This window comes from Rhinoraja longicauda, chromosome 10, assembly GCF_053455715.1.
Source record: "Rhinoraja longicauda isolate Sanriku21f chromosome 10, sRhiLon1.1, whole genome shotgun sequence".
In the NCBI taxonomy this organism is placed as follows: domain Eukaryota; kingdom Metazoa; phylum Chordata; class Chondrichthyes; order Rajiformes; family Arhynchobatidae; genus Rhinoraja; species Rhinoraja longicauda.
Window position 1 is genome coordinate 52,025,332 of NC_135962.1, and position 283,338 is coordinate 52,308,669.

Sequence of the window (283,338 nt, forward strand, 5' to 3'; positions counted from 1 at the left end):
CATAAAACTGTTCATGTTATAAAACTGTGTGTGAATCTGTCTAACTTTAATGATGGTACAAGTGCTTAAGATATGTGGCCATGGATTATAAAGTTTGTAAACCTCTCCCAGCCACTTGTCAATGTTTATCTTCATTACTCAGTCAGAAAAGCAACTTCCTTTAATCCCCTGCCTCATCCAGAATCCTTTTTGAAGCAGAAATCCCTGCTAGTAAAATTAAGTTAAAGTATCTTGCAGTGTAGGAAAATAACTGCAGATGCCGGTACAAATCGAAGGTATCACTAAATGCTGGAGTCTGAAGAAGGGTCTCGACCCGAAACGTCACCCATTCCCTCTCTCCTAGATGCTGCCTGACCTGCTGAGTTACTCCAGCATTTTGTCATACCTTCTAAAGTACCTTGCTATTGATTTAGACTTTTAGACTTTAGAGACACATCGCGGAAGCAGGCCCTTTGGCCCACCGAGTCTGTGCCGACCAGCGATCACGCTATCCATTTAGCACTATCCTACGCACTGGGGACAATTTACAATTTTACCCAAACCATTCAACTTACAAACCTGTACGTCTTTGGAGTTGTGGGAGGAAACCGGAGCACCCGGAGAAAACCCACGAGGTGACGGGAAGAACGTATGAACTCCGTACACACAGCACAGCACCCGGAGTCAGGATCGAACCCGGATCTCTGGCGCTGTGAGGCAGCAACTCTACCTCTTTGCCCCCTAATTCTCTGATAGTATCTCACTACCTTTGCATGTACCTTCGCAACGCAATAACAATCTGCCTATCAGCACACAGAACTCAATGATAAATTTAAATGAAAAAAACAATCAAACTGTGTTGAAAGGTTATGTTTTACATCTGAGAGGTGGAGTACATGTCCAAGCATTGAATCAGGTGAAACTCTCAACCCTCTGCCACAGATGAGTTTAATCCAGGAAAGATATCAGGTTAACAAAAGACAATTGGCTAATTCACAGCCTGAAAAGATTATAGGTAGGTAGGATATTTGGCTGATTTTATTCTGTTGAGGGACTACTGTTGACGAGGACATCAGGAAGAACTTCTCTGATCTTTGAAGTGCACCACATGGTTTTGAAAGGGTAGTTTGGCAGCTCATCTGAAGGCAGAGTACTCCTCCCCTTGGATGTATGAAACCAAATGACTTGGAAGGGTTGGAAATTCCTTCACGAGAATGGTGTGCTGTTAAGTTCGGCTCATTCCAGGGTACAGCAATGTTATCCACATTAAGAAACAAAATTAGTGAAGGCCCTTAGTTAGAACTAGACCAAGTGGACCCGTTGGGCCCAAACCTCTCCTGCATTGGTACAGCACCCTCCCCTCTCCCTCCTCCCCCCTCCCCAGGAACAAACAAATAAACAAACAAACAAGAGTTTTAGCATATAGATGAAACACTGATTCTGTTTCTCTTCCCACAGATGCAGCCTGACCTGCTGAATATCTCCAGCATTTTCTGTTTTTACCTTAACCCAACCATGATTAATGTTGAGGGTCTCTGGTACTTTATCTCCTTACATTGTGCCTTGCTTACTTTTTTTCTTTGGCCTACCACGTTATTAATTTTCCTTATGTATTAAAATGTTTATAATAATTTTCAGTAGAACTTTTGCGAAGGCCTTCAAATATACCAAAGTACTACTACCATGGTATGCTGATTTGTTATTCCTGCACGAAATGAGAAACCGTCTAATTTTTTGTTTGGTAGCAATTACTCTGTACAACATGTGGAAGGCGACGTGCAAGGAAATTTACAGGAACTTACCTGAATAAACTGCATGAAAAATCACTCTGACACAAACCATTAGAGGAAGTGACACAAGGCAAATTACTGGAAACCAAAGATACTAGAGGAACAAGATAGACCACTCGACACTAAAAACCGTAGTATGTCAGGAACGGGGTTTTGATTGTGAATGATCAGCCATGATCACATTGAATGGCGGTGCTGGCTCGAAGGGCCGATTGGCCTACTCCTGCACCTATTGTCTATTGTCTATTGTCCTGGCGCCATTTTAGTAGGCAGAAACTTGTAGAAACATTTATAAAGACAAATAACAAAAATCTGTGAATTGATAGATGAGATATATTCTGCATTTTAATGGCATCTTCACAAATACTGTTCCCCCAAAACACTGATTACACTGCGAGAGGCATAGCGAACGGTGGGTTTTGCCTACTAAAATGACTCCTTTGCGTTCTACACTTCAGTATAAGCGATTTCAACGGAGTGGTCCATCTTGTTCCTCTAGTATCTTTGCTGGAAATTACTGAGAAGGAAACTTGTCAAATGTCCCAGAGAGAAGAATGAGATTCTTACTTGCAGCAGCACAACAGAATATGCAAACATGGTAAACTTAAACATTATAATACATGAGAAAAAAGCCACATGAAGGCTGTTTATATATGTAGTACATGTTCTCTGAATGGTCTTTCCTTGCCTTATGCTCTTTGGTGTTCACTTCCATGGCAAAAGACCAATTAAAGGGCCTGTCCCACTTAGGCGATTTTAAGGCGACTGACAGCGACTAGGCTGTCGCCGACAGTTCGCCGGGGTGTCGCGGGCATGATCGTGAGGAGTCTTCAAAGAATCGGAGTGGATCTCGGCGCGTCGCTGAGAAATCAACCGGAGTGAAATTTCTCGGCGACAGCTGGCTTGTCGCCAGGTATCGTTGCTTATTGCGGGCGTTGTCGCATGCTGTCCCCAGGTTTGATAGGTTGTCTTAGATACATTTAGAAGCATGTAATATTAAATTAAGTAAAATCATTTGAAGATACCATAAAATACTTGTGTTTAACCAATTTATTTACCGTCAGGACATTTGACAGGTAGATTGGAAGCGACAGTTTCACGGTCAGGTAAGCGTGGGAATTTTCGCGATGTTTATGGCCATCAGCGATTACATTTAAAGTAGGCTCCCAACCCAGATATGCAACCCAGAAACCAGATATGCATCTCCCGTACATTTTCAAAGAATGCCCACACTCATCACAAAAATCCATTTAACCACTTTTAAAATTAAATTTCTTAATACTTCTATTAGTAAACTGAAAGTCAATCCAGTTTATGCCTTGTTACCGTGAAGCTTGGTTTTCAAGTAACCCGGGCAAGATGTAATATTTCAAAACTCTCAAGTACTTACCGACTTGTCAGTGATTTCAGCGAAAATTAGGATGCCGGAGAAGCATTGACAGCGTGGGAATTTCGTGATGTTTCCAAAGACGCTGTAATCTCGACCTGACTCGGCATTGTCGTGGTCATTGTCGTCGGGTAAAAGAACATTTCGGAGATCTGCTACGACTTTGACAGTCGCCTAAAAAATCGCCTAAATGGGACAGGCCCTTAAGGATTCTTTAATTGGTCTGAATGCCAAAGCATTCATCAACTTGCAAACCACGACCGCCTGAAGAAGGGTCTCGACCTGAAACGTCACCCATTCCTGTCCCGCAGAGTTACTCCAGCGTTTCGTGTCTATCTTCGGTTTAAACCAGCATCTGCAGACCCTTCCTCCACGACCCAAATAGACAGGCTAACATGTGGCTCTTACTTTCATTTGAATGTTTAGGCCTTTTCATTTCACGGAAGAGGAAAATGAAGATCTATTTGTGTGCAAACATTGCAAGGCCTCATCGCTAATTGATACTTCATGATGTTCCCCATTGGGGAAAGAGGTGAAGAGTATTGCCTCAACTTTCCCTCAACAATGCAGGTCTGATCTATCACAGGATTCTGACAGATCAGAGTTGCTTTACTTGACGTGACTTAGGAAGCATAGGTAGAATTTATTTTGTTGGTCCTCCCTGCAGTCTTTTAGTCTGTGCAGAGTGTTGAGAGGCGATGGGAAACTCTGCCTTCACTAGGAGACACACGCAAATTGGAGGAACAGCACCTCATATTTCGCTTGGGCAGCTTACAACCCAGCGGTATGAATATTGATAAGCAAGGGAAAAGGCCTTTCTGCCCACCTAGTCTGTGACCATCAGCAAGTACCTATTTACATTAATCTTACACTAAAGGGGCGGCAAGTTGGCACAGCGGGGGAGGTGCTGCTCTACAACACCAGAGACCTGGGTGCAATCCTGTCTGTACGGGGTTTGCACGTTCTCCCTGTGACCACATGGGTTTTCTCCAGGTGCTCTGGTTTCCTCCCACATTCCAAAGATGTGCAGGTTGGTAGGCTTCAGTAAAATTGCCTCTAGTACGTTGGATGCAAAACTGGGACAACATAGAAGTAGTATACAGGTTATCGTTGGTCAGTGCGGACTCGGTGGGCCAAAGAATCTGTTTCCACACTGTATCTTGAAACTAAAATACACTAAACTAAACTAAGCTAAACTAAACTAATCCTACACTATTCCCATTTTTTTCCGTCCACGGTCCCCTTAACTCTCTCCAGATCCTGTCAGCTGGCACATCTTTGGAATGAAGCAGGAAATTAGAGCACACAGGGAGATCCCACACGGTCACCAGAATGACGTGCAAACTCCATGCAGTCAGGTTCGGCTTGAGCCTGGGCCTCCAGTGCTGTGAACTAGCTGCACCACACCGCTGCCTGTAAATGTCCACGACTGTACGATTTTATGGAATAAGACCTGTGACCTCTTGTCTCATGCTGACTTGTTGCTCCTCTCTGGATGTAGGCCTGTTTCCCAATCATCTGCCATTTCTCTGCCGCACTCTTACATAGAACATAGAAAAGGGCGGCACGGTGGTGCAGTGCTAGAGTTGCTCCCTTACAGCGCCAGAGACCCGAGTTTGATCCTGACTACGGGTGCTGTCCGTACAGAGTTTGGACATTCTCCCTGTGATCCCGTGGGTTTTCCCCGGGTGCTCCAGTTTCCTCCCACACTCCAAAGACACACAGGTTTGTAAGCTAATTGTAAATTATCCCTAGTGTGTAGGATAGTGCTAATATATGGGGTGTTCGTTGGTCGGCACGGATTCGGTGGGCCGATGGGCCTGTTTTCATGCTGTATCTTTAAACTAAACTAAACTACAATACTGGAACAGGCCCTTCCCACAATGCCAAGTTAAACTAGTCTCATCTGCCTGCACATGATCCATATCCTTTATATATTCCATCTAATTCTCTTGCCTGATCTCAATCAATATCCCAAGCAAAGTGCCATCATACGGAATGTTCTCACAAGTTCTCCCCACTGCCTGGCGTATCCCAGGCAACAACTAAGTTCAAGGCTTCAAGGTCGGTTTATTGCCTCATGTACCAATTAAGGTGCAGTGAAATTTGAATTACCATACTAAGCCATACTAAGTGAAGAGCAACAAGAGACACAACCACAACCATAGTTACCCAAAAACATCCCACCACAGTGGATTCCACATTCTTCACTGTGATGGAAGGTAATAAAGTTCAATCGGCTTCCTCTTTGGGGTTCCCCCTTTTTGGAAAAGTTGGAACCCCCTTTAAGCCGGACGTAATTATGTGAGGGACACTTCCTCTAAACAAGATTGAAACTCAAAATACCGCAGATGCTGGAAATCTGAAATAAAAACAAAATTCTGGAAGCACTCAGCAGGTCGGACAGCACCTGTGGCGAGACAAACAGAGGCATAGAGTCAGAGAGATATCCAGCACGGAAATGGGTGCATCGGACCTAACTTGTCAATAGACAATAGGTGCAGGAGTAGGCCATTCGGCCCTTCGAGCCAGCACCGTCATTCAGCGTGATCATGGCTGATCATCCACAATCAGTACCCCGTTCCTGCCTTCTCCCCATACCCCCTGACTCCGCTATCATTAAGAGCTCTATCTAACTCTCTCTTGAAAGCATCCAGTTGCTGTTTCAGGTCAAAGTTTCTTCATCAGCACTTTTCTCGTATGTGTTTCCAGCATCTTTTATTCTTTTTTTTCAACAAGGAAATCCACGCACAGGTAATCCCCTTTCTCTGCGTTTCCTTGTTGTGGAAGTAGGAACTGGTTCTTGGCTTTACAGACAGGTTTGCGATGGTGTACTGGTTATCCCATTGACCAGTCTGGCTTCTTTTAATGTAACAGGCAGCCAAAATCGGTGCCATTTCATGGACTGGGCATATTGCATAACACAGAGCAGTTCTTGAATTAGAATGTAACTTTCCATCTTTAGTTTGCTTTACCGGTCCATTGTGTATTCTGGGAAGGATTGTGGTTTGATTTATTGGAAGAATTTGGCAGCCAACCAAAAGCAATTTCATTGCTCAACAGTCTGAACCTGCCAATACTCAACTAACTGTGCAACATCACGGCTGTCAGGGCCCTACAGAGGTTAACATCGTGGCCCTCAGAATTGCTACAGCCCAGGTTCAATTCTGGCCTTGGGTGCTGTCTGTGTGGAGTTTGCATGATTTCATTGTAACCCCCATGGTTTTTCTCTGAGTGCCTTTGTTTCCAACCACAACCCCAGAGATGTTCTCAGATGATAACAGTTAAATGATTAGTGCAGGGTAATGGCAGGAAGAATTAAAAGGGAAGATAGACACAAAAAGCTGCAGTAACTCAGCGGGACAGGCAGCATCTGTGGAGAGAAGGAATGGGTGACATTTTGGGTCGAGGCCCTTCTTCTGACTCGACCCGAAACGTCACCCATTCCTTCTCTCCAGAGATGCTGCCTGTCCCGTTGAGTTACTCCAGCTTTTTGTGTCTATCTTTGGTTTAAACCGGCATCTACAGTTCCTTCTTACACAAAATTAAAAGGGAGTTGGTGGACATGCGTGAGGGAAAATTGGCTCGTGTAGCTGGGACATGTTGGCCGGTGTGGGCAAGTTGGGCCAAACAGCCTGTTTCCACACGGTATCACTCTATGACTCTGTTAGATGGAATCATAGAGAAACAGCACTCAACTAGGCCCTTCTCTCCTGAGATGCTGCCTGTCCCGCTGGGTTACTCCAGCATTTTGTGCCTATCGTCGGTTTAAACCAGCATCTGCAGTTCCTTCCTACACACTCCAGTGTCATCCCAATGTTGTAGTGGAGGTGCCATTTACTGGAGAAGGCTGCACAGTATTGTGCTGGGTAAAAAGCTATTACTGTATCAGTTAAATGATAAAGCTTTGGTGCAAGCAAACTTTGGTGTCCCCTCCCCCTCCCCCACCCCATTCCCCCTCCCCCTCCCTCCCCCTCCCCATCCCCTTCCCCCTCCCCCTCTATTCCCACCCCCTCTCACTCTCTCTCCCCCACCCCTCCCCCTCCCTTCCCCTCCCCATCCCCTTCCCCCCTCCCCCTCTATTCCCACCCCCTCTCCCTCTCTCTCCCCCACCCCTCCCCCTCCCCTCCCCCTCCCCTCCTCCCATCCCTCCCCCCTGCACCCCTCCCCCTCCCCCTCCCCTCCTCCTCTCCCACTCCCTCTCCCCCTCTCCCACCCCTGCTTCCCGCTCCGCCCCCTCCCCTCCCTTCCCCCTTCCCCTCTCCCACTCCCTCTCCCTCTCATCCTCCCCTCCCCATCCTCCCTCCCTCTCCCCTCCCTCTCCCTCTTTCTCTCCCTCTCTTTTATTCCACCTCTCACTAGCACCAAACAAAATGTAAAAATAGTACGGTTATGATATGATACATTTGCACACACATATTCCACAAATATTATGCGCCCGTACGCTTCCAAATTGCAAGATCTATAGATATTCAGAATATTAAAATATGACTAAGGGAACCCAGTTGAACCACATATCATTAGTGCAACATGACAGCACCTTCCAGAAATCCACAGAAACCTGCATAGCAACATCAGTTTCTGAATTGAATGCCGTTGCACAGCATTCTTATAAATGAATCCACAGGAGTTCACAACGCCTTTCCTTAAATAGAACCTAGAACAGCCCAGTACAGGAACAGGCCCTGCAGCCCACAATGTGCAATGGATGAGGCCAAGTTTAGTTTTGCATGTGAGGAGCCTCCCATTTGATAAACAACCCTCCACTCATCGTCGTTGTGGCTATCCCTCGAGGTCGAGGATGATGGTCTACGTTCCTTCACAGAGCGAAGACGCCCATGCGTGTGTTTGTTTAACGTGTACTTGATGTTGCGCTCCAAGAAGCACGCGGTCCTTCACAAATTAATCAACTAATTCCAATGGCAAGGGAACCAAGACGATCGGAGCTGATAGATCTGTTGCAGCCTTCATCTGCCTTCACAGCCGTTGAGCTCAAGATAACTTTGTCCGCCTGGTCCGCCCTTGAGGTCTTGTGGGTTGGATCGTTCTTACAGGCCCCTCATCCTCAACCTTACCGCCATGGGTGGCCCTACCAGAAGCTGGCGCTTCCGACGGCATCGCTCTCTGAATCATGGAAGCACGCAAGCCTTTTCACCACAACAAGGTGAACGAACCGAAGAGGAACCCTCCACTATGGCCCCCTTGATATTGCTCCTACCATGAAGCTTGTTGCTGTTGACAAGTTACCCCAAACCTCAGCAGCAGCTGGGAAACACCCTGTTCACTTTCCTTCTCAGAGGTGCAATCATGATATGGACTGACACAAATTATTTTTAGCTGCGGAATGTGAAAACCACCCCCAGGTTTAAAATGTGCCAACCTAAGAACCATCATGTGCCAACCTAAGAACCACCCAGTAGATTTGCTTCGATTGTCTGACCTTAGTGCTGAATGTTGGCCAAGGTGTTCATGAATCATATTTTGTTATCTTTTACCCCCAAGCATGCATGCCTTTTTAAAAAAATACTTTCTTTGAAAGATGGCACATCAAATAAATGCAGCGATCCTTCATCTTTGCTTTGAAGTTTCAACTTATGTGTTTGATTCCCAAAGAAGGACAGGAAGATTCAAGGCCTAGCAGAGCCTGAGTTCCCACTGTGAGCTCACCCATTACCCTATGTCAAAAAGACGGTCACAAAATAAAGTGACAAATCTGATATTGGAGCACACGACACAGTTTTTCCACCATCCAGACTTCAAAAGCCCCAATAGAACAGCTGAATTACAACAGATACACAAAAAAATCTGGAATCTTGAGCAAAACGCAAAGAATGTGGCGCAGGGGTGGAGTTGCTGCCTTACAGTTGGGCGGCACGGACTTAGTGGGCCGAAAAGGCCTGTTTCCGGCTGTATATATATGATATGATATGATACAGCGCCAGAGACCCGGGTTCGAACCTGACCACGGGTGCTGTCTGTATGGTGTTTGTACGTTCTCCCCGTGACCTGCGTGGGTTTTCTCCAAGTGCTCTGGCTTCCTCCCACACTCCAAAGACGCACAGGTTTGTAGGGTATGAGTGGGAAGGAACTGCAGATGCTGGTTTAAACTGGAGGTAGACACAAAAAGCTGGAGTAACAGAGGGTCAAACAGCATCTCTGGAGAGAAGGAAACGGTGTTGTTTCGGGTCGAGACCCTTCTTCGGACTCTTGAGCCACCTATTCCTTTTCTCCAGTGATGCTGTCTGACTCGCTGAGTTACTCCAGCTTAGTGTGTGTAGGATAGTGTTATTGTGTGGGCATCGCTGGTCAGCACGGACTCGATCAATTAAAGTAAACTAAACTGGAGTAACACAGCAGGCAGGTACAGCAGGTAAACAATTAGTTTACTTTAATTGATCGAGTCCGTGCTGACCAGCGATGCCCACACAATAACACTATTCCCACCACATTCCTTCCACAGGTGCTGCCTGGCCGCCTGAGTTACTTCAGCACTCTGGGTTCTACTGAATTCTACTGAGAATAAGAAATGATGGGTCCCTTAAATGTGTATATTTTAATGCTAGGAGCATTGTAAGAAAGGTGGATGAGCTTAGAGCCTGGATTGACATCTGGAAGTATGATGTTGTGGCGATCAGTGAAACATGGTTGCAGGAGGGTTGCGATTGGCAATTAAATATTCCAGGATTTCATTGTTTCAGATGTGATAGAATCGGAGGGGCAAGAGGTGGGGGTGTTGCATTGCTTGTCAGGGAGGATATCACAGCAGTGCTTTGGCAGGACAGACTAGAAGGCTCGATTAAGGAGGCTGTTTGGGTGGAACTCAGAAATGAGAAAGGTTTAGCAACACTTATAGGGGTGTATTATAGACCGCCAAATAGGGAACGAGAATTGGAAGAGCAAATATGTAAGGAGATAGCAGATATTAGTAGTAAGCACAGAGTGGTGATTGTGGGTGATTTCAATTTTCCGTATATAGACTGGGAATCACATTCTGTTAAAGGGCTGGATGGTTTGGAGTTTGTAAAATGTGTGCAGGATAGTTTTTTGCAGCAATACGTAGAGGTGCCTACCAGAGAAGGGGCAGTGTTGGACCTCCTGTTAGGAAATGAGATGGGTCAGGTGACGGAGGTATGTGTTGAGGAGCACTTTGGGTCTAGTGATCATAATGCCATTAGTTTCAATATCATTATGGAGAAGGTCAAATCTGGACCAAGGGTTGAGATTTTGGATTGGAGAAAGGCTAATTTTGAGGAGATGAGAAAGGATTTAAAAGGAGTGAAATGGAAATTGTTGTTTTATGAAAAGGATATAATAGAGAAATGGAGGATATTTAAAGGTGAAATTTTGAGAGTACAGAGTCTTTATGTCCCTGTTCGGTGGAAAGGAAAGAATAATAATTTGAAAGAGCCGTGGTTTTCCAGGGAAATTGGACACTTGGTTCGGAAAAAGAGGGAGATATACAATAAATATAAGCGGCAGGGAGTAAATGAGGTTCTTGAGGAATATAAAGAATGTAAAAGGAATCTTAAAAAGGAAATTAGAAAAGCGAAAAAAAGATATGAGGCTGCTTTGGCAAGTAATGTAAAAGTAAACCCCAAGGGGTTCTACAGATATGTCAATAGCAAAAGGATAGTGAGGGGTAAAATTGGTCCATTAGAGAGTCAGAGTGGACAGCTATGTGCTGAGCCGGAAGAAATGGGGGAGATATTAAACAATTTCTTTTCTTCGGTATTTACCGAGGAGAAGGATATTGAATTATGTGAGGTAAGCGAAACAAGTAGAGTAGTGATGGAAATTAGGACGATTAAAGAAGAGGAGGTACGGACACTTTTGAAGAATATAAAAGTGGATAAGTCTCCAGGTCCTGATAGGATATTCCCTAGGACATTGAGGGAAGTTAGTGCAGAAATAGCAGGGGCTATGACGGAAATATTTCAAACGTCATTAGAAACAGGGATGGTGCCGGAAGATTGGCGCATTGCGCATGTTGTGCCTTTGTTTAAAAAAGGTTCTAAAAGTAAACCTAGCAATTATAGACCTATTAGTTTGACGTCTGTGGTGGGAAAATTAATGGAAAAGATACTTAGGGACAATATATATAATTATTTGGATAATCAAGGCCTGATTAGAAGCAGTCAACATGGATTTGTGCCTGGAAGGTCATGTTTGACTAATCTTCTTGAATTTTTTGAAGAGGTTACCAGGGAAATTGATAAGGGCAAGGCTGTGGATGTTGTCTATATGGACTTCAGTAAGGCATTTGACAAGGTTCCACATGGAAGGTTGATTAAGAAGGTTAAATCGTTGGGTATTAATAGTGAGGTTGCAAGATGGATTCAACAATGGCTGAATGGGAGATACCAGAGGGTAACGGTTGACAATTGTATGTCAGGTTGGAGGCCAGTGTCTAGTGGCGTGCCCCAAGGATCTGTGTTGGGTCCACTGTTGTTTGTCATTTACATTAATGATCTGGATGATGGTGTGGCAAATTGGATTAGTAAATATGCAGATGATACTAAGATAGGTGGAGTAGTTGATAGTGAGGTAGATTTTCAAAGTCTACAGAGAGACTTGGGCCTTTTGGAAGGGTGGGCTGAAAGATGGCAGATGGAGTTTAATGCTGATAAGTGTGAGGTGCTGCATTTTGGTAGGACAAATCAAAATAGGACGTACAGGGTAAATGGTAGGGAATTGAGGAATGCAGTGGAACAGAGGGATCTGGGAATAACTGTGCATTGTTCCCTGAAGGTGGAATCTCATGTGGATAGGGTGGTGAAGAAGGCGTTTGGTATGCTTGCCTTTATAAATCAGAGCATTGAGTATAGAAGTTGGGATGTAATGTTGAAATTGTACAGGGCATTGGTGAGGCCGAATCTGGAGTATGGTGTGCAGTTCTGGTCGCCAAATTATAGGAAGGATGTCGACAAAATTGAGAGGGTACAGAGGAGATTTACTAGAATGTTGCCTGGGTTTCAGCACTTAGGCTACAGAGAGAGGTTGAACAGGTTGGGTCTTTATTCTTTGGAGCGTAGAAGGTTGAGGGGGGACTTGATAGAGGTTTTTAAAATTTTGAGAGGGACGGACAGAGTTGACGTGGGTAGGCTTTTCCCTTTGAGAGTGGGGAAGATTCCAACAAGGGGACATAGCTTCAGAATTGAGGGACAAAGGTTTAGGGGTAACATGAGGGGGAACTTCTTTACTCAGAGGGTTGTGGCTGTATGGAATGGGCTTCCGGTGGAAGTGGTGGAGGCTGGCTCGATTTTATTATTTAAGAGTAAATTGGATAGGTATATGGATAGGAGGGGATTGGAGGGTTATGGTCTGAGTGCAGGTAGATGAGACTAGGTCAGGGAGAATGGTCGGCGTGGACTGGTAGGGCCGGACAGGCCTGTTTCCATGCTGTAGTTGTTATATGTTATATATGTTATATGTTATATGTTGTGTACAGTCTTTTCGACTGTGAGATCAGAAATGAGGAACAGATCGAGTTCCTGAAGAATGCTTTCAATTATGCATGAATTTAACTTGTCCGGCTGGTAAATTGTCAATTACAAATATTTGATGAGATAATATCATGAAAATGCCACTTGGATTTGTAAATGACAAGTTACCAGACACCTCGCATTTATTCACAGCTCACTTGTTGAGTACTTGACAGCTGGAAGTTCAAGATTACTCTTCTTGCAAAAAAATTGTTCCTGAAAACCTTTCTGTACATAAATACCCTGATGCTCATTTACAGTAAGAATGCAAAATCCAATTTCACAATATATGTTACACATCTGTTTTGATATAAAGCCTGTCTGGCTTTTGTTTAAACGCCATTGGCAAACTGACAGGTGTGAAATAAATATTGCTTTTCAAATGACAGCAAGTCAATAGACAATAGACAATAGGTGCAGGAGGAGGCTATTCGGCCCTTCGAGCCAGCACCGCCATTCAATGTGATCATGGCTGATCATTCTCAATCAGTACCCCGTTCCTGCCTTCTCCCCATACCCCCTGACTCCACTATCCTTAAGAGCTCTATCTAGCTCTCTCTTGAATGCTTTCAGAGAATTGGCCTCCACTGCCTTCTGAGGCAGAGAATTCCACAGATTCACAACTCTCTGACTGAAAAAGTTTTTCCTCATCTCAGTTGTAAATGGCCTACCCCTTATTCTTAAACTGTGGCCCCTTGTTCTGGACTCCCCCAACATTGGGAACATGTTTCCTGGCTCTAATGTGTCCAACCCCTTAATAATCTTATATGTTTTGATAAGATCTCCTCTCATCCTTCTAAATTCCAGTGTATACAAGCCTAGTCGCTCCAGTCTTTCAACATATGATAGTCCCGCCATTCCGGGAATTAACCTACGCTGCACGCCCTCAATAGCAAGAATATCCTTCCTCAAATTTGGAGACCAAAGCTGCACACAGTACTCCAGGTGCGGTCTCACTAGGGCCCTGTACAACTGCAGAAGGACCTCTTTGCTCCTATACTCAACTCCTCTCGTTATGAAGGCCAACATTCCATTGGCTTTCTTCACTGCCTGCTGTACCTGCATGCTTCCTTTCAGTGACTGATGCACTAGGACACCCAGATCTCCTGATTCTATGTCACCCCTTGCAAGGGAGTGAATATCATTCCTCACCAACAGAGCGACCCCACCCCCTCTGCCCACCTGTCTGTCTTTTGTATATGTTGTGTACCCCTGAATATTCAGTTCCCAGCCCTGGTCCTCTTGTAGCCATGTCTCAGTGATTCCCACAACATCATACTTGCCAATTTCTAACTGGGCCTCAAGCTCATCCACTTTATTTCTTATACTTCGCGCATTTAAATACAACACTTTAATTTCCGTATTCACCTCCCCTCTCACACCGGTCACAATTGGCCCTGACCTTACTCTCTTATCCCTTCTAGAACTTCCCTCCCCATTCATTCGAGAGTCCTTTGCCATTTCTCCTGTATTTGCTTCCCCTTTAACACCATCTCCATATTCCCAGTTTGTCAACCCCTCCCCCCCCCACTACTTAGTTTAAAGCCACACTTGTAGCACTAGCGTTTAAAGCCACACTTGTAGCACTAGTCATCAGTCTGAAAAAGGGTCTCGACCCAAAACGTCACCCATTCCTTCTCTCCTAGATGCTGCCTGACCTGCCGAGTTACTCCAGCATTTTGTGATACCTTCGGCAAGTCATTGAGAGATACTTTAACTAGATTGAGGGAAAGATGGACTGGCCTGCCCTGCCTCAACAACCTCCCCTGGCGGCTCATTCCATACACGCACAACCCTTTGTGTGGAAAAAGTTACCCCTCGGATTCCTATTAAATCTTTTCCCCTTCACCTTGGACCTATGTCTTCTGATCCTCGAGGCTGTGTGCATCTACGCAATCTATTCCTCTCATGATTTTATGCAACTCTATAAGTTCGTCCGTCACCCTCATTATCATCAGCTTCCCCCAGATTCTCCCATTAATCTGCACACTGAGGACAATTCAGAGCGGCTGATTAACCCACCAACCTGCACGTTTTTGGTATGTCGGAGAAAACTTGATCACCCAGAGGAAACTCATGTTGGGACAGAGAGAATGTGCAAACTACAGACAGACAGCAAGATCAGATTGAACCTGAGCCCCTGGCACGATGCAGCTAGCCGCTTCACTATATATCACCCCAGTCCTTCAAGGTAGTAGTTCCACCGATCTGGGAATCACACAGGTAAATAATTACAGTGCATGCTGTAATTGATCAATACTGCAGTATACAGCAGAATAGACAGTAGATCAACTACAGAAATAGACAGAGAAATGGCAGATGGAGTTTAATCCAAGCAAGTGTGAGGTATTGCTCTTTGGGAGGTTGAATGTGAGAGGATAGTGTAAGAAGTTGTAATGACGACGAGTCGTTTAACTTCTTATAAAGTTCTTTATTAGCCATAAGCATTGGAGAATGCAGAGACAGAATCCCACCCGCTCGACCATCTCGATTGTTCTAATATCATCAATAAAGCTACCACCGCGCATGTGCAAGAAACATTCCATAGGATGTCAGTCTGAAGGCCCGGTCTGGATCAGGAATATAGTGACTGATCTACAGATAGTACATCATTATTGGCCAGACCCTTTAACAGCATTGATGTACAGAGGGACCATGAGGTCCAAATCAATCATCTCCTGAAGGTGGCATGACAACCTTACAACGTTGACAAAGTGCAAGGCTTAAGAAATATTTAGACAGGTACATGGTTAGAGGGCTTTGGGCCAAATGCAGGCAGGTGGGACTAGTGTAGATGGGACATGTTGGTCGGTGTGGGCAAGTTGGGCCCAAGGCCTGTTTCTACGCCGTTTATAACAAGCAGAGAAGGGACATGATATTCTACAGACTGTAACCTGGAATGGTGGGGTTGGCATATGAGAAGAGATAAGCTAATTAGGCCTGTATTCCCTCAAGGTTAGAATAATGAGAGGGGATCTCACCGAAAGTTACAAAATTCTTATAGGCCTCACAGATGAGATATATGAAGGCCTTAGCTGGGCAATCTAGAACGAGGATAGCAGTCTCAGAATTAGGCGGAGACCACTTGGGAATGAGGTGAGGAGTAATTTCTTCAGTCAGCGGGTGATGTATCTTTGGAAACTTATCCAGAGGGCAGTGGCGACTTAGCAATTGAGTTCATTTGAAACAGAGGTTGATGAATATCTGAAAATTAAAGGAATCAGGGGATATGAGGGATATGTTGTGAAAGGATATTTAAGCGTATGATCAACCATGATCTTACCAACAGGTGGGACAGGATTAAAAGACCATATGGCCAACATCTGTATTCCTTATGTCTTTTTGTTTTAAAATGCACGATGTAAAACCAAATTGCTGCATTTGTTATCAGAATGTAAATGATATTACATTTAATTCCACAGAATCACACATGAAGGAACTGAATCTATGTCAACCAGAATAAAAACCTTATATTCCTCCCATCACATTATTCAACTGCAGGCAGAACTTTTACCTCTGTTCACTTGATGAAAAGACCATGTTATATTCAGAGCCATAGAGTGATACTGTGTGGAAACAGGTCCTTCAGGTCCACACCGGCCAACATGTCCCAGCTACACTAGTCCCACCTGCCCGCGTTTGGACCATATCCCTCCCAAATCTCTCCCATCCATGTACCTGTCCAACTGTTTCTTAAATGTTGGGATAGTCTCAGCCTCAACTACCTCCTCTGGCAGCTCGTTCCATACACCCACCACCCTTTGTGTGGAAAAAGTTACCCCTCAGATTCCTATTAAATCTTTTCCCCTTCACCTTAAACCTATGTCCTCTGGTCCTAGATTCCCCTAGTCTGGGCAAGAGACTCTGTGCATCTACACGGTCTATTCCTCTCATGATTTCATACACCACGAGAAGATCACCTCATAACCTCATACTAAACACATTTCTTGGTATTTGAATGAATTTGGCTGTAAACTATTTTTGGCGGCAGGATATTGCTCTAGGATTTTAATCTTCTTTATATTGTTCCTTCCAAACAAACATCTTCCGATTTCAAGTCTTGCTGTCTCTTGACTCTTAAATGCTACGTTCAGCCCAGCCCATCTTCTCTGTATCTCAGAATTTCTCTCTAGATATATTTTTAAATATAAAAAAGCTTTCATCATCATATCATTAACTCTAAAGATAAATGTCCTTTGAAGAAAATGTTCTGAACTTTAGACGACAATATAGACCATTGATTATTGCACAAAATGTTCCAGTTCCAGTTCCAGTTAAATCTTTCTGCAAAAAGATAACTTTTTTAATGACTTGGAAACATAGAAACATAGAAAATAGGTGCAGGAGTAGGCCATTCGGCCCTTCAGGCCATTCAATACGTTTGTAGGTTAATTGGCTTGGTATAAATGTAAAATTGTCCCTAGTGTGTGTAGGATGGTGTTAGTGTGCGGGGATCACTGGCCAGTGCCGACTCGATGGGTAGTAGGGCATGTTTCCGCGCTGCATCTCTAAAACTAAAACTAAAACAAACAAAAAAATTAAACGCAGTCATGTTTGAGTCCCTGCACTTAGCTGACCCTAAACTTGTTTATAGATAGTGCTCTGGGACCTCTTACACTGACAGGCAGGGCCTGATTTTAACATCCATTTCAAAACATACAGCTTCCAAGAGCTCAACAATTCAGTCTAACATATACAGTGTTAGATTCTGCCTGCATAAGTTGGCCTTTAGACAAGTCATTCTATGACAAGGTAGACACAAAATGCTGGAGTAACTCAGCGGGACAGACAGCATCTCTGGAGAGAAGGAATGGGTGACGTTTCGGGTCGAGACCCTTCCTCAGGTAACTCAGCGGGACAGACAGCATCTCTGGAGAGAAGGAATGGGTGACGTTTCGGGTTGAGACCCTTCCTCAGGTAACTCAGCGGGACAGACAGCATCTCTGGAGAGAAGGAATGGGTGACGATTCGGGTCGAGGCCCTTCTTCAGACATTATTATATGACAAAGTTGACACCAAATTAAACAGCAAAATAATCGTGACAGATCAGACCCTCTCCTACGATAACAATAAATTCGTTAGTTCTTGGAGCAGAATAGGCCATTCGGCCGATCTAGATTACACCGCCATTCAATCATGGACGATCTATCTTTCCCTCTCAACCTCATTCTCCTGCCTTCTCCCCAAAACCCCTGACACCCATACCAATCAAGAATTTATCAATCTCCACCTTAAAAATATCCACTGACTTGGCCTCGACATCCGTCTGTGGCAATGAATTCCATAGATTCACCACCCTCTGACTAAAGAAATTCCTCCTCCTCTCCTTTCTAAAGGTACGTCCTTTTATTCTGGTGCTCTGGCCTGTGGTCCTAGACTCTCCCACTAGTGGAAACATCCTCTCCACACCCACTCTATCCAGGCCTTTCACTATTCAATTCATTATTCAATGAATAATTTCAGATAAGATGACCATAAAGGTCTTGCTTGTTTTAGTTTAGTTTACCATTGTTAGTTTCGTTTATTATTGCCACGTGTTCTGAGGTACAGGTACTCTTCAGCTTCTGATGGGGTTCCGTTCCGAGAAACCCATCGGAAACCGAAAGCATTGTAAGTCAAAATGCATTGAAAACATGCGACCACGCGTCCTTAGGCTGGCGGTGGTTGCTGTTTGCACCTTCGCAAAGGCGAACTATCGCAAGTCGAACCATCGTACCCTGGGGAGTACCGGTACAGTGAAACGCTTTTTTTCACTTTGTAGTAATTTGTAGTAATTTTGTAGCTTCATAGTCCTTTCAGTGAGGGCGGATAAAATGTAAAGTTGCTAAGGTTGCATGGAGTTCTGTTAGTAGTGTGACGATAGAGTTCTAATAAGTAAATGAAAGAGTTATCTTGTTGTACAAGTGTCCATGTTTTAGAAAACTGCCTTCCAAGTGGGATAGACTTAGTGTGACAATAGACAATAGGTGCAGGAGGAGGCCATTCGGCCCTTCAAGCCAGCACCACCATTCAATGTGATCATGGCTGATCATTCTCAATCAGTACCCCGTTCCTGCCTTCTCCCCATACCCCCTGACTCCGCTATCCTTAAGAGCTCTATCTAGCTCTCTCTTGAATGTATTCAGAGAATTGGCCTCCACTGCCTTCTGAGGCAGAAAATTCCACAGATTCACAACTCTCTGACTGAAAAAGTTTTTCCTCATCTCAGTTCTAAATAGCCTACCCCTTATTCTTAAATATGGCTGTGTGATGGCTATAACTGGTTGTGTCTCAGAGGTAAGCCTGAATGCCTCAGCTGGGAACTCATTGAAATGTCTCTGCCTTTGCTCACAATGCATGATTCAAAGGAATAGGCAGGAAAGTGGGGTTAAGGCCAAGTAGCTATCTGTCATAATAGAGTACGACAGAGTATGGTCAATGACAGAATATACTCAAAGGGCCACATGTTCTACTCCTTTTTCTTTCTGTTCTCATCATAGTCCAGTCCAAAACAGCTTCCATCATCGTACCGACCCTGTTGACAATGATCAGAGAAAGTGTTACCTTTGGAAACAGGACACTTTCCATCACAACAAGCAGGGGGGGACCTCATAGAAACTTAGCGAATAGTGAAAGTGGATAGAGTGGATGTGGAGAGGATGTTTCCACTAGTAGTCCAGGACCAGAGGCCATTGTGAGGTTACCAGAATAAAAGGACGTACATTGAATCTGTGGAATTGATTGGCACAGAAGACTGTGGAGACCAGGTCATGGGTATTTTTAAGGCGGAGATTGATAGATTCTTGATTAGTGCGGGTGTCAGGGGTTATGGGAAGAAGGCAGGAGAGTGGGGTTGAGAGGGAAAGAAAGATCGGCCATGATTGAAGGACAGAGTAGACTTGATAGGCCGAATGTTGCCTAATGGCCTTGTGAACTTATGAACTTATCACACAAAATGTTTAAACTCAGCCATTCACAGTTCAGTTTAGTCTATTGTCACCTGTACCGAGGTACAGTGAAAAGCTTTTGTTGCTTGCTAACCAGTCAGCAGAAAGACAAAACATGATTACATTCGAACCATTTGCAGTGTATAGAGGAAGGTAGAAGTACATTTTTCATGAAATAAAAGCAGAGAATGCTGGAAATACACAGAGGTCAGTCAGCAGCCAGGAAGAGAAAAAAATAAAGTTAATGTTTCAGATAGGGCGGCCACGGTGACGCAGCGGTAGAGTTGCTGCCTTACAGCGCTTATAGCGCCGGAGACCCGGGTTCCATCGAGACCACGGATGCTGTCTGTACGGAGTTTGTACGTTCTCCCCATGACCTGCGTGGGTTTTCTCCGGGAACTCTGGTTTTCCTCCCACACTCCAAAGACATGCAGGTTTGTAGGCTAATTGGAATTCTCTGCCTCAGAAGGCAGTGGAGGCCAATTCTCTGAATGCATTCAAGAGAGAGCTAGATAGAGCTCTTAAGGATAGCGGAGTCAGGGGATATGGAGAGAGGGCAGGAACGGGGTACTGATTGAGAATGATCAGCCATGATCACATTGAATGACGGTGCTGGCTCGCAGGGCCGAATGGCCTCCTCCTGCACCTATTGTCTATTGTCTATTGTCTATTGTCTAATTGGCTTGGTAAAATTATAAAATTGTTCCCCGTGCGTGTAGGATAGTGCTGGTGTATGGAAATCGCTGATCGGCACGGACTCGGTGGACCGAAGGGCCTGTTTCCGCACTGTATCTCTAAACTAAACTAAACTATTTAGTCCGAAACGTGAGTCAGAAGTCAAGGGAGCAAGCTGGGCGTGTGTTCGGGTAAGGGTTGCGGAGAGTGGTCAGAGTTGTGGGTCTAGTCTGTGGGCAGGGTGCACAGCCAGAACCAGGAATGGGATCTAAAACACCACGAACACAGGTAGATTTGCAACTGGAGACAAATCTTTTTTTTTAAACTGTTGATGCTAGAAATCTCAACCATAAATAAAAAAATCCAAATGGAACCAAATTAAAAACAGAAATATTTGACGGTTGCAAACTAAGTTGCTTTTCATAGAATGTGGAGCAGACTTGATGGGCCGAATAGCCTAATTCTGCTCCTGCACCGTACGAACATATGAAGCCGTCGCAGCTGCGGCTTGCCTGCAGTCCGTCTGTCTTTTGTGTTTTTTGTTGTTTTTGTATGAATTGTAGTTTTAATATGGTGTAGTGTTTGTATGTTATGTGGGGGGGAGGGGGTGGGAGGGAACGGGAACTGTAAAAAATTCTCTCTCCCGAACGGAGACACGAACTTTGTTTCTGTGTCGTGTCTCCGTTCCCGCTGCGGCCTACCATCGGCCATGCACCTGGGACCACCTGGGGCGGGACTGTCATATGTTGAAAGACTGGAGCGACTAGGTTTGTATACACTGGAATTTAGAAGGATGAGAGGGGATCTTATCGAAACGTATAAGATTATTAAGGGGTTGGACATGTTAGAGGCAGGAAACATGTTCCCAATGTTGGGGGAGTCCAGAACCAGGGGACACATTTTAAGAATAAGGGGTAGGCCATTTAGAACAGAGATGAGGAAAAACTTTTTTAGTCAGAGAGTTGTGTATCTGTGGAATTCTCTGCCTCAGAGGGCAGTGGAGGCCAATTCGCTGAATACATTCAAGAGAGAGCTAGATAGAGCTCTTAAGGATAGCGGAGTCAGGGGGTATGGGGAGAAAGCAGGAACGGGGTACTGATTGAGAATGATCAGCCATGATCACATTGAATGGCGGTGCTGGCTCGAAGGGCTGAATGGCCTACTCCTGCACCTATTGTCTATTGTCAATTGTCCCTTGTGTGTGTAGGATACTGTTGGGGTATGGAGATTACTGGTCAGCGCGGACTCTCGGTGGGCCGAGGAGGGCTTTTTCCATGCCGTGTCTCCAAACTAAACGAAACAAATTAGTCCAAAGCACGGGTCAGAAGTCAAGAGAGCAAGCCAGGTGTGCATTGGAGTGAGGGGTCTGGAGAGTGGTCAGAGTTGGGGGTCTAGTCTGTGGGCTGTGAGGGCAGCCAGAACCAGGAATGGGATCTAAAACACCAGGGGCCAGGAACATTATAGAAACATATAAAATTCTTAAGGGGTTGGAGAGGCTAGATGCGGGAAGATTGTTCCCGATGTCGGGGAAGTCCAGAACCAGAGGTCACAGCTTAAGGATAAGGGGGAAGTCTTTTAGGACCGAGATGAGAAAACATTTCTTCACACAGAGAGTGGTGAATCTGTGGAATTCTCTGCCACAGAAGGTAGTTGAGGCCAGTTCTTTGGCTATATTTAAGAGGGAGTTAGATGTGGCCCTTGTGGCTAAAGGGATCAGGGGGTATGGAGAGAAGGCAGGTACAGGTTACTGAGCTGGATGATCAGCCATGATCATATTGAATGGCGGTGCAGGCTCGAAGGGCCGAATGGCCTACTCCTGCACCTATTTTCTATGTTTCTATGTTTCTATGTTAACATTGGTAGATTTGCAACTGGAAACAACTTTTAAAAAAACTGCTGTAATTAATCTCAACTATAAATAGAAAATCCAAACAGAACCAAACTCAAAGCAGAATTACATCATGGTTACAAAACAAAAAGAAGTTGCTTTTCATTGAATGCAATCCTGGAACAGTTCATTTTGTCATTCTCCTCGATCACTTACCTCAAAACATGGTGTTGCCTCTTTGTTCATGAGATTAGAAAATTGTATCAGCCCTAGAGAAAAAGTTCCACTTTTCAAAGCAGTGTAACTAAACAATGTGGGCTTGGCGCGTTAGTCAACTTGTCACCTTAACTCCTGAGCAAATGCATGCGGGCATTGTTACCGAGCACACTAACTCCTTCCAGGAACGCATTCATTCCTATCAAGTATCCTGCTTTTGCAACTCAAGTTCAGCAGCGGATCACATATCTTGCGGTAACACAGAATCATTGTGGTGAGTGAGCATGGTTCATGAATCAGAATCGGATGTTTGCAACTGTTGATTTGCAGCACAGGATTTCAGGCCTTTGATAGTTTAGTTTATGACTGAATGAATTAATACTTTATTGTCAAGTCACAAGTCACATTGACAAGTCACATTGAAATTCTTTGCTTGCATAACCAAGGTGTGCAAATAGTTGCCACATAAAGGGCACTGACAAAGTTACAAAGTGCCCCCCGCACCAGGTCCTACTTTGTTCTCCCCAACCCCCCCCCCCCACCCCCACCTCCCTCATGGCGGTCTCCCCCCCTCTAAACAAACTTTAGTTTAGTTTAAGATAGACACAAAATGCTGGAGTAACTCAGCGGGTCAGGCAGAATCTCTGGAGAGAAGGAATGGGTGACATTTCGGGTAGAGACCCTTCTTCAGTAGTTTAGTTTAGTTTAAAGATACACCATGGAAACAGGCCCTTCGGCCCACCGAGTCCATGCCGACCATCGATCAGCCGTTCACACTCGTTACCCCACTTTCTCATGAACTCCCCACAAACTTAAGGGCAAATTACAGCGGCTAATTAATCTACAAACCCGCACGTCTTTTTGAAGTAGGAGGTAACTGGAGCACCCAGAGGAAACCCATGAGGTGACAGGGAAAACGTGCAAACTCCACACCGACAGCGCCCAAGGTCAGAATCGAAGCTGGGTGTCTGGCACTGTGAGGTTGCAGCTCCACCAGCTGTGCCACTGGGGCTGCTTCACCTACTTATATTGTGAACGCATTCATTCCTATCAAGTATCCTGCTTTTGCAACTCAAGTTCAGCAGCGGATCACATATCTTGCGGTAACACAGAATCATTGTGGTGAGCATGGTTCATGAATCAGAATCGGATGTTTGCAACTGTTGATTTGCAGCACAAGATTTCAGGCCTTTGATAGTTTAGTTTATGACTGAATGAATTAATACTTTATTGTCACAGGTGACAAGGCACAGTGAAATTCTTTGCTTGCATAACCAAGGTGTGCAAATAGTTGCCACATAAAGGGCACTGACAAAGTTACAAAGTGCCCCCCGCACCAGGTCCTACTTTGTTCTCCCCAACCCCCCCCCCCCCACCCCCCAGTGGCAATGACTTCCAGATAAGCAGCAAGTGTGAATGAAAAGTGCCGCTATCAGTACACCAACGTGGGATATCCAACAAATACACTTTTGGTTTGGGATTATTAGGATATAGTAAACAAACCCTGAGGAACTTGAAGCCAGACAGAGGATACAATTAACATCTTAATGAGAAGGAACAGCAATAATTCCCCATCCCTGGGACATGTTGGCCGGTGTGGGCAAGTTGGGCCGAAGGGCCTGTTTCCACACTGTATCCCTCTATGACTCTATGACTCTATCAATCTCTATAAATTGCACTACAGATTAGCAAGTGTAGGAAAATAACTGCAGATGCTGGTACAAATCGAATGTATTTATTCACAAAATGCTGGAGTAACTCAGCAGGTCAGGCAGCATCTCAGGAGAGAAGGAATGGGCGACGTTTCAGGTCGAGACCCTTCTTCAGACTGATGTCAGGGAGGCGGGACAAAGGAAGGATATAGGTGGAGACAGGAAGATAGAGGGAGATCTGGGAAGGAGGAGGGGAAGAGAGGAACAGAGGAACTACCTAAAGTTGGAGAAGTCAATGTTCATACCGCTGGGCTGCAAGCTGCCCAAGCGAAATATGAGGTGCTGTTCCTCCAATTTCTGGTGGGCCTCACTATGGCACTGGAGGAGGCCCATGACAGAAAGGTCAGACTGGGAATGGGAGGGGGAGTTGAAGTGCTCAGCCACCGGGAGATCAGGTTGGTTAAGGCGGACTGAATGAAGGTGTTGAGCGAAACGATCGCCGAGCCTGCGTTTGGTTTCACCGGTGTAAAGAAGTTGACATCTAGAGCAGCGGATACAATAGATGAGGTTTGAGGAGGTGCAGGTGAACCTCTGTCTCACCTGGAAAGACTGTTTGGGTCCTTGGATGGAGTTGAGGGGGGAGGTAAAGGGACAGGTGTTGCATCTCCTGCAGTTGCAGGGGAAAGTGCCCGAGGATGGGGTGGTTTGGGTAGGAAGGGACGAGTGGTTAGCAAGGTGGTTAAGAAAGCAAATCAAGCAGAAGGGTTTATTTCGATAGTGATGACATTGAAAAATAGGGGAGACATGCTAAATGAGATTTGAACCTTGGTTAAGTGTAGATAGGAATTGCAGATGCTGGTTTACACCGACAAAATGCTGGAGGAACTCAGGCGGGACAGGCAGCATCTCTGGAGAGAAGGAATGGGCGACGTTTCGGGTCGAGACCCTTCTTCATACAGAGTCAGGGGGAGAAGGAGAGTAGAGATATGGAAGGGCAAGGTGTGAACGTGGCAGATCAAAGCAGACGGTGATCTAGGAATGATGATATGATCAGCCATGATCATATTGAATGTCGGTGCAGGCTCGAAGGGCCGAATGGCCTACTCCTGCACCTATTTTCTATGTTTCTATGTTTCTATGAAACGTAGAATGGTCCATTGTTGGAAGATGACAACGAGGTGTACAAACGGTAAAATTAATCAGGAGGACAGTGAAACTAGTCGGAGAACTAAGTCACAAGTTGGAACACTGTCTGCGGTAACAGAGATGCTGGAGAAGAGACAAGACTCACAAGAATAAGAGCAGGAATGTGAGGTATGCATGTCAGGAAAGGATTAGCAGAAGAGGACTTGTCATTTCTTGAGAAGGGAAGGACACTGGTGACTTAATGGAGTTATGTAAAATTCTGAAGGATTTTGACAGACTCGATGCAGAGTGAGTTTCCACGTGGGACAGGTATAACCTTACGCAGTCAGTATAAGGTGGTGCTGCCAGGAAACCAGAAGTACCCAAGGAGTATTGACAATGTAGAACTCACCACCACAATGATTGCTTGAAGTGAACGGAAAAGCCATAGGATCAAACAGGTATATCTAGAAGCCAACATGTCCACCATTTCAAGAAGAAAGCGTTTGACGGCACTGGGCCTGTACTCGCTGGAGTTTAGAAGAATGAGGGGGCACCTCATTGAAACGTACAGAATAGTGAAAGACTTGAATAGTGCGGACGTAGAAAGGATGTTTCCACTAATGGGAGAGTCTAGGACCAGAGGTCGTAGCCTCAGAATTAAAGGACATTCTTTTAGGAAGGAGAGGAGGAGATATGTCTTTAGTCAGAGGGTGGTGAATCTGTGGAGTTCTTTGCCACAGAAAGCTGTGGAGGCCAAGTCAGTGGATATTTTTAAGGCAGAGATAGATAGATTCTTGATTAGTACGGGTGTCAGAAGTTATGGGGAGAAGGCAGGAGAATGGGGTTAGGAGGGAGAGATAGATCAGCCATGATTGAATGGTGTAGTAACCTTGGGCCAAATATCACTTATGATCTTATGATCTTATGAAGAAGGCAACAGATTGTCGCCCTGATATACTTAGATAAGAAAGATAGAAATAACCTTGGGGTGGAGCATAAACCTTAGCATGTACTGCATGGGTCAAGCAGCCTGTTTCAGTGAAATATATCCTATGTATCCTATGAGGTTATCCACTTTGGTGGTAAGAATAGGAAGGCAGAGTATTATCTGAATGGTGTCAAGTTAGGAACAGGGGACGTACAACGAGATCTGGGTATCCTAGTGCATCAGTCACTGAAAGGAAGCATGCAGGTACAGCAGGCAGTGAAGAAAGCCAATGGAATGTTGGCCTTCATAACAAGAGGAGTTGAGTATAGGAGCAAAGAGGTCCTTCTGCAGTTGTACAGGGCCCTAGTGAGACCGCACCTGGAATACTGTGTGCAGTTTTGGTCTCCAAATTTGAGGAAGGACATTCTTGCTATTGAGGGCGTGCAGCGTAGGTTTACTAGGTTAATTCCCGGAATGGCGGGACTTCCATATGTTGAAAGACTGGAGCGACTAGGCTTGTATACACTGGAATTTAGAGGGATGAGAGGAGATCTTATCGAAACGTATAAAATTATTAAGGGGTTGGACATGTTAGAGGCAGGAAACATGTTCCCAATGTCGGGGGATTCCAGAACAAGGGGCCACAGTTTAAGAATAAGGGGTAGGCCATTTAGAACTGAGACGAGGAAAAACTTTTACAGTCAGACAGTTGTGAATCTGTGGAATTCGCTGCCTCAGAAGGCAGTGGAGGCCAATTCTCTGAATGCATTCAAGAGGGAGCTGGATAGAGCTCTTAAGGATAGCGGAGTCAGGGGGTATGGGGAGAAGGCAGGAACGGGGTACTGATTGAGAATGATCAGCCATGATCACATTGAATGGCGGTGCTGGCTCGAAGGGCCAAATGGCCTACTCCTGCACCTATTGTCTATTGTCTATTGAAATGAAGGTGTGAATGAAAACCCCCAAAGTGCCTACTAGTTATGCTACTGTATCTTCCATCACATGCTGAAAGTTAAGTGATAGATGCTACAGGACTGTAGATAAAAATAGTGAGCAATCCATGCAGCAAGACCTAGTGTTTCCTCATGCTTTATTACCTTACATAGAAGAATGTAAATCAAAGTCAGAATTGAATTGAAATGGGCAACACGGTGATGCAGCGGTAGAGTTGCTGCCTTACAGCGAATGCAGCGGCGGAGATTCGGGTTCGATCCCGACTACAGGTGCTGTCTGTACGGAGTTTGTACGTTCCCCCCGTGACCAACATGGGTTTTCTCCGAGATCTCCGGTTTCCTCCCACACTCCATAGACGTACAGATTTGCAGATTAATTGGCTTGGTAAATGTAAAAATTGTCCCTAGTGGGTGTAGGATGGTGTTAATGTGCGGGGATCGCTGGTGTGCGCTGGCTCAGTGGGCCAAAGGGCCTGTTTCCACTCTGTATCTCTTAACTAAACTAAATTAAACCCAATTCTCTGGAGCAGTGAGCTGGAGCAGAAGTACTAGTGGTGCTGCCTATTTTGCCTTTCAGTGTGGCATGGTGGCAGAGTGGTAGAGTCGTGGGAGACCTCTGCTGCAGCTCACAGCTCCAGAGAGTTGGGGTAAAATATGACTTTGATGCCATCTGTGTGAGGTTTGCATGTTCTTGCTGTGGCTGTGAAGATTTCCTCTGGGCCATCTTAAACGCAAAGGGTGTGCATCTGTGAATTTTCCCCACAGTAAGAGCTGATGAAAGCTGGTGATCCAAAGCTGACTCCAGAAGGAGTCCATGAAGCGAACCACATTCGACACAACAACAGCAAAGTGCTTAACTGCATCTTCGAAACTTCCGCCTCTGCATGTTGTGAAAACTCACAGTTGTTGGAAGCTGTACCGGATAATTGGGACAGTTTTGGTAACATTTCAATAGACAATCGACAATAGGTGCAGGAGGAGGCCATTCGGCCCTTCGAGCCAGCACCACCATTCAATGTGATCATGGCTGATCATTCTCAATCAGTACCCCGTTCCTGCCTTCTCCCCATACCCCCTGACTCCGCTATTCTTAAGAGCTCTATCTAACTCTCTCTTGAATGCATTCAGAGAATTGGCCTCCACTGCCTTCTGAGGCAGAGAATTCCACAGATTCACAACTCTCTGACTGAAAAAGTTTTTCCTCATCTCTGTTCTAAATGGCCTACCCCTTATTCTTAAACTGTGGCCCCTGGTTCTGGACTCCCCCAACATTGGGAACATGTTTCCTGCCTCTAACGTGTCCAACCCTTAAATAATCTTATATGTTTCGATAAGATCCCCTCTCATCCTTCTAAATTCAAGTGTATACAAGCCTAGCCACTTCAGTCTTTCAACATATGACAGTCCCGCCATTCCGGGAATTAACCTAGTAAACCTACGCTGCACACCCTCAATAGCAAGAATATCCTTCCTCAAATTTGGAATTTGAGAAGACTGCACACAGTACTCCAGGTGTGGTCTCACTAGGGCCCTGTACAACTGCAGAAGGACCTCTTTGCTCCTATACTCAACTCCTCTTGTTATGAAGGCCAACATTCCATTGGCTTTCTTCACTGCCTGCTGTACCTGCATGCTTCCTTTCAGTGACTGATGCACTAGGACACCCAGATCTTGTTGTACATCCCCTTTTCCTAACTTGACACCTTTCAGATAATAATCTGCCTTCTTATTCTTACCACCAAAGTGGATAACCTCACACTTATCTGCATTAAACTGCATCTGCCATGCATCCGCCCACTGACACAACCTGTCCAAGTCACCCTGCAACCTCATAGCATCTTCCTCACAGCTCACACTACCACCCAGCTTTGTGTCATCTGCAAATTTGCTAATGGTACTTTTAATCCCTTCATCCAAGTCATGAATGTATTATCTGGCCTGTACTCGCCAATGGAACCTATTGGGAATTCAGGAGAAACTTGTTTCTCTCTTAGAGAGCAGTGGGAATGTGGAACCCATAGCTTGAGACAACTTGCACAGATGCATCTAAGGAAAAGTTGGGTAAATGCATGCAGGGAAAGGAAAAGAAGCTTTGAGGAAGAGGTGGGAGGATAAGGTGGGAATAAGCTATGAAGTGTAAATGCTTGCTTGGAGCACCAAGGTGACATTGACTACTGTGTTGCAATTTCAACTTACTCATTATATTGCAACAAATATCAAACTTTACTTCACTATTTGGTTATCAAATTCTGACTTAAAATTTGCTTAAAAACATTACACGACCCCACGTTGGTTTGCGTTCCTAGAAAATGCATAGCGTAACAATTTCACAATTTTCGGGAACACATAGTTGTGTCATCTGCAATAAAGATCGGTATTGGTTTATGATTGTTACATACACTGAGGTACGGTGATAAACATTGTTTTGCGTGCTAAACCATCCCATGCATGACTACAACTATACCAGTCCCAGGCACATTAGCTAACACAAAGGGGGAAAGGAAATAGAGTGCATAATATAGTTGTTCAGCTTCAGAGAAAGTCGAGATTAAAAAAAGTGCAGAGGCCGCAATGAGGTAGATTGGGAGATCGGGAATGTAAGCTTAGTTTACGAGAGGTCTGTTCAAGTGTGTGGGGAAGAAGCTGTTCTTGAATCTGGGTGGTACATGTCATCATCTCTGGAGAAAAGGAATGGGTGACATTTCGGGTCGAGACCCTCCTTCAGACTGAGAGTCAGGGGAAAGGGAAACGAGAGATATAGATGGTGATATGGAGAGATATAGAACAAACTAGACCATGGACCCATTGGGCCCAAACCTCCTGCATTGGTGCAGCACCCTCTCCTCTCTCCCCCCCCCCTCCCCCTCCCCTCCCTCAGGAACAAACAAATAAACAAACAAACAGCACCCTCTCCTCTCCGCCCCCCCGCTGTCCTCCCTCCCCTCCCCTCCCCTTCCCCTGTGCCCACTCCATCCCCCTCAAACCCCGTTATCCTCCCTCCCCCCCCCCCCATCCTCCCTCCCTCACCCCCTCCCTCCCTAGGAGATAGATTTAAACTTTAAAATGTGAATAACTTGAAAAATATAACACCGAATTCAATGAAACGTCTTCCATTAGCACCAAAGGGACGACGGTGAGTAAGGTGGGCCTAAATTTGTCGAGCTATCGTGTACGGTTTTGGCTGTAGTTCAGGGACAAACAAACAAACAAACGAGAGTTTTAATATACAGATGAATGAAAGATAAAACACACGTGGCTGTGGCAGCGAGTCTGGGATAAAACGTGGTGGGAGAGCAGGAGGAATTGTGAAGGGGGAGCAGTGAGAGAGGATGTTGCAGGACTCTCGCCAGGGAGAGGAGGAGAACTTCTTCAAATGTAGGCACACCTTGAGGAGGTTTCGCAGTGGAGCGGACAAAATGGAAGTGTGGATGCTACTTTGCACCAGAGATAGACACAAAAAGCTGGTATCACAAAATGCTGGAGTAACTCAGCGGGTCAGGCAGCATCTCAGGAGAGAAGGAATGGGTGACCTTTCAGGTTGAGACCCTTCTTCAGACACACACACAAAGTAACTCAGCAGGTCAGGCAGCATCTCAGGAGAGAAGGAATGGGTGACCTTTCAGGTTGAGACCCTTCTTCAGACACACACACAAAGTAACTCAGCAGGTCAGGCAGTATCCCTGGAGAAAAGGAATAGGTGGCGTTTTCGGGTCGAGACCCCACTTCATATAGAGTCAGGGGGGGGGGAGAGGGAAACGAGAGAGATGTATACAGTGACATGGAGAGATATTGCAGAGGAGTCTGGCGTTGGAAGGGTTAATAAATCCGCGCCCCACACACACACACACACACACACACACACACACAGGGAGGAGCTCTGGGACTTAGCAGCCACCTTTATCCTGCCGTGGATAAAGCGAGGATGAAAGAGATGTGGGGCAAGGAGTGTGGTGTTGGCTGAGCTGCGGGCAGGTGGTGGTGGTGGTGGTGAGATGGGGCTGGGTGAAGGCACGGCTCCCTGTGACAGCCGCTCCCACACAAGGACTGCCTGCTGGAGAGGGCGATAGCGACTCTGACCCGTCTCTGCACCAGGGAAGCAGATGGGGAGAAGTCTAAACCCGAACTTTAATCAGCAGTGCAAAAGAAAGACTGTTTCACAAGCCAACTTTTCTGTGAATTCAAGGAGGGGGAGAGGAGGGGAGGGGAGGGGGGAGTTGAAGTTCACCTGTTGACGGAGCCTGGGTTGAATGAGGGTTATGTGTGTTGGATTGATCTCTGTCCGTGGACCACGTTCTCTGGAGCCTCCCGGGCCACTTCTGAAGACCAGCAACAACTAAGGTACATCTATCTCCTCATTCAGTTCACCAGCTCTCTGCTAAACCTTTTCAGTAGCTGCTGGGTCGACCTGTAACTTCTGCTGGGTCGACCTGTAACTTCTGCTGGTTCGACCTGTAACTTCTGCTGGGTCGACCTGCAACTTCTGTTGGGTCGACCTGTAACTTCTGTTGGGTCGACCTGTAGCTTCTGCTGGTTCGACCTGTAACTTCTGCTGGGTCGACCTGTAACTTCTGCTGGTTCGACCTGTAACTTCTGCTGGTTCGACCTGTAACTTCTGCTGGGTCGACCTGTAACTTCTGCTGGGTCGACCTGTAACTTCTGCTGGGTCGACCTGTAACTTCTGCTGGGTCGACCTGTAGCTTCTGCTGGTTCGACCTGTAACTTCTGCTGGGTCGACCTGTAACTTCTGCTGGGTCGACCTGTAAACTTCTGCTGGGGAACCCATTGCCGGTGGTGACCCCTCTCTCAATGTGGTGTGGGAAGGAACTGCAGATGCTGCTGGTTTTAAACCCAAGAGAGAGGCACGAAAAAAGCTGGGAGTCACTCCGCGTCTGGGACAGGCAGCATCTCTTGGAGAGAAGGAATGGGTGAGGTTTGGAGTGGAGAGACCCTTCTTCAGACTGACAATAGACAATGACAATAGACAATGACAATAGACAATAGGTGCAGGAGGAGGCCATTCTGCCCTTCGAGCCAGCACCCCCATTCAATGTGACCATGGCTGATCATTCTCAATCAGTACCCCGTTCCTGCCTTCTCCCCATACCCCCCTGACTCCGCTATCCTTAAGAGCTCTATCCAGCTCTCCCTTGAATGCATTCAGAGAATTGGCCTCCACTGCCCTCTGAGGCAGAGAATTCCACAGATTCACAACCCTCTGACTGAAAAGGTTTTTCCTCATCTCAGTTCTAAATGGGAACTGAGAGTTCAGGGGGAGAGGGGGGGGATGAGTGGCGGTGAGAGATATTTTATATCGAGTTGAAAGAAGCGTCCCCGTTTGTTTGGGTTGAATCTCGATGCGTTGCAGGCGAAATCTGAAGTGCAAGCGGAATGGACAGAAGGGAGTTGCTCGGTGTGTCAGGCAGTATCTGTGGAGGCAGACAGTGTGGGCAGGAGGCAGGTAGTGTGGGCAGGAACCGCAGTAGCTGGTTTACACCGAAGACATGCACGAAATGCTGGAGTAACTCAGCGGGACAGGCAGCTTGGAAACATAGAAACATGGAAAATAGGTGCAGGAGTAGGCCATTCGGCCCTTCCAGCCAGCACCTCTCCCGCTCCATCTGGTCATGGCTGGTCATCTAAAATCAGTCCCCCGTTCCTGCTTTCTCCCCGTATCCCTTGATTCATCATCTCTGGAGTTAAGGAACAGGTGACCCTTTGAAGGGACATCTGTGGAAACATAGAAAATGGGTGCAGGAGGAGGCCATTTGGCCCTTCGAGCTAGCACCGCGTGGAGATGGGGTTCACTGATGGAAGGGCACTAGGTTGTCTGTATATGCATTTATATATACGTGTGTGTGTGCGTGTATTATCGAGTGCATCTTAAACAGCCAACCTGTGCCCTTGTTCAGACCCAAAGGTTTCCCATGCGTTTTGGTGGTGGTGTCTTTCTGCACGTACTGCTTGTATGTCGTGGGCTTTGTAACACTGCTGAACACGTCCGTCCAGCTCCTCATTGACAGCTCTGGGCAATAAATAGTGCCTAGAAGCCATAAGCTTTTTTGTTTTAATGGTGTATTGGTCAAAGCAAAGATCTTTTTTTTTTGCCAAAGTAGATAATGGTGGGGTTAATAATGTAGGAATGTTATTCAGGCACGTCCTCTCCCGAGGCAGTGTGTGTGAACGCACCGGGGTGTTACTAATGTATTTTGTTATGCCTTGTAGATGTATTACATTTTTACTGTCTCTTATTCTATCCCAGTCCTGCTGGTTTATACACTGTGCATATTTCATTCTAAATGCACATAGACAATAGACAATAGGTGCAGGAGGAGGCCATTCAGCCCTTCGAGCCAGCACCGCCATTCAATGTGATCATGGCTGATCATTCTCAATCAGTACCCCGTTCCTGTCTTCTCCCCATACCCCCTGACTCCGCTATCCTTAAGAGCTCTATCCAGCTCTCTCTTGAATGCATTCAGAGAATTGGCCTCCACTGCCTTCTGAGGCAGAGAATTCCACAGATTCACAACTCTCTGACTGAAAAAGTTTTTCCTCATCTCCGTTCTAAATGGCCTACCCCTTATTCTTAAACCGTGGCCCCTTGTTCTGGACTCCCCCAACATTGGGAACATGTTTCCTGCCTCTAACGTGTCCAACCCCTTAATAATCTTATACGTTTCGATAAGATCTCCTCTCGTCCTTCTAAATTCCATCCTTCTGTTTGTTGGTTACACATCCAACTATTAAGAGTGGCGCAGCGGTAGAGTTGCTGCCTTGCAGCGCCAGAGACCCGGGTTCGATCCTGACTACGGGTGCTGTCTGTTAGGAGTTTATACGTTCGCCCTCAGACGGCGTGGGGGTTTCTCAGGTTTCCTCCCACACTCCAAAGACGTACAGGTTTGTAGGTTGATTGGCTTCTGTAAATTGTCCCTGGTGTGTAGGATAGTGCTAGTGTACAGGATTCGCTGGTTGGTGCAGACTCAGTGGGCCGAAGGGCCTGTTTCCGCGCTACATCACTGAACTGAACTATAGACTGAAAGTTCTCTTGGTCCGAGTTGCCCTGGTGATTGCTACCCCAAACGCCACTGTTGGGAGACAAGTCTACGTTAGAAGGAGCTGAGTTTGGAAAGACCAAGAGGGACCTCATTGAAACTTACTGAATAGTGAAAGGCCTGGATAGAGTGGATGTAATGTCGCAGAATAAAAGGACGTGCCTTTAAAACGGTGATGAGGAGGGTGTTGAATCTGTGGAATTCATTGCCGCAGAAGGCTTTGGACGCCAAGCTAATGGATATTTCTAAGGCAGAGATTGACAGATTCTTGATCAGAATGGGTGTTAGGGTTTGCGGGGAGAGTGGGGTTGAGAGGGAAAGGTAGATCAGCCATGATTGAGTGACAAAGTAGACTTGATGGGCCGAATGGCCTAATTCTGCTCCTATCACTTATGAAAGCCAGCCAGTGTTGTTCACTTTGTGGTAGTACATTAACAACAGCTTGTTGTGAAAAATATTTCCTCAAATATGATTATGGTTTCCTGGAGTCACCACTTTAGAGATGTCAGTGCAACCCAAGTGTTTCAGCAGTATTTTGTATTAAATGGGTGGGGGGAAATAGTTCCTCTTATTCCAATGATACCATACAGTTCCCTCACCCTGATGTGGTCATAATGACATTCAAAGCAGGTGCGATATTAACCCAGCAAATCTGATCTATAAATGTTTAATATGTCTGTCTCTGTCTGTTTTTGTTATTGCCATTGCAGCATTAACCACTTTGCAAAGATGAGTAATATCTCTGCTGGTAAAAATAAGCAAGGTATAGTCGTACAGCACCAAACAAGTCCGTCGGCCCAATTTTCCCATGCTTTCCAAGATCTCCCATCTGCCTGCATTTGGCCCATATCTCTCTAAACCTTTCCTATCCATGTACCTGTCCAAATATCTTTCAAATGTTGTTTTTGCCTCTGTCTCAACTACCTCCTCCGGTAGCACATTCCATATGCCCACCACCCTTTGTGTGAAAAAGGTTGTCCCTTGGGTTCCCATTAAATCTTTCCCCTCTAACCTTAAACCAATGTTCATAAGACATAAGAGCAGAATTGGGCCATTCAGCCCATCGTGTCTTCTCTGCCGAATAACCCACTGGTTCTTGATTTCCCTACTCTGGGTAAAAGCCGATATGCATACACCCTCTCCATTCCCCTTATGATCTTACACACCTCTATAATGTGGAGTATATTGATGGGTGGTACGGCGATGCAGCGGTAGACTTGCAGCCTTGCAGCGCCAGAGACCCAGGTTCAATCCTGACCACGTCCGTACCAAGTTGGTACGTTCTCTCTGTGACAGTGTGGGTTTTCTCTGGGATCTCTGGTTTCCTTCCACACTCCAAAAAGCACAGATTTGTCGGCTAATCGGCTAAGATATCCCTATTTGGTGACATCTACGGATAGGGAAAGAAAGTAGGCGCGGAAGAAAACATAAAAACAAGGGAAGCGAAGATTGGAAGCAGGGAGAAAAGAAAAGAAAAACGAGGAAAGCAAAATAAAAATGCAGAAAAGCAGTGGGTGGGTTTATTTAAACACGCAGGAGTAGAATCTTCTGTTTCAATTGTTTCCTTTCAGGGCCTCTAGACTTTGCACTACGTAAATCTTGTTATTTAAAAAGGAACTCTTAATGCAATTAAATATCAACATTTTGTTTTATGCCAAAATACATCAATATCTTGTTCTGAGGGAGGTCAAGAACAGGCTCCAGGCAGGCACTGCAAGGCCTGGAGTGCCACAATTGTTCCAAAGATTTGTAACTCATGGCCAAAATTCCTTCACATTACATTTTGCTTGTATTTCTTTTTAAGAAAGTCTTGTAACAATTCTTTGCTACTTCTCCAACAAATCCCGGGCTGGTTTGATTTTAGCATTTAGCTTTGTTTCGAGATAGAGTGTGGAAACAGGCCCTTCGGCCCACCAAGTCCACACCGACCAGCCATCCCCGCACACCGACACTATCACACACACACACACACACACACACACACACACACACACACACACACACACACACACATGCACACACACACTCGGGACAATTTACATTTACACCAAGCCAATTAACCTACCGACCTGTAGGTGTGGGAGGAAACCGAAGATCTCGGAGAAAACCCACACGGTCACGGAGAGACCGTACAAACTCCGTACAGACAGCACCCGTAGTCGGGATCGAACCCACGTCTCTGGCACTGTAAGCATTGTAAGACAGCAACTCTACCACTGCTCCATCTATTGATATCTATTTGATATCTATTTGATATCTGTTTGATATCTATTGATATTGTTGTTCATCATGGCTCTGCAGAAATGATTTTCACTTTGATTATCAATTTGTGTTCTCAGGTTTTATTGTGGCAAATATTTGTCAAGCTAAAGGGTGAGGTGGTGCGGGGGGGGGGGGGGGGGGGGATCTAATTTATGGAAGGCACCAGAGCAATTGGGAATCATATGATGTAGCTTGTAATCATCCAGTGAGCGATCAGTAAATCAGTCTGAAGAAGGATCCTGACCTGAAACGTCACCTGCCCATTTTCCTCAGAGATGCTGCCTGACCCACTGAATTACTCCAGCATTTCCTGCCTATCTAAAGCAAATCTAACCCATGGATTCTGATTTAAAAAAGGCAAACAAACTCCTACTGCTGCTGGAAATCTGCCGTGAAAAATGGAAAACGCCGCAGATAATGGTGCCAGAGCTATGGGGGCGAAGGCAGGAGAATGGGGTTGAGAGGGAGAGATGGATCAGCCACGATTAAATGCCAGAGTAGACGTGATGGGCCGAATGGCCTAATTCTGCTCCAATAACCTATGAACATCTGAGATAATCAGGAGGGCAGGCAGCATTTGTAGAGATGGTAAAATATTTTGTGTTTCTGGTCAGTAACCACTTACTGGAACTGTGTAAAAGCTTTACATTTGCTCACGTATTGAACATCCATTTAAATTGCTTCCGTCCTGTTGGCAAGAAAGCAATTGGTGCCTTCACCTAGAAAGTTGGCGTGCAGGTACAGCAGGCAGTGAAGAAAGCTAATGGTATGTTGGCCTTCATAATGAGAGGATTTGAGTATAGGAGCAAAGAGGTCCTTCTGTAGTTGTATATGGCCCTGGTGAGACCACATCTGGAGTATTGTGTGCAGTTTTGGTTTCCTGATTTGAGGAGGGACGTCCTTGCTATTGAGGCAGTGCAGCGTAGGTTCACGAGGTTAATCCCTGGGATGGAGGGACTGTCATATGAGGAAACTGGGCTTGTATTCACTGGAGTTTAGAAGGATGAGAGGGGATCTTATGGAGACGTATAAAATTATAAAAGGACTGGACAAGCTAGATGCAGGAAAAAATGTTCCCAATGTTGGGGGAGTCCTGAACCAGCAGACACAGTCTAAGAATAAAGGGGAGGCCATTTAAAACTGAGGTGAAAAGAATTTTTTTCACCCAGAGAGTTGTGAATTTGTAGAATTCTCTGCCACAGAGGGCAGTGGAGGCCAATTCACTGGATGAATTTAAAAGAGAGTTAGATAGAGCTCTCGGGGCTGGTGGAATCAAGGGATATGGGGAGAAGACAGGCACCGGTTACTGATTGTGGATGATCAGCCATGATCACAATGAATGGCGGTGCTGGCTCAAAGGGCCAAATGGCCTCCTCCTGCACCTATTTTCTATGTTTCTATGACTGAATATAACTTGAGCAATGCAGTTAAATATAATGGAGAAGAAATGCTGTCAGTTAACAGCAGACACCTACAAGAGAACAGTTCTATCTGCTTGGTAGACACAAAATGCTGGAGTAACTCAGCGGGTCAAGCAGCATCTCGGGAGAGAAGGAATGGGTGACATTTCGGGTCGTGGCCCTTCTTCAGCATTTGCAGGGGTTTTTTTCCTCCAGTTTTATCTGCTTTCTGCAGCAATAGTGACAGCAATCTGTGTTTTTTTGGCCTTTAACAAATCATTTTGCTGCTGTCAAGACTGGCAAACGCATTAAGGATTTTTATTGTCGGCCACCTTTTCTCTTGGGTAACCACAGTGGCGTGTCGCTTGGCTAATAATTAAGAGTCCGAGACTGACGATCAATTTGCAGAAGTTCAGGTCCTACTGTTGCAACATAGGAATTCATTTCATTTTTTGCTACAAAGGATCTTATCTTATCACCAGTGTTGACCATGACATGATCTGATTGTCATTTCAAGAACTCGTCTGGTTAATTAAGGTCCCTTCAGGGAAGGAAGTAGTCGGTCCTTAACCAGTGAGCTGAATTTGACTGCAGTCCCAAAGCAATGCATTTGACTCTAAAGTACCATGTGAAATGATCCAGTAAACTGTTCAATTCAAGGGCAATTAGATAAGGAGAATAAATGGAAGCTTGGCCAAAGGTGACTACATCCTCTGAGTGAATAAAAGTAATTTCCCTTTGATTGAGTGCCTCGTGATAATGAATGCTATAAAAGCCTTCCATTGTTGCTGATGAAAGCAGTGAAGTGGTTTGGCCCTTTTGACAAACTGTTGCCGTCCCCAAATTGCTCTTAAACTGAGCGGTCCGCTGAACATTTCACAAGGCATTTAAGAGTTAGACATGTTGCTGGTGCCATTTTGGGAGATGAATACGGCACTGGTTGTCTTATTGGTTTGTTGGCATCACCAACCTTCACAGGATGGCTCCCGGTCCTTGCGTGACCATCTCCTCCTGTTGCCGCCCGGGTTCCAACAAAGGTCCTGCGAGCAGATTAGGCCATGACTATGAAAGTTGGGAATATTATATTAAATGTATAGAGTTGGGTTGTTATGTTACATGACCATAGAAGTTGGGATGTTCTGCCACACGAGTATAGAGTTGGGATGTTCTGTCACACGAGTATGGATTCGGGATGTTGTGTTACATGAGTATAAAGGTTGAGTGGTTATGTTACATGACCACAGACGTGGGGATGTTTTGTTACAGCTGTACAAAGCGCTGGTGAGGTCACGGTTGTAGTATTGTGTTCGGTTTTGGTCACCCTGCAATAGGGAAGATGTTAGGCTGGAAAGGGTAGAGAAGATTTGAGGATAGTGTCAGGTGTTACGGGGAGAAGGCAGGAGAATGGCGTTAGCAGGGAAATATAGATCAGCCATGATTAAATGGTGGAGTAGAGTTGATGGGCTGAATGGCCTAATTCTGCTTCTATCACTTATGACCTTGAGGTCCTGAGCTATAAGGAGAGATTGGGCAGGCTAGGACTGTACTCCTTTCACCGTAGGATGAGAGGTGATCTTGTAGTGTATAAAATCACGAGGGGAATAGATAGTGTAGCTGCACAGAGTCTTTTGCCCAAAGTAGGGGAATCAAGCACCAGAGGACATAGGTTTTAGGTAAGAGGGGAAAGATTTAATAAGAATCTGAAGGGCAGCATTTGCAGAGGGTAGTGGGTATATGGGATGAGCTGATGGAGGAGGTAGTTGAGGCAAAAACTATAACATCTAATAAATAATGGGCAGGTACATGAATCGGAAAGGTTTAGAGGGAGAGATATGGGCCAAACATGGGTAGGTGGGACTAATGTAGATGGGGCATCTTGGCTGGCATAGGCAAGCTGGGCCAAAGGGCCTGTTTCCATGTTGTACGTCTCTATGGCTGTGTGACTATTTGACACTAGTGGCTACTAGGACTCGTGCTGTCACACCCCGTGGCACTGGCCAACTAACAAAAAAGAATGATCAAAATTAAAAATGATTTATCTCAAATTGCTCCCGGCTGCTGCAATTTAATACGTGTACACCCAGAGTGATTATAAATAAACAAATAAACTTGGGTAAGCTTGCATTATTAATTGGCAAGCCGTCTACTTCAAGTGAATAGTGCCACTTGATTCACCACCTATGTTGGCTTGATCAAAGCATTGGGCAGCTTAAAATCCATGCACCCAGAGTTAAGTTTAAGTGAAACACAGCACGGAAACAGGCCCCTTTGGCCCACCGGGTTCACACCAACTAGTGATCCCTACACGCTTGCATTATCCTACACATACTAGGGACAATTTACATTTATGCCAAGCCAATTAACCGACAACCCTATAGGAAACAAAGAGTAGGGATTAACAGGTCCCTTTCAGAATGGCAGGCAGTGACTAGTGGGGTGCCGCAAGGCTCGGTGTTGGGACCGCAGCTATTTACAATATACATTAATGATTTAGGTGAAGGGATTAAAAGTAACATTAGCAAATTTGCAGATGACATGAAGCTGGATGGCAGTGTGAAGTGTGAGGAGGATGCTATGAGGATGCAGGGTGACTTGGACAGGTTGGGTGAATGGGCAGATGCAGTTTAATGTGGATAAATGTGAGATTATCCACTTTGGTGGCAAGAACAGGAAGGCAGATTATTATCTGAATGGTGTCAAATTAGGAAAAGGGGAAGTACAACGAGATCTGGGCATCCTTGTACATCAGTCACTGAAAGTAAGCAAGCAGGTACAGCAGGCAGTGAAGAAAGCTAATAGCATGTTGGCCATAACAAGAGGCGTTGAGTATAGGAGCAAAGAGGTCCTTCTGCAATTGTACAGGGCCCTGATGAGTCTACACCTGGAGTATTGTGTGCAGTTTTGGTCTCCAAATTTGAGGAAGGACATTCTTACTATTGAGAGAGCGCAGTGTAGGTTCACAAGGTTAATTCCCGGGTTGGTGGGGCTGTCGTATGTTAAAAGAATGGAGTGACCGGGCTTGTATACACAGGAATTTAGAAGGATGAGAGGGGATCTTATTGAAACATAGGATTATTAAGGGATTGGACACGCTAGAGGCAGGAAATGTGTTCCCGATGTTTGGGAGTCCAGAACCAGGGGCCACAGTTTAAAAATAAGGGGTAGGCCATTTAGAACGAAGATTAGGAAAAACGTTTTCACCCAGAGAGTTGTGAATCTGTGGAATTCTCTGCCTCAGAAGGCAGTGGAGGCCGATTCTCTGGATGCTTTCAAGAGAGAATTAGATAGAGCTCTTAAGGATAGTGGAGTCAAGGGGTATGGGGAGAAGGCAGGTACAGGGTACTGATTGTGGATGATCAGCCGTGATCGTAGTGAATGGCGGTGCTGGCTCGAAGGGCCGAATGGCCTACTCCTGCACCTATTGTCTATTGAGTGTGGGAGGAAACTGAAGATCTCGGAGAAAACCCTCACGGGTCAACCCATGCAGAACGTACAAACTCCGTGCAGACAAGCACCCGTAGTCGGGATCGAACCCGGGTCTCTGGCGCTGTAAGGCAGTAGCTCTACCGCTGTGCCATCGTGCCGCCAGAGATGGAGGAGAAGGTCAGGTGTGCCTCCATTTGACCTCCAGACTGCTCTGCTCCATGACGTGTTTGGCCTGGGAGTAAACGATTCGGTCATCACTCCTGTTGCGTACTCATAGATGTGATGTATACCTGCAATAAGATAGCGGTGGGATCAGATTGCTGGGCTGTTCCCATCGTACAAACTATGGAGGCACAAGATGGGAAGGTGGCACAACCCAGACACAAAGCATCCCACAAATGCCCAGATTTCTGGAAGTTGGTTTCATGTTATAGTGGCATGATTTTAACTTGAAACCTCAGGCATGTTAATCCAATACCATAACCACACCCGCAAATTCATTGCCACCCTGTGTTTTGAACAAAGTGACAAACAAACGCTTTTATTGACGCCGTCAGGTGATTATGAGCGCAATGTATCTGTTGTCCAAGCCCATGATTGTTCCCCAGGCACCTTCGCTGATTGAGTATCCTGCTAGCTGTGTGCAGTTTGGCTGTGTTTCCACAGTTGACCTTGCTTCTGAAGCCATCCACGGGCTGGTGAAACATTTGGTTCTTTCTGAAGTGGTGAGAAATGCCGTTTAAATGCAAGATCCTCCATGGCCTTCGCCACAAACCTGAGGGGCATTATTTCGTACCCAAGAGCTAGGAAAAAGGAATAACATAACGGTGAAGATATCACCATTCCGTGCCTTGAGTTTCTACAACTTGGTCTTGCATCCTCAATATACTGGGCTATTCCGAAGGAGCCAGCGCTGCCGTCGCAGCTGCGGCTTGCCTGCAGTCCGTCTGTCTTTTGTGTTTTTTGTTGTTTTTGTATGAATTGTAGTTTTAATATGGTGTAGTGTTTGTATGTTATGTTTGGGGGAGGGGGGTGGGAGGGAACGGGAACTGTAAAAAATTCTCTCTCCCGAACGGAGACGCGACCTTTGTTTCTGTGTCGTGTCTCCGTTCCCGCTGCGGCCTTCCACCGGCCATGCACCTGGGACCACCTGGGGCTCTGGTTCGCAGAGCCCACGGCCCGGACTCACCACCTGCGGCGCTGGCTGCCTGCGGATGCTGCGGGAGCGGCTGCGACTCGTCTCCGGAGGCTCCGGCGCGTGCCGCGTGGACGTCGGAAGCCCACAGGCCCCTGGGTGGGGGCCGACATCGGGAGCTCCGGCAGCGGCAGAGGCAGCGTGTTCGCCCGTCCCGAATCGCGGGGCTTGGGTCGGCCCGCCGCGGACCTTTCACCGTCCGGCGCGGCGCTCCAATGTCGGGAGCCCCGACCGCCCCGATGTGGCAAGTTCAACAGCCTGACCTCGGGAGAAGACGGCAGGGGAAGAGAAAAGACATTCTGGCCTTCCATCACAGTGAGAAGGGACCGGAGGAGACTCACTGTGACGGATGTTTCTTTTGTTTGGTGTTAGTGTATGATTGTATGTGTTACTACATTTTTATTGATTATTCTTATTGGTCTTAGTGTTTCAACTGCAGGTAATGTTTCATTTCACTACACATTTATGTGTATGTGACAAATAAACGACTATTGACTATTGACTATTGACTATTGAATTGAGGGGGGGGGGGGGGAGTGGGGGAGGAAAGAGTGCTGCACCAATGCAGGCGAGGTTTAGGCCCAACGGGTCCACTTGGTCTAGTATCTTTTAAATGTTGTTCTAGTACCTATTCAACAACATCCTCTGCCAGCACATTCCATACACCCACCGCCCATTAAGATGGACAGCAAGAGGAAATCATGTGCTCTTCTTGGATGGTTGCCATGGGGCCTTTTACCCACCCATGGGAGTAGATTGGGGTTTAACTTTATGCAATGACCAAAACCAATTGACGTGCTCAGTCCGCCTTGGCCTACGTGATCTCCTGGTTGCTAAACACTTTAACTCCCCCTCCCATTCCCACTCTGACCTTTCTGTCCTGGGTCTCCTCCACTGTCAGCGTGAGGCCCAACACAAATTGGAGGAACAGCACCTCATATTTCGCTTGGGCAGCTTACAACCCAGCGGTATGAATATTGATTTCTTAGAAACATAGAAACATAGAAAATAGGTGCAGGAGTAGGCCATTCGGCCCTTCGAGCCTGCACCGCCATTCAATATGATCATGGCTGATCATCCAACTCTGTATCCCGTACCTGCCATCTCTCCATACCCCCTGATCCCTTTAGCCACAAGGGCCACATCTAACTCCCTCTTAAATATAGCCAATGAACTGGCCTCAACTACCTTCTGTGGCAGAGAATTCCACAGATTCACCACTCTCTGTGTGAAAAAAAAACGTTCTCATCTCAGTCCTAAAAGACTTCCCCCTTATCCTTAAACTGTGACCCCTTGTTCTGGACTTCCCCAACATTGGGAACAATCTTCCTGCATCTAGCCTGTCCAACCCCTTAAGAATTTTGTAAGTTTCTATAAGATCCCCCCTCAATCTTCTAAATTCCAGCGAGTACAAGCCGAGTCTATCCAGTCTTTCTTCATATGAAAGTCCTGCCATCCCAGGGATCAATCTGGTTGTTCTTGAACTTCAAATAACCATCGCTTTCCCCCCCTCTCACTGTTCCTCCCCCACCCTAATTCTCTGACTAGTTTTACTCTCCTGCTGATTAATTTTATTGATTGTATGCCTCGTTGTCACCTTCTCAGCTAACAATGAGCCATTCTACATTTCCTTATCATCGTCTGCTTGAATCTGTCGTTTTCACACCACACCCTACCATATTTCTAGTCTCCCTCCCCCCTCACTCGCATTCTGAAGCAGGAGGGTCTTGACCCGAAACGCCACCCATTCCTTCTCTCCAGCGATGCTGTTGAGCTACTCCAACATTTTGTGCCCATCAGCTGACTCTGACATTGTAGAGTTATCACGAGGGATTTTTATCATGGAACGCAAAGTTTCAACCTCATGCCTGAGAGACGAGATGGCCATCTATTGAGCCGTAACCCGAGGTGTTATCACATGAAACATTTGATAATCCTTTCGGGCAGAAATCGAGGAGGAGAAATATAAACTGTAATCTGTCCTCATGATTCAGACGACTGTTCCTAATTGCTTTGCTTGTGTGCCTTGACGCCAGTTGAATGCTCTGATAACATTACTGCTTAGTATGTGCGGGATATCAGTGGTCGTGTTGAGTGAGCGGAAAGTACTTGGGCAAACTGTTATTGAAAACTTTCTCAGTGGTTCTGATGTGGAGATAATTGGTGACGCAATATTGACCATGTGGCAACTGTTTAAAATTTATTTTTTAAAATGTTGACGGAATGCATTTTCTTTTAACTATGTTTGTCTTTCCCATACTTTGCCCCTTTTGCATAAACACCCACTGTGGTGCACTTTTCCCTTCTAGCATTGTCACATAAGTATGCTGGCACCTCTGGGTATCTCCCAAGTGCAGCGCGCTAATTTCTATCTGTTACAGTCTCTATGGTACATGCACTTGACCTATCAAAATCTTAGAGACAAAAAGTCTTGCAGCGTGGAAACAGGCCGTTCGGCCCAACTTGCCCACACTAGCCAACATGTCCCATCCACACGAGTTCCACCTACCTTTAGAAGGATGAGAGGAGATCTTATCGAAACATATAAGATTATTAAGGGGTTGGACACGTTAGAGGCAGGAAACATGTTCCCAATGTTGGGGGAGTCCAGAACAAGGGGCCACAGTTTAAGAATAAGGGGTAGGCCATTTAGAACTGAGATGAGGAAAAAAAAATTCTAGTCAGAGAGTTGTGAATCTGTGGAATTCTCTGCCTCAGAAGGCAGTGGAGGCCAATTCTCTGAATGCATTCAAGAGAGAGCTAGATAGCGGAGTCAGGGGGTATGGGGAGAAGGCAAGAACGGGGTACTGATTGAGAATGATCAGCCATGATCACATTGAATGGCGGTGCTGGCTCGAAGGGCCGAATGGCCTCCTCCTGCACCTATTGTCTATTGTCTGTGTTTGGACCATACCCCCATCTAAACATGTCCTATCAACAAAACCCCGTCCTATCTTTAGTTATCTTTGATCACCCGTTAATATTCCGGTATCTTTGATCACCCGTAATATTCCTGGGTGATCACCCACAGTGCTGGCTCGAAGGGCCAAATGGCCTCCTCCTGCACCTATTTTCTATGTTTCTAATATTCCACCATGCACTCGGAGTCTGCCATCTTGGTGTATTACAAGGCATGGCTAGAATGTAAAATGGTCCATACCCTACAACCCTGTTCTGAGTCCAGGTGTTGCATTTCGTTGGAAGTTCGACCCTGTTCCCAGGAGCATTAATCTTCCCCCGCAGAAGATGAGTATATCGCATGTGGCTCTTTTCTCCAAACCCCAGGAGTATGCTGGAATAGCTGTGGAACACCCATACTAATCAAGAATCTGTCAAGGGGGTCAGGCAGCAAGCATCTATGGAGAAAATAAATTGGTGGCGTTTCGGGTCTAAACCCTTCTTGACCCAAGTTTGACCCAAACGTCTCCTATCCTCCAGATGCTGCCTGACACGCTGAGTTACTCCAACATTTTGTGTCCATCTTTGGTGTAAACCAGCATCTGCAGTTCCTTTCAACGCAAGAATCTGTCAATCTCTGCCTTAAAAATATCCATTGCTTTGAGTTCCACGGCCGACTGTGTCAATGAGTTCCATAGATTCACCACCTAACTAAAGAACTTTCTCCTCTCCTTTCTAAAGGTTTGTCCTTTTATTCCGAGGCCTCTGGTCCTAGACTCTCCCACTAATGGAAACATCCTCTCCATATCCACTATTTGTGGACTTTAGCTCTGCATTCAACACCATTGTGCCAGAGCTACTACACTACAAACTCTCCCAGCTGACTGTGCCTGAACCCCTCTGTCAAAGGATCATCAACTTCCTGACGGACAGGAAGCAGCATGTGAGGCTTGGAAAGCACATCTCGGACCCGCAGACCCTCAGCATAGGAGCACCGCAAGGCTGCGTACTCTCCCCTCTCCTTTACTCTCTCTACACCAACGACTGCACCTCCACACACTCCTCTGTCAAGCTCCTCAAGTTTGCGGATGACACTACCCTGATTGGACTGATCCAGGATGGGGAGGAATCTGCCTACAGATGGGAAGTGACACAGCTGGCGTCCTGGTGCCATCGCAACAACCTGCAGCTCAATGCTCAAGGCAGAGGAATTGATTGTAGACTTTAGGAGAGCTCCCCCTCCCCTCCCCCCACTCACCATCAACAACACCACAGTCACATCTGTGGAGTCATTTAAGTTCCTTGGAACCATCATCTCCAGGGACCTTAAATGGGGGGCCACCATCGACTCCACAGTCAAAAAGGCCCAACAGAGGATGTACTTCCTGCGGAAACACAATCTGCCACAGGCAATGATGATCCAGTTTTATACAGCAATCATAGAGTCTGTCCTCACCTTCTCCATCATGGTCTGGTTTGGCTCAGCCACCAAGCACGACATCTGGAGGCTGCAACGCATCGTTCGGTCAGCTGAGAAGGTTGTTCGCTGCAATCTTCTCCCCCCATTGACGAACTGCACTGCACAGGCCAGGAAGCGAGCGGGCAAGATCATCTCTGACCCCTCTCACCCTGGCCACAATCTCTTTGAAGCACTTCCCTCTGGAAGGCGACTCCGGACTGTCAAAACCGCCACAGCCAGGCATAAAAACAGCTTTTTTTCCATGAGCAGTAGCTCTACTCGATAACCAAAAGTCTGCAGCCTCCTTTTTCTCTGCTATTTTATTTAATTCTTCACATGTTTAAATTATAATGGTTTGTTTTTAATCGTCTGCTGCATATCGTGTTGTTACTTACGAGCAAAGCACCAAGGCAAATTCCTTGTATATATACATTCTTGGCTAATAAAATTTATTCCAATTCAATTCAATCCTGTTGAAACTGACCAGATTGTGTCATGGTTACCAACAGTGAGTAACTAGCAGGTGATTAGTTGCAGGCTGTCCAATGTACCAGAAGACCCAAAAGTACTTCATTCGCACAAACTGTTCTCACGTTTTGCTCCAACGAGCAGTCTCTAACAACAATAGCTCCCCCCCCCCCCCCCCCCCCCACTGTCTTCGGCATTCTCAACTGGTGAGAAATGTAGGAAAGAAACAACATTTTCATTGTGTCGATCAAGTTGGTCAGTGGAACACCACCACCCACTGAAACATTGTCAAGGTGTGTATTTTGCATTCATTTGTTCAAGGGATATGGAATTTGATTTAGATTTTAAACTTTAGAGAGAGAGAACGTGGAAACGGGCCCTTCGGCCCACCAAGTCTGTGCCAACCAGCGGTCACCCCGGACATTAGCGCTCTCTTGCACACGAGGGACAATTTACAAATTGCAGACGCTGCCTTACTCCAGCATTTTGTGAATCTATCTTCAATTTAAGACAGCATCTGCAGTTCTTTCCTACATGAACATCTGGAGGAGCTGGAACAAAACTCTTGAAGCAGCTACCAGTGCCCAGATGAGGATTTGAAAACAATTTTGTTTTGTAGCACACAAAAACATCGCTGCAAGAGATTAGAAATATCTATGCTATTGACTCTTTGGGGGGAGGGGGGGAGGGGGGGAGGGGGGGGAAGAGGGAAGCTGAGAAAATTTGAGGGTTTGTTATGGATAGCTGGAGAGGATGTGTAGCAAGGAACTGCAGATGCTGGTTTAAATCGAAGTTAGACACAAAAAGCTGGAGTAACTCAGCGGGACAGGCAGCATCTCTGGAGAGAAGAAATGGGTGACACTTCAGGTCGAGGCCCTTCTTCAGACTGGGTCTGAAATGTAGTAAAAGTGACTTGGTTTGGTGCCGATCTCGAAAGACCTTGTCTGAAATCTCTATCCTGTGTTATGCATTTCACCTCTCCCGGCCATTGGATTACACTGATCTCGGCTCCAAATGTTCTTTGGCATAGGTCGGCAAACCAGGGCCGCTTTGTAGGCTCTGTCTTTGACTTCATGACTTTGCTGCATCAACCCTGTTGCAGACAGCCAACAAGGAAGCAAGAAGCTTGGGTTCCAATGAACATTTTGGGGCTTGACTGACTGCAAGATGGAGATTGCAACACACTCGAGTGATGAAGTAAAAGCTGACAAATCATAACCAAATTTAAATTATTTTTCTATTAGAGCCATGCTCATACAGCACGGTTGTAAGCTAGCCAAGTGGAATATGAGGTGCTGTTCTTCCAATTTGCGTCTGGCAATGGAGGAGAGATACGACACAATACGATGGAACTTTATTTATCCCAGGAGGGAAATTGATCTGCCAACAGTCATAAAAACACAAAATCCATGAAATTAAAGTGATGAGCGGAAAGGCTTGGGGGATGTGCAATGATTGGGGATGGGGGGAAGGGGGGGGGGAGTGGAGGATGAGAGAGGGGAGTCAGTCGCAGTTTACCCCATGACAGAAGGGAGAGGAGTTGTAGTTTGATACAAGGATGTCCTGTGGCGTTCTGTCCTGCATCTTTGATAGGTCAGATTTGGAATGGAAAGGTTTTTTTTTAAATGATTAGCAACCGAGAGATAGACAATAGACAATAGACGCAGGAGGAGGCCATTCGGCCCTTTGAGTCAGCACCACCATTCAATGTGATCATGGCTGATCATTCTCAATCAGTACCCCGTTCCTGCCTTCTCCCCATACCCCCTAACTCCGCTACCCTTAAGAGCTCTATCTAGCTCTCTCTTGGATGCATTCAGAGAACTGGCCTCCACTGCCATCTGAGGCAGAGAATTCCACAGATTTACAACTAACTCTCTGACTGAAAAAGTTTTTCCTCATCTCCGTTCTAAATGGCCTACCCCTTATTCTTAAACTGCGGCCCCTGGTTCTGGACTCCCCCAACATTGGGAACATATTTCCTGCCTCTAACGTGTCCAACTCCTTAATAATCTTATGTTTCGATAAGATCCCCTCTCATCCTTCTAAATTCCAGTGTATACAAGCCTAGTCGCTCCAGTCTTTCATCATATGACAGTCTCGCCATTCCGGGAATTAACCTAGTAAACCTACGCTGCACGCCCTCAATAGCAAGAAAATCCTTCCTCAAATTTGGAGACCAAAACTGCACACGGTACTCCAGGTGCGGTCTCTCTAGGGCCCTGTACAACTGCAGAAGGACCTCTTTGCTCCAGCAGGTATTGGCACGATTACTGGCTAGGCATGTTGAGACAAGCACTAAACTCTTGCACACTCTGCTTCAGAGTTAGCAAGCTGCTGAGAGCAGGTGTCTTAAACTGTGGCAGAATTTTACTTCAGACTGAGTCTGAAGAAGGGTCCTGTTCTGAAAGGTCACCCATCCTTTTTCTCCCGAGATGCTGCCCGACCCGTTTGGGTTACTCCAGCATTTTGCTTTTATCTTCAAAATAAGATGAGGTTTTTGGCAAAAAGCACTGGCCTAGACAATGCTTGGTCTCGCCGATATAAAGGAGACCACATTCTGGAGCACTGAATGCAGTAGATGAGGTTAGAGGAGGTGCACAAAAACCTCTGTCTCACCTGGGAAGGGCTGCTGGGGTCTTTGGTTGAATACAGAGTTTCATTGCCAAGATGGAATTGGGGTCAGTTCAAGAACTTGATATTTGCAGGAAAGTACAGTGGCTGTTCTTGTTCTTGATGGTGTACAATTTCAGGCTTCTGTACCTCCTGCTTGATTATATCTTGCGGAAGAAAGCCAAGTAGTTTCTGAGGTTATTTTTGCAGCCAGAATAGTTTACACTCTTAACTGTTCACTGGTTTCATCCAGTTTCCCTGTAGCAGGCTAGAAGGTAACACTAGTGGAGAGATCACTGACAGCGATAGACCACAAATTGCTGGAGTAGCTCAGCGGGGGACAGGCAGCATCTCTGAAGAGAAGGAATGGGCGACGTTTCGGGTCGAGACCCTTCTTCAGACTGATCTCAGGGGGGAGGGAGATAGATAAGGAAGCGTGAAGGTTTGACAATGGGGCAAAGGGAATGGAGATCAAGGAAAATGTAGAATAGATCATTGTCAGCTGGGAGAAGGTGATAACAAAGCAAACAGAGATAAAATGTAGTTGGAGACAGCAAGACTGGTCGGAGAACTGGGAAGGGGGAGGGGTGGAGAGAGAGGGAAAGCAAGGGCTACTTGAAGTTAGAGAAGTCAATGTTCAGATGACTGACAGTGGCTTGTTTTCAATGGTGTATATGTCCTCCAGAATTTGCTGCCAGATTTACTCATTTATAATGGTTTAACACCGACATTGCTGTTTCTTCATGTGATAGGAGCAGAATTAGGCCACTCAGCCCATCAAGTCTACTCTTCCACGGTTAATTATGGCTGATCTATCTCTCCCTCTTAACCCCATTCTCCTGCCTTCTTCCCATAACCCCTGACACCCGTACTAATCAAAAACCTATCTATCTCTGCATTAAAAATATCCATTGATTCGACTTCCACAGCCTTCTGTGGCAATGAATTCCACAGATTCACCACCCTCTGACTAAAGAAATTCCTCCTCATCTCCTTCCTAAAGGAATGTCCTTTAATTCTGAGGCTATGACCTCTGCTAGAGAAACATCTTCTCCACATCCACTCTATCCAGTCCTTTCACTATTCTGTATGTTTCTGTATATTCTTTGTACCATACAATGAAGACACACTGTGCCTGTTCTGGGCACTCTATTTCTCATGGAATTTATAACCCAATATTAGGAGTTCAAAATTTGGCACCATAAACTAATCGGCAATAAATCTACTCTGGAACACATGAAGATAGGAACAGGAGGAGACCATTTGGCCCCGTCAAGCTTGCCTATCACTCAATCAGATCACAGTTGATCTACCCTAGGCCTCAACTGCTCTTCAGTGTCAGAATCCCATGGTCCTCCATACGTCCTCCCCCCACACCCCCCACCCCCCTGCCTCCCAACTTTTAAAACATTTATTTACCCATCTTTTTAAATATCTCCAATGAGATTCACTGCCCTCTGCGAGCTAAGCAGTTTGGCTTTAAATGAACACCCCCCTCCCCCCTCCCCCCTCCCTCCCCATCTTATAACCATGTCCCACTCTTTGAGAGTGTTGTAGTAAAATGGAAAGGCTACATGGAGTTAGTGTTCAAAGTCACGGACGATTTATTAAAAGTTTCGTGCACCAGGATACCCATCAATGCTGAGCTACCAAGTGTGACTTTAGTACGGTTTTTATATTCTCGGATGACAAAGTTCCACAGAAATGGGTTGTTTGTAATCATGTTTTGTCTTTCTGCTGACTGGTTAGCACGCAACAAAAAAGCTTTTCATTGTACCTCGGGTACAATAGCTTTTCACTGTACCTCGGGTACAATAGCTTTTCACTGTACCTCGGTACACGTGACAATAAACTAAACTAAGCTGGTTGTGGACGGATGATTCAATTGCCTGATGACAGCTGGGAAGAAACTGTCCCTGAATCTGGTGGTGTGCATTTTCACAGGAGAATAGGGTTAGGAGGGAGATAGATCAGCCATGATCGAATGGCAGAGTAGAATTGATGGGACGAATGGCCTAATCAGAATCAGAATTAGAATCAGAATTACCGTTATTGTCATCCAAAAAAACCCAAGTCTTTTGGAGGAGATTCCGTCACCCATAGTCCATCAATAAGAGCAATAAAATAAGCAATTACACACACAACCACAAACCAACACAACACCAAAAAAAAAGAAACATCCATCACAGTGAGTCTCCTCCAGTCCCATCCTCACTGTGATGGAAGGCCAGAATGTCTTTTCTCTTCCCCTGCCGTCTTCTCCCGCGGTCGGGCTGTTGAAGTTGCCACGTTCCAGGCCGCGCCGGACGGTGAAAGGTCCGAAGCGGGCCGACCCAAGCCCCGCAATTCGGGGTGGGCGGAGACGCTGCCGCTGCACGTCGGGGCGGTCGTGGCTCCCGACAGAGAAAATCCCGCGTGTTTGGCCGATGGTAGGCCGCAGCAGGAACGGAGACACGACCCAGAAAAAAAGGTCGGGTCTCCGTTCGGGAGAGACAATTTTACAGTCCCCCCCACCCCCACACCCATAGTACACAACCACAACAAACACTACATCACATCTAAACGCTACAATTAAGACAAAAAACAACACAAAACACAAAAGACAAACGGACCGCAGGTAAGCCGCACCTGCTAGGGCTGCACCGCCATTTATGTCACTACTCCTATCCCTTACGACCTCACAGTTATCGTTTGAGTTCAGTTTAGTTTCTTGTCGCATGTACCGAGGTACAGTGAAAAGCTATTGTTGTGCGCTCACCCGTCAGTGGGAAGACAATACATGATTACAGTCGGGCCGCCCACAGTGTGCAGAGACACGATAAAGGAAATAACGTGAATGACGTTTAGTGCAAGAGACAATCCTGTGTAGTCCGATCAAAGATGGTCAAAGGATCTTCATTCAGTGAGGTAGATAGTAGCCCAGGACCGCTGCCTGGTTGTTGTTAGGATGATTCAGTTGCCTGATAACAGCTGGGAAGAAACTGTCCCTGAATGCGGAGTTGGCTTTCCGGTTCTCTTGCTGGAACCATGTCGGACTGATTGTGTTGCAGATGATGCTGACAGTTATCCGGGCCACAGTCTGGCGCTGCCAATGTCTCTATTCCCGGATCTCTCCCATTTCCAGCCCAGGAAACCAGATAGGAAGCAGGTTTCCATTTCGGGAATGCAAGCTATTTATCAAACTCTTGGAGGAACTGCCCAAGGAAAGGATGGGGTTAGTACATTGGATGTTTATTGAGGAGATTGGACACACAAATCCTTAACCTACACAGGCCAGTTACTAGATGTTGCTGTAACTGCCCCTCTACTCAACAACCCGATGTGTTTCAGATTCTGAAGTGGTTTTTATTTTAACTTCCACACACTTAACATTCTAGGCTTCGAAAAAGGAAACATAATTCAAGAAGATTAAAGAATGAAGCCTGGTGTCCCAAAAAGTGTGATTTTATTTTTAAAGCATCATTGTTGCTCCTTTCATCTCTGGGAAGGGAAATGTGAAAGAGTTAAAAAAAAAAAAGATAGCTGCAGTGTTTTTAATTCATAAGTGATCATATCATATCATATATATACAGCGCGGAAACAGGCCTTTTCGGCCCACCAAGTCCGCGCCGCCCAGCGATCCCCGCACATTAACACTATCCTACACACACTAGGGACAATTTTTTACATTTACCCAGTCAAATTAACCTACATACCCGTACGTCTTTGGAGTGTGGGAGGAAACCGAAGATCTCGGAGAAAACCCACGCAGGTCACGGGGAGAACGTACAAACTCCTTACAGTACAGCACCCGTAGTCAGGATCGAACCCGAGTCTCCGGCGCTGCATAGGAGCAGAATTAGACCATTCGGCACATCAAGTCTACTCCCCCATTCAATCATGGCTGATCTATCTTTCCCTCTTAACCCCATTCTCCTGCCTTCTCCCCATAACCTATGACACCCGCACTTATCACGAATCTAACTGTTTCGGCCTTAAAAAATATCCATTGACTTGGTCTCCACAGACTTCTGTGGCAATGAATTCCACAGATTCACCACCCTCTGACGAAAGAAATTCCTCTAAATCTCCTTCCTAAAGAAACGTCCTTTAATTCTGAGGCCATGACCTCTGGAAACACCCTCTCCACATCCAAGCATAATGTTTATTTATGTAACGTAAAAATTGCTGGCAGGACTAGCATTTATTTTCTATCTTTTTTGTCGCTGAACTTGAGTGAACCTGTTTGAGCCAATCGGACTGTGCTTGGTGATGGCAGATTTCCTCCCAAGAAAGTTGCTGAATCTGATGGGACTTTACATCAATCCATGTTACCATACTGTCAGACCTAAGTAGGTCATCACACCCACCATCACCGTATTTCGGGTATTTCTGTGGCCCGATACAGCGCGGAAACAGGCCCTTCGGCCCACGAGTCCATGCCGGCCAGTGATCTCTGCACACTAACACGGTCCCACACAGAGCAGGGACAATTTTACACTTATATCAAGCCAATTAACCTACAAACCTGTATGTCTTTGGAGTGTGGGAGGAGACCGGAGATCCTGGAGAAAGCCCACGCAGGTCACGGGGAGAACATACAAACTCCATAAAGACAGCATCCGTAGTCAGGATTGAACCCGGGTCTCTGGCGCTGTAAGGCAGCAACTCTACCGCTGCGCCACTCTGCCTCAGAAGGCAGTGGAGGCCAATTCTCTGGATGCTTTCAAGAGAGAGCTAGATAGAGCTCTTAATGATAGCGGAGTCAAGGGATACGGGGAGAAGGCAGGAACGGGGTACTGATTGTGAATGATCAGCCATGATCACATTGAATGGCGGTGCTGGCTCGAAGAGCCGAATGGCTTACTCCTGCACCTATTGTCTATTGACTTGGCCTCCACAGTCTTCTGTGGCAAAGAATTCCACAGATTCACTGTCCTCTGACTAAAGTCAAACACTCATCGTATGTTAACCTACTCATTCATGGGATCATTCTTGTAAACCTCCTCTGGACCCTGTCCAGGGCCAGCACATCCTTCCTCGGGTATGGTGTCCAAACTTGCTCACAATACTCCAAAGTGTGGCCTGACCAGCGCCCTAGAGAGACTCGGCATTACATCCCTGTTTTTGTATTCTAGCCCTCTTGAAATAAATGCTAGCATTGCGTTTGCCTTTGCTTGCTACCGATTTGACTTGCAAAATAACCTTTTGGGGATCCTGCCACTCCCAAGTCCCGTTTGCACCACCGATTTCTGGGTTCTCTCCCCATTTGGAAAGTTAGCTCGCATGGGATCCTTTATGAGCCTCGAGAGGGAAGTGGGACATCTGCTTAATGTCTCATCCAATAAACGGCACCTCGTCATGTAGGACTCTCTGTCCTGTGCTAGGACTATAGTGTAGATTTTATATTTGTGGAATTTGGACCCATGGTTTTTCAAAGGTGGCACTCCTCTTGCAGAGCCACGGCTGAAATTAATTATTTCTACTGAATGTTGAGCTCCGACTTGACTTGACTTGCCAGGAATTGGCAAGTGTGAAATAAACTTGTTCTAAACCACTTCTAAACATTTGTGATCTAAATAGATTTCAAATAAAATTCAATCCAGAAAATACCATAACGGAAAGTTTTTTTTGTTTAAAAAAAAATGTAAAACTGCAATAAACTTCATGCATCATGAAATCTGAAACCTAATAAATGGACAGGCTAGCTCACAATTAACAATTCAAATTGGGGTTTTTTCTCTCAAGCATTATTGCAATTTGGGTACCAAAGTCCATTTGAGTTCCTTGTATTGTTAACGGATATTGTGCTCCAGTATTTACCAGCTTAAGACAGCTCTGTGACCACCTTAACCAAGTGGACCACCAAAGGTAAAGCTTCATTTAGTAAAGATGTACAGCAAGTGGGGAACAGCATCTCGTATTTCGCTTGGGCCGCTTACAAGCCAATGGTATCAAGCTTGATTTCTCTGCCAACCTGCCACATGCAATGATAGTCCAGTTTTACACTACCATCATAGCATCTGTCCTCACCATTGGACAGTGGGCAAGTCCTAAATGGGACTTGTACGAGAGTTGGGCGACCCCACCCCCACGATGTCTCCACTGTCTTGTGTGCACCCCACATGTACAGTCGGCAAGTCGTTGGTTCCAGCGGCTTTAGGGCTTGTCTACCTGGCACGTGAAGCCTGGGTTCGACGGATTGCGCGGAGGAAACCACCAGAGGGTTCAACAGGCAGAAAGACGATCCCAGCAAAGCGTCGTGGAGCGCAAACAGGGCAGAGTGAGACACGTAGGGCACTTCTGACCATCCACTGCAAGACTATGTCTTGCTGCTGGAACCCGATAGGCCGGGACGAGAGAGTGAGGCCGACGATCTGCGCAACTCCCCCTCACTTAAATCCAAGTCAAGCATAAGTCATGACTTCAACTCAACTCAACAACTCCTCACCATCTCCACCATTTTGGTTTGGCTCAGCCACCAAGCTTGACATCCGGAGGCTGCAGCATATCATGCGATTAGCCGAGAAGGTTGTTGGCTGCTACCTTCCCCCCCATTGACAAACTGTCTAATGCAAGGGCCAGGAAGCGAGCGGGTAAGATCACCTCTGACCCCTCTCGCCCTGGCCACAATCTCTTTGAAGAACTTCCCTCTGGGAGGCGACTCCGGACTGTCAAAGCCACCATAGCCAGACATCAAAACAGCTTTTTTCCACGAGCAGTAGCTCTACTCAACAGCCAAAAGTCTGTAGCCTCTTTTTACTCTGGTATTTCATTTTCACATGTTTAAAGTAAAACGCCTTTTTTTAAATTGTCTACTGAATATCGTGTTTTTATCCTTGCGAGTAAAGCACCAAGGCAAATTCCTTGTATGTATACATACTTGGCTAATAAAAAAAAGCCGCACCAGCTTCTCGTTCTCGCCTAGCAAACAGCTAACAATGACCTGTTTCCTTTATCATTTTTTTGCATGTTTTTCGTTCATTCGTTCTATATCTCTCTACATCACTGTCTATACCTCTCATTTCCCTTCCTCTGACTCTAATCTGAAGAAGGGTCTCGACCCAAAACATCACCCATTTACCTTCTCTTCAGAGACACTGAGTTACTTCAGCATTTTGTGTCTATCAGCAAGTGGTGAACATGGCCTAGTCCATCACGGGTATTGACCTCCACACCATTGAAGGGATCTATAAGAGGCACGGTCTCAAAAAGGCAGCCAGCATCATCAAAGACCCAAACCACACTGCTAACACTCTCATATCACTCCTGCCATCGGGAAGAAGGTATATAGGAGTCTGAAAATTGTAACGTCCAGGTTCAGGAATGCCTTTCTCCAACAGCTATTAGGCTAATGAGCACTACAACCTCCAACTACATTACAAGCTACCTGTTCACAAAATGCTGGAGTAACTCAGCAGGTCTGGCAGCATCTCGGGAGAGAAGGAATGGGTGATGTTTCGGGTCGAGACCCTTCTTCAGACTAGAGTCAGAGGAAGGGAAATGAGAGGTATAGACAGCGATGTAGAGAGATATAGAATGAATGAACGAAAAATATGCAAAAAAATGATAAAGGAAACAGATCAATAGACAATAGGTGCAGGAGAAGGCCATTCGGCCCTTCGAGCCAGCACTGCCATTCAATGTGATCATGGCTGATCATTCTCAATCAGTACCCCGTTCCTGCCTTCTCCCCGTACCCCCTGACTCCGCTATCCTTAAGAGCTCTATCTAGCTCTCTCTTGAATGCATTCAGAGAATTGACCTCCACTGCCTTCTGAGGCAGAGAATTCCACAGATTCACAACTCTGACTGAAAAGGTTTTTCCTCATCTCAGTTCTAAATGGCCTACCCCTTATTCTTAAACTGTGGCCCCTTGTTCTGGTCATTGTTAGCTGTTTGCTAGGCGAGAACGAGAAGCTGGTGCGACTTTTTTTTATTAGCCAAGTATGTATACATACAAGGAATTTGCCTTGGTGCTTTACTCGCAAGGGAAAAAACACGAATAAATGCCTTCGATTTGTACCAGCATCTGCAGTTATTTTCTTACAAGCTACCTGGGTTGGACTAGGGACTTTGGGCTTTGTATTTTTCTTGCGTTGTATTGTTTATATATATATATATTTTTTTTTTTGTGTCTTGTGTTATCTATTTACAAACCTGTTATCCTGATGCTGCAGGTAAAATTGTCAATGTTCCATTTTGGGACCAATGTCAATAAATGCTCACTTCTTTTGAAAGCAGGCCCTTTGGCCACCGAGTCCATGCTGACCATCGATCACATGTTCCCACTGTTCACTATCTTATCCCACTTTCACAACCACTCCCTACACATTAGGTGTCATTTACAGAAGCCAATTAACCTACAAACCTTCATGTCTTTGGGATGTAGGAGAAAACCCATGCAGTCACAGGGAGAATGCGTTAACTCCATACAGACAACACCCAGGGACAGGATCGCACCCAGATTTTTAGTATAGAGATACAGTACGGAAGCAGGCGAGTCGCCTCCGACCAGTGATTCCACTGTCATTAATACTGTCTACACACACTAGGGACAGTTTACAATTTTTTACCAAGCCAATTAAACTATAAACCTGCACGTCCTTGAAGCGCAGGATGAAACCGGAGATCCCGGGGAAAACCCACAAAAGGTCAGGGGGAGAACGTACAAACTCCGTACAGACAGCATCCGTAGTCAGGATCGAACCCGATTCTCTGTAACGCGCTGTAAGGCAGCAACTCTACCGCTGCGCCACCGTGCCACTGTCTCTGGCACTGAAAGACAACAGCTCTACCAGCTGCTGCGCCACTGTGCCCAATCCTGGATAAATCTTGCACGTCTTTTTAGAATGTGAAATAGTCGATTTGAAAGATAGATAGCTGTGTTTGCTGGAAACAAGGATGTAAGGAAAATTATTTCCTCATTCTTTGAGAAGTTAACATCTTGAATTCATGAGCAATGAAACAGTTGATCACTGAAGTTAAGTAAATAAACGGCAGATGACATGCAAACACTGGCTGTGGATCATTTCGGGATTGCCACGCTAATTAATTTGATTTACACTGTTTATATACAGATTATTTACACTTCCAACAGTGAGGCATTGGAGAGGAAACATTAATGGCTTTTTATTTAGGTGTCTTGTCACCGAGAATGTGAAGGCCAGTGTACATTGGGCTGTTAATTGTTCACTGTGTTTACAGCAGTGGCTCCTTTCATTCTCCAAATGGCTGCAAATATTTCTGTGCTCAAGTACCCTGCACAGTTTTGCAGGAAGAATTATTTCCTTGTTCCTGATGCCAACCTGCCACACCCACAATTATATGTGATTGGCATCAATCAAGTCAATTTAAAAAATATATATATTTTGAGATATTTGTCTGTGTTTAAAGGCTCCAATATAAATGCATGTTACATTGGCTGCAGCAGTGAGGTGCAGTGGTATCATAAGAGCAATTGATTTTTGGATTGGGAATAAGCGATGGGGGTAACTGAACTCTCTCAGATTAGGATTGAACCTATCTAAATTTCAACTCGATGAAAAGTTGCTGATTTAGCGATGGATGCTTGGTAAAACTACTAGGATGCATGGTGGCGCGGTGGTAGAGTTGCTGCCTTACAGCGCCAGAGACCCGGGTTCGATCCAGATCACGGGTGCCGTCTGTACGGAGTTTGTACGTTCCCCCCGTGATCTGCGTGGGGTTTCTCCGGCTTCCTCCCACACTCCAAAGACGTACTGGTTTGTAGGTTAATTGGCTTGGTATAATTGTAAATTGTTCCTTGTGTGTAGGATGGTGTGAGTGTGCAAGGATCACTGGTCGGCGTGGACTCGGTGGGCCGAAGGGCCTGTTTCCTCACTGTATCTCTAAAATAAACTATACTTGGTTTACGTTTCCTCAATGTGTACAAAGTTATAGGGTGGTGGCAGTCCAAAGACAGATGTTTAAAATGACATTGCAATGCAGTACAGAGGCAGACTTTATGGTCCTGTGAAAGGCTCCTGTGGTACCCTGGGCAATGTTTATCCCTTGCATTACATTGCAAATGTGTGTTGGATCGAATATTCCTTTGAGCAGTACAACATCTCCAAGCACGATAAATGTCATTTAATACTGCCACTAAAGAGTCTTGCACAATTCCAAGGTGGGTCCCTTGAGATACTGGTCAAACTCCGGTCTTGATGACGAAATAATTCCTGGGGTGTTATTAATAAGCACACTCCAGTTTCCTGCATTTCAGTAGTGACTGGAAGACAAACAAATTCAAGTAGGTTAAAGAAGTTCTCCTTCTCTCTCTGATGGGAATTCTGTATAAACGCTCTCGTTCTCCCTCACTCTCTCTGTCTCTCTCTATCTGCTCCTCCTCTGTGATTCCAGCTGTTCAACCAAGTTCCAACTCACTAATGCAGCCACATGTGTTTTCCTTTTTTTTTTTAACCTCCTGGCTTTTGCCACTCTCTCCATCCTTCTGCCAGTCAAACCCTCCTCCAATCCATCTATCACTTGCCAGGCTTAGTCCCTCTCTATTCCAGCTCCCCGTCCCCTCCCACCCCCAGTGTAATCAGTCTGAAGAAGGGTCCTGACCCGAAATGGTGACCGTCCATTCACTCCACAGATACTGCCTGATGCACTCTCTCCTCAAGGGTCCTTCTCTTTACTGAGTAATTTCCTCTCGTATTTGGACGTTGTTCCTCCACCGCTTTGTGTTTCGTGCAAGTATTTTTGGACTGTGAAACATAGAAACATAGAAACATAGAAAATAGGTGCAGGAGTAGGCCATTCGGCCCTTCGAGCCTGCACCATCATTCAATATGATCATGGCTGATCATCCAGCTCAGTATCCCGTACCTGCCTTCTCTCCATACCCCCTGATCCCTTTAGCCACAAGGGCCACATCTAACTCCCTCTTAAATATAGCCAATGAACTGGCCTCAACTACCTTCTGTGGCAGAGAATTCCACAGATTCACCACTCTCTGTGTGAAAAAAAACTTTCTCATCTCGGTCCTAAAAGACTTCCCCCTTATCCTTAAACTGTGACCCCTTGTTCTGGACTTCCCCAACATCGGGAACAATCTTCCTGCATCTAGCCCGTCCAAGATTTTTGTAAGTTTCTATAAGATCCCCCCTCAATCTTCTAAATTCCAGCAAGTACAAGCCGAGTCTATCCAGTCTTTCTTCATATCCCAGGAATCAATCTGGTGAACCTTCTCTGTACTCCCTCTATGGCAAGAATGTCTTTCCTCAGATTAGGGGACCAAAACTGTACGCAATACTCCAGGTGTGGTCTCACAATGCCCTGTACAACTGCAGCAGAACCTCCCTGCTCCTATACTCAAATCCCCTCGCTATGAATGCCAACATACCATTCACTTTCTTCACTGCCTGCTGCACCTGCATGCCTACTTTCAATGACTGGTGTACCACGACACCCAGGTCTCGTTGCATCTCCCCTTCTTCTAATCGGCCACCATTCAGATAATAGTCTGCTTTCCTGTTCTTGCCACCAAAGTGGATAACCTCACATTTATCCACATTATACTGCATCTGCCATGCATTTGCCCACTCACCTAACCTATCCAAGTCACGTTGCAGCCTCCTAGCATCCTCCTCACAGCTAACACTGCCCCCCAGCTTCGTGTCATCCACAAACTTGGAGATGTTGCATGTTGGGATAGGATTAGATGTGCTACAGAATTGCTTGTTTATCTTTCCTTTTCACTTTTGCCGCATCTTTGTCATGTTACCAATCTCACCAATGCCTCTGAAAATTCATATTCTTATCTTCCACTAACGCGACATCTTTTTGAAAATTTCTGCAGGAGCCTTGTGGGTACGAGAGCTTCCAGACAAAGATTCCCAATAACGTTACGCCCGAGTAACGGAGAGAATGGCGGCTCTGGAGATAGAGACAGCCACGACAGGTGGGTAGTCTGGTCGCTGGAACGGTAACCGGAACGTTAACTGCTATTCCATTATTGTGCTGCGCGCGATGTTCATGATGATGTAAAATGACCCGTGCCTTTGGGAAGGAGAGGGACATAAGTGACAGAATGCAGTAGCATGGAGTTGCAGCATTTGAAAAAGGATTTGGTTAGCTCCTTGTGGGGAAAATTTGCAGGGCACTTGGACGAAGAGCAATGGAAAGGGACTGATGGGTTTGCTCCAGTTGGAACAGCGGCAGAGTTGGTACATAGAACAGTGCAGCACACGAACGGGCCCGCAATGTTTTTGCCGAACATGATGTCAGTTAAACTGACCTCATCTGCCTGTTTATGATCCATAACCCTCTACCCTGCACATCCATGTGCCTATCTAACAGCCTCTTAAGCGCCATTATGGTATCTGCCTCCACCACTATCCCTGGCAATGCATTCTTGGCCCCGACTGTGTTTTTTAAGTGTCCCGCCTATCTCCATTAGACCTTTCCCCCTCTCACCATATGCCCACTAGAGTTGGACATTTCCACCCTGGGGATAAAGGTTCTGACTGCTTACTCTCATATAATTTTATATACTTCTATCAAGCCTCCCTTCAACCTCCAACGTCCCAGAGAAAAATAATGGGCCTCCTTGTGCCACAACTATAAAGACTGGATTCATTGTAGCATTAGTCATGATATATTTAATTGGAATCTGTGGGCACCATGACAGGGAGAAAAATTGTCAAAGGATTGGGCAAATCTGTTGAAAGTATGGGCAGAGTAATGGCAGATGGAGTTTAATCCAGACTAAGTCTGAGGTGTTGCACTTTGGGTGTCAAATACAAGAGGAAAGTACTCAGTAAAGAGAAGGACCCTTGAGGATTGATGTGGAATCGATCTTTGGGCACAAGTCACCATTCCCTGGAAGTGGAAACACGTAAATAAAATGATAAAGAAGGTATACGGGATACTTTCCTTTATTGGTCAGAGAATGGAGTATATAACTAGGGAATTAATGTTTGCTGCTGTCCAAAACATTGGCTGGGCCACATTTGGAGGTATTGAGGGCAGGTCTGGTTGTCTTTTTACAGGAAGGACATGGAGGCTTTGGAAAGGGGTACAAAATAAATCCACAAAGTTATTGCCTGAAAAGAGTATTAGCTACGAGAGGGATTGGACAAACTTGGATTGTTTTTACTGGACCCTTGGAGGCTGAGGGGTGACCTGACAGAAGTTTATAAGTTCTATTTGTAACTAGGCATAGATAATCTGTGTTTTCTTCCCAGAGTGGGAATATCCGATGTTTGAGGGCGTAAATTTAAGGTGAGAGGGAGGAACGTCTGAAAGGAAATCAGTGAGGCAAATTTTATAACGTGGTAGGTAGATGCCTGGAATGCCTTGTCATGGGGAGATGGTGGAAGCAGAAACTATGGCATTATTTAAGAGGAGTTTAGACACGCACGTCAACAAACAAGGAATGGAGGATATAGATCATGTGCAGGCTGATGTGATTAGTTTAAATTGGCATCATGTTTGGCATAGACAATTGACCCTTTCCTGTTCTGTACTGTGTTATATGTCCTAATTAATAAAATATAATGACACCTGCTTCAAATTGATCGAACTTTGATGAACAGCTCACTCATTAATTCGTAAGTCATAGGAGCAGAATTAAGCCATTCGGCCCATTGAATCTACTCCGCCATTCAATCATGATTGATCTATCTCTCCCCCTCAACCCCATTCTCCCACCTTCTCCCCACAACCTTTGACACCCTTGCTAATCAAGGACCTGTCGACCTCCGCTTTAAAAATACTCAATCATTTGGCCTCCACAACCATCTGTGGCAATGAATTCCACAGATTCACCACCCCCTGACTAAAGAAACTCCTCCTCCTTTCTAAAGGTACGTCCTTTTATTCTGATTAATCTCTATAGTTTTTTCCTCTCTCTCAACTTTCCTTTACCTGGTAGGTATTTTGAAAATTTCCCCTCAACACTTGGTATCACTGAATATGAAACTCTGGTAGAGCTGGCTAGTAGTGATCCAGATTTACCCATTGTGATAACAGTGTAACATTTGGCGTTAACCATCAAAGCCAGCAATCTTGCTTTCTGACAGTGACTCGGCCTGCAAACGTCAAGGTGGTAACCTTCTGCTCAACGATGGGAAATTAATTTCCATCAACTTAAGCAAGTTTCCGACTAGATCCTTTATAAAAATGCCATGAAAATGGATGCTTTCTTGTACGAAGAAGTCTAGTTCAAATGTTAAGGCATACTACGATTTATAATTAATTAGCAAACTTTCTGGTGAGTAATTAATATAATGTATGTTAAATGCACATTCCTCAAAGAATGTCTAAGTAGTTTCTAAGATGTTTAGGAAGGAACTGTAGGTTCTGGTTTAAACTGAAGATGGACACAAAAAAGCTGGAGTAACTTAGCGGGTCAGACAGCATCACTGGAGAAAAGGAATAGATGACGTTTTGGGCAGAGAGCCTTCTTCAGAAGCTGTTTGTTTGACATCTGAACTCTTATTCTTGCATGTTGTTTAATTAGTGCTCTGAGATTTCCCTGTTATGTGCAAATTGTGCTTTATCTTCCTTGATTTGTTGTCATGAAGATTAATTTAATGCATCGTGAATCTCGAATCTTGAGCATGACGAGGCTATTAGATGCTGGGAAATTATGCCTGATAGCCACTGATTATAATTTAGTTTAGAGATACAGCGCGGAAACAGGCCCATCAGCCCACCGAGTCCAATTCGCCCATCGATCACCCTAATTCTATCGTGCCCAACAAGGACAATTTACAGAAGCCAATTAACCTACAAACCTGCACGTCTTTGGAATGTGGGAGGAAACTGGAGCACCTGGAGAAAACCCGTGTGTCCACATGGAGAACGTACAAACTCCATACAAACAGCACCTATGGTCAGGATCGAACACGGGTCCCTGGGGCTGAAAGGCAGCAACTCTACCGCTGCGCCACTGTGTTTTGCCCTAATATCTCATATCATTAAATATGATAATAATAATAATAATAATACATTTTATTTATATAGCGCTTTTCATATACTCAAAGACGCTTTACAGAGATTTTGAGAACATAGGGAAATTAATAAATAGATAAATAAGTAAATAAATAAATGAACAGTAGGTGAGGTGACCTTCAGTGGTTGAAGGCAGTACTGAACAGGTGAGACTTCAGCGATGTTTTGAATGTGGTGAGTGTGGGGGAGTCTCTAACGGTTTGGGGTAGTGAGTTCCATAGGGTGGGAGCAGCGATGGAGAAAGCCCTGTCCCCCCAGGATCTGAGTTTAGTCCGGATGTGGGGGGATAGGAGATTGGCAGCGGCAGAGCGGAGGGTGCAGGTGGGAGTGTGCCTGTGGAGGAGGTCGGTCAGGTAGGATGGGGCCAGGTTATGGAGGGCTTTGTAGGTTATGAGGAGGATTTTGTACTGGATTCTCTGGGGGATGGGGAGCCAGTGGAGTTTATAAAGGACGGGGGTGATATGGTCACGGATCGAGGTGTGTGTGAGTAGACGGGCAGCGGAGTTTTGAATGTATTGAAGTTTATTGATGATTTTTGAGGGTGCGCCATAGAGGAGGCTGTTGCAGTAGTCCAGACGGGAGGTGATGAAGGCGTGGATGAGGGTTTCTGCAGCTGTGGAGGAGAGGGATGGACGGAGACGGGCAATGTTTTTGAGGTGGAAGAAGGCTGTCTTTGTGATGTGTTTGATGTGTTTGTCGAAGGAGAGGGTTTGATCAAGGATGATTCCAAGATTCCGGATGTGAGGTGAGGTGAGGTGATAAGTAATGATATCACCGATATTATAAAAGAACCAGTCCAAGCTGCAAAGATCACGTGATCTTAATTGGCAGGAGCAAACTCAATTGCTTCACCGCTAATCAAAACCAACACTATTGTTTATGAAACACCACTGATGCAAAATAGATTGCTGTTGAACCCCTTTGACCCTGCTCCATTATTCCCCTTCCCAAGCATCCTGCCACCAAAGTCTTCTCTATCCTGTTATTTACTACCAATTGTGTACAAATTATTTGCTAGATTTCCCTGAAGTGGGACGATTTTTAAAAACCCCACAACATTAGCACTGCTTCTTGTTGCCTGTATCGCTGCTAATCCCGTTTGCAAATCCAGGAAATTAATCTGACTTTACTTAACCGAACTGTGACTCTTAACAGTCTTTTGAAAATCTGCCAACCGTAGTTTGAAAATCCAGGTAATTTAATTACAATTCTTCCTTTTGTTCACTGAAGTTATTTAAGGCATTGCTGTGTATTTGTAAGTCCACTGTGCTTATTCTTAGGCCCCCTCGGTGGTCATGGCTGACCATGGGTGATGCATCCTAGTTGGCTGCTTGCTCCACACCTCGGCTAGAGCAGTGTCGCTTGTGGCTGAAGAGACCAATGCGGGAGTGACAGTCTCTGTCGCAAAGGTCACATTTGTGTGTGGTCTCTGGTCTGTTGAAGTTGCTGCGCTCCTTTCTGCGTGCCCGCTTGTCTGCCGCTGCTGCTGTGCTTATTAGACTGAGTGGTAACCGCGCTTTTGCGGTTGCAGCTCCTAGACCGTGGAACAGCATCCCTCTCCCCATCAGAACTGCCCCCTCCATCGACTCCTTTAAGTCCAGGCTCAAATCCTATTTCTATTCCCTAGCGTTTGAGGCCCTCTGAGGGGGCGCTGTGAACTGTTTATGTATGTGCTGTTATGTTTGTGTGCCATTGTATGTTCGTTCTTAGTACCTGAACTGATGTACAGCACTTTGGTCAACGTGGGTTGTTTTTAAATGTGCTATACAAATAAAATTGACTTGACTTGACTTGACTACATACTGATGCCAAGAAAGTATTTTTAAACAGTTCAATAATTCCTCATGGTTCAGGCTCCAGGGTATTGTTCACAGGCAGGTTTATTATTCGGACAAAACAAAATGACAGAAACTTTTATAGTCCTCCAAGAAATTTGCACGTTGCTATTTTGGTGACCCAAAGTATCTGGTTGACTTCTGACTGCCTAAATGTTCCTTCCCCCCTAAGGTTGCTGCCTGTTTAGTTTTAGTTTTATAGATACAGTGCGGAAACAGGCCCTTCGGCCCACCGAGTCCACGCCGACCAGCGATCCCCGCACATTAACGCTACCCTACATGCACTAGGGACAATTTACACTTACAACGAGCCAATCAACCGACGTCTTTGGAGTGTGGGAGGAAACCGAAGATCTCGGAGAAAACCCACCAGGCCACGGGGAGAACGTACAAACTCCGTACAGACAGAACCCGTAATCGGGATGGAACCCGGGTCTCTGGCGCCGCAAGCTCTGTAAGGCAGCAACTCTACCGCCGCGCTATCTTGGGGAAGTCCCATTTAGCTTCCTGCCTGAGTTCAGAACCATCTCCTCTCATGCTTAGCTAGGTCATGTGACCTCCATGAATTGACGTGATGTGGGGAAGCTGAGCAGGAGACATCTTGGCTGCACGTCCATTGAACGCCCTGCGTCCTTCCCAGTTCCCCAAACAACTGCCCTCCACTTTTGCTGAAGCCAAAACATGATTTTTACAGCTATTCTGGCTTGACCATGGCTTAGGATGGGAGTAACAGTAAATAGAACCAGAGCTATAGTCATACAGCATGGAAACGGGCCCATCGGCCCAACTTGCCCACGCCAACCAGCATGCCCCATCTACACTACCCCCACCTGCCTGTGTTTTCCCCTAATCCCTCTAAACATTTCCTATCCATGTTTATGCCCAAATGTTTCATAAGCAATTTGGAGTTAAGCAAAAATGATAATGTGCTCCCTAACTGAAACAAAAGTTGAATATAACACTCAGTCCTTGTAAAAAGAACATCAGTTGTGAATCTGTGGAATTCTCTGCCACAGAAGGCAGTGAAGGCCAATTCACTGGATGTTTTCTAGAGAGTTAGATATAGCTAATCTAAATAGTTAATCTAAATAGTTAAAGATTAGGGGCAAATGGAATCAAGGGATATGGGGAGAAAGCATGAACGGGGTACTGATTTTGCGTCATCAGCCATGATCATATTGAATGGCGGTGCTGGCTCGAAGGGCCGAATGGCCTTCTCCTGCACTTATTTTCTATGTTTCTATCAACATTGAGTAAATATGATTGAGTCTAAATTGAAAAGCAAATATTAATAAAGGTGACAAATTTGCATTTGTTTAATATTTATGCGGGGCAGTGATTGCTGCTGCCCTCACGGCTCTGGAGACTCAGGTTTGATCCTAACTACGGTGCTGTCTATGTGAAGTTTGCACGTCCTCCCTGTGACCATGTGTGTTTTCTCCGGTTTCCTTCCACATCCTGAAGACGTGCAGGTTTGTAGGTTAATTCGCTTCTGTAAATTGCCCTTAGTGCTGGTGTACGGGGTGATCGATGGTCGGCATGGACTCGGTGGGCTAAAGGGCCTGTTTCCACGCTGTATCTCCAAACTAAACTAGTAGAAGGGACCAACAAAACCAGTCTCCTCGCACTACTTTAGTGCAAATGGGCTGGTAATCACCATGGAGCCCTGGTTCGTGGTTGAGTGGGTCAACTCAAAGTAACGATCTATACACTAAAACTCTCGTTTGTTATCTTGTTTGTGACTGAACTTCAGCCAAAACGGTACACGATAGCGCCACAATTTTAGGCCCACCTTACTCACCATTGTCACTTTAGTGACAATGCAAGTAGTTTTATTGAAATCGGTGTTATATTTTTTAAGTTATTCACATTTTTAAGTTTAAAAGGAGGGGAGGGGGAGGGGAGGAGGGAGGGAGGGGGGAGTGGGGGAGAAGGAAGAGGGGAGGGAGGGTTGAGGAGAGAGGAGAGAGGGGAGGGGGGGAGGACAGGGTGCTGCACCAATGCAGGAGAGGTTTGGGCCCAACAGGTCCACTTGGTCTAGTAATTTTTAAAATTGGCTTTTAAATACCATATCAGACAAGATAGGACGTTGTTTGATCCCTTATTCCTGTGTTTGTTCTGTGTGAGTTTTTTACTGGTGTGTGCCTGTAGGCAGATGAGTTAGACTTACCATCATGTTCGGCACAGACATTGTGGGCCAAAGAGCCTGTTCGTGTGCTGCAATGTTCTATATTCTGATTGTCTAATTTCTCTTGTTCGTTTCCCATTCTTGCCCAGTATCTCTGACATCCTGTCACCATTCGTGAAACCCCAGTCTTTCTTTTGCAGTTTTTCTGGATATCCCATTAAACCTCGCCCTTCCCATTTCTTTCAGCAAGACTTTGGCTGCTGGGTCCACTTTTTATTGGATTGCTGTTTAGTGTTGTACTCGGGCTCATGACAGAGTTTCTAAAGGATTGCTGCAAGGAAGCCTCTTCGAAATGGAAAGGGAAAGATGTCATCGAAGGTAAGATTAACTATTCTTCTTGCTTTTCATGATAGATTTTGTCTTCTGTAATATGGTAAAATTGGATTATATTCTCAACCTGCTATAATCAGCTCCTCTGTCACACGTCATGTCAATGGCTGTTATTTTTATTCTTCAGTTTTAGAGATACAGCACGGAAACAGGCCCTTCGGCCCACCGGGTCCGTGCCAACCAGCAATTCCCCGCACACTAACACTATCATACACACACACACACACACACACACACACACACACACACACACACACACACACACACACACACACACTACACAGGCAATTTTCAATTTTCCCGCCTCCCATTCTGGGGACTGGGGGAAGACTGATGCGAGTCATGAAACAAGGTCAGGGACTAAAGTCCGCAGAGGGCAGGGCAACATTACACGTCCCACTGCACTGAGTTCTGTTTTGATGCCAAGCCTATTATGCCAAGCCTATTAAGCCAAATCCACCCATGAATGAACTTCTGTCAATTCTGAAATCTTGTTTAACTCTGTTTTCTCATTTTCAAAGAATTCACTTGCAAAATAGTCTAGTACCAGGTTAGGTAGCTTGTAGATATTTGTCAATGACCCATTTAAATTATTTTTTTTCCTCAGTTGGTTCGGATCCTGCAAATCCATCGTCTTCAAAACTGGAAAGCGACTTGGGGGCCAAAAAGATTGGATTTAGTGAGGATATTCTGCTGTCAAAGCTGCCTCCGAATGGCAAGGAAGTCCCCTTTGTGGTTCCAAATTTGAAAGCTACCTATATACAACCCAACTTCCACTGGAACTATGAGGAAACTCTGCCAGGTATGTCCACAGCTCACATTTGGAGCCAGTGCTCATTTAAAAAAATATATATATGTGTGTGTGTGTATATATATATATATATATATATATATATATATATATATGTGTGTGTGTGTGTATATATATGTATGTGTATATATATATATATATATATATACACACATATATATGTGTGTGTGTATGTATATGCGTGTATATATATATATATATACACACATACACACACATATATGTGTATATATATATATACACACTCATACACACATATATATATGTGTGTGCGTATGTATATGCGTGTGTGTACATATATATATATATATGTATAAGAAAATAATTGCAGATGCTGGTACAACTGCAGATGCTGGTCTGAAAAAGGGTCTCGACCCGAAACGTCACCCATTCCTTTTCTCCCGAGATGCTGCCTGACCTGCTGAGTTACTCCAGCATGTTGTGAATAAATCGATATGTATATGTATATATATATAAAAAATCGAATTTAGTTTAGTTTGGAGGTATAGCGCGGAAACAGGCCCGTTGGCCCACCGACCGGGTCCATACCGACCAGCAATCCACACATATTAACAATATCCTACACACACTGGGGACAATTTACACTTATACCAAGCCAATTAACCTACAAACCTGTACGCCTTTGGAGTGTGGGAGGAAACCTAAGATCTTGGAGAAAACCCACGCAGGTGATGGGGAGAACGTACAAATTCCGTACAGGCAGCACCCGGGTCTCTGGCCCTGTAAGGCAGCAACTCTACCGCTGTGTCACCCACCCAGGTAGAGATAGATTGAGTGAGCGGAGGGGGTGGACTGACTGTCAATTGGAGGAATAGGGTTTGGGATGGGAATGCTGTACCATTTGGGTACAGGGGAATGTTGTCCCATCGGATGAAAGTGTAGTGTGTAGTGGTTTTAAACATAGAAATAGGAACTTTAAACCATGATTGAGGAAGCTCCATCATTGTGGAGGCCTGATTGAACAAGAGACTTCTTCCAAAGTAATCTTTCAGCTGCATCAGGGAGATTCATGGATTCAGGTCGAGTAGATGCTGTTTTCTAATGCTTATATACTTGCAATGATAGGTCTCCCAAGGGCTCAATATACTGAAAGAAAACTGGAGCTGTCCAAAGGTTTGCAACATGTGCCAGATATCGATGATGTCTACAATCCCAATTATATGATCACTCCCTTTGCTATCGGACCTGGTAGAAAGAAACTACCCAAGGGGAACCCGGTCAGCCCCCATGGATCAGGTAAGGAATATGTCTGAATTAGAGTCATAGAGTGATGCAGTGTGGAAACAGGCCCTTCGGCCCAACTTGCCCACACTGACCAACATGTCCCAGCTACACTAGTCCCACCTGCCTGCCTTTGGTCCACATCCCTCCAAACCTGTCCTATCCATGTACCTGTCTAACTGTTTCTTAAACGTTGGGATAGTCCCTGCCTCAACTACCTGCTCTGGTGGTTTGTTCCATACACCCACCACCCTTCGTGTGAAAAAGTTACCCCTCAGATTTCTATTAAATCTTTTCCCCTTCCCCTTGAACTTATGTCCTCTGGTCCTCGATTTCCCCCACTCTGAGCAAGAGACTCTGTCCATCTACCCGACCTATTTCTCTCATGATTTTATTGTGTTGCTTAGAGAATAGCTACAGAAGATGATGATGTAGTTTTAAGCAATGGCATGGTTAAGTGTAATGGAGAGTTATGCCTTGAGAGTACATACCAAATGGATAGTGAAGTGAGATTAAACAGAACTGTAACGGAAGAGGGTTCAGAGGAGAGTGACTGGGCATGGACAGTCAATGTTTTTCAACTTGGAAATGGGCCCTTCAGCACAACTAGTCTATGCCGATCAAGTTGGCACTCTGGGGTTGTCCCATTTGGCCCATATCCCTCGAAGGAAAGATATATTTGTTTTTAGCTATTTAAACATGAATGTCACTTTCTCTGATACTGGAGGACAGCCAGAAGATTAAACAATTGTGCTGTATGTGCAAGGACCAATTAGCCATCTGATAGAGTGAACAGTGTGGACGTGGAGAGGATGTTTCCACTAGTGAGAGAGACTAGGACCAGAGGTCATAGCCTCAGAATTAAAGGACGTTCTTTTAGGAAGGAGTTGGGGAGGAATTTCTTTAGTCAGAGGGTGATGAATCTGTGGAATTATTTACCACAGAAGGCTGTGGAGGTAAAGTCAGTGGATATATTTAAGGCAGAGATAGATAGATTCTTGATCGGTACGGGTGTCAGAGGTTATGGGGAGAAGGCAGGAGAATGGGGTTAGGAGGAGAGATAGATCAGGCACGATTGAATGGTGGAGTAGACTAGATGGGCCAAATTGCCTAATTCTACTATCACATGATAATACAGATCTTGAAGAGCATACATCCACTGGTAATAAAATCACATTTGTTACATCCCTTTGATCATTTAAAAACAAAACAAATATCCAAAATAACTTTCCAGTCAAAGTTTACTATATTTTGCTGCGCAGTCCTCCAAACAGGTGGATTGATGGACTACCCATCGGGATCTGAGGCCGTACCTCTTCCTCTGAGATGAGGTACCCTCTTCTTGGTGTAATCTTGTATGAGTTGGAGTGTGACATCATAGAGTCATAGAGTGAGACCATGTGGAAACAGGCCCTTCAGCCCAACTTGTCCACACCGGCCAACATGTCCCAGCTACACTAGTCCCACCTGCCAGCATTTGGTCCATATATATGTTAGCCTGACATCGGTGGTGGGGAAGATGCTGGAGTCATTTATTAACGAGGTAATAATGGCGCATTTGGATAGCGGTAAAAGGATTGGTCCAAGTCAGCATGGATTTATGAAGGTGAAATCCTGCTTGACTAATCTTCTGGAATTTTTTGAGGATGTGACAAGTAAAATGGAGAGCCAGTGGATGTAGTGTATCTAGACTTTCAGAAAGCCCTTGATAAGGTACCACATGGGAGGTTGGTGAGCAAAATTGGAGCACATGGTATTGGGAGTTGGGTATTGACATGGATAGAGAATTGGCTGACAGACAGGAAGCGAAGAGTAGGAATAAATGGGTCATTTTCAGAATGGCAGGTAGTGGAGAGTGGAGTGCTGAAAGGCTCGGTGCTGGGGCCACAACTATTTACAATATGTATTAATGATTTGGATGATGGAATTAGAAGTAACACTAGCAAGTTTGCGGATGACACAAAGCTGGGTGGCAGTGTGAACTGCGAAGAGAATGTTAGGAGATTGCAGGGTGACTTGGACAGGTTGAGTGAGTGGGCAGATGCATAGCAGATGCAGTATAATGTAGATAAATGTGAGGTTATCCACTTTGGCGGCAAAAATAAGGAGGCAGATTATTATCACAATGGTGTCAGATTAGGTAAAGGGGGAGTGCAACGGGACCTTGGTGTCCATGTACACCAGTCACTGAAAGTAAGTGTGCAGGTACAGCAGGCAGTGAAAAAAGCTAATGGCATGTTGGCCTTCATAATGAGCGGATTTGAGTACAGGAGCAAAGAAGTCCTTCTGCAGTTTTATAGGGCCTTGGCAAGACACATTTGGAATATTGTGTGCAGTTTTGGTCTCTTAATTTGAGGAAGGATGTCCTTGCTATTGAGGCAGTGCAGTGTAGGTTCACGAGGTTAATCACTGGGATGGAGGAACTGTCATATGATGAAAGATTGAAAAGACCGGGCTTGTCTTCACTGGAGCTTAGAAGGATGAGAGGGGATCTTATAGAGACGTATAAAATCATAAAAGGACTAGACAAGTTAGATGCAGGAAAAATGTTCCCAATGTCGGGGGAGTCCAGAACCAGGGACACAGTCTAATAAAGGGGAGGCCATTTAAAACTGAGGTGAGAAGAAACTTTTTCGCCCAGAGAGTTGTGAATTTGTGGAATTTTCTGCCATAGAGGGCAATGGAAGCCAATTCACTGGACGAATTTAAAAGAGAGTTAGATAGAGCTCTAGGGGCTAGCGGAATCAAGGGATATGGGGAGAAGGCAGGCAGGTTACTGATTGTTGATGATCAGCCATGATCACAATGAATGGTGGTGCTGGCCCGAAGGGCCAAATGGCCTCCTCCTGCACCTATTTTCTATGTTTCTATGTTTCTAAATATGCTCCTCTTGTTTCAGCATGGGATTTGAGAAGTCCACAACAGAGTAACGCACAAGGTTTAAGCAGTTCCATGTTGGACCTATCGTCACCCCAGCGGACACAAGTAAGTCTCTACTTCTGAGTTCAGCAACTGGTCTTGACAACCTGGTTCAAATCTTCTGTTGCTAGTAGAGAAGAGGTGTGCTGCTTTTCAGGCCTCAAAATAGGTCAGATGAGTGCTATTGTGCCAAAGGCTATCATTGTGTAAAGAATAGGGGCAACGCATTGTCGCAGTAGTGGGGTCGCTGCCTCTCACAGAGCCTGGAGATCCAGGTTCGATCCTGACCACGGGTGCTGTCTGTGCAGTACGTTCTCTCTCTCTCTGACCACCTGGGTTTTCTCCAGGTGCTCCGGTTTCCTCTCGCACTCCAAAGACATACAGGTTTGTAGGTTAATTGGCGTCTGTCAAATTGCCCCTCGTGTGCAGGATGCAAAAGTGGGATAACATAGAACTAGCGTACGGGCGATCGATGGTTGGCATGGACTTGGTGGGCCGAAGGGCCTGTTTCCACAGTGTTAGTGTGCGGGGATCCCTGGGCGGCACGGACCCGGTGGGCCGAAGGGCCTGTTTCCACAGTGTTAGTGTGCGGGGATCTGTGGGCGGCACGGACCCGGTGGGCCAAAGGGCCTGTTTCTGTTTCTGCGCTGTATCTTTAAAAAAATTTAAAAAATAAAACCTGCCCACCGAGCAACTGAATATTTTTCCCCCCCAAGCTTTGAACAGGTCACAAGGTACTTTTTAAATTGTTCTCAGAATCACAACCTTGTTTTTACGAGCAGCATACCTATTGACAAAAGTAACTGACTTGAAGGTGGAGTGTATGACTCATATCACCTCTAGCAAACAGTTTATATAATACAGCAAGCAAAGTCTATTTAACAAGAGGAAATAATGTGAGTGAGGCAACTTCTCCCTATTAGTTCACGGTAACTTCTGCAGTAAAGTGCAAAAAGCCAATGGTAGTTATAATGACATTTCACTTGTTTAATCTACTGCCACGTTGTCAGCAGGCCTGTGGAAACTTATCAAAAACATCTCCATTCTGCTTCACTGTAGTATTCCTACTACACGTAGTATTTCAGGATACGGCCTGCAAAGATTTGAGGCTTTGCACATATGCTGTAGAGTCAGACGTATGGAAATGCAGCACAGAAACAAGCCGCTTGGCCCACTAACTTCATATCGACCACAACTGTAACATAATGTCCCAACGTTTATACTCTATACCCTCTGACTGATGAAGGCCAGTGGATGTGTTTGCCTATGTTCATGCTTCAGAAATGAGAACTTTACTGAGCTCATTGAAAACTTTAAACTTTAAAAAGAATTGCCTCATAGAGTCATAGAGTGATACAGTGTGGAAACAGCTCCTTCGGTCCAACTTGCCCACACCGGCCAACATGTCCCAGCTATACGCTTGGTCCATATCCCTCCAAGCCTGTCATATCCATGTACCTGTCTAACTGTTTCTTAAATGTTGGGAAAGTCCCTGCCTCAACTACCTCCTCTGGCAGCTTATTCCATATACCCACCACCCTTTGTGTGAAAAAGTTACCCCTCAGGTTCCTATTAAATCTTTTCCCCTTCACCTTAAATCTATGTTCTCTGGTCCACGATTCACCTACTCTGGGCAAGAGACTCTGTGCATCTACCCGATCCATTCCTCTCATGATCTTATACACCTCTATAAGATCATCCCTCATCCTCCTGTGCTCCAAGCAATAGAGTCCCAGCCTACTCAGCCTCTGCCTGTAACTCTGACCCTCTAGTCCTGGCAACATCCTCTTAAATCTTCTCTCTACCTTTCCAGCTTGACAACATTGCATATGGCTACTCCTTCGGGCTATATCCGCATGTCTGCTGTTTATTTAGTTAAAAAGCAGTGATTTGACATGGTTTCAATAGATGGTGTACAGCAAAATAACTTGTTTACCTAGGAGAAGGGAGGAGTTTAATCCATTGTTTCCATGGGTGATTCACCACACTGATTCAATAAATCTCTTCCCTGTAGAATAACCAGTTGCTATTGAGATTAACTGTTCCCTGACTACTCCTTGTACATTGAGCAATGTTTATTTCTTTTGAAAACAGTGGACATTAAAATGTCCTTGCTTATTTAGTTTGGCTCTGTATCTAAATGGTGGCCTCCATGCCCACCATTCTCTGCAATCCAATCCTAAAGCATTTGAGAACAAGGTTGGCTTGATGTCACCAGGAGTGATATGGTAGAATGGTGGAGTCTTACCTGATAAGTAGACTTTATCTTGGCTATAAGGTAGATTTTTATTAAAATTCCACTATTTTCCATGTTATAGGAGTCGAATGGCCTAATTCTGCTCCTATAAGTTATGAAAAGAGTGGAATTACTAGTAACCGTGAAAGCATTGAGTAGTTGTAAAACACAATGTGATTCCAGACCCACAAAGTGATTGGCCCCTCAGAAACTGCCTGGAAAGTCATGGTTTATGGAGGAGGGAGGAGAGATTTGTTGGCAATAACCCCACGCACGACAGTGAGGAATTTTAATAGACAATAGACAATAGGTAGATACATAGATACATAGAAAATAGGTGCAGGAGTGGGCCATTCGGCCCTTCGAGCCTGCACCGCCATTCAATATGATCATGGCTGATCATCCAACTCAGTAACCTGTAACCTGCCTTCTCTCCATACCCCCTGATCCCTTTAGCAAAAAGGGCCACATCTAACTCCCTCTTAAATATAGCCAATGAACTGGCCTCAACTACCTTCTGTGGCAGAGAACTCCACAGATTCACAACTCTCTGACTGAAAAAGTTTTTCCTCATCTCAGTTCTAAATGGCCTACCCCTTATTCTTAAACTGTGGCCCCTTGTTCTGGACTCCCCCAACATTGGGAACAATTTTCCTGCCTCTAACGTGTCCAACCCCTTAATAATCTTATACGTTTCGATAAGATCTCCTCTCATCCTTCTAAATTCCAGTGTATACAAGCCTAGTCGCTCCAGTCTTTCAACATATGACAGTCCCGCCATTCCGGGAATTGGGAGGAACATTGTGGGGCTCAGTGAGAGGAGGGGATTCACAAATAATCATTGTTCATTTTTATTTCAATGGCCATTTAATGGCTAATCAAACTGAATGGAGGTCGGTAATCAAAAATTATTCAATTGGCCAAGGAGACTGCAGATGCTGAAATCTCGAGCCAAAATCCAATCAGTGGAGGGAAAGTGGACAGTCTTCCTATCCTTGAACATTATAACCTCAAATAAGCTCTGAACCACATAGACTATTATTGTTATTATTGCACTATTATTGTTTGTTTGTTTTTTATCCGTACATATGCGTGTGTGTGTGTGTGTGTACATACACTGAGCTTTTTTCTCATTTATGATATTGTTTACAGTGTATTATGTTTACCTATTCTGTTGTGCTGCTGCAAGTAAGAATGTTCTATCTGGGACTTATGACAATAAAACACTCTTGATAGTTTACCTTTTGGGTTGGGCGCCCTTCAGTCAATTTATTTATTTGTGTCATCACACAGCTGTTTGCCAACAGCGAGCAAATTTTAGTGCCGCGTCATTGGCCTCTGCAAGATCCTTTACAGTGCGTGTGTCATGCAACATGTCACAGCTCAGGAGATGTCCCATAGTCTGGAGGCCCCGTCCACACTCGCAGTCTGCCGCATCTTCAATACGTCCCCACTTCAGCATGTTCCATTTGCTCCTCCCCGCGCCTGTCCGCAGTCTGTTGAGACGGCGCCAGGTTATCCACGGTTGGTCGGAACCTGGTGGGAGTTTCTCAGAGGGATCGATTGCCATGTGAGTGTCTTCCGGAGATTTCTCCAGTCTCTCTTCCCAGAGTTTGAGCCTTCTGGACGATGCACTGCAGTCCAGGGGATGGACAGAAGAGAGGAAACTTCTGCGTGATTTCAAACGCTGAGGTAGCAAAGGGCGGTCATGTCTTTCGTCCTCTGAATGTCTGAGGCGTTCTTTTTGTCTGCCTCCAGCTCTTCTGATTCCAGGAGGTGCAACGCCAGAGAGTAGGTGGATGTTGTCAGTCTTGGTAGGTTTCATGCATCCACTCATGCAGCGACAGCTTGTGTTTAGCACAGGATCAATCTTCCTTGCATGAGCTGAGCGCTCCCATACTGCGCAGGCATACTCGGCAGTGGAGAAGCAGAGGGCCAGAGCTGCTGATTGAATGGTTTTAGAATTTGCTCCCCATTTTGAGGTGCCTGGCTTGCTAAGAAGAGCATTTCTGGAACTGACTTTTCCTTTAAGCTTGTGTAGGAAAATAACTGCAGATGCTGGTACAAATCGAAGGTATCACAAAATGCTGGAGTAACTCAGCGGGTCAGGCAGCATCTAGGAGAGAAGGAAGAAGGGTCTCAACCCGAAACATCACCCATTCCTTCTCTCCTAGATGCTGCCTGACCTGTTGAGTTACGCCAGCATTTTGTGATACTTTCCTTTAAGCTTGATGATATGTGCTTTGTAGGTCAGAGATCGATCAAAACTCAAGCCTAACCCAAAGCTTTGAATGCCCTTTTGCCTGCACAGACTCTGCCTGGCCTGCTGAGTTCCTCCAGTATTTTGATCAGCTGAGACTTGCTTTGCATTCCAGAGAGCACAGGGTGTGTCGTTTGGAGAAGGCATGAAACCTCTGAGGACTGAAATTGACGGCTCTGACCTTTTGATTTGCTTGAATCATTCCCATTAACGATGGTACTCGCTCTTCAAACGATGTTTCCCCACTTCATGTTGTGGAGGCCTTGTCGAATTGTGGCCTCATTTTAACCAGAGCATTGGCATGAAGTTCGCATTAGAAACATCCATTATTTTGGACACTATGAAGAAGGAGATTGCAGGATCTCGACCTGAAACGTCAACCATCCCTCTGCCTCCTCAGCTGCTGCCTAACCTGATGCGTTGCTTCAGCAGTTGTCTTTTGTCTGATCCAGATTCCAGCCCCTGCAATCTCATGAGTCTACCCTTCAGAAGGTCCTCCCTTGTCTATAAAGCCCGCTGGCCACAGGCTGTCATGAAGGGTGCTAAATAAGTGCAGTACCTTGTTTTGCATTTCCCGAATAACCTTTGTAAATTGTTGCTTTGCACGCATCTCGTGTCACCATACCTAGTGCATTTTTGTTGAGATAGTTTATTTTGTTAACTACCTTCTGCTTTAGTAGTTCAACAATTTAAAAAATCGTCTGATTTACAATGATGACCTTTTTAAAGTGATGTTTTTTTTAATGCTCCACAAAATGATGTCGACACAAAAAGCTGAAGTAACTCGACGGGTCAGGCAGCATCTCTGGAGAAAGGGAATGGGTGACGTTTTGGGTCAAGACCCTTCTTCCAGAAAGCAATGGGTGACGTTTTGGGTTGGGACATAGAAACATAGAAGATAGGTAGCACTGCCATTCAAAATGATCATGGCTGATCATCCAAAATCAGTACCCGTTCCTGTTTTCTCCCCATATCCCTTGATTCCGTTAGCCCTAAGAGCTATACCTAACTCTCTTTTGAAAACATCCAGAGAATTGGCCTCCACTGCCTTCTGTGGCAGCGAATTCCACAGATTCACAACTCTCTGGGTGAAAACGTTTTTCCACATCTCAGTTCTAAATGGCCGACCCCTTATTCTTTAACTGTGACCCCCTGGTTCTGGACTCCCCCAACATGGGGAATATTTTTCCTGCATCTAGCCTGTCCAATCCCTTAAGAATTTTACATGTTTCTATAAGATCCCCACTCATCCTTCTAAATTCCAGTGAAAAGAAGCCCAGTCGATCCATTCTTCCTTCTTCAAAAGGGAATAGGTAATGTTTTGGGTCAAAACCCTTCTTCCAAAAAGGAATAGGTGACATCTCTCGTTGATACCCATCTTGTTGTGACCTACGACCACAGTGTCATTGTCTACAATGGAGACTGTATGCGAATGAACTGCATGCTTCCACGAACGTTTTGCTTCAGACTTGGAGATGAATTGCCTCTTGCTATTCCAAACTTAACTCTAAATAAATGTGACTTTTATTTCCTTTCTACCCGCAGAGATTCAGTTCGACATCCAGTCTAAACAGCACTGCATCGTCCTTGCGGGATTCTTTAGGAAGCTCCCGCAGTCTAGGTGAGCAATGACTTTGGGAATGGGCGCATCTCTGCTTGTTTTGGGAAGAACAAAGGACAAAGGACTTTATTCCTTGGGGGGGGGGGGGGCAGGAGGATGAGGGATGATTTTATGGAAGCGTATAAAATCATGAGGGGAATTGATGGACAATCTTTAACCCAGATTAGGAGAATCAAGAACCAGAGGACATAGGTTTAAGCTCAGAGGGAAAACATTTAATAGGAACCCGAGGGGCAACTTTTTTTTACACAGAGTGTGGTATGTATGTGGAACGAACTGCCAGAGGAGGTAGTTGAGGCAGGTACTATCACAACGTTTAAAAAATGTTTGGACCGGTACATGGATAGGATAGGTTTAGAGGGATATGGGGCAAACACAGATGGGTGGAACTAGTGTAGATGGGGCATGTTGGCCAGTGTGGATAAGTTGAATAGACAATAGACAATAGGTGCAGGAGCAGGCCATACGGCCCTTCGAGCCAGCACCGCCATTCAATGTGATCATGGAAATGACTGTGCGCCTGAGGAGTTTTGCCCATTTTATTCCCCTTGTATGGCTGTCACTGTTTTATACCAGGAAGAGTTCAGACCCTTGCTTCTCACGTGGTCCCTGTGCATAGGGAACCAGTGCTTATCTATACCATCAGAATAGCTAGCTCCAGACACCATCCACTTTGATCCTGGCTGGCAGCAGTTTAATGCTCCTTTGTCCTCCGACCGAACTTTGAATCACTGACATATGTTGACTGCCTCCGAACACCATGGGTGGATACCTGGAATATTTAAAACAAAGTGGATAAACTCATGACACTTGTTACTATTTTAATTTTTGAAAGGAGTGGCAGATGGTTAGTGCTGCTGCTCAACAAGACGAGACCTGACTCATTCAAATGGATTGTAACCAAACTGACAGAGCAAGAATAGTGTGTGGGAAGAGTTAATGGTCAAACCACCTCTTCTGCTTTTTCTGCGTTCGATCAGGCTTGGTTAAAATTGAGATAACCTCTCTCCCCTCGACCTCCTTGGAGGGGCAAACGTGCTAGTTCAGTTACTTGCTTCAGGTTTGTAGGTTCGGGCAGCAATGTGGTAGAGCTGCTGCCTTTCAGCGCCAGACACCCGGGTTCGATCCTGACTACGGGCGCTGTGTGTAAGGAGTTTGTACATTCTCCCTACGATCACACGGGCTTTCTCCAGTTTCCTCCCACACTCCAAAGACGTACAGGTTTGTAGGTTAATTGGCGTCAGTAAAATTATAATCTGTCCCTAGTGTGTAGGATAGTGCTAGTGTACAGAGTGATCACTGGTCGGTGTGGAGTCAGTGGCCCGACGGGGCCTGTTTCCACGCTGTATCTCTAAAGTCTAAGCTGGAAACATAACAATATTATTCTTAAGAATGGATGTTCAAACTCAGTCTCAGAAATAGCTAATGAAAGAGGAAAAAGAGGTGTCCACTAGTCACGTCCTATCTTTATCTGTTTTACTTGCCCTACTGCTTTGAAGAGAAACTGAAATTCTTTCTGTAATTCTTTTTGTGCACAACCCGCAGGCATTGCCACTTTCATTTCACTGCACATCGAGTATGTGTATGTGACAAATAAATTTGACTTGACTTGACTTGACTTGAAGTATGGAAATTCTGTGTCAACGAAGGTCACCATTCTACTCTTTTAAGATGGCATGGGCGTAATGGACTGATTAGCCTCCTAGTGCGTCATACATTATCACGACCTTGGTTGGTGGATCTGGGGTTTAAGGAAATTACTTGCAAAGCAAGGAGTTGCTCAGTTCCTCGAGGAAGCTCAGTTGGATCATGGGTGACATTTATCTCAACTTTGTTTGCCAATCTTGGGCTCTGCAAAACCATCGCACTCTAGATTGTCCAGAGGCTGTTTCTGATAAGGTCATAACGAATAGGTGTAGAATTAGGCCATTTGGCCCATCAAGTCTACTCTGCCATTCAATCATGGCTGATCTATCTCTCTCCCCCCCCCCCCCCCGAACCCCATTCCCCTGCATTCTCCCCATAACCTCTGACACCAGGTGGCAATGGTGGTGACCTTTATTGACAGACTTGAAGGTATGACTACTCCAACATAGGATGGTGGCGCAGCGGTAGAGTTGCTGCCTTGCAGCGCTTACAGCGCCAGAGACCTGGGTTCGATCCCGACTACAGGTGCTGCCTGTTTGTACGTTCTCCCCGAGACCACGTGGGTTTCCTCCCACACTCCAAATACATACAGGTTTGTAGGTTAATTGGCTTGTTATAAATGTAAGAAAATTGTCTCGAGTGTGTGTAAGGTAGTGTCAATGTGCAGGGATCGCTAGCTGGTGCAGACTCGGTGGGCCGAAGGGCCTGTTTCCATACTGTATCTCGAACCTAAACTAAACAAAGTGCTAACTCTCAGGCACCTAGATTACCTTAAAGGAATTAATTTGAACAAAGGCAAGACTATTTCCAGTTGATAATCCATATGCAACAAACTTCAATATTATAAATGAAATTATTGTGAAGCCTTGCCTGATTTTCTGCGGAAGAGGACATTTGCCATCTTTGCTCTGCCTGCCTTTGGATGACTCACCAATATAGTTGAATCTTAGCTCTCTCCTGAGTAATGGCCCTCTTGGGGATGGCCAATAAATGCTGGCCTCCCCGTCAAATCCAACTCCCCAAGAATGGACTCCTGAAATAAATACAAAGGGGGAAAGTAGAATATTCCAGTTTCCTCGTCTTGAGTGTTATGGTGCGCTGTGATTTCCGAATATAAACCTTATTTTAGAAACATAGAAAACATAGGTGCAGGAGAAGGCCATTCAGCCCTTCGAGCCAGCACCACCATTCAATATGATTTTGATTTTTTTTTAGATTTAGAGATACAGCGCGGAAACAGGCCCTTCGGCCCACCGAGTCCGCGCCGCCCAACGATCCCCGCACATTAACACTATCCTACACACACTCGGGACAATTTTTACATTTTACCCAGTCAATTAACCTACATACCTGTACGTCTTTGGAGTGTGGGAGGAAGCCGAAGATCTCGGAGAAAACCCACGCAGGTCACAGGGAGAACGTATAAACTCCGTACAGACGGCGCCCGTAGTCAGGATCGAACCTGAGTCTCCGGCGTTGCATTCGCTGTAAGGCAGCAACTCTACCGCTGCGCCACCGTGCCGCAGTGATCGATATGATCACGGCTGATCATCTAAAATCAGTACCCCGTTCCTGCTTTTTCCCCATATCCCTTGATTCCTTTAACCCTCCAAGAGCTAAATTTAACTCTAACCCTAACTCTCTCTTTTAAATTGATGTCTTTCGCCAGATGGATTCCTTGATGACTTTGGAAAGCTCAATTTGAAGCTTAGTTACAGAGCAGACGTGGAACAAATCTGGATCACTGTGGTACAGGTCAGCTCTGTTCCGCTCTGTTCATGATGCTTGTTTATTAAACCTGAAGAAATGGGGTCAAATGCATGTGATTCTGAAACAACCCATGGTAGCATTCTATGAATGAATGTGCTGAGGAACACCCACTAACTTGCCTAACTTGGCTCCCTTTTTAAAAACAAAAGAGTCATCGACTTGTGCAGCATAGAAACCAACCCAAAAAGCTGGAGTAATTCAGCGGGACAGGCAGTATCCCTGGAGAGAAGGAATGGGTGACGTTTCAGGTCGAGACCCTTCTTCAGACCCGAAATGACACCCATTCCTTCTCTCCAGAGATGCTGCCTGTCCTGCTGAGTTACTCCAGCCTTTTGTGTCTATCTTCGGTTTAAACCAGCATCTGCAGTTTTTTCCCTGCACACGGAAACAGACCCTTTGGCCCAACTCGTCCATCTGACCAAGAAGTCTATCTGGGCTATTCCCATTTGCCTGTATTTGGCCTATATCCCTCTAAACCTCTTCTTTCCATGTAAACCTCTTCGCCCAAATGTCCTTTAAACATTGTAATTGTACCCACCTCTGAAGCTTCCTCTTGTAGCTCTTGTAGCTCTTGTAGATCTCCTTAGTTAACTCAGGAGATAGCTAAGATTCAACTATATGCCCACTACCTTCTGTCCAGGAAAAGTTGTCCCTGCGTTCCCATTTGAACTTTTCCCCTCGCTTTGCCTTTACCCTCTAGTTTTAGTCTCCCCTAACCCGGGGATAAAGAACTGTGACCCTCAAGATTTTGTGTACCACTTGCAAGTTCACTCCTCAACCTCTTTCACTGCAGAGAAAATAGACTTGCTAAATATAGCTGTTCTGCAGTACAAATCATACAGTCCTTTAAACGGAACAACATAAAACAGTGCAAAATCCTCCAGCTACAGTATGACCTGCTGTAAAGGGAATATATCGTGTGTGTGCATTTTTAGATATCATGGCCGGATATTGAGCAGATTGTTAATTATTTTATCACCCTTTAACAGATTAAGGATTTGTATCTGCACTACAAGCCTACAGAGAAAGTTCAGGTGTATCTTAAGGGAACGTTAACGTTACCAAAACCTGTGCATTTCAAGTCTTCTGTGAAAGACGGTAACACAGTAAGTATTCTTTGACAACATTTCTAACTAATCACGGACCTGACACTGGAACAATTGCAATTATTAGCTATTATTCGGGCTATTATTCAGGGGGTATGGGGAGAAGGCAGGAACAGGGTACTGATTGAGAATGATCAGCCATGATCACATTGAATGGCGGTGCTGGCTCGAAGGGCCGAATGGCCTCCTCCTGCACCTATTGTCCATTGTCTATTGGCACGGTGGCGCAGCGGTAGAGTTGCTGCCTTGCAGCGAATGCAGCGCCGGAGACCCGGGTTCGATCCCGACTACCGGTGCTGTCTGTATGGAGTTTGTACGTTCTCCCCGTGACCTGCGTGGGTTTTTCCTCCGAGATCTTCGGTTTCCTCCCACACTCCAAAGACATACAGGTATGTTGGTTAATTGGCTTGGTAAATGTTTTTTAAAAATTGTCCCTAGTGGGGTGTATGATAGTGCTAATGTGCGTGGATCGCTGGTCGGCGCGGACCCGGTGGGCCGAAAAGGCCTGTTTCCGCGCTGTAAACTAAACTAAACTAAACTTATTATAACTATGTCAGCATGGTTTCTCACCCAGCAATAATAAATTGACCCCGATTGCTTCATGGAATGGGGTTAATGGACAATGGATGTGGGGTTGATGGAGAGGGGAAATGGGACCTTTGGTTAAGATGTTTGGACTGATGAAGTGTCAAAGGGTCCTTGACCAGGGAGTGGGGGGGTCATGGGGAGGGGGGTCATGGGGAGGTGGGTCATGTGTCCAGCCCAGTGAGTGGGGCTTGTGTCGAGGTGGCAATGGGGCTGATGGAGAGTGGGAACAGGGTCCCTGGTCCAAGGAATAAGATACCAGTGGACAATCTACATGGCGACTGGTGCTATGAGTGAGGCTAATGATGAGAGTCATTATCATAGAGTCAGCATGGAAATGGGCCCATCGGCCCAGCTTGCCCACACCGACCAACATGTCCCATCTACACTAGTCCCACTTGCCTGCCTTTGGCCCAGATCCCTCTAAACCTGTCCTGTCCACCTACCTGTCTAATTGCTGCTTAAACGTTGCAATAGTCCCAGCCTCAACTACCTCCTCTGGGTAACTCGTTCCATACAACTACCACCCTTTGTGTGAAAAAAGTTACCCCTCAGCTTCCTATAAAATCTTTTCCCTGTCACCTTAAACCTATACTCTCTGGTTCTCTATTTCCCCTACTCTGGGCAAGAGACTCTGTGTGTCCACCTGATCTAAACCTCTCATGATGTTATACATGAGATGGGTACTGGGCCCCATGTCCTGGGAGTGACTCTGTGGATGAACTAAGAGCTGTGGGCTTTGCTGTAACCATGCTGATTGAGGGTAAGTGACAACTGCAACTGGTCCAAGACGCCGCAGCGAGACTCCTGACGGGTACCCGTAAAAGGGACCACATCACCCCGATTCTGGCCTCTCTCCACCGGCTCCCTGTACGGTGCAGAATCAACTTCAAGCTCCTCCTATTCACATAAAAGCCCTAAATGGACATTCCCCCCCCTACATCAAAAATCTTCTAACCCCCCTCTCTAACTCCAGGTCCCTCAGGTTGGCCGACTTGGGGCTACTCACTATCCCGCGGTCTAGGCTTAAGCTCAGGGGTGACTGCGCTTTTGCGGTTGCAGCTCCTAGACTGTGGAACAGCATCCCTCTCCCCATCAGAACTGCCCCCTCCATCGACTCCTTTAAGTCCAAGCTCAAAACCTATTTCTACTCCCTAGCGTTTGAGGCTCATTGAGGAGGTGCTGTGAACTGTTTTGTATGTGCTGTTATGTATGTGTGCTACTGTATGTTTCATTTTTTCCTTAGTACCTAATCAGATGTACAGCACTTTGGTCAATGTGGGTTGTTTTTAAATGTGCTATACAAATAAAATTGACTTGACTTGACTTGACTTGACAATCTCCACAAAACACTGGTCCTACTCTCCACTCGACCAATACCTCCTTGTGGAATTTGCAACTATCAGGAAAGTTGAACAGTCTGACTTAGTTCAGAGGCTGAGCACACAGTGTATCATGCAGATCAAAAGGATCGGGGGTTTAATTGCTCATTTAAGTTTGCTTAACTCATCTTGATCAGTGGAAGGTTGTGTTGTTGTGTGCCATCATCTTTGCATTCCCCCAATGAGCAATCTGGGATTCTGGATCAGGATTTCACAGTGGGGATGATACCTGTTGGATGTTCAGAGATGCTGCCTGATCCGCTGAGTTACTCCAGTTTTTTGTGTACACCTATTCCTTTTCTCCAGAGATGTTGCCCGACCCGCTGAGTTACTCCAGCTTTTTGCGTGCCCTCTCCCCTGATTCTCACTCAGTCTGAAGAAGGGTCTCGGCCCGAAACGTCCCCTATTCCTTTTATCCAGAGATGTTTCCTGATCTCCAGCTATTTGTGTCTCTTCGGTTTAGTTCTTCCCTATGTGGATGTGTGGGAAAGTGCTGAGAAGACCTCTAATCTCAATTAAATATGAATCACCTCCAAAACGAAGAAATGTGACATTCATAATTTGAAGAATAATTAAATAATTCAACTCAATGAATTCAAAGCACTGATATTATTTCTGTAGATGTGAATGTGGCCCAGCTGGTAGAGCTGCTGTCTCACAGTGCCTGAGGCCCAGGTCAATCCTGACCTCTGGTGCTGTCTGTGTGGAGTTTGCACGTTCTCTCTGTCCTCATGAGTTTTCTCCGGGTGCTCTGGTCACCTCCCACATCCCAAAGACGTGCGGGTTTGTAGATTAATTGGCCACTGTAAATTGCCCCTAGTGTGTAAGGACTGGATGAGAAAATGGGATGACATGGAACTCGTGTGATCGAGTATTCAATAGTTGGCATGCGCTGATAGGCCTGTTTCTCTAGGCCATGCTGTATCTCTTTTTAAAAAAAAGTATATTTTGACTGTGCACATTATCAAGACACCATTTCAAAGACTAACATGACCTCTGAAATTGCTGGTTTCAAGAGGAATATTGAAGAATGAGTAGGGAGTGGATTAGTTGCTTCACGTGGAGATGAGATCAACTGGTTGTTCCGTTTCTGTGCTTAATGTCCCTTGTACTTTAGGTGGGGTAAAATATTAACTTGAGTTAAGCGATGATTAAGTTTGTACAGACTATTGTCTCAGGCAAGTGTATTTCTTTTGCCAAATGAGAGATCTTAAATCCTCATTGTTCCATGGTTACTACTGTTAACTTAATGTCCAGTGGCTAGCATGATTTTTTTTACATGCGTTTAATTTATTTATCTTTGACTGAAAGAACAAAATAGCAGCACAGTGGCACAGCTGGTAGAGCTGCTGCCTCACAGCACGAGAGGCCCAGGTTCCATCTTGACCTCAGGAGCTGTCCCTGTGGAGTCTGTACGTTCTCCCCGTGACAGAGTGGGTTTCCTCCGTGCGCTCCTCCCACATTCCAAAGACGTGCGGGTTTGCAGGTTAATTGACCTTTGTAAACTGCCCCCAGTGTGTAGGGAGTGGGTGAGAAAGTGGGATCAAATAACTGGTGTGAACGGGTGTTCGATGGTCAGCGTGGGGTCGGTGGGGCAAAGGACCAGTTTCCCACGCTGTATCTCTAAAATAAACTACAATTGCATGTTTAGCTGTAGCAGATTTAATAACTTGTGTTCCCCGTGCAACACTGTGGGCCGATAGGCCTGTTCCTGTGCTGTACTGTTCTATGTTCTAAATCTACCACAGTGCTGTGGGACTGGTGTCACTTAGGTTGGTATTGGAATGGAGGGCTTCATTCACCAAAGCCCTTGGTCATCTCGCCGGTCGTCACAGCAATCCAATAGTTTCACGATCTCCTTTACCAATGCCAGGTTTTCAAATTCAACTTTATTTAATTACTTTCATCCCGTCATGGGATTTGCATCGTGGGGTTTGAATGGATATTTCCAGAACCTTCCAGATCTTGGAATACAAGTCCACACCCCCACCTCTGTCCCACCTGGACTTGCATCTATTTCCCTCCCCTCCCACCTACATTCCTTCCTCCAGCTTCACAATTTGCAACTCTCCAATCCTTTTGCCTTTTCATCTCTGGCCTTTGTCCAACCACCTGCCTTTCCAATAACCTTCCTCACCTGAAGAAAAGTCCCGATCTGAAAAGTCGCCTATCCATGTCCTCCTGAGATGCTGCCTGACCGGCTGAGCTACTCCAGCGCTCCGCTTCTTCCTCGGGATTCGAGGCCACTGAACCCTTATGCTACAGTACGTTGCCCTGTGTACCAAAGCACGATATCTGCACTGTGTGATGTACTTGAGAAATTTTCACCGGCTTGTTGGTGAGAGATTAACTCGCTGTTTTGCCTCTGCTTTTGCAGGTTTTGATATTCATGGAAACCTTTGTGTTCAATATCAAACTGGCCATTCTTCAAACCCACGGCCTGGTGATCAGGGTTGCCACTCAGCTGCCCCGTAAGAGGGCCATTGGGGAATGTGCGATGTCGCTCAGAGAACTGAGCAACGGGGAGTCTGACCTCTGGCTGAATATTAATCCACTGTCAAAGAACCCGGTGAGTTTACCTGTTTAATCTTTTGATTTTAAAGATGTGCAGCACAGACACGGGGTCCTTCAGTGCACAGAGTCCACGCCGACCAGCGATCCCTGCACACACTAGGGACAATTTCCAATTTTATTTTTCCCGAAGCCAATTAACCTACAAACCGGTACGCCGTTGGAATGTGGGAGGAAATCGGAGCGCCCGGAGAAAACCTCTCTTCGCAAGTCAACTTTATTGTGGGAGTCAACCCACTGAGCCTTCTCTGCACAACCTCCAGTGTAATTATACTCTTCCTTGAATAGGGAGATCGAAATGTTATCAGTTCATCAAAACTTTTCCTATCCCTGTACCTGTTCAAAAAGTCTTTTAAACATTGCATTTATACCCACCTCTACTACTTTCGCTGACCGCTCATAGCGTATGCACACCAGCCCTTGTGTTGAAAACCTTGCCCCTCTGATCCCCGTTAAATCTTTTATCTTCTCGCCATAAACCTATGCCCTCTACTTTTGACAATAGACAATAGGTGCAGGAGGAGGCCATCCGGCCCTTTGAGCCAGCACCACCATTCAATGTGATCATGGCTGATCATTCTCAATCAGTACCCCGTTCCTGCCTTCTCCCCACACCCCCTGACTCCGCTATCCTGAAGAGCTCTATCTAGCTCTCTCTTGAATGCATTCAGAGAATTGGCCTCCACTGCCATCTGAGGCAGAGAATTCCACAGATTCACAACTCTCGGACTGAAAAAGTTTTTCCTCATCTCAGTTCTAAATGGCCTACCCCTTATTCTTAATCTGTGGCCCCTTGTTCTGGACTCCCCCAACATTGGGAACATGTTTCCTGCCTCTAATGTGTCCAACCCCTTAATAATCTTATACGTTTCGATAAGATCCCCTCTCATCCTTTTGGGTTCCTTTAACCTGGAAAATAGACTGACCATTCATCTTGTCTGTTATCCTCATGCTTTAGGAAACCTCTATGGTCACTCGTTGGTCTCCTTTGCTCTAAAGACCAAAAGATCAAGCCTTTCAAGTCACTCCTTCAAAGCTCAAGTGCAGGCAACAGCCTTGTGTATCTTCCCTGGCTATGGGGAGAAGGTAGGAGAATGAGGTTGAGAGGGAAAGATAAATCAGCCATGATTGAATGGCGGAGTAGATTTTAGTCTTGTTTAGAGATACAGCGTGGAAATAGGCTCTTCGGCCCACCGAGTCCGCACCAACCAGCGATCCCCGCACATTAACACTATCCTACACACACTAGGGACAATTCACACATACACCAAGCCAATTAGCCTACATACCTGTACGTCTTTAGAGTGTGGGAGGAAACCGAAGATCTCGGAGAAAACTCACGCAGGCCACGGGGAGAACGTACAAACTCCATACAGACAGCACCCGTAGTCAGGATCAAACCCGGGTCTCCGGCGCTGCATGCTGTAAGGTAGCAACTCTACCGCTGCACCACCATGGCTGCCCTTGATGTGCCAAATGACCTAATTTTGCTCCTTGAACTTGTGTACCCTCGCCAGCTTAATCACATCCTTCCTACAGCATCACAACCAGAGGTGCACATATTGTTCCAAGTGCCATCTCACCAATGACTCTTACAGATACAACATGATGTCCCAACTCTTCTACGCAAAGAAGGCAAATGTGCCTTATGCCTTCTTCGCCACCCTGTCTAACTGTGTCATTGCTTTCTGGAAACGATGTACTTGTACATCTCGGCCTCAGGACTTTCATTGTGAATGTCTTGTCTTGCTTTAACACTCCCAAAATGTGTGGCTTTGCATTTGTCTCATCTCATCTCTATACAGCTTTTCACTGTACCTCGGTCGGTACACCTGACAATAAACTATACTCAAACTCATCAGAAAGATAATGCATCTGACAGTGCCCCATTCTCTCAAATGATTGTCTTCATGTCTGGAGACTTGAACCCCACCCACCCTCTAAATAAGAAACAACTTGCAGCCTACTAACAAACCATGTCTAACACCAGTATAAGAAGATAACTGCAGATGCTGGTACAAATCAAAGGTATTTATTCACAAAATGCTGGAGTAACTCAGCCGGTCAGGCAGCATCTCGGGAGAGAAGGAATGGGTGACGTTTCGGGTCGAGACCCATCTTCAGACTGATGTCATGACAGATCTTCATGTCTAACACCATCTAGTCTGAGCCAAGTTTGCAGTTTGAAGAAGGGTCTCGACCCGAAACGTCACCCATTCCCTCTCTCCTAGATGCTGCCTGACCGGCTGAGTTACTCCAACATTTTGTGATACCTTCAAGTCTCCATGTAATTTTTATAATAGGTTATCATGCAAGTTATTCAATTGACCCTTTTATGTTAATACAGCAGTGATATTCCTGGCATCAAAGGAGGTGAATTAAATCAGTACTTTGTTACGGCCTGTAAACTTGCAAAGCCAGTTAGCTGAGAAGAGCTGGGAACAGAAACTACTGTGGTTTTAAAAAGTTTTTTGTTTTTTCAAACTGTCTTGCATAAGCAGCTCCTGATAGTAATTATTCAGAGTTAATCATTCTCTCCGTCTGATTTACTGGTGTTTGGAGTATTGTGTGCACCCAGAACAAGGGGCCACAGTTTAAGAATAAGGGGTAGGCCATTTAGAACTGAGATGAGGAAAAACTTTTTCAGTCAGAGAGTTGTGAATCTGTGGAATTCTCTGCCTCAGAAGGCAGTGGAGGCCAATTCTCTGAATGCATTCAAGAGAGAGCTAGATAGAGCTCTTAAGGATAGTGGCGTCAGGGGGTATGGGGAGAAGGCAGGAACGGGGTACTGATTGAGAACGATCAGCCATGATCACATTGAATGGCGGTGCTGGCTCGAAGGGCCGAATGGCCTCCTCCTGCACCTATTGTCTATTGTCTATTGTCGCTTCTGGTCGCTGCCCCATTCCAGGAAAGGTGTGGGTGGTTTGGAGAGGGTGCGGAGGAGGTTTACCAGAAGTTTGCCTGGATTAGAGGGTTCCAGCTACAGGGAGCGGTTGGATGGACTTGGAATGTTTTCTGTGGAACTCCGGAGGTTGAGGGGAAACCTGATAGGATTATGAAAGTCATAGATGGGGTAGACAGTCAGAACCTTTTTCCCCAGGGTAAAAGTGTCCAACACTAAGATTGCACAGCTGTAAGATGAGAGGGGTTTAATAGAAATGTGCAAAGCAATTTTCTTTGCAAAGAGTAATGGGGGCCTGTAACGCGCAGCCAGGGGTGGTGGTGGTGGAAGCAGGTACAATGGTGGTGTTTCAGAGACTTTTAGATCGGCACATGGAAGTGCAGGGAATAGAGGAATATGGATCGTGTACACGCAGATGAGACTTGGCATTCTGTCCAGCACAAACATTGCGGGCCGAAGGGCCTATTTCTGTGCTATACTGTCCTATATTCTAGAATCTAAACCTAAATAATTTGAGTGCCAGGGATGTTAATTTACCCTAGTTGAGATGGGTCAAATGGGACGAGCTCAGTAAGGCGCTTGGTCAGCATGAAAGAGTTGGGTTGATGGGCCTGTTTCCATACCCCTCGGGTCCTGTCGGACTCTGTGTGTGCAGAGTTTGCAAGTTCTCCCCTGGACTGTGTGGGTTTGCTCCCCGTGCTCCGGTTTCCTCCCACATCCCAAAGACGGACGTGCGGGTTTGCAAGTTAATTGGCCTCTGTAAAACTGCCCCTCGTGTGCAGGGAGTGGATGAGAAAGCGGGATAACGGAAGGGCTGATCGATGGTCGGCGTGGACTCGGTGGCCCCTGTTTACACGCTGCATCTCTGAACTCTAAACTAAACACTTCAACCCATAACATCGAAGTGGAAGCTTGTCCTTGGATTGACAAGATTGGCCAGAACACTGCCTGCTGGTGTATAAATTGTTTTCTTTCTCCGTATTTCCACACAGACCTGCCATGCCCTACTCCGTGTGGGAACTTGTTTCCAAGCTGTCAGCAACCGGGTCCAGCTACAAATATTGGAGGTGCAGAATCTGCCAAGTTCCTCGAGTCCTTTGACACTAAGTAGGTGTTTGTTTGCTCTCAGGAATACTGAAAATGGTGATGGTGGAGTAGTAAGGTTTGGTTCAGTTTAGAGATACAACGCGGTCACAGGCCCTTCAGCCCACCGAATCCACGCCAACCAGCGATCCCCGTACACTAGCGCTATCTTCAGGACAATTAAAAATTTTACCAAGCCAATCTGCCTGCACACCTTTGGAGATCTTTGGAGTGCGGGAGGAAACCAGGGCACCCGGGGGGAAACCCACGCAGGTCACGGGGAGAACGTACAAACTCCATACGGACAGCACACATAGTCGGGATCGAACCTGCGTCTCTGGCCCTGTAAGGCAGCAACTCTCTACCACTGCGCCACCCAAAATACACGGGTGGGATGGAATGGGCGGCATGGACATGGAGAGAATTTCAGGCATGCCTAGTTTTGGAGACAAATTAGTGGGTGAGGCCACAGGGAGGGGACCCATTCACCTTGATGGCAAAAGGGCCTTGAGTGCAATGTTACACATCACGCCAGAATGAGGAAGGATTAATGAAATGAATGTGGGATCCGGGAGGTGACAGAGCTGCGAGGGATTAGGAGGATTGATCGCCTGCAAAGCTTAAACATAGCAATACACTTGGGGAACATGTATTCCACTAAAAATATCCACCCCCATTTAGGTGAAGACATTTCTTCTCCACTCTCCCCTGAAAGACCATCCCAGCTTTTCAGTCTCTTGCCTGCCCCTGCCCCAGCCACGATCTGCACCCACTCTGCATAGAAACATAGAAACATAGAAACATAGAAAATAGGTGCAGGAGTAGGCCATTCGGCCCTTCGAGCCTGCACCGCCATTCAATATGATCATGGCTGATCATCCAGCTCAGTAGCCTGTACCTGCCTTCTCTCCATACCCCCTGATCCCTTTAGCAAAAAGGGCCACAACTAACTCCCTCTTAAATATAGCCAATGAACTGGCCTCAACTACCTTCTGTGGCAGAGAATTCTGCAGACTCACCACTCTCTGTGTGTAGAAATGTTTTCTCATCTCGGTCCTAAAAGACTTCCCCCTTATCCTTAAGCTGTGACCCCTGGTTCTGCACTCCCCCAACATCGGGAACAATCTTCCCGCATCTAGCCTCTCCAACCCCTTAAGATTGTTTTTATATTTAATGCGATTTCCACATATTCCTGTACATTTGAATGAAAGATGCAGTAGACTCATGCCGAATTGTCCCATTCTGCTCCTGTGCCTCTTGGTCTAATGGCGTCACAGAGTCGTGCAGCATGGAAACAGGCCCTTCAGCCCAATTTACGCACGCCAACCAACCTATCCCCCCATCTACACTAGTTCTACCTGCCTGCGTTTGGCCCATATCCCTCTAAAACTGTAGGGGGAAAAAAACTGCAGATGCTGGTTTAAATCGAAGGAAGACACAAAATGCTGGAGTAACTCAGCGGGTCAGGCGGCATCTCTGGAAAGAAGGCTCTGAAGGAGGGTCTCGACCCGAAACTTCACCCATTCCTTCTCTCCAGAGATGCTGCCTGACCCGCTGAGTTACTCCAGCATTTTGTGTCCCTCTAAACCTGTCCTTTCCATATACCTGGCGAAATGTTTCTTAAGCATTGTGATACTACCTCGTCCTGCAGCTCATTCCATGCACCCAGCATCCTTTTTGTATTTAAAAAAAAAAAGAAAAAAAGGTAGCCCTCAGTCTTCCAAGCTCTCCTGGAGTGACAAATCTACCATTCATTGCAGGTAGCAGTCTGGAGAACCTTTGCAAGATTCCCTCTGGTTTTTGTTTGGTTTATTGTCACAAGTGCCGAGGTACAGTGAAAAGCTTTTGTTTGCATGCTAACCAGTCAAATAAAAGACTATATGTGGATACAATCAAGCCACACACAGATAAAGGGCCCAACATTTAGCGCAGGACATACATTGACGTCCGATTTAAAGATAGTCTAAAGGTCTCCAATGAGATAGATGGGAGGTCAGGACTGCACTCTAGCTGGTGAGAGAACTGCTCAGTTGCCCGCTTTGGGCAGAGTGGCCAGGCCTATACATGATGGATTCCAGATGCAGTCACTCAAGGGCAGAGTGTCTCTACTGCAGGAAGATTTGAGTACAAGAGTAACGGTCAACATAGTGTATGCCTTCCTAATATCTGAATGTTGACTATCAACAATCGGTGTGCAAGCAAATAATCTGAACAGCACAACATTCAACCTGCCACCGCTTCAAGCATTTTCGGCCTTTTCTATTATCTTTCTGTCGAAGTGGATGACCTCTCATTTTGCACACTGCATTGTATCTGCCGTGGCCTCCAGCATGAATTTATTATCATTCGTTTGCCTTTCTTGGGGAGAGTGACCAGACCTGTACAAAAGTCAAGAGTGTTTTATTGTTGCATGTCTCAGATAGAACAATGAAATTCTTACTTGCTGCAGCACGACAGAATGTGTAAACATAGAACACTGTAAATAATAATTATAATAATAATAATAATAATAATAGTCTATTGTAGTTCATCGCCTACATGATGGATTACAGATGCAGCCAGTGTTTATTATCATCCATGGATGCCTATCATCATCTCCGGGCCCCTCTGCATCCTCTTCACATCTAGGCCTCCTCCATTGTTAGTGAGGCTAAACACAAACTGGAGGAACAGCATCCTCATATTTCGCTTGGGCAGCTTACAACCCAGTGGTATGAGTTTGATTTCTATAACTCAAGTAACCCCTGCATTTCCTCTCTCTCCATTCCTCCCCCCCCCCCCCCCCACCCAAGTTGCACCAGCTTCTCGTTCTCACCTAGCAAACAGCTAACGATGGCCTGTATCCTTTATCATCGTTACTTTTTTGCATATCTTTCAATCATTTGTTCTATATCGCACGACATCACCGTCTATATCTCTCGTTTCCCTTTCCCCTGACTCTCAGTCTGAAGAAGGGTCTCGACCCAAAATGTCACCCTTTCCTTCGCTCCAGAGATGCTGCGTGTCCCGCTGAGTTACTCCAGCATTTTGAGTCTAGCTTCAGTTTAAACCAGAATCTGCAGTTTCTTCCTCCACATTACTGCCAGCTTGGCATCAGGAAACTTGGGCATTTGATCCCCTCTTTCCAATCAAATGCCCCTGGGCCGAAAGGCCTGTTTCTATGCTGCATCCCGAATCTATACTAAAAAAATAGTTAACCAAGATGGCACTGATTTAAGTAGCTTGATTGTACCTTCTCAATGCTGGGAATTGACGTTTTCTTTGGGGTTCACCAGAATCACAATGAAGTCCACGCAGTTCAGAGCCAGTGTGGGTGCAGGATTCTGTGTAGTGTTGGAAAAGGCAGAACACAAGAACACAAGAAAATAGGAGCAGGAGTAGGCCAACCGGCCCCTCGAGCCCGCTCCGCCATTCAATACAATCATGGCTGATCCCACCCCAACCCCCTTCCCACTATCGCCCTTCTTCCCACCCAAAAGAACCGTGTGACCTCCTGGGAGAGGCGAAAAACCGGATAAAAACCCAGGCCAATTTGAGGAAATAAATCCGGGAAATTCCTCTCCGACCCCAAGCTAGGCGATCGAAACTTGTCCAGGAGATTACTCAGGTCTTACTATACTAACAATAGCTCATGTCCACTTCCCTGCCCGCTCCCCGTAACCCCTAATTCCCTTGTCTATTAAAAGACAATCTATTTCCGTTTTAAATTTATTTAACGTTCCTGCTTCCACAGCTCCCTGAGGAGGGGGGGATTTGTACCTTTCTAAGTATGTGCTTTCCCCATGCAGCATTCTACGTGAAGATAATGATGGAGACCAGGGACGGACTGTTTGACAAAAAGAAGACGCGCCCTCTGAAGTCAGTGAACGGCCAGGTGAAGTGGGGAGAAACATTCCTGTTCTCTGTCGTTCAAAATGAGCTCCATCTCCACAGAGTCAGCTTCACCCTGAAACTCTACAGCAAGAGCTCAGTCAGGAGAAAGCACCACTTGGGCCAGGTAAGTCCTACTGCTTCTACACAGCTGGGAACATCTACAGTTGGGCTGCAGCTGGAGTATTGTGTACAGTTCTGGTCGCCCCCTTTACAGGTAGGATGTCGAGGCTTTAGAGAAGGTGCAGACGAGATTTACTGGAATCCAGCCTGGATTAGAAGGTATTGCCTATCGGGAGAGATTGGACAGACATGGACTGTTTGCTCTGGAGCATTGGAGGTTGAGGGGAGACCTGATGGAAGAGTGTAAAATCGTGAGAGGCACAGATGGAGTAGACAGTCACAACCTTTTCCCAGGCTGGAAATGTCAAACATTTGAGGACAAAGTTGTAAGGTCAGAAGAGTGAAAGTTAACAGAATGCGCAGAGCAATTTTTTTTACAGAGAGCATTGGGTGGCTGGGACATGCGGAGTGGGGAGGGGGAGGGGTATTGGTCCTAGAAACAGGTATGGTGGTGTTTAAGAGGCTTTTAGATAGGTGCGTTGATATGCAGGGAATGGTGTGATATTGGATCTGGCAAGCAGAGGAGATTGATTTAACTTGGCATCACTTTGGACACAGACGTTGTGGGGCTGAAGAGTCTGTTCCTGTACTGCTCCATGCTCCAATGACATGGAAGCTCAAATACAGTTATTTCAAGTAGGTTCCCAATGTTGGGGGAGTCCAGAACCAGGGGCCACAGTTTAAGAATAAGGGGTAGGCCATTTAGAACTGAGATGAGGAAAAACTTTTTCAGTCAGAGAGTTGTGAATCTGTGGAATTCTCTGCCTCTGAGGGCAGTGGAGGCCGGTTCTCTGAATACATTCAAGAGAGAGCTAAGCTAGATAGAGCTCTTAAGGATAGCGGAGTCAGGGGGTATGGGGAGAAGGCAGGAACGGGGTACTGATTGAGAATGATCAGCCATGATCACATTGAATGGCGGTGCTGGCTCGAAGGGCCGAATGGCCTCCTCCTGCACCTATTGTCTATTGTCTATTGTCCTAAATTTGGCCTTGGGTTGCACAGATGATCAGAGGTAGAGTTGCTGCCTCACAGCACCAGAGACCTGGGTTTGATCCTGACTGCGGGTGCTGTCTGTACGGAGGTGATATGTTCTTCCTGTGAGCACATAGGTTTAATCCAGGTGCTCTGGTTTCTTCCCGCGTTCCAAGGACGTGTGGCAATGTAGGGTTATAGACAATGTAAATTGTCCTTCCATGTGCCTTTCTCAAAGCCTCTTAAATGCCACTATCATATCTGCTTCTACCACCACCCCTGGCAATGCGTTCCAGGCCCCCGCTATTCTGTGTGTCTAAAAATAAACTTGTCCCGCACATCTCCATTAAACATTCCCCCTCTCACCTTATAGCTGTGTCCTCTAGTGTTGGACATTTCCACCCTTGGGGGATAAAGGTTGAAGGCCAGTTTTACAGAGTATGATGCCTTGGACAAGTTGACCCATGACATGTCGCCCAATAAATATCTGCACGGTGGCGCAGCGGTAGAGTTGCTGCTTTACAGCGAATGCAGCGCCGGAGACTCAAGTTCGATCCTGACTACGGGTGCTGTACTGTACGGAGTTTGTACGTTCTCCCCGTGACCTGCGTGGGTTTTCTCCGAGATCTTCGGTTTCCTCCCACACTCCAAAGACGTACAGGTATGTAGGTTAATTGACTGGGTAAATGTAAAAATTGTCCCTAGTGTCTATAGGATAGTGTTAATGTGCGGGGATCGCTGGGCGGTGCGGACTTGGTGGGCCGAAAAGGCCTGTTTCCGCGCTGTATCTGAAATATGAAGAGAAAAAAAAATGAAAAATATGAAATAAATATAAATGCAACTTTCCAAGGGCAGAAAATCCAAACCATTGACTTCAAAATGACACCTCAGCCTCTAAGAGTAGCCAGTTGCTGCTAAAATGAGGTTAACAAATGGCCAGTTTAGTTTATTGTCACGTGTTCAGAGGTACAGTGATAGCTTTTGTTGCATGCTAACCAGTCAGTGGAAAGGCAATACATGAGTACAATCGAGCCATTTACAGGATAAGTCAACAATCGGTCACCCTAAAGCCAACCCATGGATTTAAATAAAATCTATATGGGGTGGCGAGGTGGCGCAGCGGTAGAGCTACTGCCTTACAGCGCCAGAGACCCGGGTTCTACGGGTGCCATCTGTACGGAATTTGTGCATTCTCCCTGTACCCTGCGTGGGTTTTCTCTGAGATCTTCGGTTTCCTCCCATGCTCCAAAGACGTACAGGTTTGTAAGTTAATTGGCTTGGTATAAACGTAACAGTTTCCCTAGTGTGTAGGATGGTGTTAGTGTGCGGGGATCGCAGATTGGCGCGGTCTCGGTGGGTCGAAGGGCCAGTTTCCACGCTGTATCTCTAAACTGCACCAAACTGAAACTAAATATCAGGTTTTGCTTTCCAAAGCCGCAAACTTTGTAGGAGCTGAGACTTTGGGTGCTGGCTCGATGGAGGTTCAAGGTGGCCTATTTCCAGTTGTGGTTGTCTTTAATTGCAATCTTGCTGCTTGGTTATACCGTCGGTGCATGTGCACATGTGGGCCCCATCTGCTTTAAACTCCCGCGATGTATTTCCTACATGCGGACACGCCAATCTCTCATCAGATGAGGGCTCGGGGAAGATGAAAGTTAAATTTATGGCTGTGTTCTTTGCCTGATGATTCGTGAATTGTGTTTGTTGTGATTAGCTAATAAGTTAATTCTGTCGATGAGCTTGAAAGGGCGGGGATCCATGATTGGCAAATCGCCCGATTTCTAGTGGGAACAGTTTTGCTTCAAGTTGATTGTTTCCATTCTGCACAGCAATAATTACACCCTTTGTTGATTGAGGTCGTCATTGAAATACTTTCCTATGATAACTTTCCCTCCAGCCATTTTTGCTTCACCACAAAGATATTTTTTAATGAAGGTTTCAATTAAATGGGCGGGTAGCCCTGTCAAGTGCCCCACTGAGAAAAAAATCCTCACTCACAGAAAAGTGGCCAATGTCACCCATATCGCTTTCACTGGTACACGTTGGACTATTTGTGCTTGGGTTTCCAAAGCTAATTTCTCCTCTCGGAAGTCAAAGAAGTCTTTGTGGGCCGAGCTCTCTCGGATTACTACCCAAATAAGCCTGCAAGGGCTTGAATTACAGGATTGGTTCAGAACTCTGAACATTGCACCAAGAAATGTATCGCTCGGTTGATTGCTGAAGCCTCAAAATCTGGAGGATCAGAGATTAAAAGGGGGGAGCAAAAGACTTGAACAGGACTTATTTTACCAGGGGAGGGGTGAGGGACAGGAAAAGGGATGTCATTTAGTTTTTTAGATTAGAGATATAGCATGGAAATAGGCTCTTCGGCTCACCGAGTCCACACCAGCCAGCGATCCCCGTACATTAAAACTATCCTACACACACTAGGGACAATTTACATTTATACCGGGCCAATCAACCTACAGACCTGTGTGTCTTTGGAGTGCGGGAGAAAACTGAAGATCTTGGAGAAAACCCACGCAGGTCACAGGGAGAACGTACAAACTCCGTACAGACAAACAGCCGTAGTCAGGATCGAACCCGGGTCTCTAGTGGTGTAAGGCAGCAACTCTACCACTGCACCACTAAGAGGTCAATTTTAACAACTGATCCTGTCTGAAGAAGGGTCTCGACGTGAAACGTCGCCCGTTCCCTCTCTCCAGAGATGCTGCCTGTCCCGCTGAGTTACGCCAGCATTTTGTGTCCATCTCTAGTTTAACCACAGTGGGTTAGACTTTTGGGACATCGGGAAAAGGCACACAAAGGGGGTGGGATGATCAGAAACGAGGACGTTGGCTCAGGACATGCAGGCGGAGGGATATTGCTAACACAGCCCTGTGGTACAGTCCCACCCCACCCCTGCACCTCCCCCTTTTTGCAAAGGGCTTTCTTCCAAACTTTAAACTGGGCACAGTGCCAGGACTGACAATAGACAATAGACAATAGGTGCAGGAGGAGGCCATTCGGCCCTTCGAGCCAGCACCGCCATTCAATGTGATCATGGCTGATCATTCTCAATCAGTACCCCGTTCCTGCCTTCTCCCCATACCCCCTGACTCCGCTATCCTTAAGAGCTCCATCTAGCTCTCTCTTGAAGGCATTCAGAGAATTGGCCTCCACTGCCTTCTGAGGCAGAGAATTCCACAGATTCACAACTCTCTGACTGAAAAGGTTTTTCCTCATCTCAGTTCTAAATGGCCTACCCCTTATTCTTAAACTGTGGCCCCTTGTTCTGGACTCTCCCAACATTGGGAACATGTTTCCTGCCTCTAACGTGTCCAACCCCTTAATAATCTTATTCGATAAGATCTCCTCTCATCCTTCTAAATTCCAGTGTATACAAGCCTAGTCGCTCCAGTCTTTCAACATATGACAGTCCTGCCATTCCGGGAATTAACCTAGTAAACCTACGCTGCACGCCCTCAATAGCAAGAATATCCTTCCTCAAATTTGGAGACCAAAACTGCACACAGTGGTGGGAATCCTCCATCGGTTAAAGCAGAATGCTTCCAACCTCCATAAAAACTTGAAGTGAAACGTCTGACTCCAGTTGCAAGAGAAACTTGACGCATCACTGAATAATTGGGGGGGAACATTGCCTTTTCTCAACTGTCAATGCCTGTGACAGATGTTGCCAATCTAGGCTCTGATAACAAGCAGACATAGAACAGTCCAGCACAAGAACCGGCCCTTCAGCCCACAATGTCTGTGCTGGACATGATGCCAAGACCAATTTCCATTCCCTGCATATTCATATTTCTATCCAAAAGTCTCTTAAACGCCACGGTCATACCTTTACCGCCACATCCTGGCAGCTCTGTTCCAGGCACTCACCACCCTCTGTTTAAAAAAAAAACTTGCACCTCTCCTTTAAACTTTCCCCCTCTCACCTTAAAGCTATACCCTCTAGCATTTGATTTTTCTTTTCATCCTGGGGGAAAAGGTTCTGACTTGATTCCATTAGCCCAAAGAGCTGTATCTATCTCTCTCTTGAAAACATCCAGTGAATTGACCTTCACTGCCTTCTGTGGCAGAGAATTCCACAGATTCACAACTCTCTGGATGAAAATTGCCCAGAGCACTGGGATGCCTGCTGCAGTTCATGTCTAAAACAATCAAGAGAGTGGTGATTGCAGTGAAAAGGGTCAAGAGCTTTGTACTGAGTTTAATTGTTGATCACCTTACTGCAAAAATAGTTTGAGTCTGTGCAGGTACAGTAGAGATATTGGGGAAATTGGTCATTGTTTCCTCCTTTCATTGAGAGATGTCTCCGTAGAAGCTTTGGGGGATTGGATAACATTGTGCAGATTACCAGTATAGTTGGGGGGCAGCTTTGTGCAGTGGGATTGAGTTAACTTGGGGGTCTTTAGTTTTGAAGATGAGCGTAAGGATAGTGTACAGCTCAATGAATGAGTTGATGCTGAATTGGCATTTATCCGCTGAATATGCACAAAGACAAGGTCTCCATATTGTAGCTAGATGACCTTGGTTTTGGAGACAATATGTGCTTAACAATTTCCCATTTGACCTGTAAATTAGCAGTAAATGGCAGGTCCAGGGAGAGTATTGTAGAACAAAGAACTAGAGAGATATGAATACGTAATCCCTTGAAAGTGGTGACGCAGGTAAACAGGGTGGAGAAGAGAATGTTTGGCATGTTGCCTTCATCAGACAGACCAAAGCGTTCAGGAGTTTGAGCAATGTTTAACAACTGTACAAGACATTGCTGAAATTGCACTTGGAGGACAGGGCCGTTTTTACAGCATTATGGGCCCCCGGGCAAAGCAGTGTACTGGGGCCTCTACCGTTACTCTCCCCCACCCCCCTTTCCCTACCAGCCCCCCCCTGTCGTGCCGGCGAAAAGCACTTACCGAAAAGCACTTAGCGATGGACTTAGGGTGCTACATTGTTGCGAAAAGCACTTACAGATCGCTGTGAGAAGCACTTAGTGACCGAAAATGTTGCGAAAAAAGCACTTATTGAACCTACATTTTTAAAGTAGTATTGGATCGATTGTGGGCCCAATGGTTGGGATCACAGCCTGTATGCCAGCATGAAAAGGATGTAAAATGGAGACTATTTCTTTTCCAGGCAGCCAAATTTGACAAGGAGGCTCCACGGTCCTCCTTGATTGAATGAGTCAAAGACCTTTGAGGTCTAAGAAGGCCATGAATGGTGTTGCTGCTCCTTGCAGTTCTCAATGAGTGCAATAGCAATTGGGAAGAACGCCCTTTATTGATCTGCCATTCCATGTACGCCTCACGTCCTGGGGATAATTGTTGCCATTGTATGTCCCCAATTGTTATCTGCAGCAGAGACCAAATGTCTTTAGGTTTCAGATACAGCGCGGAAATAGAGATACAGTTCGGCCCACCGAGTCCGCACTGACCAGCGATCGCCGTACATTAACACTATCCTACACCCACTAGGGACGTTTTTTACATTTACCAAGCCAACTAACCTACAAACCTGTACGTCTTTGGAGTGTGGGAGGAAACCGAAGATCTCGGAGGAAACCCATGTGGTCACGGGGAGAACGGACAAACTCAGTACAGACGGCACCCGTAGTCGGGAACGAAGTCGGGACCTTCGCACAGTGTGGGCTCCAGTCTGAATGGTGGTGTGCAGGCTCAGTGCAGCCACAATGTTGGCCTGCTGCTTTATTGATTGTTGATACAGTGAGTGGAAGGGGTAGGACGAACCTTGTGTGAATGACAAACGCCAGCTGAGAACAGTTGGCCCAAATTGTCTTTTTTGTGCGCTAAATCCCAAGTCTCAATTCCTTAAAGCCAAGGTATTTAAAGAATTGTCCCCCAAAGACTTTGAGAAGGATCAGTTGGGTGACTCCTGTTGCGATCGGTGGAAGGATATTGTTCCACGTAGGGCTCATCAGTTACCATTACAACCGAAATAGAAGTGGGTAATAGAAACATAGAAAATAGGTGCAGGAGTAGGCCATTCGGCCCTTCGAGCCTGGACCGCCATTCAATATGATCATGGCTGATCATCCAACTCAGTATCCTGTACCTGCCTTCTCTCCATACCCCCTGATCCCTTTAGCCACAAGGGCCACATCTAACTCCCTCTTAAATATAGCTCGGTCCTAAAAGACTTCCCCCTTATCCTTAAACTGTGACCCTTTGTTCTGGACTTCCCCAACATCAGGAACAATCTTCCTGCATCTAGCCTCTCCAACCCCTTAAGAATTTTGTAAGTTTCTATAAGATCCCCCCTCAATCTTCTAAATTCCAGCGAGTACAAGCCGAGTCTATCCAGTCTTTCTTCATATGAAAGTCCTGCCATCCCAGGAATCAATCTGGTGAACCTTCTCTGTACTCCCTCTATGGCAAGAATGTCTTTCCTCAGATTAGGAGACCAAAACTGTACGCAATACTCCAGGTGTGGTCTCACCAAGGCCCTGTACAACTGCAGCAGAACCTCCCTGCTCCTATACTCAAATCCCCTCGCTATGAATGCCAACATACCATTCGCTTTCTTCACTGCCTGCTGCACCTGCATACCTACTTTCAATGACTGGTGTACCACGACACCCAGGTCTCGTTGCATCTCCCCTTTTCCTAATCGGCCACCATTCAGATAATCTTTGACTAAAGGAAGTGCCAAATAACAAGGATTGTTGTTGGACTGCACAGCACTTCACCATTGTGTCTTGCTGTCCATTTCTTCATAAAGTGAAGAATAAGTCTGATACATGGATCCCAAGTGATCAGTGCTTAAAAGGGGAAGAGTGATCTTTGGGGAATGCATTACCTCCTTAGTTGATTGCTGCACAACTCTAGTCATTCAAGGAACTGCAGAACTTGGCTAATACACAAAAGTACACCGTCCTGGAGTAACACTTGCAGGTCAGGCAGCATCTCTGGATAACAAGGACAGGTGATATTTCTGGCCGAGACCCTTCCGAAGGAATCTCTATCCGAAACGTCACCGATCCATGTTCTCTAGAGATGCTGCCTGACCTGCTGAGTTACTCCAGCACTTTGTATCAAATATAATAGAGCAGAGCCAGATGGACTACTCCGTCGAAATCATCTATACTGAAGTGTAGTAAGCAAAGGAGCCATTTTAGTAGGCAAAACCCACCGTCCGTTATGCCTCTCACAGGGGGTATGGGGAGAAGGCAGGAACGGGGTACTGATTGAGAATGATCAGCCATGATCACATTGAATGGCGGTGCTGGCTCGAAGGGCCAAATGGCCTCCTCCTGCACCTATTGTCTATTGTCTATTGTAATCTGTGTTTTGGGGGAACAGTATGTGCGATGATACCATAAAAATGCAGAATATATCTCATCTATCAATTCACAGATTTTTGTTATTTTTCTTTTTAAATGTTCCTGCCTAGTAAAATGGCGTCATGACATACTACGGTTTTTAGGGTCGAGTGGTCTATCTTGTCAGAGTGTGCCCTTCTTACAGCAGAAAAATAACATTTTAAGCACTTCCATCACTCCCATCATATGTTAGCATGGATTTGGGGGATAATGATGACACCATCAGCATTCAGTGTCACTAACAAGTAACTCGGATACCAACTTCTGCCGATTGGTCTTAAACCTGGAGATCGGGGAGCTGTTTGCACGACCTACCCCTTCAGTTGAAATGGAGGTTCTCGTAGACATTTGGAATTGAGGAAGAAGGTGCTGTTGCCACCTTCCATGATGGTTCCACACTAAATGGACAAATTCTCCATTTCCAATCCCTGAATTTACCGTTAAAAATTGCTGACAATTATCCAATGGAGTGATAAATTACAGCAATGTCAGTCTGGAATCGTGGTCGATCAGATTGCTGAAAACTTTAAAAGGGAATTTAAAAAAAAAATTTGATGTCAATTGAGCGGGGATTTATTTGCTTTTCAATTATTTTCTTTTTTAGGTGGTGATCGGCTGGGACAGCACAGGAATGGCTTTGGAGCAGTGGAAAGATACAAGCGCCAATCCAGAGAAACTAGTTATGAACTGGCACAATCTGAGCCTCAGCTGAAGCCGCTGCCCTGAGTCGAACTGTGCCTTTCCTAGCCAGACTGGAACTGAAATATTTACCCTCTTTGAATTGGGTCTTTGGTAAATAGATTCGCAGGAAACATTAGGACAATGTTGCTTTCTTGTTATGTAAACCAGGGACTTGCACAAGCAGGGAATGCAAACAAAACTAGTTGGAGCATATCACAGACCTGTTTGAAATTGCCTAGGATTTGGGATCAAGGCTTCCAAGGGATTTAGGATCATGGCTTTCTAGAGGTTTGGAACTATCTTACTAGTTTGTATAGCGCTCCACATACTAATGCACAAAGTCTTAATACTTGCGATTTGTCTTTTTTGTTTCATGGTCATCGACTATTGATTAACAACACGTCAATAATTATCTGATTAAGTTCAGTGCATTTGAGGGAACTATTGTAGTTTCTCTGTTAGTATGTGTATTTATTATTAATTATGGCTTTAGAAATACATATTTTACCGTGAGTTAGAAGCCCTGAATTGGAGCTTTCACTGTTAAGCAGAACAACTTGGGCATTATCGTGTCACCCTGGTATTCTTGAGTTCAACAACTTGAAATTTATTAATGAAGGATAAAACGTATCTCCACATTAAAAATGAGGATGATGTCTTGCACCAATAACATGTCGCATGTTCATTGAGATATCAACACATTCCCTCCTAATGGAAAATGAAGTACAGGTCCTCCTCAGAGAACAAATATTTGGGAGACTAGGGGTGACGATTTGTGGGGGCTGCAGAAATAATTTCCAAATTTGGTTTGCATTCACATTTCTGGCTTGGGTTACAGACAGTTATCAGGACAGGAACCTGGCTATGAATCTGGGGAAGACCAGTAATGACTTCACCTATACACTCCAAATTGGTCACAACCATTATCCCACAAGTAATCGCTGTATGAATTTCTTTAAACCCTGATGATTGTAACGTAGAGATGAATGCATTTCTTTTCTGAAGCTTTTTCTTCTCCTCCCCCCATCCCACATCTCCCCCCATCTCCCCCCTCTCCCCATCCCCCCATCTCTCTCCCATCTCTCCCCATCTCCCCCCCCCTCTCCCCATCCCCCCATCTCGCCCCCATCTCTCCCCCTTCTCCCCCCCCATCTCGCCCATCTCTCTCCCATCTCGCCCCCATCTCTCCCCCATCTCCCCCCATCTCTCCCCCATTAAACATCCCCTTTAGGTTTGATGAAATCTCATGATGGAAGGGGGGGGGGAGGGGGGGGGAGGGGAGATGGGGATTGGTTCTGTATTTGTTATTTGTGTACCTGTGTGTGTTAAGTTCAAGATGCTGCTGCTCAGAAAATGTTACTGGACCTCCTTGGCTTTTGCACAAGCTGACGTAACTGGGTGTTCATGCACTTGCACTTCACAAGTTTTTACACCTCAGAGACCTGACCACCCCTCATGTCTACTGTGCAACTGCTACTGATGCAATCAGCTAATAAATGAAGACTGAATTGATGCACTTAGATGGGGGAGGGAGGGCTTTGCTGTTGCACCATCTCGGTGTGAACTTGTGCTGCTTTGTACCTGTGCACATCCACCACAAGAAGCTGAATTCAATTTTACTTGCGACTATCGATTTATTTCTCCTCTCTTGATGTTAATGACAGGGTGTCCACTGACTTATGGACATTTGTAAATTCAGGACATGGACCCAAAAGAGACCTGGATATGAAAGCAAAAGTTTGTAAAAACTAAGTTTTTGTCTGCACTAACCCCCTCGTCCTCACTTCTTCCCCACCCCCACCTTACTGAGTGCAGTTGCTCTGGAGAATGGGGCCTGTGGGTGAGGCAGGGTGAGTTCCAACTTGAGATGGCCAAGGAAGCAGCAGCCACTGTGAGAAGATTAGATGCTGGTACATCGGGCTCTTCTCCATCCGCACCTGCATGTAACTTTCTCCTTACCTTTGTCGAGGTGGCCATTGGCCTTAACTCGTGACCCAAGGGTGAACTGAAGTACTTTCCAATCATTGACGTTCTCGAAATCCAGACACTAATTAAAATAGGAACCATGACCACATTAACATTGAGATGGGTGAATTTATAACACGGGTGAAAAGGTTATCTTTGACCCATGATATTTTTATTTGCACAGTTTACTGTACAGGGCACTCTGCTTAAAACGTGACTAACTGATAAAACATTTATAAAGATAACACTCCAAAACTACGTAATCTAATCTGTCAAGCCTCCAGGATATTTATTTCCTGGTACATGTCACGCTACTCAGTTTCAATCTGTTCCGATTCACATTCAATAAGTCTCTATATCTCTATTGCATCAGACCTGTTAACATTGTATTCATTCTTTCACTTACGTAAGAGCACAAAATATTTAAATAGTTAACCCGTGCTTTCTGTACACTTCATCCCATGGTGACCATGAGAGAAATTCCATTTAGATTTCCATGGCAACCTTCATCACACCTTTCTACGACCTTAAACATCATTTTATTAAAAAGCTGTTTAAAAAATCAACGACGTTGATGGGCATTAAAACAATCGTACGCATTAACGGGAAGATTTCATTCAATGATCACAACTCTTCCTTCTCCAGCTTTGCAAAAGGACAAAAAAAAAACTATTTTACTTTAACATTATCCAACACACACTAGTAACATTATATTCAATGTACAACTGATTAAAGGTAGACACAAAGTGCTGGAGTAACTCTGCAGGTCAAGTAGCATCTCTGGAGAAAAAGGATGCGTGACATTTTGGTTTGGGACCCTCCTTTACTCCATCAGCACTCTGTGTCTGTCTATTTTTGGTATCAACTAGCACCTGCAGTTCCTCGTTTCTACAGTTTGCCCAACTGATAAAGCCATGTATCCCACGCACTCTTGTTACTAACCTAAATAGACACAAAATGCTGGAGTAACTCAGCGGGACAGGCAGCATCTCTGGATTGAAGGAATGGGTGACGTTTCAGGTTGAGACCCTACTACCTACTTCTTCAGATACTACCCTGTCCACTGCCTTTCCCACTTTCAGGGAGCTATGGACTTGCATCCCGAGATCCCTCCATCCATCAATGTTTCCAAGAGCCTTGTCATTTACTGTGTACCCCGGGAGTCGTGGGTGAAATCTTCCTTTACCATTCTCTCCCCCCTGCTCCCTCCACTCCCCTCCAATCAGCACGGGTTTAAATCATTTTTCAAACAATCTGGATCATGAAATTCCTCCACCGTTGTCCAATATTTGCTCGAGCGATGACGTGGATGGGCAAGTTCACCTTGTTCGGCTCCATTGTGTCTCTTGGGCGCCTGGCATTAGTGATTGGAATTATCGCAGTTCCCTGTTTGTTTCCTTTTGCTGCCTAGGTACCAAGTCTGCACTATCTAATCCTCCTGTCTGTTAAAGTCAATGTTTTGTTTGACAACCTAAATATGCTTTCGTTTTACACACTGCTTCTGTGATTCCCCCCCCCCCCACCCACCCCACCCCCAACATTCACTTCAGCTTTGGAGTTTTCTCGACATTGGAGGGAGGGAGAGTCCCATTTTAGGACGGGCACAAACACAAGGGTGAACTCTGGCCCCAGGATGAATGCAGGCAGGAGTTAGGATTGGTGCACTTTAAGGCTGGCAATGACAAAGATTACAACTGGGGATAGTTGCAAAAGGCTGGAGTGACTCAGCGGGAAGGGCAGCATCTCCGGAGGGAAGGAATGGGTGACGTTTCGGGTCGAGACCCTTCTTCAGACTTGTTAACTTCATGCATTTCAACAGTCGATGTAAATGATTCAATTCCTTTACAACATTCTTCGATGGAACATTTCAAAGCGTAATTGCTGGCATCTTTGGTCCTAACCACCACGAAAATGACAACCCCACCTGCCCCCTTTCCATTAAAATGACCCCCCCTCCCATTCACTAACTTTGTTGCTCCGTTCCATTACCACAGAAGGCAATCTCTCAAGTCACTTACTATACACATTCCCTCGTTTCACATTTCAGCAGGAGTGTTTAATTCGGCTTGTGGGAACCCATGTTAATAGAGTGATAATCTAATTGAGAGTTGGTACTTAAGGCTTTAAAGGTCCAAGGCTGCATTGCAATTGATTTCATCTGTGCCATCATTGATAGAATCTGGTAAGTTTTGAAGTTTATCTTATAGCACCTTATAAGTTTCTGGGAAAAATATACCTCTGTATATGTTGATCTTGCCCAGTATGAATCTCAGTGTTTAATTACTTAATGAGAAATAAATTTTGAATTGTATTCATTCACACTTGGAGTTTGTTTATGTTGGCAATTGATAGGAAATGGGATAGCAGCCTGGGTGAAAACAGCCTCCCTAAAGTTGACTGCTTTTTGTAAAGACTACACCCTTCTTGTGATGCTATTAGAAATGGACAGACTAACACAAGGTCTGTGATTGGAGTAACTGGCTGTTGTTACTAAAAGAGCACACTTGAGGCTAGAAATTCTCATTCACATTCACAACAAATCTAAACAAAATAGTTTTGTGTAAACTATTTTAGTTTTAGAGATACAGCACAGAAACAGGCCCTTCGGCCCACCAAGTTCGCGCCGACCAGCGATCCCCGCACATTAACACTATCCTACACACACCAGGGACTATTTACAGTTATACCAAGCCAATCAACCTACAAACCTGTACGTGTTTGGAGTGCGGGAGGAAACCAAAGATCTCAGAGAAAACCCACACGGTCACGGGGAGAAAGTATAAACTCCGTACAGGCAACACCCGTAGTCGGGATCGAACCCGGGTCTCTGGCGCTGTAAGGCAGCAACTCTACCGCTGCGCCACTGTGCGGTATTATTGAATATTAACCATGAACACCATACTATTGAAAATGCTTTTCTTTTTCTGAGTTTGAGTTTCCAGAAGCTCCAGGACAAGGGGCCACAGTTTAAGAATAAGGGGTAGGCCATTTAGAACGGAGATGAGGAAGAACTTTTTCAGCCAGAGAGTGGTGAAGGTGTGGAATTCTCTGCCTCAGAAGGCAGTGGAGGCCAGTTTGTTGGATTGTTTCAAGAGAGAGCTGGATAGAGCTCTTAAGGATAGCGGAGTGAGGGGGTATGGGGAGAAGGCAGGAACGGGGTACTGATTGAGAGTGATCAGCCATGATCGCATTGAATGGCGGTGCTGGCTCGAAGGGCTGAATGGCCTACTCCTGCACCTATTGTCTATTGTCACGTGCACCAAGGTACAATGGAAAGCTTCTTTGAATGTTACTGCTCAAGTTAGATTTTAAAAAGATAGAACCACTTTGGTGATATTTACCATACTAATACGTAACAGTGAGGAAATGAATCACACAAAAATACATACTTTATTATTTTATCATCGTCTTGAAAGTGTCAAAATTAGTTTTTAGTCATTAGAAGGAATTTTACTGTAAAAAAGTGCTTATTTAGCACTAATCATTACTACCCAAAGTTTTTCATTGATCATTGGTACATGTGATAATAAAGAAGCCATTGAATGACACAAAGGCTGCAGCAACTCAGAGGGTCAGACAGCATCTCTGGAGAAAAGGAATAGTTGACGTTTCGGGTCGAGACCTGACATCAAACCCGAAACGTCCCCTATTTCTTTTCTCCAGAGATGTTGCCTGACCTGCTGAGTTACTCCAGCATTTGTGTCGATCTTCGGTATAAGTCAGCATCTGCAGTTCCTTCCCACACACACATTGAACCATTGAAGTTCTTTTCAACAATTACTCGGAAGAGCAGTTCCCCCTTGCATTCAAAGTGAGTTTCTGCTGATATCAGAGACCCGGGTTCCATCCTGACTACGGGTGCTGTCTGCACGGAGTTTGTACGTTCTCCCCGTGACCTGCGTGGGTTTTCTCCGAGATCTTCAGTTTCCTCCCACAACTACAAAGACGTGCAGGTTTGTAGGTTAATTGGTTTGGTGTCAATGTAACTTGTCTCTAGTGTGTGTAGTTTAGTGTTAATGTGCGGGGATCGCTGGTTGGGGGTCCAAAGGGCCTGTTTCCGCATCTGACTGGGATGGCCTGGAGCTGCCTCCAGACTGCTCAAATACCTTCCAAAGTCCAGAAAGTGTGTTCTACACAGAGCGCATTCTCTAACCAGGTGTTGCTGAGTGTCTCAATTAATGGGTGTCACATTAGTGAAGCAAAAGGACACAAAGTGCTGGAGTAACTCAACGGGTCAGGCAGCATCTCTGGAGAACATGGATCAGTGACGTTTCTGGTCGGGACCTTTCTTCAGACTGATTGTAATGGGGGTGGGGGGGGGGGGAGGAAGGAAGAATGCTGGAAAAGGGGTGGGGGGGGGGGGGGGGGAGGGTTAGACAGATGGTTGGACATAGATCTAGATCTGCCTGAATAGCAATGTATTCACAGGCCCAGTTTTTCAAAGTCTGTCGTCATGGAGATATGTGACAGTTTGCAGTTTGACCTTCAGATAAAAGCACTTGCCTGGAATGCTCTCGCACAGAGATGATGACTCAAAACATCCTGTTCACAGGATCAATTCAGAAAGTAAGTGCAGAATTGTGCCTTACTTCTCAGTCTCCTGGTGACTGCACAGCAGAGAGTCCCCTGCGATTTAGAAACTGTAAAGGAAAGGATTCATCTCTTGTTATTTTCTTGGGTTGAGTTTAGTTTATTGTCACCTGTACTGAAGTACAGTTAAAACCATGACCAGTCAACGGAAAGACAACACATGATTACAATCGAGCCATTCACAGTGTACAGATACATGATAAAGGGACTAACGTGAATAACGTTTAATGCAAGGTAAAGTTTGATCAAAGATAGTCCGAAGCTCTCCAATGAGGTAGATAGTAGCTCAAGACTGTTTTATAGTTGTTGGTAGGATGGTTCAGGTGCCTGATGACAGCTGGGAAGAAACTCTCCCATAATCTGGAGGTTCGCATTTTCATGCTTCTGTACCTCTTGCCCAGTGGGAGAGTGGAGAAGAGGGAGTGGCCAGCGTGCAACTTGTCCTTGATTATGCTGCTGGCCTTGCTGAGGCAGCGTGAGTTGTCAATGGAAGGGAGGTTGGTTTGTGTGATTGAGGGAGTGATATCTTGAGCATTGAGATTTGATAGCATTGCTGGTTACCAAGGAGTGGGAGCTGCCATTAACTGCATGCTTGTGTCTATGAAGGTTTGTATTTAGACTGAAGAATTAGTTGAGCAGCTTCCCCCACAGCCACCGGCCTAAAAGCTCATCGATGCTGTGACGTTCCCCCCCCCCCCCCCCACCCCTTGTACGTACGTGTCAGGATGAGGGGAGAGGCTCCATTAGTTGTTGTCATCGTTCTCCAGAGGCCTACGGTTTAGGCCTCAGTGCCAGTGCCGTGACTGGTTTGGTAGCCGTGGGCAACTGATGCGGCCTCACTGCCAGCATTACCTTGATGTGACTCGTTGCCTTTACTGATGGTGACGGATTGATCTGTCTACTGGCATTGTGCCAGGGAGAAGAATTAGTTTAGTTTAGAAGGGAAACAGGCCCTTCGGCCCACCGAGTCCGCACCAACCAGCGGTCCCATTGCATTAACACTATCCGACACATACTAGGGACAATTTTTGTCCAAATGTCGAAGATAGACACAATAGACAATAGGTGCAGGAGGAGGCCATTCGGCCCTTCGAGCCTGTACGCACCGCCATTCAATGTGATCATGGCTGATCATTCTCAATCAGTACCCCGTTCCTGCCTTCTCCCCATACCCCCTGACTCCACTATCCTTTAGAGCTCTATCTAGCTCTCTCTTGAATGCATTCAGAGAATTGGCCTCCGCTTCCTTCTGAGGCAGAGAATTCCACAGATTCACAACTCTCTGACTGAAAAAGTTTTTCCTCATCTCAGTTCTAAATGGCCTACCCCTTATTCTTAAACTGTGGCCCCTTGTTCCAGCAAAATGCTGGATTAACTCAGCGGGTCAGGCAGCATCTCTGGAGAAAAGGAATGGGTGACGTTTCGGGACAATGTCAATTGTCCAGATGTCATTCTGATAGGTACAGGATTAGTTGACTTCACCATTTGAATTCCACCACTGCAAGAAAGTAATTGCAGGGGATTTTTGTTTTTAAATCTCCTTTGAATTGACTTTAATAAGCACTTGCATTCCCCAAAGGATATTGCAGCGGTATTTGCATCAATGGTAAACATTAAGTTGTGCCAAACTCCGACTTCACCTGCCAGCTTAAATTCTTCTACGTTTTGCGTCAAGGACATGATTTTTTTTTCATATGCGCCTCTGAATTGAAAAACATTAATTACATTTGGAACAACAAATGTGTAAACTCTCTGCGTCTGTGATCTCAAGTTACACCGAGCCCCTGTTTTGCACAATGGAGTTTTCTCCCTGTGTTTACTTTACTGGCTGGAAATTCAATCCAGAAGGTATTATTGAAATGAAGCATTAAAACAAATCTAATTAAGTTCTGTGATGAAATATATTTGGCTCGAGAACAACTAGCTCTACCAGGTGTCCATGAAGGGCAGATATATCTCCTGATCTCAATTATCTTGATGTAATTACGCTGTAAAATTCTCACTTAAAAGTTTATTGAACTCTTCATCAGGATACTCCACCTGAAATATAACAGATGTATTTAGAACAAATATTGCAATGTCAGTTTGCAGATATCTACTACTTAGATGAAAGTAGAACCATATGGAGGGATAAAGTTTAAATTTCCTGTCTTGGTGATTTGCTCCTTATTTCTAAACACACTTGCGGTCTTGAATACAGCCAGTGTACAATATCTCACTCGCGTGACTCCAAGTTCACGTTATAGGAATAGAAGTAGGCCATTTGGCCCATCAAGTCTACTCCGCCATTCCATCGTGGCTGATCTCTGCCTCCTAATCCCATTTTCCTGCCTCCTCCCTATAACCCTTGACACCCGTTCTAATCACGAATTTGTCCATCTCTGCCTTATAAATATTTTGTCTTCCAGAGTGAGATTCGACAAATGCAGAGAAGGCTCTCGAGGTGATGATATAAGAAAATAACTGCAGATGCTGGTACAAATAGAAAGTATTTATTCACAAAATGCTGGAGTAACTCAGCAGGTCAGGCAGCATCTCAGGAGAGAAGGAATGGGCAATGTTTCGGGTCGAGACCCTTCTTCAGTCTGAAGAAGGGTCTCGACCCGAAACGTCGCCCATTCCTTCTCTCCTGAGATGCTGCCTGACCTGCTGAGTTATTGCAGCATTTTGTGAATAAAGGCTCTCAAGGTGAGATGACTTGCCCGTGGTGGTGGCTCACCAACACACAGCTTAAAGTCATGTCAGGGGCGAGAAGAAATATTTCAAGGCTGCTGTAAAGTTGCTATCTCACAGCGCCAGAGACCCGGGTTTGATCCTGACTATGCGTGCTGTCTGTATGGAGTTTGTACGTTGTCCCTGAAGCCGCGTGGGTTTTCTCCAGGTACTCCGGTTTCCTCTCGCATCCCAAAAACTTGCAGGATTGTAGGTTAAATGGCTTCTGTAAAGACTGCCCCTGGTGTGTAGGATGCGAATGTAGGATATCGAGGAACTAGTGTGAATGGGTGATCGATGGTCTACCTAGGCTCAGTGGGCTGAAGGGCCTGTTTCCGCGCAGTATCTCTAAACTGAACTACTCACAAACCAATGATAATGCCACTGTTTGTGGGATCTTGCCAGATGCAAATCACCTGTGGTTTTTGTATGTTTGAAGTGTCAGTGCACTTCAAGCATGCATTACTGACTGTGAAGCACTTTGCAATACCGAGAGCTTGTTAAAGTTCTAGACCTCTCTTTTGAGAAAACGACTATTGCTCTTCAGTAGGTAGACACAAAAAGTTGGAGTAACTCCAGCGGGACAGGCAGCATCTCTGGAGAGAAGGAATGCGTGACGTTTCAGGTCGAGACCCTTCTTCAGTCTTGGGTTCATGATTTTGCTACGAATGATTGATTAATTGATACTTTATTGTCACGTGCATTTGATACAGTGAAACTCTTTGTTTTGCGTACAGTGCACAAGCTTGCAAAGATTTGCCGTGTAAAGGGAGGGTGCAGACAAAGTTACTAAAGGGCCTGTCCCAGTTACGCGATTTTTAAGGCGACTGTCAAAGTCGTAGCAGATTGCCGAAATTTTCTTTTACCCCACGACAATGACCACAACAATGCCGAGTCAGGTCGATACAAGTTACTTTTTTTGTGAAACTAGCACCTGGCTAAGAGATTACACCGTCTTTGGAAACATTGCGAAATTCCCACGCTTACCTGACCGTCAAACTGTTGCCTCCAATCGACCTGTCAAATGTCCTGATGGTAAATAAATTGGTTAAACAAAACTATCTTCTAGTATCTTCAAATGCCTTTTCTTAATTTAATATTACGTGCTTCTAAATGCATCCGTGACAACCTAGCAAACCTGGGCATAGCATGCGACAGCGTCCGCAATAAGCTGCAATACCTGGCGACAAGCCAGCTGTCGCAGAGAAATTTCTATCTGGTATTTTTTTCCGCGACGTGCCGCGATCCGCTACGATTCATTGAAGACTCCTCACGAAAGGGCGGCACGGTAGCGCAGCGGTAGAGTTGCTGCTTTACAGCGAATGCAGCGCCGGAGACTCAGGTTCGATCCTGACTACGGGTGCTGCACTGTAAGGAGTTTGTACGTTCTCCCCGTGACCTGCGTGGGTTTACTCCGAGATCTTCGGTTTCCTCCCACACTCCAAAGACGTACAGGTATGTAGGTTAATTGGCTGGGCAAATGTAAAAATTGTCCCTAGTGGGTGTAGGATAGTGTTAATGTACGGGGATCACTGGGCGGCACGGACTTGGAGGGCCGAAAAGGCCTGTTTCCGGCTGTATATATATGATATGATATGATATGATCATGCCCGCGACACCCCGGCAAACGTTCGGCGACGGCCTAGTCAATAGACAATAGACAATAGATGCAGGAGTAGGCCATTCGGCCCTTCGAGCCAGCACCACCATTCAATGTGATCATGGCTGATCATTCTCAATCAGTACCCCGTTCCTGCCTTTTCCCCATACCCCCTGACTCCGCTATCCTTAAGAGCTCTATCTAGCTCTCTCTTGAATGCCTTCAGAGAATTGGCCTCCACTAGTAAATTCCACAGATTTACAACTCCCCGACTGAAAAAGATTTTCCTCATCCCCGTTCTAAATGGCCTACCCCTTATTCTTAAACTGTGGCCCCTGGTTCTGGACTCCCCCAACATTGGGAACATGTTTCCTGCCTCTAACGTGTCCAACCCCTTAATAATCTTATACGTTTCGATAAGATCCCCTCTCATCCTAAATTCCAGTGTATACAAGCCTAGACGCTCCAGTCTTTCAACATATGACAGTCCCGCCATTCTGGGAATGAACCTAGTAAACCTATGCTGCATGCCCTCAATAGCAACAATATCCTTCCTCAAATTTGGAGACCAAAACTGCACACAGTACTCCAGATGCGGTCTCACTAGGGCCCTATACAACTGCAGAAGGACCTCTTTGCTCCTATACCCAACTCCTCTTGTTATGAAGGCCAACATTCCATTGGCTTTCTTCACTGCCTGCTGTACCTGCATGCTTCCTTTCAGTGACTGATGCACTAGGACACCCAGATCTCGTTGTACGTCCCCTTTTCCTAACTTGACACCATTCAGATAATAATCTGCCTTCTTATTCTTACCACCAAAGTGGATAACCTCACACTTATCCGCATTAAACTGCATCTGCCATGCATCCGCCCACTCACACAACCTGTCCAAGTCACCCCACAACCTCATAGCATCTTCTTCACAGTTCACACTACCACCCAGCTTTGTATCATCTGCAAATTTGCTAATGGTACTTTTAATCCCTTCATCCAAGTCATTAATGTATATTATAAATAGCTGCGGTCCCAGCACCGAGCCTAGTCGCCGGCAGTCGCCTTAAAATCGCCTGTGGGACAGGCCCTTAAAGTATTCAATATGTTCCTTCTTCCTTCACAAAAAAATGAGAAGCAGGGGCAATGGCCCCACCCCGCCAAGACCAGCAGTATTTCATTAGAAAGAATGGTGATGCCCGACTTCAATTGGCAACAGCCTTCTACTTTTGAGGGTTGCATTGGTAATCCTCACAGTTTTCCAATAAGATGAGCACACCAGCTGCTGAAATTCCTATGAACTGGCTCTTTCTCTTCTTTGTGTGAGTAACTAAGGCCCTGCTGTGGCTTCCAGGATGTGCATGACCAAATCAAATAGCTCAGACCTTTTCTTCTTTGTAAATTTCACAGCATTGTTACTTCACTTCACTTACTGCGCATGCAGTTGTGTTATGGACGAGAACTAAGCCCACTGTTTACCAACCGACTCGAGGGGAAACTTTGGAAGTTGCAGGATGATTCTGACCACTAAGGCTGACGAACTAGTTGACGATAAAAAAATAATTCTCAAAGCAAAAACGCGAAGAATGTAAATAACTTTCAGCTGCCAATGAAGGTTTTAACCAGTCAATGGACATACAGTATATAACAAAAACTAAGGTGAGGAACAAAGAGTTTATATTTGTCATATTTATTGAGCACATGGTGATTCTGAGAGGAGTGATTGTGATCCGAGAGGTGGTAATTTCAGATTCAGTTTAGTTTATTGTCACGTGTGCTGAGGTACAGTGAAAAGCTTTTGTTGCGTGCTAAGTAGAGAGCGGAAAGACAATACATGATTGCAATCGAGCCATCCGCAGTGTAGAGTGTGGAGCGATTGTAATGTGTGATTGTAGATCCGCTTCTGTGACTACCACACAGTCGCCTGGGCTGGGCGCTATCTTGACCTATCGATCAGGTGACAAGTACGATATACAAGCCAGTTTGAAGTATATCGTATAACAGAAGGTGCAAAAAGAGAAAGGAAATAGCGTGCAGAATGCAGTGGTAGAACTACACGAAAGTGCAGATAAAAGTGCAAGGGTCACAATGAGGTAAACTGGAGATCGGAAAACCATCATTGGCAAATGAGAGGTAGACACAAAATGCTGGAGTAACTCAGCGGGTCAGGCAGCATCTCAGGAGAGAAGGAATGGGTGACGTTTAGGGCCGAGACCCTTCTTCAGACTGATGTCAGGGGAGGGGGCGGGACAAAAATAGGATGTAGTAGGAGGCAGAAAGACAGTGGGAGAACTGGGAAGGGGGATGGGGAAAGAGAGGGACAGAGGAACTATCTGAAGTTATGCTGCCTGACCCGCTGAGTTACTCCAGCATTTTGTGTCTACCTTCGATTTGATCCAACATCTGCAGTTATTTTCCTACACATTGGCAAATGAGAGGTCTGTCCCAAGATTTTCATAGCAGCGGGGAAGAAGCTGTTCTTGAATCTGGTGATACGTGTTTTCAAGTTTTTGTGCCTTCTGCCCAAAGGGAGAAGATAAGTCGAGTGGACCTCGATTATGTCGGCTACTTTCCAGAGGCTATGCACAATACAGATGGAGTTGATTGTGGGCTGGGGGGGAGGCTGGTTTGTGTGATGGGGTTGGCCGCATGCACAACTCTCTACAATTTCTTGCAATATTGGGCAGAGGAGTTTCCATACCAAGCTGTGATGCATCCTGATCCTGTAGTTGTGTATCTGTAAGAGTCATTGACCACACACTGAATTTCCTTCGTACAGACAAGAAGGAAGGCTCAATAACTCAAGAAGAAAGGAAAATCTTTGTAAACATTTTGTGGGATGAGGCAAGAGCCAAATAAATGATCTTTCTTTCTTGCCCGTCTGGGTCCCTGGACTCTACAGAGGAAGTAACCAAAGTAAACCAGAGATATAACTATTCTGATTTAAGAATTTGCTCATTCACCTTTTCAGACCCAAGTGAAAATTGATGTTGGGGCCCATTGGTGTAATACAACCTCAATCTTCATATTGGAAAACAGATCCCACTGTTCGCATTGGCCTGACAACGAGCAACATTGTCTGGTTATGTAGGTTAATTGGCTGGGTAAAATGTAAAAAAAATTGTCCCTAGTGGGTGTAGGATAGTGTTAACGTACGGGGATCGCTGGGCGGCACGGACTTGGAGGGCCGAAAAGGCCTGTTTCCGGCTGTATATATATGATATGATATGATATAACAGTTACCTTATTATTTGTACTATTACTTTAATTTTATTTTGCCTCAGGACAATTAAGTGGCTTCCAGTACATTATATGTTCAACCTGTGCAACACTGGTGTCAATTTTTCATGATTTTATCAATGTGTTGGGCCCAAGACTGGTCAACATCCAAAATATTAACATGCAGGAAATTGAAGCTTGCAAAACCTTGTATTGCCTGATGGTAGCATACAATGTGGCGGTTCTTTTGTTCAGAAAACAAGTTTAAAAGGCTACTTCAGGATTAAACTACTTCTTCCCATTTGTTATCAGGCAACTGAACCATTCAAGGGCAGCATGGGGACGCTGTGGTAGAGTTGTTGCCTTACAGCGCCAGAGACCCGGGTTCATAGAAACATGGGAACATAAAAAATAGGTGCAGGAGTAGGCCATTTGAGCTAGCACCACCATTCAATATGATCATAGCTGGTCAGCCCTAAGAGCTAAATCTAACTCTCGCTTGAATATATCCAGTGAGCTGTTCTCCACTGACTTCCGTGGCAGAGAATTCCAGATTCACAACTCTCTGTGTGAAAATGTTTTTTTTCTCATCTCAGTACTAAATGGCCTACCCCTTATTCTTAAACTGTGATCCCTGGTTCTGGGCTCCCCCAACATCGGGAACATTTGTCCTGCATCTAGCCTGTCCAATCCCTTAAGATCCTGATTCTGATTACGAGTGCTTGTCTGTATGGAGTTGTATATTCTCTCTGTGAGCTATGTGGGTTTTCTCCAGGATTTCCTGTTTCCTCCTACACTCCTTAAGATGTACAGGTTTGTACGCTAATTGGCTTGGTATTATTGTAAATTGTCCTGCTTATTAGTGTGTGTAGAATAGTGTTCATGTATGGGGTCCGGTGCAGATCCGGTGGGCCAAACAGCCTCTTTCCGCACTTTATCTCTAAACTAAACTAATCCTTACCAACAACTAGAGAGTAGTCCTGAGCTACGTATCCACCTCATTGGCGACCCTCTCAGGCTATCTTTGATCGGCCTTTATCTTGCATGAAGCATTATTCAAATTATTCCCTTTATCGTGTATCTGTACACAGTGAATTGCTCAATTGTAATCGTGTATTGTCTTTTCGCTGACTGGTTAGCACGCAGCAAAAGCTTCTCAATACAATACAATAAACTAAACTCAAACTCAAGTAAGGTTGCAACGCGGAATCCTAGCAGAGACCAACTCTGATATCAAATGTCTTTTTAAGTCTTAACTAGTCTAGTTCTATCCAAGATAAGTAACTATTATTTAATACATTGAATGTGAGCAAACTTCTGCCATTTGAAGTCAGATCCGATCTTATTTAGGCTAGGTCTAAACAAGGATGTTACCATGGAAGTGTTGGTTTGTTTTCACAGGGAGGGGATGGCATTCAGCTTTGTACTCTAATCATGAGGTATGAAAGTTCACTTCTTAAGACTTACTCAAGCCAGATCCACTGGAACTTTCAATGTCACAGAGAAGTAACTTGCCTCTCCCACGTCAACGTTTTACTTTGTTGCAACAATGTCATTTTAAGAGTTGCCTCTTTAATTGCCAAGTTTAATCTCTGCATGAAATGGAATGTAAATGATAGTGAAAGGAAACCTGGTATCATCAAATGATAACTCTCATTGAAAAAAAGAATGAGCAGTAAATCAAAGCATATCATTCCCCCACCTTGCACCACCAAAATCTTCGGGAAAACCACCACCCAAACCTCACAGCCAGCAAATCACCAGGTTTGATACTTAATTTGGACTCTGGACCTCAAACTATGATGGGTGGATTGGACAGAGCACGGATAGGACAAGTTTGGAGGAATAGAGGCCAAACGCAGACATGTGGGTCTAGTATAGATAGGACATGTTGGTCGGTGTGGGCACGTTGGGCCGAAGGCCCTGTATCCATGCTGTATGGCTATGACTCGACTGTTCAAATCACCTCTACCCCATTACAAATATTGGACTTTGTCTTTGGAACTGATGCGCTACAATGCTGGGAACTATTCTGTACTCAATATCTTTCCTTTTGCTCGAGCGATTGTACTTTAGTTGGCTTGATTGTATTTATGTATGCTATGATCTTTTTTGATTTGTCTCTCAGTATAAATCAAAGATGATACCATGGACGCTCTTAGGAGCCCCAGCCCCCTAGAGGGGGTAGGCTTAGGGTAGGAGGGGAGAGACAAGAGGGATCTTGGGGGTAACTTTTTCATTCAGAGGCTAGCCATGAAATGGATAGGAAGGGTTTAGAAGGATGTTAGGCAAATTGCCTAGCCTAGAATGCTTACTTGGTCAGCGTGAATAATTGTACTGAAAGGGCTGTTTCCATGCTGTGTGGCTCTGACAGCTAGCGCCAACAAATCTTACCTACTGGCTCCTCTCCCTCCACATCTGGTTCTGGTCTCATTTGCCCTTCATCCCTCCTCTAAAGATTCCCATTATCGCTTTCCTTATTTATTAGATTCCAGCAATGGTAGTCTGTCTGCCCTCAGTAAGAGATGAATTCACATTTTCCAGAGTCTTGTGTACCTTTATCAGAGAGCAGATATGCAGCAGGGACAGGTTGGTAAAATAACTTTATTGTGTTTTTTTTTGTCCATGTCCTTCATGTCAATTTATTTCCCAGTTGATCTGTGATAGACAACTGTCTGTACTAGACCGAGGCATTCTCACGGAATTTGACCTGAATCTGATCTTGAAGATGGAAATGCTCAAGTCTACGATTGCCGCTTGGACCTTCCAAATGAAAATAAATTGAAAAATTGCATCTTTAAATTAAAATTTTATTTGCCTTTAAATAGCCTCTTGTGTGACAATAGATTTATTTTGAGAAGCTTCCAACAATGACATTTATTGGTGTGAATGCAGTGGATACGTTGTAAAAAGAAATAAATCATGATCATGGCTCCAAGAATGATGGCAGTTACCATACTGACTAAATAGTGGAATGGATATGGCATTGGTGGGTCATCAACATAAATCTGAAAAGAAAATTTAGAAAATTAAATATACCAGCAAATAATATTATGATCAGAATGTATGCTTTTAGCATTAAAATGATTTTGAAATAGCGCATGCTCAAACCACAAATACAAAACATTTAAACAGGTAAATGGGAAAAATATATATTTTTAGAAATTACAATTTAATTTAGCTCAGCAAAATTTAAGTTTTGAAGCAAACTTCTGAAATATTGACTGAAGCATGAGAGGGCATAATGCTGCACAAATCTTCTTGAAAAGAAAGCTGTTTAAAATTTATCTATTACAAAGTATTGGGAAAGGATTTCAAATGCCCACAATTGACTGCTGACAAACTCACCACAAACAATTCCTGTAAGAACATTTTTTTTAAATGGTGTGATCCTGCAAATTCCTTTAATAATTTAATTTATCATTTAAAATATTTTAGCTTTTTCTTCAAAACTTTAATTTTATCAAACACCTTAATTTTTCAACTGGGAATATTTTTGGAATGCAGGTTTGCAGGTTTTTTGGCTGCTAGAAATTACCTTTGTGTAGGTGGGTGGTAGAAAAATTGGGAGGAATTTAGAAACGTGAGAGAATGTTTTGGGGAAATGTGAGGGAATGGGATTGATGAGAAGGCATTGGAAGCTAGTATACACTTAATGAGTCTATGCTGTTCTCCTATGCCATTTGGAAAGATAAATACACCAGGCAGGCAATGGAGGGAAGAGAGACCAGGTGCAAACAGGTGGGATTAATTTAATTTGGCATCATGTTTGAGACAGGTATTGTTCCCATGCTGTGCTATTTTATGTTCTAAATGCATCTCTCAAAATTCTATCTCTCAAAATTGATATTTCATATTCGGCCTTCATTATTTGTGTATGACAGAATCTTTAATTGGCATTCTTTATGTTAATAATAATTAAAATATGCCTTTTCCTTTTTAATTTGCCTGTAAGAATAATGTTGATGTGATTTAATGCAGGATGTCAGGGACCTTGTTCAATTCCTGCCTGATACAAATCGTCAATGAAACACTCATGCTACAGACTACCAAAGATCACAAGATCTTTCAGAATTGCTTTCTTTGAGGCCAACAAAGCATGTTGTTGTTTTGCTATTAATTATGAAATATGGTTTAGTTTAGAGATACAGCACGGAAACAGACCCTTCGGCCCACCGAGTCCGCGTCGACCAGCGATCCCCGTACATTAACACAGTGATCCCCGCACATTAACACTATCCTACACACACTAGGGACACTTTACATTTACACCAAGCCAATTAACCTACAAGTTTGTACGTCTTTGGACTGTGTGAGGAAACTGAAGATCTCGGAGAAAACCCACATGGTCACGGGGAGAACGTACAAACTCTGTACAGACAGCACCTGTAGTCAGGATTGAACCCGGGTCTCTGGCGCTATAAACGCTGTAAGGCAGCAACTCTACCGCTGCACCACCGTGCTGCCCTTAAATGGTTTCTTGTGTTTCCTTCATTGAACATATAAATGTAAAATGAGGAAAACAGGAATTACTCTCCTTTAGCTTGGGTAAGTATAAAGTGAAACATGTATCAATGCACAATCACAGGAAATGCTGATTAATATTTTAAACTTAAAGAATATTTCTAACTTGAACAATGCATTATATATTAAATTTGTTACAGTAAATGCAAGTGCGATAAATTCTTTGTTTGTTATTACTTGATATATTTTAAATGTCAAGAGAAACCAAAGCCTCATTTAAAAAAAATAATACAATTCCATGACAGCACTGTCAAAATCATCAGATTCCATACCATCACCAAACTGCTGTTTCAAAAGACATAATTTTCATGTCACTTCTCTGTAACTGAGATCTAATTCTATGCAAATTCTAACTGAAAAACTCATTTTACAAAATGGATTTTTTCTTGTGACACTTTTGCTGATATACAAGGTCTGCAGCCTCTATGATAATAACAAAATTGCATTTGGCTATCAATGGGCTCAATTTGACTTTCTGGTTAAAGTTAAGTATTGCATAAATTTCCAATGTGTCTTGGCTCAACTCTGATCTGACTTTATATGCAGCTTCCAGTCAATCTCTTTTCTTCCACATAATTTTGAGAACTGAGAAGAAATTATAAAAAGTTTCAGAATAAATGTTAATTGCTAATTAAAAAGAAGGGGGGGGGAGAATTATAATTTGAAAATTATGTGACCATATGCAATGATTCTTTTACCCACTGTACAGTCCTCCTTGGTTTTATTTCTGTTGGGAGAAGTTGGGATAAATAAGGGTGCATCTATTCACCCTTCCTTATTCATGGAAGGGTGAATAGTGTTTCACATGGTTAATCAAAATCAAAGCAGGCCTTGGTGTGTCAAAGAATTGCAACAAAAATTGATTGGATACTAGTTTTTTTTTCAATTACATGCTACAAACTTAAACTGTATCGACAGGAAAAGGCAGTAAACATTGAGCAGGATGGTATCAGACTGTCGGAGAAAATACTTGTGAAATACTATATGTAATTGAATAATTACTGAAAGAGATGCATTTCACAGGGCTAAAGAAAAATAACAGGCAAAGATCAGCTGTACCAACATACAAAAGGCCTGCACAGACACGATGAGCTGAATGACCTTCTCTGACGCAATTCTCAAGGTCCAAAGAAGGGAGAGGACATTCAATTGGATTTACCATGGGGTTTGTAATGATTTTGTGCGAAAAATAAAATATGTGAGATTGACCAAAAGTATGTGAGAAACTTGTTTAAATGGTTTATGACCTGGAAACATTCAGTAAAACAAGACCAATGTGATTTTCATCAGAACTGGACTGAATCGAATACAGCTTTTGATAATTCTCCACACCGAGGAAGGCCAGTGTTTTGCTGCTTCTCCTTGGCTATACCAGCTACTATTTATATCTCTACCTGTAACAATGCCAGGAACATGAAGATCTCAAAGGCTGAAAGTCTCCATTACCAAGCCCACTGTTGATTTATGTGCCTTTGATGACTAGAGGTTTTGCCCCTTACAAACAGCTGCAAAAACTTGCAAAAAGAACCTGCTTATCAAAAATGCCTGATTTGTTCATGACCAGCAATTTAAAGGAGATGCAAAGGACTGCAGATGCAAATCTATAAAGGAAGCTGATCAGCATAAATAACACATTTATGTTTATAATAGAATGTGACTAAATACTAACTCTCAGTAATTCTACTTGAATAATGTAACTGGGAGGGGATCCCAAACAGATAGCACACAAATAGTAAACCAAATGTCTATGTCAATTTTTAAAAATCCAGTTTTATATTTCTAAACCAGTATTACAATTTTGGATTAAGAGACCTTCTTTCTTAATAAATTTATCCTTTTAACAATGTCTATTAGAAACAACTAAATGCAAGTGGTACTACCTGAAGTTCAGTAACCAATTCACAGAGAGACACTCCAGGAATGATTGTTACTCTGAAATGGTACAATTCAGAACCCTACTTGCAGAAAAAAGAATTTGTGATTTAAAGTTTATTCTGTCAAATTTTGAAATAGAAATGACAGTCACACTAACAGCAACCACCAAACGTTAAATATAAATCCGGCTCCCACACATTCGCAACTAATTGCAGAAATTGGAAGAAGCCTTTGGAGACAATACGTTCTGAATCTTAGAATGCCTCCTAAGTATCAGCTCCCGAGGGAACTCCTTACTTAATATCAGACGTTACCCTCTTACCCCCTCCCCCCATCCTCAACCCCATTTATATTCTTAAAGGGACTCCTGTATATTTCCTTTCTTCATCAAACCCTTGACATTCAGGGTGGCTTAGACTGTAGTGCGCACACTTCACCTTTATGGGAACAGGCTGGCCCTGAACTCCCACTATTTCATTTTTAACAGACTCCCAGTCTTCATGTAAATTTACTTGCAAGTAGCTGTTCTTCAGTCTTCTCCTATGATATTGAAATCAATTTTCTCACGATGCAGCCACATACATTCCAGGCTACCCTTATTCTTTTGCATAACTGCTTTGTATTGTGCTAAGTTATGGTATTTGTTCCCAGAGTGCTTGTCCACCTCATGCAGTTGGTCAGCTTCAAGGTCCTGATTTAGATCTGGCATTGTCCTATCCAGCACAAAAAGCTCTTCTGCAAGCAGTTTAAAAATTACATCCTATATGCTCATTTCAACTAAGATAGTCCCAGTTAATATTGGGGGAAATGATGTACCCCCTATTACAAACCAATTACAAATCTCTATGATTTGACTACAAGACAATTCCTATGCCTTCTATTGACTGTTGGGAGGCTTGCAATATGATTCTGCCAAAGATATCCCTCCCATTTTATTTCTCTACCCACATGGCCACTAAGATATCCTCTTTCATTCCTGCAAATTCCTTTAACAATAATACCCCTACTCCTTCACACCCACTACCATGTCCAAATCTCCATTGATTACTGATTTGGGAATTTTGGTGCATTTTTAATCCACCTCACTTCCAACCATGCAGTACTTTGAAAACATTTGTATGACTGGCTGGAAATTCTATCCATTCTGTCACTTGCTCCAACAGTTACGAGCTAGCGCAAATTCTGTTGTGGTACTTTCTCAAGCCCAATTACTGCTGGACTATAATGGGGGGGGGGGGGGGGGGTAGCCAGCAATACCAACATATTGAAAACCATTAATAAATGATAAAAAAAGGAATAAGTTTAAAGAAAACAGTTTTCAGTGATATCAGTTTCTGAAGGATTTGAACAATGGAATTCGAATATAAAATTTAGAAACAAGGTACTGCAGATGCTGGCTTATACCAAAAGTGCTGGAGTAACTTAATGGGTCAGGTAGCATCTCTGAAGAAAAAGAATGGGTGACGTTTTGGATCTGAAGTGGGGTCCCGATCCCAAATGTCACCCATCCTTTTTCGCCAGAGATGCAGCCAGACCTGCCGAGTTACTCCAGTACTTTGTGTCTATCTTTCTAATATAATCTTATCTTGTAGATTTACTGTCAAAATTATTACTTACAAATAAGTTAACAGCCATTTTGTCTGGGTTGTGCATGATGTAAACATTTTTATAGAAATATTTTATTTTAGAAAAGCTTGGATTAAGTAGAGTACCTAGACAAAACAAAATAAATCACATTAAATATACCAACTGCTTTAGTTCAAACCTTTTTCCAGATATAAATTAGAGATTCAGCTGTAACATTTTTTTTCACACACTCATTTCAACTGCATTCTCCATATTCAGTAGCACTCTTCAATTGATCATATTTTCAGTTGGACATCTGTGCTATCTCCTGTAATATAATATGCCTTTGCAATGTCCACAAGTGGATAGAACAACAAATCTTCACTTCCAATTTCATAATTTACTTTTGGGGAGTAGTTCTCGATCTCCCCTTTGGTTAAGTTTTATTATGACTGAATCGATGACCCTTTCCATATTGCATGTGGTCTGTGTGCTTTCCTCAGTTGGAACAATCTGGAAGACACTTCTCTTCTGTTAGAGAATTCTAAGTTGTGAAATTGATGTCCACTGTGGTCCTCCAACATGATGAAGGGAGAAAATCTACACTTACCAACAAACATCATTACATACTTTCCACAATCGAAGACATTCATAATTGAAGCAGATAGCTACTGGAATGATTAAAATAATTTTTTGTGTTGCTCTAAATGGAATTTCAACTAATTTTTCTATGTGTCTATTTTCTGAGCACAAACGTAATAAAGAGACATCTTGCCAGAATCCAGAATCTACCACTTCTTTCAGCATTCCCCAATTATTTATCTGAGAGGTAAATATAGCATTTTCTCCAAAATTGATTCAATGTTTCAATGTATATATAGGCCTAGATCCTAGTGCACACTAATTGGTTTGCTGCAGCACAGTGCCAGTAACTATTTTAGCCATTGGCCCAATATTGCAAATTTCAATTATGCTTAGACAATTGATGGCATAGTAAACACTGCCTTGTGCATGTACAAATTGTATAGGATATTAAGTTGAAATCCTCGTGCAATATGCATTCATCAAACAAATAATTTGAAGTTTGTGGGAGGCTAGGGAAGAGATCCTTCATCAGACCTGAAACATTAGTTCTGTTGCTTTTCACACACATGCTACCTATCCTCTTGAGTGTTAAGTATTTTTGGTTTACGTTTGCCAGCATCCATAGATCTGCAGCTTATTTCCTGTTTTTATGTTTCATTTCAATCGATGGGGCGAGAGGAAGTGGTTAAGGTACTGAATGAGTACTTTACCAAAGGAGAAGGACACTGAGGATAGCAAGATGAATAAGTCTCCATGGCCTAATGCAATCAGGCGTTATTGAGAAAGGCCCCATCAACATCTGGTACAACTGTAACCTCTAGACTTCACGTTGCCTTCCATCTACACTTCATACTGCTGCGGCAAGGTCTCTCATCAGCTAGTGTGCAGTCCTGGAATCCCATCTATCTCATTGGAGATATTTGAACAATCTTTAATTGGAAATGATCAGACTTTACTTTGCACTAAATGTCGAACCCTTTATCTGTGCACTGTGAAGGGCTTGATTGTAAACATGTATAGTTTTTTTCTTTGTCTGGATGGCACACATTAAAAAGCTTTTCACTGTTCCTTGGTGCACATGACAATAATAAACTCAATGTCCCAATGTTGCAGATTTGCAGCTTTTTAAATTCTTGATCTATGTCAAAATTGTAATCGATGTGCGTATGTTACACTTACTTATCGCTCCCCAGTCCGTTCGTTGGTTGATTTCTTTGAGTATAATAAAGAATGGAGAGGTTAATTTCCGATCTTTCTCTTTTAAGTTCCTCAGAAAAAGGGAGAGTTCCAAATCATGGCCTGGGTATGAAACCCTGTAAACCTTTTAAAAACAGAGGTGGTGACATAATTCAAAACACAATTGCAGTATATTTATAAATTGCCTCATTGACAAACAAGATGAGTGTAAAACCATGCAAGTTTATATTAATAGGCAATGCTTTTGAAGAAGGGTCTCGACCTGAAATATCACCCAATGCTTTTTTTTGTGACAGTGTATGCTAGTATGGTTTACCGGCATCTCTTAAAAAGTTAAAAACTAGATGAATATACAGCAGCCAATATTGTCGCTTGAACTGGTGTGTGTGTGCCTCTGGGCACCTTTCTCCATGTCTACAAAAAATGCACTGTCATTTGGTATTAGTTGCAATGTGGAAGATAGGATGAACAGCTTTTAAAAGTAAAAGATTACTAAAATTACAATAGGAAGCCAAATATAATACATAACACTCATGAGAAAGATATCTAGAATGGAAAATAAGTTGCGCTTATCAATCATTATGGGTAGGTTTTTGTAAAATGGCTTCCTCTACCACAGATTCTTTTCCATTTGCTGTATTTTCTGTCTTACTATTTCCTTTGCTCTTCCCCCAGAAATGTGATGTAGTGCTCTTTAATCTCCCTTTCACCCCACCAGCCACCCTAAGCTTCAGCATGGTGCCTCCACCAAATTAGTGTTCAATTCTCCTCCCTTTTCAGCACCAAAGGGGGACTGTTTCCTCAATAAAACCCATGTCTGTCACTTCCAGCGGTGGAGTCTTCCCTTGCAACTACAGGAAATATGGTGAATCACATTTCACCATCTCCATTCTCATCAATCGCCCAAATACTTTTTCCAATTGACATAATAGTTTTTGATGGTATTAACCAATGTATCCAGCACTTGCATAACTGGGCAAACCAAACAGAGACTGGGTGATCGGTCTTCTAAATATCTTATTTTAGTTTGCAAGTATGACTCTTATATTATGATTCAAGTAATTTTAATTCTCCAACTCACTCCTTCTCTGACCTTGCTGATCATGACTTCCTAAAACTGAAGGAAATATTCAAGATATCAATAAATACAATTGAATTGCCAGCTTTCGAGGAAGAGCAACACCAGGTTCAACTATCCCTTCAGCACACCCACTCCCCTGACCCAGATACTTGGGCTTAGAACTTTGACAACAGATTTTCACTGACTAAGAAGGAAACGATATGTGTTTGGCTGCAAAATGTTACCATTGCAGCACCAGAGAGAAACAGTGGATTATTTCAAGGAGCGAACAACATAATAATTTATCTCTCTCTCTCTCAGAGAATGGGGCTGGGGAGGAGGGCAGGGTGGGGTGGGATGCGGAGGAGGGAAGAATGGGGGTTGGGGAAAGTGGGGGTGGTGAGGAGGGAAGATTGGGGGTGTGGGGCAGTGTGTGGTGCGCGCAGGGAGAGTGGGGGGAGGGGAGGGAGGTGTGACGAGTTGGGCGGAAGGGGGAATAGGGATGGGGAGGGGGAATAGGGATGGGGAGGGGGGAATAGGGGTGGGGATGGGGGAATGGGGGTGGAGGCAGGGCTGGGGGGAGTGGGGGTGCAGGCAGGGGAGGGGCAAATGGTGGGGGCAGGGAAGGGGCAAGTGGGGATGGGTAGGGGGGATGGAGTGGGTCAGTGGGGGGAGGAGGGGGGGATAAGGGGGTTGGGTGGGGGGGTTGAGGGTGCTAATACAATACCAATACAGGAGAGGCTTTGGGTCCACGGTTCACTCAGTGACACCCTCTCCCCTTCCCTGCTCCCCCTCTACGAGAAATGGGCCCAATGGGTCCACTTGGTCTAGTACACACATATATGTATGTATATATATATATATATATATATATATATATATATATATATGTATATGTGTGTGTGTGTATAAATATATATATATCTGTATGCATATGTATATATATCTCTCTGAAAATTTGAAATTTGAGAGGAGACGCCGCAGGCGGTGTGAGAGGAGATGCCGCAGGCGGTGTGAGAGGAAGCAGAAGAGGGGTAAGCGTGGAGGCATCCGGGCTAGGCTAGCGGCTAGCCCACACAGACCATCTATTCCGAGCATGCTAATGGCTAATGTACGCTCACTGGACAATAAAATGGACACTATAAGACTTCTCCGGTCGACCCAGCGTGAGGTGAGGGAATGCTGTGTTTACGTTTTCACGGAAACATGGCTTAATGACAACATCCCGGACTCCGCTGTTCAGCTCGACCGGCTAACATGCTACCGATCGGACAGAGCTACGGTTAGCGGGGGGAAGACTCGCGGTGGCGGTGTGATTGTTTACATCAGTGATGCTTGGTGTCAGGACGCTGTGTTGGTCTACAAACACTGTTCACCGCTGGCGGAGTTTATGTTTGTGAAGTGCCGGCCTTTCTACCTCCCGAGGGAGCTAACAGCTATCCTGTTAGTCGCTGTTTACATCCCTCCCAGTTCCAACAACAAGGACAGAGAGGAGGCACTCTGTGAACTGTACCGGGCCATCTCTGAGCAGCAGACAGCACACCCAGATGGCTTTCTCATCGTAGCTGGGGACTTCAACCATGCTAACCTAAAAACTGTCATGCCTAAAATATACCAGCATGTTGATTTCCCAACACGAGAAAACAACACCTTGGACCTTGTTTACACGACCATCAAAGGAGCATACAAGGCTTCCCCCCTCCCCCACATCGGCCTCTGATCACCTCACCGTTCTGCTGAAACCGGCATACAGACCCCGGGTGAAAGTCACCAAACCGGTTTCAAAAGAGGTACGTGTGTGGTCAGAGGACAGCACAGCTGCACTCCAAAACTGCTTTGAGACTACAGACTGGAACATGTTCAAGCAGGCAGCAACATACAACAACACAACCAACATTCAGGAATACACAGAGACAGTTACAGGCTACATCACCAAATGCATTGACGATGTGACCCACACCAGAGCCATCACCATCCGGGCTAACCAGAAGCCATGGCTGACAGGGGAGGTCCATGGGCTGCTGAGGGTCCGCAACGTTGCCTTCAGAGAGGGCAATCCAGCCGGTCTCAGAGCAGCCAGGGCCAACCTTTCCAATGGCATCAGGAAAGCCAAACAACACTACACCCGGCGCATCACAGCCCACTTCAGTGACAGCAGAGACACACGGAGCCTGTGGAAGGGTATTAGGACTATCACGGACTACAAACCCTTACCACAGACCTGTGACAGTGACACCTCTCTCCTGAACGACCTCAACGGCTTCTTCGCACGCTTTGAAGCACAGAGCAACACACCTGCGCAGAAAACAACTCCCCCCCCCAACGACCAGACTATTTGTCTGTCTCCAGGCAGTGTGAGGAGCACACTGTTAAGGATTAACACCCGAAAAGCTTCTGGACCTGACAACATTCTTGGTCGTGTGCTAAAAGACTGCGCAGCTGAGCTCACAGATGTCCTCACAGACATCTTCAACATCTCCCTGAGCCAGGCTGTTGTTCCCTCGTGCTTCAAAGAAACCACCATCATACCTGTGCCCAAGAAGTCTTCTCCATCCTGCTTCAACGACTACCGCCCTGTAGCGCTGACTTCAACCATCATGAAGTGCTTCGAGAGGCTGGTCATGAAGCAGATCAGATCCAACCTCCCCCCCTCCCTGGACCCGTTTCAGTTTGCATATCGAGCTAAGCGGTTCACTGAGGATGCCATCTCCTCTGCTCTACACCCAGCCCTCACCCACATGGACATTAAAAACTCATATGTTAGGATGCTGTTCATAGACTTTAGCTCAGCATTCAACACCATCATCCCCCAGCAGCTGGTTTGTAAACTAACAAATCTGGGCCTCAGCCCCCTTCTCTGCAACTGGCTGCTGGACTTCCTCACTGCCAGACCCCAGTCTGTATGGGTCGGCAGCAACACATCGGACACCATCACGCTGAGTACGGGGGCCCCATAAGGATGTGTGCTAAGCCCCCTGCTCTTCACCTTGCTGACCCACGACTGCACACCCACCCACAGCTCCAACCACTTCGTCAAGTTTGCGGACGACACAACCGTGGTGGGTCTCATCAGCAACAACGACGAGACCCACTACAGGAAGGAGGTGAACCAGCTGGCCGCATGGTGCACAGACAACAATCTCTTCCTGAATGTGGAGAAAACAAAGGAGATTGTTGTCGACTTCAGGAGAACGCACACCCAACACCCCCACCCACTGACCATCAATGGTGCTGCTGTGGAGCAGGTGAGCAGCACCAAATTCCTGGGGGTGAACATCACCGAGGATCTCTCCTGGAGCAACAACACCACGTCCATCGCCAAGAAAGCCCAGCAGCACCTCTACTTCCTCCGCAAACTGAAGAGAGCGGGAGCCCCCACACCCATCATGTACACTTTTTACCGAGGCGCCATTGAGAGCATCCTCAGCAGCTGCATCACTGTGTGGTTCGGAAGCTGCACAGCCTCCAGCCGTAAGACCCTGCAGCGCATAGTGAACACTGCTGAGAGGATCACTGGCGCCTCACTCCCAACACTCCTGGTCCTTTACACCACCCGCCTCACCCGCAAAGCATTGAGCATTGTGGGTGACCCCTCCCACCCCTCCAACAGCCTCTTCACCCTCCTGCCTTCAGGGAGAAGGTTTCGCAGCCTGAGGTCGAGCACCACCCGACTAAAGAACAGTTTTTTCCACCAGGTTGTCAGGATGCTGAACTCTCTCCCCTCCCTCCCTCCTCTCTCCCCTGCCCCCATTGGACCTGGACTTTAACACCCCACACACACGCACATCCAGCACCAGACATTTTTTTTTAACGCTGCTATGGACAGGCTTTGCACTACTGTTCATTATTTTTTATTGTAATATATTCATCTTCATCTTTTTTTTCATTGAAGTGACTATATTTTATATTGATTGTTGTTTGCTGTGCCTTTTTAATTTTAACTTAATTTAATGCACTTTATTCCTCGGGATTGTGGGAAACTGTATTTCGATTTTCTGTCTGTGTAAACTAACTGAAAATTGACAATAAAGTTGACTTTGACTTTGACTTTGGTTGCAGACCTGTGGACTTACAGCCAAAACGGTAAACAATAGCGCCACAATTTTAGCACCACCTTTATTTAAATTGGTCTTATATTTTTTAATCCAGAGAGATTTTAAAGTTTCAAAATTTCATTTCTAATTTCATTTCTAACCAAATTCTTCAAAGTGCTCTGCCTATGACGTCACCATAGGGCACGCAGGATCTCTCTCCTCACTCGACCGAACAAGATGGACGCCGTTAGCGGGACCGTCCACCCACGGTCAGTGCCTCCCCTCTCCTCTCTCCCCTCGCCCCTCTCCCCACTTACCCTTCTCCCCACTCTCCCACACCCGGGGGACACTCCGAGCAGGAGGGAGATGGTCGAACTGATGGGGGAGAGTGAGAGTGGCGGTGGGGGAGGAGAGAGTGGGGGGCGGGGGTGGGGAGGAGGGGGAGGGTGGGGGGTGGAGAGAGTGGGGGTGGGGGGGAAAGTGGGGCTGGGAGGAGGGCAGGATGGGGTGGGGAGGAGGGAAGAGTGGGGGTGGGGAGGAGGGGTGGGGGAAGGGGGACAGCGGGGGTGGGGGGTGGTGGTGGGGGGAAGAAAGAGTGTGGGTGGGGGGAAGGGGGACAGTGGGGTCAGGGGAGAGTGGGGATGGGGAAGAGGGGAGAGTGGGGGGGAGGAGAGAGTGGGGGTGGGGAAGAAAGTAACCCCCAGCTCCGCAGCTCCCTCCTCCTCCCTGCACTTTCGCCGGTGCCTTTCGCCGCCAACGGGTCCGCGGAGGGGAGTGGGCGAGTGGGTGGAGGGGAGGATAGGGGTAGGAGGAGGGGTCAGGCTGGGGGGATGAGAGAGTGGGGAGGCGGCAGCTCAGGGACGACAGAGGGGGGCTGGTGAAGAAAGGGGGGTGAGGGAAAGTAAGAGTGGGGGCGGGGACGGGGACGGGGAGGGTTGGAGGAGGAGAGAGTAGGGGTGGGAGGCAGAATGGGACTGGGGAGGGGGACAACGGGAGTGGGGGAGGGGGATTGCTGGCGGGGAAGAGAGAGTGCGGGAAAGGGGGGTGCCGGGGAAAGGGGGGGTGGGGGAGAGAAAGAGTGCAGCTGGGGGAGGAAAGAATGGGGGGGTGGGGGAATGGGCCCCATGGAATAGGTCCACTTGGTCTAGTATATTACTAAAACTCTGTCCGTGTGTATGTGTGTTTGTGCACACCATAACTTTGGTGCTTCGCACAGCCAAAACGGTACACCGTAGCACCACAATTTTTCCACCACCTTACTCACCATTACCCTGGGCATATTATGTAACATCTCTCATTCAAATTGAAGTCTGGTTTGGGAACAGCTCTGCCCAGGACAGGATGGCCCTGCAGAGAGTAGTGCGTTCGGCAGAATGCACCATGGGAACTACACTCATCCCCCTGCAGGACCTATACATCAGGAGGTGCAGATCCAGAGCAAGCAAGATCATGAGGGACCCCTGCCACCCCAGTAACGGACTGTTCCAGATGCTACGATCAGGCAAACGCCTCCGCTGTCACGCTGCGAAAACGGAGAGGATGAGACGGAGCTTCTTCCCACAGGCCATCAGGACTGTCAACTTTTATAACCCCAGAGACTAAATTTTTGTCGACACTAATAGTAACTTATTAACTTTATTTATATGCTGTAACTGTAATTCTTTTTTGTGCACAACCCGCAGGCATTGCCACTTTCATTTCACTGCACATCGTGTATGTGTATGTGACAAATAAATTTGACTTGACTTGACTTGACTTGACATTTTTAAAGCTACAGACATTTTTAAGTTTAAACTTTTAACTTTCTAATTGAGTGGGGGGGGGGGGGGGGGGTTGAGGGTGCTACACCAATACAGGAGAGGCTTTGAGTCCAGGGCTCACTCAGTCACACCCTCTCCCCTTCCTTGTTCCCCCTCTACGAGGAATGGGCCGATCGGGTCCACTTGGTCTAGTATTAAATAAATGTTTCGAAGCATTGACTCTTGGTAATAGATGTGAATTCTCAACTATTAACCAACTTTTGATTCAGATGTCTTAAAATTAATTATGATATATATTTTCATTGATGAAAATATTGTTAAGTCATGGTAAACAGATACTACTTATGACTGATGTAATGCGAAACATTATGGTGATTTAATATGAATTATTGTAATCTAAAATGAATTTTAAAAAAAGTTTTAGCTGATGTCATTCCATTCCAGCGGAACAACAATCTTACCCTTTGTTTACAGTCTGAAAATTCAGCAAAGGAAGATAACATCATTTCTTCAGTGCAGCCGCATTCCTCCCTTGATTTCTTCGCTACACATTGCTTGTAGATTCCAGTTTCCTGTAATTAAAATTAGGGCTATAGGTGATATCTCAATTTCAAGTCAATCAGCTTTATTAAATAGGAAACATATTTCTTTATAGCAAGCGTAAGTGGTCAGCTACAGGAATACAGGGTGTCAAAAAATTAAACCAGTAGCTACTGTGATATTGGTAAGTTCGTATAATTTAAGATTTGTACAAAACATGAACATTTACATCCAAAATTTATTTTGACCTTTCTTTTTTTGCATTAATGCAGCATTGCGTGTAACCCTAACATAATTTATAAAAATTCATATAAAAAGCAGGATTTTCATTTGCAAGGTTCACAAAGGGGGGAAATCCAATTTCAGTTTTCCTTTGAATGTGCAGCAAGGGACATCCCACCATACAATAAAAGGTAGGCACAAAATGCTGGAGTAACTCAGCGGGACAGGCAGCATCTCTGGAGAGAAGGGATGGGTGATGTTGCGGGTCTCGACCCACTGAGTTACCTCAGCTTTTTGTGTCTATCTCCAGAACCAGGGGCCACAGTTTAAGAATAAGGGGTAGGTAATTTAGAACAGAGGAAAAACTTTTTCAGTCAGAGAGTTGTGAATCTGTGGAATTCTCTGCCTCAGAGGGCAGTGGAGGCCAATTCTCTGAATACATTCAAGAGAGAGCTAGATAGAGCTCTTAAGGATAGCGGTCAGGGGGTATGGGGAGAAAGCAGGAACGGGGTACTGATTGAGAATGATCAGCCATGATCACATTGAATGGCGGTGCTGGCTCGAAGGGCCGAATGGCCTACTCCTGCACCTATTGTCTATTGTATAACCAGAATCTGCAGTTCCTTCCTATACAGTAAAAGGTCTCCAGTTACAATGGAGCGTTGTTCCTGAATGAATGGGTGCAGCTCGGGAACAGGATCAGAGTGTATTCTCAAGAGGCTCAGTGGGACCTGTGCGGGCAGGTGAAAAGCAAAAGCTGCAAGAGTCCTGTTTCTTGTGCACAGGAACCATGGAGATTCTCCAGCATTACAGCCAGATGTTTTTGACAAGGGGTTACCAGGAAATGCTGCAAGGAGATGAATGCAGAAAATACCACAGGTGATTTGCTGCCTGGGGCAAAGGGAAAATTACAGAGTAGCTCAATACTATCTCATGATTCCTATTTTTAAATCACATTTCTACATATAAAGTACTTACTTTTGAGATTTTATAAAAGTCTCGAAATCTTGGTTTACTCGGATCAGCATTATAGATATTTTCACTTAATGGAACATTGATTCCTTGCGGGGATGGTGGTCTGTAATTTACCTACAATAAACGAAAATAATAGGAATTCTACTCCCATGTTGATATTTCAGTACAATGGAAATTGACAATGAGTATATTTTATAAGTAGAATATATCACAAGATCATTTTGTATGAATGTGGTACTTTGGCATATATTTCCTTCAGAGTGTGCACCCCAAATTTAAATGTATTCGTTGTCCTGGTCTCAACTATTCTTCCGGACAACCAAATACAAAGGTTCACCACACCCTCTGAAGAAATAATTTATTACATGTCCTAATTTTAACTTTATAACACAAAAATAATTTCAATTAGTGCTATTGACTAGACATGTCTGATAAAATTGTTTCAGGTTTGCTTTTCCATCTTGTGTCAACATTATATTCTTTTTGTTGCACGTAACGAAGATGTTTCATTCCCAGTTAGAAAATAAGCACGTCCATAACTGAGCTACGCCCTGATGAAGGGACTCGACCTGAAACATCACCTATTTCTTTTCTCCAGAGATGCTGTCTGACCCGCTGAGTTAAGGGCCTGTCCCACCTCGGTGATTTTTAAGGTGACTAGGCCGTCGCCGCACGGTCGCCACACGGTCTACGGTGTGCCGCGGGCATGGTTGCCAGTAGTCTCCAAAACGTTGTTTTTTTCTGGTCGCCGCGGAATTTTCCCCCTGCTCGAAAATTGCCAATGATCGTAACTTGTCGTCTCCTGTCGTGGGCGCTGTCGTAGGTTGTCACCAGGTTCTCACCAGGTGACCTAGGTTGTCGCCGGTGCTGACGACGGTTATCCACCTTTTATAAGAATTTTGTTTGTTTGAATAAAGTAAATTTTGGACATTTTGACAAAAGATTGATGTTTGAAGTTATTGTATTTCAGAGTAGCTTCTCATGGCATTGGGTCTCTTCAGGGACAGGGGCTTCAACCACACAGGCCTCTTCTTGGGCTTCTTCGTCCCCATTCTTCTTGTTCTTCTGACTTGCTAAATTTTAAGCATGAGGGCCGCTGCAAGCAGCAGGGCTTCTTGTAAGAGCAATGCCATCATATGTTGCTCCATGGCAGTCATGATGCAGAATGATTGGAAACCCTACCCACAACCCCTTTGGCATCAAAATTACGTGAAATGGCTACGGTTGTCATCAGTTGTGACTGACAGGGTCGTAGCTTGTCGAGGGTGGAGGTAGGTTGACTTCGGTTGTCGTAGCTTGTCGTAGGCGCCATCGTAGGTAGGTAGTTGCAACGACTGGGTCGCCGGTTGTCGGCAGCTTGCCGTCTACTAGGTGGTAGGTTGTCGTAGACATTGTCATAGACATTGTCGTAGGTGGGGTCCTGTCACTGGTTTTTCGGCGACTTGCTACGACTTTGACAGTCGCTGGCAGTCGCCTTAAAAATCGCCGAACCCTTTACTCCAGGTTTTTGTGTCTATCTACGACCTGCAAGTCCTTTGAAGCTTTGTCATGTCAAAAGCTCATCTTTGTTCATGCACAAGTATAGCTTTCTCCAACGTAACAAAGGTGCAACTGGTCTCCTTTCAAAAATTGTATCAAGGAGTTAAATGACAATATCCTGGTGAATAACAGAAAAGCAGAGTCTTTCAACTTTGTAAAGAATTATGAATTCTCTTGTCCAGATGTTACCTCCTTTAATCATGTTTTGCTGAATTTAAAAAGAAAGTATTCTGAAGGATAGATTATACAGGCATTTGGATGGGCAAGAGCTGATTAGGAATAGTTTGTGCTTATTAGGAATGGTTTTGTACGTGGAAGGTCGTGACTCACAAATCTGATTGAAAAAGGTTGATGAGGGCAGAACTGTAGATGTTGTGTACATGGATTTCAGCAAGGCATTCGACAAGGTCCTGCATGGTAGGCTGCTCTGGAAGGTTAGATCGCATTGCATCCAAGGAGAGATAGCTGAATAGATAGCAAATTGGCTCCATGGAAGGAAGCAGAGGGTGATGGTGGAAGGTTGCTTCTCTGACTGGAGGCCTGTGACTAGTGGTGTGCCTCAGGGTTCGGTGCTGGGCCTGTTATTGTTTGTCATCTATATTAATGATTTGGATGAGAACATACAGGGCAAGATTAGCAAATTTGCTGATGATTCAAAAATGAGTGGTTTTGCAGATAATGAAGATGGTTGTGACAGATTACAGCAGGATGTGGATTTGAAGGCCAGGTGGGCTGTGGAATGCTTGATGGAATTTAATACAGAGAAGTATGAGGTGTTGCAACTAACAAGGGCTGGACCTACACAGTAAATGGTAGACCTCTGGGCAGTGTTATAGAGCAGAGGGATTAAGGAGTGCAGGTGCGTGGTTGATGGAAGGTCGATTCACAGGTAGATAAGGTGGTCAAAAAGGCTTTTGGCACATTGGCCTTCATCAGTCAGACTATTGAGTATAGAAGTTGGGAGGCCATATTGCAGTTGTATAAGACGTTGTGAGACTGCATTTAGATTATTGTGTTCACTTCTGGGCACCATGTTATAGGAAATATATTGTCCAGCTTGAAAGGGTTCAGAAAAGATTTATGAGGATATTGCCAGGACTAGAGGGTGTGAGCTGTAGGGAAAGGTTGAATAGGCTGGGTCTCTATTTTTGAAGCGCAGGAGGATGAGGGGTGATCTTCTGGAGGTGTATAAAATCATGAGAGGAACAAATCAGGTAGATGCACAGTATCTCTTGCCCAGAGTAGGGGAATTAAGGACCAGAGGACATAGGTTCAAGGTGAAGGGGAAAAGATTTAATAGGAATCTGAGGGGTGACTTTCTTAACTTTCTCACACAAAGGGTGGTGGGTGTATGTAACAAGCTGCCTGAGGAGGTAGTTGAGGCTGGGAATATCCCATTGTTTATGAAACAGTTATACAGGTACATGAATAGGACAGGTTTGAAGGGATATGGACCAAGCGCAGGCAGGTGGGACTAGTGTAGCTGGGACATGTTGGCCTGTGTGGGCAAGTTGGGCCGATGGGCCTGTTTCCACACAGTATCACTCTATGACTCTGACTCTAAAGGCATAATTATCAACCTGGGCTTTTGAAGGATCATTTAAAAAACTAATATCTGGGAAAGAAAACCACATTGTTCCTGAATTTCTACCAAGTCAGCAGCTCTTGTGTTAAAAACATGTTGCTGATCTGGTGAGAGAAGTGCGTTTACATTTTTAATCAACTCAATGGAATATCAAAAAGCAGAGATTGGTATAAGATGAGGGTGTGGTGGAAGGTTGCTTTTCAGATTGGAGGCCTGTGACTAATGGTGTGCTACAGGGATTGATGCTGGGCACACTGTTGTTTGTCATCCATATTAATGATTTAGATAAGAATGTACAAGGCATGATTAGGAAGTTTGCAGATGACACTAAAATAGGTGGTATCTTAAGAGTGGCAGAGGGTTCTCAAGAATTACAGGAGATCTTGATCAGCTAACCACATGGACCAAGGAATGGCTAATGGAGTTTAATTTGGGTAGGCGTGGGGTTTCGTATTTTAGGAAATCAAGCCAGGATAGGAACTTCACAGTGAATGGTAGGGCCCTGGGGAGTGTGCTTAAGAAGTAGGGTCTGAGAGTGCAAGTACATACAATAAGGATTGCTGCAGGTCTGACTTTTTTGACCTTTTCATTATACCCTCAAACTCAAAGTCTGCCCATCATTTCCAATTCTGATGTAAATCTCTAGCTGTTGGATGAAATTCAGGTTATATTAATTTTTATAACATACTTTAATTAAAAGTTTTGGACATTCTGGACATCCCATGCCCCAGAGCCTATTTTAAAGCCCATTGACTTTATGTACTGATTAGTACCCATATTTACAATTAAGGATTTTGTGATTTACTGCTGCTCTCTGAAGTTATGCTTAAGAACTGTATGCATTATACAATTATGCTGACATCTTTATCTCCCAAGACATCTCCCTCCCATTCATTGATGGATAGTGTGTTTTTGTGTGAAGTCTGAATTAAATATTGATCAGGAAAATTAGAAAATTATTACTACCACAAATTTGCATCCTTAAGAGTAAAATCATATCTTGGTTGTTCTAGTCAGAGAAAAAAAGACTTGCAAGCAACTATCCCTTATAATACTAATTGTAAATTATGACATATTTAAGGTTCAAAGCATAACAGAGATTCTTTTTACAGCAACATCTGTAGTACAATTTAGGATTATTTTCAGAATAGTACTAACAGGCAAGGTCTTCAAAAGGGGAGAGTCAGTTTCGTCATCTTTTGGATTACCATACAACCACTCATCCCGACTGATTGATATAGGCTCTTTATAAAGGATCATTTTTCCAGCTGGACAGCTGCAATACAGAATAATTGGGATGCTAACTACTGGGCACAACAGCGATGCTTCAGATATAGAAATGGACACTGTAGTGTATCCCTGAAATAAAAAGAAAAGACATTTTTCACTAAACAGCTGTAAATATGGTGTAATTAGATAACTTCATCCGAATGTTCTGAGATGATCGATGAACATAGAACAATCTTCTCAGATATTAATAGTCAGGAGTGTTTACTTGTACAAAGTGTAACCCTTAAATTCCATAATAGTTCGATGCTGAGGTGGGATTATGGTCAGGATTATACGGTGTGGTTCAATATGTTGGTTCAGTGATTCAAATGGTGATTCAAACAAAGTTAATTTAAGATTTCTGAATCCAACAGTTATCTGAAAAATAACTGAAAGTCGAAACTAATTTTACAACTGTACATTACATGCCATTAAAAGGTGCTTATACGTTCAGTGCAGCAGCCCATTCAGGAAGGGCAGGAAATTCAATTAAAAACTACTCACACAACTCATTCACACATGCAGAGCCGGAAGATTGACAAGCCAGAGAAGCCTAATTCTATGCACATTTCTGGGTGCTTAACATCACTCACAAAATTTAGTCCCTCATTTATTAATGACAATTTTACTTCTCTCTCACACTCTTTTTCATTTAGTTTTTTAGGTCCACACCGACCAGCGATTCCCATACATTAACACTACCCTACACACACCAGGGACAATGTTACATTTACACCAAGCCAATTAACCTACAATCCTGTACGTCTTTGGAGTGTGGGAGGAAACTGAAGATCTCAGAGAAAACCTACGCAGGTCATGGGGGAACATACAAACTCCATACAGACAGCACCCATAGTCAGGATCGAACACGGGTCTCTGGCGTTGAAAGGCAGCAACTTTACCGCTGCGCCATCATGCTGCCAGGTGTAAGATTTTCTCAAATAATATTAACAGTGCTGCTATAGGCAAACTGCAAAGTGATTTTCATCATCAATGACCTCAGAGGCTATGATTTCTAATCCTCACACCCCTGCCCTCAATCCTCTGACAATGAATTAGACTTGCCTCACCACACTCAGGTTAGTTTGGGGCCTTGATGGCAGGCTCTTCCCGATTGCGTCAGATATGACCTTGGTTCTGAACTGTATTTCTTCCTGTAGATGTTCAGCAGCACACACAAAAGAAAACGTATAATATAGTTCAGTCATTCCCAAGGCTGAATGTTGCTGACCTGTTCTCTAACCACATAATGTGCCCATAATAGTGCACTACAATTTCTAAGTCTCATCTGTCTGTTCCAAGTTTAATTTGAATGAATGGGCGTATAAACAATGGGAAAGTGAGTGACAGTTTGTATGAAAAATATTTTTCTTGCAATTGATGGAAAGTTATTTGCATTTGCTGTCAGACGCTTCCTCAATCTTAATTGTTAATGGTTTTACATTACCATGTTGCACTGTTTTCGTGGAACATCAGGCTTCCAAACAGAATTTTAACTACTGGATATTACAACCTTTTTTTCTTTTAAACTATTTAATTGAAGTCAACATTTTAAAACACATTCACACAATTGCATTTTCTTGCAAAATATTATCCTTACCCTGACATTAAAATTGCTGTAAATTACTAAATTTAGGGAAGCTATACCAGAGTCATCCCAGTAATTTTCAGTTTCTATACGCAGCAGGTGTGGATTTCCAATGGACACTTTGAATCTTTGTGCGTTACCTATTGAGAAGATATATAATGCAAATGAATTAGCAGTTTTTCACATAAATTTGGAAGGGCAAATTAGTGCAAGAGAACGGCACGCTTAACATTTGCAATCAAGAACTCCCAAATCTCGACGTAGAATATGGAGACATGAGACTATAGATGCTGCAATCTGGAGCAAAAAAACTATTGGAGGAATTCAACAGGTCAGACAGCATCTATGGAGACAAATGGGTAGTTGTTGTTTTGAGTTGAGGCCCTGCGTCATGAATGCAAAGATTGCTTTGTTAAGTCATGGTAAACAGATACTAATTATGTCGGTGCTGACTGAGGTCCTGCTGAACATTATGGTGATTTAACGTGCCTCCACAAAATAACAAATGCAAATAATGCAAATCCCTTCTCAGAAGAACAGTTCATACCATACTATATTGGTTTTATTTTCATTTCTAAACAGTCTAACCATGGAAATATCTGTTCATTGCCACAACGGCCACAGATATTTAGGATGTGAATTGCACCTCCCATCAAATAATCAGATACTCATGGGATCACAGTGATTGGAAGATCAGGGAGATCACTAGTTTGAGGGACTAGGAGTGATAATAGACAATTGACAATAGACAATAGGTGCAGGAGTAGGCCATTCGGCCCTTCGAGCCAGCACCACCATTCAATGTGATTATGGCTGATCATTCTCAATCAGTACCCCGTTCCTGCCTTCTCCCCATACCCCCTGACTCTGCAATCCTTAAGAGCTCTATCTAGCTCTCTCTTGAATGCATTCAGAGAATTGGCCTCCACTGCCTTCTGAGGCAGAGAATTCCACAGATTTACAACTCTCTGACAGAAAAAGTTTTTTCTCATCTCCGTTCTAAATGGCCTACCCCTTATTCTTAAACTGTGGCCCCTGGTTCTGGACTCCCCCAACATTGGGAACATGTTTCCTCCCTCTAACTTGTCCAACCCCTTAATAAACATATGTTTCGATAGGATCCCCTCTCATCCTTCTAAATTCCAGTGTTTAAATTAACCTCCCATACCCATCTCTAATTTGGGTTATCATGGCTACATACTATTTACAAGTTTGACTCATTCCACCCCATGACTTCTGTTATTAACTTGCATATTCTGTTGGGGTCTCTTTCTTTTACCCCTGCTCAGTCATGTACCATCTCCAGCCATAATTCCCCTTGAACCTAATAAAACCTTCACACTTCCCAAGCCTGATCATTTTCCTCATGGACATCTTCATTGCTCACAAGAGTCCATGGCATGTGGAATTTATTACATATAATTCACAACAGTTAGGTATACATTGCAAGATTTGGCTAGCTGCATTAGGCACCATCAAAATCTATAGATGCTGCTTGACTGGCTGTCTTCCTCCAGCATTTCTGATTTTGATTCAGCTTGTGTTGCATCACCTGAGGTTGCAGGGGAAAGTACCTGGGGAGGGGATGGTTTGTGTGGGAAGGGCCGAGTTGACCAGGGAGTTGTGGAGGGAACGATCTCTGTGGAAAGGGGTGGAGATGGGAAGATGTGACTAGTGGTGGGATCCCCTTGGAGGTGGCGAAAATGTTGGAGGATTATATGCTCTATGCGATGGCTGATGAGGTGGAAGGTGAGGACTAGGGGGACTGTCCCTGTTACGACTGGGGTGAGGGGGAGCAAGAGCGTAGCTGTGGGATATCAAGGAGACCCTGGTGAGGGCTTCATCTACATTGGAAGAGGGAAACCCCCGTTCCCTAAAGAATGAGGACACCTCCAATGTCCGCATCAGCGCCCAAGATGAGGTGTTCCATACCAGGACATCTCTGGAACAATGATTGTTCAACATACCCCACAAAGAGGCAGGCACAGCTGGGGCTCATGTGAGTGCCCACAGCTATACCTTGGATTTGGAGGCAGTGGGAGGAGTCAAAGGAGAGGTTTTTAAGGGGAAAGATCAGCTCTGCGAGGCAGAGGATATTGTTGGTAGATGGAAATTGGCGGGTTCTGCGGTCGAGGAAGAAACGGAGGGCTTGAAGACCTTCCTGGTGGGGGATGGAGGTGTAAAGTGACTGAACATCCATTGTAAAGATGAGGTAGTGGGGGCCTGGAAAATAAAAGCCATTGAAGAGACGAAGGGCGTGTGAGGTGTCTAGGACATAGGAAGCGAGGGATTGGCCCGGGAGGATAGGATGGAGTCGAATTATGTGGAAATTAATTCAATGGGGCAGGAGCAAGCAGAAACAATGGGTCTTCCAGGGCAGTTCGATATTGAGAAGATAAAATCGAGCTTTGTGGGGCTGGGGAACGATAAGGTTGGAGGCTTTGGAGGGCAGGCAGCCGGAAGTGATGAAATCTGAAATGATGTGTGAGATTATGGCCTGGTGCTCGTTGGTGGGATCGTGGTCCAAGGGTAAGTAGGAGGAGGTGTTTGAGAGTAGTCGCCGGGCCTCTGCCCACAGTCAGTGCACCGGACCACCTCAGCACCTCCCTTGTCGGCTGGTTTGATTATAATGTCGGGGTTATAATGTTGGGGTTGCTGCAGAATGAGTGGAGGGCTGCACCTTCAGAGGGGGAGAGGTTAGAGTAGGTAAGGGGAGCAGAAAAGTTGAAACAGTTGATGTCCCACTTGCAGTTGGAAATAAAAAAGGTCTAAAGAGGGTAGAGGGCCATCCAGGGGAGTCCAAGGGGAGGGGGACCAGTGGAGATAGGAAAAGGGGTCATCACTGGGTGGTGAGGACTCCTTCCCATGCAAAAAGGCATGGAGGCGAAGGCGATGAAAGAAAAGCTCTACGTCGTGGCAGAGCCGGAACTCGTTGAGGTGGAGGCAGAGGGGAACAAAAGTGAGGCCTCTGCTGAGGGCAGATCATTCCGTATTGGAAAGGGGGAGGTCAGGGGATGTTGAAGACACAAGGGTGGTGGTTGGGGTCAGATGAGGTCTGGTGGGGGGATCAGAGAGGAGGGGGCATGAGGACAAGTGCATGGGTGGGAAGTAGCTGGGGCCACCTAATTAAAAGAGGGTGAAGGGGAAGAGAGTGGAACCCCCATGAAGATTCCCTGTCCGGGGGGGGGGGGGGAGGGGGACAGTAGGCCCCAGCAGTCGGACCACGTGGTGTTGGAGTCTCCAGCATGGAAGCTGTGGGCCTGGTGTTGAACCTGGTGCTCAGGTAAGGCGACGGCTGCGGCCCGCTGGTGGGCAGTGGGGAGGCGAGGGTCGGTGGAATTCCTGGAGTCGCTGGTGGAGGCCCATGGAAGGCTGGAGTAAAGTAGGCAGCTTCTCCAAGGAAGCTGCCTGTCTCACTGTGTTACTGTAGCACTTTGTGTCTTTATTTATAAACCAGCACCTGCAGTTACTTGTATCCACCAATTACAATCCTGTTTGTTTGGCCAGGATGTTGATGTTAATTGACCACTTCATTATCTGGCTAATAGTAGCTCCTTAATTTATTAACCGGAGACCTATGAAATGGTGATATAATTGAAACTGATGCAGAGGCAATAATGCTTTATCTTGTTTGTAATGATTATTGCCTGACACTAATGTAACAAAAGGTTACTTGAATATTTTCGTTGCCAGACAGGAAATTATTTATATCCTTCATTCTTGTTAGAATTCCCAGTGGAACACTCTAAATCGTCAATAAATAACTCAGTTCTGGTACAGGAAAGATAATTAATTAGGTGACTCAAGATGGTTTGGCTGAATAAGATTCTCTTAGACCGAGTGCTATACTGAAGCCAGTTTCCTTTGTGTCAGTTATAACAAGTCAATGCAAGTTCCCTTGACCTACTTGATTTCTGGTCCAATGCTGCCACAATGTTTAGGGCACCTATCTAAATTTTCTTTAGTAATATTATTTGATCATGTTATATTCACAACATCTTGAACATAGTTATCCACTAATATAAAGTTTATCCAAAGATTTTATCATTTCTCTTTTTTAATTTAAGAAATAAAGCATTTTTCTGCAACAGACAATTTGCTATGGGTCATTTTATAATAGTAAAGACCAATTTAACTGTTAACTATTTAGCAATCAGACAGAAGGAAACTAATCAAATCAGTGGATTGAGGTGGCAAGAGTGGGGATTTTAAGTCCTTCATAGACAGTGGTCATCTCATGTTACTTTAATGGCCAGGTGCATTAATAGAGTAGTTAGATTGGTGGTGGTGGTGAGATCAGTCGTCCATTCTGGCTTGTCTTGCATTCACAAAATCAGCTTTATCCTCCCTCCCACTCCCCCACCCTCAACCCTACCCACCCTCCAGACTCAGCTTTCAAAAAAGATACAGCCACCTTTGCATTTAGGTCAACATTAATGTGGATATTTTGTTAGCCAATAGGATTATGATATTAAACATTAACGATATTTATCACAAAGAGCAACTAGTATTCCAAGCAAAACTAATTCTAATGAACTTTATTTTCTCTAGGCATATTATATTGCATCATAGGAATTTGCAATTGAGTTTGAATTGGAATAGTTTTCCTTAAGCACATTTCAAAATTAGATATATATTAATGACAAGCATGCAAAGCATACATGCAGTTCAGTAATTTCTACTGCTTTACCATTATATCTATTGGTTTATCATTATTGGAGATAAATTATATCAGAAATACAAACCTCCTTTGAAGCTTGAGGATTTGAACCGCAATTTAACTGTGTCGTTAATATCGAGAAACATCTCAGAATTTAACTGTATATTGTCAAGATCCTCAATTTGGGTAGTACACTCATTTTCAACAATAGCCCACACGCCACTCTTTGAGCTAAAGTCATAAATAAACCATTTTTTTTCTTCAATTAGCAAATAATCTGAAACTAGTTCTGGCATTGTAGCATGTGCTATGACAAGGTTACTGCTGTTTATGCGAACTATCAGAAAACTACTGAGTCCAGGAATAACCACTGTTTTTTCGAAATCATCAGCAATAAAGCCATATTCTGTTGAAAGAAACAGGTTTTGCATTATCAGCCCAACTTGCATAACAATATTCACAAGAGAGCCTAGGAAATAAGCAGAAGGTGGTCATTGGGCAGGTGCTTCCAGTTTTGTCATTCAATGAGATCATGGAGAATCTTTTACCTCTGCACTACTTTCTTCCATTAACCCTAGTTGAATTATTTAATAACTGCAACCTATTGACTCTATGTTCTATATAGTCAGTTATTGAGCATCCACGTCTCTTGGTAGAACATTAAAAATAATCTCTAGCTTCTGAGTGTAAGAAAATCTCTTCTTTGTCCTGAATGACTTATTCACCTCTCCCCTCTGAACAGACCTTATTCTGTAACACCTGGTGCTGGACAACCAACACAAGGGAAACCTATCATACCCGTGCAAATTTGTATGTTTCAATGAGAATGGTAAGTATTGGGCAATGTTTGTAAGAACGAAAGTTGATCTCGTTGAGAAACATAAGATTCTGAAAATAAATAAGTAGGTCATGCTATTTCCTCAAACTACATGGGATCTACATTTCTATTTTCCTGTATTAGGCTGCATATTATCTTTCCTACCCATGTATTTGTTCAAATGCCTTCTAAATGTCACAACTGTTTCTATTTCAACCACCTCCTTTGGCAGCTCGTAACATAAATGTCTGCGTGAAAAATCACATTTTTACGTAATTATGAACTCACACCCAAGGTCTCTCTGTACATCAACACTCCTAAGTCCCTGTCATTTACTGTTTACCAGGTTTACTAGAATGTGACACCTCAAAATGGATTACTTCGCACACTTGTCTGAAATAAATCCCATTGGCAATGGCTCCACCCAACTTTCCAGCTGATCTATGCCCATTGTACCCTTACACGACCTTTATCACTATCTACAATATTCATGTTATCAGCAAAATCTGCAATAAACTTAATTGACAGCTGCATCAAAATTTCTTGCTGCATATGGGAAAAATAATGGTGCCCCCATTTTTACAAGACTAGGTATGAAACAAGTTGTCAATAATTTGCAGTGACTTATAATAAATGGCATGCCCATTCCTCACAATAAAATTCAGTTCAGTTAATACAATCAAACAGGGTCTCGACCTAATCATCATCATTGCATGTTTTCCGGAGATGCTGCCTGACCTACTGAGTTACTTCAGCACTTTGTGTCCTATTATACATTAATCAGCATCTACTGCTCCTTGTTTCTACTTTCTACCTGCTCCACTGCGAAATCTCATCAAGGGATGCCTAATTTAAAGAGGTTTTCCGCCTCTAGAAGGCTCTCAACTCATAGCGCCACCTATCCATGTTCTCCACAGGTGCTCCCTGACCTGCTGAGTTACTCCAGCACTTTGTGTTCATTAGCATTAAAACAATCTATGCCTCGTGGGCCATACCAGCCTGTGGAATGATTTAGTTCTATCCAGTAAAGGGTGAGTAACTCAGACTCACTACTACCCTTCCTATGACTGTTCCTTTAATTGCTCACATCTACAGAAGACACTTGATTCACCAATATGGCTCCTAATTGCTGAAACCCTCGGTATAGTGCAAGTTCTTTTGTCTCAGAAGGCAAGACTACCTCCAGAAATGTTTTGGCATGTAGCTCAGCCACATCACCCCATGCCCCCAAATTTATTGTCTATCAAAATTCTCAAAATAATAATTCTCTGATATCCACAAACATTGAATACTTTAAAAGCTATTACAATTTAACGCTACTACTATAAGATTTAGAGTTTAACAATAATTGAAGAATAATAATGAAAATAAAAACAAACAAACTGGTAATTCAATTCCAATAATTAACAATTAAATTAATTTAAATTATTCAATAATTTAAAAATGTAAAATATCTGAAATAAACCATCTCAATAGACAATAGGTGCAGGAGGAGGCCATTCGGCCCTTCGAACCAGCACCGCCATTCAATGTGATCATGGCTGATCATTCTCAATCAGTACCCCGTTCCTGCCTTCTCCCCATACCCCCTGACTCCGCTATCCTTAAGAGCTCTATCTAGCTCTCTCTTGAATGCATTCAGAGAATTGGCCTCCACTGCCTTCTGAGGCAGAGAATTTCACAGATTCACAACTCTCTGACTGAAAAAGTTTTTCCTCATCTCAGTTCTAAATAGCCTACCCCTTATTCTTAAACTGTGGCCCCTTGTTCTGGACTCCCCCAACATTTGGGAACATGTTTCCTGCCTCTAACGTGTCCAACCCCTTAATAATCTTATACGTTTCGATAAGATCCCCTCTCATCCTTCTAAATTCCAGTGTATACAAGCCTAGTCGCTCCAGTCTTTCAACATATGACAGTCCCGCTTTTCCGGGAATTTACCTAGTAAACCTATGCTGCATGCCCTCAATAGCAAGAATATCCTTCCTCAAATTTGGAGACCTAAACTGCACACAATACTCCAGGTGCGGTCTCACTAGGGCCCTGTACAACTGCAGAAGGACCTCTTTGCTCCTATACTCAACTCCCCTTGTTACGAAGGCCAACATTCCATTGGCTTTCTTCACTGCCTGCTGTACCTGCATGCTTCCTTTCAGTGACTGATGCACTAGGACACCCAGATCTCGTTGTACGTCCCCTTTTCCCAACTTGACACCATTCAGATAATACTCTGCCTTCCTATTCTTACCACCAAAGTGGATAACCTCACACATATCCACGTTAAACTGCATCTGCCATGCATCCACCCACTCACACAACCTGTCCAAGTCACCCTGCATCTTCCTCACAGTTCACACTACCATCCAGTTTTGTATCATCTGCAAATTTGCTAATGGTACTTTTAATCCCTTCATCCAAGTCACTAATGTATATTGTAAATAGCTGCGGTCCCAGCACCGAGCCTTGCGGTACCCCACTAGTTACTGCCTGCCATTCTGAAAGGGACCCATTTATCCCCACTCTTTGCTTTCTGTCTGTCAACCAATTTTCTATCCATGTCAGTACCCTACGTCCAATACCATGTGCTCTAATTTTGCCCACTAATCTCCTATGTGGAACCTTGTAGAAGGCTTTCTGAAAGTCAAGGTACACCACATCCACCGGCTCTCCCCTGTCAATTTTCCTAGTTACATCCTCAAAGAATTCCAGAAGACTAGTCAAGCATGATTTCCCCTTCGTAAATCCATGCTGACTCGGAATGTTCCTGTTACTACTATCCAAATGCTCCGCAATTTCGTCTTTTATAATTGACTCCAGCATCTTCCCCACCACTGATGTAAGACTAACTGGTCTATAATTTCCCGTTTTCTCTCTCCCTCCTTTCTTAAAAAGTGGGACATTAGCTGCCCTCCAATCCACAGGAACTGATCCTGAATCTATAGAACATTGGAAAATGATCACCAATGCGTCACAATTTCACAATCTCACTCATATCTGTTCTACTCCATTGAAATGAATGGAGTTAATAACCTGAATCAGGCAGTTTCAGCATCAAGGTTTCTCAGCTATACATCTGGGAAACTTCAAGAAGAGACCAACTTTTGAACACTGTCATATAACAATGGTGAAAACCTTTCAAGGTGTCTGATATATTTCTTTTTTTTTTAGTTTAGATACAGTGCAAATTCAAAGTGAAATTCAATTGAATAGTTTTCGCTATTAGTCCCTTACCAGCATCCAACAGTTCAAGGTGGTATAGACCCCCTCTTTTGACAACAAGCAACTTGTTCGTTAAAACCCTTCTGTGAAAAGGTTCTGCATGATATGGAACCATAATCTTTCCAACAACAGCAGCCAAGAAGTGTTCAACACCACTATGTTCATAAACATGTGTTATTTCAACGCTGCCCCCTAGACTAAAATCACAAAGGTGCACCATGTTAATTATTTTGTTTATTACTCGTAAATACTGCAGTTTGATAATTCTTTGTTTGAACATCATCTATATCGTGGTGAGGATTGGCAAGTGATTATAGAACATAGAACTGGTACAGCACAGGAACAGTCCCTTCAGCTCAAATTGCCTTTGCTGAACATGATGTCAAGTTGAACTCACCTGTCTACACATAATCCCCATCCCTCCAATCCCTGCATGTCCATGTGCCTGTCCATGAGTCTCTTAAATGCCACTATCATCTTTGCTTCCACCACCACTAGGCAGTGCATTCCAGGGACTCACCACCCTCTGTAAAGAAAAACCATCCATCCATCCATCCATCCATCCGTCCATCCATCCATCCACCCAAAACTCTCATCTTGTTTGTCCCATTGTGTTTGTCCCGTTTTGCGTGCATTTTTTGTGCGCTTTGTTTTTCCGATGGTGTGTGTGTGGTTTTCACACACGCACGATAGCGTGACAATAGCGTGACCACCTTACTCGCCATTGTCCTGGGGACACTTTCATCCCAATTTAATTCAAATTGGTCTTATATTTTTAAAGTTAGAGAGAGTTTAAAGTTTAAAAATTACCTTATTAAACCGATTGCTTGCCATGTTCAGCGTGTGACGTCACAATGGGACCCGCTCGAGTGATGGCCAATGAGGGATGTGCAGTTGGGTCCTGTTCATCTAATACTTACGTGTCGCCAACGGCTTTGCGCCTTCGCAGTTGGGACCCGTTTATCTAATACTTTCGTGTCGCCCGAGTGGGGAGAGTTCAATTTAAAGTACTTACTTACGTGCGCAGAACAAACTGGTCCAAGCCTGCGCAGCTGGGGCCCATTGATGTTGAGGGGGGATGGGGTGTTGAGTGGGGGTTTCGTCAGTTGGAGAGGGTTGCTGGGCTCCCAGGATCGTCAGTTGGAGGAGTGTTGCCCCAGGAGAGGCCCTCAGGAGAGATTTGGACCCAACGGGTCCACCTCAGTCTAGTTTCCCTTGAACTTTGCCCCTTTCAATCATAAAGCATGCCATCTAGTATTTTATATTTCCATCAAAAAGTTCTGACTGTTTACCGTATTTATGCCTCTTATAATTTTATATACTTCTATAAGGCATCCCCTCAACCTCTGGCATTCCAGAGAAATTAATCCAAGTTACAGGATTGTGTCCAACCTCCTTTTAGCTAATGCCACCTAATCCAGGAATCATTCTGGTAAACCTTCACGTGGCCCTTTTCAAAGCCTCTTCATTCTTCTTGTATTGGGGCAACCAGAACAGCATGCACTAGTCCAAATGTGGGCCTAACCAAAGTTCTGTAAAGCTGCATTATGACTTCGTATATAAGTCAAAGCTGTTAAGAGTCTTGCCATTAATTGTTTATTTCCCCCTTACATTGTAAATTGCTCCTAATGTTTAGCTTTAGTTTAGTTTACAGTCCACCTCAGTCTAGACTTTTACTGAAATCCATGTCGCCAACATCTAACATCTTATCAAGTATCTTAGTCACCTCCTCCAAAAACTCGAAAATCAAGTTAGTAAATGTTTTAATTTGAGAAAATATTTCTGTATTTCTGGCAAATAACATTGATCTAAAAATTGGATCATCCCGTTCTTGTTTAATAGTTGTAAAATAAAAGTCCATAAGTCCAATATTGTGGCTGTGTGGACAAACTCTTTTGATATAGAAAGTGCTCTGCTCCACCATATTAAGGCTCTTCAGGCGGTTCGCTGAGTGCAAAACAGAATTTGCGATTAAGCCAGTATTGTTGTTATGTATGTTGGGATCAAGTAACAGTTTCAAGGTGCTTTACTGAAAGTGGACAGCAAATGACCACAGAATGCTCTGAAAAATGCGTGCCATTTGCCATGTAGCCAGTCAAATGCAATAACTAGCATCGTAGTGCATTTTCAATGTGCAATTCTCTGGAGTGCTGGAGGTTGAGGGGGAGAACTGACAGAAGTATAAAAATGATGAGAGGCATAGATAAGGTAGATCGTCAAAACCTTTTTTGCGAGGATGGACTATCAAAAACTATAGGTCATAGCTCCAATGTGAGAGAGGCAAAGATTAAAGGAGATTCCTCCAATATGTGTTCCACATAGTTAATCCACGTCAGTAAAGTAGGATTATATTTCCAAGAATGTTGCCATGGTGGCTTGGGGGAGGGGTGGGGAGGGGGGGTGATGTGGTGGGGGTGGGTGGATATTCCATGTATCTGCCTGTCTTTATTCTTTTTGTTGATAGCTGTGTGACGAGCCCAGATGAGTAGCTGCTGCAAATTCTGTAGGAAGGTACACTGCAGTCATGATGCTTAGATGATAGAGGGAATTAATATTTCAGGAGGTTGATCATGTACCAATGAGGAGGACACATCATCATTTTATATTCACTCAAAGCAAAGTGAATATGCTTCACAGAAGATCATTTATTTAAGTTGGTAAGAATGGGCTGAGGCCGATATAGGAGATGGCAGTTACGGCATAAATTGAGAGGTAATATTTAATGATACAGAACTCCACTCTTTCCTAGGATTTCTTCAATGCTATACTTGCCATCTCCTTTAACCTATACTACAGGTTATGCAAAAAGATCAGCCTTGGAACTGGAGTAAAAAGCAGTGGCTAGCATACAGAAAGTGCAAAGCTCAATAGGGACTCTCACCTTGTTCATTATGAATTGAAATGCAGTTATCCCTGGTGTGGATCACCTGATTATGGTTTGTTGCAGTGAACATGGACTAAAACTATATAAAATATGTGTTTCACACATAGTCCCTTTCACTGAAAAAAGATATGCAGATTGAGAAAAGGCCCAATCCATCATTTTGAAGATCACCTGGTTTTATAAGTACATTCCTGGAAAGCATTACCCAGATCATTGACCATGTTTGCTCACAATTAGCCATTGTGATGCCAGGCTGTGTGGCTTATGCAATTAATTACTTCAGGGATTATTGCAACTTGAAACAAAATGTTTTAGCGGATATCCTGACATGCTGCCATTGCAGATGCTCCCCGACTAACATAAGGGTTACGACCCATGGACCTTTGTGTGTGTAAGTCGGAACAGAAGTGCTATTGCACATGTATAAATTACCATTCGACCCGGGGACCTGGTGCTTTGACAAGAGGACCACGAGGGAGCTCTGGTGCAGCGACCATGTGAGCGTCAGTGGGCATAAAGAATTACTTAAGTGCGAGTTTACGTAAGTTGCCTATTACGTGAATTGGAGTGCCTGTACATCCAGACAACCACAAACAGGAAGCCCAAATGGTCATAAAAAGCTTGCGCAAATCTGTGAACAAATAGTCCGGTGTCAATGATACCATTTTGACATATGTGACAGCGAAATGAGTAGCAACAGAGGCTGTCTGGCAGGTTGAGTGTTATCAGCATTTTGTGTTTTTACATGGTGTGTGTAGTGAGTTAAAGTCTAATTTCAGAAATTTGACCGAAACAGGGACAGGTAGTTGTAATAGTGTAAACCATGTTCCTGGATATGAATCCCAAATGAAATTGTGATGCAGGTTTTGCAATTAAAAAATAACAAGAGATTAAGTACCCGTTTGACTAATCAATACCTATGGTAGCAAACGTGTCTAAAATGTCAACAGAAAATATTTATGCATGTTATTGTCTAGTTTATGTTGACTTTTTACCTTAGTTTTAACAATTTTCCAACATGGGTAGGAGAAAACATGGGTTGGACACCTTGTGGATCTTCGATCCAGGAAGCATGTTCAAAAACTATTACCTTTACACTGGTAAGATACTGCAGTGCAAGCGGTCTTAAAAATCCTGCATCATCAGCCTATAAAATAAAATAAAGTAAACGAACATCAAAAACTGCAGAGGTTATAAGTCTGAAATAAAAATCTGAAATGATGGAAACACTTCACAGATGAGACAGCATCAACAGAAAGACCCTTTGTCTTCAACCTGAAATGTTAACTCTAATGTCTCTTCTTCCACAGATGGTGCATCACCTGTTGTGTGTTTCCAAGTTTTGATTTCTATTCAAATAAATAACCTATTATTTTGGAAGCCACTGAAACAAATATACACTTTCACTGTTGGCAAACAATTAATTAATTAAAATATTTAATATAAAAAGAACCCATTGATGCGCAACTTATTCATTGTCCATGGAGTCATAGAGCCATTCAGCACAGAAACAAGCCCTGCGCCCATCTTGTCCACGCTGACCAAGTTGCTTAATTGGGCGAGTGCCACTTACCAGGGCCTGACCCTCTTGAGGGATGCTCTGACGAAGGCCTCAGACAGATTGCAGGGTCATCAGTGGCTGTGGAGGCTCATGTAGATGTGCCATTGTTTTCCCTTTCAAAGCGTGCATAAAAGGCATTGAGCTCATCTGGAAATAATGCGGTATTGACACTTATCCTACCCGGTTTATCTTGCAGCAGCAAATCCTGCCACATCTATCGTATGTGACTCCAACTCAGTTTGAAATTGATTCACATAGATTGGTTCCAGCTCCACTGTTGTTTGTTATTTAAATTAATGATTTGGATTAGAATGTAGGAGAGATGGCTAGTTAGTATGCAAAAGACACTAACATTGATGGTATAGAGGAAAGTAAAAAAAATTATCTGCAATTACAACTGGTTCCTGATCATCAGGGTCAACAGAATGAAAAATGGCAGATGGAGTTTAATCCAGATAAATGTGAGGTTTACTCGGGCAGGACCCACACAGTAAATCAAAAGGCCTAGCCGAGTTTTGTATAGCGGAGAAACCTAGCAAAGTTGATACTTATGTGTAGGAAGGAACTGCAGATGCTCGTTTAAATTGAAGATAGACACAAAATGCTGGAGTAACTTAGCAGGACAGGCAGCGTCTCTGGAGAGAAGGAATGGGTGACGTTTCGGGTCGAGATCTTCATATTGATGTCAGGGGAGTGGGCAGTGCATAGATAAGGAAGTGTATAGATAAAGAAGTATGAGGTGTGAAAACGGGAATAGAGATCAAGGGAAATGTAGAATAGATCATTGTTAGTTGGGAGAAGGTAACAAAGCAAACAGAGATAAAATGTAGTCGGAGACAGTAAGACTGGTTGGAGAACTGGGAAGGGGGAGGGGATGGAGAGAGAGGGAAAGCAAGAGCTACTTGAAGTTAGAGAAGTGGTGATACATAGTTCCATGAAGGTGTTGAAACAAGTGAACAGGGTGGAGATGGTGATGTTTGTACAATTGCTTTCATCGGTCAGGGTATGTGTTAGTCAGGCTACATTTGGAGTACTTTGTAGACTTCTGGTCACCTTACTCTAGGAAGACTGTCATTAAACTGGAAAGGGTGCAAAAAAAGGACTTTCATGGACTTAGTAAAATGGAGATAGAAGGAACTGCAGATGCTGGTTTACAAAAAAAGACAATGAGTGCTGGAATAACTCAACGGGTCAGCATCTCTGGATAATCTGGATAGGCGATGTTTTTATTAAGGACCATTCTTCAGAGTGATTGTAATACTGGGTGAAAAAGTTGGAATAGAGATGGGGGTGTACAACGTCTGGCAAGAGATAAATGGATAGAGTTGAGAGGGGGTGTTATTAATTGGCAGATGGTTGAAATAATGAGATGAGGATAGAAGAGGCATGAAAGGTGAAGTTGAGAAGAAGGAATATACATGGAATGGGATAAGGAGAAGGGGTAAAGGAGAAATGGATGCCGATCCAGGTGGGTCACAGGAAAGAGAGGAGGGAAAAATGGGGGGTGGGGGGGAGGGCTTGCGTTTGTAGATATGTCACCTAAAATTAGTGAATTCAATTTACCGTCAGGTTGTAAGCTCCCAAGTAGAATATGAGGAGGTGTTCCTCAGTTTGCGTGTGGCGTCACTCTGGCAATGGTGGAGGCCCAGGACAGCAATTGCCTCCTTATGGGACTTAAAAACATAGAAACCTAGAAAGTAGGTGCAGGAGCAGGCCATTCAGCCCTTCGAGCCAGCACCGCCATTCAATATGATCATGGCTGATCATTCAGAATCAGCACCCCGTTCCTGCTTTTTCACCATATCCTTTGATTCCGTTAGCCCTAAGAGCTAAATCTAACTCTCTCTTGAATACATTCAGTGAATTGGCCTCCACTGCTTTCTGTGGCAGAGAATTCCATAAATTCACAACTCTCTGGGTGAAAAGGTTTTCCTCATCTCAGTCCTAAATAGCCCAGCCCTTAAACTGTGACCCCTGGTTCTGGACTACCCCAACGTTGGGTACATTTTTCCTGCATCTAGACTATGTTTCTATAAAATTCCCTCTCGTCCTTCTAAATTCCAGTGAATACAAGCCCAGTCAATCCATTCTTTCACCATATGTCAGTCCCGCCATCCCGGGAATTAACCTGGTTAACCTACGCTGCACTACCTCAATAGCAAGAATGTCTTTCCTCAAATTAGGAGACCAAAACTGCACACAATACTCCAGGTGTAGTCTCACCAGAGCCTTGTACAACTGCAGTATGACCTCCTTGCTCCTATACTAAAATCCTCTCCCTATGGCCAACATGCCATTTGGTTTCTTCACTGCCTGCTGTACCTGCATGCTTACTTTCAGTGGCTGATGTACAAGGACACCCAGGTCTCATTGCAACTCCCATTTTCCTAATCTGACACTATCCAGATAATAATCTGCCTTCTTGTTCTTGCCACCAAAGTGGATAACCTTACATTTATCCACATTATACTGCATTTGCCAATGCATCTGCCTACTCACCCTGCAGCCACATAGCATCCGCCTCACAGCTCACACTGCCACCCAGCTTTGTGTCATCCACAAACTTGGAGATGTTACATTTCATCCCTTTGACTAAATCGTTAATATATATTGCAAATAACTGGGGTCCCAGCACTGATCCTTGCGGCACACCATTAGTCACTCACTGCCTGCCATTCTGAAAAGGACCCGTTAGGTCCTACTCGGAGGAAGAGTTAAAGTGGTTGGCAACCGGCAAGTCCAGCAGCAGAGATTGACTTCAAGAAGCAATGTGAAACACATACCCTGTTATACATTGACGGTGCCAAGGTAGAGATGGTTGAAAGTTTCAAGTTCTTAGGAAGAAATATCACCAGTAATTTGTCCTGGACCAGCCATATCGAAGCAATGGCCAAGAAAGCACACTAACACCTGTACTTGCTTAGAAGACTTAGGAAGTTTGGCATGTCTCCAACAACCCTCATCAACCTCTACAGATGTGCAGTGGAAAACATTTTGTCCAGATGTCTCAGCATGGTTTGGGAGTAGCTAATTCCAAGACAGCAAGAAATGACAGAAACCAACCACAAACCAACCTCCTTTCCATTGAATCCATCTACACTTCACGCTGCCTCAGCAAGGCCAGCAGCATAATCAAGGATCAGTCTCAACCCAACTCCTCCCATCAGGCAGGAGGTACAGAAGTTAGAAAACACAAACCTCCAGATTCAGTGACAGTTTCTTCCCAGCTGTTAACAGACATTTGATCCATCCTATCACCAACGAGAAAGCAGACCTGACGTTCCATCTTCCTCATTAGAAACCTTCAAACTATGTTTAATCGGACTTATCTTGCACTAAACGTTATTCCCTTTATCCTGTATCTGTACACTGTGGACGGCTTAATTGAAATCATGTATAGTATTTTTGCTGATTGCATAGCACACAACAAAAAAGCTTTTCACTGTACCTCAGTACACGTGACAATAATAAGTGAAATGAAACTACACTAAGCTAACCAGTTTAACAACCCTTTCTATATGTCTTATTGGTTCTTGAAGGTTTAACTTATAAGGAGAGCTGGACAGGCTGGATCGTTTTTGCCAAGAGCATAGGAGGCCGAAGAGTAACCTAATAGAGAGAAATGACTAGATGGTATGGGTTTAAGGTGAGAGAGGAACGATTTTAAAGGGACCTGGGAGGGCAACTTTCTCCACAAAGAGGGTGGTGTGTATAGGGAACAAGCTGCCAGAGGCACAGATATAACAACAGGAATAATTTGAAGGGGTATAGGCTATTGTGTTTTGCATTAATATCTTTTTTTTGCAGTCTTTTTTCTTTTAGAAATTGTGTTTGTAGTTTAGGTATAATTAATGTATAATTTGTTTTGTGTGTTTGTCTGAGCCGATGTGCCTGTGGTGCTGCTACAAAATTGATTTACAGAACGTCTGAATGTTATTATTATTTGAGTGCAGCTGTTCCTAATTTTTTTCTGTAATTAAAAGTGGACCACTATGTGATACTAGTGTTAGACATTCAGCTGCTAAAAACCCACACTACCAACGTCATTATATAGAATAATGAAAATAGGAAAGCTGCAGATGCAAACATTTTAATAGAAAAATAGAAAATGGTGGAAATACTCAACAGGTCGGCCAACATTTCTGAGTATATCCAGCATTTTCTCTCTTTGTAGCTCCAGCATACAGTTTATTATCAACTCTCAAATGGAACAAAGAACAATGCAGCAAAAGAACAGGCCCTTCAGCTCACAATGTCTGTAACGAACATAGTGCCAAGTTAAACGAATCTCCTCTGTCTGCAGATGATCCATATCCCCCCATTTCCTGCAGAAGGAGCAAAGAGATCCTTCTGCAGTTGTACAGGGCCCTAGTGAGACCGCACCTGGAGTACTGTGTGCAGTTTTGGTCTCCAAATTTGAGGAAGGATATTCTTGCTATTGAGTTATTCACAAAATGCTGGAGTAACTCAGCAGGTCAGGCAGCATCTCGGGAGAGAAGGAATGGGTGACGTTTCGGGTCGAGACCCTTCTGAGGGCGTGCAGCGTAGGTTTACTAGGTTAATTCCCGGAATGGCGGGACTGTCATATGTTGAAAGACTGGAGCGACTAGGTTTGTATACACTGGAATTTAGAAGGATGAGAGGGGATCTTATCGAAACGTATAAGATTATTAAGGGGTTGGACATGTTAGAGGCAGGAAACATGTTCCCAATGTTGGGGGAAGTCCAGAACCAGGGGCCACAGTTTAAGAATAAGGGGTAGGCCATTTAGAACAGAGATAAGGAAAAACTTTTTTAGTCAGAGAGTTGTGAATCTGTGGAATTCTCTGCCTCAGAGGGCAGTGGAGGCCAATTCTCTGAATACATTCGAGAGAGCTAGATAGAGCTCTTAAGGATAGCGGAGTCAGGGGGTATGGGGAGAAAGCAGGAACGGGATACTGATTGAGAATGATCAGCCATGATCACATTGAATGGCGGTGCTGGCTCGAAGGGCCGAATGGCCTACTCCTGCACCTATTGTCTACTGTCTGTATCTGAGTGCCTATCTAAAATGCCATTATCTTTTTTACCTGCACCATCACCCCAAGGAGCACATTCCAGGCACCCACCATTCTCTGTGTAAATGTTGATAAACTTTCCCATTTTAAGGAAGCAAAACACCAATCATTTAAAATAAAATAAATTAAAACTGAAAATATTTTAATCAAATCTTCTATCTTATCCAATGTAAAAAAACTCAGAACTGAAAACTTACTGCTATTAATGATTGGTGGTCAATAAATTGCACCTTCAAGCCAGTTACGCCACTTATATCAACGGATATCTTCATTAAAGCCCCATAATGATCACAGGAGAAAGCCAACTTCTCTTTTTCCCAATTGTCAAATAAAGCATATCTGGCCATACCTTAGGTACAAAACAGAAATATATCAGAATAATGTCTCAACTGGGTGAGAGGTAACTCTTGTGGTGCCAGCAAAAGACCTTGAGCCAGAACATCACGTAGGTTGATACCCTTTAGAATATGCTAGCATCTTGATATTATGAAAGTGTCATTTGTCTGATTTTTCGCATTCCCATACTATGAAAGTTAACAGTTGTTTCTCCACATCCCACAAATTTTGATCATCCAAATTAACAAGATCATTACAAAACATCTGAAAGACCCCCACTATCAAGCTTCAATTGAATGCCAGAGAACATAAACTATTCTGATCCTCAGATTGGAAGCAATTAACAATATTTATACAATACTGCCAGCAAACCTAATATACCAATAACTTTTGTAATGCAATGAAACAACAGTAAATTTTCAAAATATTTACATTTCTCCAACTAAAGAATTTCATTACTGTAGGCCAAGAATTTTCTTGAAGACTATTGTTACATCGCCAATGTTGGTCCACATCTTTCTATTCAAAATTAAAGGAATGCAGAGGATCACAGGTTCTTGCCATATGCTGCTGGTTATTGACATTGTGCTACTCTCCAGAATCAGCCAGAGAATGCAAACACAATGTTTTAAAAAGTGGTAAAACCTTGTATATACACGACTGACTTGATTGATCTTCCATCCCATCATAGACTTCCCACGCTGTTTTAACTACAGGTTTCTTAAGATTCCTTTGCTTACAATCCAACCAAACACAAACAAAGAGAAACATACCAGTGTAGAATAGTATAGAATCATTTCCAGCAATGTAGCATTACAGTTACAGAAAAAAAGTCCAATATCCGCAATGAGGTAGGTTGGGAGATTGGGGATCACATCCTAACTTATGGGGGAATTGTTCAGAAGTCTGATAACACAGGGGATAAGCTGTTCCTGAGTCTGTGGAATGTGCTTTCAAGCTTTTGTATCTTCTGCCTGATGATTAGGGTGAAAAAACTTCTTGACTGTTGGGTGCCCTCTCAAGGTAGTGTGAAGTGTAGATGGTGTCAATGATGGGAGCCGGGTCGGGTGATGGACTGAGCTACATCCACAGTTTTTTGCAAAGCTTTGCACTTTTGCTGCTAGTAAGCTGTTGCTGGCAATGCTGACATTTATTGTTTGTTCTGAATTGCTTTTTAACTGAGGAGAATATTAAGAATTAACTATTTTGATAGATAGGAAGTCACATTTAGGCCAGATTCCACTAGTGGGGGAGTCTAGGACTAGAGGTCATAACCTCAGAATTAAAGGACGTTCTTTTAGGAAGGAGGAGAAATTTCTTTAGTCAGAAGGTGGTAAATCTGTGGCATTCTTTGGCACAGAAGGCTGTGGAGGCCAAGTCAGTGGATATTTTTAAGGCAGAGATAGATAGATTCTTGATTAGCACGTGTCAGGGGTTATGGGGAGAAGGCAGGAGAATAGGGTTAGGAGGGAGAGATAGACCAGCCATGATTGAATGTTGGAGTAGACTTGATGGGCCGAATGGCCTAATTCTACTCGTATCACTTTATGACCTTATAAGGTATAACAAATTTCTTTCTATGAAGGAGCTGATGAAACAAATTAGTTTTTCAACAATCCAGTAGATTCATGTTACCATTAACAAAACCACCATTTATTGTCAATTCCAGACCTATTTAATTACTTGGATTTTGTTTAAACCACTTGCCATGGTGGGATTAAAAATTCATGACTCTGGAAAAATGGTACAGAATTCTCAGTTTCTGTCGTAACTTGATCACTATACTAATACCCCATATTCCTCTACACTGCTGAGAATATATATTCCTTAAAAACAGTAAAGAGAAATATTTCTCATATTGTGCGTGTTTTATAAGTAGTTAACATAAAAATCCAAATCCAAATTTACCTGGCCTGGTATAATAGATAATGTTGTTGTTAGTTATGAAGATCACAGCATTAAAACGAGGACAAGCAAAGGCCTTGATTACATGACCAACTTTCAATTTGATTAACAAATTAAATGAATTACCGCCATCCATAGAATACCAAACCTGAAAAAGAGAGATTGTTGGATTACATAATTTGCAGCATAATACTGCATTTCGACAAAGCATCATTACTGAGTTCAAAAAGTTCAGTAAGTGAATTCAAAACCAATGACTTATCTTGAAGTAAGTTCACTATGGTTGGCATTATTAAATGTTATTTTCATCAATATTGCCAGTTTAGTGTCAATTATGAATCTTTAATCCTATAAACGAACTAATTGAAATGATATATATTTAGGTCCTTTCTATCTGCAGAAACAGGAGATTTCCATTCCATTTATGTAAAGAAGAGTCATGTGTGAACGATGTATTTCCTGATCAACGGAATTTATTTCACAAAATGCTGGAGTAACTCAGCAGGTCAGGCAGCATCTCAGGAGAGAAGGAATGGGTGATGTTTCGGGTCGAGACCCTTCTTCAGACTGATGTCAGGGGGGCGGGACAAAGGAAGGATATAGGTGGAGACAGGAAGATAGAGGGAGATCTGGGAAGGGGGAGGGGAAGAGAGGGACAGAGGAACTATCTAAAGTTGGAGAAGTCAATGTTCATACCGCTGGGCTGCAAGCTGCCCAAGCGAAATATGAGGTGCTGTTCCTCCAATTTCCGGTGGGCCTCACTATGGCACTAGAGGAGGCCCATGACAGAAAGGTCAGACTGGGAGTGGGAGGGGGAGTTGAAGTGCTCAGCCACCGGGAGATCAGGTTGGTTAAGGCGAAGGTGTTGAGCGAAACTGAGCTAAGGTGTTGAGCGAAACGATCGCCGAGCCTGCGTTTGGTTTCGCCGATGTAAAGAAGTTGACATCTAGAGCAGCTGATACAATAGATGAGGTTGGAGGAGGTGCAGGTAAACCTCTGTCTCACCTGGAAAGACTGTTTGGGTCCTTGGATGGAGTTGAGGGGGGAGGTAAATGGACAGGTGTTGCATCGCCTGCGGTTGCAGGGGAAAGTGCCCGGGGATGGGGTGGTTTGGGTAGGAAAGGACGAGTGATGAAGACAGAGGTGCTTCAGGTGTCTGCTCAGATATTTGTCAAATGTAGCTTAATGACAAGGATCAATATAGGTTAAGAAGCATTTCTCAGATAAAGTGTCTATTATTTTTGATTTATTACGGAGAATAACCAAATATGTAATTACTGTAACACATAATTTTATACAGAATACAATTACACAAATCATTAAATTAATTGTTCATTGTCATCGCTAAACATTCATCACAAGGTTATGTACGGCTTAATTTAATCAAGATATTTGGCAAATACTCAGATAACTATTGGGAGAGAAGCAGTTGCTTGAAGCTCCACCACACCTGCATGTTATTGTGTAAACTATCCCAATAATTCTATTCCCATTTTTAAAATTTTTAAGCAACCCGTGTATAAGTGATTGTGGAAATGGGATTAGTTGAGACCTGCAGGGAAATGGTGCTCATTGGAGTCAATATTGAAACAATGTGGCTTATTCTGTAATTATGTTATCCTGGCATCAATTCTCACTACTACATATTCATAAATAGAGATTTGCAAATGGTGCTTCGTTATGTCTACACCAGGAAAATTAGCGCTGGAAAATCGACGACCTGCATTCCGTTACCCTCTTATGATTTATTATCCATCTTCTACTTGTCTAGGCCTTTTTTTTCTGCTAGATGCTTTTGGTAACTCATTACGTCCTTCCCCAGTACGTCCTAACTTTTTAACTGCCTTTGCAAATGATAATCTACACTGTGTCCTGAAATTTCCGGAATTGCTTTAAAGTGAGCATTTTCAAGAGTACGATCCAGAAATCTCCCTTCTCTCTGCTTCCGTGAACTACGAAGTCAAAAGCTTTTCGGCAGAAATACATTAGTTCATACAATAAAATACCTAATGTAAACTATAAATGCAAACAATATTCACAACCCCAGACAGCAATAAAATATATATGCACTTCACCTGTGATCCGTACGCATACAGATAATACATGGTTGGGTACACAAACAATCCAGTTGGAAAAAACTCTAGATCTGGGAAATAAAATTGCTGAAATGCTTTCATTCCAATAATATTAAAGTCTTTATCACATTTCCACACAGTAATTGCAACTTTAATCTGGGAAGAAGAAGAAAACAATTATTTTGTTTAAGATCATTAAAAAATGTGCATTTCATTAATACCAACTTTTACTTTGAACTAACTTTCACTTTGAATTTTATTGAGATGAACAATCAGAGCATAGATTTATATAGGGTCAAAGAAGTAAGTTCCAGTGTTCGGTAAATGAATATCAAAAAACTGCAAATATATTGTAATCCACCTGTCTACATAGGTACTCAGAATTGTGTTTCAAACAATGCTATAGCGATGAGGCTACAATCATTGGCAGTCAATACCTGAAATGACAAAGTAATAATTGTGTTTTGCTGATTGTCCCATGCAGTAGCAACAATTCCTGCAATAGGGCTTTGGGGAGGGAAGCACAAATTCCATGTTTTGAAAGGAGTCAGACTAAAACGACAAGATTTGATCTGAAAAAGATAAAAAGAACAGATGTAGATTCTCCGTCCTCATTTGAATTTTTCTGCTTCTCTATGAATTTTAATCTATTCATTCGACCTCATCACTACCTATCTCTCAAAGATTTAAAACATGCTCTCATTCATTTCTTTAGAATTTATATATTACTAAAACTCTCATCTTGTTTGTTCCCCACTTCCTGTCTATTTGTTCCCCTGTTTGTTTGTGCCATATGTTTGTCCCGTAGTTGTTTCTTTGGCGGTTTTCATCCAGAAAAAAACGGTACACGATAGCGCGACAATTTTAGGCTCACCCTTCTCACCATCCACCACAGTCTGAATAAATCTACTTTTGTTACTTTTTAAAAACAATTTATCTAACAAACTTTAATAAATGTGTTCCCCCTCCCCCCCCGGGAGGACCAGCGGGAGGACTGGCGCCCGTCCAGGCAGGCCCTGCGCCTGACCTTCCTCCTGTGGTGCAGCACGGTGGCAACGGCGACGGCAGAGGGTCCAAAAAGATGGCCATTGCCGCCACTCCCCGCCGCTCACTGCCGATCGCAGCCAAGCCACTGCTCACTGCCATCGCAGGAGAGGCTTCGGGTCCACGCTCGGCCCACAGGAGAGGTCTGCAGGAGAAACGGGGCTGAGGTCAGTGGCTTTTCCCTGTCCTCACTCGCCCACCCACGGCCCCGGGGGTCACTCCCCGCCCGGCAACGGGTCCACGGGTTGCTGGGCCCGCAGTATCGTCAGTTGCAGGAGGGTTGCCTAGGAGAGGGTTGCATAGGAGGCCCGCAACAGAAACGGGGCCGAGGTCAGTGCCTTTTTCCTGTCCCTCCTCGCCCGTCCATGGCCCCAGGGGACACACCCTGCCCGGCAACGGGACCACAGTTCAGTAGGGTTGCTGGGCCCGCGCAAGAGGTTTCCACCCAACGGGGGTTGCCGCGCCCGCAGGACCACCCGCAGCAGAGATTTTCACCCAACAGGTGCACACCCATCGTTTCCATTAAAAACGGTGGTTCCAAATGATTCCATCACAAACTTGAAAAACTAGTGGTGTAATTTAAACAAGAAGGAATTCCACTTACATTACCATGAGGTACATCCGCTGTAATACTCAAATATTCTACAAAAAGAAACAAATAAAAACATTTAAAAACAAAAGGGAAAGAAAAGCAAAAATACATTGGACTGGATCTTGACACCATTGACATGGACCTTGTGTCAGGAAACTGGCTCAAGCAGTGAGTTCCAACATTGACTGGTTTTCAAGGACACAAGTTCTTTCAGGGAGCTGGAAGAGTGGCAGATGAGTAGGGTGGGTAGTGGCATCGGCGATATTGGCTTTTTCCAAACAAACCCAATTAACCAGTTCAACTTCGGATCAATGTCACTGCAGCTTCCTGAAACTCTTCAGTGAAACCACCTACATAAAGACAACTGAATGAAGAGAGGTAGGTTCAAGTGAAGAGTTCCATAAACAACTAGCACTTATAACTGTTTTCTTACCAGCGAATTGGAACATTTCTTCATCGAACTTCTGTTCAGAATTTACTTATGCAATCTTGAGTACAACTCTTACTAATTGAAGAATTGCCCCATCATGTCAGGTTTGGTGTTGCTTCAGCTGCCTTAGATTGGACTTCAGGTAGATCAAGGTGTCTAGCAACATCACCTACAGAAGCCTTCTCCTGACTGACGCTTGGCTGCAAAGAGGCAACAACCTGAGAGATGACTGCCTAAGGATGGCCAGCAGTGATTAAATTAGCAAGATGAAGATCTGTTGGGATTTGCACCTTGCAGGAGCCACTGTCTATAAAACCAGAGTTTTATACCAGAGTGCCAGAGTTGTCGTTTCTTTGATATACCAGGAAAATCCATGTCGCAAGAGGCTCAAGATGTCATTTCAGATGAAGCAGACAACTGCAACCCGCGAGCAAATGTATATTGGATTAAGAAGTAATATATTTTCTGTGTTTTCAAGTGGATTTCAAAGTCACCACCAATGTTTAAGAAGGAACTGGTTTAAACTGAAGATGGACACAAAAAGCCGGAGTAACTCAGCGGGACAGGCAGCATCTCTGGATAGAAGGAATGGGTGACTTTTCGGATCGAGACCTTTCTTCAGACCCATTCCTTCTCTCCAGAGATGCTGCCTGTCCTGCTGAGTTACTCCAGCTTTTTGTGTCTATCTTCATCACTAATGTTAACCTTTTTGCATCGAGATCTCTCCTGGCCTCTACACCAAGCATTTGCAGGATCATTTTGTATGTCGTTATATAAATGTCATGTGTGTAAACTAATCACAGTCCATTCAAAGACACAAAGTGCTGGAGTAACTCAGCGGGTCAGGCAGCATCTCTGGAGATCATGGATAGGTGACATTTCAGGCCAGGAGCTTTCTTCAGACCTATATTGAAAAGTCATCTATCTATGTTCTCCAGAGAGGCTGCCTGACCCACTGAGTCCCACATTGTGTCTTTTTTCGTAAACTAGTGTCTTCAGTTCCGTTTGCCATTCAGTCAAGTCTCAATCATCAGCAAAGGATAGAAGCTATGTAAAAAATGCTGCCACACAGCCCATACTGTCAATAACCTACTCATTCATGCCTAGTCTAAGTTTTACCAGCAGTTCCAGATGCCATCACAACTATGTAGCAAGTATGGACACGAAGATGGATATTTGAGTTCAAAAGAGAGTGATTGCCCTTAGCTTCAAAGAAGCAGTTGACTATACTGCCAGATAATCCTGGTAAATATAAAGGCAAAGGCCATAGTTTTCTGAGAACAGGACTTTTAAAGGGGACATCTGAGGTAAGTATATGACTTCTTTACCAGTTTATCTACTTGTATTCCACCTTCAGGGAGTTATGGACTTTGTCCCAAGATTCCTCTGTACATCAATGCTGTTAAGGGGCTTTCCTGAATATATTCCCTTTACAATGGACCTCCCAAAGTGCAACACCTCACACTTGCTCAGCTTAAACTCCATGTGCCGTTTCTCAGGCCATTTCTGCAACTGATCTGTATCTCGCTGTATATTTAGGCAGCCTTTCTCATGGTTAGGAACCTCAGCAGGTTGCTAAACACGGGAGTTCTGTATTCATGTAGGAACTGTGCCATTTCCAAGCCAGTTACAGCTCGTCATTTTTCACAACATTTTAAGCCACTTTTTTTTAAGCGGAAAAAATAAAGTTTGTTTAACCTTAATTTTCCGATTAAGAACATAAAACAGAAGTTACCCATCACATCTATTTTCTGGGCAAAGCACTCTTCAGTATGCCACAATAATATTCTATATATTTCATCCTGTTAAAGAAAAAAGATATTTTACTTATAATACAAGAATTTTACTCCAAAATTAGCTCCATCACGCAGCTGCACAATCACGCCACGAAGGAGGAAAGAACTGCAGATGCTGGTTTAAATTGAAGGTGGACACAAATACTGGAGTAACTCAGCAGGACATGCAGCATCTCTGGAGAGGAGGAATGGGTGACGTTTCAGGTCGAGACCCTTCTTTAGACTGAGGTCAGGGGAGTGGGTGGTACAGAGATAAAATGTAGTCGGAGACAGTAAGACTGGTAGGAGAACTGGGATGGGGAAGGAATGGAGAGAGAGGGAAAGCAAGGGCTACTCTTGAAATTAGAGAAGTCAATGTTCATACCGCTGGGGTGCAAGCTACCCAAGCAAAATATGAGGTTTTGTTCCTCCAATTTGAGCTGGGGCTCACTCTGACAATGGAGACCCAGGACAGAAAGGTCAGTGTGGGAATGGAGTGTGGGAGTTGAAGTGTTGAGCAACCGGGAGATCAGGTAGGTGTTTAGCGAAATGATCAACGAGCCTGTGCTTGGTCTCGCCGATATACAGGAGTCCACACCTGGAACAGCGGATACAGTAGATGAGGTTGGAGGAGGTGCAAGTGAACCTCTGCCTCACCTGAAAAGACTGTTGGGGTTCTTAGACGGAGTCGAGGGGGGAGGTATAGGGGCAGGTGTTGCATCTCCTGAGGTTGCAGTGGAAAGTACCTGGGGAGGGGGTGGTTTGGGTGGGAAGGGTTGAGTTGACCAGGGAGTTGCAGAGGGAATGGTCTCTGCGGAAAACAGAAAGAGGTGGAGATGGGAAGATGTAGCTAGTAATGGATAAGGGATGAGTTGACCAGGGAATTGCGGAGTAAGGGACAAGTTGACCAGGGGTCCATTTAGAGGAGTAGGATAAGAAACTGGAGAAAGAACAAGTGGAATGGGATAAATGCATTGTAAATAAAAGCTGCAGCAATGAAAAAAGAAAAAATGCTTTCATTTTTTTCTCCCCTTATCTGTCTCCGTCTATTAACCACCAGCCACCGTCCCCCAGTTCCATCCCTGCTCTTCCTGGTTTAATCTGCCCATCTTCTCACTCCTCATCTAGGTTTCACATATTGCCTGCCAGCAATCTTCCTGGTTTAATCTGCCTCAGCCCTCCCTCTTGGGTCTTTTTGTTGGCTATCTCCTCTCTACACTCAGTTCTGAAACAGGGACATGACCCGAAACATTGACTATCTCTTTGCCTCCACAGGTACTGCCTGATCTGCTGAATTCCGCCAGCAGTTTGTTTTTTGCTCCAGATCCAAGAACATATTACAACTGTGACATTTTTAAAATACTCAATAAAACAGTGGGGGATTTCAACATAGCAACATACATAATGTTGGTAGACTGGGCCAAGGAATTCTGCATTTGGATCTACCATATCTAACATCCTTGGAAAAAATTCCCAATGGCATTTTGCACTAAAATTACTTAATGAAAGTTATGTACATGCTAAGTACAGTGCTATTGTTGTCATGTTTTTAAACTTTGGATGAACCTATTCTATAATGAATTCGCAAATCTTGAGGAAATATTGTATGCCACCTCCCACCCAACACCAAACTCTGCATTTGTCCTCCATTATCAGCAACACAAAAAGGTTTGATAAGCCAAATATAGTTAGGAATGCTGAATGTATGATCAAGAGAGCAATTTCACCTCGCCTGTCAAGGGAACGATTGCAATTTTTACTTATATAATACATATTGCTTTGAATCTGGGATGGATGGCTCCAACTATCTAATGAAGGGATGAATTTTAGTAACGTTAACAACATCCCACAATAGCAGGGAAATTTGATAGAGTGTGTAGGAGGAATTGCAGATGCTGGCTTAAACCGAAGATAGACACAAAAAGCCGGAGAAAATGAATAGGTGACATTTTGGGTCGAGACCCTTCCAAAACGTCACCTATTCCTTTTCTCCAGAAATGCTGTCTGACCTGCTGATGTACTCCAGCTTTTTGAGTCTACTTGGATATTGAGTGTAGAATGTCATTATCAATGAGCAGCTTCCTCCTTCAATGACTGGGATAACACATTATATAAATAAGAGATGCCCTCCTTGGCAACATTTGTGCTATTTTGTTATTTCAAGCATGAATTGACACATGCATATCTGATTCCACGTATTACTTTTAAACCAGCTTATCTGTCTGTTCCTGTAACCTGTGTAGCTGTTGTAATGTTGAGAGGTTACCCTTTGAAGACATTTATTATGTGATCAACTCAAGTGTTCTCAAAGTGCATAATGTTACACAACTGTATTGAATGAATTGCCTGGGAATAAATGTAGCACAGAAATTATGTGCATGTCTCTACAGTTTAATTTACTGGCGATCCTGATGCATGGTATTAGAAGTATTGGCTTTTGAAATCATGAAATGTGTGCAACAGCCATTATAATATTGGGGCTTGTAGGGAGACAGTGTGTACAATTCAAGTGAGACACTACACAATGGACAAATAAGTGTAAACAGTTCAAGAGAAAACTTTATATTGAACTGCCTCTGCAAGATAAACCAGATCTAATTAGAGGAAAAACTGTTGTTTCCCAGTGGCCACAAAGCCAGAGAATGATATAATAACATGAAAACCTCAAATGAGAGTAAAAAACAGTGTTCGAAGAACTCAGCAGATAAGGCTATATTTGTGGAGGCTTCTTCTTCTTGCGTTTGAGGCAGCAGAAGTTATTATAATGCCCTCCAGGCGCTGTAGCCTGTGCAATGTGCTGTTGTCGAGGGCTGTGAGGTCTACTTCTCCACCTCACGTGGAGGCAATTGGGCAACAGTCTTCTGGGTCAGGTTCCTTCTTCAGACTAATAGACAGATGTGTCTCTGCCTGGCCTGCTGAGTTCCTCCAGCATTTTGTATTTTTTCACTGAAGATTCCAGCATCTGCACTCTTTTGCGTCTCAACCTCAAATTAGATCTTAAAAGAATGTATTAGTTGCCTTACATGCATATTATAACTCAGCCAGAAATGAAACAGTTGAAAGTTACCTTTTCTTCTCACAATCAGAAGAATCCTTTGATATATTCCTATTGAAGCTAAGAATGTTACCAGATAATCAAAATTTCACAGAGGTAAAGGACTAATAAAAAAATGTAATTACATGTAATCTGGGGGTTCGGCCCAATGGGATGGCTACCAAATGAGTGCCTGTGTGTCCAATGTAAACTACATGGTCCTTAGTAAGGCCTGTGACCAGTCCCCTATGGAAGGCGTTCAAAACATTAAAGCTCATGAGAATAAAAAGATGTTGGCAAATTGGATCCAAATTTGACATGGTAAAAAGAGGCCAAAGCTGATGGTGGAGGGTCCTGTGCCATTTTGGTGTCAGATTCCTTGGTGTTCCTTCAGAGTGAGCAGAGGCTTTTTGAAAGCTTTTTGACTAGTTTTATGCTTACCTATCTTGTGGTAAAGACTGGCTGTTCACTTGAACTATGCCCCTCGTGATTTCATAAACCTCTATTAAGTTCACCCTTCAGCATCTTACCAACCAGGGAACAAAAAAACCCAGCTTCTCCTTATAATTCAAACATTCTTAACCTGTAAACATCCTAGTATTTTTTTAAACCGTAGGCTTAAAAGGAAACAGGACAATGAACATTCACCAATCGTGCTTCAAAACAACACAGGAAACAAAGAATATACTAAAAATTAATGCAAAAATACTTTATTTTTCAATTACAAGATCCAATAAGTAATGTTCCCTTACCTCAGCAATAGCAAAATTTCTAAAAAAAGTAAGCTGCCTTCCACGCTAGGAGAAACAGTATAGAATTTTAGATCTTATCCTGCCAAAATTGCAAAATCTTGATTAACAAGCAGTTTCCATAATGTGTGGATAGACATTTATATTAACAAATTTCAAAAATATAAAATGTTTAGGCAGCCAGTATATCTATTTTTAATAAGATGTAAACAGATGTATGGAATGCTCAGAATACTGAATCTTCAAGAATAGAGGTACTAGAAGAGTATATGGTAGAACAAGGTTGAAAGGACAAAGGAACAAATGAAGGAAGTTAAAAACAGAACTATGGAAATGCTCAGTGGGTCAAACAGCATCTGTGCAAAGAGAAACAGAATAACCATGTCAAGTCAATGGTCTTTCAACAAAATTGAAAAGGGTTAGAAATCAAATGAGTATACAATCACAGAGAAGGTCTTGTAAATTTCCCCGGTGTGGGACAAATAAAGGAATATATTAGTATCGGTGCATTTTTGATTCATGGATCACAAACAGTAAGCATCTGAAAAGTACTGGAGAAATACTACCATACAGTTTCCGAATAAGCTTCAAACTCAGTGGCAGCTTAAGTGGAATTGGTGTAAGAACCATACTCTGCAAGCATCCTTATCATTGAGGCCTTAATTATACTTTGTTGTTCTTATTGGAAGGCAACATCATTCAAATGCCTGAGACCAGCCTGAGGAAACACAAAATCTTTCAAACTCCATATCAAGAGATTACCAGGTAGACATTAGAAAGTGTTCAATGATGATTTCAAAGCCTCTGAAAAAGCGTAATATCCTCAACAATAAAATTTCTAGCTCACAATTGCTCAAATGGAGAAGAAGCTTTGGAATGGTACTGAGAAACATGGGAGGTATACATATAAATGATAACCTCCCAAACCATAACCACACGTGCTGCATTACCCACAGCAGAGTCTGCAAACCCCATGCTGGCTTTTAAGTAATCTCAGCACCACAAAACTAGAAGTAAGCAAGTCATCCATGATTTCAAGGGATTGCCAAAAAAAAGACAGCAGCAAGCATCGATGATATTTCTTCAAATGGACTCAGTGGCCTGTTTTTAGGTTTAGTTCAAATCAGTTTAGTTTAGAGATAGAGCGCGGAAAGAAGCCCTTCGACCCACCCAGTCCACGCCGACCAGCGATCCCCGCATATTACCACTATACAAATAAAATTGACTTGACTTGACTTGACCACTATCCTACAGACACTAGGGACAATTTATACATACACCAAGCCAATTAACCTATAAACTTGAACGTCTTTAGAGTGTGGGAGGAAACCGAAGATCTCGGAGAAAACCCACGCAGTCACGGGGAGAACATACAAACTCTGTACAGAGAGCAACCGTAGTCGGGAGCGAAACAGTGTCTCCGGCACTGCAAGCACTGTAAGGCAGCAACTCTACCGCTGTGCCACCTGGTTAGCTTGGTTTGTTTCCAACCCATAAGCGCAGCTTCTATGCATTTAATGAATTCGAGCTATTAAATTTGTTGTGATTTATTTCACTTTAAAAACATATATTTACATATATTTGCATCTTTTCCAGTCAAGATAGTTATAGGAATAAAAGCAAATAATAGCTCCAGAATGAAAAGAGAAAATGGTGGGATTATTCAGCAGGTCAGGCAGCATCTGTAGACAGAGAATAATGATAAATTTGCAGAATAATCCATTTAAATTGTGGCAAAGCTCATTTTTGTTATCATTTCACAAACTTAGATATGAGCAAATCCATTCGCACAAGTCTTAGGGAACCCTTGGCCTAGCTAGGTCTTCAGTATTCTTCTAAATATTATTTATGGATAACTCACTAAAATGCTGTGGGCTTGGATTCCAATGCATGAATGTACATACCTGTAAATCCTTTCCTGGTTGGAAAAGCATGTCTTCGCTCATAAAAAGGCCAAGGTTTGTGAAGATTACCAAATGTCGATTTGTGAGGATAATATCCAGCAACTTAACATTACAAACTGAAGACAAAAACATTGTGTAACAATTAATCAACTGAACAACTATGAAACAATATTTGTTTTATGCTTCAAATTAGGAAAATTCTATCGTGTCCCAATTTTGTCTTTGAAATATTAAAACAATTAAGTATTCACCCTCTAAAAAATAAGGATGAAGCAATTTTTCATCTCTCTCAGGGTATCATGAGTATTGTGATGGTCAAGGGTGCTGGAAAGAAAGGCCTTTCATATTTTTAAGGCAGAGATAGCCAGATTCTTGATTAGCAAGTGGGTAAAAAAATACGAGGCTGAATTGAGCATATAATCAGAATAGTCGTGACTTTATTGAATGAGAGATTACGGTCAAGGGGCTTCCTAACTCCTGAATTGTATATTTGCATGTATGTAGGTACACATATACTTGGAATATAGTACACACGGTAGAAAGAAGAACCAATATATTTTACACAATAAAAAATCTGTACCTTTTCAAGTACATTTATTTTAGCTTTAATAAACATCCAAATCATGCAATTTTGGGGATAGGCTCTTGACAATTTCTTGTATAATTTATTACACATGTTCAATTTCAAAGAAGATAATTCTGTTGGAAATATTTCCTATTCAACATGGGGCTTTAAATTGGCTTCAGTGAATTTTTCAACCTTTCCTCCAAAGCACCAAATACAGTGCATTCAGAAAGTATTGAGACCCCTTCACTTTTTCCACATTTTGCTACGTTACAGCCTTATTTTAAAATGGATTATATTCTTTTTCTTTAATCATCAATCTACACACAATACCCCATAATAATAAAAGCAAACACAGGTGTTTAGAAATTTTTGCAAAGTAATTAAAAAGAAAACTGAAATATCACATTTACATAAGTATTCAGACCCTTTACTCAGTACTTTGTTGAGGCACCTTTGGCAGCGATTACAGCCTCAGGGCTTCTTGGGTATGACGCTACAAGCTTGGCACACCTGTATTTGGGTAATTTCTCCGAATCTCCGCTGCAGATCCTCTCAAGCTCTGTCAGGTTGGATGGGGAGCGTCGTTGCACAGCTATTTTCATGTCCTTCCAGAGATGTTCGATCGGGTTCAAGTCCGGGCTCTGGCTGGGCCACTCAAGGACATTCACAGATTTGTCATGAAGCCACTCCTAAGTTGGCTTGGCTGTGTGCTTAGGGTCGTTGTCCTGTTGGAAAGTGAATCTCCGCCCCAGTCTGAGGTCCAGGACGCTCTGGAGCAGGTTTTCATCAAGGATCTCTCTGTACTTTGCTCCCTTCATCTTTCCCTCGATCCTGACTAGTCTCCCAGTTCCTGCCACTGAAAAACATCGCCATAGCATAATGCTGCAACCACCATGCTTCATCGTAGACATGGTATTGGCCAGGTGATGAGCGGTGCCGCTTGGCATTCAGGCCAAAGAGTTCAATCTTGGTTTCATCAGACCAGAGAATCGTGTTTTTCATGGTCTGAGAGTCCTTCAGGTGCCTTTTGGCAAACTCCAAAGGGCTGGCAAACTCCTTTTACTGAGGAGTGGCTTCCATCTGGCCACTCTACCATAAAGACCTGATTGGTGGAGTGCTGCAGATAAAGTTATCCTTCTGGAAGGTTCTCCCATCTTCACAGAGTGACCATCGGGTTCTTGGTCACCTCACTGACCAAGGCCCTTCTGCCCCGATTGCTCAGTTTGGCCGGGTGGCCAGCTCTATGAAGAGTCCTGGTGGTTCCAAAGTTCTTCCATTTAAGAATGACGGAGGCCACTGTGCTCTTCGGTTCCTGCAATGCTGCAGAAATTGTTTTGATCTGTGTCTCGAAACAATCCTGTCTCGGAGATCTAGGGACAATTCCTTCATCTTCATGGCTTGGTTTTTGCTCTGACATGCACTGTCATCTGTAGGACCTTATATAGACAGGTGTGTGCCTTTCCAAATCATGTCCAGTCAATTTAATTTACCACTGGTGGACTCCAGTCAAGTTGGCGAAACATCTCAAGGATAATCAATGGAAACTGGATGAACATAAGCTCAATTTTGAGCGTCAAAGGAAAGGGTCTGAATACTTATGTAAATGTGATATTTCAGTTATTTATTTTTAATTACTTTGCAAAAATGTCTAAACACCTGTTTTCGCTTTTTTATTCTGGGGTATTGTGCGTAGATTGATAATTTAAAAAAATGAATTTAATCCATTTTAAAATAAGGCTGTAACGTCGCAAAATGTGGAAAAGGTGAAGGGGTCTGAATACTTTCTGAATGCACTGTAAATGATCTGAGTGCCACAATTTGCCCCAATTGTGCTGCACACAGAAAAAAAATGAACTTTTTTTTCCATTCATCAATGCTGCCTTACTCACTGAGTTCCTTGTCATTTCTGCTCAAGATTCCATAATCTAGGCTCTTGTGTCTGCCCTACACACAGAAAAGCTTCATACTTGTAACCTACTCCACAACGGATAATCAGCCCAGGTGCAGGTTCTCGACCTGAAACATCACCTATCCCTTTGCTTCCACAGATGCTGCTTGACCCACTGAGTTCCTCCAGCAGTTTACTTTTTGCTCCGGGTAACTTTCCCCTAGATGAAGAGGCAACAAATCTCTGCACTTTTATGCACACCTGACTCCAACTGTTATCAATTAAACTTTTTTAGATACGACTTTCAGAGACATATAAAAATATTTTTAAAACAAAACAATTTGAAACTGGAATTCATTAAAGGAAAGAGATAATACCCAAAACATAACTTTGTTCCCTGTTTGCTATAAACTTACTGTCCCATTTTAGGAATTTCTATCAAAAATATTGATAAAAAATAATGAATTAATAAAAATTACCTCCTTGGATTAAAGAACAAATGGCTGGTTTGATATCATACCACTTGTCATTTACTGATGTGAATGCACTCTTTGTTACGAACAGATAAATACCTGAAATGAAACATAAGAGGTCAGTCAATCAATATTGTAAGGAATATTTTTTTGCTTAAAAGATCAAGGACTGAAATATCATTTACCCAAAAAAATCTAAGCTAAAATGGCACCGTGTGACAACAATGCCTTTACTGTACATTTTGTCTGCATGTATCTTCTGCAAAGGGCTTGATCTCTGAAAAAATATTCTGATGCTTTATGTCCCATTTTATTCCCATAAAGATTATCCATATAGTTTCAAGGGCTGAGTACACCCATTGAAAGTAAGCTGTGCAAGGGGACGATTATGCCTCTCTCTTTAAACAGGAGGTGGCCATTGAATCAATCCTGTGGAGCCTGACAATACTCATGGCAGGACCGGCTCAGGAGTAGGCACACTGCTTCACAACCTAAGAGACTCCGTCGGGACTCTCCTACTGGCGAAAACTACTCTGTTATTTCCCCTTGGGTTCTTACGTGTTTCGTCCTCCATCTTTCTACCTAATACACACACATTTTTCCAAATTTCCCCCCTAATCTGGTACCATTTACCCTCATCTCTCATCTAATGGTTTCCATTATCACCTTCCTTACTTATCCAATTCCAGCACTGGTAGCCTTCTTGTTCCTACATCAACCTCGTGCAGATGTTTCTTCCTCACCTCTCCCCTCTCCCGCCTGGCTCTATCTGTCCATTATTTTTCACCCCTACCCTACTCAGTCGATCTATTACGTATTGGCCTCTATCTCACCCCTTCCCATCTCCCCGACATTACTTCCTTTTTCAAATCTCCCTTGAAGATTTGAATTGTGAAAGGCAGATACTTTGTAAAACGACATCAGACAAGTAAAAACAATAAGAATTTATGTACCTGCATCGTGCCTTCCTTCATTGTTAAATAAAGGTGCAAGTATAGACACATCATTGGCACACAGCCGTTTAACAACCTTCAAAGAATATGCCGTATTTAAAATGGGAATAATCTCAGATGGATGAACTTCTTTACCGAGTTTCCACTGCAAAATTGGTTCTTTGGGAACACAATAATAAAAGGGTAATACATTTTAAAAAATTATTACTGATTGTTGATATTTTAAATGGAAAATAAAACCTATTGGATAATTTTATTGACAATTCTCATTACTCAAGTACAAGGGATTATAAAATGATAGACCGAATCTCAATTCCTACACTCATTCTTAACATTGCTGAGGCTAACACTGGCAACAGAAATGCGCAAAATTATATCTGGCAGTAAAAATATGCAGAGTTCAGATGTGCACAAAATTAATTAAAACCTGCTTCCTCCCATACTGTTCTGTTTCTACTACCTGCCATCTGTTAATACATCAGATGAACAACAGAAAGATGTTCAATATATTTATTTTTTATTATAAATTCAGCATTATCATTCACCAGTTCTAAACATCCAACTTTACAAATTTCACCACTATATAGTCAGGAATAATAGTAAGTTTAGCACATGGATGAAGCAAAGCAATAGTCTTTTTGTATCAGCAGAGAATAGAAAGCTGATAACAATAATTTATCTTTATACCATATAATGCATTGAAAAGCAAGGATGTGAAAACATTATCAAAAAAACAGTCATTAATCATTTTCATTCGGACTGAAAACCACCAAACGTTTGATCAGTATGAAGGGGTGTATTTGAGGAATGAGAAGTGTAAAGCCTGAAAGATTTTGTATGGAACTCCAGAGCTAAGTATAAAGTATATAAAGTATATAAAGTATAAAGAACTTTATTTGTCATTCGGTACCGAGATACCGAACAAAATTACATTTCCAGCAGTTACAAAACACAACAAAAAAAGAAAAGAACACAAGACACACGACCCCAACACAAACATCCATCACAGTGACTTCAAACACCCCCTCACTGTGATGGAGGCAACAAAACTTCCCCTCTCTTCCCCCACGCCCATGGACAAACAGCTCGACCCCTACCGAGGCGACCGACCCGCACAGCCCCCGCAAGGAGATGGAAGTCCCCACGGCCGAGCCGCACCGGGCGCTGAAACGTCCCGCGGCCGTACAAGGCGATTGAAGGCCCCGCGGCCGAGCCGCACCGGGCGCTGAAACTTCCCGCGGCCGTACCGGGCGATGGAAGGCCCCGCGGCCGAGCCGCGCCGGGCGCTGAGACGTCCCGCGGCCGTACCAGGCGATGGAAGGCCCCGCGGCCGAGCCGCACCGGGCGCTGAGACGTCCCGCGGCCGTACCGGGCGATGGAAGGCCCCGCGGCCGAGCCGCACCGGGCGCTGAGACGTCCTGCGGCCGAGCCGCGCCGGCGATGTTAAGTCCAGCGGCCGAGCCGCGCCGGGCAATGGAAGGCCCCGCAGCCGAGCCGCACCGAGCGTTGAACCGTCCCGCGGCCGAGCCGCGCCGGGCGATGGAAGGCCCTGCGGCCGAGCCGCAACCGGGCACTGTTAAGTCCCGCGGCCAAGCCGCGCCGGCGATGTTAAGTCCAGCGGCCGAGACGCGCCGGGTGATGGAAGGCCCCGCGGGCGATGGAAGGCCCCGCGGCCGAGCCGCGCCCCGAGGAAGAGACCTAAAAAAGAAAGGTTTCCCCCACACACCCCCACCCCACCCCACCCCCCCACACCCCACCCCACACCCCCACACATACACAACCAAAAACAGAAACAAAAACCATCCCAACACCAACACACAAACAAAGAAAGGAAAAAAGACAAACAGACTGCCAGCTTTGGCAGCTGCAGAATCAGCTTCCTATGAGGGCACAATTAAATTTGAGTTAAATTGAAATACAGATATCTTGAAGGACCATAAGTCTGAAAGACATTAAAGAGAAAGGAATCAACATGATGGTGGAGAGATTTGAAAACCGGGAAGAGAGTGTTAAAATCAGTATTTCATAACCAAGAGAGAATTTATGTTAGGAAAATAAAGGTGGATGAGTGCACAGCATCTACTGCAAGCTAGATTCTGAGACTTTAAGAAATGATTGGATAAGCACCTGGATATGCAGGGAATGGAGTAATCTGTATTATGTGCAGGCATATAAGAGTTGATCTTGACATCATGTTCAGCACATATTCAACAAATAGTCAACTTCAAAAATAACAAAAGTTCACCTTGAGGTTAGATAATATACCAGGGTTGCAAAGAGTCTCTTTTACCTTTAAATAAATTTGGTGAGAAAGATGATGGCTGAGGCTTGGCAACAGAAATTGTGTTCAGAATCAAAGTTGGCTCAGTCTTTTCAAATATTTTAGTGAAGCAAGTTACTATTCAAACGATTGTGAAAGTTGAATGAATTGATTGACAGAGACAGCAAAGAAGTCAAGACAAATGTTAAAAAGAGATATTGTCAGCCTGCTGGAAAATATTTACAAAGTATTTGAAGAAGAGTCCCAACTGAAAACGTCGTCTGTCAATTTCCCTCCACAGATGCTGTTTGACCCACTGAGTTCTTCAATAGTTTGTTTTTTGCTCCGTATTTCCTAGCGCCTGATGATACATTCAGGATCGTTTCTGAATATAAAATCAAACTCCAGTAAAGTAAATGCACAAAAAATCCGTAAAAGAGATTCTATTTGTGAGTCCGTTTTGGAACATGACTCCCTTCACACATTTGTGACATCTGGTGTTGGAGTAGTTTTAAGTTATAATGTGGAAACTGATGGAAAATAGCATTTGTGCCAAGCATACTAACAATGAACAGGAGGAATGACAAGCAAATAGAAAATGAGACATAGAAATCATATAGAGGGTGAATAAATGTAATCAGTTCTTGTTTATCCTTACACATGTCACTAAATACAAACTCTAGCTGACTTTTCTTGGATCCAGTTCCACAATTATCACAATCTAAATGTCAAGAATGCAGCAGTACACCATCTTCTGTCGTTAATGTACTATGACATTGAATACCACGTATTCCAACAGTATGTGCAACTGATACATTAGAGTGCAAAGTGTACAAAGTCATTAGGAAAGCAATATTCACCTTACAGGCAAAAGAGAATACTTTTTCTGAAATTTCAGAGCAGATGGCGAGAATGCCACAGAAGCATCCGGTAATGAAGCAAATATGAGCATACTTTTAGTGTCTGCACTGATTTAAACAGAAAGCTCCATCAAAAAAGGCAGGAGCATCCCACGAATCAGTGCTGCATGAGGATCATGGAGTAATTATACCCAAACAACTAATCGGTGTAAAAGAGAACCAGCGCACAAAACTTTTGAGTACTCTTAACATGAAACTAGTAGCTCATAGCTTTGTCTTTCAGCCCAGCAGTTATAAGAATCCGTAACGTCGGTAACAGTGCAGTCTACCAAAGCTATTGATCACAACACAGAGCACCATTCCAAACATTGAAGTGGACCACAAGGATATTCCAGCATATCTACATAAATCAGTAAGAAAGATATATACAAGGAAGATATTTCTTTGTAGGGTACGTCAAACAATCCCTGTTCCAGGTGTACACTAGCCCTCTCCCCGAGCTCTACCTCCGCTACATTGACAACTGCATTGGTGCTATCTCCTGCACCCATGCAGAACTCACTGACTTCATCAACTTCACCACTATTTTCCATCCTGCTCTCAAATTTACTTGGACCATCTCCGACATCTCCCTTCCATTTCTAGATTTCACCGTCTCCATCACAGGAAACAGACTATTGACCGACATCTACTACAAACCTACTGACTCCCATAGCTATCTTGACTACACCTTCCCCTGCTGTTTCCTGTAAAGACTCTATCCCCTTCTCCCAATTCCTCCGTCTACACGGCATTTGCGCCCAGGATGAGGTGTTCCATACCAGGGCATCAGAGATGTCCTAATTCTTTAGGAAACGGGGGTTCCCCTCTTCCATTATAGATGAGGCTCTCATAAGGGTCTCCTCGGTATCTCGCAGCTCCGCTCTTGCTCCCCTCCCCCATTTGTAACAAGGACAGAGTCCCCCTTGTCCTCACCTTCCACCCCATCAGCCGTTGCATACAGCATATAATCCTCCAACATTTTCGCTACCTCCAACTGGATCCCACTACTGGCCACATCTTCCCATCTCTACTCTTTTCTGCTTTCCACAGAGACCGTTCGCTCCAAAACTCGCTGGTCAACTCGTCCCTTCCCACACAAACCACCCCCTCCCCAGGTACATTCCCCTGCAACCATAGGAGATGCAACACAGATGCAACCATAGGAGAGGCAGCCCTTTACCTCCCCCCTCGACTCCATCCAAGGACCCAAACAATCTTTCCAGGTGAGGCAGAGGTTCATCTGCACCTCCTAACCTCATCTACTGTATCTGCTGTTCAGGGGGTCAACTTCTCTACATCGGCGAGACCAAGCGCAGGTTCGGCGATCGTTTCGCACCTCCGCTCAGTCTGTCTTAACCTACATGATCTCCCGGTGGCTCAGCACTTCCACTCCCCCTCCCATTCCCAATCTGACCTTTCTGTCCTGGGCCTCCTCCATTGTCAGAGTGAGGCCCAGCGCAAATTGGAGGAATAGCACATCATATTTCGCTTGGGTAGTTTACTCCCCAGCGCTATGAACATTGATTTCTCTAACTTCAGAAAGTCCCTGGTTTCCCTCTCTATCCCCTCCCCCTTCCCAGTTCTCCCACTAGTCTTCCTGTCTCCGAGTACATTCTATTTTTGTCCCGCCCCTGACATCAGTCTGAAGAAGGGTCTCAACCCGAAATGTCACCCACAAGGAAATGGCAGACGAGTTGAACCGGTACTTTGGATCTGTCTTCATTAAGGAAGATACAAGCAATCTCCCAGATGTTTTGGTGGCCAGAGATCCTAGGATGATGGAGGAACTGAAGGAAATCCACATTAGGCAGGAAAAAGTTTTGGGTAGACTGATGGGACTGAAGGCTGATAAATCCCCAGGGCCTGATGGTCTGCATCCCAGAGTACTTAAGGAGGTGGCGCTAGAAATTGTGGACTCATTGGTGATCATTTTCCAATGTTCTATAGATTCAGGATCAGTTCCTGTGGATTGGAGGGTAGCTAATGTTGTCCCACTTTTTAAGAAAGGAAGGAGAGAGAAAACGGGAAATTATAGACCAGTTAGTCTGACATCAGTGGTGGGGAAGATGCTGGAGTCAATTATAAAAGACAAAATTGCGGAGCATTTGGATAGTAGTAACAGGATTGTTCCGAGTCAGCATGGATTTACGAAGGGGAAATCATGCTTGACTAATCTTCTGAAATTCTTTGAGGATGTAACTAGGAAAATTGACAGGGGAGAGCCGGTGGATGTGGTGTACCTTGACTTTCAGAAAGCCTTTGACAAGGTTCCACATAGGAGATTAGTGGGCAAAAGTAGAGCGCATGGTATTGGAGGTAGGGTACTGACAAGGATAGAAAATTGGTTGACAGACAGAAAGCAAAGAGTGGGGATAAATGGGTCCCTTTCAGAATGGCAGGCAGTAACTAGTGGGATACCGCAAGGCTCGGTGCTGGGACCGCAGCTATTTGCAATATACATTAATGACTTGGATGAAGGGATTAAAAGTACCATTAGCAAATTTGCAGATGATATAAAGCTGGGTGGTAGTGTGAACTGTGAGGAAGATGCTATGAGGTTGCAGGGTGACTTGGACAGGTTGTGTGAGTAGGCGGATGCATGGCAGATGCAGTTTAAGGTGGATAAGTGTGAGGTTATCCACTTTGGTGGTAAGAATAGGAAGGCAGAGTATTATCTGAATGGTGTCAAGTTAGGAACAGGGGACATACAACAAGATCTGAGTGTCCTAGTGCATCAGTCACTGAAAGGAAGCATGCAGGTACAGCAGGCAGTGAAGAAAGCCAATGGAATGTTGGCCTTCATAACAAGAGGAGTTGAGTATAGGAGCAAAGAGGTCCTTCTGCAGTTGTACAGGGCCCTAGTGAGACCGCACCTGGAGTACTGTGTGCAGTTTAGGTCTCCAAATTTGAGGAAGGATATTCTTGCTATTGAGGGCATGCAGCGTAGGTTTACTAGGTTAATTCCCGGAATGGCGGGACTATCATATGTTGAAAGACTGGAGCGACTAGGCTTGTATACACTGGAATTTAGAAGGATGAGAGGAGATCTTATCGAAACGTATAAGATTATTAAGGGGTTGGACACGTTAGAGGCAGGAAACATGTTCCCAATGTTGGGGGAGTCCAGAACAAGGGGCCACAGTTTAAGAATAAGGGGTAGGTCATTTAGAACTGAGATGAGGAAAAACTTTTTCAGTCAGAGAGTTGTGAATCTGTGGAATTCTCTGCCTCAGAAGGCAGTGGAGGCCAATTCTCTGAATGCGTTCAAGAGAGAGCTGGATAGAGCTCTTAAGGATAGCGGAGTCAGGAGGTATGGGGAGAAGGCAGGAACGGGGTACTGATTGAGAATGATCAGCCATGATCACATTGAATGGCGGTGCTGGCTCGAAGGGCCGAATGGCCTCCTCCTGCACCTATTGTCTATTGTCTATAATACAGCTGAAACAAGGCAAACATCTTGACAAATACTATAAAAGAAAGAGGTTCAGTGTACACAGTTATGACACCAACCAGCAGTGAAAAACCAGAAAAAGGGCAGTGTGGAGCTGATTAGAGTGTTCAGAAATGTATATATGGATCATTTGATTCCAGTACAGGAGAATACTGAAAAGAGAATAAAGACAACGGTGAGTTTCAATATATCCCATAATTATCCAAGAAAAGTCATTAGAGAACACAACTGAAGAAAATAAAGAAGTGATACCCTCAGTTACTCTTTAGTTAAATCGAACTAATCCACGTGCAAAGTTATTTTCACTTGATAGAGCCAACAAAACAAGCAAATCATTGATCACATTATTTTAAATGCTTCCATTACCCTGACCACCATAAATGTGGCTTTAAAGTATCGGAAAATCAACACATTCAGGTTCAAAGCGATATGTAGGTGTTCTATATGAAAGAACAAGTTCTAGACATATGTAACCTTATTGCAAACCTAGTTTAATTTTCAACCTACCTCTCATGACATCAAGCAAAGTTCCATCTACTGACTCCCAAAGTGTTCCATAATACAACTTCACTTTCACATACCATTCATCCACAGGAAACACATCTATCACAAAAACAAATGTCTATTTCATACAAATAAAACAATTTGAAAATCTGATTAAAAAAAACAAGTCGATAGCTAGAAGTTGAAAACAAATTCATTTTAACAATTCATCATAGATATATTCTATGAAATCTACCAGAGCTTCAACATGTATTATTCACATAAGAACTTCATCTAATGGTATGCTTTTCATTTTATTCTATCAGAAAGGAATGATGATTCCAAAACTGTATACATTTTACATCCCTGCTTGCAAAGATCAGTACATGTTGGAAATTCAGGAAATGCTGCAGCACTTGGGATAATCATAATGGAAACAAATTTCCACAATTCTAATTGTCGTAAAATGAAGCAGCAAGGAAGGAGACAGGGTGCGCTAAATTTGACTGCAAACTACAGTCCTATGGTTTGATATGCCACTTATTGGTCAATATAGTTAAAATGCTAGTTATTTCTATTAACATTTCTGCCTTTTCTTGGCACAAGTTGCTGGACCAAGAGATGTTGCCAAAGTAAACTTGATGAATTCCTGGAGTATACCAATAATACCAATTTACTTATTTGAACACAGAAAAGTACAGCACAAAAATAACAGGAACTAAATCCATAAACTGAAATTTATCACAAATCCAAAAGATACATCAACCCCTGTGGTCCCCAAATTACCTGTATCAATTACAAGCTTTTCTCTTGGGATGCTTAGATGCCATGCAGACATATCCTGTGTCTAGGTGAAATTATGAATACAATAAATACAAATAAAATAGAACTACAGTTTTAGTAACAAATGGTAATTAAATTCATTACAATTATTTTGGCCAGCAGTTCTTTCATTTTTCTTGTAATTTCATTTTCATCCATTATAACTTATTGTACCAAAATGCATAGCCATTGATCTAAATTTTAGGAAATTAATAGATTAATTTTAAAAAAAGAACTGTACAGTGTAGAAAACTTGGAATATATATTAAATGCAAATATAACCAGGACTCTAAAGCTCACAGGTCATGGAGCAGATGCATCCTAATTGTTTCTCTGTTATACAAAGTGAACAGTTGTTTTCAATCGGTAATCAGCAGAAAAATTAATAAATGAAAACAAAGCTGAGATACTAATCTAATAAAAGTAATTTCATTGTAAAAGCAAAAAAAAGGGCTACTCCTGAATCCAAATTCACTTCGTGATTAGAATCATGAAGCACGGAAACTGGCCCTTTGGCCCAACTTGCCCATGCCAGTCGAGACATCCCATATACATTTGTCCCAGTTGCTCATGTTTTGTCTGTCTGTCTGTCTGTCTGTCTGTCTGTCTGTCTGTCTGTCTGTCTGTCTGTCTGTCTGTCTGTCTGTCTGTCTGTCTGTCTGCCTGTCTGTCTGTCTGTGTCTGTCTGTCTCTGTCTCTGTCTCTCTCTCTAAAACTCTCGGTTTGTTTGTGTGTATGTGTGTACCTCTACATAGCCAAAACGGTACACGATAGCGCCACAATTTTAGGCCCACCCTACTCACATTTCCCCTCTGGTGTGAATAAACCCACTTTCGTTACTTTTTTTAAAAAAATTACCTTATAAACTTTAATAAATCTGTCCCACCCCCCTGGAGGACAAGTGGGAGGACTGGCACCCGTCCTGATGTGCCCCGCGCCTGACCTTCCTCCCTGGCTGTGGCAGAGGGTCCAACAAGATGGCCGTTGCCCGTCGCTCGCAGCAGGAGAAATTGGGTCGAGGTCAGTGCCTTCTCCCTGTCCACTCTCGCCCACCCACAGCCCCAAGAGACACTCCCCGCCAGGCAACAGGTCCATGCCGTCGCCACCGTTCCCCGCCGCAGATTGCAGCAGAGCTGCAGGAGACGCTTCGGCTCCACAGGAGAAAAGGGACCGACGTCACTGCTTTTCCCCTCTCCCCCCTTGCTAGCACACAGCCACGGGGCACTCCCCACCCGGCAAAGGCTCCACGGTTGGGCTGAGGGGGGCGGGAGGGGAGGGGTGGAGCGGGAGGAGGGGGCTGGAGGGGGGAGGGAGGGAGGAAGGGATGGAGGAAGGGAGGGGGAGGGAGGGAAGGAGAGGGGAGGGAGGGAGGGAGAGGGGAGGGGGGAGGGAGGGAGGGGTGAAGGGGATGGGGTGAGGATGGGAGAGAGACGGGGAGGGAGGGAGGGGGAGGGGTGAAGGGGATGGGGAGGGGGTATGGAGGGGGAGAGACAGAGGGTAGGGGTGAACAGGATGAGGAAGTTGGGGGATGGAGGAATGGGAGGGATGGGGAAGGGGTGAAGGGGATGGGGAACGGGGGAAGGGGTAAGGGGGAGAAGGGGGTGCTGCACAAATGCAGGAGAGGTTTGGACCCAATGGGTCCACTTTGTCTAGTATGCTTCTAAACCTGTCCAAATTCCTTTTAAATGTTATTCTAGTACCTGGCTCAACTACCTCCTCTGGCAGCTCATTCCATATATGCACCATCTTCTGTGTGAAAAGGTTGCCCCTCAGGTTCCTACTAAATCTTTCCTCTCTCATCTTAAACCTATGCCCCTGATTCTTGATTATCCTATTCTGGTTAAATGACTGTGCATTTACCCTATCTATTCCCCCATGATCTTATACATCTCAATAAGATCACACCTCATCTTCCTGCCATCAAAGGAATAAAGTCCCAGCCTGCCCAACTGCCCCCTATAGCCCAGAAGTTAGGAGAATCGGGAATGTTGTTACTTTCTTCAAGAAGGGCAACAAATTAATCCAGGAAACTTTAGGCCGGTTACATCAGCAGTAGGGGAAATTATTGAAAAAGACTGACGACAGGATTCATTGACATATGGTAGGTGCCTGGAATGCACTGGGGGTGTGGTAGAAGCAGATATGATGATAATAGTTAAAAGGCATTTAGATGGATTTGGACCAGGCACAGGCTGAAGGAATTAGTTTATTTTTGGCATCATGAAAGGATTAAAAGAGATTGTATTCAGCATCTGGCTACAATGGTTGTGACTATTGAAAACCATTAGATGAATTTGGTGTATGTTGCAAATATTATGCAGACCGCAAACATTTGTCAGACTGGGGACTGAATGAGATTTGTAATAAAACAACACGAGGAGAAAAAGAATGCAATGAAAAACTAAAGACTAACACTTATTTCATGAATTTTGTTGGACAAATGCAGCATATTCCTTGAAATTAATTTTGGCAATAAGACCCGTTGCCTTTACAAGGTCATGAAGATGTAAAAGCTGGAGTCTTACCAAGGTACGTTCGAAGTTGAAGACATATTTGGAAGACCTGTTGAATATCTCTAAACTTGGAATCATTCCAACACTGGTATAGAGAGGCACATGTATGTTCAATAATTCATCATTTGCTTGATTCACAAAGTACAAACTGCAGGTGATATTCTGAAAGATGCATTTTTTAATATAACTCAAATATAAATTAAATCATATCATATGATATATCATTTATATATTATATTCATCTTATTTGATATATCATTTATATCATATTATATTCATATCATTCGATATATCATATTATATTCATATCATTCAATCCAATTAAAGTGCAAAATAATTTACAGGATTCCTAATAATCAGGAGTAAAGGATCGGGGGGGGGGGGGGGTGGTTGGGAGGAGGGGGAGGGTAAGTTGTTGATGGGCTGGAAGGTGGAAGGTGAAATAGGATTCTGTGATTAGAAACAGACAAATTGTATTCTATCACTTCATGGCATATAATATTATTCACCCTAGCATTTCTATCAAGCTTGGCAAGAAATATGATTAAATGAGGAGAGCAAAATTACAAACCGAGAGCGCCTACAAGCATATCTAAAACCGAGGTATCAACATCTAACATCGCTACATCCAGCGATGAATGGTGGTGGACAATTAAATAATAAACCAGAGATTGCAGTTCTCAAATATTCACTTCGTAATGACTATTACTTCGTAATGCAAGGGCAGCACTTGCATGCCAAAACAAAGCTGAAACATATGCAATCAAATCGAGTATCTATTTCAATCCCAAAGGTTCTGCCATCACAGAAGCTAGTCTTCAGCCAGTTTCATTCACCTCTTGCAATATTGAACGATGGCTCAAAGCAATAGATATATCAAAAGCTATGGAATCAGATGGCATGCCAGTTGTGGTGCTGGAAACGTACACTGGCTGTGTTAACCAACCTTATCCAATGTAGTTATCATTCTGATATTTTATCTGATAATGCTCTTAATCATTTACAAGCTATTGTCTATATTCATATTAAGTTGCCCTTAGTGAAAACTTCCTTACTGTTGTTCAAGTGGGGTTTGTCAGGACCATTTGGCTCTAGAACTTGGTTGTTTGGTGTAAACAAATACAAAAGTTGACAAAAAAACTTAAATACTGTATTCATACCATATTCATTTCAAAAAAGTTGACAAAAAAGATTAATTTAGAATATTGTGTGCAGTTCTGGTCGCCCCGTTACAAGAAAGATGTGGATGTGGATGTATTGGAGAGGGTGCAGAGAAACTTTACCAGAATGCTGCCTGTATTAGAGGGTTTTTGCTTGAGGAAGAGGTTGGATTGTTTTCTCTGGAACATTGGAACATTGGAAGTTGAGGAGAGTCTTGATAGAAGTACATAAAATTATGAGAGGCGTAGATAGGATGGACAGTCTGAACCTTTATCCTAGGGTGGAAATTTCCAACACTAGAAGGCATAGCTATAAAGTGAGAGAGGGAGGGGGTGTTTAATGGGTATGAGCTGGGCAAGCTTTCTTTACACAGAGGCCGGTGGGGGGCTGGAACACATTACCAGAGGCGGTGGTGGAGGCAGATACACTTGTGTGTTTAAGAGGCTTTTAGATAGGCACATGGAAGTGTAGGGAACAGAGGGATATGGATAATGTACAGGCAGATGAGATCAGTTTAACTAGGCATCATGTTCAGCAGAAACATTGTGGGCCAAAGTGCCCTTTCCTGTGGTGTGCAGTTCTATGTTCTATTTTGAAGTGCACAAACTATTTTCAAGCAGTGACTTTCATCATTGGCCTTAATTCAATATATTATGTCATATTGACTAATTTAAGTAGTTCACAATCGCAAACAAAAATTTTGCTATCCCACTTCCACTGGAAAGAGATTTGTATTCATTTCAAAGGTAGAATAATTCATACTAATCATAACTCATTAAATGATCCAAATCTAAACAGATACCATTCTTTAATGGCCCTTTCAGAGGTACGCTTTGCATGAAGTTCTCGTGGCCTGTAAGCTTCAAAATATTTATTTCTGAATATTCAAAGCTCCCTTACTATTGCCTTTTTCATGTTGCAGTCTGCAATGCCATGTTCATTGATTTGCATTGCTCCAATTCAACAAATATCGTACATGCAGAGGAAGAGAGAAAACCAGTACACTCTCCTTGACATTTCAGTTTGATCTGCTTAAATCTTTCCAGACTTTTCTTCAGAAGAACTACATTAAGCTTGTGAAACTCTTTTGAATTAAAGTGCTAGCTGAATCATACTCACCCATTTACCTTCATTTTTTAAAGTACTGTAACTTAAAAGAATATATATATATATATATTTTGCTTGAACTAAAAGCTGTATTTGGTTTGTTATTAATCCCAGTCAAAGTTGTTGAATTGTCAGTTGAAGTTCAAAATGAAGCAATACCCATACAGTTGCCCAGTTGGGTGATTTAAATTGTTTGAGTTCAGCATACATTTGGACTTTACAACTTTGCTTCATTCATATTTTCAGGAAGCATTTATTGCCCATCCCTAAATGCCCATGACTTACTTGAATTATTGTCGTTTTTGGCAATAATATTATCATATTCAACCATGGTCACCCATGACCAAGGGGGGCCTTAACTTAACTTAAATTATCATATTGCTGTTGGTATTGAGTCCCAAGGTTAAGAGCCAATAACACTGAAGGAATGGCAATCCTTACAACGATTGACGCACGTATTAAAACGAATGCCAGTCGGAAGGCCAGTTTTGACCTGGATTGTATTGAGTTTCTTGAAAATTTTGAAGCTGCTCTCTTCAGGCAAGAGGAGAAGTCAAGTTTATTTGTCACATACACATACACGATGTACAGTGAAATGAAAGTGGCAATGCCTGCGGATTGTGCACAAAAAAGAATTACAGTTACAGCATATAAATAAAGTTAATAAGTTACTATCGTGTAGACAGAAATTTAGTCTCTGGAGTTATAAAAGTTGACAGTCCTGATGGCCTGTGGGAAGAAACTCCGTCTCATCCTCTCCGTTTTCACAGCGTGACAGCGGAGGCGTTTACCTGACCGTAGCATCTGGAACAGTCCGTTACTGGGGTGGCAGGGGTCCCTCATAATCTTGCTTGCTCTGGATCTGCACCTCCTGATGTATAGGTCCTGCAGGGGGACGAGTGTAGTTCATCATGTATTCCATCATGTTCCTGACATGCCTTGAAGATGGTGAAAAGGTTTTGAGGTGAATTACTTACCACAGGACACTCTGTCCATGATCTTCTCCTGTAGCCTTCAGGACGTTGAGATTCTGGTCAATAGTGACCACCATCCAGAACACTAATGGTGAGGAATTCAGCAATGATATTGCCATTGAATATAAAATGTATATAAATATGTTTTCTCCAGTTGGTGCTTGTCATCAGGTGGCAATTTTGTATGCGTATTACTTGCTATGTTTCACCGATTCTCCATTGCAGCTTGTGTAGGAAAATAACTGCAGATGCTGGTACTGATGAATCAGACTGATCAGTCTGAAGAAGGGTCTCGACCCGAAACGTTACCCATTCCCTCTCTCCTAGATGCTGCCTGACCTGCTGAGTTACTCCAGCATTTTGTGATACCTCCATTGCAGCTTCATTTGTGAAAGCGTTCCACACAGAATTAAACATCGTGCAATCATCAGTCAACAGACTCACCTCAGGCCTTATCATGCACAGCCATTGAAGAAACACCTGGTTGGACCTTGGAGTCTGCCCTTAGAAAATCTTGTAACAATGTCCAGGGACTGGGATGATTCAACTCCACTATTCGTTTCTCTCGTGCAATGTATGGCTCCAGCTATTGGAGTGTTTTTCCCTCGATATCCATTGACTTAATTAGTGCCACAGTCCCGCAAGGCGAAATACTATCTTGATATCAGTTGCTTCACCTACTGAATTCAACACATTGTATCAGATTTGGACCAAAGTTATGGTGAAGTCTGGGGCCAAGTGATCCTGGCAAAACACCAATTAGAGCATTGGTGAGCAGGTTAATGGTAAGTAAATGCACTTGATAACATTGTTGAAGACACCTTCCATCCATTTGCCGAAGATAGAAAGTAGACTCAATGGGAATGAGAATTTGACAATTCATGCTTTCTTACAAGGAGGAGGCTGATCAGCCTAAAGAGTTTACTCTTGTACTGTTGGAAATTCTAAGAGTAATTATTTGCTGTAATATATTCTCTCACACGTGCCCATCAATCCCCAATTATCCACCCACAAATATATACTGGGAGCAATTTACAGAAACCAATTAATCTACATCATTTATTGATGATGTGGGAGGAACTAGAAGCACCATGTGGTCACAGAGAGAACATGCAAACTCTACAGGCAACATTTGAGAACAGGATTGAGTTGCTGAAGCTGTGCATCAACAGCACTAATTACTACACTACAATGTTACCCATAATTTAATAAATGATAAAGATCATTAATTATAAAACCAGAAACTAAGATATCATGAATATACCTTAAGATGTTTGGCTATAAAAGGTCATGCATTTCTGCTTGGTTCTCACGTGCAAAGAAATACAATTAGCATCACACTGAATCTTTATCATAGTAAAATGATGCTTGAATACTTCACACCATGACAGGTAAATATATTAGAACAAGTGACCAAAAATGCAATGAAATAAATAGATTTTGAAGAAATCAAATACTCAAATAGGGAAAGGTAACTTAACAAGGAAAGAGGGTTATAAAGGGAATTTCAAAGTTTAAAGTCAAGGTAGATGAACGTATTCCTGCCGTTATTGAGGCAAAAGAAATGAGGATTTGCAAAAGATCAGAACTGGATCCACAGAGATCTCAGTGTTGAAGGGCAACTGAAATAACAGAATGCTGTGTGAGGCCATTGACAAGAATTAGGATGAGGATTTTAAAATAGTCTGGCTGGGAGCCAGCATAGATTATTAGGCACAGCTTGAATCAGCTGCACATGGACATTAGAAATTTTAATGGTTTCAGATTTATGGCGGGTGGAATATAAATAGGCCAAACAGAAGAGCATGGATGGGCCAGTCACACCAGATGGTAACAAAAGTTTTGAAGATGTTTTCAACAAATTATTTTTGAAACATCAAAATCTAACTTAATATTATAATTAGAAATGTGTGTCCTGTGTGTTTATATTAATTACCAAATATTGTGAATGAAGATATAGTCTGATCCTGTCAGCTTCCACATCTGTGTCTCCTGTTGAACATCTAAATCTTTCATTGTCAGGATCTGAATGAGAAAATAAGAGTTTCATTCTCACAGAAAATATCTCCAAGACAATTTCAGGTAAACTACAGAATTAGTTATTTTAGAATTACATATATTCTCGATATAATTACAGTATTTACTTATACACATGCATTCCCCAACCCAGACATAGAAACATAGAAAATAGGTGCAGGAGTAGGCCATTCAGCCCTTCAAGCCAGCACCGCCATTCAATAAGATCATGGCTGATCATCCAAAATCAGTACCCCATTCCTGCTTTCTCCCCATATCCCTCGATTCCGTTAGCCCCAAGAGCTATATCTAACTCTCTCTTGAATACATCCAGTGAATTGGCCTCCACTGCCTTCTGTGGCAGAGAATTCCACAGATTCACAACTCTCTGGCTGAAAAAGTTTTTCCTCATCTCAGTCCTAACTGACCTGCCCCTTATTCTTAAACTGTGACCCCTTGGTTCTGGACTCCCCCAACATCGGGAACATTTTTCCTGCATCTAGCCTGTCCAAACCCTTAAGAATTTTATATATTTCTATAAGATCCCCTCTCATCCTTCTAAATTGCAGTGAATATAAGCCCAGTCAATCCATTCATTCATCATATGTCAGTCTCGCCATCCCCGGAATTAACCTGGTGAACCTACGCTGCACTCACTCAATAGCAAGAATATCCTTCCTCAATTTAGGAGACTGTGGCGGCGCCCGGGGGCTAGGCCACTCCCTTGGTCATTCCACTCGGCACTCAGTGGACGGGAGGGATTAGGTCACTTCCTGGGTCAGTTCCCTTGGGTCAGGTGGTCTGGGACTATAAAAGGTTTTGGGTGTGTCGACTCACGAGTTCTTTAGTGCGGTGTATGTGTTCGTTGCGAAATAAAGTATAGCTACTACTCACCTGGCGTCTGGCCTGATTTCCACGGCGACCGCACCCACTACACTGGTGACCCCGATTTTCCTCCGCATGCCGTTTGGACTCAAGAACGCTGCGCAAGCCTTTCAGCGGCTTATGGACTGTGTGTGCCGTGGCCTGGAATTCGTGTTCGTGTACCTTGATGACATTTTGGTGGCGAGCCGTTCGAGACAGGAGCATGCTGCCCATCTCCGCCAGCTATGCCAACGCCTTAGCGATCATGGGCTTGCCATCAACATCACCAAATGCCGTTTTGGGGTGTCATCCATCGATTTCCTGGGCCTCCACGTGACCCCGCACGGGGCGCTACCGCTCCCGAACAAGGTGGACGCGGTGCGCCAGTTTCCACGCCCGACCACCGTGCGGGGCCTCCAGGAGTTCATTGGGATGGTGGCCTTTTACCACCGATTTGTGCCGTCTGCAGCCCGGATCATGCGCCCGCTGTTCCACCTCATGGCGGGCAAGCGCAGGGAGGTTGAGTGGACCGACGATGCGGTGGCGGCGTTCCAACATGCCAAGGAAGCCCTGGCTGAGGCCACGATGCTCGTGCACCCACGGGCGGATGCACCAACCAGCCTGACGGCCGACGCTTCGGAAGTAGCGGTTGGGGCGGTGCTCGAACAGCACATGGATGGGTGTTGGAAGCCTCTCGCATTCTTCAGTAGGCACCTCAGCGGCGCACAGCGGAACTACAGTGTTTTTGACCGCAAGCTCCTTGCCCTTTACCTTGCGGTCCGCCACTTCCGCTATTTCCTCGAGGGGCGTACCTTCACCGCGTACACGGACCACAAGCCCCTCACCTTTGCGTTCGCCAAGGTGTCCGACCCGTGGTCAGCTCGCCAGCAGCGGCAGCTGGCTTTTGTCTCGGAATACACTACCTCCATCCGTTACATCGGGGGTAAAGACAAGCGGGTGGCCGAAGCCTTGTCTCGACCCGCGATCCACGGCGTCCTGCAAGTGGCCGATGGCATCGACTACTCAGCCCTGGCGGCGGCCCAGTTGTCCGATAATGAGATGTCCGCCTACCGTACCGCCGTTTCGGGCCTGAGGTTGGAGGACATTCCCTGTGGCACTGGGGGCGCGACGCCTCTTTGCGATGTATCCACCGGGCAGCCGTGCCCAATCGTGCCTGTTGCCTGGCGGCGCCGGGTGTCCGAGGTGCTCCACGGGCTGGCCCACCCTTCCATTCGGGCGACGAGGACCCTCGTGGCTTCCCGTTTCGTTTGGCACGGGTTACGCAAGCAGGTTGGACATTGGGCGCGCACCTGCATCCCGTGCCAAACTGCAAAAGTACAGCGGCATGTGCGTGCGCCACTCCAGGAGTTCCCCGTCCCTCGCCACCGTTTTGACCACATCCACGTGGACATCGTGGGGCCGCTGCCGCCTTCTCGGGGTTTCACCTACCTCCTGACTGTGGTGGACCGTTTCATGCGGTGGCCGGAGGCAGTTCCACTGCCGGACACGTGTGCCTCCACTTGTGCCCGTGCCTTGGCGGCACATTGGATTGCCAGGTTTGGGGTTCCGCTTGACATTACGTCCGACAAGGGTCCGCAATTCACCTCCGAGCTGTGGTCATCCATGGCCCAACTGCTGGGGGTTAACCTGCACCGCACCACAGCGTACCATCCGCAGGCGAACGGCCTGGTGGAGCGTTTCCACCGCCAGCTCAAGGCCGCTCTGAAGGCCCGGCTCGTTGGCCCGGACTGGGTTGACGCGTTGCCGTGGGTTTTACTGGGTGTCCGCACCGCCCCCAAGGAGGACTTGGCCACCTCCTCGGCGGAATTGGTGTACGGGGCTCCGCTGATGGTGCCCGGGGAGTTCGTTCCCTCCGCCCAGGGTCAGGCAGAACAGCCCTCGGCCGCCCTGCAACGCCTTCGGGAGACGGTGGGCTCGCTGGCGCCAGTGCCGACGTCTCGCCACGGTTCGGTCACATGTCCCTTCCACCCTGCAGGACTGCCCTTTTGTTTTCCTGCGTCGGGATGCCCATCGGACACCCCTTCAGCGGCCTTATGAGGGACTTAGACGAAGGGATTAAAAGTACCATTAGCAAATTTGCAGATGATACTAAATTGGGGGGTAGTGTGAATTGTGAGGAAGATGCAATAAGGCTGCAGGGTGACTTGGACAGGTTGTGTGAGTGGGCGGATACATGGCAGATGCAGTTTAATGTAGATAAGTGTGAGGTTATTCACTTTGGAAGCAAGAATAGAAAGGCAGATTATTATCTGAATGGTGTCAAGTTAGGAGGAGGGGGAGTTCAACGAGATCTGGGTGTCCTAGTGCATCAGTCAATGAAAGGAAGCATGCAGGTACAGCAGGCAGTGAAGAAAGCCAATGGAATGTTGGCCTTCGTAACAAAAGGAGTTGAGTATAGGAGCAAAGAGGTCCTTCTACAGTTGTACCGGGCCCTGGTGAGACCGCACCTGGAGTACTGTGTGCAGTTTTGGTCTCCAAATTTGAGGAAGGATATTCTTGCTATGGAGGGCGTGCAGCGTAGGTTCACTAGGTTAATTCCCGGAATGGCGGGACTGTCGTATGTTGAAAGGCTGGAGCGATTGGGCTTGTATACACTGGAATTTAGAAGGATGAGGGGGGATCTTATTGAAACATATAAGATAATTAGGGGATTGGACACATTAGAGGCAGATAACATGTTCCCAATGTTGGGGGAGTCCAGAACAAGGGGCCACAGTTTAAGAATAAGGGGTAGGCCATTTAGAACGGAGATGAGGAAGAACTTTTTCAGTCAGAGGGTGGTGAAGGTGTGGAATTCTCTGCCTCAGAAGGCAGTGGAGGCCAGTTCGTTGGATGCTTTCAAGAGAGAGCTGGATAGAGCTCTTAAGGATAGCGGAGTTAGGGGGTATGGGGAGAAGGCAGGAACGGGGTACTGATTGAGAGTGATCAGCCATGATCGCATTGAATGGCGGTGCTGGCTCGAAGGGCTGAATGGCCTACTCCTGCACCTATTGTCTATTGTCTATTGACCGTTCAAAGTGCTTGAGCGGGGCTCTGCCACCTTCGTGTTGGACATGGGGGGTCGTCCTGAGACGGTCTCTCTTTCGCGGCTGAAGCCGGCGCACGTGGACGTTAGCCAGCCGATTCTACTGGCGCGGCCTCGCCCTCGGGGTCGTCCCGCGTCCCGGCCCTTACCCCCGGAGTTCCCGCGGGTGCTTTCCCCTGGCGGGGAGGTTCCGGTTCCTGCGCCCGCCGTGGCGCGCATGCGGGCTGGCCGTTTCGTCCGTCCCCGTCCATTTCGTGCCTTCGGTTCTTGGGGGTGTCCTGTGGCGGCGCCCGGGGGTTAGGCCACTCCCTTGGTCATTCCACTCGGCACTCAGTGGACGGGAGGGATTAGGTCACTTCCTGGGTCAGTCCCCTTGGGTCAGGTGGTCTGGGACTATAAAAGGTTTTGGGTGTGTCGACCCACGAGTTCTTTAGTGCGGTGTATGTGTTCGTTGCGAAATAAAGTATAGCTACTACTCACCTGGCGTCTGACCTGATTTCCGCGGCGACCGCACCCACCACAAGACCAAAACTGCACACAATACTCCAGATGTGGTCTCACTGGGGCCCTGTACAACTGCTTGCTCCGAAACTCAAATCCTCTCGCAATGAAGGCCAACGTGCCATTTACTTTCTTCACTGCCTGCCATCCATGCATGCTTACTTTCAGTGACTGATGTACAAGCACACCCAGGTCTCGCTGCACCTCCCCATTTCCTAATCTGACACCATTCAAATAATGTGCAGGAAAGAACCGCCACTTCCAGCATATAATCCTCCAACACTTCCTCCGCCTCCAGCATATAATCCTCCAACACTTTTGCCCCCTGCAATGGGATCCCACTACTGGCCACATCTTCCCATCTCCACCCCTTTCTGCTTTCCGCAGAGACTGTTCCCTCCGCAACTCCCTGCTCAACTCGTCCCATCCCATCCAAACCACCCACTCCCCAGGTACTTTCCCCTGCAACCGCAGGAGTTGCAACACCTGTCCCTTTATGTCCCCCCGACGCCATCCAAGGACCCTGAAAGTCTTTTCAGGTGAGGCAGAGGTTCTCTTGCACCTCCTCCAACCTCACTACTGTATTCGCTGTTCCGGGTGTCAACTTCTATACATCGGCGAGACCAAGCGCAGGCTCGCCGATCATTTCGCTGAACACCTCCTCAGTCCGCCTTAACCTACCTGACCTCCCGGTTGCTCAGCACTTTAACTCCCCCTCCCATTCCCAACCTGACCTTTCTGTCCTGGGCCACCTCCATTCTCAGAGTGTGGCCCAGCGCAAATTGGAAGAACAGCACCTCATATACCCGGCTATATAAACATTGACTTCTCTCAAATAGCCCTTGCTTTCCCTCTCTCCATCCCCTCCCCTTCCCAGTTCTCCCACCAGTCTTACTGTCTCCGACTAGATTCCATCTCTGTCCCACCCACTCCCCTGACATCAGTTTGAAGAAGGGTTTCGACCTGAAATGTCACCCATTCCTTCTCTCCAGAGATGCTGCCTGTCCTGCTGAGTTACTCCAGCATATTGTGTCTACTATTCAGATAATAATCTGCCTTCTTGTTCTTGCCACCAAAGTGGATAATCTCACATTTATCCACATTATACTGCATCTGCCATGCATCTGCCCACTCACCCAACCTATCCAAATCACCCTGCAGCCTCATAGCATCCTCCTCGTAGCTCACACTGCCACCCAGCTTTGTGTCAGCCGCAAACTTGGAGATGTTACATTTAATTCCTTCGCCTAAATCGTTAATATATATTGCAAATAACTGGGGTCCCAGCTTGCGGCACCCTACTAATCACTGCTGCCTACCATTCTGAAAAGGACCCGTTAATTCCTACTCTTTGCTTCCTGTCTGCCAACCAGTTCTCTCTCCATGTCAATACCCTACCCTGAATACCATGTGCTCTAATTTTGCACACTTATCTCGTGTGCAGGACCTTGTCAAATGCTTTTTGAAAGTCCAGATACACCACATCCACTGGCTCTCCCTTATCCATTCTACTTGTTACATCCTCAAAAAATTCCAGAAGATTAGTCAAGCATGATTTCTCCTTCATAAATCCATGTTGACTTTGACTGATCCTGTCACTGCTTTCCAAATGCATTGCTATTACCTCTTTAACAATCGACTCAAGCATCTTCTCCACTACCGATGTCAGGCTAACTAGTCTATAATTCCCTCTTTTATTAAAAAGTGGGGGTTACATTAGCTACCCTCCAGTCCACAGGAACTGATGCACTGTCTATAGAATATTGGAAAATGATCACCAATGCATCCACAATTTCTAGGGCCACCTTCTTGAGTACTCTAGGATGCAGACTATCAGGCCCTGGGGATTTATCTGCCTTCAGTCCCAACAGTTTACCTAAAACCATTTCCTGACTAATGTGGTTTCCCTTCAGTTCCTCCCTCCTGCTAGATCCTCGGTCCCCAAGTATTTCTGGGAGATTGTTTGTGTCTTCCTTAGTGAAGACAGAACCATAGTACTTGTATAACTGGTCTGCATTTCCTTGTTTTCCATTATAAATTCACCTGTTTCTGACTGTAAGGTACCTACAATTGGCTTCACTAATCTTTTCCTATTCACATATCTATAGATGCTTTTTCAGTCCGTTTTTATATTCCCCAAAAGCTTTTTTCCCCCTCTTAATTAACCCCTTTGTCCTCTGTTAAATTCTAAATTTCACCCAGTCATCCGGGTTGCTGCTTCTTCTGGCCAATTTATATGCCCCTTCCTTGGATTTAACACTATACCCTAATTTCCCTCATAAGCCACCGTTGAGCCGCCATCCCCGTTTTATTTGAGCCATGTCTCACCAAATAAAATCCTGACTCAAAAATAAGGCATAAATGTTAAACGCTCATTAGAAACAATCACTTGAATTCATGTTATTTCTACAAACTATGGTCCCAAAGTAACACTTCATTCAAAAGCTTCAGTTCACAAAACCCCAAATCATTATTGCAACTGTAAAAAGTGACCACAATTCTTTTTATACATTCATACCTACTGGAAAACAATCACATTTTTGAAACTCTGCAAGAAAATCACCCCTTGTTAATGATTAATAGGTAAACATTCCAAAATAAGTTACCTTTCAGAAATGGAGGCAAAAAATTAGGGACATATAAATTCACCCTGGCCATTCGTTCTTCTCCCATCTTCCATCGGGCAAGAGGTATAGAAGTGTGACAATGCACACCTCCAGATTCAGGGACAGTTTCTTCCCAGCTGTGATCAGGCAACTGGACCATTCTACCACAACTAAAGAGCAGTCCTGAGCTGCAGTCTACCTTATTGGAGATCCAGACTATCTTTGATCGGACTTTACTGGCTTTATCCTGCACCAAACGTTATTCACGTTATTCCCTTTATCATGTATCTGTACATTATGAATGGCTCGATTGTATTGGGTATTGTCTTTCCGCTGACTGGCTAGCAAGCGACAAAAGCTTTTCACTGTACCTTAGTACACGTGACATTAAGCTAAACTGACTAAAATTGTGCATAGGCTATCCTGCTGAAAGTAACAAAGATTTAATGATTACATTTTGTAACAAATGTAGGCTTGGAAATTTTTGAGTGTCTTGATTGGGTTGCTCATGGATTGTAGACCCTTTGAATGGGATGCTATGGGAGTGCAAACATGCTTTTGACAGAATCCCCATAGCAGGTTGTATATCACTATTTGAATGCAGCATGGCTACTGAGAATTCTTGGTTGTATGGGTGCTCATCAAACACAAGAGAAGTAGAATGACAGTCTGTATAAAGTGTGTGTATATAATTAATAAAAGCAGGTCCTAGATCCAACTTGAATCTCAACCTGGTAATGCACTTGCTACAGAAGGTGCACTGGAGGGACTGAATGGCCTACCTAACAAATAGGTACCTAACAGGTGAATGTGATGGGGTGACAAATGTTGAAAGATGAATACTGAAATAAAAGGACACCATGAAGTATCATGAGTTGAACAGGTATGCTAGCTTGAGTAAGATTACAAACAGGTAAAATGAATTGTTAATTATATCTGCAACTGAGGAGACTCACTGTGAGGCCTTAACATGCATAGAGGTATTATAAGAATAGTGATTAGAAAACATAAAAGTTGGAAGATTGGAGATTTGGTTGACTTGAAGGTGCCTGTGTGCAGGGTCAATAACTTCCAGACCTGACCCACACCCTGATCGCAGTCCCCTCCGCAACAATTTTCAGGCTTTTCACTCTTTGTAGTGTGCTGCTGTCTGGATCCAGAGCCAAATCTCCATTCATCCTCCTCTCCAACTGTTACCCCTGCCTCTTCAAAATCAGGTCACTATCTCCAGCAACACCTCTTCCTCTGGTTAAGCGCCACTTTTTAAATCTCAAGATCTCTAACTTGCACAAGCCTCAATCGCTGGCTTCAGCCCTCCCCAAGTTTCCAATTGGACCAAAAACTATAAACACCCGACTATATGTGCCTACAATTTCAATATTTTCCTTGGTAGCAAAATGCAGTAGGACATCAGTGGATCTTGAGCAATACTGGCTAAATGGCTGACGAGCTGAGGAATCCCCTCCCACCTTTCTTCCTTCCTCTGGCTTCACAATTTGCACGTCTTTTATGCTCATCTTATCTCACACTTTTTGTCTATTCATCTCTGGCCTTTGTCCAATCATCTGCCAACCAAAACCCCCACTCCCCTATACCCGCTTATCACTTTCCCAACTTTTCCCCTCTCACACCTCTCTTCCAGCTTTCTCCCTCCCCACCATTACAATCAGCCTGAAGAAGGGTTCCAATCCAAAACGTCACCTATCCATGTTCTCCAGAGATGCTACCTGGCCTGTTGAGTTACTCCAGCACTTTGTGTCTTTATCTGACCTTGTGTCTTTGGAATGTTGTGCTGTGATTCTTTCCTGCCCTTGCAGTGTGCAAAAGAAAAATGGATGCAAGAATAATAATTGAAGGACAATTGAGAGCCCATTGAATGCGATCACAACCATTTTTGGTGAGGCTCAGTCTTGATGATCAACTCACTCTATGAAAATGGTGTTTCACTTGCACGATGCTCACAATCACATTCCACTCTAGAAATATTCCAATTCTTAGACAGGCAGCAATAAACAAAAATACAGTGTAATGCAAAACAATTTCTCAATCAGATTCCCGAAAGTTTTTATTATCTGTAGAAAAAATATTTTGCAAGTGGTTATGTTTGGGTGGATCTTTGAAAACCGCATGAGCCCCTGGCTCAGTGTTGATAATTACCTGTCATAAGTCTTGATTTCAAGTCACACACATTCTTTAGATTAATGATTCAGCAGTGCGTGGAGAATGCTATACTCTCAGAGGCAACATCTCTTTTGTAAGAGATATTAAAATATGCATAGGTAGTAAGGGCCATCTCAAGTGGCAAAAATAGATGTTGACATAATTCATGGATGAGCATTTTTTTTGCTGTCTTGGTCAGCAATTAAACATTGCACACAGCTCTAAGCACTTTGGTCTTGTTGTGCGTATCAGACAGTTAAGTTCACCCAATGACTGGTATTAAATAAATTACTCATAAAATATGCAATTTGTATTAGATATGGCAATATTTTACTGAACTGTGGAAAAAAAAATCACTGTACATCTGATAATAAAGAACCGTTGACCATTGAAATTATGTTAGTCCACTTATATCAAACTTTGATTACCACAGCATACTTTATTGAAGGTTTCAGTTTTCAACACTTTAAGCATTATACACATGCAGGAAAGGCTGCAACAAAGTGCACAGAAAAAGAACCAGATATATACACTACCTGTAAAATTCAGAACCTGATGTAAATTACAAAGTATGATGATGATTATTACAAAAGACGACATCCAGTCCATGCTAACGTTTCTGAAATGCTGTAAGAATAAATGAACAATGTTATTTTTCAAAGTCAAGTCAAGTCAAGTCAATTTTATTTGTATAGCACATTTAAAAACAACCCACGTTGACCAAAGTGCTGTACATCTGATTAGGTACTAAGGAAAAAAATGAAACATACAGTAGCACGCAAACAGTTCACAGCGCCTCCTCAATGAGCCTCAAATGCTAGGGAGTAGAAATAGGTTTTGAGCCTGGACTTAAAGGAGTCGATGGAGGGGGCAGTTCTGATGGGGAGAGGGATGCTGTTCCACAGTCTAGGAGCTGCAACCGCAAAAGCGCGGTCACCCCTGAGCTTAAGTCTAGACCGCGGGATAGTGAGTAGCCCCAAGTCGGCCGACCTGAGGGACCTGGAGTTAGAGAGGGGGGTTAGAAGATTTTTGATGTAGGGGGGGAATGTCCATTTAGGGCTTTATACGTGAATAGGAGGAGCTTGAAGTTGATTCTGTACCGTACAGGGAGCCAGTGGAGAGAGGCCAGAATCGGGGTGATGTGGTCCTTTTTACGGGTACCCGTCAGGAGTCTCGCTGCGGCGTTTTGGACCAGTTGCAGGCGGGACAGGGAAGATTGGCTGATCCCAGTGTATAGGGAGTTGCAGTAGTCTAGGCGGGAGGAAATGAAAGCGTGAATGATTTTTTCTGTGTCGTCGAATTGGAGGAAAGGTTTGATTTTAGCTATGGTTCGAAGTTGGAAGAAGCTGGCTTTTACCACAGCGTTGACTTGCTTATCAAATTTTAATGCAGAGTCAAATATCATGCCGAGGTTTTTGACATGCGGTTTGACTAGGCAGGATAGACTTCCAAGACTGCCTGTTATCGATTTGATGGAGTCGGGGGGGCCGAATAGGATGACCTCAGACTTGCTCTCATTTAATTGGAGGAAGTTCTGTGCCATCCAACATTTTATGTCCTCAAGGCAGTGTAAGAGGCTGTTTAAATTTGACTGGTTGTTGGGTTTCAGGGGGAGGTAAGGCTGAGTGTCATCGGCATAGCAGTGGAAAGAAATGCCGTGCCTTTGAATGATTTGGCCAAGGGGGAGCATGTATAGAGAGAAGAGAATGGGGCCTAGGATGGAGCCTTGTGGAACTCCGCAGGAGAGGCTAGCTGGAGCAGAGGAATAACTGCCTATGTTGATGGCGAAACTCCTATCTTTGAGGTACGATGCGAACCAGCTCAGGGCAGTGCCATCAATGCCATCCGCGTACCGGAGACGGTCAATAAGGATGGTGTGGTCCACTGTATCGAACGCTGCGCTGAAGTCGAGAAGGAGCAGGATTGCACAGTCGCCGGTGTCGATGGCGAGAAGCAGGTCGTTGTGTACCTTCAACAAGGCAGACTCTGTGCTGTGGTGGGCTCTGAAACCTGACTGGAAACTTTCCAGGATGGTGTATTGGTGCAGGTAGGGCACTAATTGGTTTAGAATTGCCTTTTCAAGGACTTTTGACAGGAATGGCAGTTTGGAAATGGGTCTGTCGTTGCTAGGCAAGGTGGGGTCCAGGTTAGGTTTTTTCAGTAGGGGCTGGACCACCGTGTGCTTGAAACTGGTTGGAACAGTGCCAGTGGCCAGTAGCAGTTATTATTCATTAATAATAATAATCCTAATTAAAAACATAAATTGAGGGTGCTCCACAATCTCATGCCGTTGAAAGAGTGAAAAGCTTTAGTGAGTTTGTGGAAGTCCATATTTTGTGACTGATGCTGCCTCCTCCCTACATTTCTATTGAAGTTTTTGCATGGTGAGGATTATGTCACTGTGCATCTAGAAGGATGGAATTGACATTGCACTTTAGGGAGCAAGTGTTTGGCCTTTTAGGGGGGGAGAATATGGTGAGTTCACTTGACTTGAGTTCCCTGTGGCAGACAGCAGGAAGAATCCTCTGTACTTCATGTGGTCGAATTTGGTAATTATGTTTAAGAAAGTTACAGTTATAATGATGTTCTCTAACATTACTGCTCATTTCATCTTTGAACATGACAGTGTGGATTGTTGACTGAAACTCCTCACCAACAGGTTTTAGAACTTTAGCATGCTATTAAAGCCATTTCAACTTATTGGCCAGGAATGATGACAAAGTTGGATTGAACAGGCAATTGTCATCGTGAATTCTTGTTACATTTGATAATGTCTTCAAAGATCCAGCAGAGGTAAAGAATCCATCATGGATGTAAAGAAAAGTCAAAAGTTCTTAATTTATTTCCATAACCATTATGTTGCACTTCAGACTGACCACTATGAACAAAAATACAGAGATTTGAGTGAGTGGACAAGAACACGGCAGGCGGACTGTAATATGGAAAATGGAAACATTATGGAGAAGAAAAGCACACCATTTGATAAACTTTTGTTAAATAATGAGACGTTGGTAGCGTTGATTCTCAAAGAGACTTAGATATGCTTCTCCACAAATTACCAATGCCCAACAGGAAGGTAGAGCAGGGGCTGAACGCACTATGGGAACTACACTCGCCCCCCTGCAGGACCTATACATCAGGAGGTGCAGATCCAGAGCCAGCAACATTATGGGGGACCCCTACCACCCCAGCAACGGACTGTTCCAGCTGCTACGGTCAGGCAAACGCCTCCGCTGTCATGCTGTGAAAACAGAGAGGATGAGACGGAGTTTCTTCCCACAGGCCATCAGGACTGTTAACTCTCATATCACATGGGACTAATTTAATTTACTGTATTAATTTATTTTTTGTGTTCAAAATTTGTTTCTATTCTGTTTTGCAGTTTTAGCACAATCTGCAGGCATTGCCACTTTCATTTCACTGCACATCTTGTATATGTATGTGACAAAAAAAGTTGACTTGACTTGACTTGACTAGACTTGGAGGCCGTAGTAAGTTAGCCCTCTATAATGAGACAATTTGATTGTCATAGAAGGACTGGGTACACTAGTTCTGCATTCTCTAAAGTCTAGAATATTGAGATCATATTACATGGAAGCAAATGAAACACTTAAAAAGGTTTGACAGTTTGGCTGCAGGGAGGATGTTTCACTTGAATAAGTATAGGAGGGGAAAACTTTGAAACTGAGACGAAACCCATCCAAGATTGTGATGAAGAAAATACTTCTTCACTCAAAGTGGAATTAACCTTTGGAATTCTCTTCTCCAGAGAAAAAGCTCATTCACTGTTCTTATTCAAAAAGGAAATTGATAAGATTGGTAAGATTTCTGGACATTAAGAGATGTGGTGATGGTGCTGGAAAATTGAATATTTAGGAATTGGAATATTTCTGGAAAATGGCAGTATGTTAAAAAATCAATGATGAGCTTAATGAACATAAAACAAGCTCGTAGGGCCAGGCAGTTTATTCCTACTACTTTTTCTGGCCAAGTAGTCTTTATCTAGGATCCTTACACAGCACTATGGTGTGATATCACACTACAGCAAGCTGCCACCTGTGCTCTCCTTTTGCCCCTGCCCTTCTCACCCACAATTATGCCATCAGTTTCACCAGATGCCGATTCTATCTTCTGATTTGCCCAGTTTGCTTACATATATGAGGCTGAATAGACAAACCTCTTCATTTTTAATTTTCTTCTTCCTTTTCCTCCACTACCTGCAAATATGCCAGTTTAAAAATGTCTACGATGAGAAACAATCAAAGATTAAATTATGATGGAGAGGAGAAAGAACTGTATGGCTGCATCCTCCTTGGCTTTTCAATCAGAAGAGGTTGTGGAAGAAAGAAGATGAGAGCAAGAGGATTGGACATGCGTAAATTCTCATCATCAATGACAACTGGCCATGCTTTCACATAGCCCTTTCCGCACATTGGCGAATACTGTCTGTTCCTTGGAGATCAACTTATCTCATTCAGCTGCCTCACATTATGCGCCCTCTGTAAGAATAAGGGCAGAATTTTAAGGAAAAACACAGAGATAATTCTGTGGCTGTCACAGTTAACTATACGGGTGTGTATGAAATTTTCGGCAATCCCAAGAGTATCAAGGGAGAGTTAGGGTAGATGAGTGGTAGGAAAATGTCCTAATTGATAAAGATTATAGGTAGATGAGTGATGTGGCTGTGTTGAATCCCTTCTGAGTTCTCTCCAACATTTCTCTTCACTAATTCTTGCATCAATGTGTATTGGTTTAGTGAAGTGTCTGAAAACTTTCTTGCATATCACTTAATGAACAGTTGTTGAAGCTTTTGAAAATACTCCTCATGCACTGTGCATCCCTCCTTTAAGAGAAACACAGCTGCTTATACGATATGCACGGCATTGATAATGTTTTTCTGGCATACAATCTTCACTCGAGCAATGTCACAAGCAAACACGATTGTTCCTGCTTAGGACAACTTTGAAATTAACAACAGCACACGTGGTTATAATGTTTTTTCGGTAACTGTTCAGTAGGTGTGATAAAGCAGTGGACGTAAAACTGTAACAGAAGCCAACTGGGGCAAGATTTTGGGTCTCACAAAATAAGACGGTAGGTTCGTTGCAATTTTTAAAAAAAAGAGGATTTGAGGAAGCAATGAGGCTAATTGCAAAGATTGCGGTATATGCAGTTTTAAACCCACGAGCAGAGCCTGAGAATTAGGGAAGAAGCAAAACAAAACAACGCAGAGAGACCAAAAAGAGTTTAATATGAAGCAGAAGAGAGGAAGGTTTGAGACAGCGGAAGATTAGACAGATTAAATGTGTAGGATGGAACTGCAGATGCTGGTTTCCACCGAAGAGAGACACATAATGCTGGAGTAACTCAGCGGGTCAGGCACTATCTCTGGAGAGAAGGAATGAGGTCTCTCAGTCTGAAGGGTCTCGACCTGAAACGTCACCCACCCTGTCCCGCTGAGTTACTCCAGCATGTTGTGTCTATTTGACATATAAAGGTGGCCGGGAAGGGAGGGAGAAGCGGCTGCAATGGCGGGTCGAAGGCCCCGACGCCGCGGTTGGTATGGCGCACTTTACCGTCTAATTTCACGGCGACTCCGCGCGGGTTTTTGGTCCGCCGTCAGCGATGCACAAGAAGACAACCCGCCGCCCTGTCGACCGTCACCGACCGTTGGTCGCGGCAGTTGGTCGCGCGGCGCGAGCCTCCCGCTAAGATGGCGGCTCCTGCTTCTACTGAGGTTCCACCCTGGGATCAGACACCACAATGGAAAGGTTCAGCCGAGCTCAAGTTTAATTCTGAGGTGAACAAAAAAACGACCCTGATCTTAGAATGCAAGGAAATATCTTGGTAGAGATGTTCTGGTTAGCTCTTCCAATTGTCCCCTTCTTCTGCTGAGGTTCTACCATCCAAGTCAAGTCAAGGCAATTTTATTTGTATAGCACATTCAAACACAACCCACGTTGACCAAAGTGCTATACACCAGTGCAGGTAGCACAAGAACATACAATGCACCACAATTCTGAGGTGAAAAAATGACTCCGATCTTAGAATGCAAGGAAATATCTTGGTTGAGATGTTCTGGTTAGCTCTTCCAATTGTCCCCTTCTTCTGCTGAGGTTCTACCATCCAAGTCAAGTCAAATCAATTTTATTTGTATAGCACATTTAAACACAACCCACGTTGACCAAAGTGCTATACATCAGTGCAGGTACTGAAAAAGAACATACAATAGCACAAGAACATACAATTCACCACAATTCTGAGGTGAAAAAATGACTCCGATCTTAGAATGCAAGGAAATATCTTGGTAGAGATGTTTTGGTTAGCTCTTCCAATTGTCCCCTTCTTCTGAGGTTCTACCGTGGGATCAGACACCACAATGGAAAGGTTCAGTCGGGCTCAAGTTTAATGCTAAGGTGAAAAATGACTCTGAGCTTAGGAATGTAAAGAGTTATACTGGTAGGGATGTTCAGATCAGCTCTTCCAGTTGTCCCCTTCTTCTACTGAGGTTCTACCCTGGGAGCAGACATGGAAATGGGAAGGTTCAGCTGAGCTCAAGTTTAATTCTGAGGTGAAAAAATGACTCTGATCTCAGAATGTAAGGAAATATCTTGGTAGAGATGTTCTGGTTAGCTCTTTCAGTTGTCCCCTTCTTCTACTGAGGTTCTACCATGGGATCAGACACCACAATGGAAAGGCTCAGTCGGGCTCAAGTTTAATTCTGAGGTGAAAACATGACCCTGATCTCAGACTACAAGGAAATATCTTGGTAGAAATGTTCTGGTTAGCTCTTCCAGTTGTCCCCTTGTTCTACTGAGGTTCTACCATGGGATCAGACATGGCAACAGAAAAGTTCAGCTGAGGTCGTTTAATCCTGGGGTGAAAAAATGACCCTCATCTTAGAATGCAAGGACATATCTTGGTAGATATGTTTTGGTTAGCTCTTACAGTTGTCTCCTTCTACTGAGGTTCTACCCTGGGATCAGACACCACGATGGAAAGGTTCAGCTGAGCTCAAGTTTAATCCTGAGGTGAAAAATGACCCTGAGATTAGAGATATCTTGGTAGGGACGATCTGGTTAGCTCTTTAGTCCGAAGGTGATTAATCTGTGGAATTCTTTGCCACAGAGGCTGTGGAGGCCATCAGTGGATATTTTTAAGGCAGAGATAGATAGATTCTTGATTAGCACAGGTGTCAGAGGTTATGGGGAGAAGGCAGGGGAATGTGATTACGAGAGAGCGATAAATCAACCAGGATTGAATGGTGTAGTAGACTCGATGGGCCGAATGACCTAATTCTACTCCTATTCTTTATGACCTCTTCCCATTGGCCCCTTCTTCTACTGAGGTTCTTCTGGCAATGGAAAGGTTCAGCCGAGCTCATTTAATTCTAAGGCGAAAAAATTATCCTGAGCTTAGAAATGTAAGGAGTTATACTGGTAGGGATGTTCAGATTAGCTCTTCCAGTTGTCCCCTTCTACTGAGGTTCTACCCTGGGATCATCCACGGAAATGGGAAGATTCAGCTGAGCTCAAGTTTTGAGCTGAGGTGAAAAATAACCCTAAGTTTAGAGATATCTTGGTTAGAGATATCTTGGTAGGGAAGTTCTGGTTAGCTCTTCCAGTTTAGTTTTTTTCGTTTAGAGATATAGCGTGGAAACAGGCCCTTCGGCCCACCGGGTCCACACCTACCAGCGATCCCCACACATTAACAGTACACCCACTAGGGACAATTTACACATACACCAAGCCAATTAACCTACATAGCTGTGGGTGTGTGGGAGGAAACCGAAGATCTCGGCGACATCCCACGCGGTCACGTGGAGAACGTACAAACTCCGTACAGACAGCACCCGTAGTCGGGTATGGACCGTGAAGACAAAGATAGCAGTCTACAATGCCTGTGTCAACAGCAAGCTGCTGTATGGCAGTGAGGCATGGACATCATTTGCCAGACTGTAGAGAATACTCAACACCTTCCATAGAAACATTGAAACATAGAAAATAGGTGCAGGAGTAGGCCATTCGGCCCTCTGGCACTGTAAGGCAGAAACTCTATCGCTGCGCCACCGTGGCCGCCCTTGTTCTACTGAGGTTCTACCATGGGATCAGACACCACAATGGAAAGGTTCAGCCGAGTTCGTTTAATTCTGAGGTGAAATATGATCCTGAGTTTAGAAATATCTTGATAGAATCCTTCCACATCAACACGAAGGGGACAGTGCAGTTCAATGGCAGTTTCTCTGAGCCCTTCGACATCCGCAGTGGCGTCAAACAAGGCCGCGTCCTCGCTCCCACACTTTTTGGGATTTTCTTCGCTCTGCTCCTGAAACATGCCTTCGGCACCCCAACAGAGGGGATCTACCTGCGTACTAGATCAAACGGCATGCTCTTCAGCCTCCGAGCCAAGACAAAAGTACGTGAAGCTCTCATCAGAGACATGTTGTTCGCCGATGACACAGCGGTTGTGTCCCACACTCAGCAGGAACTACAGTCACTGATGGACCGCTTCTTTCGGGCTTGCAAAGACTTTGGGCTGACCATCAGCCTGAAGAAGACGAACGTCCTGGGACAGGATACAGAGCCTGGCATCACCATCGACGACTACGAACTCGATGCCGTCCATCAGTTCACGTACCTTGGCTCCACCATCACCGACAACCTCTCCTTGGACACAGAGATTGACAAGAGGATCGGGAAGGCAGCTACAACTCTCGCTCGCCTCACAACTCGAGTGTGGACCAATCCAAAGCTGACAGTGAAGACAAAGATAGCAGTCTACAACGCTTGTGTCAACAGCACACTGCTGTATCCTGGCAAGATAGAATGTCCAACTCCGAGATTCTGTCTCGCGCTGGCCTTCCGAGTATGTACACTCTACTCAGGCAGCGCAGGCTGCGGTGGCTGGGCCATGTCCACCACATGGAGGGTGGCCGTATTCCAAAAGACATCCTCTGTGGAGAGCTAACATCTGGGAGGAGAACCATCGGCCGCCCCCAGCTACGTTACAAGGATGTCTGCAAGAGAGATTTGAAGGCGATCAACATCGATGTGGAGTCCTGGGAGAGCCTTGCAACTGACCTTACGAGGTGGAGAGGTACCCTGAACCAACATCTCAAAACGGGGGAAGAGAAACTGATGAATGCAGCGGCAGAAAAGCGGGCACGCAGAAAGGAGCGCAGCAACTTCAACAAACCAGAGACCACACACAACTGTGACCTTTGCGACGGAAACTGGTCTCTTCAGCCACAAGCGACGCAGCTCTAGCCGAGGTGTGGAGCAAGCAGCTAACTAGGATGCATCACCCATGGTCAGCCATGACCGAGGGGGCCTATGAAGAAGAAGGTAGGGACGTTTTGTTTAGCTCTTCCAGTTGTCCCCTTCTTCCACTGAGGTTCTAGCATGGGATCAGAAATGGCAACTGAAAAGTTCAGCTGAGGTTAAGTTAAATTTTGAGGTGAAATATGACCCTGAGCTTAAAAATGCAAGGAAATAGCTGGTTAGCTCTTCCAGTCCCCCCAACCCCCCCAAATAAAATCTTGACTCCAACTTTGAGAGCAGGAACATGGTGTAGGGACCAAATCTTCTCCACTTCCAAAGGGTACCATGTGCCCATTATTGATGCACTCATTGCCCCACTAGCCAGGCAGCCCAGATTTTTATGCACAAGCTTTTGAAGCAAAACTAGAATAAATAACCTTAACATTCAGAGGCAAGAGTTTAGTTTATTATTGTCACAGGTACAGTGAAAATGTTTATCCAGTCAAAGAAAAGACTATACTGAATACAATCAAGCTGTCCAAAATGCACAGATAAAGAATAATGGGTACAACATTTAGTGCAAGATATAACATTGAAGTCAAATAAAATCCATTCATAGATAATTCAAAGTTCTCCAATGTCATAGAGTCATTTAGACTTTTGGATAGGCACATGGATTATGGAGGGAAATGGATTATGTGCTCTACCGTACTATGTTGCGGTACAATTATAAAACATTGGTTAGACCATAGCTAGAGTACACAACTGTGTAGCTATGATGCCTCTCTCCCCCCACCTCTCTCTCCCCCCCCCCCTCTCTCCCCCCCTCCCTCTCTGCCCAGGTTGAGCGGTGGCGAGGAGGGAAATTTCGAGGGGGCACTGCAATCTCTCGCCTTGTCTCGGCTCTGGGTCGGTGGCGATCTGCTCTCCAGTGAACCTTCGCCGGCAGCTTCTGCCTCCAGTCCCCGCCGTCTAACAGCTTGCCGCGGGCCGGATAAAATCTCATGGTGGGCCGGATAAAATCTCATGGTGGGCCAGATGTGGCCCGCGAGCCATAGTTTAGAGAGCCCTGCTCTAAACTGAGGCAACACCAAGAGTATTATAAGAAAATAACTGCAGATGCTGGTACAAATCGATTTATTCACAAAATGCTGGAGTAACTCAGCAGGTCAGGCAGCATCTCGGGAGAGAAGGAATGGGTGACGTTTCGGGTCGAGACCCTTCTTCAGACTGATGTCGGGGGTGGGACAAAGGAAGGATATAGGTGGAGACAGGAAGATAGAGGGAGATCTGGGAAGGAGGAGGGGAAGGGAGGGACAGAGGAGCTATCTGAAGTTGGAGAAGTCGACGTTCATACCACCGGGCTGCAAACTGCCCAGGCGAAATATGAGGTGCTGCTCCTCCAATTTCCGGCGGGCCTCACTATGGCACTGGAGGAGGCCCATGACAGAGAGGTCAGACTGGGAATGGGAGGGGGAGTTAAAGTGCTGGGCCACCGGGAGATCAGTTGCGTCAATGCGGACTGAGCGCAGGTGTTCAGCGAAGCGATCGCCGAGCCTGCGCTTGGTTTCGCCGATATAAATAAGTTGACATCTAGAGCAGCGGATGCAATAGATGAGGTTGGAGGAGGTGCAGGTGAACCTCTGTCTCACCTGGAAAGACTGTTTGGGTCCTTTGATGGAGTTGAGGGGGGAGGTAAAGGGACAGGTGTTGCATCTCGTGCGGTTGCAAGGGAAAGTGCCCGGGGTTGGGGTGGTTTGGGTAGGGACGAGTGGACCAGGGAGTTACGGAGGGAACGGTCTCTGCGGAACGCAGAGAGGGGAGGGGATGGGAAGATATGGCCAGTGGTGGGGTCCCGTTGTAGGTGACGGAAATGTTGGTGGATGATATGTTGGATCCGCTGGCTGGTGGGGTGGAAGGTGAGAACGAGGGGGATCCTGTCCTTGTTGCGAGTGGGGGGAGGGGGAGCAAGAGCGGAGCTGCGGGATGTAGAAGAGACCCTAGTGAGAGCCTCATCTATAATGGAGGAGGGGAAGCCCCGTTTTCTGAAGAACGAGGACATCTCGGAAGCCCTAGTCTGAAACACCTCATCCCGGGCGCAGATGCGGCGTAGACGGAGGAATTGGGAGTAGGGGATAGACTTTTTGCAGGGGACCGGGTGGGAAGAAGTGTAGTCCAGATAGCTGTGCGAGTCGGTGGGCTTGTAGTAAATGTCCGTCACTAGTCTGCCTCCTGTGATGGAGATGGTGAGGTCCAGAAACGGGAGGGAGATGTCAGAGATAGTCCAGGTATATTTAAGGGCAGGATGGAAATTGGAGGTGAAATGTATGAAGTCAGTGAGTTCTGCATGGGTGCAAGAGGTAGCACCAATGCAGTCGTCGATGTAGCGGAGGTAGAGTTCGGGGATGGGGCCAGTGTACGTCTGGAACAGGGATTGTTCGACGTACCCGACAAAGAGGCAGGCGTAGCTAGGGCCCATGCGAGTGCCCATAGCTACACCTCTGGTTTGGAGGAAGTGGGAGGAGTCAAAGGAGAAGTTGTTGAGGGTAAGAACCAGCTCTGCTAGGCGAAGGAGAGTGTTGGTCGATGGGGATTGGCTGGTTCTACGGTCGAGGAAGAAACGGAGGGCTTCGAGACCATCCTTGTGGGGGATGGAGGTGTAGAGTGACTGGACATCCATGGTGAAAATGAGGGAGTGGGGGCCTGGGAACCGGAAGTTATCCAGGAGATGGAGAGCGTGTGAGGTGTCTTGGACGTAGGTGGGGAGGGATTTAACCAGGGGGATAGGATGGAGTCGAGGTAGGTAGAGATAAGTTCGGTAGGGCATGAGCAGGCAGAGACAATGGGTCTGCCGGGACAGTTGTGTTTGTGGATTTTGGGTAGGAGGTAGAATCGGGCCGTGCGGGGCTGGGGAACTATGAGATTGGAGGCACTGAGGGGTAGATCGCCGGAGGTGATGAGGTCGGTGATGGTGCTGCTGATAAAGGTCTGGTGTTTATCGGTGGGGTCATGGTCCAGAGATAGGTAGGAAGAGGTGTCTGATAGTTGTCGTCTCGCCTCGGTGCGGTAGAGGTCAGCACGCCAGACTACCACAGCCCCTCCCTTGTCAGCGGGTTTAATTATTAAGTCCGGGTTGTTGCGGAGTGAGTGGAGGGCTGCACGTTCAGGAGGGGAGAGGTTGGAGTTAGTCAGGGGAGTGGAAAATTTGAGGTGGCTGATGTCACGCCGGCAGTTTGAGATAAAAAGTTCTAGTGAGGGTAGTAGGCCACACTGGGGGGTAAAAGTGGAGGGGGTCCATTGGAGACGGGAGAGGGGGTCATCAGTGGGGGGTCGGGACTCCTTCCCGTGGTAAAAGGCTCGGAGGCGGAGGCGGCGGAAGAAGAGCTCCACGTCATGGCGGACGCGGAACTCGTTGAGTATTATACTCAGATTACTCAAATAATTCCATGACAAGCAAGCCCACACATCCTGAGCAAAAGGTGTTCTTGTGTGAGTTATTACATCATTAGTGGCTGTTGTAGCGACCATAGGGATTGGTCCTGAGAGTCGAACCCTCGGATTGGCCAGCAAGGTCACATGGTGGTGCGACCATAGGGATTGGTCCTGAGAGTCGAACCCGCTGATTGGCCAGCAAGGTCAGGTGGTGGTTTTGGGGCCCAAAAACCAGGCAGTGGGAAGAGAACTTTGATGTGAACAGTTTGAGTTAATGGTTGTCTGTAATCTCGTTTGTTATCCTTTGTAATTGAATATTGCTGCCGCAATAAACTTCTTTAACAAAGTACAAGCCTCCAGACTCGCCATACTGTCACATATAACATCTCAAAACTGTTTTATATTAGGGAGGGATGCAGAGTGACGGGAATGTGTGGGTGTTAGGGGGAAGGGTGAAGCACAAATTAATACTTAACAAAAGATAATAGAAATTTAAGTCAAAATCTTTTTTAGAGAGAATTTTAATGGAAGTGGCAATGGAACATGAAGCCATAAGGGTCCTGACCCGAAACATCACCGATCCTTTATCTCCACGGATGCTGCTTGACCCGTTGAGTTACTCCAGCACTTTGTGTCTATCTTATGTGTTATAGAAATCATGAATGACCAACGATCTAACAATGGAGCTGAAAGAACAAGCAAACAAAAGTGGATCAAAGCAAAGTGCCACATGTGCAGGGAATTTAAAATGATGGAAAAATCTTGATCTAGGTCATTGACTTTGACTTGGAAATATTGGCTCCTTTGCTGCCTTCGCTGCCATTTGTGATAAATACCAGGTAAACCACAGGGGTTGCGGTCCAAGATATCTCCAGGACTTGATGACGTGCCTCCACAGGGGCTGTGAACCAAGATATCTCCAGGACTTGATGATGTGCCGCCACAAGGGCTGTGAACCAAGATATCTCCAGGACTTGATGATGTGCCATCACAGGGGCTGCGAACCAAGATATCTCCAGGACTTGATGATGTGCCGCCACAAGGGCTGTGAACCAAGATATCTCCAGGACTTGATAACATGCCTCCTAGGTCTTAAATGAAATAGTTATGGGGATAGTGGAAGAATTGGATTCTGGAGAGATCCCAGAGAATTGGAAAACCACAAAGTTAACAATGAGTTTTATGAACAGAGGTAGACAGAAAACAAGAAACTAGAGGTCATTTAATCTCATATCTGTCATTGGATAAATATTGGAATCCATTATTTACAGCGCCATTATTTACATCCTTACAGCACCAGAAACCCGAGTTCAATCCTGACTACAGGTGTTGTCTATATGGAGTTTGTACATTCTCCCTGTGACCGCGTGGGTTTTCTCCAGGTGCCCCAGTTACCTCCCACACTCCGTACCCTTGTGTGTAGGATAGTGTTAGTGTACAGGGATCGCTGGTCGGCGAGGACTCGGTGGGCTGAAGGGCCTGTTTACGCGCTGTACCACTAAACTAAAGTAAATTATTAAGGAGGGATTATTAAGCAGATTCATTAAGGGGTTTCACAAAAGGGAAATCATGGCTGATCATCCAAAATCAGTACCCCGTTCCTGTTTTCTCCCCATATCCCTTGATTCCATTAGCCCGAAGCTATATCTAACTTTCTCTTGAATACATTCTTGAAATATCACTATCAATACCTCTACAATTTATCAGACTGATAGAACAGAAAAAGGCTCACACTTCAGTTACAGTATAAATCAAGTTTATTGATAATAGAGAATAAACATCTACATATCTAGGTTTGCGCAAGGCCCCTTCTACAACAGCACCCTTCTCTCTATACCGGTCACTACCCAGCCCATCGGTGAGGCATTCAAGTCTAAATCAAGTTTATTGGCAATAGGACATAAACATCTACTTATCTAGGCATGCGCAGGGGCTTTCTACAGCAGTACACCTCTCTCTCCCTGTGCCTATGCCCAGTCTGAGGCGCCGGTCACCACCCCAAACTCTTCAGAGAACAAAGGAGCATACTGCTGACGCCTCCTTTCTACCAAGTGAAGCAAGAGCTCGCCATAGCACGACTTCTAGTCAATAGCATTCCAGCAGGCACCATTAGCTCCCCAATAGCGGGCTTACAGCCTTTTCTGCCCTCCCTTGATATCAAGCAAAGCACTATTAACTATTTGTTAACTACAGACTTTGTGCAAACCAGGCTCTCTCACTAAACAAATTATTTTCAGAATTCTTTAAGCGCTTGGATAGATACATGCAACTGGGATATTATTGCTATTACAGAAACATGGCTAGTGAAGGGACCGACTGGCAGCTTATTTTAGATTCTCCATCTAAATTTGCCTCTGAAACTGTGTATGTTTATCAATATTTATTTCCTTAAAAACAAAACTTAATGTTTCTCCTCCAACTGCAATTCAAAAACTGCAGGAAGATTTACATGTATGGGAAAGCGCTCAACACATCAAAACCTTCCACTGTAAATTACTTCCAATAAAGTATGTATTGTTTCTACATTTTGAATTGTATTGCTTTAAGGTTAACTAGACCAAGTGGACCCGTTGGGCCCAAACCACTCCTGCATTGATGCAGCACCCTCTCCTCCCCCCTCCCTCCCCTCTCCTCTCAACTCCCGGCCCAAGGGGCCGGCATTGGTGGAGCGGGTTGGGGGGGGGGGGGTGATGGGAGAGTCCTGTCCCGTCCCGTTGCGAAGATTTTCAGTAGTAGACGGTGACTCTCCCACTGTTGCTGAGCCGCTGGACTCTGGGCGGCATGGGGAGGCATTGAGCCGGCCGGGATGAGGGGGGACGGGGGAGCCGAGGGCAGGCCCAGCACCAGGCCTAGGCCTCATCCTCCACCAATGCCCAGCCTCACCGCCGCTGCTGCTGCTGCTGCTGCCTTTCCCTTTGGCCCACCTCCGGCTCGCGGTTACCCGGTCACGTCCAGGCCCAGGCCCAGGCTCCGGCTGCTTCCCCCGGCACCAGGCCTGGCTCTCCCGCCCCCAAGAGACAGGCGGCCACACCGATTTTAATGAAACTTCTTCCATAGGACCACAGGATGACTGTGAATAAGGTGGGCCTAAAATTGTCACGCTATTGTGTACCGTTTTGGCTATAGTTCAGGAACAAGCGAACAAACGAGAGTTTTAGTATATAGAATGGGGATTGCTGTTACCTAAAGCCATTTTGTTACATAGCTAAATATACTACAAGTATCTTTATCATACATAAGAAAATATGTTTAAATAGTTTACATTAAAGGGAGGTAAGTATCACTTAAGTTAATCTTAAGTAAATCTTTTACTTAAGTAAGTACTATTACGTAAGTATTACTGCAGTAAACAACCATGCTTCCCAAAACTCTGTGTCACTGTGTACAAGAGGAAACCATAAATTAATTACATAATTAAATGTCAAATATTTATGATTACTTGAGGGAAGAAAAACATTTCAGTTTCAGTTTCTGGAACGACAAAGAGAATGATGTAAAAACAGAAACACGCTTGAAACCACAACCTTCTGACTCAGATGAGAATGCTCCCAACTCACACTGGCTTCTTGTGCATGGATAGATCCATTTCTTTCGACAAATCATTATGCCTATTCAAGCAGTTAGCAACGAATTATATTCCATAAGCAGATAGTGTATCTCTGGAGCAGAATAAAAATTAAACCAAAGATAGGCCCAAAATGCTGGAGTAACTCAGTGGGTCAGGCAGGATTTTGGGTCTCTCGTTGGTATAAACCAACATCTGCCGTTCTTTTTATTGCATTGAAAATTAAACCGTGTGCTTCACAAATTGTATTCAGTCCATTTCACCTTTCATGTATACTTTGCTTTACATTCATGTTCATAGGTGATAGGAGCAGAATTCAATCATGACTGATCTATCTATCCCTCTCAACCCCATTCTCCTGCCTTCTCCCCATAACCGCTGACAGCCGTACTAATCAAGAATCTATCTCTGCCTTAAAAAATATCCACTGACTTGGCCTCCACAGCTATTGAGGCAATGAATTAGAACATTGCATTGGTGTTCAAGGCCACATAGCACCATCAGCTGACAGAACTATTCTTTTATATTCTCTGGGAAGTCTCTCTTGCTCTAGAGATGTTGGCTGCACCTTATTGTATTGAGCCCTAATGCCGTTAATCAAGTTATCTAACCCACAGAGAATTACCATACAGAAGGGAGGAAAAAAGCTGGAACTGTCATCATGTATAGGAAGGAACTGAAGATGCTGGTTTAAATGGAAAATAGACACAAAAAGCTGGAGTAACTCAGCAGGACAAGCAGCATCTCTGGAGAGAAGGAATGAGTGACTTTTCGGGTTGAGACCCTTCTTCAGACGAGTGAGGGAAAAGGGAAACAAGTGATATAGACGATGATGTAGAGATAAGGAACAATGAATGAAAGATAAGCAAAAAAGTAACAATGATAAAGTAAACAGGCTATTGTTAGCAGTTTGTTGCGTGAAAAGGAGAAGCTGGTGCGACTTGAGTGGGGATGTCTTATACCTGTACATCGGCGAGACCAAATGTAGACTGGGCGGTCGTTTCGCGGAACACCTTCGCTCAGTCTGCCCGAATCTATCTGATCGCCCGGTTACTAAACACTTTCATTCTCCTTCCCATTCCCACACTGACATTTCTGTCCTAGTTCTCCTCCATTGTCAGAGTAATTGGAGGAACAGCATCTCATATTTTGCTTGGGCAACTTACAGCCCAATGATATGAATATTGATTTATCTAACTTCAGGTAGCTCCGGCATTCCCTCTCTCCATTCCTCCCCCACCCAAGTCACACCAGCTTCTTTGTGGAATTCTCTGCCACAGAAGGCAGTGGAGGCAAATTCACTAGATGAATTTAAAAGAGAGTTAGATAGAGCTCTAGGGGCTAATGGAATCAAGGGATATGGGGAGAAGGTAGGCACAAGTTACTGATTGTAGATGATCAGCCATGATCACAATGAATGGCGGGCCAAATGGCCTCCTCCAGCACCTAGTTTCTATGTTTCTTGCGTTCACCCAAAAAAATCCTATTTCCTTTATCATCGCTACTTTTTTGTATATCTTTCATTCATCGTTCTTTATCTCTACATCATCGTCCATGTCTCTCGTTTCCCTTTTCCCTGACTCGTCTTAAGAAGGGTCTTGAACCCGAAACATCACCCATTCCGTCTCTCCAGAGATGCGGCCTGTCCCGGTGAGTTACTCTAGCATTTTGTGTGCATCTTCGGAAATCTCATCGTGTCAGGCAACATCTGCAAGGCGAATAAATTACTGATAAGGGTTATTTTATAAAAAACGAGAATGCTGGTAGTACTGAGATCAGACAGTCTGTGACAATAGGTGCAGGAGTAGGCCATCCGGCCCTTCGAGTTCCCTGTGGGAGTGTGGTAGTTAACCAATGAGAAGGGTGAGTTCTCATTGCCCATTATACAAATGGAAAATTTGTTCACAGGAGATGCATCGTCTCCAGCATCATTTCCAGAAAATGCAGATATATTGTTTGATTTGTAGAGTTTGACTGGCTATGTTGCTTAGTTCAGGATCTTCAGAGGACCCTATGTTTTTTTTCTTAAAAAAGGACACAAATATAAAGACTAGTTCGCACTGGGGGAAAGGGCACGAAGTTGGAATAAAAACATCCTGGGCTCAGAAGGAATGTACTTGACTGCATACATGAATGAGTGGGGAAAGGACGCACGGAACAATTTCGTGTTTTCCTCCAGCATTTGCGGTTTGGTCGTTGGCTGATGACCCCAGTCGTTTCCGAATGGAAATCGAAGACCCAGAACTTCAGTGCAAATGTGTAACCCACACGCCAGGGAGTATTGGAGTTGGTTACTGGGCAAATAAAAAGGCAGCTACTGCTGCAGCGAGAGACGCTGGCACTTTAAGAAACCTCCTAGTACCGCCGATCGAAACGCCAGCTCCTCCCCTTCAGTCGGTTTACGACTTTTGTTTCCTCTTTCTCGGTCCGGAACCTTTCCTTGGTATTCCACACACACACACACAAAAAATCACAACGTTGTCGTAAAAATCGTGGAGGAGAAAATGTAGTGGCTGGTGGTAACTGCACACAAGGTATTTCATGGCTAACTGGGAAACTGGTAAAATATATGAGCTGGGTGAACGAGGTTGGGGGAAAGAAAATATAAGATGCTGCATCCGCGGGGAGGAGGAGGGGGTAAGAAGTTGGAGTTACAACGAGCGAAAGCGATACAGTTGCCGATTTTGTTTTTGATACAATGTCTCCTGGTTTGAATGTAACGCGGCGGGCGGTTGAACTGAGACCCAGCATTGCCATTATACACTAGGCAGTGATGAGGCAATATCAGCAGGGAGGGGGACCAGAGAGAGAACATGTAACGGCAAACTACGAACAAAAAAAAAATCTAACCCTAATCTAATCTAAAATCTAACCTCCTAAAAGTATTTAAAGAGTAATAAATTCCCAATTGTTACATTCTTTTCCATTTGTATAATGGGCAGTGTAATGCGGTTATACTGGATACGAGTTACAGGTTATTACTAAATTGCATAAATAATCAATCATGCAAATGTTAAAACACTGCGCGCGGGTGTCAATTACTCAATAATTAATATATTTAACATGAAAAACAAATCCAACTTTGATTCGCTTCAGTAGATATTCTCATTTAAGACGAGGTGGAGACCTACAGTTTGACATCATTGCTGTTTATAAGTGTGAAGTATGTGATTATGTTGAGAGTAACAGCTGTGGGGTGCCACATTAACATGTAGCAAATTAACACCTCTAATATTGTGACAGCATCGAGGTGGGATGACTTGTTACAAGATTTTTTCCAAAGGCACACATTGGCTTCAGGACTGAGATGAGGAAAAACTTTTTCACCCAGAGATTTGTGAATCTGTGGAATTCCCTGCCACAGAAGGCAGTGGAGGTCAATTCACTGGATGTGTTCAAGAGAGCGTTAGATATAGCGCTTAGGTCCATAAGGTCATAAGGAATAGGAGTAATTCGGCCATTCGGCTCACCAAGTCTACTCTGCCATCCAATCATGGCTGATTTATCTCTCCCTCCTAACCCCATTCTCCTGCCTTCTCCCCATAACCTCTGACACCTGTACTAATCAAGAATCTATCAATCTCTGCCTTAAAAATATCCACTGACTTGGCCTCCACAGTCTTCTGTGGCAAATAATTCCACAGATTCACCACCCTTTGACTAAAGAAATTTCTTCTCATCTCCTTTGCTAAAAGAATGTCCTTTAATTCTGAGGCTATAGTTCTAGACTTTCCCAGGGCTAATGGAATCAAGGGATATGAGGAGAAAGCAAGAACGGGGTACTGACTTTGGATGATCAGCCATGATCATATTGAATGGTGGTGCTGGCTCGAAGGGGCGAATGGCCTATTCCTGCACCTATTTTCTATGTTTCTTTGAAATTGCCTGGTGGCTGAATTTTCCCTGGAGATGGAAGGTAGTCTATTTGTTGGACCGTGGCCATATTTAGCAGTGAAATGCAGGGCAGTTCTGATGAGTCTATCGTAACTAGAACTTGGAGACATTCTTCCCTTCTCCATTGGATGAGAATAGCCAGGGGTTTCAGGAGATAATTCACCACAAACATAAAGTGTTCTTGGATTGGTAAACCATCACACCTCAAGAGATAAGAAATAGACCTACAAGCTCCTAAAGATCATGGTCCAACCTATAGGATAGATGAATGAATGAATAAGTTTATTGGCCAAGTATGCATATACAAGGAATGTGCCTTGGTGCTCCGCTCACAAATGACAACACAAACACACAGTTAACAATTACGAATAAGGATGATGTGTGGAAATAATGCAAAATGACCACCAACTGTGGCATGAATGTGAGGTAAAGCTCCAAGGTCGCAGGGTAAAAGATCAAGAGGAAAGAGCTTTTTTTTTGCTGTCTTCTTCGCTCGTGGGAGGAATAGGACTTTGATGGGATTGCTTTGATAAGAACAGCATTGGATCTGATGGGCTGAAATGTCTTCCGTACAATAATAAAAATACTTCCCACTTACAGCAGGGCATGTCAAGGGACTTACAAAATACCACTAATGCTGGCTCTACTGATAGAGTGTACACAATCTTGTCAGCATCCTGTCCCTGGCTAATATCCCCATCACTGAGGCTCTGATTATACACAAAAATAGACACAAAGTGCTGAAATAACTCAGCTGACTGGGCAGCATCCTTGGATGAATAGGTGACCTTTTGGTTCGGGACCCTTTTACAATCAATCTGATGATACTTGGTCAGCCCCGAGAAGCAAGCTATGTTGTTCACATGTCTGACGTCACACTGTCAAAACACACACTCTACTCTGGGTTCCATCAAGGCAAAGATTACCATGTTCTCAAAACATCTTGAAAAAAGAGTCACATTCCCACTCATATAGGGGAATCTCTGTCCCAGGACTACTCAATAGAGGAGAAGCATTTAGGGTGGAATTGAAAACCTCAGATTCTCTTGAGAGTATGCAGATGTCCTGCATAAACCACAAAGGATATCTCTCACGGTCTGTAGATCGCATATTGCCTTTATCAGCTACAGAACCTGCATGTAGTCATCCTTGAACGCCCTGGAACATACGAAGATGGCCATTTTGCAAAAATAAGAGGAGCAAACTGGCAAATATTCTTTTATTAACGAAGATCTTTCATCTCTGGCTTTTATTTTGACAAGCTACTGAATTATGAATGGTGCTAAAATGTAGTGCCTGCTCAGATAATGATCTATGTAATATTGGTTGCATTCTCTGAGGAACCAAAAAACCAGTGGGAATCTGGTAAGAAACCACTATATTCTGAATTATGCAGAACAATACAGGGTGGACTGTATGTCAGGGAATGATGCACATCGAGACTGAGTCACTTTCATAATATCCACCTACTAGATTCTGACCTTGCCTTATCTTCTGTATTGTTAGATGGTTTTGAAATTGACTGAATTGTACAATATGTTCTTGATTACAAAGTGGAAGTAATGAATGTAGTTCTTTCGTGCAATCGTGTATCCTCAATGCATGGGGCAGACTCCAAACTTTTTTAAATGGGTTGTGCAATTAAAGACAGTGGAGGGAGATGGTGGGGGTTGTTTATTGTTACAATGCAAAAACAAGCCCTTCGGCCCACCGATCCCACACTGAACATTGATCACCCGCACACTAATTCCATGTGATCTCACTATCCCACACACGAGGAGCAATTTACAAAAGCCAATTAACCTGTAAACGTGCATGATTTGGGGATGCGGGAGGAAACCGGAGCATCCAGAGAAAACCCATGCGGTCACAGGAAGAACGTACAAACACACCCGGGTCTCTGGGGTTGTGAGGCAGCAACTCTGCCGCTGCACTGCCGTGCCACCCTATTGTTGGTTCCATTTAAGAAAGAAAAAGCTTTAGTTCAAAAACTCCATAATTAAAATGGATAGTGGGGAGAGGGGCAGAAAAAAACAAATCGCTCTGAATTAGGATTCAGTAAAAGAAAACTTGAGGATGTCTGAGTGTTGGCTTGGGAATAATCGCAGCTGTAGAATGTTAAAATCTTACTGAGTGGATAACCTGAGATATGCTAAACGGCATTATAAATCTTTGAGTTTCTGGGGGGAATGCACGTTGAATAGGAGAAAAAAAATGAAAATGGCAGAATTGATTAAAGTGTATTTTGTAACAGGGAATGTTTGTGTGTGTGTGTACTTGCTCCGTTCAGGCTTCAATAATGTTTGCAGATTGGCATTGGATTGAATAGGTTATACAGAAGATTCAGAGACGTGGACAAGGATTTAAGTTTAGAGTCCGGTGGTGAAAGAACTACCAGCTGGAAATCCAAAACAAAAACAGAAAATGTTGGAAATATTCAGTGTATCTCCTCTAAATTGGAGAAAACAAATGTAGATTGAGTAACTGCTTTACAGAACCTCGCCCGAAGGGCCACTGTGTGTTTCCAGCCACCCATCACTTTAATCATCTGTTTCATTCTCACAGTCATTGCTATCTTCTGCTCCTTAATTCTCCCAACTGTGCCCAAGACAAGCTCAAGAAACATCACTTTATCCTCTCTAGACACATTGGAAGATATTAAATTTAACAATTTCAAGTAATCCGTTTTTTCTCTCTCTCAGATGTGATTTTGCCATTCTATTTCAATTTGTTTCATTTTGCTTCTGCTTTTTTAAATGTAATTTTTCCCTAGTTGCTATCTCAATAGAAAACATTGGCAAATTTATTCCATTAACTTGTCGTACAAGCTACTTTCGCCAATTTGGTTTGGCCAGTCTGTACAAAGATTGAGGAAGCCCCGGACTATAAAAATAAATATCATTCTATCCTTTCCTCTCTCTGTGGTATTGATTCTCAGAGACAATATGATGAACAATTGACCACCTAGACAATACTTTTTTTTGGTTGCCGTCCAAACAATTGTACGCTAAGTTAGGCAATGCATGTGGTGTGAGGAATGTTAATTGTTGCTAAATTTATATAATAGCATATTATATGCATGGAGGACAAAAGAAAAGGAAAAAAGTTAAGGTGCAATTGTTTTCCAATTAAATAATCAATATGAAGCTTAACAGCTGAGATTGATTGAACCCAGTTTTACATTTGTAGAAGTCGCTGACTGCACAAATTGTTTAGATATCTTTCCTCTGCCCTACCCATAAAAGAACATAAATATATTGAGTGGTCAATTGAATTTTTTTTTTAACTATCTGGGTTTAGCCGTGGGATTGAAGTAGACACTTCTTTCTCAAAAGGATGTTTCAACTATAAAGGCTGCAATAAAATCAGTTGTGCTTTATTCATGTTCACTAGGAGCAGAATAAGGCCATTCGGCCCATCAAGTCTATTCCGCCATTCAATCATGGCGGATCTATCAATCCCATTCTCCTGCCTTCTCCCCATAACCCCTGACACCCGTACTAATCCAAAATCTGTCAATCTCCGCCTTAAAAATATCCATTGACTTGGTCTCCACAGCCGTCTGTGGCAATGAATTCCGCAGATTCACCACCCTCTGTCTATTCTTGTGATTTAAAAAAAAAATTAGGCACGAGTGGTTATGATTAAGCCAGACATGGTACTATTTCTTTCATGTTGTTCACTCCATTCCATTGCAGTGAGCTCTGCAAGCCAAATACAAAGCTTCCACAGGTGGGTACTTGCCTGTGACTGATACAAAAGGATGACATCATCAACAACCAATCCTTGCCATTTGTGTATTCAAGGCGTTAGGTTTGTGCTATGAATGGGGGGATTGCTGCATCTGCTGTGTTGCAGCCATCAGTTTTTGCTGTTAACTCACACTGTGCCAAATAAGCTGCCTGTGTGTTTAGTTTACTTTAGAGACACAGCGTGGAAACAGGCCCTTCGGCCTACCGAACCCGCACCAACCAGCGATCCCTGCACACTAACACTATCCTACACACACGAGAGACAATTTGCATTTATACAATGCCAATTAACCTACAAATCTGTACGTCTTTGGCGTGTGGGAGAAAGATCTCTGAGAAAACCTATGCAGGTCACAGGGAGAACGTACAAACTCCATTCAGACAGCACTTGTAGTCAGGATCGAGACCAGGTCTCTAGCATTGTTAGGCAGTAATTCTACAGCTGTGCCACCGTGCTGCCCGAGTGGAAGACTTGGTCTGCTTTCTGCAGCTGAAATTTAAGTAACTGATGGATCAGACCTTGCCATTTTCTCCTTTAGTATAGTTTATTTTATTTTTTTAGCTTAGTTGTGGTCGGCATGGTGGGGCAACGGCAGCATTGCTGCCTTACAGCGCAGAGACCCAGGTTCGATCCTGACCCCGGGTGCTGTCCACACGGAGTTTACATTTCCTAAAATCATGAGAGGAATAGTTTGGGTAGATACACGGCGTCTCTTGCCCAGAGTAGGTGAATCGAGGACCAGAGGACAAAGGTATAAGGTGAAGGGGGAAAGATTTAATAGGAATCTGAGGGATAACTTTATCACACAAAGGGTGGTGGGTGTTTGGAACAAGCTGCCAGAGGAGGTAGTTGAGGCTGGGACTATCCCAACATTTAAGAAACAGTTAGACAGGTACATGGATAGGGCAGGTTTGGAAGGATACGGACCAAACAGGGGCAGGTGGGACCAATACATGTTGGCTGGTGTGGGCAAGTTGGGCTGAAGGGCCTGTTTCCACACATTTGCACTCTGATTCTATGACTCTATGGGTTTTTCCAGGTGCTCAGGTTTCCTCCCACACTCCAAAGAAGTACAGGTTCATTACCTTTGGTAAAATTATAAATTGTGCCTAGTGTGTGTGTAGGATAGCGTTAGTGTTGCGAGAATCGCTGGTTGGCGCAGACACGGTGGTCCAAAGGGCAGATTTCCGCACTGTTACTCTAAACTAAACTCTAAATTTAAAAAAAATTAGTTTGTCACATGTACCGAGATACACAGAAAAGCTTTTTTGTTGCATGCTAACCAGTCAGCGGAAAGATTAAACATGACAGCCTCACCCACAGTCTGTCTTTTTCGTCTTTTTTTGTTGTTATTTTTGGTGTGTTTAGAAAGTATGTGTTAATGTTCTCTGGTTTGTTTTATGTGGGGGGTGGGCGGGGGAAACTTTTTTTTCAATCTCTTGCTGGAGATGCGATTGTTTTCCGGATGGTATCTCCGGTCGCTCTGCGGCCTAACATCGTGGAGCTGGAGGTCTTGCTCGGAACTGACTTTGAGTCCCATCGCGGGGCATGTACTTATCATCAGAACCGATTCCTTGCCTGGGATTGACTCTCCAACCGCGGCCTACGGACTTTAACATCGAGGAGCTCGCAGTCTCGGGTTGAGACCAACGTTGGGAAGCTCCGAAGCCACATGAGGTTTGATAGACCCGATCCGGGTCCAATCGCCCGGCACGGGGGAGGTGAGATTCCTCCCTGATGCAGGAGCTTGATCGCCCCGACGAGGAAGGCCCGCCGCCGCTATGGGAATAAGATCATCCCGTCAAAGGAAGGTTAGAAGCCCCTGACGGCTGGAGGACAAAGAAGGGAAGAGATTGAACTATTTTTCACCTTCCATCACAGTGAGGAATGCGGAGGAGTCACTGTGGTGAATGTTCACGTCAAAATGTATTTTGTGTGTTCTGTTGCTTTTTATTGGTATGACAGTATGGCAAATGAAATTCCTCGTATGTTGCAAAACATATTTGGCTAATAAAGTATGATTATTATTATGATTGCAACCGAGCCGTCCACGGTACACAGATACAGGATAAAGGGGATAATGTTTAATGCAAGGTAAAGTCCGATTAAAGACAGTCTGAGGGTCTCCAATGAGGTAGATGGTAGCTCGGGACTACTCTCTAGTTGGTGATAGGATGGTTCAGTTGTCTGATAACAACTGCCGAAAAAACGGAATCGTGAACTAGCACTTCCATTTTCAGTAATTCTGCAAGGTTCTTGGGTTCATGGTACATCAACACCCTATTGAAATAATTGCATAATATAGATGTAATAGACATAAATGTTAACAAATAACGGCCCACTGACCCAACCTAAGAGGGGTCCCACCTCCCAGGAGGCTGTGGTAAAGTTGGCCAGCATAGCCTGCCTGGGCAGGTGGAGCCTCGGCAACGGTGGAGCCTCCCGGGTCGACCCGCGGTCGATCAGGGCATGGGGGAAACACCGTGAGGTGGGAGGGGGAAGAACAATGGAGGAACCGTTGTGGGGGGAATCGCCAGGAGGAGGGAGAGGGGAGGAGAGAACAAAGGAGGAACCGGCGGGGGTACTTTGTAACTTTGTCAACGCTGGTGGTGTGCTGACTATTTGCATACCTTGGGTGTGCAAGCAAAGAATTTCACTGTGCCTTGCCACATGTGACAATAAAGTAAAGTATTCCATTCCATCACCAGAGAATCAATTTATCTTTAATTTAGTTTAGAGATACAGCACCAAGTCCATGCCAACCACCGATCACCCATCCTCGCAGGTTCTATGTTATCCCACTACACTGGGAACAATTCACAGGGTCCAATCAACCTACAAAGCCACACGTCTTTGCGATGTAGGAGGAAACAGAGGACATAGGCGTAAGGTGACAGAGGACAGATTTAATAGGAATCTATGGGGCAACTTTTTCACACAAAGGGTGGTGTGTATATGGAACAAGTTGCCAGAGGAGGTAGTTGAGGCAGGAACTATTACCACATTTAAAGGACATTTGGACAGACACATGGATAGGGAAGGTATGGATGGCTATGGACCAAACACAAGTAGGTGGGACTAGGGAAGACGGAGCATCATAGTTAGCATGGGCAAGTTGGGCCGAAGGGCCTGTTTCTATGCTGTATGACTCTGACATCCAGAAGAAACCCAGATGGTCACAGGGAGAATGTGCAAATTCCACACAGACAGCACCTGAGGACAAAAGCGAATCTGGGACTCTGGCGCCATGAGCCAGCAGCTCGACCTGCTGTGTAATTGGGCTCTGCTGTTCTGATGGTTGTCGTTTCTGAATTCTGATTTAATTTGGACTAATAACAATAAAACACCCAGCAAAGAAACGCTACTACCTCTGAAGCAACCCCTACCTTAATTTTATGATCTTATATCTTATTTTGTCTTGAATGTTACCTCAGTCATAGTGCTTTATCAGTGAGTTGGCAGGATGTTCAGTTATTACCAGAGTTGTTTGTTTACCAGCATACGATAGTAAATCAAATATTTCCAAATTTGTCATTTCCTGCCATCTGCATAAGTTGGCATGCTTTCTTGTTGCTACATTTAGCCATTTCTACTGGATTCATTGCAGCTTTTGACAGTTTTTGTTACAAAATAGGGCGGCACAGTGGTGCAGCAGTAGAGTTGCTGCCTTACAGCAACAGAGACCCGGGTTCGATCCTGACTACGGGTCTGTCTGTACGGAGTTTGTACGTTCTCCCTATGACCACCTGGGTTTTCTCCTAGTGCTCCGGTTTCCTCCTACACTCCAAAGACATACAGGTTTGTAGGTTAATTTGGCTTCGGTTAAAATTGTCCCTGGCGTGTAGGATAGTAATGGTGCACAGGGTGATCGCTGGTTGGTTTGGGACATGGTGGGCGAAATGGACTGTTTCTGCGCTGCATTACTAAAGTAAAATCATCCTTTCAAACTTGGTGTTTTTAGCTTCCTTTCTCACCCCACCCCTCATTTCCTGCCCCTGCACACAAATGCCCCGTATCCCTTGTAAAGTTACACGATCTGCACCAAAGAATGCTCTGCAAATAGCAGTTCAGTTTGTTAACGACATCGGCGTTTGGCACAGTGGCGTGCAGCTGCCACCATTGTGCCAAAATCAAGCGAGTTGTCGACAAGAGCGTATGATTGTCCCATTTGTAATTACTGGTTGACTAACTCTAGTGCACAATTGCGATTCAAATTAAGTTCTCATGTAGTGCATGTGTGTCTTTGATCTGAGATATTACCTCTGTTTCTCTTCCCACACATGTGGCCTAACCTGCTGATGATTTGCAGCAATTCCTGTTTTTATTTTACGTTTCCAGCATTCTGCTTTCTGCTACATGATTCTCATGTAATTACACCCTCCTCAACGCTATCGAGTGCAAGGTTGACGGAAAGTGGATTTTAGTCTGGTTTATTTCAGAGACACAGCGTAGAAACAGGCCCTTCGGCCTACCGAGTCTACACCGACCAGCGATCCCCGCACACTAACACTATCATACACACACTAGGGACAATTTACCTATCTGTGGATTGTCACCGTGTCGTGGTGGAGAAGCTTGCGTGGTCCTGAGATCCTGAGAGCGATGCCGTCTGGAGCTACGCTCCTGGTAGGGTCTCCCACGGTGGTACGGTCGAGGGGGAGGTCCCTGACAAAGAGCAATCCAACCAGGACCTCAACGGTGGAACAGGCGGAGGATGATGGCTGACATTAGTGGAGCGTCACAACGGCTGGGAAGGCGGATAAAGGCTGCAGCAGAACAGGGTCCCCAGTCGTCTTGGACTCCATGCCACTGGATCCTGACCCAGATCAGTCAAGGACCGTGTGGTGGCTGTCTGTGCACCAATCTCCCCACGTTAAACAAAGTTATGCACAGGCATCCTCTATGGAGAGGACAGTCATACTCGCTTCGAGTGACCGCCGATGATGAGGGACAGTTTACAATTTTACCAAGCCAAATTAGCCAACAAACCTGTAGGTCTTTGGAGTATGGGAGGAAACCGGAGCACCCGGAGAAAACCCACACAGGTCACAGGGAGAACGTACAAATTACGTACGGACAGCACCCGTAGTCAGGATCGAATCCGGGTCTCTGGTGCTGTAAGGCAGCAACTCTACCACTGTGCCGCCCTTGGGATGTAATGTGTTATGTATCTGATAAAGGCAGACAACATTCTTGACTTCAATATTTGTGGAACCAATTCAGTTTGTGGTCAGTTATCTCCTACTTACTAAATCCACATTATCTTAAACTACATTATCCACATTATCTTAAACTATCAGACACTGGAAGGCCTGTGACTTGAAATAAAACTTTAGAGATATGAACAGATTAAATCGGGTGAATTCATCGACTTGCCGTCTACATCCATAATATTACTAATTGTAAAGCATCACTTAGTACTGTTTTATGACTGTTGGCAGACCAATTTCCCCTCTGGGATAAATAAAGTTCTATCGTATTGTATCATTTCCTAGTAACAATTTCAAAATAGATCTACGATAGACACAAAATGCTGGAGTAACTCAGCGGGACAGGCAGCATCTCTGGATAGAAGGAATGGGTGATGTTTCAGGTTGAGACCCTTCTTCAGATCTGAAAATAGATCGGTTCACCCTTATCTCCCCATCCCCCACGTTCTGCGCTGTGTATTTGCTAAGAGTATGTATAATGAGCTTAAATGGCCAAATCACTGGTGGTTAACCAAAACCAACAGTTCACTGCTGAGCACTCCAGTTGTCAGTTGCCTTCCTTTCATCCTTCTCAATTAATTACACCCTGGGCCGTCAAGCCGCACTTCCCAAAAACCAGCTCAAAGATGCAGTGTTTGTGTTCTGCTGTAACCACCTGAATATCAACCTCGAGTAGTTTTGTTAAAACGGATCAATAATGATCAGATAGAAAGCTTTCCGTTTGTGCAAGACACAAGGGAAGGTAATTGTTGTTGTTGGGAGACAATCATCTCAGCCCCAGGACATTACTGTAGGGACACTACTTCAATACATTACTGACCATTACTGTACTGAAGTCGCTTAATTGATAGTCTTTTCTCCATTATAAGCTTAGAAGGAAGGATATTGGTTGGTTGGAGCCGGGAAATTCTTGGCTGGGGATTCACTTTCTGATTTCCTCGAAGAATCGGTGCGGCATAGTGGCTCAGCGGTAGATCTACTGCCTTACAGTGCCAGAGACCTGGGTTTCGATCCTGACGACAGGTGCTTGGCTGTACAGAGTTTGTACATTTTCCCTGTGACCTGTGTAGTTTTTCTCCGAGATCTTCGGTTTCCTCCCACACGCCAAAGACATACACGCCAAAGACATACAAATTGGCTTGGTGCAAATGTAAGTTGTCCCGAGTGGGTGTAGGGTGGTGTTAATGTGCGGAGATCACGGTCGGTGCAGACTCGGTGGGACGAAGGGCCTGTTTCTGCACTGTATCTCTAAACTAAACTAAACTAAACAAAAAAAAATCCTAGTATCTACATGACACTATCTGGAAAAGCTTGGTAGTCGTTTGGCAGACAGATGCTTGTAGTTCTATTAACCCTCATAGTTCAACACCATCCAGCATTAAGAAATTTACATAATCGAACCACATATAATCAGAGGTTCACCTGCACCTCCTCCAACCTCATCTATTGTATCCGCTGCTCCAGATGTCAACTTATTTACATCGGCGAAACCAAGCACAGGCTCGGCGATCGCTTCACTCAACACCTGCGCTCGGTCCGCGTTGGCCAAACTGGTCTCCCGGTGGCCGAGCACTTCAACTCCCCCTCCCATTCCCAGTCTGACCTTTCTGTCATGGGCCTCCTCCAGTGCCATAGTGAGGCCCACTGGAAATTGGAGGAACAGCACCTCATATTTCGCTTGGGCAGCTTGCAGCCCAGTGGTATGAACATCGACTTCTCCCACTTAAGATAGTTCCTCTGTCCCTCTCTTCCCCTCCCCCTTTCCCAGATCTCCCTCTATCTTCCTGTCTCTACCTATATCCTTCCTTTGTCCCGCCCCCCTGACATCAGTCTGAAGAAGGGTCTCGACCCGAAATGTCACCCATTCCTTCTCTCCTGAGATGCTGCCTGACCTGCTGAGTTACTCCAGCATTTTGTGAATAAATACCTTCGATTTGTACCAGCATCTGCAGTTATTTTCTTATACTACATGATGATAACATATCATAGCTCTTGACATCTCTTTGTATCCTGTCGCTATCTCCAAAATCCATAATATCCACCCATTGGAAGGAGAGGTGAATGGGAACACCATCACATCCAAGTTCCCCTCCAGGTCAACGACCATCTAGACTTGGGCACGTATTGGGGAACCGTCTTCATCCTTGGATCATTTGGGAATGTCTTCATCTTCTGGAATGAAGCAGTTCAAGAGGACTGTCAAGTAGATATATAGAGGTAGCAGACCTGGTCTTGCCAGTGATTCAAGAAAGAGGAGCTTCTCGTGAATGTTATATAAATTGAGAAAATACTTTGAGAAAAGCCCTCATCTGGGGACTTGAGCCCCGTAGATTAGGTTAGTATTTCAGCGCATCAATGAGGTGTGTTTTTTTTGCATGAGATTTTAATGCAAGAATACTTCTGCATTTCAGTGATAAAAGAGAGGAGCTGCCCAGGTGGCCTGACCAACATTTATCTTTCAAGATGCCCTCAATTTTATTTTTCACAAAAATGGGGATATGGAAATTTGTTTTTGGTCACCAGTGCCCTCCCATTTGATGGGCATATCCAATAATCAGTTGTTGACTAACAAATTGTCAATGTAGACTAGAGTAGCTAGATCTTGCAGAACGTGGAACTTAATGAGTTAATTGTAATTAATTTATTAGCCAAGTATGTACAAACATACAAAGAATTTGATTTGCCATACAGTCATACCATAAAAGCAACAAGACACACAAATAACATTAAAATTAACATAAACATCCACCACAGCGCACTGTGTTGGAAGCCAACAACGTATTATCATCTGCCTTCCTTTGGGGGAAAAGCTGGAGGATGTGTGAAATGGAAATGTCAAACAATTGCAGTGCAAAATGATCTCGGGGAATGACCTTGGGGATGATTGGGTTGACATATGAGGAACATTATTTGATGGCTCTGGGCCTGTACTTACTGGAGATTAGAAAGATGATGGAGGGATCTCATTGTAACCTGCCGAATAATGAAAGGCCTAGATAGAGTGAATGTGGAGAGGATGTTTCCACTAGTGGGAGAGTCTCGGACCAGAGAGCACAGCCTCAGACTAAAAGAACGTACCTTTAGAATGGAGGTGAGGAGGAATTTCTGTAGCCAGAGGGTGGTGAATCTGTGGAATTCGTTGCCACAGATGGGGGTGGAGGCCAAGTCATTGGGTATTTTTAAAGTTGAGATTGATGGATTCTTGATTAGCAAGAGTGTCAAAGGTTACAGGGAGAAGGGAAGAGATTGGGGTTGAGTGGGAACAGGAGTTTAAGTATGATCGAATGGCGAAGCAGACTCGAGTGGTCTAAGACAAATGGCCTAATGCTGACCCATGTCTTATGATCTTATGAAATTGATTTTTCTGGTAATGGTCTAAGTACACCTGCCACCAAATAGAGAACTTAACTTGGCACTGAGCTAATGTACACTTCTGAGAGTGGTTGTTGGGAACATAACACATGTTTCATTTCCCTCGTCTTGATGTTGGATGAAATGTTTAAAAGTAAAGGCAGCTACTACAATTTAAAACAATAACATTTTTCCGTCTCTCTGCTCTTATCTCATAGCCTCGTCGGACTTTCTGTCTGTTCCTTCCATTGATCATGGTGTGGTATGGAATCGAACCCTGAGCAAGCAGCCTGCACAGAAGCTGACCATGCACAGCCTTGCTGGAGAGCGGCCAGTGGGGCAGGATGCCGATCCTTGCTCTCACCCCCTGTCTCAAGCCAGAGTCTACCTGGAGCAGATTCGCAACCGAGTGTCGGCCAACGCCCAGGACGGCCAGCAGTCCACCAGAAGCGCCGCTGGCAAGCGGGACTACTTGGTTGATGCAGCAAAGCAGATCCGCCTGGCCCTGGACAGGGAGGTCAATGAGGATTACGAAGCTGCATTTAACTATTACAAGAATGGGGTTGACCTGCTCTTGAAGGGAGTGCAAGGTACACATTTTGTTTAGAACTTGCAAATGTAAGTTTAGTTTAGAGATATAGCACAGAAACAGGCTCTTCGGTCCACCGGGTCTGCGCCGACCAGCGAACCCCACACATTAACACCATCCTCCACACGCTGTAGGTACAATTTACATTTATACCAAGCCAATTAACCTACAAACCTGTACGTCTTTGGAGTGTGGGAGGAAACCAAAGATCTCGGAGAAAACCCATGCAGGTCACGGGGAGAACGTACAAACTCCATACAGACAAGCATCCGTAGTCAGGATCAAACCCGGGTCCCTGGCGCTGTAAGGCAGCAGCTCTACCACTGCGCCACCATGCAGCCCTATTTGTTGATTAGTACAGGTGTCAGGGGTTGTGGGGAGAAGGCAGGAGATTGGGGTTGAGAGGGAAAGATAGATCATCCATGATTGAATGGTGGAGTAGACTTGATGGGCTGAACGTCCTAATTCTGCTCCTGAATTTATGAGAAGCATGAGATTAGTGACTAGCAAGATGGTGTATGTGGTAGTCCTATTATAAATTGTGTTGCACTAGGGGGAAATGGTCCTAAATAATATCTCTCAAGACAAACACTTTTGAATCTATTATCACTGTTGAATCAGTCGCCTTCTTTAAAATGATCTGTTTGCAACACATTTTAAAGCAGATTCTTCTTATTCCCAAAAAGAATGTTCTTTACTTGCTGCATTTTCACCAATGACTCATTTGGTATAAGTTTCATATGTTATAGAACTCTTAACTCGTGTCAATGTAGTATTTTTTGATCACCTGTCTCTGTTGAGTTAGCTATTAATTTTACCTGCAGTTCCAGCCACAAATTACTACATTCAGGGTTAGTACGGGAATAAACGGTAGGGATTTTCAAATTGATGCATGGCTGTAAAAACATGAATGGAGGGGAGTGGGGGGGGAGGAGAGGGTGCTGCACCAATGCAGGAGAGGTTTGGGCCCACTTGGTCTAGTTCAACCTAATTCACCGACTGTTTTGCCTCGACCAACATTTATTGTTCTGCCTTTGTTTTGTTTTATTGCAGTTGACCCAAACAAAGAGCGTCGCGAAGCTGTGAAACGAAAAACCACCCAGTATTTGAAAAAAGCTGAGGAAATATTTGACTCTCACCTACAGGGAAGCTTAGGAAACGGTACCGATGATTCTGGGGTATGACGAGCTGCGTAGCATCTGGCAGTGCACGGCATGTGAACAGTCTTGGACAATAGACAACAGACAATAATAATAATAATAATAATAATGCATTACATTTATATAGCGCTTTTCATACACTCAAAGACGCTTTACAGGGATTTAAAAAACATAGGGAAGTGAATAAATAGATAAATAAGTAAACAATAGGTGCAGGAGGAGGCCATTCGGCCCTTCAAGCCAGCACCGCCATTCAATGTGATCATGGCTGATCATTCTCAATCAGTACCCCGTTCCTGCCTTCTCCCCATACCCCCCTGACTCCGCTATCCTTAAGAGCTCTATCTAGCTCTCTCTTGAATGCATTCAGAGAATTGGCCTCCACTGCCTTCTGAGGCAGAGAATTCCACAGATTCATAACTCTCTGACTGAAAAAGTTTTTCCTCATCTCAGTTCTAAATGGCCTACCCCTTATTCTTAAACTGTGGCCCCTTATTCTGGACTCCCCCAACATTGGGAACATGTTTCCTGCCTCTAACGTGTCCAACCCCTTAATAATCTTATACGTTTCGATAAGATCCCCTCTCATCCTTCTAAATTCCAGTGTATACAAGCCTAGTCGCTCCAGTCTTTCAACATATGACAGTCCCGCCATTCCGGGAATTAACCTAGTAAACCTACGCTGCACGCCCTCAACAGCAAGAATATCCTTCCTCAAAATTTGGAGACCAAAACTACACACAGTACTCCAGGTACAGTCTCACTAGGGCACTGTACTACTGCAGAAGGACCTCTTTGCTCTTATACTCAACTCCCCTTGTTATGAAGGCCAACATTCCATTGGCTTTCTTCACTTGATATTACTAAATTCACGTGGTGGGTGGACTCCAGGCTCAGTTCCTGTGTGGGGAGTAAATTTTAAAAGTCGGTCCTTTTTCCTGAGATTTCCCCTTTCCCCGCTTGGGACAGTTCCCTCTCCCTTCATTTGCCTTTTTTTTTAAAAACTTATCATGACTTCTGCCATGAACACCAGTTGTATCTGATTTTGTCGGCTTACATTGTCTATCTTACTGTATCCTTTTTGTGTACAAGGCGTAGGCAAAGGTAGTCCTGGAGAGTCTGCGGCTTGAATGTTCACCAGGCACTACTACAATGATTCAATAATACTTTCATTCAATTATATTTAATTTGCCGCATAGGTACAGTGAAATGCTTTGTTTTGCGTACAACCCGGTAAAATCACACAGCAGACCTCGCCTCGGCAGCACACGAGAGTCGCCACGTCTCTGGCGGCGACAAAGTTACAAAAACTTCATCGAGCAGTCTTACCAGTCCTGCTGTATGCACATGGCCGCAGTCAACCCCCATCCCCCCGGCTGGGTCCCCCCTTCTATCTCAGCAGTCCATCGTTGGGTAGCTCTCGGTGGTCCACCTCGCTCTCAGCGGCACGGATACCCTCCTCGCTCTCGACGGCGGATGTCCCCCTACCCTCCCGACAGGCCCTTCGCCCCAACTTGCCCATACTGACCACATGTCCCAACTACATGTGGTCAGTATGGGCAAGTTGGGGCGAAGGGCCTGTTTCCACGCTGTATAACTCTCTATGACTCTCTAAATGATGTTCAAAATTGCTAAATAATTTTTTTTCCATTCTTTCCCCATATCCTGCCTGGTTAAGGGAGGGATTTTTATACTGTTGTTTCAAATAAGTTCAAGTCTGCTTTGGTCCAGTGGATTGTGTCTTTTTGGATACGTTATATCATGAAGTAACTTCATTTTTCTGCATTGAGCCAGCATGGTTAATCACACGTGTAGGAAGGAATTGCAGATGCTGGTTTAAACTAAAGACAGACACAAAAAGCTGGAGTAACACAGCGGACCAGGCAGCATCTCTGGAGAAAAGGAATAGGTGACGTTTCGGGACGAGACCCTTCTTCAGATTGAGCGTCAGGGGGAAGGGAGACGAGAGAGATATAGACGGTGATATAGAGAGAATGCAGGGTCTACTCTACACCTTTTGGTTTTCTTTCTTCATTTACAGGGGTTCAGCAGCCTGAGGTTTCGGCCAAACAGAATTCTCAGCTCCCCAGTAGAGGACTTGAAAATGACAAAGGTCATAGCAATCATTGACACGGTAATTATTCCCACCCTTTATTCACTGCACCAAGTGTGAATGATAATCCCAATTGCAGTGCTGGTGTTTAATTAACATGCAATTGAGTTGTGGTAAGAGACTCTTGTAATTAAACCGAGTGCTTAATATCATTTTTCACTAATACCACTGAAAGTTTTTGTGCATTATTCATTATTTCTCAAGTGAGATCCTTTATCAACATGTTTATTGAATTTATTCCAGCTATTACTGATTTTTAGGGACTAAATTTTTTCTATGTTAATTTGATTTGGACAATTATAATTGAAAGTGTACCAGGTTTATATTAGTATTTTCGACTTGCGTTAAAAAAAATTAGTCGGCACAAACTGCTGTTTCCTTTTGATTACAAAACCATAGTCCTTCAGGTTTTAGTGCAAGTTAATCAAATGTTTCCTTTGGCTTTCCCTTTATGGGTTTGTTGTAATTTCTTTCCACATTACAAGAACAGAATTTGAGACTTTACATCTGTGATCTACCTACAAGTTCCAGTTTACTGGGACACTTAGAGACATAGAATCATGCAGTGTGGAAACAGGCCATTCGCCCCACTGAGTCCACACTGACCACCAAACATCCATTTACATTACTCTTATTTTGTGCTCCTCAAATTCCCATCAACAACCCCCAGAATTTACCACTAGCCAAAAAGCATTTCAAGTGGCCAATTTCCCTATTGGCCCACATGTCTGTCTAATGTGGTAGGGAACCGAAGGGCTCGGAGGAAACCCAATCGTTCATGGGGAGAACATCCACACAGATGGCACCAGGGGTCAAGTTTGAATCTGGATCTCTGGAACAATATGGCAGCAGTGCATGAGAGGAATGGATCAGGTAGATGCACAGAATCTCTTGCCCAGAGTAGGTGAATCGAGGACCAGAGGAAGGTGAAGGGGAAAAGTTTTAATAGGAATCTGAGGCGTAACTTTTTCACACAAAGGGTGGTGGGTGTATGGAACAAGCTGCCAGAAGAGGTAGTTGAGGCTGGGACAACCCCAACCTTTAAGAAGCAGTTAGACAGGTACATAGGACATGTTTGGAGGGATATTGACCAAGCGCAGGCAGGTGGGACTAATGTAGGTGGGACATGTTGGCCGGTGTGGGCAAGTTGGGCCGAAGGGCCTGTTTCCATACCGTATCACTCCATGACTCTACTAGCTGCGCAAACTGTAACTGTCATAGTCAGAATCAGTTCCTAGAACATCCCTCCTTCAAACATCCCCCCACTGGACCTTCCAGATGCTCCCTCCCTGGGGCACCGGTAGCAATGCACATTTTAAGATTACAGGGCCCACTGGAAAATGTATTGCTTTAATGTTTAACATCTTCAAAAAACAGATTGTGTGTTGAAGTATTAATAGAATATCTGTTCGTGCAGCACCTTCAAAGTCCCCAAATTACTGGATTAACAGAGTTTCACTCTAGTTAGAAAGCTCTCGTGACTGGGTCAGCTTTCAGAAGATCATAGAGTCATAGTGATAGAACGATACAGTGTGGAAACAGGCCCTTCGGCCCAACTTGCCTTCACCAGCCAACATGTCCTAGCTACACTAGTCCCACCTGCCAGCGTTTGGCCCACATCCCTCTAAACCTGTCCTATCCATGTACCTGTCTGCCTCTTAAATGTTGGGATATACCTGCCTCAACTACCTCCTCTGGCAGCTCGTTCCATACACCCATCACCCTTTGTGTGAAAAAGGTACCCCTCAGATTCCTATTAAATCTTTTCCCCTTCATCTTAAACCTGTGTCCTTTGGTCCTCAATTCCCTTACTCTGGGCAAGAGACTCTGTGCATCTAGCTGATCTACTCCTCTCATGATTTTATTGCTGTTCAAGATCGGTTGTTTTAATCTCCGAATTAAGTGACATAGTTAATTTTCCTTTCCTTTCGTCAAGGTGCTGCTCGTGCAGAATCCATCCACAAAGGACCCTTTCATAGTTAAAGTAAGTGTCTGAGTCTTAACCTGGCATGAAGTGCAGTTACCGTCAGAAAAGATGTGCTATGTCTGACCGTTTTTGTTGTGTGTTCATTGTTTTAATGGAAACCTGTGCGGTTGTGTTTTCAATAGACAATAGGTGCAGGAGTAGGCCATTCGGCCCTTCGAGCCAGCGCCGCCATTCAATGTGATCATGGCTGATCATTCTTAATCAGTACCCCGTTCCTGCCTTCTCCCCATACCCCCTGACTCCACTATCCTTAAGAGCTCTATCTAGCTCTCTCTTGAATGCATTCAGAGAATTGGCCTCCACTGCCTTCTGAGGCAGAGAATTCCACAGATTCACAACTCTCTGACTGAAAAAGTTTTTCCTCATCTCTGTTCTAAATGGCCTACCCCTTATTCTTAAACTGTGGCCCCTTGTTCTGGACTCCCCCAACATTGGGAATATGTTTCCTGCCTCTAATGTGTCCAACCCCTTAATAATCTTATACGTTTCGACCCCTTAATAATCTTATACGTTTCCGGCTGCATAGTCCTAAACTTTGGAATTTCCTTTGTAGCAACACCATTCCCGCCACTTGTTCTTGTAAAGGAGTAAGTGGTAGAGATCGATTTGTAACAAAGCTATTTACACTAATATTTTATTCTCCATTAATTCACGATGGCCCTAAATCACCTTTTCAGACAATCTTTTTAATAGATACTGCTTGCCTCATAACAGTGCTTGACTCTTTTACGATGGAGGTCGGCACAGTGGCACAATGGTAGCGTTGCTGCCTTACGCCGCCAGAGACCCGGGTTTCATCCTGACTACGGGTGGCGTCTGCCCGGAGTCTGTACGTTCTCCCCTATGACCAAAATCGTACATGTTGGTAGGTTAATTAGCTTGGGTAAGTTGTATAATTGTTCCTAGTGTGTAGGATGGTGTTCGTGTCAGGGTGATTGCTGGTCGACGTGGACTGGGTGGCCCAGAGGGTCTGTTTCCACGCTGTATCTCTGAAGTCTAAAGTAAAGTCTAAAGTAATTGTTCACAGCTGCTTAGTGTGCTGACTTTTCTCAGCCATATCGTTGGACCTCTTGTATAAAGTGACGCAAGATTAACAAAATAAGCCAAAATCAGTCGCTCACAACAATATGATTCATGTTATCACTCCAGCTCCCTGCTGTAATGGGAATCACCAAGTGAAGGCAGCATCACATTGTGCCATGTGTTGAGTGGTGAGACAAAAGGGATGTAAATGCTGAATGCTCACCTTTAACTTACTATGGGCACAGGGAGAGAATAAAGTCTTGTGCATCTCTGATCTAGTGGCTTAGCAGCATAAGTTCATTAGTGAGAGGAGCAGAATTAGGCCATTCGGCCCATCGGGTCTACTCCACCATTCAATCATGGCTGATCTATCTTTCCTTCAACCCCATTCTCCTGCCTTCTCATGACCCCTGACACCCGTACTAATCAAGAATCTATCCATCTCTGCCTTCGAAATATCCATTGACTTGGGCTCCACAGCCTTCTGTGGCAATGAATTCCACAGGTTCACCACCCTGTGAGTAAAGAAATTCTTCCTCATCTTCTTCCTAAAGGAACGCTCTTTAATTCTGAGGCTCCTAAACTCTCCCACTAATTTATCAATGATTTTGTGATGGGGACTCCAATCCTACATGCTATAGCTAATTACTTTCTCTTCTCTTTGTAGAGCTTGCCCAAGTGTAGCCTCATTAACCGCGAGCGGCAGACAATAATCCCACAGGGTGTTCCGTTCATGGTCCAACTCCTGCAGTATTACGTCAGTGATGATACCGTCTTTCTTCACCTGGAGCACGTGCCACGTAAGAAACTCCGAAAGGGTCGTGTAAGAAGGAACTGCTGATGTTGGTTTACACTGAAGATGGAAGCAGAAAGCTGGAGTAACTCAGCGGGTCAGGCAGCGTCTCTGGAGAAAAGGAATAGGTGACGTTTCGGGTCGAGGCTGAGGGTCAGGGGGTGAGGGAATCAAGAGGTATGGAAAGGTGCATAGAACAAATGAATGAAAGTTATGCAAATGGTCAAATCAGAGCCATATAAAATTCTTAAGGGGTTGGAGAGGCTAGATGCGGGAAGATTGTTCCCGATGTTGGGGAAGTCCAGAACCAGGGGTCACAGCTTAAGGATAAGGGGGAAGTCTTTTAGGACCGAGATGAGAAAACATTTCTTCACACAGAGAGTGGTGAGTCTGTGGAATTCTCTGCCACAGAAGGTAGTTGAGGCCTGAGACCAGTTCATTGGCTATATTTAAGAGGGAGTTAGATGTGGCCCTTGTGGCTAAAAGGATTAGGGGGTATGGAGAGAAGGCAGGTACAGGTTACTGAGCTGGATGATCAGCCATGATCATATTGAATGGCGGTGCAGGCTCGAAGGGCCGAATGGCCTACTCCACCTATTTTCTATGTTTCTATGATCAAGGAAAGGTGGAGCCCACAATGGTCCATTGTTGGCTTGTGGCAGGTGATAGCGAGTGATATAAAGAGTGAAACTCAACAGGGCGACAGTGAAACTGGGACTAGGACCAGGGTGTGGGATGGACGGAGAGAGGGGATGTAAGGGTTACTAGAAGTTAGCAGAATTAATATTCATACCGCTGGGTTACTATTTATTTGGAAATGGAACCACGTTAGAATTAAGTTCATGGGATTACATTAAGTGGGACTAGGTCCTGTTGAGTGCAAAGAACAAAAATATTGATCGAGTATGGAAAATGGCATTCAAAAATTGCTAACATGGAGGGTGGCTCCGCCCAGCCCCGAAGGGATCTGCATCACCCAACCCAGCATTCGGCTGAGTTTGTCATGAAAGATTTCATGCTGCTCTTTCACAAGAAAATGGGAGTTTCCCTGGGCTAGGCAATATCTTATGTTTTTAAAAACAAGATATTGCCTAGCCCAGGGAAACTCCCATTTAAAAAAAAACATAAACAGATAAAAAGTGGGCGGCACAGTGGCACAGCAGTGGAGTTGCTACCTTTCAGTGCCAGAGACCCGGGTGCGATCCTGACTACAACTGCTGTCTGTACGAAGTCTGTACGTAGTCCCCGTGACCTGCGTGGGTTTTCACCAGGTGCTCTGGTTTCCTCCCACATTCCAAAGATGTACATGTTTGTAGGTTAATTGGCTTCAGTAAAATTGTAAATTGTCTAGTGTGTGTAGGATAGTACTGATGTGGGAGGTGATCGCTGGTCGGCGCGGATTGTCTAGTGTGTGTAGGATAGTACTGGTGTGGGAGGTGATCGCTGGTCGACGCGGATTGTCTAGTGTGTGTAGGATAGTACTGGTGTGGGAGGTGATCGCTGGTTGGTGCGGATTGTCTAGTGTGTGTAGGATAGTACTGGTGTGGGAGGTGATCGCTGGTCGGCGCGGATTCTGTGGGCAGAGGGACCTGTATCCACACTGTATCTCTAAAGTAAAGTCTAAAAAGTCATTATTTGCCCGACTGAAACAGTCTGAAGAAGGGTCCCAGCTTAACTCGTCTGTACATTCCCTTCACAGATGCTGCCTGACCTTCTGAGTTCCTCCAGCACTTTGTATTTTTACACTAGTCCACCTGCGTTTGGCCCATATCCGTCCAAACTTGTCCTATCCATGTACCTAACAGTTTCTTAAACATTGCGATAGTCCTTGCCTCAACTACCTCCTCTGGCAGCTCAATTCTTGCTATTGAGGGAGTGCAGTGTAGGTTCACCAGGTTAATTCCCGGGATGACGGGACTGACAAATGATGAAAGAATGGGTAGACTGGGCTTGTTTTCACTGGAATTTAGAAGGATGAGAGGGGATCTTATAGAAACATATAAATTCTTACAGGATTGGACAGGCTAGATGCAGGAAAAATGTTCCCGATGTTGGGGGAGTCCAGAACCAGGGGTCACGGTTTAAGAATAAGGGGTGGGCCATTTAGGACTGAGATGAGGAAACATTTTTTCACCCTGAGAGTTGTGAATCTGTGGAATTCTCTGCCACAGAAGGCAGTGGAGGCCAATTTTCTTGATGTTTTCAAGAGAGACTTAGATTTAGCTCTGAGGAACGGGATACTGATTGTAGATGATCAGCCATGATCATATTGAATGGCGGTGCTGGATCGAAGGGCCGAATGACCTACTCATGCACCTATTTTGTATGTTCCATAGCACCCCCCGTCCTTTTGAGTGAAAAGGTTACTCTTCAGATTCATATTAAATCTTTAAATCGTTTTCCCCTTCCCCTTTCCTCCCACACTCCAAAGGAGTACAGGTTTTGGCGTAGGTTGATTGGCTTGGTAAATGTAAAAATTGCCGCTAGTGTGTGTAGGCTAGGGTTAATATGCGGGGATCGCTGGTCAGCACGGATACGGTCGGCCGAGGGGCCTATGTCCGTACTGTATCTCTAAACTAAACTAAAACTTCAGTCCTCCTTGCAGTTTTTCCATGATTTTCTGCACTGGTGTAGTTAGCTGCATGTTTGCCCATGTCCAATGCATTGCAGGCCAAGTGAGTTTCATTGTACACCTCCCTTGGTTTGCAGGCGGGAAACTCTGGTCTCAGCTGCGACATTATCGGCCGGCCATCACGGAAAAAGGGTTGGAATTCCCGGAATGCTCCAGTCCACGCCACAAGACCATCAAACTGAAGAACAGCTACACTGCCCCCTCTCTGTCAGCCATGTGTGACGATGCTTCCACGCTTGCACCAGTCGGCAAGGAGGACTGGCAAAGTGAGGACAGGAATAAAACAGGCAGAAAATGGACCACGGAGTACAGTTGCAACACTGACCTCAGCCACCCAGAGACAAGGACGGAGCAGGACGTAGGCGACAAACCATCTTGTTGTACAAATGCTGCAAACCAACAAAGTGCGCAGAATCAGTGCGCAAACAAGACGGAAACTTGGCAGGGAAATAACAAACTTTCAAAAACTAGTCTATTGCCGAATGGCTTTGTGGAAAGTCCTGACAGGCCAAGTTTGCAGGTCACGCATCTGCCTCACAGTGATGGCGTAACCTTTGACATCACGTTGCTTTCAGAAAAGGACGGAAATTTAACTCAAAGTAGCGAAACCCTGAACCACATTATAATTGGCAGTGCGGACAATCTGGCGCAGATAGACCGGTGTGGAAAGAGTCAGCCTCTCTCCCAGGGTAAAGTATTACGGCCCCTTGATCATTCGGACAGTGAAGGCTCCAGTAAATCTTCCAGCCCAAAGTCGTCAAGAACTTACCAAATACAGACAGCTTCCGATTTGCTGAAAGGGAAGCCTTCGCTGGTTAGCGAGGAGTCTCGACATGGATCAAGCCCGCTTAGAAGTCCCATCCGAGCCACCAGTTTGAACTTGAAGGCTGGCACAAGACAAGGGACAAGGGGCTCCTACCAAATAACAGTCAATCCTTTGGATACAATTGACAGCAATAGCAAAGTCAACACTGTTATGGATAACACCAACCTGGTCATTGTCGGGACTTCAGCTGCCTTGCCGGCAAGAAATACAACAGTCACTGTCTTGGAGAAGAATCAGTCAGAGCAAAAGACTTCAGTGAGTGTCCTCAGCTCTATACAGCGTCTGACATCACCACTGAACGGCATTGAATCTCCGATCAAGTTATTAACGTTGAAAGATGGATCGCCTGAGGAAATGTTGAACTACAAAGATAAGCTAGACCAGTCTCCAGTCACTGAAAGTTGCTGTAATCATGAGCATCATGATTCCAGAACTGTTTCGGGCAAAAGTCCATTTTGCAGACCTGACAGTGTGAGAACCTTGAACAGGACAGTGGATTTTTCAGATCCCTGCAAAGCACAAGAAGGCCATTGCTCATCCCCTCCACACCGCCCCAACACTGAACATCCCATCCCAAGCCTGGTTTCCTCAGGTCTGTCAGAGGATCAGATCAGAATCTGGGTGGCTGAGATGGTTCTTGCTATAGAAAGTCTACACCAGCAGGGAATTGTATGTCTGGATCTCAACCCCAGAAATATACTTGTGGACAATGCAGGTGAGTTCAAAACTTGACAAAAATAGATTTTAAACCAGTATTTTTCGCTGCTGCAATTCACGAAGTGCTGGAGAAACTCAGTGGGTCAAACCCTCCACATTTGTGGAGGGAATGGACAAGCGGTGTTTCAGGTCGGGACCCTTCTTCAGACTGGGTGCCTTACTCCAGCACTTTGTGTTTTGCTCAAGAGTCCAATATCTGCAATTCCTTGCTTCTCTATTTATCCTGGCTGCTTCCGTTATGTAATTCTAATTGAAATTCTCATACAGGCATGTGAATTTTCCGTGGATTTCCGCGTTTTTAAAATCCATTTTCCGCACTTCGTGCATGGTTTCCGCGTTTTTCACTTTGCCAAATAAATGGAGAAATCGGATCGAAAAAAAAAGAAAGAAAAACGATGTATAGACTTGTAATGAACACTAGGTTCCGCTAGAGGTCGCTAGGGGTTTCACGAGAAATCCCCCGCGCCGTGGAATTCTCCCCGAAAATGTAGCACCTCGGCTGGGCAAGGCAGCCAATCTCGACCTCATCGGGACTTCCACAGCCGATCGGTTTGTTGAATTTGCAACCTGCGGCCGGGGCTCTGGAACTCCAGCCCAGCTGGAGCCAGCACATCTATCCCCATAGCCGACTTCCATCAGTGGTGGAACTGTAATGAGTAAATATTTAAAATTAAGTGCAAGATTATATAACTAAATTAATTAAGACAGGGTTAAAATATAAAACACGGCAGAAAAGCCAATTACCACCCTTTTGGGCTAATTATCAATTAATGTGCGAATCTATTTCAAAATGTTATTAGTGTACAGTGACATATTCACATTATTTTGTAATGTCTGTTTTTACTTTGAAATGCACTAAAAGAGGCTCGAAACTGGTAATTTTGTGTGTAAATTTTGACCCCCGTTGTACGCCTTGCACAAGCGCTCGCCCCCTCTCCTTCCCCCTCCCTCCCCCTACCCCCCTCCCTCCCCTCTACCTCCCCCCCTCCCCCCCCTCCCTTCCCCCCTCACTCCCCCTCCCCTCCTCCCTCCCTCCCCCTTCCCTCCCCCCCACTCCCCTCCCGGTTACAATGGAAACCCTACGAGGACGGGCCCAACCTCGGATCCTTTCCTCTTTTTTTACCTCACTCACGTGCCTGGCCATAGACCACGACATCTCACTGTGATCTTTTTACAGGTCACATTTGCCTCACGTATTTTGGCCAGTGGAGTGAAGTTGAAGTTCAGTGTAATACGAAAGCCATAGAGGACATGTATTGTGCACCAGGTAATTGGGTTTAACAGTACGGGACAAGGCCTGGAGTGTGTACAGGTCTTGCTGGTGAGGCACCTCCACTGGGCCGGAGGTGGCAGAACTGAGCACTGTGGGGTTTAAATTCTGGGATTTTTACACCTGTTTATTATGCAACTGCCAGTGAAATGTGTTCTTGGTTTGGTTTAATTATTGTCAAGTGTCCAGAGATACAGTGAAACGCTTGTTCAGCATGCCACCCAGCCAAAATAGAAGAATGAGGGGGACCTCATTGAAACATACAGATTAGTGAAAGGCCTGGATAGAGTGGATGTGGAGAGGATGTTTCCACCAGTGGGAGAGTGTAGGATTAGAGGTCCTAGCCTCAGAATTTAAGGACGTTCTTTTAGGAAGGAGATGGGGAGGAATGACTTTAGTCAGAGGGTGGTGAATCTGTGGAATTCCTTGCCACAGAAGGCTGTGGAGGCCGTCAGTGGAACTATTTAAAGCAGAGATAGATAGATTCTTGAGTAGCAAATGTGTCAGAGGTTATGGGGAGAAGGCAGGGGAATGGGGTTAGGAGGGAGAGATAGATCAGCCATGATTGAATGGTGGAGTAGACTTGATGGGCCGAATGGCCTAATTCTACTATTCCTTAAGATCTTATGCTCTAACCTCTTCTGGGACAGCATGTGAGAGGTGACCCATTCCAGCATCATCTTGCAACTTCCAAGTCTGATCAGTCTGAACCTGTGCCAAGGAGATATGCAATTTCTTATTCTCTTGATAGACGGCCTTTTCCTACCTCAAATCCCCCCCCCGCTACTTTCAGTCAGAAGAAGGTTTCCGACCCAAAACGTCGCCTGTTCCTTTTCTCCAGAGATGCTGCCCGATCCATTGAGTTGCTCCAGCACTTTGTATCTATCTTTGGTATAAACCAGTTGCCTTCCTGCATTTCTTATTTACTTGGCCCGGTGTCTGGTGGTACGGGATTGATGAAGTAGAGGTCGACCAGCCCCGGTGCAACATTGACGGCTCCCCTTCACTGCCTCTCCGTGCAGCTACCGCAGCCTGCACTCGATCCACCAACTCACCCGGCCACTGTAGGACCTCCCATGGCCACCTCTGTCAACACCACTGCCTGCAACTAGCATTATAAAGATGCCAGTAGATATCCAAACCCGGCTGTAAGAGAGATTTGGCTGAATGGTCTGCCATGTTTTCACGGTGAACTGTTTTACTCTCAATGATTAGACATCTAGTCAAATGGGCAGGAAGAATTTGGAAAGATATTCCGAATTTATTGCCAACAAACTTAGTTTTTAATTTTAAAGGTACAGTGCAGAAACAGGCCCTTCAGCCCACCGAGTCCGCACCGACCAGCAATATCCTGCACACTAGGGACAATTTACAATTTTTACCAAAGCCAATTAACCTACAAACCTGTACGTCTTTAGGAGGAAAGCAGAGCACCCAGGGAAAATCCATGCGGTCACGGGGAAAACGTACAAACTGCATACAGACAGCACCAGTAGTCAAGATTGATCTCGGGTCTCTGGTACTGCAAGGCAGCAACTCTATCACTTGTGCCATCGTGCCACCCTAATGTGAAGGGAAATACCAGCTGTAGATCATCCATTTGCTAGATATTGGTATTGAGAGAGAATGAATCTTGATATTTGGTTAAATCTTTGGGCTGCCTTCAATAATTAAAGGCATCTCCTTAAAGGATTTTATGTCCTTTAAATGTCATGCGAGATGATCTCCAGATTCTAAGGAATGGCCCTTCAGATCCGATGTTGGTAATCTTACGTAAAGCACAGAATTGTACACTGGACGCTGTTTGGTGCATCGTGCCACGGCATCCATTTTAAAGGAGCAATCTATCGCACTGTCCCTTTCACTGCCCTGAAACAAAAGACCGCAGAATAGAAATAAAAATAATATTAAAATTTAATATAAAAATGACCACAGATACATGTACATTTGTAGGCATTTGGACAGCTACGTGGATAGGGAAGGTTTAGATGGATATGGGCTTAACGCAGGAAGGTGGAACTAGAGTATAGATGGAGCATCTTGGTCGGCATGGGCATGTTAAGTCCAAGGGCCTCTTTCCATGCTGTATCTCTGAAGTCTAAACGAGAACAGTACAGCACAAGAACAGTCTGAAGAAGGGTCTCGACCCGAAACGTTACCCATTCCTTCTCTCCAGAGATGCTGCCTATCCCGCTGAGTTACTCCAGCATTTTGTGTCTACCTTCAATTTAAACCAGCATCTGCAGTTCTTTCCTACACAAGAACAGGTCTTTTGGCTAACAATATCTGTGCCGAATGTGAAGCCGTGATCATCATTTATCTACCCGCACAAAACTCATCCCTCCATTCCCTGCAAAACCATTTCTAAATCCAAATATCTTTTATCTCTAAACTAAACTATACTCTTGAGTGATCCAGAATTAGAATGTAAGGCTTTTGATTGTCACAAATCCTAGTTGAATGTTAGAACAGACTCCTGCCCAGCTAAGGATGCCACCCACCTGACGATAAGCTAAAGAAAGAATTGTCCAAGAAATAGTTTTAGCTCCTTGAAGCTTTGACTGAGGTAATTAAATGGTTAATGAGCTGCAGAAACTCCAAAAGGTAATGGGGAGAGTGGGTGCATGAAAGTGACGGAAGGCCTTTAGTTTTGAAGTGAATTGTGCAAAGGACATATGTACCATATTAAAGTATGGAGTAATAAAATTGCAATGTTGCTCTCTGTTCTCTGCTGTTCTAACTTATAACTGTTTTGATTCTGCCAGAAGTCGGTGGGGTTGGAGAGATAACAGAGGCCTGTGACTGGTGGAGCCTTGGCGCATTGTTGTTCGAGCTTCTAACTGGGACGGTAACTGTTCTTGTTGATGCTTTTGTCTTCTCCTGATCTTTTGTAAACATTTACTATATTAGTTTTTGTTTATTACCTTAGTATCAAAAATATCCCTTTCACAGGGCAGCTCAAAGAGCTTTTCTCTTGAAGTGGTTCTGCAGTGTAGGAAACAGAGTAGTGAGTGGCACGGTGGCGCAGCGGTAGAGTTGCTGCCTTACAGCGCCAGAGACCTGGGTTTGATCCTGACCACGGGTGCTGTCTGTATGGAGTTTGTACGTTCTCCCTGTGACCGTGTGGGTTTTCTCCGGGTGCTCCAGTTTCCTCTCACACTCCAAAGGCGTGCAGGTTTGTAGGTTGATTGGCTTCTGTAAATTGTCCCTAGTGTGTAGGATAGTGTCGGAGTACTGGGTGATCGCTGGTCAGCGCAGAATCGGTAGGCCGACGGGCCTGTGTCCACACTGTTTCTCTGATGTAAAGTAAAGACTGTGCTGTGCTTTATGATTTATAAGAAGCAGAATCTTAAGCAGCAGATTTTGATCCACTTACATGAACTTGACAGTAAACAAGAGTAACTGCTGAATGTTGTTTGATCACAATTAGAAATATTTCGGGGGGTTGTTGCTGAGGCTTGAAATAACAGAAAAATACAGTACTCCCCACTCTCCCTCATAAATTCCTAAAGACCCATCTGTTTTCTACCCTGAAACAAATTATTTATCCATTCCCAAATCCAAAGCTTTAAACATTTCATTGAAGTGAAACTATGCCAAATGTTTTCAGGTCTTCATTTTAAGTTGGCCTTAATCATTTAATTGAATAAGAAAAAAAATCAACTAGTTTAGTTTAGAGATACAGTGTGGAAACAGGCCCTTCGGCCCACCCATCAATGTAAGTGAAAAACTTGTCCTGACTGAGCCAGTGAAATCAAACTATCATGAATCCTAACTTGTGTGTTCCCCGCTGTTGTATATTCACGTTCTATCTCTCTCTCTCTCTGTGTGCCAGACCCTGTCTCAATGCTACCCCTCCAGAATCCATCCTTACACCCAGCTCCGACTCCCAGACCATCTCAGTCCCGCAGCCGTGTCTCTTCTGCAACAGGTGAGGAAAATCATGAGAGGAATAGATCGGCTAGGCGCACCGAGTCTCTTGCCCAGAGTAGGGGAATCGAGAAACAGACAACATAGGTTTAATGAGAAGGGGGAAAGATTTTATGGGAACCTGAGACCTAACTTTTCCACACAAAGGGTGGTGGGCATATGGAACGAGCTGCCAGAGGAGATAGTTGAGGCAGGGACTATCCCAACGTTCAAGAAGCAATTCGACAGGTACATGGATAGGAAAGGTTTAGAGGGAAATGGGCCAAACGCAGGAAGGTGGTACTAGTGTAGGTGGGACAGGTTGGTCAGTGTGGGCAAGTTGGGCCAAAGGGCCTGTTTCCATGCTATATCACTCTATGACTCTCTCTATAACTCTATGAGGAAACCAAGTGGCAGTTCGTGCTATCTGCAACCAGACCTTATGTGAGGAAACATATCTATTCCAGACGAGGCGATCAGGAAAAACCATGTTCCAGTTTCACTTGATGTAACTTGATCCAAAATGACAGGTATAGTATGTGAAAGAAGAGATGTCCGTTTATATATCAGGACATCTGCGCTTCACGATCAAGGGTGAAGAATTAAGTGTAGTCGCACCAATGGGTAGATGTTGCAGGCAATTTGTGCATGCAAGCAACAAGCATCGTGACCCACTTTAGTACTGTAGGTTGAGATAAGAACACATAAGAATCCTTGTCTTTCTTCACGTAGCATGGGGTGTTTCTGTTGACAGCTGGAGGCACTGCGGCACTCTCCAACACTGATGAAATATCAAAGGATAAGAATATTATAGGTAGTTTACACAACCACATTTTACTCTGAAGGTAGATACAAAAAAAAATGTCATAGTATCTCAGCAGTTCAGGTAGCACTTCTAGAGAAAAGGAATAGGTGACGTTTCGGGTCGAGACCCTTCATTACACAGTCTGAAGAAGGGTCTCGCTCCAAAACGTCACCTATTCCTTCTCTTCAGGGATGCTGCCTGTCCCGCTGAGTTACCCCAGCACTTTGCGTCTATCTTCGGTGTAAACCAGCATCTGCAGTTCCTTCTTACACATTTTACTTTCCCCTTGCAGTGGGCGTGTGACCTAAACAACTTTAATATAGATAATAAGCCAGTTTGAAAGGCAGCCAAATTATACCTTCAGTGCACATTGACAAAACATAAAGCATCTTGAGTCAAAGCAGTAATTTCAATTGGCTAGAAGAACGCTTGATATAATTAGTTGACCATTAGCATGAGTTGTAACACAAAGTCCAGGGCATTACAGGCAATATTTCATGGAGATTGCCATGCTCTTGATTAGTAAGGACAAAAGATTACAATGTGAAAGTAGGAGAATGGGATTGAGAGGGAAAAATTAGGTCAGCTGTGATTGAATGGCAGAGCAGAGTCGATGGGCCGAATGGTCTACTTCTGCTCTTGTATCTTATGGTCGACCAACCCACGGAGTGCTTTAGCTAGTTAGTGAATATAGTCCCTGTAATATGTTGCTGGTGATGGTCTGTATAGAGCAATGGTTATTACCAGTGATTATCTGCTTTTTCCATGTGAAAGTTAAGACTAACCTGCTGCTTTGCATTTCTCCTCCTCTTCCAGTTGTTACAGTGGGACTATCGCGGTCGGCTCGGCTCCAGAGAGAACGGAACGCACAAGATAAAATCCCATTCCTTTTTCAGCTCTATAGACTGGAACAAGTTGAATGGGTATCGATGAGTTACACGAGTGTGCGCCGAACATCTCAACAAGAGCGGACCAAGCAGATCTGGAAACACAAGAGACTGCTGGTTCCACAATCTGGAGCAAAGAACAGAGTGGTGGAGAGAGCCAGCGGGCCGGGCAGCATCTGTGGAGGGAAACGGGCAGGCAACGTTTTGGGTTGTGGCCCTTCTTCAAGACTGGCGTAGACCATAAGACGTAGGAGCAGAATTAGGCCATTCTGCCCAGTAGAGGGGAGATAGCCAGTGGAAAGAGGAGAGGGGAAGGAGTAAGACGAGAGGTGGCAAGTAGAGGGTGGATCCAAGTGAGACCGGGTTGATTGGCAGTTGAGTCATGTTTGAGAGAGAAGGGTGGAGATGGTGACAAAGGCCGGGGAAGATAAATGGAGAAGACTGGTGTGACTATCTCCATCTCCTCCACCTGACTCATCTGCAATCAACCCTTTAGAGTCACAGAGTGATACAGTGTGGAAACTGGCCCTTCGGCCCAACTTGCCCACACCGGCTAACATGTCCCAGCAACACTAGTCCCACCTGCCCGCGTTTGGTCCATATCCCTCCAAACCTTTCTTATCTGGATCTACTACTTACCTTACTGGGTTCACAGTTCACTTGGCAGCTCCCTTCCCCTCACTTCTTTCTACCAGCTATCTCCCCTCAGTTTAGTTTATTTTTAATTTTCACGTGTACCGAGGTACAGTGAAAAGCTTTTGCAACCAGTCAGCGGAAAGACAACGCATGATTACAATCTATCCATTTACAGCGTATAGATACATGATAAGGGAATAACGTTCAGTGCAGGGTAAAGCCACCAAAGTTTAATCAGGGATAGTCCGATTGTCACCAGAGGTAGATAGTAGTTCAGCACTGCTCTCTGGTTGTGGTGGGATGATTCAGTTGCCTGATAAGAGCTGGGAAGAAACTGGCCCTGAATCTGGTGGTGTGCTTTTTCACACTTCTATACCTCTTGCCTGATAAAAGAGGGGCGGAGAGGGAGTGGGCAGGGTACAACTCATCCTTGATGATGCTGCTGGCCTTGCCGAGGCCGCGTAAGGTATAAATGGAGTCAATAGAAGGGAGGTTGGTTTGTGTGATGGTCTGGGCTTCGTCCACAATTTGCTGCAATTTAGACAATAGACAATAGGTGCAAGAGGAGGCCATTCGGCCTTTCGAGCCAGCACCGCCATTCAATGTGATCATGGCTGATCATTCTCAATCAGTACCCCGTTCCTGCCTTCTCCCCATACCCCCTGACTCCGCTATCCTTAAGAGCTCTATCCAGCTCTCTCTTGAATGCATTCAGAGAATTGGCCTCCACTGCCTTCTGAGGCAGAGAATTCCACAGATTCACAACTCTCTGACTGAAAACGTTTTTCCTCATCTCAGTTCTAAATGGCCTACCCCTTATTCTTAAACTGTGGCCCCTTGTTCTGGACTCCTCCAACATTGGGAACATGTTTCCTGTCTCTAACGTGTCCAACCCCTTAATAATCTTATACGTTTCGATAAGATCTCCTCTCATCCTTCTAAATTCCAGTGTATACAAGCCTAGTCGCTCCAGTCTTTCAACATATGATAGTCCCGCCATTCCGGGAATTAACCTAGTAAACCTACACTGCACGCCCTCAATAGCAAGAATATCCTTCCTCAAATTTGGAGACCAAAACTGCACACAGTTTCTTGCGGTCTTGGATAGAGCTGTACTCAGCTGTACCTCTACGCAGTCTTGAAGAGGGGTCCCAACCCGAAACATCGTCTGTGCAATTCCCTCCGTAGTTGAGTTCCTCCAGCAATTTGTTCTTTGGGAGCGGGTCTGGAACTTGTGCACCTGTGCTGAGCCACTAAGCAATTTGACGATCTGTGAGTAAACACCATCAACAGAATTCAGTCTGTTGCCACTACAAGCTGGTACGCATGGTTCAAACAAGTTAAAGCACACTAGAAATTAGTACTTTCGTCCCATTGGAAGAGTAATGTGCTGCTGGTAAAGGGCTTGTACAACACTTGTGTTCAGCAAACTCATAACCTTGAATAGTTTACCGTGCAGCCATCTATATTGTGTGGCACACTTAGTGGTGATGTATTTTCATGACCGACCCTTTGCGGGTAGCTCAGTGGCACAGCGGTAGAGTTGCTGCCTTACAGCGCCAGAGACCCGGGTTCGATCCTGACTACGGGTGCTGTCTGTATGGAGTTTGTACGTTTTCCCCGTGCCCTGCGTGGGTTAAACCTGTGCCTTTGAGTTTCATCTACCTCTGATGTGGGGATTATTTCCTGCACTCTACCCTATCTATATCCCTCATAATTTTATATACTTCAATCCTGTCTTATTTTAACCTCCTCCACTCCAGGGAAAACGGATCTAGCTTCTCCAATCTCTCCTCATGACTGCACTGCTCCATCACGGGCAACATCCTCTGCACCTTCTCCAGTGCTGTCACGTCCTTCCTGTAGTGAGGTGACCAAAACAGTGTGCATCACTTCACCTCAGGTCCGGCCAGTGTTTCACAATGTTCACCAGTGATAGAAGCAGAATTAGGCCATTCAGCCCATCAAGTCTACTCTGGCATTCAATCATGGCTGATCTATCTCTCTCTCCTAACCCCATTCTCCTGCTTTCTCTCAATAACCCCTGACACCCGCACTATTCAAGAATCTATCTATCTCTGCCTTAAAAAGTCCATTGACTAGACTTCCGCAGCCTTCTGTGGCAATGAATTCCACAGATTCACCATCCTCTGACTGAAGAAATTCCTCCTCTCTCCTTCCTAAAGGAACATCCTTTAATTCTGAGGCTGTGATCTCTGGTCCTAGCCTCTCCCACTAGTCCAAAGTTGGAGCCTTGCTTCCCTGCCCTTATATTCAGTGTAGTTCATCTGCCACCACAAGCATGCCAACTTCATCTTATCTACCATGGATATTTGCACTTTGGTCCCTTGGCACAAAAGGCAGCAGTTTTTGCAAAGAGAAAGATGGTCTTTCTCTCTCGAAAGAAAACGTGATTTTCGTGCTGAGTCCAAAAGGAGAAACAGTTGAGTTTGGTCCACCAAACTCTTCTCTAAGCTTCTCTAAGCATGAAATCCATTTCCCAGAGTACTGTGTATTTCCCTTCTACATGTTTGAAAATGACTGGGAGGATACCTGACATCGGGTTTAGACACTGACCAAGGTGGATGAGACTTATGGGCAGTTATCCATGCTTCTTAGTAACAAATATTGAGTCTTTGGTGCCTAGCTGCTTCTTTAGACTTTAGAGTCCACCAGGTCCGTGCCGACCAGCGATCCCCATACACTAGCACTGTCCTACACACTAGGGACAATTTACAATTTTACTGAAGCCAATTAACCTACGATCCTGTGTAGGAAGGAACTGCAGATGCTGGTTTAAATCGAAGATAGACACAAAATACTGCACAACCTCGAAGGGTCTCGCCCCGAAACGTCACCCATTCCTTCTCTCCAGGGATGCTGCCTGTCCCGCTGAGTTACTCCAGCATTTTGTGTCTATCTTTAACCTACAAACCTGTACGTCTTTAGTGTGCGGTCACAGAGAGAACGTACAAACTCCGTATGGACAGCACCCGTAGTCAGGATCGAACCTGGGTCTCAAGCGTTGTAGGGCAGCAACTCTGCTGCTATGCCACCCCAATGTACTTTTAATGAATTCACTTGAGCCTTGTTAACAAACTACTTGAACATGTGCAAATGGATGAAGAACTGTACTGTTATGGCTATTAATGGTACTGTCATTGATTCTGTCTGTGATTGCTCCTTTCAGGAGATGGGAATGGTTATTAGCAAGACCCTGATATTAATGGCCATACTATCTGTCCTTTAACTTTTGCGCTGACCCCCCTAGGTTGGCTCTCTTGCAAGCAGATAGGGTGCAAGATTTTATTTTAGCAAGTTCTGCCAGGACAGGATTGAAAAAATTGTTTTAAACCGGTTTAGTTCAGAGATACATTGTGGAAACAGGCCCTTCGCCCACCAAGTCCGTGCCAACTAGCGATCCCCGCACACTAACACTGTCCTGCACACTAGGGACAATTTACAATTTTACGAAACCAATTAACCACAAACCTGCATGTCTTTGGAGTGTAGGAGGAAACTGGGGCACCTGGAGAAAACCCACACAGGTGACGGGGATAAAGTTCAAACTCCGTATAGACAGCACCCATAGTCAGGATTGAACCCAGGTATCTGGCACTGTAAGACAGCAACTCTACCGCTGTGCCACTGTGCTGCTCTACTGCAGCTTGTCTCAGACAATACAGACCAGATGTAGACTGACCAAGCATCCCTGTCTTAGAAGCTAAAACGTATGAATCTCTTGTGCTAGTCTGCTCTGTGTGTGTAAGGAACCATTTTACTTGTTGAGCATTGTGTACCCGGAGTCTTTGTGTCTGCATCTGTAGTGAGGAATGATTCTTGTAATGGCTAATCAGCTGTGGTACACATTTCTGTATCCTCCCCCTTCCTTATTCCTACCGTGACAGTGTCCGCTGCAGTCTCATTGTATAGCACAATTATTTCTAATTTTAACAGTGTATTAATTGACGAAGTTCAGGGGAATCCCTTTCAGAAAAAATTACAATGAAGAAAAAGTGCAACAGTGATACAGTGATGGCTCTCTGATTTAAGAGTCAGTCTACCTACCTCGGGTTGAGACCCAGTGTTAGCTGAGGTGGCCGACACTTCCATTCTGCCACTTATTATATTTTAACAAGATGTTATTCAAAAGTTATGGTATCTAGAGTGATAGGCATGTTAATTGTGTGTTCTGTAATACATTATTCTGCCTCCTATATTGAGTTAAATGTACTGTTCAAGGTGTCAGAAGCTAATTAATACCTGCTGCTGGGAGTTATTTTCAGATTAACAGTACTTTGTACTTTGGCACAAACAAACCAAGAGGTATTCTCATTTTATATTTTTGTAATATGCTATTTGTCTCTAATCTGATGTAATGTGGTTAGCTGCTATTTTATGACTGGTATATGTAGCCAATCAGGTGCAAGCATGCTATACACTTCCACGTTTAGCACTTTGACCAATGCATGTGACATATATAAATATATTTAACTTCTATCCTGATAAAAATATTTTTTCTTCAGATTTTTTAAAATAAGTTATTGACTTCTAGTTGAGGAATGTTTATACCACCTATTCGTAGAGTAGCAGTTACTCATAGAGTTATAAGAGCTTTACACAACAGAATAGGTTCCTTCCGTCCAACTTGTTCATGATGATCAAGGGCGTCACGGTGGCGCAGCAGCAGAGTTGCCGCCTTACAGCGCTTGCAGCGCCGAAGACCCGGGTTCGATCCCGACTACGGGTGCTGTCTGTACGGAGTTTGTACGTTCTCCCCGTGACCGCGTGGGTTTTCTCCGAGATCTTCGGTTTCCTCCCACACTCCAAAGACGTACAGGTATGTAGGTTAATTGGCTTGGTGTATGTGTAAAATTGTCCCTAGTGTGTGTAGGATAGGGTTAGTGTGCGGGGATCGCTGGTCGGCACGGACCCGGTGGGCCGAAGGGCCTGTTTCCACGCTGTATATCTAAACCAAAATAAACCTACCTGACCAAGCTCGTCCCACTTGCCTGATCCTGATCCATATCACTACAAACCTTTCCTATCCATGTTGCTGTCCGAGTGGCTTTTAATATCATTCCTGCAGGTTAGTAGAGGTACTCTTCCTAAACCAGAGCCATTACAAACAGATTTGTGAGACATAGTGTCTCACTTCAGGAATTCACACGCTCTCTTGATTAGCTAATAACCTTCCAGCTGCTCAATAACTACCCGACTATTGATATAGAATTGACGTTCATGTCGAATCCATTTTTAAAAATGGACGGACAGCCTGAACCACTGAAGGCTGAGCAGAAAACTATAAGCATATTCTGGTCTTTGAAAGTACCCAGGTGAACTGCAACCATGGTCTCTTTTGGGAGGTCAGGCAATGGAAAGAAAGTTCCTTTACCCCTGCCATCCTCCCCCCACACCTCCCAATCCATTCACCTCCCACCCATCCATCCTCCAGGTCCCCCATTTTCTTAACCCCATTCCCTTCCACCACTATCCCTCACTCTGGTTCTGCATTTCACTCCCCCATCTTCCTTATCAGATTGCACTATCTGCACTCTTTTCTCCACATCACTCCAGCCTCAGTTAACTCCATCCATCTCTTTCCCCCACCTGTCTCATCTGCTAATCAACTCCTCCTTATCTAAAACCACCCATCACTTGCCAGTTCATGCCCCCACCCCTTCTCCACACTGCTGTCTACCAGTTCGCACCCCGTTACTCCGTCAGTCTGAAGAAGGGTCCTGACCCGAAATGTCCGTCCATTTCCCTCCACAGATGCTGCCTGACCTGGTGAGTTCCTTCAGCTGTTTTTTTTTTTTTAAATAAGGGAAAAAAATTTGAAAGAGTGGCTTAGTCTGCTCTTGGTCTCGCTGATGCAAAGGAGGCCACATCGGGAGCATTAAAGGGTAGATGAGATCTACCTGTCTCACCTGGATGGACGTGAGGAGGTATGGGGGCAGGTGTTGCATCTCCTGCAGTGGCAGGGGAAGGTACCTGGGGAGATGGTGGTTTGGTTTGGGAGGGATGAGTGAACCAAGGAGTTGCGGAGGGAACGGTCTGCAGAATGCAGAAAGGGGTGGTGATGGGAAGATATGACTGGTGGCAGAGGTATTGGAGAATGATGTGTTGGATGCGAAGGCTGGTGGAGTGAAAGTCAAGGACCAACGAAACACTATCCTTGGTACTAACATTGTCATCCTATGAAACTGACAGAGAAAATTCCACATCACGGCTCCGGGACTATTGACCGTGAAGAAAGATAAAACCAGAGAGTTTAAAACACATCCAAGACACTTCCACTCCCAGTTTGAAAAGATGTCAAATGTTCTTCAATGTCTCCAAGTTTAAATCCTGGAATTGCATCCACAGCACTATTCCAAGTGCACCTTCGCCAGAAAGAGAGCAGTGATTAGAAAACATAGAAACATAGAAAAATAGGTGCACGAGTAGGCCATTCAGCCCTTTGAGCCAGCACCGCCATTCAATATAATCATGGCTGAGGGGTAACTTTTTCACGTAAAGGGTAGTGGGTGTTTGGAACGAGCTGCCGGAGGAGGTAGGTAGTATTGCAATGTTTAAGAAACATTTGGACAGGTACATAAATAGTACAGGTTTAGAGGGATATGGGCCAACTGCAGGCAGGTGGGACTAGTGTAGGTGGGACATATTAGCCTGTGTGGGCAAGTTGGGCTGATGGGCCTGTTTCCAAGCTGTCGGACTGTGACAAGCTATAGTATACCAATTCCTTTTCCAAATACTTCAATGAGATCCCACTGCTACCCTGCTTTCGGAGTCGGTTCCTGGCCTGCCTATCACAAATCAGCTCAAAAAGAGTTGAGGCTGTCATACTCCAGCCGCAATCATATTGAATGGTTTGCGGGGATTTGCGGTCTACTCCGGCTCCTATTTTCTGGTGTTCTTGTCTTCAATCATCGACTAATTACTTTAAGTCCATGCCCATAACTTACAAGTTTTTGGATAAGTTTCTGCAAAAGCGTTACTGAATTCAGAGACACAAGAAACTGGATGCTGCAATCTTGAGCAAGGCACAAAGTTTTGACACAAAATTCTGGAGTAACTCAGCAGGTCAGGCAGCATCTGTGGAGCAAAAGGAATGGGTGACCTTTCAGCTCGAGACTCTTCTTCAGACCCTTCTGCAGAGTCTGAAGAAGGGTCTCGACCCGAAACGTCACCCATTCCTTATCTCGAAAGGCGCTGCCTGACCCCTGCCTTTCTATCCAGAGCCTGCAGCTTAGTCAGGAAGAGGCATCAACAGAGAGGAGTTGGTTGGTGGCTGAGTCAGAGATTCTGAGTGGATATGTAGAGGGCAGCGACCTCTGCTGGCAAAGCAGCAAAGTGCCAGGATTTAAACACTCATTGTGTAGGTAGGAACTGCAGATGTTGGTTTAAAACAAGGATAGACCCAAAGAGCTGGAGTAACTCAGCGGGTCAGGCAGCGTCATTGGAGATAAAGAATGGGTGATGATTCGGGTCGAGACCCTTCTTCAGACTCTGTAGAAGGGTCTTCAGACTCTGCAGAAGGGCCTCGAGCTGAAACGAGCTGTACCCAAGGCTCCAGATTGACAGAGATTTTCAAATCTAGAGCCTTGGGTACAATTCAAGCCGACCCAAAGTGCCAAGGAAGTGTTGAGGCGTTGCGACGCATGAAATGCCAAACTGATCTGTGTGTCACCTCTACCCACAAACAGTGCTACGATATTTACCAGGTCAGACAAAGTTTAACATCTTATCTGAAAGAAAGCAGCTCAACAGTACGGTACTCTTGTGTAGGAAGGAACTGCAGATGCTGGTTTACACCGAAGAAAGACACAAAATGCTGGAGTAACTGGAAGAACATATTTGTAGGCAAATCTCGGGGGTGTGTGAAAACAACAGGGTAGTAATAGTAGGGGATTTCAACTTCCCGAAAATTGATTGGGATAGCCAAAGTGTCAAGGGCCCTGAGGGTGCAGAGTTCCTAAGGGTCATCCAGGAGGGCTTTATGAGCCAATATGTTGAAAGTCCAACAAGGGAGGGGGCGGTATTGGACTTAATCTTGGGAAATGAGGCCGGACAGGTGGCTGAAGTGTCAGTGGCAGAGTATTTTGGTGACAGTGATCACAATTCAGTGATATTTAAGGTGGTAATGGAAAAGGATAAAGAGGGACCAGAGGAAAGAGGTAAATTTCTAAATTGGGGAAAGGCCGATTTTAATCTGATAAGGCAGAAGTTGGCCCTGGTGGACTGGGATCAGCTTCTCGTGGGGAGGACCGCATCAGAACAGTGGGAGTCATTCAAAGGAATAATTGAAAAAGTACAGAGGAAGCATGTTCCCCTAAAGTTTAAGGGTGGGACAAACAAGTCCAAAGAACCTTGGATGTCGAACGATATAGTAGGATTGATTCGGAAAAAAAGGGGGGCTTTTGGAAGGCATAAAGAACTTAAGGCACAGACATCATATCATATCATCATATCATATATATACAGCCGGAAACAGGCCTTTTCGGCCCTCCAAGTCCGTGCGGCCCAGCGATCCCCGTACATTAACACTATCCTACACCCACTAGGGACAATTTTTACATTTACCCAGCCAATTAACCTACATACCTGTACGTCTTTGGAGTGTGGGAGGAAACCGAAGATCTCGGAGAAAACCCACGCAGGTCACGGGGAGAACGTACAAACTCCTCACAGTGCAGCACCCGTAGTCAGGATCGAACCTGAGTCTCCGGCGCTGCATTCGCTGTAAAGCAGCAACTCTACCGCTGCGCTACCATGCCGCCCACATCATTAGAGGAATACAGAAGGTGTAGGGCGGTTCTTAAAAAAGAAATTAGGAGAGCAAAAAGGGGCCATGAGATAGCACTAGCGGGCAAAATAAAAGAAAATCCCAAAGTGTTCTATAAGTATATCAAGGGTAAGAGGATAACAAGGGAAAGTGTGGGGCCCATCAGGGACCATAGTGGAAAGCTGTGTGTGGAGCCAGAGGATGTAGGAGATGTTTTAAATGATTTTTTTGCATCTGTTTTTACGAGGGAGGAGGGCGATGCGGACTTAGAAATGGAGCAGGAGGGTTGTGATGTTCTTGAGCATATTGCTATTGACAGGGAGGCGGTGCTGGAGGCTCTGGCAGGCTTAAAAGTGGATAAGTCTCCGGGCCCTGACGAGATGTATCCCAGGATGCTGAGAGAGGCAAGGGAGGAGATTGAGGGGGCTCTGGCACAAATTTTCAGAGCCTCTCTTGCAACAGGGGATGTACCGGAGGACTGGAGGATAGCTAATGTGGTGCCATTATTTAAAAAGGGCAGTAGGGATAAACCTGGGAACTATGGGCCGGTGAGTCTGACATCGGTGGTGGGGAAGCTGCTAGAAAAGATTCTGAGGGACAGAGTCTTCACTTGGAGGATCGAGGGTTAATTAAGGATAGTCAACATGGCTTTGTTAAGGGAAGGTCGTGTCTGACTAACTTGATTGAATTTTTTGAAGGGGTGACCAAGGAGGTAGATGGGGGTAGTGCAGTGGATGTGGTATACATGGATTTCAGTAAGGCTTTTGACAAGGTCCCACACAGGAGACTAGTCAAGAAGGTAAGAGCCCATGGGATCCAGGGCACGTTGGCAAAATGGATAAAAAACTGGCTTAGTGACAGAAGGCAGAGGGTGATGGTAGAAGGGTGCTTCTGTGACTGGAGGCCGGTGTCCAGTGGGGTGCCGCAGGGATCGGTGTTGGGTCCCTTACTGTTTGTAATCTACATAAATGATCTGGATGTCAACGTACAGGGCATGATCAGCAAGTTTGCAGATGACACAAAGGTAGGGGGGGTGGTGAATAGCGAGGAAGGGATCTGCAAGCTGCAGGAAGATATAGATGAGATGGTCAGATGGGCGGAGCAGTGGCAGATGGAATTTAATCCTGAAAAGTGCGAGGTGATGCACTTTGGCAGAAATAACTTGGAGAGGGCGTACACCATGAATGGAAGGACCCTAGGGAAGACAGGGGTACAGAGGGACCTTGGAGTACAGGTACACAAGTCCTTGCAGGCAGCAGGACAGGTGGACAGGGTGGTCATAAAGGCATATGGGTTACTGGCCTTCATTAGCCGGGGCATCGAATATAAAAGTAGGGGGGTAATGATGGAATTGTACAGAACACTGGTGAGGCCACAGCTGGAGTATTGTGTACAGTTCTGGTCACCACATTATAGAAAGGATGTGATAGCTTTGGAGAGGGTGCAGAGGAGATTCACCAGGATGCTGCCAGGGATGAAGGGCCTCGGCTATGAGGAGAGACTGAGCAGACTGGGGTTGTTTTCCCTGGAGCAGAGAAGGCTGAGAGGGGACATGATCGAGGTGTACAAGATCATGAGGGGCATAGATAAGGTAGATGGCGGGGAACTTCTTCCACTGGTGGAAGGTTCAACAACGAGGGGACATAGATACAGGGTAAGGGGAGGGAGGTTTCGGGGGGATGTGAGAAAGAACTTTTTCACCCAGAGGGTGGCTGGAGTCTGGAACTCACTGCCTGGGGTGGTGGTGGAGGCGGGAACACTCACAACGTTTAAGAGGCATTTGGATGGGCACTTGAAATGCTACAACATTCAGGGCTACGGTCCAAATGCGGGAATATGGGATTAAAATTAGACTGTTGGTAACGGGCGGCGCAGACACGATGGGCCGAAGGGCCTCTTTCTGTGCTGTAGGACTCTATAACTCAGCGGGTCAGGCAACATTCCCTGGAGAAAAGGAATAGCCTGGTGATGTTTCGGGTCGAGACCATTCTTCATGCTCTCAGTCTGAAAGCCCATTCCTTTTGCTCCAGAGATGCTGCTTGGCCTGCTGAGTTCCTCCAGCATCTACGACAGTACTCTTCCAGCTTGCAGAGAATTATCAGCTGGGATTTATGTACGTGTCTGAAGAGAGACTTGAACCTTCAGACCTTTGTACCCCCCCATTCCTGTCATTGGCCATTGTCTGACTCTTCAAAGCATTTCCAAAACAGCAGAAGTGTTTAAAAAAATATTATAAAACTGAAGTAATTAATTTTCTTTAAAAATAAATATATATTAGAACAGTTTAATTATTTCAAAAGCAAAATTAATATAAAACCTTAACATTGAATTTGCCTGCTAATTGCCTAGAATTGAAGGATTTCATTTTTCACCAGTGTATATTTTTCCACTATTTACAGGTTTAGATCTTAATGTGTGCAGAATATGGATCCTTAAAACCTTCATCAAAATATTTGTGCTTGTCAGTATTGCCCCAGGTTGAAAATCAGCTCCCTCTGCTGGTTGTGATGGTGCTGCATTAATTGAATTTAGACCTGTGCTTAAGCTGGCTCCCAGTCTACGAGTCACGAAGATAAATCGGCAACAATTCCTGCGTGATCTCCCGGTTGCTAAACATTTTAATTTTTCTTCCCATTCCCACACTGACATTTCTGTCCTGGGCCTCCTCCATTGTCAGAGTGAGGCTAAACGCAAATTGGAGGAACAGCACCTCCTATTTCACTTGGGCAGCTTACACCCCAGGTGTGTGAAGTTTGATTTCTCTAACTTCAAGTAACCCCTGCATTCCCTCTCTCTTCATCCCTCCCCCACCCAAGTCACATCAGCTTCTCTTTCTCACCCAACAAGCAGCTAACAATGGCCTGTTTCCTTTATCATCGTTACCTCTTTGCCTATCTTTCATTCATTGCTCTATATCTTTCTACATCATCGTCTATATCTCTTGTTTCCCTTTCCTGTGACTTTCAGTCTGAAGAAGGGTCTCGACCTGAAACGTCACCCATTCCTTCTCTCCAGAGATGCTGCCTGTCCCACTGAGTTACTCCAGCTTCTTGTGTCTATCTTCAGTGGGATTCAGAGCAGGAATTCAACTATCTGCATGGAGATGCAATACCTGCCCTTGCCACCAGGCAACACAGTGGTGAAGCTGGTAGAGCTAGTGCCTTACAGGACCAGACACCCGGGTTCGATACTGACCTTGCGTGCTGTCTATGTGGAGTTTGCACGTTCTCCCTGTGACCGCATAGGTTTCCTCTGGGTGCTCCGGTTTCCTCCCACATCCCAAAGATGTACAGGTTTGTAGGTTAATTGGCCTCTAGTAAATTGCCCCAAATGTGTAGGGAATAGATGAGAAAGTGGGATAACAGTGTGAACAGGTGATGGACTCTATGGGCCGAAGGGCCAGTTTCCATGCCGTATCTTTTAATCATTAAATCAATCATTCAGGGATCCAAGTGAAGCAGCAATTTGCTTACACTTCTAGTTTAATGTTCTGCATTCAGTATGCTCTCAATGTATTCTCTGCATCAAACAGAGATCATGTGTCTATTTTGCAAGACACCTCTGTTCAGACTGCAAGGGTATGCTGCCACTAACCCTGCTACTTTTAACTCTCCGTCCCATTCACATTGTGTTCTCTTTGCCTTTGGATCCTACACAGTTCCAACAATGCTCAATGCAAACTCCCAGGAACACGCCTCAGATTCCACCTGGTCAAGGTGCAGTCCTCGAGTTTCACGAATATATTCAATAATATTCAATAATTTCAGGTAACTTTGTTTCCTCCTTTTATCCTCTTTTAGTTTTATGTTCTTTTAGTTTAGTTTAGAGATACAGCGCGGAAAAAAGGCCCTTCGCCCAGCGATCCCCGCACATTAACACTATCCTATACACACTAAAGACAATTTACATTTCTACCTACAAACCTGTGCGTCTTTGGAGTGTAAGAGGAAACCGAAGATCTCCGAGAAAAACCACGCAGGTCACGGGGAGAACGTACAAACTCTGTACAGACAGCACCCGTAGTAAAGCAGCAACTCTACCGCTGTGCCACCCATTGAATTTCAATTTTTTTTTTCCCCTGCCTCTTACTGTTGGTATGTGACGTTGTATTTCTTTGGTCTGCATCCCACAGACATCCCTCTTGTTCTCCCCACTTCTCCATTCTGCAACTTAATACGTGCCTGTTTCTCACTCTTTCCCATTCTGACATAAGGTCATTGACCTGAAATGCTGACGGTTTCTCTCTGAACTGAAGCTACCTGGCACTTTGTTCAGTACAATTCAGATCAAATTAGTAGTGCTTTTCTGAGAACTCGTTTCCTCTTTTAAGACTCACCCCAAAGCTCATCTCGACCAATTTTTTGGTTCCCTGCTTAATATATCTCACTGTGGCTAGGAGCTGAATTTTGTTTGCTTGTAGCTATTGGAAGTTCTTGGGGGCAGTTTCCTGCATTAAAGATACTGTATAAAGACGAAATGTGTGGGAAGAAACTGGAGATGCTGGTTTAAACCGAAGATAGACACAAAATGCTGGAGTAACTCAGTGGGACTGGCAGCATCTCTGGAGAGAAGGAATGGGTGACGTTTCAGGTCGAGACCCTTCCTCAGACCTCTTCAGCCCAGTCGATCCATTCTTTCATCATTTGTCAGCCCACCATCCTGGGAACACAAACAAAATGTACAGGCATTCTTGGTTAAATTTACAATGCTGTTCACTCTGCACAACATACTGAATTTGTGGAATTGGAGGGATCTGTTAAAACATGTTCACACTCACTGACAATACTCTTAAATATAGAGTCATATACAGTGTGTAGTCAGGCCCTTCGGCCCAACTTGCCCACACTGGCCAACATGTCCCAGCTACACTAGTCCCAGCTGCCTGCGCTTGGTCTATATCCCTCCAAATTTGTCCTATCCATGTACCTGTTTTAACTGTTTCTTAAATGTTGGGATAGTCCCAGCCTCAACTACCTCCTCTGGCAGCTTGTTCCATACACCCACCACCCTTTGTGTGAAAAACTTACCCCTCAGATTCCTATTAATCTTATATCTTTTTATATTATATCTTAGATTTTATATATTATATAGAAATTATATATTTTTCCTTCTGCCATACCTGGGTGACTACACTCTGAGGTCTATGCTTGAAGTGAATCTTGATACCATTAGTGCAATTCTCCATCATCAGATTCTGCCCCTGATAAAAAAAAGATGGGAATCATTATTTTTCTTATCTGCAATTACATTTTTTGAACCCAAGGTTACAGGGGTGAAAAGGGCAAGGATTCCAAAACCCGTTGTGCCATCTATTCAAACCAAGTTCCATCATTGTTTGAAGATACAAGTTACTGAAGTAGTGAGCAAAACACAAAGTACTGGAGGAACTTAATGGGTCAGGAAGCATCTGGGGAGTGGATAGACAAGCAATATTTCATGTCAATCGAAAGGTGTCCAGACCGGAAAATTGCCTGTTCTTTGTTCCCCCCCGCCCCCGCCAATGCTGTCTGATCTACTGAGTTCCTCCACCACTTTGTGTTTTGCTCCTTAATTGTTTGCTTGGCATGAATTCATGTGTTGATGTGAGATAAAGGGTTGCCATCCAGTGCTTTAGTGAGGTCTTTACTCAGGTGGATGCTCAGACGGATAAGAGATAATAGGGCAGAGTTCACCTTGTCACAACAACATTAAACTTTGCATAATACGAAGGTGCTGAGTTGACACCAAACAATTTCCTGACCATTGATGTTGGCCTTGCATTTGGCATGAACAAAACCAGATACTTCCCACAGAAGTGCACATGAAAACACAATCACTGGATTGATTCCATTTTTTTTTTTTTTAAAGGAATGGTTGATGCAATATTCCACCTTGGTGCCAATTTTTAAAAGAACACACATGTTTAAATCAATAAATTAGTATCAAAAACACCTGAAGCTGCAATGGGCCACATTAATTACCATCCCCAAGCTAATGGAACTTGAAGAGGTGCAATTGAAAAAGCTAAAACAACATATTGTTCATACCACATGTCCAGATAAGAGCTGCTCCTATTCTTATGCAGATTGAGTATTCATCTTTACACTGGGCCTAATGAATAGCGACCCTTTTCTCTTATCTGCCAGCACATTGTGTGCAATGGAGCAGTGTGGACTTTAGTGACAAAGGGATTCATTTGAATACATCAAATCATTTTTTTTTTAAAGTACACAGATGATTCAGTTCACCTCACAGCTGTGTACACTTGAGATGTATTTTGGGGATGGTTAAGAAAGGAAACTTCTTTCTTGGAAAGGAAGTGTACTTGCTGTTCTTCATTGATGTGCAGTTCAGAAGCGAAGCAATTATGCACTGCTCGTAGACAACAGCATTAAGTGATGTTGAAACAGAGAACTGCAGGTGCTAGTTCACCAAGGACACACGCAAAATGCCGGAGTAACTCAGCGGGTCAGGCAGCATCCCTGGATAGGTGATGTTTCGGGTCGGGATCCTTCTTCAGACCAGTGACCCGAAACGTCACCTATCCATTTTCTCCAGGGATGCTGCCTGACCCTGAGTTACACCAGCATTTTGTGTCTAACAGGGTGACACAAGGGGAGTGCTGGATTGCAAATGATAGTTGTCCCTTCTCCATCCCTCTTTTTCCACATGCAAGGAAAAAGGAATACCATTCAGGAGTTATAATATGAAATTGACAAGAATAGAAAACAGGAAGCATTTTTCATAATTTAGCAAAATAAGATGGGAAATTGATAAGGAGAGGGAAAGTAGAATATCAGAGTAAACTGACAATAAATGTAACAGTGAGCTTCTACAAAAAAAAGCAAAAGATGCTAGAACAAGGATGGTTACCGTGGCGCAGCGGTAGAGTTGCTGCTTTAACAGCCAATGCAGTGCCAGGGACCCGGGTTCGATCCCGACTACGGGCGCTGTCTGTACAGAGTTTGTATGTTCTCCCCGTGACCTGCGTGGGTTTTCTCCGAGATCTTTGGTTTCCTCCCACACTCCCAAAGACGTACAGGTTTGTAGGTTAATTGGCTTGGTAAATGTAAAAATTGTCCCTAGTGGGTGTAGGACAATGTTAATATGTGGGGATCGCTGGTCGGCGCGGACCCGGTGGGCCGAAAGGCCTGTTTCCGCACTGTATCTCTAAACTAACTAAAGGAATGGGGCAGACAACATCTGATGGAAGAAAAAGAGAGTTAATGTTTCAGGCTGAAGAGAAAATGGGGGAAGAGATGGATAGGAGGAAAAAAAAACCTCTCTGTGACAGGATCAGACGAAGAGAGACAAGAGGCTGCGGATTCTGGAATCTTGAGTAAAACACAACTTGGTGGAGAAACTTACAGGTCAGGCAGCATCTGGGAAGGAATGGTCTGAGGAAGGGTTTTGGCCCGAAACATCGCTTGTCCATTTCCATCTGCTGATGCTGCCCAGGGTCCCTTGAAGACAGAAGCAGGGGAATTTATTATGGGGAACAAAGAAATGGCAGACGAGTTAAACCGTTACTTTGGATCTGTCTTCACTGAGGAAGATACGCACAATCTCCCAAATGTTCTAGGGGCCGGAGAACCTAGGGTGATGGAGGAACTGAGGAAATCCACATTAGGCAGGAAATGGTTTTGGGTAGACTGATGGGACTGAAGGCTGATAAATCCCCAGGGCCTGATGGTCTGCATCCCAGGGTACTTAAGGAGGTGGCTCTAGAAATAGTGGAAGCATTGGAGATCATTTTTCAATGTTCTATAGATTCAGGATCAGTTCCTGTGGATTGGAGGATAGCAAAATGTTATCCCACTTTTTAAGAAAGGAGGGAGAGAGAAAACGGGTAATTATAGACCAGTTAGTCTGACATCAGTGGTGGGGAAGATGCTGGAGTCAATTATAAAAGACGAAATTGCTGAGCATTTGGATAGCAGTAACAGGATCATTCCGAGTCAGCATGGATTTACGAAGGGGAAATCATGCTTGACAAATCTACTGGAATTTTTTGAGGATGTAACTAGGAAAATTGACAGGGGAGAGTCAGTGGATGTGGTGTACCTCGACTTTCAGAAAGCCTTCGACAAGGTCCCACATAGGAGATTAGTGGGCAAAATTAGAGCACATGGTATTGGGGGTAGGGTACTGACATGGATAGAAAATTGGTTGATCGCAAAGAGTGGGGATAAATGGGTCCCTTTCGGAATGGCAGGCAGTGACCAGTGGGGTACCGCAAGGTTCGGTGCTGGGACCCCAGCTATTTACGATATACATTAATGACTTGGATGAAGGGATTAAAAGTACATTAGCAAATTTGCAGATGATACTAAACTGGGGGGTAGTGTGAATTGTGAGGAAGATGCAATAAGGCTGCAGGGTGACTTGGACAGGTTGTGTGAGTGGGCGGATACATGGCAGATGCAGTTTAATGTAGATAAGTGTGAGGTTATTCACTTTGGAAGTAAGAATAGAAAGGCAGATTATTATCTGAATGGTGTCAAGTTAGGAAGAGGGGGATGTTCAACGAGATCTGGGTGTCCTAGTGCATCAGTCACTGAAAGGAAGCATGCAGGTACAGCAGGCAGTGAAGAAAGCCAATGGAATGTTGGCCTTCATAACAAGACGAGTTGAGTATAGGAGCAAAGAGGTCCTTCTACAGTTGTACCGGGCCCTGGTGAGATCGCACCTGGAGTACTGTGTGCAGTTTTGGTCTCCAAATTTGAGGAAGGATATTCTTGCTATTGAGGGCGTGCAGCGTAGGTTCACTAGGTTAATTCCCGAATGGCGGGACTGTCGTATGTGAAAGGCTGGAGCAATTAGGCTTGTATACACTGGAATTTAGAAGGATGGGGGGATCTTATTGAAACATATAAGATAATTAGGGGATTGGACACATTAGAGGCAGGAAACATGTTCCCAATGTTGGGGGAGTCCAGAACAAGGGGCCACAGTTTAAGAATAAGGGGTAGGCCATTTAGAACGGAGATGAGGAAGAACTTTTTCAGTCAGAGAGTGGTGAAGGTGTGGAATTCTCTGCCTCAGAAGGCAGTGGAGGCCAGTTTGTTGGATGCTTTCAAGAGAGAGCTGGATAGAGCTCTTAAGGATAGCGGAGTGAGGGGGTATGGGGAGAAGGCAGGAACGGGGTACTGATTGAGAATGATCAGCCATGATCGCATTGAATGGCGGTGCTGGCTCGAAGGGCTGAATGGCCTACTCCTGCATCTATTGTCTATTGTCTATTATCACTTTGTGTTTAGGGTAAGGGGAGGATAGACATGGAAGCTAACTGGTAGTGGTCATCCAGTCGAGGGGTTAATGCGGCCGATGGGAAAAATGGAGGACAAAAATGGGACAAAAGCTGTGAAATTAGGCTAATTAAAGAGTTAATCCACAGACAAAAAAAAGTGCAGAGGTGTGACACGGGAGGGGGAGGGGGGGACCACATTTACTAAAGAAAGGTGATATCTTGGATGTCCCAGAATGGAAAGCCTTTTCTCGGGAGATGATGCAGTGGAGACAGATAAATTGAGTAGAGGGTGGTGTCTTTGCAAGAAGCAGGGTCCGAGGTGTAGTCCAGAGAAATGTGGTAGTCTGTGGGCTTACCCCCCTCACCTGTATCCACCTATCACTTGCCAAACCCTTGCTTGTCCAGCCCCCCCCCCCCCCCACTGCAATCAGTCTGAAAAAGAGTCCTGATCTGAAACCTCACCTGTACACATTCTCCAGAGACGCTGCCTGACCCACTGAGTTACACCAGCATCTTGTCTTTTTTTTTAAATACACTAGCATCTGCAGTTCCTTATGTCTACAAAATAATAATTCTTGCATTACGAAGATGAACCTTCTAATTAATCCTTTGGGAAATCAAAGTTTTCTATTTTTGAATGTTATCTTACGGGAGGTGTTTTATATATACTATTAAAGAACAGGGTCTAGGCAGATTAATGCAACTCTCCAGACTCCCACAAAAAAACTGCGATTGCAGGAGGTCCCAATCTCTGAATTACTGAGAATGAAAAATCCTACGGTGCCAGGAATACGTGGCTTCCACCACTTTTCAGTTTTGATCAATAGCTCAACTAATAACCTTACAGTATATTAGCCATTATTTAACTGAGGTGGAGACGGGAATGGGGTGGGGGCTGGAATTGATTCAATGAACAGGGGCAGCACAGTGGTACAGTGGTAGACCTGCTGCCTTATAGCGCCAGAGACCTAGGTTCGATCCTGACTATGGGTGCTGTCTGTATGGGGTTTGTACGTTCTCCCTGTGACCGCATGGGTTTTCTACGGGTGCTCCGTGTTTCCTCCAACGCTCCAAAGGCATACAGGTTTGTAGGTTAATTGGCTTCTGTAAATTGTCCCCAGTGTGTAAGAGTGCTAGTGTGCGGGATGATCAATGGTTGGCGTGGACTCGGTGGGCCGAGGGGCCTGTTTCCGCGCTGTATCTCTAAAGTCTAAAGAATGCAAAGTCTTCATCCTTAACACTTCCTTTTCAGCAGTGAATGAACGAATCAATTGTCACATTGTCACTGTCAGCTATGCTGAATAGTTTAAAGAAAGTGAGTAGTTCTAAGATAGGTTCACATTGCAGATATGGCTCTTCATTACAATACATTTTGAATGGCCAGGACTTACTACTTGCATACTACATTAGTCCCTTACTTACCTTAAGTGACCCGGAATGATGATCTCGCTGGTCAATAGCCTATAACCAATAGGTTTGGCCATATGACGCTACTCATTACTAAGCCCCATTCATGCTTGTGTAGGAAGGAACTGCAGATGCTGGTTTACACTGAAGATAGACACGAAATGCAGGAGTAACTCAGCGGGTCAGGCAGCATCTCTGGAGGAAAGGAATAGGTGACATTTCAGGTTGAGACCCTTTTTCAGACTGATGAGCCCAACCCCAAACATCTCCTTGACCCCAAACATCACCTATTCCTTTTCTCCAGAGATGCTGCCTGACCTGCCGAGTTACTCCAGGTATTTGTGTCCATTCATAAAACAGTTGGGTAAATCTGATAGGTGGTGGTGGCTACTGTGAAGTTTGTCAAACCTACTGAACTTTCTTCTGCGCACTTCGCCACACTGCACTGTTCTGCTTGAAATGTTTGCATGAAGGGCAAAGGATTTTTTCCTCTTCTGCTCTTTAAATGATTTAGAAGGGACTATGGGAAGTGTGGAACTACTTGTTCTATTACTATTGGCGCCATCGTCTTGCCTAGTGCAGCTTTGTGTCTTCGCATTTGGGCAGCTTACAGCCCGGTGGCATGAATACTGATTTATCTCACTTCAGGTAGCCCTGGCATTCCCTCTATCCCTCCTCCACCCAAGTCGCACTAGCTTCTCATTTTCACCCAACAAAGCTAAAAATGACCTGTTTTCTTTATCATCGTCACTCTTTTGCATATCTTTTATTCATTGTTTTTTATCTCTCTACGTCATCGTCTATATCTCTTGTTTCCCTTATCCCTAACATGTCTGAAGAAGGGTCTCGACCTGAAACTTCACCCATTCCTTCTCTCCATCAATGTTGCCTGTCCCGTTGTGTTACTCCAGCTTTTTGTGTCTATCTTCACGTCTTCCAGTGTTCGCACATGTGCACGAATCCCACACTCTGCAAGCACAAGTGCATTTTATCGCTCAGGATAAATCACTGGATGGTGATTGAAAAATGGTAACTCGTTTCCGCTCTCTAACCCAGGGCACTTTGGCTAAATGCAGCATTTTTAATGGAGACTTGCAGATGCTGGAATTTGGAGCAACAATCTGCTGGACAAACTAAAGGGTTTTGTTCCGAAACATCGACCATTTACACCCTCCAGCCACTGCTGGATCTGTGAGTTATTCCAGACGATTAGCCAATGTAGGCAAAACAGTGACCGTTGTATTACAAGGTCATAAATGATAGTAGAATCAGGCCATTCGGCCCATCATATCTACGCCGTTCAATCATGGCTGATCTATCTCTCCCTCCTAACTCCATTCTCCTGCCTTCTCCCCATAACCTCTAACACCTGTACTAATCAAAAATCTATCACTGCCATAAAAATATCCACTGCCTTGGCCTCCAATCCATAGCCTTCTGTGGCAACGAGTCCCACAGATTCACCACACTCTGACTAAAGAAATTTCTCATCTCCTTCCTAAAAGAACGTCCTTCAATTCTGATGCTATGACCTCTAGTCTTAGACTCTTCCACTAGTGGAAACATCCCCTCCACATCCACTCTATCCAAGCCTTTCATTATTCTGTATTTCAATGTCGTCCCCCCCTCATTCTTCTAAACTCCAGCGAGTACAGGCCCAGTGCCGACAAATGCTCATTATGTTAACCCACTCATTCCTGGATTGTATCTTCAATCCACAAATGGAGAAAATATATAACAGCATAAACGAGACACCGTTTATATATTACCAAATATATATTTCACATTTTTAAGATAATTCCTGCAGATGTAGAGCAAATTACTGACATTAACACTGAAGGATGCGTGGAATCTTGTAATCTGTCATTAATGTAGAGTTTAAGGCATCAGCAGTCCTAACATGGACACAAGGAAATGCAGACAACGTAATCTTGCAGAGAACACAAAGCTAATTTTAGATAAACATCAGGAAAGATTTCTCAAAATAGCAATAGCAGTAGCAAAAAAATGTGTAGCGGTCACTTGGAAAGATCAAAATGAAATAAGATTTGAAAGATGGTATGCAGAAATGCGTAGTTGTATCCCATTAGAAAAAGCAACGTATAATCTGAGAAATGGATATGACTTCTTATTGAAGGTGTGGAACCCATTCATTTTAAAGCTAGGATTAAGAATTGGAAATATTTAAATTCAGGATTGTTTTGATACCTTTAATAAGAATTTAATAAGAAATTACCCGGAAGTGTCTCCTTCTGGACTCCAGGTTTCTTTCTTTCTCTCTTTCTTTTTCTTTTTCCTTCTTTTTAACTGGGGGGTGGGGGGAAGAGGGGGTGTGGGAGGGGAGATAATACAGAACAATACGTGTATAATCGAATTTATAATGTAGTTATTATTGCTTACTATGAAATGTAAAATGTATGAGTTCTGTTAAAACTTAAATTAAAAAAATTTAAAAAACAAAGTGCTGGAGTAACTCAGCGGGTCAGGCAACATCTGCAGAGGGAATGGACAGATGTTTTGGGTTAGAACCCTTCTTCGAAAGTCCCAACCCGAAACATCGCCGAACAATGTCCTCCAGAGGTGTTACCTGAGCTGCTGCATTACTCCAGCATTTTGTGCTCTGAGCAGTAAAGGAGGATAGGACAAAGAAGAATGGGTAGCACCCCACCTCAACCATGTCACTCCGATAAATCCAGCACTTTTAACAGACTTTCTTTCCACGCTCATTACTCAGTTTTCCATGCCTACAAAATCCATTATGCACACGTCCTTAAGTCATGAAAACCTAAAAGTGATCTCAGCTGCTGCTTTGGCCTTCTGTGGTACTCTGGAAAGAAATGTGAAAGTGAGAACTTGCAACAGTATCCAAACTCTGCATTGTCACTGGTCTTGCAAAAAAAAGGTATAGGTCTTTATTCTGACCCAATTCTACCCCTTAGAGATTGATCTGGTAGTGATCTGGAAATGGATCCCAACAGTTTTTGCATAAAATCTCAGCAGGTAGCAAACACCAGTGCACATTAGTGAGGCTGTCGCTGGCAGGGGGAGGAACAAAGGAGGACCTGGAATGGGGGGACCACTGTGAGGGGGACAAATTTGTAACTTTGTAAGTGTCCTTTATGGGCGACTATTTGCATACCTTGGATATGCTAGCAAAGAATTTCACTGTAACTTATCACACGGAGCCATAGTGATAGTGTGGAAACAGGTCCTTCGGCCCAACTTTCCCACCTGGCCAACATGTTCCAGCTACTAGTCCCACCTGCCTGTGCTTGGTCCATATCCCTCCAAAGTTGTCCTATCCATGTACCTGTGTTTCTTAAACATTGGGATAGTCCCTGCCTCAACTACCTCCTCTGGCACCTTGTTATATATTGCCACCACTATTTGTGTGAAAAAGGAGACAATAAACTATTGAATTCCTAAATCTAAATGGCCAACTTCAATCCCAGATGAAAGTCCAGTGCGCAGGAGGCTGAGGGGTGACCTTAGTGCTGTCCAAACCCTGAAGGGTGTGAATAAGGTGGCCATTTTCCCAGGATAGGGAAGTGGAGAACTAGAAGACAGTGGTTTAAGGGGAGAATTTAAGAGACCAGAGGGGCACGTTGCTCACAAAGAGCATTGTTGAGTACTGCGTATAGACCGGACTGCTAGGGGAATCTGTAGTGATGCATGCAATGGTGACATTTAAAACACATTTAGACAAGTACATGGATAGGAAAGGTTTAAAGAAGCAAAACACTAAGTACTGGAGGAACTCAGTGGGTCAGACAGCATCCAAGTAGGGAATGGTCAGATGATGTTTCAGTGAAGACCCTTCTACAGATGAGTCAGTATAAGTGCATGATGTTATGAAACTTGGTCACCATGGATGTGTTGGGCTGAAGGGCCTCTTTTCTGCTGAATGACTTTGCAATAAAAATATAAACGATTTTAAATCAATGCCAACATGCAGGGTTTTTACACAGTGCAAGAGTGGAAAGCAAAGAGGACAAAGGAATTTCACCCACCTCCCATTCAGAATGGCCTGCACTCTCAGATCTCGAGACCAGCCGAAAGAGGTTTTGAATAGTCATTTATTGATTTCAAATACCATTACATTGCCAATACTCCTTTGTGACATTTCAACTTATTGCCTCATTTTTGGTTAAATGCTTTGAGCTGTTTGGAATAGAATTAACCGATACAAGTGCTGCAAAGTAAAGATGAACATCCGGCATATCTATAAATGCCATGCCTGGAAAAGCGCCCACCGGGAGAGGTATAAGCTGCACAATCAACAATGCACCGTCACACAACTGCATCTACCTGACACAATGGTTAGGATTGCATGGCAGCAACCCATAGAAGACCCGCAAAGAATTTATTCTCTTTAGCTTATTTAGTTTAGTTTAGAGATGCGATGTGGAAACAGGCCTTTCGGCCCACCGAGTCCGCATCGACCAGCAATCCCCGCACATTAACACTATCCTACACCACACAGAGTAGGGACAATTTCCATTTCCACCAAGCCAATTAACCTACAAGCATGTATGGCTTTGGACTGTGGGAGGAAACCGAAGATCTCAGAGGAAACCCACGCGGTCACAGGGAGAATGTACAAACTCTGTACAGAGAGCACCAGAAGTCAGGATCGAACCTGGGTCTCTGGCGCTGTCAGAGCTGTAAGGCAGCAACTCTACCGCTGTGCCACCAGAGGTAACTGATATATTTCTCAAGTACAGGTAATCGCTTCTCCTGCCAATGACCGCACTGCAGTGCAGGGAAGTTTTTTTTGTTTTTTTTAAGTACACATATCCAACTATTCCCCAAGTCTTGGATGGAAACAGGTGAGCTAGTGTCACAAATTAAATTAATGGTATACAACATGCATCAAATATTTAAAAGTTGTACAGGTTGAGAGAAGCAATATTAATCACCGTTAGGAAAGTCTGGGGAAAATGGATGCGAATCTGTAGGAGCAGCAACTCTGATTGCGTACTAGTGTATATTTGTGCCTCAGAAGGGCTCACTTTCCACTTAACACACAATGACTGCAAGGTCATTTGAATCTTGCTAGCTAATATTAAAAATACATTACTACCTCAAAAATATCGACACCTTCCCCACCACACTCACCTGGTTCTCAGACCTAATGCATATTGTATGCGTAGTGTGAAAGGGCCGACTGACTTCTGTAAAGAGAACAGGGTTAACTTTATTGTCAATTTGGAATTGTCTGCCCGCTATTCTGTAATCCATTTATACAGGAAGGACATTTCATGCCAGGAAGCAGCTTTCAACAAAATCCCTTTTCTCTCTACAATACAGAAAGTTCCACATTGATTCATAATACCCGACCCGATGAATAATTTTACTGACACTAATATCGTGCTAACTCCAATACTGCCAGTACACACAGAGTATAGATTGTGCTCACCCTCATGCTGTCTATAAACACCAACAGAGCACTTCTTTAAAAAAAAGGTTGTGAACATTTTTCAATCTCAAAAAACTGCTTAATTCTCAGAGGACAAGGAACTTCTTTGCTAAGGAAACTTTGATTCGAACAGAATATGTTGTTGGCAAAGTGGGTTTGTATTAAGCTGGTCCCGTGAATCAACATGTGGCAAAATTGGACAAACATGATGCTGCACAGCTGGTAGCGAGACAGCGGCCTGCATTCTTGAACAAAGGCACTTGTAACCAAATACTAGCTGGACAATTTGGGTTGTGAAGGGCAGTGAGAAAGGGAAAGAGAAATGAACCTGCTACAAAGACATCAAATGGAAAATAGACTAAAACTTGCAAACACATCTTAATATTTCAATTTACACCCATCTAAAAGCAACAGAAACACCTTATACTCTACAAAGTTGTGCTACTGCAGTCTTCGGCCATACTTGTATAATTTAAGTTTCCAACTTTAATCAACTTCATATTGTGTTAGCGACGAAGGTTTATTTTCATTGTTTGTCTTCGAAGGCGGTGCTTGGCAACAGATAGTAATTACTGGAACATGGTTAACCTGAAGCCTGGCATTATGGGCACAAGGAAACTACCATATTCAGAATAAATACATTCATGGCCTCCACTCTAGATAAATAAATAGATTTTTTGCAAGTCAAACATTGCTGAAATTATTTTATAGGGCTGCATTTGCTTTGACCTAGTTGGATAGCAAATAATGTTGGAACAGTACTCTTTCAGTAAATCAGTGCATTTTTAAGATCACGATGAGGATTTTAATGGTGGGGAATGAAATCTGCTCTCACAGATGTGGAACACTCCCAAATCAAAAGCAGCATTTGTTAGAAGCAACAACTCTGTAAACTGCCTTGGCAACATATCATATCATATCATATATATACAGCCGGAAACAGGCCTTTTCGGCCCACCAAGTCCGTGCCGCCCAGTGATCCCCGTACATTAACACTATCCTACACCCACTAGGGACAATTTTTACATTTTACCCAGCCAATTAACCTACATACCTGTACGTCTTTGGAGTGTGGGAGGAAACCGAAGATCTCGGAGAAAACCCACGCAGGTCACGGGGAGAACGTACAAACTCCTTACAGTGCAGCACCCGTAGTCAGGATCGAACCTGAGTCTCCGGCGCTGCATTCGCTGTAAAGCAGCAACTCTACCGCTGCGCTACACAATGAGTATCAGATAAGGAATTAGTATTGAAGGTCGACACAAAATGCTGGAGTAACTCAGCGGGACAGGCAGCATCTCTGGAGAGGGTCTACCAATTCCTTCTCTCCAGAGATGCTGCCT

At 44.5% G+C, this 283,338-nt stretch overlaps 3 protein-coding genes across 6 annotated transcripts; 2 read left to right on the forward strand and 1 right to left on the reverse strand.

Moving 5' to 3' along the window:
* The first annotated feature begins 31,148 nt into the window (after nucleotides 1–31,148).
* Nucleotides 31,149–107,035, forward strand: tc2n (tandem C2 domains, nuclear). 2 transcript variants are annotated; one of them, XM_078407221.1, is made up of 13 exons: nucleotides 31,149–31,282; nucleotides 61,521–61,622; nucleotides 68,888–69,019; nucleotides 69,639–69,833; nucleotides 70,929–71,099; nucleotides 73,984–74,069; nucleotides 80,045–80,120; nucleotides 83,437–83,522; nucleotides 84,527–84,643; nucleotides 88,988–89,179; nucleotides 93,079–93,193; nucleotides 96,958–97,166; nucleotides 106,075–107,035. In XM_078407221.1, exons 2-13 carry the CDS (start codon nucleotides 61,589–61,591, stop codon nucleotides 106,180–106,182), a joined length of 1,521 nt encoding a protein of 506 aa, XP_078263347.1. In that variant the 5' UTR covers nucleotides 31,149–31,282; nucleotides 61,521–61,588; the 3' UTR covers nucleotides 106,183–107,035. The 2 variants fall into 2 exon arrangements, with proteins under 2 accessions (XP_078263347.1, XP_078263348.1); XM_078407222.1 differs by lacking the exon at nucleotides 31,149–31,282 and adding an exon at nucleotides 31,851–31,869.
* A 5,519-nt stretch (nucleotides 107,036–112,554) lies between these two features.
* LOC144597528 (cation channel sperm-associated auxiliary subunit beta-like) lies at nucleotides 112,555–180,095 on the reverse strand. The gene is made up of 20 exons (XM_078407008.1): nucleotides 180,041–180,095; nucleotides 179,528–179,620; nucleotides 176,593–176,708; nucleotides 170,866–170,932; nucleotides 170,250–170,372; nucleotides 168,713–168,750; nucleotides 167,065–167,220; nucleotides 164,993–165,137; nucleotides 162,946–163,097; nucleotides 157,126–157,277; nucleotides 156,672–156,761; nucleotides 150,193–150,275; nucleotides 149,296–149,616; nucleotides 144,563–144,690; nucleotides 144,028–144,116; nucleotides 142,852–142,969; nucleotides 138,573–138,683; nucleotides 137,294–137,404; nucleotides 114,710–114,746; nucleotides 112,555–112,658 (listed from the first exon to the last, which is right to left on the reverse strand). Exons 1-20 carry the CDS (start codon nucleotides 180,093–180,095, stop codon nucleotides 112,555–112,557), a joined length of 2,289 nt encoding a protein of 762 aa, XP_078263134.1.
* A 30,828-nt stretch (nucleotides 180,096–210,923) lies between these two features.
* Nucleotides 210,924–261,623, forward strand: rps6kl1 (ribosomal protein S6 kinase-like 1). 3 transcript variants are annotated; one of them, XM_078406867.1, is made up of 11 exons: nucleotides 210,924–214,684; nucleotides 238,024–238,395; nucleotides 239,448–239,572; nucleotides 241,596–241,688; nucleotides 243,604–243,651; nucleotides 245,345–245,477; nucleotides 248,180–249,643; nucleotides 250,823–250,912; nucleotides 253,681–253,763; nucleotides 254,751–254,846; nucleotides 256,446–256,694. In XM_078406867.1, exons 1-11 carry the CDS (start codon nucleotides 214,636–214,638, stop codon nucleotides 256,560–256,562), a joined length of 2,670 nt encoding a protein of 889 aa, XP_078262993.1. In that variant the 5' UTR covers nucleotides 210,924–214,635; the 3' UTR covers nucleotides 256,563–256,694. The 3 variants fall into 3 exon arrangements, with proteins under 3 accessions (XP_078262993.1, XP_078262992.1, XP_078262994.1); XM_078406866.1 differs by lacking the exon at nucleotides 253,681–253,763 and having other exon boundaries at nucleotides 256,446–261,623; XM_078406868.1 differs by lacking the exons at nucleotides 210,924–214,684; nucleotides 253,681–253,763 and adding an exon at nucleotides 224,083–224,131 and having other exon boundaries at nucleotides 256,446–261,623.
* The last annotated feature ends 21,715 nt before the right edge of the window (nucleotides 261,624–283,338 follow it).

What these genes read in the sequence shown, in the direction of transcription:
- LOC144597528 (XM_078407008.1), bottom strand. Translation starts at nt 180,095, where the DNA reads ATGGAGGACGAAACACGTAAGAACCCAAGGGGAAATAACAGAGTAGTT. An exon ending in CGGATGTACCTCATGGTAAT is followed by an intron (nt 167,221 to 168,712) that starts GTAAGTGGAATT and finishes TCTTCTTCCCAG; the next exon opens with ATTAAAGTTGCAATTACTGT. An exon ending in ATCCTCAAGCTTCAAAGGAG is followed by an intron (nt 144,691 to 149,295) that starts GTTTGTATTTCT and finishes TCTTCTCAATAG; the next exon opens with GTAACGCACAAAGATTCAAA.
- tc2n (XM_078407221.1), top strand. Translation starts at nt 61,589, where the DNA reads ATGGCGGCTCTGGAGATAGAGACAGCCACGACAG. An exon ending in CGTCACCCCAGCGGACACAA is followed by an intron (nt 74,070 to 80,044) that starts GTAAGTCTCTAC and finishes TTCTACCCGCAG; the next exon opens with AGATTCAGTTCGACATCCAG. An exon ending in AGGAAGCTCCCGCAGTCTAG is followed by an intron (nt 80,121 to 83,436) that starts GTGAGCAATGAC and finishes GTCTTTCGCCAG; the next exon opens with ATGGATTCCTTGATGACTTT.
- rps6kl1 (XM_078406866.1), top strand. Translation starts at nt 214,636, where the DNA reads ATGCATCACCCATGGTCAGCCATGACCGAGGGGGCCTATGAAGAAGAA. An exon ending in GGGGGCCTATGAAGAAGAAG is followed by an intron (nt 214,685 to 238,023) that starts GTAGGGACGTTT and finishes CTTATCTCATAG; the next exon opens with CCTCGTCGGACTTTCTGTCT. An exon ending in AGGACCCTTTCATAGTTAAA is followed by an intron (nt 243,652 to 245,344) that starts GTAAGTGTCTGA and finishes TTCTCTTTGTAG; the next exon opens with AGCTTGCCCAAGTGTAGCCT.